A 227,649-nucleotide genomic window follows, 5' to 3' on the forward strand; every position below is an offset into this window, starting at 1 on the left:
TAATAAAAACTCACTTAAAATTGATATTTCTTGATTCTTGACAGATTTGGCCTCAGACTAGGTCCTCGAGTACAACACTGACACACACATGCAGACAAACATCTGAAACAGTTCAGTAAGTCGGAGTCCTGAGAGTTATTTTCTTTCATATCTCAATGCATGTCATATATTTACTCAGATTATGTGGTGTATCCGTTTCGCCACTGATGCAAACTTGTGGGTCTGCAAAGCAACACTCTTACACACACACACACACACACACACACACACACACACACACACACACAAACTCAAACCTAAACAGAGACATGATTGGAGTGGAAGCTGTCGGAGAAGGATTTTAGAGCAGGAAGTGTGTAATTATCGTGGACAGAGGGGCAGATAGATGGATGTGTGTGTGTTTAACACTCCCCCTCAATTTCCCTGCAATCTACTGGACTAATAGAAAGCAGGTGTGTATGTGTGTGTGCGTGTTTCTGTGCGTTGCATGTGATTGCATGAACACACGTAAATGTATGTGACACAGTATGTCACGGTAGAAACGGACACACAGCTCCGCTATCGGGTTGTTGAACTTGGACGATGAATGAGTGACAGGGACAAAGTTGTGCTGGGGGCCGACTTACGGCCATTTTCAGGTCAAGTGGAGTCCTCAGGGACCCAATTTATCCAGAAGTCATTCTCACATTTGAAATACTACAAACTGTGTCCCCTTATTCGCTCGTACGATTTTGAGATTAGTAGGCTGAGAGTAATAATTCATTTAACAAAGAGACCACACAATTTTTTGCCTGCAATTAAAAAAATGATTTTCAAGAATATTATTTTTCTTATGATTATTCATTTATTTTTACATTTTTTAAGGTTGACATGTTCTTTAAGCTGCCTCCAAAGAGTCACTGTAGAAGACAGTTATGTTATATGTAACCATCTCTAATCCAAGGGTGTACCAGAACACACACACACACACACACACACACACACACACACACACACACAACTACAAAGCATAGCATAATTAACTAATTTTAATTAAACAGATAACTTGTAAAAACATATGAATGCTTTTGTAATTGTATTCAGAATTATGAAAGTACAGTTCACAGCAGTACACATGAATGTGTGGTGTGGGTCTGCGTGTGTTTGCGTGCTGGTGTGTACAGGCTTATGCATGCTGTACTGTTTCACATTGGTCACAGAAACTCTTTCCCTTTCTCAGCCAATCCCCAGCTTCCTCTCAAAGCAATAAAGAAGCATGCTTTAAAAATGCCTGGAATTGCCATAAAACGTGTGTCCCTGTGACTACATGTGTTTGTGCATTAAAAAGAAAGAAGTATACAGTAAATATGTGTTTGTATTTTTGTAAAGTTGTTTGGTGCCATGTGTTCTACCTCACCAGACGTAGAAGTGATTTGCTTTCACTCAATGTGAAAGATGTTAAAAAAAAAAAAAAAGGGAGGGTTATGTAAGGTAATAGCTGCTCCTCTAGGCAGGATTTTACACACATCTTCTGTGACTGCTCACATCAGACATTATAAGGCAGTTGAGCCTGGATAGGTTGTGATTTCCTTTTACGGCTCCTCTGTGTTGCATTTTTATTCTCTACTTTCATATGTTTTTGTGCGTGTGTGTGTCATTTTGGATGAATGGGATTGGTACCCCGGGGAAGGGGTTGTGATTTACACGTAACGCAAACCAAAGACGAGTCAGAACACTTCACAAAAAAGACATCTAGTTACTCAGTTTCCAGTCTCTTTCTACAAATCTTAATGGTTTTTCCCTGTCTGCATGGGCGAGGAATCTTAGGAATATTAATCTTTGTAATGATAGCCTGCATCCTGGGTCAAATCCATTGGTAAAACTGCAGAATCAGCTATGTTTTCAAATCTTTTCATCCTAAGAATTCTAGCATGTGCATTTTTGATAAGTTGGAGTCGCAGGAAAGGTTGAAAGCTGCAAACTAAACCTTGTTGTGAGGAACCAGCAAGTCTCTGTACACCAGAGAGAGAAGAAATGGGCAGAGCCACTGGTTAGCATTTTCACCTCTGGACATTGTGATTAGAAAACATTTCCTTATGAATACAACCTCAATTTGTGAAGACACACCTGACCTGCACCTTTTACTTTCAACATTTTTCAGTGAACTAGAATTGCTGTTTTAACTGCGAATATTTTACACCCATCAAAAAGTTGGACATTTTCAAAGTGCCAGTTAAACGACATCTGTGAGAAAGGCAAAATTGGATTTTTACTCCTACAACCCTGCCCATGGCTCTGCTTCATGCTGAAATCAAAAGAGATTAAGTAAATTAATGGAAAAGCCATTAGAAATATTAAAGAGACGAGAAAGTGAATCAGAGCTCGACTGTATGCACTAGAGCTCAGATGTTAGTGGTGAAGGTCTTTCAAATTGACTTGTTTTCTGACATTTCTATCATGAAAGTGTCAAACCTTAACTGCTGTTCAACCTTACCACTGACCTAAATCCACACACACATGCACACATACACCCAAAACAGCTCCTTTACACTTTGTGTGAGACACAGATCCACTTGCCCCTCTGACAGCTCTTCCTTTCTCTTCTGACTAGTGCTCTCTCTTTCTCTGTCCTGTCATCCTCCTCCTCCATCTCCCTCTCTCGCTCTCTCTCTCTCCCACTCTCCTAACAGCCAAACAGAGTTAAGCCCAAACGGATCTGAAGATTTTTAACAGCACATTCCTCTGCTTTAATTCGAATGTCTCCTTCCTCCCCCCCTCCGTTGCGCTGACTGTCCTCAGGCTGAGAGACAGCTATTTCATCCACAAAAAGACCTGACATGTAGACTCAGACAGACAAGTGGGCAAATGTATTAAAGGTTGACGCTGGTTCTGATGGAGAAATGTTTGGTAGCTTTCATGTAGAAGTGAGAGATGTGCAGCTCATCATCAAAACCCCAGCAAAGAAAACATTACACGTCAATGACAACGCCACTATTGAAAAATCAAAAAGTAATCACAGATCACTTTCTTAGTAAAGGGAAATAACTTCCAAGCCTCCCAAGCTTGAAATGGTGCTGCAGACTTTAAAAGACTGTTAAACAGCATCTCCTTTTCATCACTTCAATTTACAACATCGGAATAAGGAAGACACAAAGAATAATCCCTTATTTTCTTCAGGCAAAGTGTACAGGAGCATGACGTAAAAACATACAGAGACAATACTTGTACTGAAGTCAGATAAACTCTAAATTTGATAAGCCTGTTTCCAATTTTTATTGTTGGTAATTTCCATCCAAATGCATTTAATTACAGGCTGAGCTGTGCTGTTTTGAGGGTAATGTAATACACTATTTTAAATGATCAAGTTTTCATTATGACGTTTTTCTCTGAGCTGCCCTGAGACAAAATATCAACACAGTTAAACTTAAATTTAAGTGGAAGTGTGTGTGCATGAACATGGTCATACTTGTGTGTGTACGTGTAAAAAGCACGCAATGGAAAAAGTAGGTTTTGTGGAACAGTTGATTTGCTTTGGGAAAACACCCAGTTGGATGCAAGAAAAGAAAAGACAAAGCTCATGCAAACAGAGCTTAATGCTGCTTATCGCAGAGCTCATATTTTCCTCTTGTGGTATCCAGTAGGAGACACCACACACACGCACACAGCAGCCCGGGCCATCAAACAGAGCAGCATCGGTGTGTGGTGCACTGAGACAGGCGTCAGGTCATGTTGGGCCATGGCAGCAGAGCCAGGTTGGTAATGGCTTTGGTCTGGACCAGAACTGGTAATAGGATTGGTCTGGATCAGAACTGACAAATTTGTCAGCAGCTGTGCTGCTCCTGGTCGCAGTGAGCCTGGGATAAGCTCCAGAGACTGATACCCAAGCTCTCCACCCGGCTTCATCTCTCTCTGGCCAAACCACAAGGTCAAAAAACAACTGTACTTCAAAAATTAGCGATCACAGGCTTTGCCTTTTCCACAGAAAATATATTTATGGTTGGGTTTTTTTTAAGGGTTAGATTTATAATTTTCAGATGATAAACTGGCAACAATTTCTAGCATCACAGTTTGGCCAGAAAGTGTCATTCTGTGCTTTTTATGGAGCCCTAAATGATCCAGAAAGGCAAAATGAGATGGATACCAGGAATGAGATGAAGCACCTGGAATTTCAAGATCACAAAAAAACAAAACAAAACACAAAACCACATATTGACTTATTAACTGACATTAAAGGATGTCAACTCACTCTCATTGCCATTCATTGTGTCTAAAGGATAAAATCTCTGCAGTCATACTCATTAAATAAGTACATTTGTGCCGATCAGTAAATGTCCTCTTTGTGTTTTAATCTTTAATCTCGGCTGGTACAGTTGCCCAGTTGGCAATGTCAAAATGCTGGCTGTGATCAGGCCTCCACTCTGAGCATGAAAGCATACGTACACACATGCAAACACACACACACACACACATACACATACACACACACACACACACACACACACACACACACACACACAAACACCCATGAACGTGCACATACACAGACATATGGACGAGTTGCTGCCCCACTGCGTGACAACCCGTCTCTTGGCTCTGTAATAATCACAGAGTAGCAGCACAGTAAAAACACACGTGGTTTACACTACATTTCTCCTAGCATCCATATGTGTGCCCATACAAGCATAGGCATAGCAACACACATGCACAGCCACAAGGACAAACACACACACACACACACACACACACACATACATAAACACGTGCATATACACACACAAAAACATCAGTGTGTGGGTTTCCACTTTGGGCATCAAACCACACTCTCTCAAGTTTTTTGCCGTGGTTTTTCTTTCCTTCTCTCCCGTTTTTTCGAGTATTGCCAGGGACCTTGTTCCAAACCCATATGCTGATGTTTTTACAAGACTAAGCACACACACACGCACGCACCCAGAGCACCCTGCATGTGGAGAGACCTAGCCCTGGTTGACCTACATGTTGGCCCAGGCAGGCAGCCAGGGTGGAGCTGATGGTGAACCTGGGCGAGCGTCTTTTGATTTTTAACTGCTGCCTTCACTGGACATTTACTGATGGAGACACCAACATAAATATGTCGCGTGAAAGTTCCTTAATCAAAACGTCAGGAACAGTTTCAAAGTTTTTCATTGAATGTGTATAATTAAGGTTAAGTGTATGTTTATGTGTATGTGTGTGTCAGCTTCAGGCCAGGCATTTAAATATTTTCATAGAAAAGATATTTTTATACTGAACGCACTTTTAAAAATAAAGATTATTTTAAGAATTACATGCACTCAAATCCTTTTGAAATAAGAAAAATGTTTTGATTGTGAAACATCACCTTTAGACATATGTTCATAAGCAGATGTGGTGGAATATATTTTAAAGGAAAACTCAAACTCAAAACTCACTTAAAAAAAGATGTTGCACCTCACTGACATTCGTACACACAGTTTCCATGTTGTATTTGGGAAGCTGACGACAAGCACCAAAGTATGAGAGGGGAAACAGCACACACTCACACACACACACACACACACACACACACACACACACACACACACACACACACACACACACACATTCTGTATGTACACACACCTGTACACACACACACACAAACACACACACAGACACGCCCTCCCAGCAACTCATACACACACAGCTACAGGCCTGAGCTTTCCTACCACAGAAATTCTGATGTCGAATATGGAGCCACTTGACCACTTTAAACACATTTCCCCATCTTCCAGACTGCACTGCCTCACTGTAACATTCATGCTGTGCACACATACTGTACAGTTCATACCATGGCCTGTACATGTATATTGAGTGGTATGCAAGTGGTATAGGCATGCATTAATAGCCACGCCACATTTGACTGCACAAGAGGGATAAATTTGAGAGGCAAAATGAGTGTGTTTGTGTGTGTCTGCATGTGTGTGTGTGTGTGTGTGTGTGTGTGTGTGTGTGTACTTCAAAAACCCACATTTCACTTGCACTCTTTCTCACACAGGCACATATGCCCACAAGCACACACACACACATGCACATGCACAAACTCACACACATGGCATTACGTATGTTTAAACAAGCGTTTCCTGGTGCAGCGTGCTGGGCTGCTCGGGGTCTGACTGGAGCCTCTGGGTGATTTGTCAGTTTGAGCCATGCAGGCCAGGAACCCCTCAAAGTTTGCTTTGGGTTCCAGAGGGACATGCTCCGGACCCCTGAATTCCTGGCCATGGTATGCACTCTGCTTCACCCTTTGGACCCTCACCCCTGAAGTGTGTGATACACACACACTCACACAGATGAGAACATAAGGACACACATATGCAGAGAGAAAGGTGTACATTTTCAAAAAGTATTATTCATTACACACACACTTAGACATACAGCATGTTCAAGGCACTTCCAATTCCTTTAAACCCTTGAACTGCTAACAAGTGGATGACAGGTTTAAAAACAGATCTTCAAAAAAGTGTTATTTTAATTCATAATATATCTTCTATTTGTGTGGCAGCTCATGGCCTTTCAGAGGAGCTTTCCTCTTTCTCTGTCCCTACAGCCACCTTACTCAATTTCCCAGCAGGCACTGCAGGGAGGCCGGTTGTGGGTAATGCGCTTCTCAGCCAATCGTCTTCTTCCATACACGGAACTCCGAGAAAGGAGGGAAGTTCAGTTTGTTTACATCGCGTATCGAAAAGCTTGTCTTCTCTTCTAAAGACATATAGAAAGAATGGATACAGCTTACTTCTGCCCTGTAAAGATTTCACTTTTATAGCTGCACGTCTTGTTTCCATGTAAGTCCACATGTGAAGCTGCTTTAGCTGACGTTTATAGGACTATCGAGTGGTTAACTAGCTAGCAAGCTAACAACCGAAATAACGGTAGCTAGCTCCTTGCAAAGAAGAATAAAACACGGGTGTTTTCACGGAGGCGTAACGACGCTGGCTGACATACAGCAGAGGTATTTTGTAGTTCTTTTGTGTCTTTAAATTGAACGAGTTTTCAACATGTCTAACTGCAGTAGAGTGGAGTAAATACTGGCATCCTGTGGTGTAGTATAGTAGTTGCACCCGAAAGTGTTACTAAGCAAGGTAAGGTAGTGTGTGTCTGGAAACTGTCAGGTAAAAAGGAGCTATTTGCTTTTTATCACTTTAATAGTTGCAAAGCTCGTGGGTCTTTGTGTTTATATGTTCGTGTGTTTCCATATACACAGCGTAGATGTTGATGATAGGGTCAGCAAAGGAAGGATTTCTAGACTCAGCAGAGAGGAGTGTCGGTTTAAGCTCCTGTTGCTGCAGATGCTCTCCTTGAGTTAGACTGTGTATCTGTCTTTTCCCTTAAAACGTCCCTGTAAGGGTAACGGATTGATCTGAAGCAGTTAGTTGATTAATTTATCATCTAATCAACAAATATTTTGTATATATAAATATTTATAGTCACTTATTTTTAAGTGCCTTATCAAGCAAAATGCCAAATATTATCTCGTTCAGTGTCCTTAGTTGTGATGATTTGATATTGGTCTTTGTACTATGCTGTAAGAAACTGAATATCTTTGGGTTTTGAATGGTTGGTTGGACAATATCTGAGTTTTAGGATATTGTGATCAAATTAACTTGTAATGAAAATAATCAGTTGCTGCCTCAGTAAGGAGCATTTTTGCATAATTTTGTGACATTCTTTAAACTAAACCATCATTCAGTTAATCAATCTATCAAAAATCAGAGTCATAGATACTAATAATGATCATCAGTTGTATCCTGAACAAGGGGTTAGTTAGTAAGGTGCCACAAGCTGCCAGAGCAGCTCTTTGGCATAGAAGTTTCCAGAACTTTACTGGAGGAATGAAGCTCCATTCGTTATTCCCTATTTGGTGTTTTGGTGATGGTGGTCAAGAGTACATGTTGATCCAAAATCTATAATAGGTATTCAGTGTGGATGCATCTGTATTAGAAATGTTTCTCCACTCATTCGTTTAATAGGTGTGTTTTGACGCATGGACTATTAAATGTTACTTTGTAGGAGTAAAATGATGGAGAAATATTAAATTACATTACCTGAAATTAGCTGAACAAAACTGTTGCTTTTATGACTATTATTGAGACAACCGTTACATTAGTTTCATGTAATCCAGGTGTTCTTAAATATAACATACTGAAGCATACAGAAGTAAATTTGTAGAAAGTGATGTTTAACTGATTTGATTATACAGAAATAATGTCAACAATCTCATAATTGGAACGGCAAACTCACCCTTACCCAAAGTCCACAAACTTAGTTTAACAAATCTTCAAAGATAATATTTGACCAGTCACATCTCGTTCCTGCTCCAGAATGTTAGCCAACACCAGAGCTGCTGTCGAATGTGTTTATGTTCATGTACATATTTTTTTTGCCTGTGTGACATGCGTTTGCGCTTAACAACTTTATTTAAGTACAGTATATATATGCCCGTGTACACATGCAACTGTCTGTATGTGACAGAGATTGTGGATTAGACTTTCAGCTACTTAGGAATTCAGCATGCAGTTCTTTTCCATCTCTGCTTTACTGAAAACTGAGCCCCCAACACAAGTCAACAAGAGTCGTTTGTTCCTAATTTGGTTGGGCTTTTTTTTCCCTCCCTGAAAATGAGTATTTATATATTCACATCAGCGAGCCATAGGGGCTTTCCAGCAGAGATGATGGCAAGACATTAAACAAATTGTGTGCAATGAGGTGATCATAAAACACAACCCCGTGGTGTCTCACACAGACCTGTCATTATGGCAAAAAACAACAAATAGACACACACACACACACACACACACACACACACGCACACACACCATTCTCAAGCTATATACAAATGTGAAACACATCCTCACACACACCCTTGTGATCTGCCCCCCCAACATTTTTCTCTCCATCATCATTAAAGGTGAAGAATGCACTGTTTATTTCTCAGTAGGCCGTCTTGAGTGTGTGAAAAAAGTGGATCACCTGGAGCTTAAAACTTTGATCATTATATTGTGGTAATAAGGTTTAACATAACCAGATTAACACACTGTGCTTCAGTTTATTTTCCACTTGTTATTACTTCCAATTATTATTATTGTGTTATCCACTTTATGCTCTAATAAAAAATGGGGATGATCAGGGCCACACATACACAATATAAAGTAGAGCCCAAAGGTTACTTTTGTAGACTGATAGTATTGTCTGATGTTGGTTTATCCAGATGTATTTATATAACTGTGTATTTTGGCAGATGCACAAAGAGAATTTCAGTACAGAAGTTTGTCTATTTCTTTGTATTTATTTTTAATGTCTGTCTTCAGGTTCGATTCCCTGCAAAAGTGGACAAAACAATTTTCGGTTAGCAGACCAGATTAGCCTATGTTTACATTTTCTCAGGCAAAATTCTCAACGAGTTATACATTAGCCAGTTAAAAGGAAGCAGGAGGAGATTTTTCTTCAGAGAATTTTGTTTTCAGTGTTAGATTTTGTGGTTATGGCTGATACTGTTATTGCATTGTCGATCAGTGGATTAGAGCGAAAGTACCGGGAGTGTGAATCGCATTGCCCACATGCTCGTGGCCATGCATGTGCATCCTGTGCACTTGCATGATAACAGCAAAATCTGGACCAGCTGATCGATATTGCTCCATTGCGCTCCTACTGGTCTTTATTTGAGGCAAGTTGGCCTACCTCTGCTACAAAACGCTTTGCAAAAACCTGAATCTCTTTAAAACATCTGGGGATGCTGATATTACACATTGAAATATTATCTGAAATAAAGATCACAATGTAAAAATGTTTGCATTGGCAAAAAGCCACAAAGTAAAGAGGATATATGTGTTTTTTGTGTGTAATCCTTGGGTTTGATTATCGTCTTGTTTTTTATCTCACCTAAGATCTCAACCATTCACTTGGACAAGAAGCAGTATGTCTCAGCTGCAGCCACTGATCCAGCTCCAAGAATCGACAGAGCCCCTGTTGAACGTCCAGGAGATGCAGTTCTGGCTGGACAAAGCAGTGGCTTGGGGCCAAGCTGACAGCCCAGACACTCAGAAAGACACCTGCCTGCACCTGAGACGACTGAGGGATTTCCTCCAACAACTCCTCACACATATCAACAACATGGTGAGCTTCTGTGAAATGTTAAGCTTGGTCTTTGCATCTGCTCTTTTTTAACTTTTTCACAACGCAAGGGCAGCACTGCGATTTATATTCTTGACAGATTTGGATAGTCCCGGTTCTACACTTTATTTCCCACATGCCTGTTAAGTCTAATAAAATGGTCCATATCCATTGAGAGGCCTGTTTTACAGTCTCGACACACCTTAGCTAATGAAATAAATTAACAGTTAATCATTTTGACCAAACAGCCAAACAGCCGTCTGATTAATGAAGCACTAAGTTAATTCAAACACCAGTACATCTAGCGCACACGCACACACGCACACATGCTCACACGCTCACACGCTCACTCTTTGTCCAAGCCAGGGCATGAACAGTTAGTCCAGCGTTGGAAGGTTCCAGCTAACAGAGGCTGCTCTGTGCTGTGCAGAGGCTGTGTATGTGTGGCTGGCAGTGCTGCAGTGTTGAGTTAGTCAGGTAATAGCCGCACTGGGACCTCCAGTGCTAACCTAATGTATCCCCATATCAGGTCCAGCAAATTTGGGAAGGGGGCAGAGGACAGGAGGGGTGCGGGACTGTGAGATTTCACTGTTACTCCGACCTTGCCTCCTCCTTCCAGCTCTTGGACCGTAGGACTCTCTGTCTTGCTGCTTGTCGTAGCAAATTTTCTCCCACATTTCTCTTTCACGTAATACATGCTTTTTCTCACGTAAGAAATCTTTTTCTTGTTAGTCTTACAGTCGTGATTCTCTACAGTCCATACGTTTTACTGTAACACTCTGGTGATGGTTAGAATCACTCTGTGTCTGTCTTACTTTCTGCTTTCTCTCTACTTTGGCAACTTGCCATATATTTTTATAGATGAGAGCACTGACTGGCTATTTTTTTTTTATCTGTCTGTCTCCTTCTCTGTTAGAATTATTCCGGGTTTATGTCATGCAGAGGTGTCAGCATGTGTAGGATGATGGAGCAGATACAAAGAAAGAGAAAAAAATGGTATAGCTTAATTGGGTTGAAATCCTTTTTACTGGCAGCGGGCTCATAAAAGACCAGCTGAGGATACCCTGCTTCTTGGCAACATTTTGCATCCTTTGATGACTTAACAACTTTCCTGTGGCTTATGTCCTAAGAAATACTCCTAATTATTATTAATTCCCAGGCTTACACTTGGTTAGAAAAGTGGAAAAAGTTTCCAATCTCAATAATGCACTACTTTTATTTGCTTTCTTTCTTATAGTTTGACGAGAAGATCGAAACTAGTCTCATATCTGCCTGTTCAGTATGAAGCTTCAACCAACAACTTGTCAGCTTAGCATAAAGCGGATCATAAAAGCATAGCATAGCATAAAAGCATATCTTGCTCGTTTAATCCATACAAAGCTGAAGTGTAAAACATGAGAATTCGACATTTTAAGGACAGTTTATGTGTCAGCCTATTTCTTGACCGGACGCAGTAACTTGCTGAAGTCTTGTCATCACTGTGGAGATGGAGGATGTCACTTTGCCCATCCAGGAAATACCGAGGCACATGACATTAAATCATGAATTGGCATTTTTACTCTTCAGTTTTTGTAAGAATTAAACAAATGATATGTATAACTAATAATGAGATATATAACTTGTAAATGTGTTGGAGGTAGAAGGGCTGGTTGGTGGATTTAGTTACCCTTGGACTAAGCCAGGCTAGCTGTTTTGCCCCATTTGCACTCTTTGTGCTAAGCTAATTTATCCTCCTGCTTGCCCCAGCTTCATTTTGAAGAGATCGGACAGTGCTATAGATCCTCTCATTTAACTCTGGGCAAGAATGCAGATAAGCTCATTTCTTTAAATGATGAGGTTTTCCTTTAAAGAGCGTTGAAAGTAGTTATTTTTTTTTACCATGGTCGCCACACCACTGCTGCACTATTACAACACTCCTCAAAGGAATTGATCGGAAAATCCTGCTGCCCAAAGTAAGATAGATGCAGGGTGGGGGGAACTCAGCGACACACTAGTGTGTATTTATGTTCTCACCATAGTAACTTGCTATTTAATGCTAGGGCTACTTTGATTGTGGTTCAGTGATGTCAGGGACAGAAGTGTTTCCTCACTGTTCTCTTCATCGTTGTCTATAAACTTGTCCCATTTGCCTCCCCAGCTAGTACATAATCAGTCACTTCTGTCTGAGATGTCTGTTCCTAATCAAGACAAGATACATTGTCTCAAAGCCCATTTATAATTAGGGACAATGTTGACAAGGCTTTGATGGTGATTTGGCCCTGATAGTCAGTGATAATTACTTTCTGTTGTGATTGCTCATTCTTATGGGCATTCCTGCAGTCACAAAGCATTAGTAAAGTTCTTATTGTAAATGAACATTCCTTTTTAGTTGCGTCAATGACACACAAATGCACACGTATACTCTCACACAACGTTTATCATGTGTTGTTGGATTCATAGGAAGGCTGAGTGTGAGGGCTGTGTTCCAGACAGCATTGGTGGTGTTGTGGGGGGCAGACTGGGGGCATTTAGAGAAACTCTACTTGGCCTATTACCATTCTGCTTCCCATTAATGGTGATCTCATCCACTTGAGTGAGTCAAGTAATTTCCTTGTCTTACTGATGCTCTTTTTGAACATACAGGCCTAAAGTTACCTTAACGTCTTCTTTTTATCCAGGGCTACAGTGAAGCCATGTTTTCTCAGTGCTCTGTGATTATTTCTGATGAAAGGTGCGTGAAATAAGATTGATGCATATTGGCTTTGCACCAACCTTTTCCCCTCATTTCTTCTTCCATTTCCCCATCATCTTTTCTTTCCAACTCAGAAATACCATTATAGTACTGCAAACTGAACATTTATCTCTTAAAAGTCAGTATTTTTCCAAATGACCCGACAACTCCATACCTAAGTTTCACCTCCTCTAATAGTGGTGACAAAAATGCTTTTTATTTCTAGCCAAAACAGAGGTGTTTATACAAGAGCGTTTTTGTGTGATTGATCTTCATCTTTAGTTGAGCAGCAGCACACTGATTCAATTACAACTGGCTTATGTCAGATTTCTTTGTGAGGGCTTCTCCAGCGTCAAAGCTGGAGTTCTCAAAGTTCTCTACAGTTTAATTAGCTCAGAGGTGAAATATACGAAATAGGCTGTCAATATGGGATTAATACTAAGGAATACTGTAAATGCACCTCACCATGATTCATGCACACGTGTGCAGACTCGCTTGTAAATTTAAGTAATACGTCACCTCTTTGATCTGTTTTCTGTATGTTCCACTGCAGTCATCATATTGTAAAACATAATGTGTTCTGTGTTAATGTATTAAACCCAGAAACGTATTACTACATCCTTAATTGGGCTTTTTTTTTGGTATTCACTTACACTCAAAATAGTATAGACAGGTCTTCTTTCACATACATTTCAGTTCAGCTGGGAAAATGAAATATTTTCAATGCATAGAAAGTCAGGACTTAAGGTTATTCAGCTTCTTAAATGCACCTTTTGTCCGAGCTTGAAACCTCCTGGATGTTTTAATTGGCTGTGAAGTGAAATGAATCACATGGTCATTGGTGTTGTGTTGAGCTGGATAAACAAGACAGACACACACATACTTAAACCCTTACAGGTATGGCACCCTCGGCCAGAGCTCTGTTCTGCGCTGTGTATCTCTCACTGTTGACACTAGGGCGGGAACTCACAGGAAACACAGGAAATAAAGGTGATGCATGAGTAATGTACTGTGCACCTGTGGATGTGCCTGCTATTCAGCTCAGTATCCACATTCTTTAAGTAAACTGCATTTTCTTGCATTTTCTAGTGTCTGGCACAATGTCGCTAGGATAAAAGAATAAAACAAAAGAAGAGGAAACAGATGAGGAGGTGTAAACATCTGTAATACAGTGAAACAATGAAAGGGATTTAATTTCTTAAATTGGCTCCACTTCTGTCATGTTGGAATCTGATTATGTGGCTGATGGAGGAAGGCAAGATAACAGGATCACGGGTGTGAGGGTGTCAAAAATGAAAAAAACATGCGGACTGTTAAATTAATTTTCCTCTGTTCTGTCCCTAAGAGCTCCACAGCAGAGACCGTGAGGAGGCTGCCATTCGTCGGCCAGTTTCTTGGCCGACTGTGCTGGAACCATTATGTCACTGCTGATGGTGAGTGCACCCTCTGAAAAACTTTGTGGGTTATAGTGGATGGATCAGGTCCAGACTAATGAATTTGTAAATTTGTGTATTTTTTGCATAATATGAAGCCAGATATCTACCATACATAGAGAGACCTATGAACTTTTAAAGTCTGCTGTGATTTGTGATGTCTTGTTGTCTGCAGCTACAAGCAGAGGGTTGTTGTTCCAGTGTCTGTGGGGACTGTACTCAGAGCATCCAGGGAATGCTGTGGAAAGAAAAGCCAACCAGTGGATACGGGTAAGGACTGGACTCTCTCTATGTCTATTTATAGAGAATTTTGACTGAAGGAAAGTAGGTAGACATAATATTAGTGATTAAGAAAACCAATAAATAGATAAAGGATGACATATATTTATATTTTTTGATAAATGATCCCATGTGGTTAACATAAAAAGACATGTGTGCTCGCACTTACAGGCTTTTATTTCCTATGCTCCATGGAAATGCACTAACAGTCGTTGATCACTTGCAGCCCCTTCCAGCCATTTAAGAGGAGTGAGGAGTCAGCTGTCAATGGCAGTATACTGTAAACCAGAGCAGTCTATAAAGTTGTTTTGTCAAAAATTCTGAATCACCACAACCACAGGAGGTCCTTGAGCATACTGTCATAAATGTGCACAAAAGATATTGGGCGGGTGGGTTCAGCACTATCCGAGATTAGCGGTGAGCAGACAGACAAACAGATATGCACACGCACACATACGACCAAACTTCATGATTAGCTTACACCTGGCGGAAACAACAAACCTTTAATACCAATTTTTGCTATTTCACATTTACAATACTTGGTGCAAGAGACACATTGAGGTGGGTACCAAGAAAGCTCGAGACGCAGCCATCAATACAGTAGGAGGTACAGTAAGAGCCACCCATTCAAAATGTTATTTAGTTATCTTCCAATCATCCATCAGATGCTTTCTCTCATATTTTTCAGCTCTGATCTGTTTGTTGTTTATGCCCTAATTAGTTCTTGAATATCATCCCGAATTCTCCTATAAAGAATTGTAGACTGCCTTTGGGCTGCTGAAGAGATTTTCTGTCTAATTTACTTTTAATAGAAGTTTGCTCGCCAGCCCTCTGAGTCTCCTCTCCAATGGGACATGGATGATGAATGAGGGAGATTGGGTCTCTGTTAGTCTAAGCCTTTTGTGCCCAAAACTGTAAAACATATTTTGAAAGCAAATTAAATTTGTCTGTTTCACTGCCTCTTGTCACCAGAGAAGGATCAGCCTTTATATTAGTTGTTAGTTGATCTTGCTCACTGTGTGCTTTCAAGGCGCGCACACAAAGGAGGGAAAGAGGGAAGAAAAGATTCTGCAATTTTCAACTTTGAGAGGGTTCACACAGATGGCTTCTGATAAACAATGTGGAACTTTCACATTTTTGCCAGATTAACTGTGTGTTTGTATTCTTTTGATTAATTTCTCATCTAATAAAACATCTTACTAATTAAAACAGTGCCTTGAAAGTAAAGCTAGAATTTGCCAGATGGTCTTTGACCCATTGGAGGGGAAGTGGAGTACATGTGTGCATGATTGTGTTTGTGTCTATAGTATGGCTGTGTGTTTTTGTATGGGTCTATGTCTGCATATATGCATGTCTGTGTGAATGTGCAGGGAAGCAGGCATGGTGTATAGATTTCCATTTTAAATTACAAGTGCATTAATGTTTTCAGTATTTTTTTTTTAAATATCAAGGATAAAGTTTTGGAAGAAGGGTCTCTCATGGCTATTATGCTGGTGCACCTTCAATCCTATTGTAAATCACTCTCCATAGAAAACCATTTTCACTCTTTCTTTCTTTTTCTTTTCTTTTGTTTATTCGAACAGGTTAAAAGAAAAACAAAATAAATAAAATATACAATGTGCTTTGGCAAAAAACCCCCCAAAACAATTAAAGAGACAGCTCTGTAGCAACATAGATAATCATACCTTGTTCGAAAGGGTGTAGGATGAAGTTAATAAAACTTATGATGAAGTTAATAAATCTTATAAAGGGATATAAGCTCTCCTAATTTCTGCTGCAAGGGAGGGCGATCTTGTATTTTCAATGTTGTATAGACGCAGTTAATTGTAGTGGACTGCTTTAGTTACAGCGGTGACGAGTTAAAGGGTTCACTGGGTCCACTCAAACTAAATTTGCAGAACTACCAGATGGAAGTGTCCAAAAAGCAAACATACAGTGCGCTCATAAACAACTCTGCAGCTTCTTCTCATTCTCCTTTTCTTCTCCTAAGAGGCTTCCACTCCCCGCAAATGACAGGAATGGCGGGAAGCACAAAAAAGCCTATTCACCGCAGCTCATCCTGTCTGGGGGAGCAGGGCAGATGTATGGTTTTAGGCCAGAGATGGTCTGCCTCTGTGTCTCTCCCCGTGTCTGTGTTGTGTTGGACTGCCTGTCCTGGAATGCAGAATGCAGCCTGTTTTCTGTTAGCCCTGTCTGATCTTGCTCCCCAACATTGTTTTCTTGCTGCCTCCATAATAGACTGATGGTCTGGATTTAAGTGGCACCTAAATACTGTGTTTGTGTAAGTTTGTGCATGTTGCTTGCATATGTTTGCGAGTATTTGTGCACAAACATGTGTTTAGCTGCTACTGTATATACTGTTAGTAGCCGCATATATTTTTCCCTTTAAATTCTGATAGGGTGCAGAGCATTTTGCCTTTTCTCCCTTGCCTTCTGCCCTCCCTGTCTGGCTCTCCTCTCCACATCTGAGTGTTCTCACTGGGTTTGATGAATGCTTGGTACAGCCACATAGCTGCAGGCTATGTCAGATAGTCATTAGCTCAATCAGTCTGTTTCTCTACACATCCTGTGCTAGCAGGGGGACCACACAGTGCTGCAGTAACATGACATGATCTTTGAGGAGATAAGTAAAGCACGAGGGTGTAATATTAGAGGACCAGAGGATGGACGGTTTGATCGTTGAGTCTTTTGTCGTGTATCTATACTGACTCCACGCGTAGGCCCTGGAGCCACTGTGGCAGCTTTTGCTTTTGCTCACATTGGCTGCTACACTTATAGAAGAAAGTGTCTTTGTGACAATAATGCTTCCCCTTTCATCTTTTTGTTTCCTCTTGGGTGGCATCTTTCAGTAAGTCTGACTTTCTGAAATTATTGTTACTTAAGTAATTGTGCTTGTGTGATGTCATTTGGATTAAATGCATTCAGACTTCTCAGTGAGATGTAAGCGCTTTTCTTTGCTTTTATTTTGAAGCACCAATTGGAAAAACAAAAAAAAAGATAACCCCCACCCTGACACACAAACACACACACATACACAAACACAAACAAAACATAGCGTTGGAATATTAAAATTATTCTCAAAACCTACATTTTACATCTGGATCAAGCAAGATACTCACAGACTGCAGATTTTCCATTTATAAGCCAATCTTTTTAGTCATGTACGTCAAAATACCACAAATTCATACGGTCAAAAGATTGTCGATTTGGTCTTTAATTTAGGAGGAAAAGGCAATTTTTAAAATTACATGTTTCTTTAATGCACCCTATGTCAGTTTGAGCACAATTGCTTGTAACTTCATTATTTTGCCTCATCATCCTGACATTTCTGTGCTCTTTTCCCTCATTTCATCTTCCCTCTTTTTGTCTCTGCTGTTTTGACCATCTGAGGCTATACTTGAGTCTTTCATTGGTTTTGGGAGAATTCAATCATGGCTTAGTAATTGTTAACAGGCACCCATCAAAACCAACCCAAGTCTTTGCCTTGTGCATTTTTCTACATCCTCTGTTTTAATTTTAGATTTATGGAGGGATAATTTCTATGGCAGCAGCATGTCCAAGCCCCCAAAAGCCAGCTCGGTTGCTGTTTTTCTGTGAGAGAAAGATGACTTTTGACCTAAAGTATTTGCCATCCATCTATGCATTTGCCCTTCATCCCATTCCTCTGCTGACCACACCCTTTTTTCTCCGCTCCAAATACAGCCATCGCAGTGCCTTCCAGTCTCTCTCTGCCATTCCTTCTAACCAACCGTCATTCCCTCACTTATCCCCCAGCCCCACTGTGCCTGCTTACCAAGGGTGGGAGAAATGTGATTGGTTTTGTATGGACTCAATGTGCACGGTTTGAGGGCGCTCAGATGGTAGTGATTGGGGTTGTTTTGTAAGACTATGTGGAGGGCAAGCATTGGCGTGCTGTAGGGCCCGGCCAAAGAAACCACACAGCACTGCAGCGCTCCTCTGCCTGGGATTTTGGTTTTTCCTCCTTCACTTTTTTTTTTCTTTACATGTTGTGCCTCTCTCAATCTCTTTCTCTCCTCATCTCTTGTTGATCTCCTTTTATCTGCAGTTTGAAAGGGATTTGTTCTTTTTTGGTCTCCCTTTAGTGGTGTGGATGTTTCTTTGTTTTTGGTTCATGGGAGTTTTAAAACAGATGTGCGTTGAAGATGTGAGGCCTCGGCTGTTTCTCTTGGATCACACTTTCCAACTTGTACCAGTGAATCAACTCATTGTGGTCAGATAGAGAGGACTAAATCAATCCCTAATTCAAAGTAATAGGTTTTCATCACACTTCTGAATGAATACCAACGGACGATTTTCTTGCCAAACGCTCAGTTTATTAATCATTCGACCTCTGAATGCTGTGTGTTGTTATTTTGAAGAATGTTGACATTGAACGTAAAGTAAGTCTGTTTTTTAAACTTTTTTGGCTTTCAAATGATGTTAGAGAAACCATCCCCCAATCACACATTTTGTGAGAAAAAGCTGAAATCCAAAAGGTTTGAGAGCCACTCTTGTAACATCATAACTTACATTAAGAGTCTAGTGTTCCCTCTCTTTGTTCCCTCATTATGTCTCCCTTTTTCACAGCCGAGAATCAGCTGAGTTTATTGGTCTAGTTATATCAGTGTATGATGAGGCCCCTTCTGAAAAATTCTTGTAAAACACAGAGGCCCGCTGTAACAAAGAATGTTCATTTCTGAAGCTGCTCATATGCTGTCCATACATTCTCACTTACTGGAATTCCTTTTATCCACTCATGGGGTTCAAACGATGTGACGCCAACAGAGTCATCCTATATTCCAGTAACTAATTAGCTTTGATGTTATAGATCTTGGGGTTTGGGCAGATTGTATTAAAGTCTTGGTCACTGTTATGGATATACACATACAGCGCCAATAATATGCTGCACCTTGTGTTGCCCGCCCTCCTGCAGAAAGTGTTGTGTCAGCTTGCTACGGAAGAAGACGATACTGCAGCGCAAGCATTAATGAAGCATATGGGCGTACCACCTAAAGAGTACCATCTCAGAGTCCTGAGAAAGGTATTTGCCTTTTGTTGCTGTTTGCCTAATTCTTGCTTGCATTGATACACAGTGTATGCAATTATGTGGACATGCATGCAAGTTGTGCTCTTTCTTGTATTTCAGAGGGTCGCACTGCTGCAGCAAAACATTGGGAAGAGCTGCAGGTCTCTGGACGACATAAATCAAAGGTACAGCACAGTAGAAACTAGGGCTGCAGCTAACAGTTATGTTGATTATTGATTAATCTGTTTCATATCTCTTGTTTTTGATGACCTACAGACCAAAACCCAAAAATATTCCATTTAGAGTGCTATACAACAGATAAACAATCAAATCCTAACATTATCAAAGCTGAAACCAGAGATGTTATGTTTTGTTTGAAGTACCCAAACAATTAATCATCTATTAAAAAAGTTGCTAATTAATTGACTAATTGTTGCAGCTATAGTGGAAACTAGTTTCCTCCAACAGCATTATAGTTAGTATGCAGAGTGGTACATAATGTTGTGATTGTAAAAGTCTTAAAGGTCCTGGTTGAGTTAGGATTTAGGGGCTTTTATCGGCTGAAATGTAATATATTATTCCTAGTTGTGTTTTCATCAGCATACAATCACAGAAAAAGAAGAATATTTACAATTTAAAGACATGTAAAATCAGCTAAAAAAAGGGATAAAAGGTCCTTAAAAAAATGACCAAGACATCCAAACACATCCAAAAGTAAGGCATTTAAAGTCATAATCAATTAATAAAAAGACATTTAGAGACATAAGAGGTCATACAGAAGCAGCATGTGGGACACCAAGTTAAGCATACGCATTGTAGTAAGTGGTGCTTGAAAAGGGAAGGTTAAAGACAGATGTTTGAAGTGTGTGAAGTGTGTAGGATGTTCCACTGTTTGGGTGCAGATCTGAAAAAAAGATGAATCTCCAGTTTTCTTTTCGGTGGAGTTTTGGGTTGAAAACCAGCAGCGCCTTTCAGTGGACTTTTAGGTGAAAATGGATTACATAGAATGCATAAAATCAAGTAGGTTGACTGTTGCTGTTTCAGAATGGGAGGTTTGATATGGGCCTATAATTTCTTATGACTCCACAGTCAAGATGAAGTCTTTTCAGCAGAGGTTTCACGACAGCGGTTTTAGGAGCCTCGGGGCAAAAACCAGTTTGAAGAGATGTGTTAATGATTTTCAGGACAGAGTTTGAGATATTATTGAAAGCACTCTTAAAGAGTGGACAAGATGTTTTTCGCAGCCTCTGGAGTGAAGCCTAGATGCCACTAAATCCTACACACTTGCCCTTTAAGTCAGTATAAATCTTTTTTAAGATACACAGAAAGTACATTTTGCTGGAAAGGATAAAGGCACACAGATGTTTAGGGTGATTGATGAGAAGTTCCTGATAACACAGATTTTGTCTACGTGACCCTTTGCAGGTGTTCATGTGACAGCATTCTAGCCACATCAGAGGCTTGTGTCCCCCTGGTCACTTGTCCCGAGGCTGCTCCGCTCATTGCTGCATTGCTGCAGCAGCCAGTGACTTGTGTCAGGGCAGCACTTAGTGAGGACTTCCTGGAGGCTCTGAGCTCTGCCTATGCTAGGTATGGTAAGGGGTGCTGAGGTGCTGAGTTTCTGTTTGGCTGTGACATATATTTCCAGAGAGCATTTCTCATAAGTTCTGTCGAAACACATAATCACGTTTGTAGCTGCAGTATTTCAGATGCGATGTGATGATCATGTCTGTGCTGTTTTTTTCCAGCCGGTGCTTGTCATTGGAGGAGCAGACAGTCGTCTCTCTCTGGTATCACAGCCTGTCCAGTCTGGAAGAAGCAGTGCTCAGTCTGCTGGAGTGTCTCCCCAACAGGGATTCAACAGCTCAGAGGCTGGAGCAGCAACTGGCACAGTCACTGCTGGTGGGTCATTTATTGTGATGAAGTACAATCACAACTCAGGAATGATAAAGTCATTTATTTCAGTCATGGATGTGATCAGATTTGCTGAAAATGTGTGTTCATGTTTAAACATCAGCTCAACACTGAATTGATGTCCAGTAATTATTTTATTTCTTTTAGGGCTACAACTCACACATGTCACACCTTATTATTAATAATTTTCAGGTTTTCTCTTTTAATTGTATAGTCAAAAAATGGTGAAAAAAATGCCTAATCACAATTCCTCAGAGCCCAAGGTGACATTTCATATTGTTTGTTTTGTCCAACCAAAAGTCCAAAGCTGAAATATATTTACCTGACAATGATATAAAACTGAAAACGAGGAGATTTTCACATTTGAGAAACAGAAATGTGAGATCTTTGGCATTTTTTGCTTGAAAAAAATGACTGAAACAGTTAATCAATTATCCAGATGACTGCATATGCATTTTCTGTCAATCAATTCATCAATTAATTGACTGATCATTTCAGCTCTGGTTTAGTTTATAGATGAAATGCCTGGTTTTGTTTCAAACCAGCTTTTTACAAGTGATGTCTAGGCAAGTACACAGTGAAACACATGGTTTGAATCTCATCTCGTTTACCTCATTTACCTCCATGAACAACAATTTTGGCAGCATTAAGATGGCAAGGAAGTAGCCCATTACAACCATGCCAAAGCCTGAATATACTGTCCTGTATTTGAAGACCTGACATTGTGGTCAGATCATAAGAGCGCATTGGAAGTGTATGAAAAACATCTAAAATCCACTGGTGATGCTGTTAGAGCTGGTGAGAAATGTATATTGTGCTGTTGCGCTGTGGCAATATCAGCCATTTTACTTCTGCATGAATTGGCAGCATTTAAGACTGTTGATAAATTGGTGACATATTGCTGCTGTTAAATGGGTTTGTTATGTACATAGCTTGACTCATCTGCCCTGAATTATAGAGTCTCACATCAGAAATCACAGCAGACTCCATATGTGTTTTGCTCGACTTTGAACCGCTTTGTAAACTGTGAAACCAAACAGTTTGACTATAAGGCCTGCTCATTTTTATTATGAGGTATGGAGTTGTAGTGTTTTCATATGCATAGTTCTTGGAAGCGTTCCGTCGCTTTTTTGGTGGATCTTTATTGACTGTTTTTGCCTGGCTAACTCACACCATTTGGCTTTGCTCTGCATGCATCTCACATAATTTGGCGAGCTCCAAACTGCATCTCACATCATTTGGCTTGTGCTACACAGCCTTTACTGTGCTGGGTAAGTACTGAACTCTGTGTCGCTTGAGTCCTTGGCCACTCCTCACTTCATATAACTTAAGATCGTGCCCGGTTCAAAAGTCAGAAGTGATTTTTGATTTATAGATTGTTATGACCAGTTTGTGAGGATGATTTCCTCATAACTACAATGCAATCAGAAAATACCAGCAGTAATTTGTGCTCCTTTTACTTGGCCACCAGGGCCTCCTCTTTTTTTAACCCACAATAACTTGAAACACTTTAGACAAATTAGTACAACTATTGTGGGAAGAAAAGATAAGAATAAAATAATTAAATGTGTCACTGAAACTAGACAGTTCAAGAAAACGCAGACAAAACACTGAAATTAGATGCGACAAAGTCCACCACAATCTAAACCGAGTAATAATTCACAAAGTAGACATGACATGAAAATAGAGTAGAGGGGAGTAGATTAATCCATGTCGACATGTTTTCTACATGTTGTTTGTGCCAAACGTCTGTGCCCAGCAATACAATACCGTGTATGAACAGTTGTGAATGGCGTCCTGTTTATGGAGGTTACTGATTGCATTGCCTTTGGTCGCTATAAAGGTTAGCAGAACGGTGGTTGGAAAGAAGAATTTACCTGCCTGACGGTAACTTGGGTGAAGTTTGTCAGTTGTGTCACTCCTGTTTTCCTGGAGTGATGGTCCACTTGAGCTGCATACATAACGGCCTCGCAGCGCACACTATTTCAGTTTAGGAACTGCTCCCGAAGCTGAAGATAGATTGGAACACACTGGTGTACATGTGTATGAATTACTAACACTGCATGTACAGGAATATACCTGCCTGTTGATTGCACTTAATCCCATCATCTTGAGTTTGTAGGAGCGATGTTGGAAAGATTTCTGTAAACAGTTGATCAAACTCTATTTATGTATAGTATGTATATGTGTGTGTGCGCATGTGAGAGAGATGGATGGAGAGGCAATGGTTGACTGTTTGCTTCTCTCTGCCGTCATGGATCTTTTTCTTTCTCTCATCCGTCTCTGATTGACCTCTGTTTTTATCGCCTTGCTGGGTCACACGCACATGTATGCATGCAAACCCTGACACGCATATGCCTCCGGTCGCTGTGCTTTGTTTATGATATTGCATCTGGTATAGCGTGTCTGTCGTTAAGAGGGTGGGAGGCATACATTTAGGTTTCACTTAGCCTTCAGGTTGTTTGGATGTCAGATGTGCCTTTCACACGTGTGTCTGTGTATGCGAGGCTCTGTTGGCGTACATGTGTGCAAGAGTAAAAAAAAAAAAAAAGAAAAAGCGAGAGGCGTCTGAGTCGACTGGCTTGTCTCCCTCCTCGCCTCCCTTTCACTCTCTTGTTTAAACTGCAATCAAAAATGGGAAACATGAAATTAGGTCCACATTCCTCGTTTTGGCTCGTCCCAACCCACTGTGATCCAGTGAGAGACACAGGCCCAATAACAATAAACACTCACTTCCTGGGCCTTACTGCCAAAAACAGGATGTTTGTTGTGTGCTGTAATTGACCCTCCTTGAAGTGTTAGTGGTAAGGTATGGAGGAGGACGCTCAAAAAACCCCCATCTGTTTTCACTAGCGGGAACCATGACAGTTCGCACACATGCATGCACGCTGGCATGCAACCCGCATACGCAGAATCACACTGACATACTTAAGCCATGTGCCGATGTAGGGCTTTGTTTGATTAATGCTGTTTTCTGGTCTGAGGGGACAAAAAAGAAACAGACATGTCAAAACTGAGGTTGAAAACACTTGATTTGTATGTGGGAATGTTGTAATGACACCGTATAAACACTGGGTGGGGCTGTTTGGTCAAACTCACTGAGACTGTAATTGGTCTGGCACTTCAATTTTATAGAAACAGGTTGTAGGTTATTGGTACATATTTGGCATTGATGTATTATAATCATTGTAATATGCAGTTTTCACTTTACTACAAGGCAGGTTTTTAATTGGTTGGGAGAAAATCAAATAAATAGAGAGCTTGCTCATAACTGATTGTGGCCCTCTTTGTAGTCTCCCTTCTACTGCAGGATTCCAGTCTGTAAAGTAAGCTTCATGTGCTCCCCCCATAGTGGAGCATGTGTCCCTGTATCAGTGTGTGGGGGGTGACATGGAGAATAATTAGGGACCAGAAGAAATCTAAACACGGAGAGGGAGGCAGACATGAACAGTGCAGCTGTTAAATGTTTGCGCTGGGGCGTTTTAGAATGTGTTAAATCTAAAACACATGAAGAGTGTGCATTAGGCAGAGATGAGAGACTAAGTGTGTGTGTGTGAAGGCAGGACTGACAGAGTGGTAAACTGAGTGGTTAATGGGGGGAGACTGGGAACATGGAGGAGCCCCTTCATGGCAGGGAGGCTTGTAGACGATGCACCGGTGACACCCAGTGGCTAGTATTTGGGGGTTACCATTTGTGTGCTTTTGAATTAGTTACAATGGATGCAGATTTTTGTATCTTTGAAGCAGCATGATTTTGAGGACTTGATAAATTGTGTTTTTGTGTGTTTCAGCCTAAAGCCTGCGCTCAGCATTGCTCCATATTCTTGGTTGTGAATGACATCTTCAGGTGAGAGCTGGTCTGCTGCTTTTCATCATGACGTGTGAACATGTGTTGTCCTTCTGAAGGGTTGTTTTTGTCTGTAGATTGAAAATATAATGGTGTGTGTGTGTGTGTGTGTGTGTGTGTGTGTGTGTGTGTGTGTGTGTGTGTGTCACAGGTCCATCCTTAAGCAAGCTGAAGGGACTCAGTCTGTGAAGTATCTTATCCAAAGCTTTACCAGCCGTTTCCTCAGGGAGCTGGCACAGCTGAAGCATCAGGTAGGCCTCAACTTCTCAACAAAAGATCTGAAAGTCTAACATGAGTATTTGTTTCTTTTAGGGCTGCAGCCAGTGGTTATTTTCATTATGAATTCATCTTTCCATGTTCTTTGTCTTCTGGTTCATAGAGTAGTGAATAATGGCCGTTACAATATCCCAAAGCTCAAGTCGACAATTGAAATTCCTTGTTTGCACTGACCAACAGTCCAAAACACAAAGATGTTTAGTTATTATTTTAGGTCAAAATAAAAAATCCTGTTTTCTTGTCACTACTCTCCACCTTTTTGCCTGCATTAAGTGCAAAAACACAGAGGTCTTTTCAGGTGATGAAATCCCAAATATTAAAGTCTAGTGAGGTTATAAACAGCAGACATGTATTTTTATCACGACGCTGCAGTTTTAATGGTACTACTGGTAACTTTGGTGATGAGACCTTCACCTACTCTAACATATTCTGAAGTTTACAACAGTTGTCCAGTTATTCTTATCCACCATCTTTGCTGGAAATGAAAGGCTGGTTACTTTTGTGCCGCAGGGTTGGATGCGCACACAGGGCGATGAAAAATTACCTCCCCTCTGCAGGCAAATTCACTTAACATTTGATGAATCCTCCACATCATTATCACTTGATCTCCAGCCGGGAGCTCGCTGCTTTCACACAACACTAGCCACGGTTCACACCTCTGCCTCCAAGACAATAGATGCAAATTGCTTTTAAATCATCAATTTGCAGATAATAAGTTTGCGCAAATAAAACACCTGCAATGTGTGGAAACCACAGTGAGCTGTTACACTCAGGTGTCACTATGTACTTTTCAACATTTGCTAAACCCTCAACCCCAGCAGATGTTCTCAGATATACATCCTGTGTGAGTGCAGGGCATTATCTGGCACTCGCATGCCAGCTGTTAACGTCACAAGGCCAAAAAAACAGATGTGTTGCAACGTAGATGTGATGTATTACCTGCTACACGGCTTCGTGAATATAGCTCAACTCCCTTTCACCTCTATTAACCAGTAGATGGCAGTGCAACAGTGTATTTCCTCTGGACTCAGTTTTAATGGCTGTTGTCACACTGCACTAAACGCTACCTATTACATGCTACATTACACATTAGCACCCACTGCATCACCGTTACACAGCCTCCCATTCAAAATGTCATTTTTCAGGCTTTTGGAGCACAGTGACGTCTGACTTCAAGATAAGTATGATTTACATTTATGAAGCACTGGAAAATTTGTGATTTGTGTTGTTTCAGACGAGTGTACCTTTGAAGGCCTTCTTCCCACAGCCTCCTCAGAGTTTGCTGGCTCCTCTCTTGACCCTGCCGTCAGGTCAGTGTGTGCACTCTGACACAATGCACAAGACCCCGTATTGTGAGGAAAAGTCTGTCCAGGTATTCTTTAACTGTGTGTCAACACAGTTTTCCTGCTGCAGACTGAATGGGCTCTTGTGTGTCTTGTTCTTGCTAATCAATTATAGTTAAGTGTTTTATGTCAAATATAGAAGTTGACAGAAGGTGGAAAAGAAGTGAAGCTTAAATACTCTCAAAATGAGCAAAGTGTCGTTCCTCAGGTGATATCTATACAGACGTTTAATGAGTTTCTTGTGTTGCATAAGCTACAATAATTGCGAATAACTGAAACCATTAATCGTCTTACACAAACACACCAATTCACCTTTTTTATTTTTCTCATTAAGAAGAATCCACATTATCTGTACTGAATATGTATTGCCAGTGTTTATGTTTGGGAATCTTTACTACTGAAGGGATGCACAGTAGGTGAGTGCAGGGGCACAGCAGAGCGGTGCTTATCAGTGTGTGCCCAGACGGGCCTGTAGGCAGGAATGATTTACATGAATGGGGCCATTTAGGGACACACTGGAGCCCAGCCAGAACTCTGAGTTAATTATTACTGTGTGTGTGTGTGTGTGTGTGTGTGTGTGTGTGTGTGTGTGTGTGCGTGTGCGTATGCCCGTGCATGCGTGTGTGGTGAAGGGCAATTTTTCAGCAGAGACTGAATGGAAACAGGACTGTGAAAAGTAGAAGATTTGAGGTTTTATCATGATTTGTGCTCCCTCTGAAAAGGCCATAAATTAAGTCGAAGCTTTGCATTGTTACAACGCAGCCTGGGGCGAAAACCTGGGTCAAGATATCAAGCATTTGAAATATTTGTTTGTTAGTCACCTTGAAGTGTCAGTTCGGCAGGGTTTTAATGCAACATTTTGGTCTGTGATAGGAAAGCTGTTTTTGACAGAACAATGCGACATGTGACAAACACCATTCTGGCCCTTTAAGCAGTTAAACATAATAGCTGGAAAACAGGAAAAAATGCAAGTTCAGTTGATCCAATTCTGCTTGGAAAATACTTGTACCTGACATTTAGAAAGTTGTGCAAAATTGACTTGTGCTACCCTCTGGACAGCAGTAACTTCACCTCCTGAGTGTGTCTTTTATTTGGATGTATTCTTCATCTTAACATAACAATAATTTGACATTTTGGGAAACATGCTTTTTGCGCTCAGAGTTCAATGAGAAGATTTATACCACCTTCATGCCTGTACAGTAATATAAAGCTACCACCAGCAGCCAGTTAGCTTAGCATAAAGACTGGAAACAGCAGGAAAACAGCCTGGCTCTCTCTAAAAAAACAATCACTTACTCATGAATTAACTCTCAAGTTAATCAATAATGAAAGTAATCGTAAGTTTGTGGTGTTACACACAGATACACGCTGGGACTGTTTCTTGGTCCGACTCTGAAGCAATGACTTCTTGAAGTCTTGACGTCGCCATCAGGTTGCCAGGCAACCAGCTGAGTTTTCAGGATGTTAGTGCACCCGGCCAACAAATAGTCGTGCACATAACCACCCATCAAACCACAGCTCTCTCTTCGGTTTTTGTGTGTATTAAATGAGCATAAAATATACATGTTTGTCCGTTTCCAGTCTTTGTGCAAAGCTAAGCTAACCAGCTGCTGGCTGGAGAGTCCAGCTTCTTATCCAACTCTGAGACAGAGAGCAAATAAATGTATTTTTTTAATAGCAAAAAGTACATGTGTGTGCTACAAGTCATTTCTGTGTCTGTCTGTGTGAATGTGTTCTTCCAGAGATGCCTCAGGAGGCTTGGAGGCATCACCTGAACTGGCTCAGCGGCTCATTACAGAGACTGACAGAGGAGGAAGAGGAGGAAGATGGAGACAGCAGCAGTTGCACCAGGTTAGAGTGAGGAGGGCTCGCAGAGAGTTGTGTTAATGTGCGTCTGTTTCCACCACCCGACCGAATGCCTGTGTGGCATTCTTATTTCCATTAGCTGCTGTTGAGGGGGTGGTTCATCAGATATTTTCCCCTTGCATCGCAGCAGAGAGGTCCTGGTGCACTGCGTGGCTCCTCCAAGTGCTCATTAGAAGCTATTAGCTTGGGAAAGGGAGAGCTGTGGAAAGCCGAATAAGAGTAGATAAGGAATGTAGAAGAAGAACGAGAGAAGCAAGGAGGAAGTGGACAGAGGAAAAGATGCCATATTAACATGAAATAGAGAAAAGCAGAGAGTGAGTAGCCTTGGCCGGATTTAGAGAAAAAGAGGATAGGGCATGCAGATAAAAAGCAGAAAGCAGTTGATGTCCTCGAGATGGAGACGGCTGACTTGATACCCTCCAGCTGCGGTTTTTAACAGCGCCCATTATCCCCACCACCACTTCATTCTGGAGCTCCATGCAAAATTCCCAAAACATTGTTCCAAGCCAGCGGTGGGAAAGCAGTATGTTGTGTTCCTCTGAGCGAAGATGCAGCTGCCAGGGCCCTGCAGAGGGGTGCTGCTGTTCGTATTTCAGAGCCAAGAGGAAAGAAGGGAGATGAGGAAGACAGCTCTAATGATGGTATGAGGGAAATTTGAGAGAGAGATCCGTGTCGCTCCAGTAACTTCCAGTCATATACTTGTTACAACTCTCTGCCAAAATCTCAGTCCATCCGGTAGCCTTGCACACTTTTTTTTAACATACATTTTATAGTAATCTGTGGCACTCATGTTCAGTCCAGTTTTGCCAACAATATGTGCTCTGTCCTTGTTTAGTCAACACTGAGTTAATGCCCAGTATGTAACTCTTTTGAAAGGCTGCGAATAACAGTTATTTTCAATACTGATTAGTCTGTGTTGTCTTCAGAGAATATTGAAAAATGGCCATCACAGAAGATGGTGACATCTTAAAATCATCTTGATTTTCCAGACCAAATGAGTTACTGTTAGCTGTCATATAAGCTGGAACTGCAAGGTAGAAGAAAAAACATTACACTCAACCAAAGATAGAGAAAAGAGAGAGCTGCTTTATGTCAAGTCAGCATCCAAAAAATACAAAAATGGTTTGCAAACCCAAATAAATCCAGTTTCCCCTTTATTTTTGTTATCAGTGGAATGCAAAGACAGAGGACCAGGAAATATTTGCCTTTTTGCTTGAATAACATGAAAGGCTTGTTGGTCCATTGACTCGTCATCACAGCTCTGGTCATGTTCTCCCTCTTGCTGTCCCTCATTCTGTGCTCGTCGTCCTTCACTCAGTTCTGGCAGGACTGCCTTAAATTGAATAAAAGATCACTGATTTGACGAAAATTCTCTACTCTTGGTTTTTCCAAAGTTTTCAGCCACATCTTGTAGCCCTCATAACGGATTGAGTTTTTTCAGGTGTCACGTCGGTGCATTAGCTTTTTTCATGTGACCCTAAAATTTTGGTCACATGAATCTCCATCTGCTGTTGAAGGCTACATTTGTATGAAAGTTCTGGAAAAATCAAGTATCTGGACCTTGTGATGAGAATTGTTTTTAGTCAAAATTCTGTTTCCAAGGTCAAGAATGAATTTTTCTCCCCCTGTCCTGTAGGGGGCACCACACAGTGTTTGAGGCCTGGTTCCTGCTGGTTCAGTGTGCCCACTGGGTGCAGGTGGCTGTCCAGCTGCTGGTGACAACAGGGCCTGAGGACTGTGGGCCCCTCCTGTGGCTGCTGACCTTCTACCACCACCCCACCAACAGAGGGCACCACAGAGACCTACAGCTGGTAAGAATTTCTTCAGGAAGAGAAATTATTTTCATGTCATTTTAGCCATGCTAAAATACAAAACTAATGACATCCATCAGATAGGATGAGATCCATGACATTTTACTGGCGGTGAGGAAATGATCTGTTTTCCCCAAACTCTGTTGTCTTATCATCATGAGTGTGTTAGCATGCTGATGTTAGCATTTAGCTCAAAGCACCACTGTGCCCAGACTCCCATAGCTGTTAGCTGGGCTGTAGACTCTAGGTCTCGTTACTTTGCTGGAAGTAATGCACCATCTTGAAGTTCTGAGATGTGTTTGATATGACTGGAGAAGGCAGCAGTGTGGATATCATCTCAGATAGCCTGTCTACAGCATGTGCAGTATCGTAACTCAACAACACAACAACACGGATGGTCTGGTGTTTGCTCTTGGCAGGTGAGTCGTCGTTTAAAGCCACAGAACAGATACGGAGAAAGAAGAATAACACATTAAAGAATAAATTATGGATGAACCCTATCTGAGAGGGAGAGAATGAGACAGTAGCGAGATACAGATGAGGGAGGGGAGCCGGGTGAAAAGGTGATGTAGTATTGATTTCCCACTGAGTGTCTGGCCAGCTGGCCTGAGTTTCATCTCTGTCTCCTGTTTGTCCGCCTCCTCTCATAACCCTGGGAGACTCGCCGTCGTCGCCGCCATCTCTCCCATTACGACCGTGCGTTCAAATCACACGGGGTTGTCTTTGCTCATCATTCGTGAGTTACTAATCTATTGATTTTTATTTGCAGGAACGATACTTAACGCAGCGCTTCTTGATTCCTCGTGGTCTATATATACACATCTGTCGGCTGACCTGATTTGTCATGTGACCTCTGTTTCCAGGTTCAGGCCGGAGACGCATTGAACCGCCTACACTCCCTTTTCTCGGTCTCGGCTCGTCCTCTTCCTGTTGACCGCCTGCAGGCATTGGTCGCTCTGCTGTCACCACAACCTCAGCAGCCGTCGCTGTCTCCGTTATTGATCCTCAACCTGTTAGTCAACTTTGATGTTTTCTTCCAACGGGCGCTGAGTGGATCAACAGAGATTTTTGAGGCGGTGAGGCAGCGATCTGTTTTCTACCCCCAAAATCGGTTCAAATCTTGCATAAAAATGACATTTTATTCTGCTGTGAAATAAATCTTTGAGACTGGAAGTTCATTCTTGATGCTGGAAACAGCAGCTGATGAAACAATCTCATGACAAGTTCCACATACTTTTTTTTAGGTCTGTGATTTACGATTTATGAAAGGTTCCATTAAAGTGAAAACATAATATTGTGTCAAGATTGTGCTTTTAAAATACATGTAACATGTAATGCACCATAATCATCAAACTTTGGACAGGTGTGTCATGCTTGTACCAACACTTTTGTTTTATATTTTTTGCTAAATATTATTTGGATTCTGCATTTCATATTCGATGAATTGATTGTTAGAGGTAATTGTAGGTGTTTGGCATGAGTTTTTATCCAAAATCTCTTATTCCACGTACACTGGGCTCTAATCATTTCTATGTGGATATATATATCATGAAATACACAAACATGACATCAATTTCCCTTTTTTGAAATAATGCCTTTTCAGAAGCCAAGATTTCCGTCACAGTCACTATGTTTTGTCTGCTCCTGTGTGTGTGTGTGTGTCAGTGCAGGTGGTGGATGGGTCTGGTCTGGTCGATGAAGCAGCATGTGTCCTCAGCTCACTGGAGCTGAGACTAAACGAAGGAAGCTGCTCATCAAGCGACGCTAACAGAGTTCATCTCAGGATCAAGGCACTTCAGAACACGCTAACGCATATGCATGCAGCATCGAGCCCAGCTAAGAACCAAGCACACGCACTCTAAAACAGGTGGGAACGCGTACCCCCGCACACACACACACACACACACACACACACACACACACACACACACACACACATTAGTCCACATAACCACACAGCAGTGAGTTCATCCTCACTCCTCTGGGCTTTTTCAGGGCACCTTTGCAGAATGACAAATAGCCACGTTCTTGTGTGGATATGCTGCGGTGCAATGACAGGAGTGTGTCAAAACAGCACGGCGAGGACAGATTATGTGAAGAGGCTGCAATTATACACACACACACACGCATGCACACAAAACGCAACCACAAGGCCCACAAGGATGCTTGAGCAGTGACAGATCACACTGCAAAGAAGCAGCAGCTCGTACAACGTGTCCGAGTCCTCCCACTCATAGAATTGTCCCACAATATGAATCCTTCACGCCACACACGCTGACTGAGAGACGCTCAGGTTTGGAGGACGGGACAACCACCTTCTTTGTATAATTATTATTTGAGCTTATATGAAAATCATATTCCGACAACACTGCGTATATGATAAAATGTAAATTAACTGTAATGCCGTTTCTTTCTCATTGAGCATTTTCTACTGCTTCATTATTTATGAAGATGAATGAGTCTGTCCTTTTGTGTTTGATCCATGATTTCAAGCATAGACATTTAAAATTACCACTGAGGTCTTAACGTTTGAGAATACCCTGCTAATGCTCCTGCATAACATCGTTTAGGACTACACTGCTGGAGCTGGACAAAAAATAAACAAATGCATATTGTATATTTACATTTTTTTGGTCACATTTTTTTGGCATCATTATCTATTTAATGTGATTTGTTTGCAGATTTGTTTTCCACCCTTAAAAGTAAAAAGTGGGTAAAAGATTGGAGTAATGTTCTCAGTTTAACGATTGGCTAAATTTGGATAAATAATTGTATGTATTATGATAGACTGTGGACGATGGATTTATGCTTAAAAGTGCAAAAATGATCTGCCCTCTCCCCTCATTTCACTGGAGTGGAGGGACGTTCTTGTTACTGATCAGCAGCTGTTGCAGTCAATGCAACATACAAATACCTGTGTGACCTCGGACAGGAAACATCGTCGTGTAGCAAAACACTGTATGTGCAGGAAGCTCTTTAAATACACAAATCTGCATTTTCTTCACTGGATTTCTGAATAAAAATGTATTTGGATTTCACTCACCTTTCTTTTTTAATTACATTAGACAACCTTTATTTTCATACAAATGTCTGAAATGACAATCTGGCTCTTGCACTTGCACCCTAGTTGCATATAAAATGAGCATAACAGGCATGATACACTCAACCGATGTTCAGGTTTCACTCCCTCAGTGATGGAATAAACTTAGAGAAAAGTGGAGGCATTTATTTTAAGAAAGCATTTTATTTTAATACCAACATATCAAATATTTCAACTTAAAATCAGAGAGAAAAAACATTCACACATATAGAAAAGCCCCGAGAGTCGTCGGCTGTATATTTTCCAGTGTTGTTACAGGCCCGAGTGAAGTAATTTGTTATGTGTAAAAACATGACTCACCTGAAGGTATTTCCAGTCTAAACTCTCACGAACCAGATCATGGCTTCAGACTAAACAGACATGAACTCACACCTACACAGCCTCACACATGCACAGGCTAATTTAAACACAGCAGCTCAGGTTCTTAAACACGGATGGAGGTGCTGTGTCTTTCCATGCTCTGTCATTATAAAACAGGTGAAATTATATATTTTTTTCTCTCTTACCACAACAATAATGTAGTCAACAACTTCATATCTCACTGGGAACAGCTTGTATGGTTAGTGGTTCACACACACACCATCCATTTCTTTAGACTTGAATGAACAGAACTGCTGTGCTCTGAAACTTGCCAGTTGGCCTTGGCTGTAGAGTAAGTGCAGAGCCTTCTGGTGTTCACACTGCTGAGCGATTCTGCAGCGTCCCCTCTCCTGCAGAGGAAGAGGAGGTGAGTGCTGGACCTCCCGTACACCCCCGTGTGCCAAACTCCTGTCATCTCCATCTGTAGTCAGCAACCTGGAAGAGAGAGATACATACGGATTGGAGCACTGCAGAACATTTGGTAGATGTCTACAATCCTCTGGCTAAACTGCTGGTGTCCACCTGATGTGGAGGCAAACACTGATGACCCCATGTGTGTTCTGTCCAGACAAATAATCCAGTTTACACACAGAACCGGACCAACAGTGGGCTTTTGAGGTGGACGCCAAAAGTTTAAAAAACTAACGATATAACATATATACCGATATAACATGTTCACCATTAACTAGCTGCTTATTTGCATACGTATTAGTAGCATATTGTCACACAAGAAGGCATTAATAAGTGCTTTTTAATGACTTATAAAGAGCCAGTATGCTTCTAATATGCATGTTAGTAAGCAACTAGTTAGAGTGAACATGTGTACCTTAATATATAGTATTAAACTTGCGGGTACCCCCTGGTGGACCAACTATGTAATGCCAAAATTAAAATCTATCAATCTGTAAATTATTTATTCCATTAATAGATTAATTGTGTAGTCTATAAATGTTAGAAAACAGTGAAAAATGTCCCAGAAAGGCTTCTAAAATCCAAACATATTAAATTTACAGTCATGTAAAACAGACAAAAACAGCAAATCCTCACATTTGATCGATTATCAAAACTGTTGGCTATTAATTCTCTGGCAGTTAACTAATTGATAAATCATCAAATCGTTTCAGCTCTAGATATGTCTGCGCTAAGCTAATGGTAGCTATTCCCTTGACATATAGTATATAGTTCATCAGACACCAACACACACATTATGTAAAGACTATGGTACCACCATGGATGTGATCACTTCAAAGCCTGAAATCATGTAAAATTAAATCCCTAATAACTCAGCTGTCCAACAGAACAGTGGGTGTTGTATTTAATCTGTTAAAAGGGAAGGTTACGCCCGCTGAAACCAGTGCCAGTGTGCTCCGGTGGTGAGTGGACTGGACTCCTGTTCCTGCTGAACTGAGCCAGTGGTTCTGTAGGACTGATTATCAGCTCAGTAGGCACAGGAGGCCAAGCCCAAATCTCTCTTTCTCATGAAGCACTGGCTGGCTATGAACACATTTATTTTTTTCCTCTTTTCCTTGCAGTGTCTGTAATGAAGCAAAAAGCAATGCCAGCTCAGGCTGCGTGTCAGGCAGCGTTCCGCTTTGCCAAACCCACAAGAAACCACACTACTGTAGGCTCATTTAGACTGTTGGACTTCACTCGCTGGTGAAAGGTGTGGTTGACATGGTAGAAACCTCTCCACCGCGATGTCAGCAAGACCACTGCTGGATGCTGGGAGCTATCCAAAGTGATTGGTACATAAAAAAAAAGTCTATTTCAGGAGTCCGATCATGAAAATCTATCTGTAAATCAATCTGAATCACATTCCAGCACCTTCTGTGGAAGGCACGCACACATACCGCATTACTTAAAATTAAAAAAGTTGCCATCGTACACTTTGAAATGCAACAGCTCCCTAAAATATGCCCAACATTAAAGAGACAGTCTCGGTGAGTTGTGTGAAGAGAAGAAGGTGTGGGTGGTGTGGGCTGAATAACTTTATTTTCGGTGTCTTTATACAATGTTGCTTTGTCCTTTGATGTGCAGAGCACCATTTCCCTCCCATTAGAGTGTAATAAATCACCTTTTAGATACGCGCTCTGATGGCAATTCCTCTCTTTTACAGGCCTTTGATGGTCATTACTCTTTTAACAGGCCCTAAATATAGGTCTAAAAATGGCAGGCTCCACATGGCCCTCATTTCTAATTCACACATCTGTCCTCGTTTAGTCGCCATTTTGTCGCTGTGAATATAGAGCGCCATAATACCTCCTCGCAGCTCATATTCTGATTTGCCAAAAAAAGACTGACCGGTTCTAAAATACATTTTCAGCCATCTGTCAGCGTTTTGATTTGGGAGTGATTGGTCCCGTATAGCTTTGCATTACAATTAGCTGGTGTGGTAGTGAACTCGACACCCACGTTGTAGCAAAGGTTGCGCAGGAAGTTACTGCTGGTCAGTATTTGAAACTTAACACGAGTTGTTCTTTATTGACAGCTCGGGTCAGAGCTGATGAGTGAGGAACTGTCTGGTAGGAAGATGCAAAGTGGAAGTTGTTGTATCGCAGGTCCAAAACCAATCTATGTCTTGGTACATGTGACATGGACTGAGAGCCACTGATCATTGAGTTGGCACAAACAGTTGGCAGTTGGCATTGTTTTCCTGTGTTTGAAGCTTATCTTGACTAATTTGGGAACCCTCCCTCCACACACGCTGTACCGCTTGAAACAATGCGTGTGCTCTAACATAACTGACGATTCCTGCTTTTCTGGTATCAGTGGGTGTTTTGCAGGATCGCAGCCTTTTGTTTCTCCTATCTGAGACAACACAATAGAAGCGTATATTGGGCAGTAAATCCACAGTAGAAACACTAAATTGTCCTGATAAAGTGAGACCAATATCCCTAAATGACAGAAAGCTCTAAAATCATTGTGAGATTTCCATCTTTTGACGCATCAGTCTTGTTTTCCGTCACAGCGTGGAAATGTGTTTTTTGAGAATTCGTCTGCTTTATGGATCTCTGTATCACGACTTCCTCAGGCTGAGATTAGATCTGAAATCAATACAGAACAGCCAGGGATGCACGGATGGCACTTTTCACTGCCAAAGTGATGTGAAGTTTAAAACCCGAAGCACTTTTAAGTGCTGAAGGGATGGTTTTGAGTTAACCTTGCTGTAACTGAACTAAACCGGTAAGTTAAAGGAGTCGTTTGGAAAATGTGCTTTCTTGGCTTGAGAGGAAGTCACAAGAAATATTCCAGCACTTTACTGCCTGTAAACCCACAAGTCAAGTTATATTTACACTTTGTTTTTTGGCCAGAGAAGACAAACAAAATCTAGTAAGTTTATTAATGAACTTTAGAAGTGCTGGTAGGAAAAGCTGCTAGAGCTAGACTGATAAATCTGCCAAGCCAATATATCAGCTTACAGTTTATCAGTGCACACGTCAGCCGAACAGGAAGCTGCATTATGGAAAGGCCAAACTGGCTTTGAGGTGATTTAGAAACACTGTCAGTGCTGCGTAGTTTGTCCAGCAAAGAGCACTGACGAGCTGAAATGTAATGCAAGACACTTCAGATTTAACTAATTAAATGTTATTACCATCAACCTTCTCCATGTTGATTACTTACATTAAAACAGTTCTTTTTTTTGTATTACTATGTTTAAATATGCAAGTGAGGCAGTATCTAATTAAATATGTGCTGTTTTGTGCATTTCCAGAACAGAAATCCAAACATTGGCAAAGCCAGGTTCAAAATGCTTGCTGTTTTATTTTGTTGACATATTAGAGTCAAATGTTTTTTGATATCTCTTTTCATCACTCCAAAAATCAGAAAATACCCATAAAAAAAATCTATTTTCACCATGTTTTAAGACAAAAATCTTCTATACATCAGGCCATGAATGATAGATGAACAAACATCCAGAATTCTAAGCAGGTTATTCCTATGAAGTGTATTCACACTGGAAAAGTGACAAAATGAAGCACACTGAAATGACAGTACGCACACTAAATACGAACAGCCAACTTGTGTGAGTGCGCTGTCAGTGTACATTATTCTCCCACAATGCAATACACGAAGGAAATGGTATTTTTACCAGCTGCGAGCGGCTCACACAGCTGACAAAGTATTTTATCTAAAGAAAGATGCTGTCTTTTTGGAAAGCTAAACTAGCAGTGGCATTTAAAAGTTGCAGTTTGATTGACGCCCACAGCTCCCTCTAAGTATTCAGTGGTAAAATATGCTGTTTTTTTTCTGTGTACTAACTGTTAAAAGTGCATACTATGACTACATGTACGCAGCAATACCGTATAGAGCTAGTACCTGACTTTGGGACAGCAAGTGTCTGCTGTGAGAAGGAGAGAATAGCAGAGAAGGAAGACACTGATGATGATGAGGGTGATGATGGTGGCCACTGCTCCTGGATTGATGAAATATCTGTCAGCAGCGTTTGGGTCTCCCCAGGCCTCATTAGTACTGGAAGTACAGTCTCTCTCCTGAGGTACTTGGCTCTCACCTTCGCAAGAACTACAGAGCGTGCAACTGACATCATCTGCAGGATTATCTTTTATGCTACGTCGCAAAGAGGAGGCAGGAGCAGAGGGGTGGAAGAAGAGAGCACAGAAGAAAGATGAGAGACGATGGAACGACGGACAAAGCGGGAGAGCGTAGCGCGGCGCTCATTAGCAATGTCGCACAGCGTTTTGAATTTGTGAGGAGGCTCGTTTGTTTAATTCTTCTGAGAGAGAGTCTCTGCGGAAAGTTTTATAGGCATGCGAGTGAGGCTGGAAGAGATGAGGTGTAGTTAGACCAAACTGATGGAAACTGCACGATACGAGAGGAAGGAGGAGGAGAGTGAGATGAGATAAGAGAGAGAAGGGAAAGGTGAGAGAGGAGGAGAAAGGGGAAGGAGATCTGGGAGTGAAATGTATAAACACACATTAGATAACTGAACTGAACTATGTGCTCGCAGAGGCGCGCACGCGCACACACACACATACACACACACACACACACACTGTAAAAACTTCAAAGAACATTTCTCCTCTCGCTTTTCTCTCTCACCGACTCATTGTCTTCCTTTTGTCTGCTTGTCTGGGTCATGCTCTCCTCAGGTGCAGAACTTAGCCACTGTGAACAAAGAGGAAATCAATCACTGTTCACCAATCAGCTAAGCTCTGTGCCTGGCTGGAGAGAGGATACAAAACCTGCCCCGGTGGACTGACACGCACACACACACCAACACAAAACACGCGTATCGAGCCCCTCTGGCTCCCTCATCATCCCTTCTTCCTCTCAAATCATCAACTCCTCCAACACAATCAAACGCACTCTCAGATAATCATGTCTTTAGTTTTAAGTTTCTGGGGGGTGGGGGGGGGGTGGGGGGGTGTGTAAAGGAGGGGCTGAGGTTGCCATGGCAGCCGGCTGGGTCAGGGCTGTGTGGTAATCCCTGGCAATGTGATTTTATCACAAGTCACAAATCAGCACGCCAGGAACCCTCACAGCCCAGACATGAAAGAACAAGATCTTCTCCCAGTCTTTTTTTTTCCCCCCTTCCTCCAACTACATGCTCCAGTCCAGCGCTAACCTGCAACACCCATGAAATGAAAAATCTCCAACTTTCTTTGTTGTTTCTCCCTCACGTCTGCCGTCAGAGCGCAGTCATGAAAGAGCAGACCTGTAGATCCTCGCTCCCTCTCCCTCTCACACTATTTTCCTTGGTTGCCCCTCTCCTCCTCTCCCATTCGCCACGCTCGGCTAACCCGGCGATATGCCCCTCATTAAGCGGATCAAGAGGGATTCCAGAGGCATGTACCGGGAGAAGAAAAGAACGAGGGAGTGAGCGGGGAGGGGAAAAGAGGAGGGGGAAAAAAAAAAAGACAGGGAGAGACCACCCTTCTCCTTTTAAAGGGTTGTGCTTTTTAGGTTTAAAAACACAGAGCAGGGAGTGCGCCTTGACAGACATGTTGTTTTCAGTTAAAACCCTCTCAGCCCGCCTCAGCCTAATCCCACTGTACTGTGGGTCTGCGTGTGAGGGTGTAAAAGGGTACATGGAGGACTGTTCCACTTAAGAAAAGACTACAGGGGAACACAAACTGAGCAGTAAAACATGAATCCGTCTCCCCGCAGTGCAATATGAAAAAGCAGTTCATCCATCATTTTAATTGGGAGAGAGATCTGGACCTGAGCTCAGCTGACCAGCATGATGCATTGATGTTTACAGAGGCTCGTTTAGTTCAGTCCAGTGGGAAGCAATAGTAAAAGTTAGGATATTAATCTCTAAATGCTTCTCTTCTTCTTCTGCTCTTTTTTTTTTAGGGGTCTTTGCTCCATTTCATTCCTCCTGTACTTGTAGTGAGGCTCCACAGGGAGGTGTAGTGAGGGAGTGAAGGATGATGACAAAAGATCTGTGGGCACAGACAGATAGGCGCTACATATGTGTGTGTTATGTGTGTGTGTGTGTTTGTGTGTCAGGGAGATTTATCAGGACTGAGCCAGATGCCGAGCACTTGTCTAGAAAGCCTTTCACATCCTGTGCAAATGCATAAAGCTGTCTCTGTGTGTGTGTCTGAAGATAAAAGCCTGTCTTGTAGTGGCTTGGTCACGGCCTAAAAAAGGATTTAGCGCTGTAAGTCACTCAGGTTGATGGGGACGAGTATTTAGCGGCACCTCCTGACGCAGCCTGTGTTGACCAAGGTCACGGACGCCTTGTTTGACCTCACGCTCGCTGAATTGGGGTCGTGCTCGATAATAACACAGCTGGCTAATTTCTAATGGGAACTTTGAAAGTTTGAGAGTTGAGTCAACACGAGCTGCTGCGTTGGAACGAGTCCCTTTCCCACTAAACGCTGAAATTAAAGATTTTAGATGAATCTCTACATTGGAATTTAACCTGTGTGTTGCAGTCACAGCCTAGCAAGACTCAAACTAAAAGTTCACACAAAGAAAAATACAGGTGGTCGTCTTTAAACCATCATATCCTGTCAAACCACACTTGAGTCATTGATTAAGTCTATTGAGTAGATCGACAGGAAATTAATTGGCATGTTTATTGATAATCAATTAATTGTTGAAAGTGTTTTTCAAGCGAAAATGACACACGTGCTTCTTTTAGCTTCTCAAATGTGAGGATTTGCTGCTTTTCTCTGTTTTACAGTGTAATAAATTGAATATATTTGGGTTTTGGATTGTTGGTCGGTTGTCATTTTTCTACAATTTCTTGGCATTTTATTGACTGTTCAATCAAAACTATCAAATAAAAGCAAAATGCAAAAATAAAGAAAATCTAGAGGAATGAAAAATGTGGCAAATTGTTCAAAGTGATTAAAAGCCGAGTACTTTCACAGTACTCCAGCTGCAGCACTTGATCTGTATTACACTAATGTCCTGTTTAAAAGCTTTGAAGAGTATTGGGGTTACCGTAGTTGAATTGTCGAGCTGGGATCCGTTTAGTTGCCTGCGCTCATTATTCAAAGGTTAGTGTCTGCAATAGCGGGACTGTTATGAAAAGATCAGCGGCTTCAAAGAGGCCCATCTTCGCTCCAGTCCTCCCTCCCGCTCTTCCTCTGCCCCCTCTTCTTTCTGTCGGCCTGTCTAAGACATAAATTTCTCTCTTCCCTGCATTTAGTGTGAGACCAATAAACCCCTCACTGCTCTGAATTGTCGAAAGCTCTGTGTTTGATACTAGCTGTGGTAATGCACGCACACACATACACACACACCAGTGGATTTTCAGGGTCAACAGTATAAAAATCACCCCACAGCGAGCCGAGACCGTCCCGAGCTCAGAAAGCGCTCGCTGACCCGTTCTCTCCTTTTTCTCTCTTCTCTCTCGTTTGTTTGAGGAACACATTCCCAAATTCCTTCTTTGACAAACACATCCTGATGGCGCTGCTGTGAAACCACGTAAAAGGCCCCATTCTGGGTCTACAAACACACACACACACACACACACACTCAATGGGCTCAGAGAGGAATGTGAAGTATAGGTAGCCAAGTGACTGGAGTGTGGACTGTCCCCTGATGCAGATGGAATCCGGATCAATCCTGCACAAAGCTTTCTTTTACGGTCTCCGTTTCAGACTGCAAGGTCCAATATGAGATAAAAAATATTGTCTTTAATGTGCAGACATACTTAGAAGAAGAATAAGAATAATGTTTGGACGATACAGAGTGTTTGAGAAATTCTGCTGAAATGCTTCGTCGCACTGATGTTATTGGTTCTTTTCCCCACGTCAAGGCATTTAGTTCCAGACTAAACTGCAAATATCAAGCAGCTGAAAAGCTGCAAACTGACATTTCTAAATCGGCTTGTTGGGGGCTCGTTGATGTAATTTCGACTGATGTTCAGTGCCGATGACAGCAGGTGAGAGTCTGATGAAACCGGAGGGAAGTTGAAAGAAATGAAAGTGCAGGAGAAGAAGATGAAAGTTTGAGTTTTCTTTGCCTCTGACACACCGCCTGGTCGACATGAATGAAAAACTGAGAATGAGACTTCACCTCCAACGTCATAGGACCATCTCCACCACCACTCTGCGTGCTGATTGGTCCATTTCCTCCTGGACCAATGAAAGGCAGCGAGAGGCCAGAGCCTGCTGCTCAGCGTCCTCCTGAACCATCAGCTCCCCGTACAGATACACACCCATGGCCTGCAACACACATACACACAGAGTTAGTTTTCATGTTAAGGTTAAATCGGTATTTTCAAAGTGTTTGGAGGTTTCATTGTATTTACTTGGTCATGGAGCAGAAAGTTTTCCACGTCTTTGTAAGCCTGAGTGTACGCATGTTTGACCACCAGCTCACACCAGCGATGCCGCACCTGGGAGCCGAAACAGAGGGGAAAAAAACACACCGTCTTGCATAAAATATTCATTTAATTATTCTAAATTTGACCATGAGATTGAAAATCTCAACACAGAGCCAAGAAATCAAAGAAAAGATTAAGAATTAAAGGAGGTTTTTGTAAACAGGGCTGGACTGAATAGTCTGACGCTTCATTCATTAACACCATTCAAATGCTGAGCAGCTGTTTTTTTTTTTTTTCTTCATGTCTATTCATTAAACCCAGCATTTCTGCTCGGTTGCAGATATACAGATACACAGTGCCTGAGTGGGAGCAGCCCTAAAAAAAAAAAAAACCCAGTTTCTCACTTTTAAGTAAAGCTTGCTCCAAAAACACCTGTTTGGAACATCCCACAGGTAAACAGCTTCACTGGTAACAGGTGATGGCATCATGATTGGGTATAAAAGGGGAATCCTGGAAAGGCTCAGTCATTCACAAGCAGGGATGTTCCCTTTGTGAACACATGACTGTAATAGGTTTGATTGATAGTTTGCAAATGATTCTGTTTTTATTAATGTTTTGCACAGCATGTTTGTATATAAGGTGAAGTTATAGAGGTGTAATTTCAGAGTTTATATTGTTCATTCAAAGCTGACGGAGCTGACCACATGAACGCTTCACCCGTTTATATGCACCCTGTGTGCAGGCAGTGTGACATTAGAGGGACTCTGAAACACAGTTCATGCCACTAAAAAAAAAAAAAAATCCTAAAAGGCAGAAAGCTGCTGAAGGTTTTTCAAAAAGTTGCCCTTTTGGAAGTCATTTTGCTGCTTTTGGCCGGTGCACTCACACACCGATGTGATCGGGTCTCCTTCGATGCCGGTAACAAAAGACAAACGGCTCCTCTGACAACGAACAGATTCATCCAGAAACGGACGATTAACAGACGTGAACTTTGTTTTCGGAGAGGAAACGTCTCAATCTAAAGCTCGTGCTTCCAAGTTCGATTTAATTCTCCTGTGCATTTGTGTGTGCGTGAAAAGGTGTGTTTCTACTGTATGTGTGCATGTGTGTGAAAGGTAATGTCTGGCCTTTCTCCCAGAGGATCAATAGGAGCTCTGTTGCCGCGGTTACAGGAGAGATCAGAGACGGGCTCTGTCCCTGCCTCAGCCATCATCCTTCATCATCTGCTATGAGCGTGCACGTGCGCCCGTGCACGTGCGCAGGCGTGGATATACACAGTGCACGTGTATATGTATACACTCTGGTGGAAGAGATGAGCAGGAGGATGATAGAGGAGGCAGAAGAGCGATAAAGAATCCAGATGAGAAATCTTTTAAAGCTCTGTCACTTCTTTAAAGCCCGACAGTTTCCCTTGGCTGGTTTTTTCGTGGGTATTTCAATCTCCTCTATAACTATCTCCACACACTCCGGATAATAAAGTAGTCCTTTGGAGAGTACAGTGACCGAGCGTGGGATTCTTGGTGATTGATTCTATTTCAACAGCTCAAGCTTTGGGCATTTCTACAGCACTTGTACAGATATTCATTTCGAGGCAGTACACGAAAAAAGAGCCAAATGGATGTACCTGAGTGCTGTGTGAATGTGAGCACACTCTTAATGGGACTTTTTACTTTGTTTGTTGGGCTGCCCTCCACCTGTTTATGCAGCGTGAGAATGGAGACCGAGCAATGCTCCATTGTGCAACAGCCACATTTAAATCCTCACATTACCTCTGCAACCTACTAAATAAACATGAGTTTAATTGGTCTCAGGAGGGCCTTCTAGTTCCTTCAACAAAGTTTAAAATCTTCATATAGTCTCTGCCTGCGTTCACTCTGGAAGGCTGCAGAAAACCCGAAGCAGACATGACAAAAAGCAAAGGGTATAAGTCGAGTGTAACATGCTAAAGGAATGACTTTGTGTGTGTGCGTTCGTACTCATGAATGTGCACGAGTGTGTACAGTATGTGTACCCTCTGGTGCCAGCCCTGCCCTTCTGGCCTGCGTAGCCCAGCAGCTGTTCCCTGCACTGGGTTACATTCCTGGGGAGAGCCCTGGGGCAGAGCAGCTGCCTGGTGCACCTCTACTTACCCCTTTTTTTCCTTTTTTTTTTAACGGTTTCCTCTCGCTGGGCCCCTCTCTCTGACAGCACATGCAATAACACGGTGACATTCCTTCATTTATTACTGCCCCTCGCCCCCTCCCTCGCCCTCCACCACCACCACCACCGAATTCGACATACACAAACACTACAACTGACACTATGTACTCTGTGCACTCGCACTTACCGTGACAAACTCCTCATAAAATCTGAATCTCACAGACAGGACAGACACGTAAAGGCATGTATGGAGTGAAGATGTAAATGCAGTGTTACGGTAGTCTTGACTTGTCCACAGACTGTGTGCCAGTACGGGCACCCAAACATCGTAATGCTGATTTTCTGGCTGAAGAGAGGAAACACACTGTGAACTGTAAATAATTGAAACTGCAATAAAAGGTGGAGACAGCATCAACTGTTAAGGTGTTTTTACTCTCTATGTCTTTCACATAGGTCTGCGACTAACAAGTATTTTCATTCCTAATTGATTTAATGATTCGTTTTGGTCTCTGAAATGTCAGGCGGTAGTGAGCTGGCATCTTCAAATTGCTTATTGTGTCCAGTTTTCTATCGCGTAGGACAATAAAAGCACCAAATCCTTACAAACTAGGAGCTGGGAATGTTTATGAAAAATTACAAAATAGTCAACTAATCAATTGATAAACTCATTGTTTCAGCTGTATTTTCAACCATATATTTGTGCTCTATTATACTATCATTGTCTATCATTACAGCACCTATTTGATGTGGGAGGGGATTTTCTCCTCTGTGCTTTTAAAGGCTGTTTTTGTTTCCAGTCTGTGAAGCCCACTGAGACTGTCACTGCGATGAAAGGCTACACAAACAAACTTGGGTTGACTTTTTTCCTCTCAGACACTCCTTGGTCTATTCTTAATAAGTCTGTTTCCTCTTTCTGTTGTCTCCTCTTCTCCACTCCGCATGTGGAACCAGACTTGATGTGGTCCAGTGAAGTCTGCAGTCACTGGAGGAGTAAACCTAACCTGTGCAGAGACAGACAATGCCTCCTGTGTGCTTGACCGACAGATGGCCTTCGACACACACAAGCATGTGTCCACGCTCGCACAAAATCATAAATGCGCTCGGGAAACTACACACATGCATGCAGGCACATGCATGCACACGCGTGCATGGAGGCACACAGCATCTCACATCACATGAGGCTCATGGGAAAAGTCATGCACTCTCTCTCATACATGCAAACACATGCTCCGGCTCACAGAAGCACTCGCACACATATTCATGGTCACACACCGTTCACACAGCAGCCCCTCTGCACGCACACTGGTGCTCAGCCACAGATTTCCTTTCACTGTCGTGCACATGCTCACGCAAGTCACACACACACACAGACTTTAGCTGGCACGCCAGTCTTTACTGCACCTTTAACCCCCGAGACCTCCTTATCACTTTCACTGCACAGCGCTATAAACATCCCTGTACTGCTTGGAGTGAGACGTGTTCAGCAACTAACAGGTGATGAAACTATATGTAACAGCATGCCACGCTTCTGTCACCAGATTAAGCTGTGGTAATGAGAAAAGACCTCATAAAAAGGATTAATAAAATTCATTAAAACAGCAAATCAGGAAAGTCTGGCATTAATGTGGTATGAAATCATCATCAGAGGACTTGCTGGAGATTTTTACTGTACGCAGCTGAGACTGATAATACAGTTCTATTTTAAGGGTGAACAATCTGCGTCGTGTTTTGTCGTATCACGATGCATCCCGAGCAGACACATTACCGACCACTCTTCAGAAGCCATAAGAATCGTTCCTATAATCCAATACCCATCCACACTGCAAAGCTCTTATTCTCTATGAGGTAAACAGTGAAGGGCTGGAGAAGCTGAAGTGCACTCAGTATTGTATTTGTGCAAGATTTTTAAGCAGATCAATCATCAATCCTGAAGAGGATGCAGCACCAGACAAAGAAAGGCTGAGCGAGAAGACGAACACAATCAGACCAGGAGACCGAAAGAGGGAGGATAAATGGCCACGTTTATAAGGAAGGACGTAGGTGATTAACCTCTTCTGAATGAGATTACTAGCATTAGGACAGCACCACTGGCTTCGGGCAGGTGCTTGCAGATGTGTTTGTGTGTGTGTGTGTGTGTGTGTGTGTGTGTTTTCATGCATGACTATGTGCATAATGGCCCTGTGTATTGTTAGCAAACACTCAAAGTTTTTCCTGGAAATTGCAGATGAGAATCTGCTTTCATCTGCCAGGAAGTCCAACTAAAGAGGCCTGAACCAAAAGCTCAACCGGAGGCCAAACGCAAAAGGGCTTCGGCTTCTGACCGCAAGGTTAATTAGTGAGTAAAGTCACAGAAACATCGGAAGATTAGAGGCAACTTTTTTTTTTAAGTGTGAGAACTGGTGGTTCTGACTTTGAGTTCGGAACGTAAATAATAAAAACAACTTTCGGTGTCTGGACTCAACACAACAACCGCTCAGTTGGCTCCGTACAGCAGAACATCTGAGCTCCATTATATACATTACTGCCCCAACAAAACAGCTCATATAATTAATAAGGACTTGTAAAAAACTAAATATGTATCAAATTTTTCTTTTCAAGACGAGCTACGTGTTAATGACGGAGGTTAGCGTGGACAGTTTACGGGCCCTGCCGCAGCTCCGTTTCCACACTCACGCTCCTGCACTGGGAGGCGGCGCTGTACGGCAAAGACTTCTTCAGCCGCAACACACACACACACACAGCTGCAGAGCCCAATCACAGACGAAAAAACACACACACGCACATACTCACAAACATCGTTAATAGTACCATTAAGGAACTTTGTGCGGTACTAAAACATGAAGCGAATACTTGTGGGATTTAGTCAGTAATGGTGGCTGTAAAGAAGAGAGCTGCTATTACAGCAGAATTTACTACACATTACTAAGCAGTGTGCCTTGGGATGGAAAGGGAGAGGGAACCTTCTACTTTTTATTATTGGAGGACATTATGGAGCTTGGATGCATACACTCACTTGTCTGAGCGTGTATGTGCGTGTGTGTGTGTGTGGTCTTACCTCAGCGTCTTGATTCTGTAGGTTGTAGGTTCTCTGCAGGGCGTGCATTGTTGCCACGCTCAGCTCCTCTTCCTCGAGCAGAAGCTCCAGAAGCATCACTAGCTGCTCCGACGTCACCTGAGGAGACAAAACAATTCATGAGATTAATAGCGCCGACTGACACGAGCTCCCTCATAAAATAGACGCAGACACATTATTGGATATTATGAGCAAAAAAAAAACAGTCCCCGTCCTCCTTACACCAGCAGCTTCAAACCACTAAACTAGCCAAATTATAAACATATTGCATGCCGTGAGTCTGTTCTCAAACACATTTATTTAAGTTTAATTTTCCTTTCAGCGGTGGGGGGAAAAAAACACGTCAATATAAGTCAGGCAATTAATGCAGCCCTTCAAACGGAGGAAACGGAAGCATAATAAAACAGCTGAAATGGCAATTAAATAAATATGGTAAACCAAGTGAATCTTGTGCAACTGGGAAATATTACAAAATAGGCAAAAGAGGACAGATGAAGGGAAAATATTAGAATTTGAATCAAGGACAGAGAGAGAAGTGAAACAAAGCAATGAAGTTGTCTTTTTTGATATTGTCCTATTGCGGAGAAACAAAGAGAGCAGCACCGTTCAGGGACACACACTGCCAAAAAAAGACATTTCTCAGAACATGCATTCTTTGTAGGTTGTAAGACGGCTCTGAAATCCCTGATTGCAGAGATGACAGCGCTTTAACGGTGAGAAAGGAAAAAAGCTTTTCAGGATGCCATACTGTGGCTTCTTAATAGTGCGTGTGCTGATTGCGTTATCCTGAGGTAAACCTAAAGGAAACAAGCTATTTTATTCTAATGACTAACGTCTTCAGGGACGCTGGAAACTCAGTGGTGAATTTAGACGATCATCCTGGGGATGCATGTGGGCAGCGATATGAGAGAGCGACTTCTTCCTCTGGAGAAAGCTGTGCCCAGCCTTGCCTGCCTCTCCTGTGCATACACCCAGCACTCCCATCCACACTTTCTCTCTGCTCCCAGTCTGGGACGCAATTAATGGCAGAAGGCCCCGCTGAGGCTGATGTGAAAATAGGTATGAAGAGTGTGTGTGTGTGACTGAGCGAAGCAGAGCACAAGAGAGAGCGAGGGGAAAAAAAGAAAGTGACGGAGAAGGAGGCAGACAGACGAAAACAGACAGACAAAACTCTTTTATTCAGGTAAACACATCCAGCGAGGAGCAGAGTAAATAGCTGCATTTGTGCTGCACATATTTTGTAAAGAGCCGATCCATTTCAAGCCGTCATCAGTAAACAACCTCCTTAGCGCTGCTGGGAAATACCTGACCTAAAACCAGGAAGTATTTCAGCATGTAGCTGTTGGAGATGAGGGAATAACACCCAGACTCTTGTTGGCAAATGGTCAAATCAAACACTACTACCACCACCGCTACACACACACAGACACACACACACACATGCACACACTGGTGATCATCTAACTCTGTGGAAAATCTGATATCCAGTCTCCCCTCTCTCTTTCTGTCCTCCCTCCATTTTGTGAAGGCTGAGTGTTTTCTGAAGTGGCGTCTCCATCTCTAAAGGGTCTCTTTGGGGCCCACCCATGATCCTTCTTACTCTCCCACCCTTTGAAAAGTGAGGAGTCCACAGCAATAAAACGCTGCTCTCTCTCTCTCTCTCTCTCTCTCTCTCTCTCACACACACACACACACACGCATACACACAGATCCCACCGTGCTGACTGTGAGGTCCTGTTGTGCCTGTATGTACTTATGTTGCTATGGTGGTAATCGATATGTCTGCACCAGTGTCTCCAAAAACAAATTCCTGGTCAATGATGGTACATTACTAACCGATTTATATTGTTATTATTATCCCGGCACACACACACACACACACACACACACATATTTTCTGACAGAAACAGGACTGCCTGCCTCATCCCATGTAACATCTCCATGGTGAAGCCACCGACATCAACAGCAACTATACACCATCTACCTCTCATCTGTCGCCACAAAAACTAAGCACATTTACTCAAGTACAGTGTGTACTTTATTTGGGAATTTTTGCTTTATGTAACTTTATACTTTACACTTCATCACATGCATGAATTGTTTCCCATGAATTCCTTGTGCTCAGGAACGCAATTTGAATCCTGTGCAGCAAAGACGGATTCTGCCAGTACAAGCAAAACGACTAAAACGCTGTCTTCAAATATTTCTCTCTACCTCTTCGGAGAGCAGAGAGCACCTACTCACTCAACTTGCTCTGTCTCATTTTCTACACATTTAATCCTTGCTGTGTGCACCTGCAACCTTGTGGCACTCGTATCAGGGGGAATATTGAACTGAGTGTTGTGGCTCTTACTCACGATGGTGTCTCCTTTATGTACTGTGGCCTGGATTGTACCTCATTTGTGCACTTATAGACAAAAGCATCCTCCAAACAACTCAATGTAAATGTGACTACATCGCATGTGAAGATCTTACTGTAGGTTTGATGTCATTTATGAAGTTTTCAACACCTGCTTTAAGGCTCCACACTGGCGACTGTAAATGTGTTTCAGGGTAGCTTGAGTACAGTTGTGTGTGTGTGTGTGTGTGTCTGTGTGTGTGTGTCTGTGTGTGCATGTGTGGGTGACAGAGGGAGAGAGAGAGCAATTGTAGGGGAAAAGGTGAACTCCATGGCTGAGTACTCCCTTATTAATGGGTAGAGCCTGAAGAATGGCACACACACACTTACACACACACACACAGCCCCATGCCATGACCAGGTCATGGATAACTCTAACAATAGCCCTTAATAGTACAGTGCTGAAAGCACTTTACCACTGAAGGGGGAAAATGCATCCCTCTCTATGTCAACGATTCATGTGAAAAGATCCCCTCACACACACACACACACACACACACACACACACACACACACAGAAATTGGCCACATGAAAGGGGTATTTCATTCCCATACTGTCTGTCAAAGCTGAGGAATGCTAATGGTGAAAAAGACAGAATACACATTCTCTCTCTCTCTCTCTCTCTCTCTCTCTCTCTCTCTCTCTCTCTCTCTCTCTCTCTCTCTCTCACACACACACACACACACACACACACACACACACACACACACAGACCGAATGTAATCTCACTCCTGGACATTCTATATAAAACAATGCACACACCAACACACACACTTCACTTCCGTACAAACCGCTGACACGGGTCCGTTGCGCCCACTCTATATTGAGTTGAGCCTTGCAGGGACCTCTGGGAAATATGCCTCTGAAATGTCCCCTTCACACACTGACCTCTAAACCTCTACAGAACAATGACGCTCACACACATATGAGTGTACACATGCACAAATACAGACTGTTTGCAACAGTGACTGAGAGCTCAATGAGACAAACAGCTATGGTAAACACAGGATATGATGTCCACCACAAGCTATAAATGCATGAAAAGGCACATATAGCTGTGCATGCGTGCGTGTGTGTGTGTGTGTGTGTGTGTGTGTGGTGCATGGGAGTTGACAAAAATGAGTGTTGATGGTAATAGAGAGAAAGCGTCAAAAGGAAGCAGCTACATTTTTTCGTGAGAGCATGTGTGTATGTGTGTGTGTGTGTGTGTGTGTATGTGTGGGTGTATGGGACTAAGCAACATTAGTCATGCTACTGCTGCTGCATAACATGTTCGTGCAGCACAAAATGAATTGAAGCTCTTTAGCCTTTTGTACAGAATGTGTACACACACACTCGCAGCATCAACAGAGGCTTTATTGTGATATTTCTACCCTCAACACAGATCGAGCTGCAACAAACGATGAGTTAAGAGTTGCAAATAAATTGTCTCTGATAAATCTGTGACTCTCCGTTGACTCCAGTGCACTTCCTTCTCCCAGACAGTGCGAAAGATGAAAAAGGGCTGTCCAAATAAAAAAATAAAACCGCAAATCTTAAATCTTTTTCTGTCCCCTTCCAATAATCCATCACTTGTTCAGTATTTCCATGGCAACGGCGCTGAGTACCACTCTGCGTTCTGTACAGTACATAGGAGCGCGAGCCTGTGTCCTTTTCCAGGAGCCTTTATGCATTGACGGGACTGGTGCAAAAATATTTCTGTTTTCTCTATCTGCCCCTCACATTCTGCTCGTCCTCTGTGCCAAAGAGGGTCACGATCCACATCCCTTGTTAGTCTCTTGCTACAATAAGAGGTCACTCGCCATTTACCATCACACCTCTACAAGAGCAACCTCAGATAACCTCTGCTAACTGAATCATCGCTCTCCCACATTTCTGCTTGGACAAAAATAAACTGCTCGTCTTTTTTAACGGTATTTCTTTTTTAGCGCTTTTCTCACTGGACTGTCGGCTGTTTGGGTTGCTTGTAATGATAATCTGGGAAGTCAGAGTTGTTGTTATTTATTGTCAGTGAGACGTAAAAAGGGAAATGCAAAAAAAACAAACAAACAAAAAAAGATAGACAAAAGATAAACAGACAGAGGAAGGGAGACAAAAACGGCACCAGAGGAAATGTGTGAAAAAGGAAAATGTCAAAGATTGACCATAAAATCTGTATAATGATTCCAAGAACATAAGGGAGCCTCTTTCTAAGCCCTTGGCACAGTTGAAAGGAATACAGAGGTGTTGCTAATGGTTTCTTAACCTCCCTTACCTCCCCTCTCTTCCGTCTCTCACTCCTTGCCTCCGTACCACTGTGGAGAGTGTGCTGCTTGTTCAGTCACACTGCATTATGGTGGTTGGAGACACTGAATAACTGTGACATTATAAAACCAAACTGTGAGAGGCCATTGAATCGTGTGTGTGCATGCGTGTATGTGTGTGTGATGCCATTCAGCCGCTCGGTTGCCTTTTATTTCCGTCTGACCGCAAGCTCGTAAAAACACATTCTGGCACCAGCAGCTAAAGGCCTCAGCCCACGCCTCAGGTACTAAGGTTTCACTCATTCTTCCCCTCAAATCCCTCCCTTTCTCTCTCCCTCTGCCTCTGTCTCTGTGACTGTCTGCTCTCCGTCGCCATACCAACTCCTTTTTACTGGACCAAACTGTGTGTCTGGCTCCTCCAATTATAAGCCCCTCCTCGCATCCTTTTTCTGTCTCCGTCCGTCTTTATTTTACACTTGATTTAAGGGCCCAATCACTCATCTGCTCGAACTGCAGCGGCAAGCTCGGGTCCTGAGGAGAAACAGTACACCAAGCAGCTGTTAAGATTCTCTCAACAGCCATGACAGCATAAATAGCATCACAAATACTTACACTTTTAATTAGCCTGTAACTGCTCTATACAGCTGCACAGAATTAAAATGCGCAACAAAACGGGGCAGATGGTCAGGAATAAAAGAGCAAGCGAAGAGGCAAAAAAACTGAAAATCAACTGATGTAAAGAAACTGTTTGGAGCTCGGGAATATTAAATGTTGACAAGTGTTTCGGTTCATTGAAATCCCTGCATCATCTCTACCACTCCTAAGTGAGCATTCCTAACCAATGAGTGAAATGTAAGCGCAGGTTATTTAATTAACGCATATATGGTCACATGGTAGCGGCTCACACAGTAGCAGGAGTCTCTGCTTGCAGCAGCATGTGGGAGACTTTAGTAGAAAGCACAGCAGTGATGAGGGGACCCTATAAATATAAAACCTATAAATATGATAAGTAGCTAAAGAAAAATAAATTCATACACTGTGGGGATATGATACTGCAATCCCAGGCCTTCACAAGGTCTAAAAAGACATTATAAAAAAGGCCTGCTGACATCATAGGTTTTGTAAACCAATTTCGGGTAATGGGTTGGAGCAGACACACAAATACACACACAAATACACACACACACACACACACACACACACACACACACACACACACACACACACAGGAGACGCTGAAAGGTTATCTGTGAGTCACATGTTACCCTTTCAACTTATGAAATGGAGCTGTCTTCTGTGCTATCATCTCCTAAAATGATGTCACACCTGCATGATCTCACAGATAGCGCCGGGCACAGACCGATGACCTCGGCGATGACCTACAGCTACGAGCATCTATCTGCAATCTAATCATTAACGGCATTCATTCTTTGTTTTTTCGATTCGGAAACGGCTCTAATTAACAACCACAACATCTACGGAGAGCGGGATGAGGGTGTATATTCGCCTGTGTTTGTGTGTGGATCTGGCTGTTGCAATCAGTCCTGAACCTAATCAGGAAGCAAAATATACAGAGGGCTTTCAGGGACAGGCAGTGGCACAAGAGAAAAAGAGCAAAAAGGAGAAAGAGACAAAGCTTTTGACCTTGCATTCACAGTGACTTTCGGGATCGATTGTCTCATCAATGCGTCTTCTGACACAAGGACATGCTCTGACGACAGGCAGCCTGTCAGGGATGTTCACCAGCACCAATATGAGTATAATGGGAAACAAATATTCACAGCACGTACAATACTTTGCCAATCAACAGAGCCCATTCGGAAAACAAACAACTCTATGTGCCTCATTTATGCTGTGTGCTGGATACATTTTTGAGTGTGCACCAGGCATTATGTGTACTTCTTCCCAATTCCCCAGTATTTCACCCAGTCTGCACCCATGTTTGCCTGGATGCGCGTGTACGTTTGATCAGCTGCTGGTTGTTAGGATGTGCAGCCTCTGGTAGCTGCTCTTTTCACCCCCTCATCTTCCTTCCTGGCCTTCAAGTTCACAGTCTCACAGCGGTGCGGGGTCACAGCGGGGTTGCGAGTCAGGGGTTAAGCTGAAAAAGCACACACAGTGGGCCCGGCGGTGGGGAGTGACTACTTTCTCTGAAGGGGAATCAACCAGGCACGCGCGCACACACACACACCTACACAAAGAGTGCACGCAAGCACACGTGCACGCCCTTTCAGCGGGCACGAGGCATGTCTTTTCGGCTCATGGGACGGCTTTTCTTCACTGGCTCAACACTTTCTCTGTGCAGCCGCAGAAGGTGGGGCGTTTGTTGTGTAAAATTCAATGTTCCTGCAATTTGGCATTGATCATGAAGGCAATTAACATGTTTTCTCTCCTACTCACCACCGCGCTGACTCATTCACACACCTCCAAAAAACTGGAGAAGTTTAATTAATCTCTGGCACTCTAGTTTGACGCAAGCCACAAATCTAACTGTCTCCAATGGGTGCCTCCCTCGCCTCCCTCTTACCATTCCTCCTCCTCCCACAATCCGTTGTTCCAGTCCCGATGGAGACACAAACAACTCCTCAAACACATGCACATTTCAGATAGGCCTCCTTTTTATCTTTTCACTCATTTCTTCACAATTTTGGAAAGCACACATCCCCTGTAGGACAGTATGTGCCACTTCTTGTGCTTCTGTTATTCTGGGACAGTAGAGACAGACATGGCCCTCCTCCTCATTGTGTCACCAGGAGTGTCTTTTTCACCTGCCACCTTCACCAGAAGGATATAACAAGCCCCCTCAAACTACCCTCCATGCAGCTGCCCTAACCAACCAGTAGGAGTCACTGCCGGGGGTTGAACCCAGGTCTCAGCGAGTGCTTTGCCCCTGCAGCACCCGTATGCTTTTCAAAGAGAGAGGCCTTTGAAACAGAGCTGGAACAAAAGAACTGCTGTTTGTGTGTGTGCGAGAGAACAAAATCTGTAGCATTTGTACTACAGTGACACATCCAAACAGCTGGACGTCAGCTCGGACAAAGGGAGAGGTGAGGAGAAAGGCATGGTGGAGAAAAGAGGCACACTGGATTTTGTGTGTGTAAATGGACAAACTGATGTAGACACACACACTTCTCTGAAGGTCTTTGTAAAGGATAAGTTCTATATTTTTCTTTTTATCAACAAATTCCATGAGAAAATCAATGAGTTGATCCTACTAACAGGTGCTGTCTGTGTATCCGAAGCCTGACACAGTTAACTCCACCGTGCCATAGACCTTCACTGTTGTCCAAAAACTTTTCAAAACACATCCGTCGGCCACACTGTTGCACTGGCTGACATATTATTTTATGATGATGAACACGGGCAGTGCAGTTTATTTTGAGTCGATTCCACATCCTGTTATTGTAAATACTCAGTAGAGCAGCAAATAAAAATAGGGCTTAAGGAAATTACTGACTTTTTTATAAATTGAAGTATATACTCAGATCCTGTTTTTAAATACTTGTGTTTTAAAAAAGACCAAATGGGCTTCAGACTGTGAGCCACAGACTGGCTGTGGAAGTCTGAAAATATTGAGAGAAACGCATTTTTGGTTTTGGTCTTCTCATGGAAAATAACAAAAATATAAAATATCACCAGGTTACCCATTTAAGAACATATCCGTTCTTGTTTGTGTTATTGTTATTTCCACACTTCACTGGAGGGTTTTGGTTTTGAGTCTATATCGTGCTTTGATGGATTTTCCTCCTGGCAGCATTGTGAGGGAAACACTGACGTCTCAATCCATGTTCAACACTAACATGGTACATTCAGTTATCTCACAGATATCTGCCCACTCCCTGAGCACATAAGGCACGGAAGTATGAAATGTGACTAAGGCTGAAAATAGCAGAGCACCCAGGTTTAATTTCCTCATGTCATTTGTTCTGGCCTGATCCTGAGAGGGTGAGAGCAGGGTCGTGGTTAAATATTATCCCTCTGGTGGGGGGGGGGGGGGGGGCAACAGTGTTGCTACGGTAGGCCAATTGAACGAATAAAAAAGCCATCAGCGTTTGGCGGAGTCCATCGCCGGTTGTTTCTATTTATTTTTTTTGAGAGGGGGCGATTTTTGTCAAAATATTTCTGCTAATTTAACGGTCTGCCTCTGAAGAAGTAAGAGTGAGCTGTTCAGTTTCCTTCGAGGGGCTGAGGATAAATATTATGAGTGCTGTGTGCTGCTCTTGATTATAAAAAGTCCTGGGGTTAACAGGGCACAGACACACAGGCAGACACACACACAAACACACAGTGACGTGTCAAAAAACTCTTGTATGCTCAATTGCAAGTTGCCAATTTTACCATTCAATTACATAGTAGTTAAGCTTTTGAACATCAACAAACACACATGCACACACACACACATAACTATGCAAACACACGGGCAAAAAGGATTCGCTCATTCACGCCGGGTTTAGCTGGATGACAATAAAAATGGGGGTAAAACACAAACATGCACGGGAGATGACCTCCAGTGTGGCGCGATAGCATCTACCGCTGTTGAAAGATACACTGAGAAAGAGAGGCGGAGAGCCAGAGTGGGAGGACGAAAGATGGGAGACAGGAGTCAGACACGAAGAAGGAGTGGCAGCGAGAGGCAAGAGAGGAAGAGGAGACAGCAGAGAGAGGCTAATATAGGCTGAGCCATCAAACAGAAAGGTCACGTTCAGGAAGAGGCTCCGAGTGTGTCTGTCTGCATTTGTGTGAGCTGTGTTAATGTGTTTATTTGTTTGTTGGTGTTTGTGCGTGTGTGTGTGTGTGTGTGTGTGTGTGTGTGCATGCGTGTGCATGCGTGTGCGTTGTCTACTGTGTGAACTCCAGGCTGGCTGGGTTTAAGCAGTCTGAGCTGACAGAGGTATGTGGGATGGACTAAGCCCAGATATCTGTTGCACAGACAGACACGCACACACAGCTGTGGAGTCATGCACCGCCACAAAGACACACACACACACACACACACACACACACACACACACACATACGAAGAACAAAAAGAGGTAGATATTATAGAATGACAGAGGACACCACAGAAACAGGAGAGAGAGATGGAGTAAGAGAAAGCATCTTAGAGAGACACCAACGGGAAAAACAGATGGAAAGAAATTCAAAACTTGTTGTTTGCATTAAAACCACCGGAACACAATCCTTCTGTCTTTTTCCTACAATAAGACCACATCTAGCTTAGCAACACATGATATCCCAGACGGGGGAGCACAGAGCCGAAGCTGTCGCCTTCATTAATGCCTCTGCAATTTTAGGTCATAAGATGTTTGTTGTGCTGAAACAAAGACCCCATTTAGACCTGGTATTAAAATGTGATCTGTATCCAGACACGTTATCCGGATAAGGAAAATGCATGTTAATACAAGGTGTAAATCGCAGTGTGATTGCATCTGTCTGACCACATCTGGAGGTAGTCTGGATCGCATTGTGCTCAGATCGTAGGCCAGTGTAAATGCAATCCGTACACTGTGCTGGCACTGCTACACAACGAAACACCGGTACAGATTTCAGCTAACATAAAATATAGTTGTTGTTCAAATTTAGATAACAAGCAAGTGAGAATGCTGAAAGAGACACACCTCTAATTATGTGTCTGTTTGGTGCCATGAAAGAGAAGGATGCATTATTCAACAGAGCTGGGTGAAAGATGAAAGCAAGACAGGTGGTAAATGAATGACATACAGTAAGAAATAACTGCATTGCACTCATCTGTGCGGCTGATCTGCTGTTAACAAGGCTTATCATTTATCTAGTCACAGGGTAGCCTTCATGGCTGCGCTGCAACACACTGGGACAAACTGACACAATATTTTTTAGGCAAAGAAAGGAAAAACAATGCATTGCATTTGCCAAATTTGCAAGAGGAACAAGAAATAGTTAAGAATTTGTCACACACTGTGTTTGACAGAGTTTACAAAGTGTCTGCGAACTCACCAACTCACAAAACTGATTTTTTTAAGAGAGTCTGGGGCTGATTTGCCTCCACCCCTACTTAATGACACGCAGATTTGGCTCTGGAGGACAGAGATCGGATCTCAATGAGGATAACGAGAACGCATTACAAATACCAGGTGTAAACACAGAGGCAAGATCGGATCGTTTATCATCTGGATGACATCTTCAGATACAGGTCGCATTTTAGTACCAGGTGTAAATGAGGTCAGAATAGTCAATTTATGGATTAGGAGAATCAAATGAAAATTAATTGACAACTATTACCCTGTTTGAACACCTCAGTTGTGAAGAGTTCCTGCTTTTCTTCAACTTATTTGACAGTAAACCAATTTCTATCTGATCTATTTGGACTTTTAGTTGTTTGTTGGACAAAACTAGTAATTTCAGAGACATCACATTGGTATGTAGAAACTCCTGACGGGCATTTTTCACTATTTTCTGACTTTCTGGACCAAAGGATTAATCACAAAATCAGCTTGTTAGCTGCTGTGCTGGAGATTTCAGTCTTATAAATGCATATTTCAGAAAATAACTAGTTTGAAATAAATTTCATCCATGTGGAATCAGTCTAGACTTATTTGTGCATTTGGGTTCTTGACAACAAGCCACTTCATTAAAATAATGGTTAGACCGTCAATTTGTCTCCGCTCCTCAGGATTTTCAGATAGACTTAATAGTAGCATAGCTTACAGGGAAGAGAATGGTGCCTGTGGGACAAAAACTGCTCATATGGCATAGACATGACTGTGACCTCAACAAATGGGGAAAGGGCATCATGAGCCAGACAGCCTCTGTGAAGACAAGCTCCCCCCAAACACACCATCAGATATCTTAGACACTTAGTTATTGGTTTCATGTGCAGGGATTTCTATAATCTTCAGCGTCTGTGGGCCTAGTAGCATACAGCTGATATTACTTTGCGTGCATGCAAGTGTGTGCATCTGTGTGTGTGTGTGTGTGTGTGTGTGTGTTTTTGACAAGGCTAATTGCGTCAGGGCTGTCTGAGAGTGCTGTCGGCTCCCGAGTCATTACCAGGAAAGACAGATGTTTTAGAACTCAGCACGCCGCATTCGTAAGTGCACACATAGACACACAAACATAACATTACGTACTGTACCTATGAAAGCAATGAGGTGACGCCTAAATCAGGTTTTATGTGAAAAGCACTGATTCATTTCCCACCACTAAAAAGCCAGCTCCATTTTCCAGCCCAGCCCAATATTGAACATGACCCTACACTAAATATCTGGCTAAAGCGTCACTGGGTTTAACACCACAACCTCCACGCTACAGTGTGTTTTTATAGCACTGCATTATACGAAATGTCTAAATTTGTGTTTGAATTGACTCCAAAATGAACAATGTGTATTTGTGTGAGTGACAAAGTGCTTGTTTTGTACGTATTGTGGCAGCCATATTCAGCAGGCTGTGTTCCCTCTCTCTGTGTCCCTGATGTGTTTTCCATGTGTGCTGGAAAGACAAACACAGCTGCACTTGAATGACACTCAAATGCTTCTGGGATTCAGAATGCATGCATGTGTGTGTGTGTGTGTGTGTGTGTGTGTGTGTGCAAATTGGGTTGGGGGTGTCTGTGTGCAAGGGTGTGTGTTCTTTTGGACCATTTCAGTGAAAAGCCTATTGAAGCTACTCTTGCTCGGTATAACTACCCCTCACTCTACCCCTAGAACTCCCCACGACAATTCACTGCTTCACCTTTTGTGTGTGTGCACATCTTTACGTGTGTGTGTGCATGTGAGATTGCAATGCACGCATTCCTTGGAGAGGCATGAAGCCCTAAGTGGTATTTCGGAGCAGCTATGCTTGCCGTGAAATGGTTTGTCGGTATCGTCGACCCTGACTGGTCTGGAATGATCTCTTTACACTCTCCCCCTTTACTGTATACTCCTCCATTCACGAACACGTATACATATACACATAACATACACACATGCGCGCACACAGACTGCAGGGAGTCCCCGGACGAGATGAGACAGGCTGTGAGCTTCAAATGACCCCGAAAACAGAACTGCTGCTGAGTGATAAATGAGACAAATACACGCTGGCGCTCTCTCCCTCTCACTTTCTTTCAGTCTTGCTCTCCCTCATTAACACAACACAAATGGAGCCATCTCCTCTCTCTCCTCTCCTCCCATCTCCACACATAAATCTTGCCATCTCTAACACTTGGCACTGCTGATAAATTTTAATTTTCTTCAAGCTCTTTCTTTTTCTCGAGCTTTTTACTACCTATCAGAAAGGAAAACAGTTTTCGCTCCCCATCAGCACAGATGTCAGAACTTTGGATGCATTAAAACTGGAGTAATTGAGTGTAAAACAGCCCGATTTTCTATTATTTCTAGGATTTTGTAATGGGCCTGACAGAGCTACGGCATAATGACGTACCAGTCAAACAAAAAGACAGTTCTGTCTGTCATGTACGCTTTTACAGACATTGTGCAGATCTTACTTTCAGTCAGCTTATGCAGCAATGTGTGATGCATGCATGAGTTTTACAAGTTAAAACTCTGGAGTCATATACAGTGGACGCATTACCAGCTACCAGTGCATTAAAGCATGTGGACACGTGTATATGCTCTGTCGAAGTAATGTGTAGATTTATGGTTTACTGCATCAGTTTTGTCAAAAAAAAAAAAAGGTACAGGTGCAAACATTTATTCAAGTAGTGGACTGACAAGCTTCATTGGCAGGTAATGTTGGATCAACAGCGTATTGATGTGAAGTCAGTGTGACAGAGGGGTGAATCAAACAGCGGTTGTTTACCACACTGATCCCTTGATTCCCACACAATCCGTTCCTCCTGGTCAGCACATTTCACAAAAGTCATGGTGGAAAATAGCAAAGCCAGTGAGATACTTTCATTGATCTGTCCTTTTACTCCAGTGCTGTTGTCTCTTCAGATGTCCTGGACTCACCCTCTCTCCTCTGATTCTCTCTTGCTCTGTCACCATCTCCAACTGTCCATCCGTGCTCACAAGTTCAGCTTCGAGAGACCTTTCAAGTAATGTACTCAAAGGAACGCAGTGGTCCATTCTCCTGCAGCGACACTACAGTATGTGCATGTGCTTTTTGAGTCTGTATTGTCAGTCCATCTATTAGTGTCACCGTCATGCAGAAACTAGATGAGACTATGACTCTCTGCTGTCTTGCTCTCGTCCACCTTTCACCTTTTCACAGCAAACTCAAGCTTGGATCCAATTGTTACCATCGGGCATAGTAAAATCCAGTCATCTGTCTCTTCATCTTTTTATCTATATCCGTCCATTCATCGTTTCATTTTGGCTACTTATTAAGATCCAGTCACAAAGTGGTACAGCGAAATTCATCAGTATTCAGTCATTTTTGTGGCTGACCAGCTAGCTGCTAACACACTAGCTAGCCAAGCTAGCGCAAGTCAGTCACAATAGCCTCTTTCTGTTTTCTTGCACACAATAACTGTCTCCTGGCATTTTGTAGTCAGGATTGGACACCATTTCATTCAGTAACGAGGGGATAAAAGCTCTCTAAGCTAGTCACAAGCTCGGTCGCTAATGGGACAATGAGTTCATACAGTTTTTTCAAAGACATAATTAGATCCTGTCTGCAAATCATTCCTCTTTTGTGTAGCAGTTTACACTCCAACAAAGGAGGTTAAATAAAACGGTGCAACACAGCTAATAAGCTACAAAAGCTTCCTCCATTTTGGGCTCTCTGCTCCCTTAAGGTCTGCACTGTTAACATGGTTTGCTGTTGGTCAATAGCGTAAATTCAGTTGTAGAAGTTTCCCAAAGTTGAACTTGACATAAACCATTTGTTCAGATTTACTTCAGCCCCTGTGAGCAAATTTATTGATTTTGCAGCAATTTATTGCTGTTTATAATGCTTGTGTGATCAATTCTGGTTCATAGTGACAGCAGACTGAGTGGAGCAACATGCATATCAATCTCCACCTTCTCTGAACCTCTCAGTTGTTTGGACAGGAGCAACTAAAGACTGGGAAAGTGCTCCAAAAACACCTGTTTGGAACATTCCACAGGTAAACAGGTTGATTGGTAACAGGTGATAGTATCATTATTGGGTATGGCGTCCTGGAAAGGCTCAGTTGTTTACAAGCAGGGGTGGAGCGAGGTTCACCACTTTGTGAACACATGACTGTATAAAGGATATAACTACATGAGCTCAGGAACACTGGTTTTATTTACGTTTTACACAGTGTCCCAATTCTTTTGGAATCACAGTTGTACATTTCTTGCAAAGAACACCACAGCCTTCAGCTTCACTACATAAGTCTCTATCATAAGCAGCCCAGAAGGATCTCACAATACAGGCTGAAATGAGCCCAGAAAACAGATGCATCGCTCGTTGCTCGACCTCTCACTGGAAACCAGTCTGCTGTGGAAGTCCCTAATCAGGATGATGATTCACACAACACAGCTTCCAGTCTAACGGGTACACACAAACCTATGATGGTCTTGTAATGTTGCAATTTAAATATTCAATTAAAGCAACAGGATGGATTCTTTTGCATGAGCTCTATAAGTTCAAGTTCGAGTTTTGCTTTCATTTTAGGGCAATTACAGGGTTGCGGCTCACAGTAGTGGACTCTCGGTTGATCCCCAGTTGGCCTGATAATGCAGAAAAACACACACACACATGCACACACATGCACACACACACTTTTCTTCCGACCATTTCCCATCCTGATGTGATGAAGTCTGGCCGGAAACAGCCATTTCCCTGAATGTTCCCATCTCTCCTCCGGCATACTCCCTCATCCCTGATTCATTGCCAATAAATCACAGAGCGAAAGAGAAAAAGAACAAGAGAGACACAGCAAGAAAGAAAAAAGTGCAAGAGAGAAAGAGGAGGGGAGAAGGAAGGGGAGACGGCAGTATAAACCAGGAGACGGTGCACGAGAGATGAGGGAACAGAGATGAAGGAAAACCAGATGTGTGATGTGTCCTCGTCAAGTTCAAATTGCCAAATGCGGATGAGTGCACTTTGTGGTGACGTCTCATCAAAGAAAACAACAACAACACAGATGCCATAAAAACACCATTACTAAGGGGAAATGCTTTATTTCATGGACACTGGTCAAACTCTAAACAAACAAAAAGAGAGGAGGAGGTAGATCACACAAGAAGAGCAGACAAGACTGTCGGATCATTTACCACTCATACTTTCTTATCAGGGTCACCAATTTATTACAACTTATGTTGGCAAAACACAGACGAGGATTAAATTCAGTCGTTTTTTTACGTTTCACAAATAAGCACAGACTGAAACTATTTCCACGTTGCTCTCCTGCCTTGTTATCCAATCCTCCACTTACAGAAACCTATTACAGCAGAGTAATGTAGTGTATTCCACCTGCAAACCCCACCCAACTGAAGAGTCTCTTTGATCATGCCCTCCCTGCTGTATACCCTCCCACAGGGGCTCCAGTTACCACTTCTACCTCCGTGTCAAACCATCGCACCTAAGCACACCACAAGGGATTTCAGTCACCACTCGAACTTGGTTAATTTCTTTGTGAGTTTACATTATGTCCTAAAATAGAACTTGGCATCTGTGTCCTTGTGGCAAACCTCCGCTGCTTTAGGAGCAAAATCCTCTTTGTTATTTTACCTCGGAGGCCTTTAGCTTGACAGCAGCAGAATTAAAACTCTCCCTGATCCAGTCCGGACAGGGGCCTTTATTTCACGTTGTCCACATTTGCCTCTCCCCTTATTTCTTTTTGCCTCTCTACTATTGGCTCAAATGAAGGCATGAAATGCTTTAAGAAATACTCTGGAAAATAATAAGATAGCCACACCCAACACATAGGTAATGTTGCCTCTAGAGTGAAACCATCAGACTGAGTTGATTGAAAGGGTTTAGTATGTTAAATTAAGATGTAGGTATTCATTCTTAACCGTGGAAACAATAGTTGATGTGGGTCAGTCTCAAAGATGTTAAAGATCTAATTTGATTCCCCTACACATGTTATCATGTGACAAAATTTCCAAATCTCCAAGTTGTCATTTTTGAATGCTTAAAATTGACCTACAGTATGCATAAAACTGACCAGCCTTGGTCAGAAAACCTATAATTTTCACTTTTAACGACCAGATATTGTAAAGAAGCCTCCTGATCGGACAAATCTGACCTAAACTGAAACCTATCACATTCGACAGATGACCCTGTGCAGTCTGATGACAGGCTGTTCCTCCAAACATTTACTCAGCCACAAACCTGGTGGAACATGTTTTCACAGTAACCTGTACCATCGACCAAGGAGGTGCAGACTGCCATGTAGGTGCAAATGAGGTGACAGAGTGACACTGAGATGGAGGCTGACTCATCGTCCACCTATCCTGCTGCATCTGTGAAGTTACAGTGGTGCACAGAATGATGTCTCCGCTCTGAGACACGTTAAACTCTGAGTGTGTGTTTATAATTATATGTTGCTGTTTTAGCATATAGAATAAATATCACAAAGATTGATAACATTAGGTGTCAGTCAAACAATCTCCAAAGGAATAATACAATATAAATCACATATTTGGCGATTCATATCCACAAAAATAACCCTGATTAGTTTGGTGGACATAATAATTGTGCAGGCTGTGATTCAGAGAGACGAGCACTGTAAAGTTTAAAATAGCATGGTGCAGAACAATTTCTGCAGGAATGACAAGAATTCAGGATTACACCATTTCCCGGATTTGTTTATCCAGAGGAAGAGCTATGTAAACACTTTCTATATACAGGACCTTATCACATCTGCGCCAAAGGTGCAAGGATGTGTCACACTGCATCAAACTTATTGTATTCTAGTGCAGAAATGTAAAATAGAACTACACTAATCTGAGGAATGGAGGTGATTTACCTCAATACCAGAACTTTAAATCAGCAGGTGAGAACATGATGTCAATTTTAACCATGCATGTGTACGACTTAAAACAATGTTATGTTGGAATTGCCGCATCTGTCAGCCATTAAGCTCATTCTGCTGGCCAGTTGTTCCATGAACTGAGTACTGAACATACGGTCTGGCAAAGCTGCACTTTGAGGTCTCAGCAAAGGTTTAGGTATGTTGTGATAGCTATTGATCATCTTTGAGGCATTTTACCAGTTGGTCAATGTAAAACCCAGATCAATTACAACTTACGGACGGCATCTTAAAAGAGCAGAGGAGCATGTCGTTCCCAGGAAAGTTGGCCAAGGTCTTGCGCTATTCTCAGTTCTTTTCCCCTACAGGGTTTCCTGTCCTGATCAGCAGGGGCAGACGGACCCTCTCATTACGGAGACCGCAGATGAAAATGAGAGCAAAATGAGGCCCATTACCATGCGGGCGTGACTAATATCCCTCTACAGACCTCTCCACACACGCTGGACACACGCACGCTCATCACATGCACACACGCAAGTTACACGTGCACACAAAAACAGTCAGACACACGCACTAAGATGCGCATGAATCAATAATGTAACAGAAACAAAGACGAGGGGAAGTTGGTAATAAACTTTGGCCGTATTAAATGGACCAGTTCTTGGGCTGCTCTGTGGGGGGTGTCTGGCTCTCTCCACTGAGTGCATCTATAGGTTTTTGAGTGTGTGTATATTCCCTAATCATCCATGATGTCATTAGTGCTAAATGGGACCCTGCCTCAGCCCAGTTCCTGCCCACTAAAAGTCCTAGCTTCTCAATTCCCTCCCTGGCCTTCTCTGTTCGTCTCTTGCTAACCGCTCTTACATCATCTGACCAGTCCTGTGATATTTCATCTCTCGTGTGCTTCTCTCATCTCTGCAAATATCCACTCTGCTCTTCATTTCCTCAAATGCCTGCAACAGATTCATTACCTTACTGGAATTCATAATCACCAACTTCTAACCCACCGCCAGTCTCACTCTCACTTCAATCCTCAAATCCTCTCTTACGGGTTTCTCTTTTCTGTTCTGCTCTACTTTTCTACCTTGTCTTCACCTCTTTCTCTTGCCATGCAGTCGTTCCATCACCTATTTATTCTCTTTCCCGAAGAATCCTCTGCTCTTTCCTTCCCTTTATATTTTTCCACCCAAGTGCATAATTTTGTGGCTTGAATACATGTTTCTATTCCAATTTGAATTGATCTAAAAGACAACCACAGGGAATAGATAATGCCCTGCAGTGGCGTCTAGTGTTGTTTTTATTTCACTCTCGTTGCTCTATGCTCCAGTTGTAACTTTATCTCTGATACATCCCAACTTTTTCTTCCCCTTCTACCTTCCTGTCTCCTGTGTCTTAACCGCCTTCCCTCCTTTTCCGATTGGGTCTGCTGAGTGATTTATAGTCTTGCAACAGGCTGGTAGACGCAGGGAAGAGAGAGGGAAGAGAGGTAGATGAAGAGAGGCGGGGCCGGGTAGAAATTGGGCTGTTCGGCGTTTGAAGTACATGAAGGAGTAATATAAAATACACCTGGTCCATCCATGGGGCACTCTCTGTACACAGAAACAAAGGGAGGGGAGGGAGACGTAGTGCAGGAGAGAGGCGAGGGCTGGGCCACAGGGGAAGAGAGGTGGATGGAAAAGGGGGGGAGGGTCCACTTCGTGTTTCCTTTCAGGATGGCTTTTATGGTGTAACTTCAAACGCTGACCTCCCACACCCCCACCCCGACATCCCCCCTTTCCCTCGCTCCATCCATCCGTCCATTCGTCCCTCCCTCCTCTTTCTCGCTATTGTGTATGGCCAAGTGGACAGTAATTGGCTATTCTTTCATGAGGCTGATTTCAGCACCCTTTGCCCCCCACAGGAAGAGGCCCTTTTTGCTGCCCCTTAGAATTAAGTGCATTTGTGTGTATGTGTGTGTACATTGTAAATATGCCAGACGGTAGGTATCAGGTGGTTGAAGGGGGCTGCACTGACCGCAGACCCCATACAGGCATTTCATTCGCTGTGCGCTCCAAATTACAACACAGGAATTGGAGGTAATCTAATCCAGAAAAGTCATGTTCAGACACAAGGTTTTTTGAAATACTGTGGATTTCAGCTGCAGCTTAAACACGTATACCTTTACTTATGAATAAAGCTTACATTACATCTGTTGAAAGCTGCGGTACGAAGTGTTGAAGGGAAACTGAAAGCCTTAAAAAGTCACTGGATATATACAATATTCCTGGGACTGAATGAGCGTTTATTTTTCCTTCCAAAATTTTATTGAAAGACACCCAAGAGCACTTACCTAACTTATTCATGCCATGAAATGTACCATACAGAAAGATGGGAGGCTTTGCCAATGTTTCCTACAGCCTGAGCATATTACGAGTGATATATGAAAGCTGCTCTCGTCTTGCTAATGACTTCTGGCCCTCTGTGGCTTATAGATCAGTGTGCGTTCATTGATGGTACAGGCGTGTGTGCAAGTGTGTGTGTCAATTAGTGGGTGGAAGGAATTAGCCATCCCGAGAGATCCCTAATTAACACTACACCCTGAGGCAAATCCATCTTTTAGGGATATTTTGTATGGCATTTTGAGCAATTTATAATGATTATTTTCATTGTCGATTAATCTGGAACTTATTTCTTTGATTAATCGATTAGTTGTTTGGCCTATAAAATGTCAGAAAATGGTGAAAAACATTAATCAATGTTTCCTAAAGGCCAAGATAAAGTCCTCAAATATCTTGCTTTGTCCACAACCCCAAGATAATTAGTCGTAAAGGAATGAAGAAACCAGTAAATACTCACATTTAAGAAGCTGGAATGAGAGAATTTTAAAAAAATTTTTATAAAAAAATTACTCAAACCAATTAACTGATTATCAAATAGGTGACAACTTTATCTATTTAGTAGTTAACAGTATGAATTGAAAGTCTTGGGAGAGAGAGAGAGGGATGCAACAAAGGTTCAAGGCCAGATTCAAACCCCGAATGTCGAGGCTGAATGGTTCCAACCCCCTCCAGACAAACACAAACACCATCCCACACACACACATACATACACACATTGGCCATGGCCACACAAACACACACACACACACAGAAATGGTGGCGGGTATGTGATGTATACAAGCTCTTAAAAGGTTAAATACGTGGACGACGACACAACATAAACACAGACTTAAACAAGTACAGGGTAGTCTGTCCTCACAGACACAACACATAAACAGAACTGGGGATAATGGTGTTGTCAGACACACGAATATACTGTTCAGCTCAAGAATCACAGCCACTTTAAGAGAGCAGAAGTCCCATATAGATAGGAACATAGAGGTTTCCACAAGAGAAAAGGGACGCCTCCAAGAGTTAGAAGTTGAGCGGAGGGAAGGTAGATGTAGCTCTTAATACGGTATAGTGCCTCCTACCTCTTTGTAGTTCACCTTGGGCTCTATTCTCTTCCGCTTTCTGCCCTTCCCCTGATGACTCTGACTGAGGAGAATCCATTTTACAACCTGCAAGAGGGAGGACGGGGGGGTGAGGTGGTGAAGGCGGGAAAAAGAAGAGAGGGCAGAGGTAGAGACAGACAAAAAAAAGTGCCATTGTTTTGAGTGAAGGGGATGAGACAGCGTGAAGGAGAAAGAGAGAAAGAGCAGAGAGTTAATCAGAGAGGTGTAATGATGACAGAGGGAGAGGGGAGAAACGAAAGGGTGTGAGAGAAAGAGTGAGTGGTCACATCCAACGGCAGAAAGTAAATATAAGCAGACTTAAGGCGCACTTCTCATCTCTCTAGTGGAAAGGCACACAGGCATATACATACACACACTCTCAGGGAGCCACTAGCATGCAAAGTCGTCACACGAATGTACGACAGTCTATAGCTCCTTCTCTTTCTCTCTCTCTCTCTCTCTTACACACATGCATTAATTCCAACCTTTCAGCGCTCACTTGTGCTCCATATATAACCAACACAAACGGCCGGCTGAGACAAAAGAGTAATAGTGAAAGTATGTTGCTGTGACGGAGCCTGGAGCGCCGCAACTCCCTCCACCATAGATCTCCATTAAACAGCCAATCACTGTCAAGGCCAAACTCTATCTCCTCTCCTCCGCCTCAGTTTGTCTCACAATAAATACACTGTTGTAGTACACTTTGAAAGAAAAGTGAGGTTTCCAAACACTTAAACAGCACAAGAAGTGGACAAGTTACTTCTAAGATGCAAAAATCACTCATGTATTCTTTGTGTTTTAAGCCATTTCTTACATATCTGACAAATATTCTCTTCAGGTCTGATTGGGATTTATTTAAACAGACAGATGAATGGGAGAATTGGGAAATACAGACAAAGCAATTAAGAACAACACGGGAGCGATATGGGAAATCTGATCGGCAGCACAGAATGACACGCAACAGATGTACAGCGCTGTGTGCCGCACTTCACTCAGAGACAGACAGAGGGAGAGACTGAAGCAGGGAGCAAATGAGCAAAAAGAGAGGTAGATGGAGTGCAAGAGAGGTGGAGATAAGAGATGGTATCAAACATTGTGAAACAGAGCGTGTAAATGAGACAGAGCAGAGAAAAACGGAGAGGAAGCGGTACCAAGAAACAGTGGCAGAAACACTGAGTGAAGAAAAGGGAGTGATGAGAATCAGATGACAATCATATCAAGCGGTCTAAGGTGCAATATTTCAAATGGGAGAGCTTGCCCCAGAGTCTGTGCTGCCACTCCCCGAAGACTGGAAGAAGAGACTGGAAAAGAGAGAAGAGAAGGAGAGAGAGGAGTGCTTACCTCTGCTTTGACTTCTTCCACCAGCCTCGCCTGTGACCACACGGCGCTCCTTTCATACAGCCACTGAACGACAGAGAAGAAGGGAAAGCAGTGAGCCGGGGGCAAGTGATCGGGACAGAGTGGAATGCTTTGCAGAGGCAGAGAGAGAGAGAGAGAGAGAGAGAGAGAGAGAGAGAGAGAGAGCAAAGCAGGAAGGGGAGGGAGAGAGGAGAGGTGGGAGGAGAGGGAGGAGGTGGGAGCGCGATCACTTGTTCCTCTGACGGAAACTCGCGAATTGACTCCGGAGGATGAGAGAAAGGACGAAGAGTGGAGGAAGAGGAGGAGGAGGAGGAGGAGGAGGAGGAGGAGGAAGAAGAAAAAAATCACCTCAAGAACTAGCAACTATAGGACGGACGGTCACCTCAGTCCTCTGCACATCCACTCCTCCACCATTACACACACACACACACACACACACACACACACACACACACACACACACACACACACACACACACACACACACAAGTAGAGTCATGCATGCAAACACACACCCACGCACAGAGAGCAGCTAGTAGGCACAAACACACAGCACTTACTCTCTAACCTTATTAAGGCTTTCAGCAGAGCCACTGCTCGAGTGATGTGAATCACATATCAGAGCGATGACGGCGAGGGCTGTGTGTATGTGTGTGTTATTGTGGTAGCCTGTGTGTGTGTGTGTGTGTGTGTGTGTGTGTGGTGGGGTAAAATAAGGAGGCAGACAGGAGTGCATGGAAGCAAGATGTTTGTAATGTCACATCACACACAGACACAAACAAGTGAGCCGCAGCGGCAGCACATCATATTAATACAGTCTAGGATACACACTCCACATATGTTCCAGCACGCACACGCACAGCGATTGAGCTATGAGCGTTACCATAGCCACACACAAAGTTAAATACTAACTGCATGCCTGAGTACTTCTCTGTGTATTATGCAGGTACTCCAGCAGAAATAGCATAAAGGTGTGTGTAGAAGCCAAGGATGGAGAGAGAGGCAGACACAGAGAGGCACAGAGAGAGGGAGGTGTTAGAGTGGGCTGTATAGAATCTAGTGAGTGTTGAAGCAGTAAATTAGCATTGTGTAACAGGATACCACACATAGCTCTTTTGCTGCCTAGATCCCCGCTACTATTCCCTGAATAGCAAAGCTTTTGTCTACCTCAAACTCTCTCTCCGTCCAGCGCCCCCGTCTGTGTAGTGTCTCTCTAGTGAATCAATATCAGATCGCATGTCGAAGTTAAGAAGTTACACTTCTCACTCATAAACACGCACGAGAAGCAAACAAATCACATCCCTCAATCAGTTTAAAAGTTGGAGTTTGTGACGTGTCAGAGTTTTTTTGTTTTTTTTTTCCTACAATTTGGTGAGTGTTTTTACTTTAATTATTTTTTGCTTGACTTTAGTATGGACATCCCAGAAAAGATGACAGATAATAATAATACAAATTCAAAAACAATGCCTTTTTGATACCCTGCTTTAAGTGAAGAAACATTTATTAATCTAAAAAATGTAAGATATATATATATATATTTAGTTTCCCCTGTTGCCTGTTTGTTTTTTATCCTCTGCAGTTTATAGCTGCCTTCTTGTACATCCTGGTTTGATTTTATTTTACTTGTACTAAAACTGGATACGTGTCAAGGCAGCTGGAAACTGTGTGTGGACGATGATGGAAAGTGACGTCAAAACTGCACTGCATGTGTGAAATGCTGATGCAAACATAAAACACACACACAAAAAAATATCAGCCAATTTAGCTTTTTCTTTAAGCTGCTCAGATATAATAAACTAAATGACTACATTATATCAGTCTATGGTAGGTTGGTTGCAAAAAAAAAAAACGCAATTATTGATAAGCAAGGCAGAAAAAAACATACTAAATGTTGATGTAAGTTACAGGAGTCTGGAGATGATATCAGGCTGAAAGCTCTGAAGCTGTGAATCAAGGGTAGTCTTTATTTAAACAAAGTATCTCAGCCTAGATACATCATCCCAAAGGGAGTGCTTACTCATCTAAACTCTGAGGTCTAAAATAGGCCAGCAGTGGCCTTCCCATTGCACATCTTTTACTCCGGGATCAGTGAATGCCATTGTTTATTATTAGGCCAAACCATTTCCTGCCTTTCTCCAATTCAAGCACATTGTCGGGCGATGGGTGAGAGAGAGAGAGAGAGAGAGAGAGAGAGAGAGAGAGAGAGAGAGAGAGAGAGAGAGAGAGAGAGACTTAAAACTGTGTTTGTGCCTAGTGTACATAATACACAGGCACTTGCATTTGTAAAAGGTTTCAATCGATCTGGCTGATCTTATTAGCTGGTGACTGGCACATCAAGCATAAAAAAAGCTTCTGCAAGAAAGCTCCAGCCATCACCCAATCAGGTGTGAGAAAACAGCAGTCCCTCCACGCTGTCCTTCCCACCCTCAGAGGCCCCCTGAAAGGCTCCAGTTACATCATCACACACATAATCTACAAGGTGAAGGTTCCCAGACAGCAACACAGGCGCAAACACACAAAAATGCACATACACACAGTGGTAATTAAGATCAGTTACCATGGAGATGGGAGAATTGAAGAAGCTGTTAAAGTGGATTGATTGTGTGTGTGTGTGAGCGTAGCCTTGCCATCCTACTATCTCTGACCGAGGGTCTTTCTCGATTAGAGGCAGAGCAGCTCTGCTCACCTCGTCAAGATTCAGCATCAGTTTGGTAACTGAAGTGGCGATAATGACTCAACAATACGATAATAAAATGAACTGCGTGAAGTTCTCTGCCAAGAACTAGCTGTGCTTACTAACCCGTGATACTTTACAGTGGAACCGAGTTCATCACAAAGATGGCATCATGATATCTGGTGGGAAAATGACTTGAAAAAAGTTTTAGCAAATATGCTGTGAATTTATGCTGTTATCGAGGAAAGCCATCACCGTCTCACAGTTTCAAAATGCCCACTGGCTAACAGTCACACGCCATTTAAAGTATAGGCTTTCTATACTTACAGCTATTTATTTCTAATATGAGACATAATTTTCATTATGAGAGCGTCATTACACCGCTATTTACAGCTGTTGAAAACTGACACGAAGGCTATACTGCTCCTCATCTAAGAGCAAACACTCAGAGTGCACTCAAAAACACAGAAAAGCTCCCGTACATTTAACTGTATGTATCGCTGATGGCTTTGAACTGGATCCAAACACAACACCTTAACCTACTCTGAAGTCTAGCTCATGAAAAACAAACTGGTTCGTTATCAGAGATGATAACCTTCAGGCATATGCACTCAGTATGACTGCCGGCTTTCACATACAGCCAATCAGGCTGCGGATCGTACAGTGAAGCAGATCAGGTTGCAGTCACAGCAACGTGAAGTACAAGTGAAGCTGTGGTACACGACGTGGTGTGGATGTCTTAAAGTGACAAAGATGAGCCATCAGCCGGTTCAAATCAAGGCTGGAAGAAATAATATCTTCCATTATCAGAAACCAGTTTAGCAAGTACACAAAGACAATGAAATTTTCACCCCGTGTATGCATGTTCCAGGTACGACAAGATCACAACAAGTGATAAATAACAAGCACTCTGACTGTCAGCATCAATAGGAAGAAGAACATCACTTAAGTAATTACTTATTTTACAGTTAAAGAGGTGATGCCTCTGAGCTCTGTGGACAAAGAGCAGTTCAGAGAGCACAAAGTCATTCATAATCCAAAATCAATGGTGCTGAATTATTTTACTATTGTGTACTATTAGTTAACTCTGCACCCATAGTGATTGTCTATTTTATACATTACAGTCATGTACAAGTGTATTTTCAGTCTAAATTGATTCAAGAATTAAATGTTTATTTAACTACATAATTTGACTAGCTGGCATTTAGCTTTTTACAGACACATTTATTAAAGTAATATTATCAAACTGGATATTTTGATAAATAACAAAGAGAGCAAGACTCTTCTAACCTTTGGAATTCCCGGTCGATCGAGCCAGTCAGCATAAATAGCACTGAGGGTGAGGCCTTTTCTGGAACACAATGGCACAAGTGTTAGTATTATTCCTATTATTATAGCTATGACTGTTATTGCACAAGACACCGTATGAAAACATGGTTCTGGGAAAATATTGTTAGGGTCATGGCGGACTTGAGGTTTAGACCAACACCTTAAACAAAAAGAGGGGCACGCCTACTTCCCTATGAAAGACAGGCAAACAGGCATGTACAGACAATGAACTGGATTTTTATGTATGCATGTACAGTGAGCAATTGTGTGTATGTGTGTGAGTGTAGCTATGGAGGACCTCAAGTGGATGGTCAAATATCCTACACAGAATATACACGGCGACAGAACTGGCTTGCAAACATAAACGTGCACACAAACAAACATTTCATAAGCAGCTCACAGTGTGTATGCAAACTAAAGGATATGAGTCGAAGAGTAGCTTGACAGCATCATCAAATCATCAATCCTGACTGCGCTTGGCACATCTATTACCATGTATTAATTGGTCATATTCAGCCCATTAAAGGTTATTTTGTAATGAAAAGTTGTAATTTCCATTTTTATCCCGATTTTCTTTCAGCTACGCTCTTCTGAGGCTCAATTAGCGACTTCACACATTTCCCAAATATATTCTTAAAGGAAACTGGTCCAGTCAGAATGTGCAGGTAAGGGAATCTCAAGTGAGTGCACCAAAGCATAGTTTTCCTCTTTACATACAGCTTAAACATTGCTTTTGCATAGCTTAAACATACTGAGGGATAAACAGGTAAGTCAAGTAAAAGACCCCAGGCCAGGGAAACCAATGACAGTGTTATGGCCACAAGTTTCTGGCATCTATTACATTATGTAAATGACTCTTTTAAGTGTTTTCTTTGACTGTATTGCTCATTACAAGCCAGAAAACGTCTTAAATCTTTACCACTAATGGGGCAAGAAAGTGTTTAAGCTAGGTGTGCGGGCCATTTAAAGACATCTCAGACTCAGCTTGTCAAGCTCAGATCTACATCAGTCACACTGTTCTTTATCCACATCTCAACACTTTGAGCTGAAGGCTAAGATTAGCCAACACGTTCACAGTCATTCTGGGCGAACCGTGAATGTCAAATTTTGTGGCAATCCATTCAATACATGTGGAGATATTTGACTTCGGAGCACAGCGCTGGAGGGCCAATAGATCCACTGACCGACACTGAGCCACTCCACTGCTAGAGTGGCTAAAAATGGTTTAAGAGACTGGCGTTTTGTTGCAAGGTCAAGGCTGCGCTCCTTGCTTCCACACACTAATGAAGTCTGAGTCCCACTGCGTCATTTCCTATTGTATATTTGCTGGCAACTTTGGCAGATGGAGAGTGGGTGTTCAGTAAATTGAAACTCATAAAAATCTCTTTACACTCTACAGTGTACTAGAAGAGGTAATGCTTCCCGTAAAGTACCAATTTGCCCAGAAAGTGGACATTAAAAATATCATCAGTGACTTCACCACAAGGATATTTTGGCACTTGGCTCGGGGAGTTGAACCACAGACAGTATAATATATATATATTATAATATATAGACTAAACATCTGCCACACCAACACTGAGACAGCATAAAGTAGGATTACATGGGATTGTGTGAGCATAGTTTTCTTGAGTGGCAAACAAAAGGTTAATACAGTTAATACACCACATGAACTGTCAAATACTGTTTCATAACAGGGCTAGATATAGATAAGCTTTATGTCTCAGAAGAGCAGACGAGACATGCATCTACTGGTTTTATCATGTTGAGCTTGGTGACTTCATTTCATTTAACTGCTTCCTCACCTTAATTGTGATAGATGAGAACGTACTGTGTGTGACAGCGGTGCCTGGAAAACATATGTTCTTATCAACCTGTACTCTTTTCAACACAAATGACAATGTTGACGATTTTTATGCTTCGTCTTCTAAACGCTATGTTCCCCATTTAGCAAGGGGCAGGATACATGGCCTTGTACCCTACACACAGAGCAGCCATGACCCTCAACAGTGAGTGTCTATTCTCATCCTAAACCTTACTCTTCTGGTGGGTTGTTTACCGAAAGAGGCATCAGATCCAAATATTGACTGTCCCCAACTCCCCCTGTTTAATTCAATCAATCTCTGCTCATCCGGCAGCACACTCCACATGCCAGAAAAGGCAAAAAGACAACATTCAGAGGGTGCTGAAGAAGAGAGGGGTAAGAAAAGAAGTGCTAAAGGCTGTGAGAAGCAAAGTGAAAGACAGACAGGGAGAGAGAGGGACAGAAAGACAGGCAGAAGAAGAGGTTAATGAGGCAATCAGGAGAAATAGAGAACTGAATGATTAAGTGAGCGCAGAGAGGGAGAGAGAAAATTAGAGAGGAGGAGAGGAGGAGGAGCAGTTATCCTTTTACACTTCAATTAATATGAGAGTGGATGAGACTGCTCTCTTAACAGGATTGGTGTTTGGAGCTTTCGCTGGTCATGTTTCCACAGCAGGACCAAGTTAGTCGAAGACCAGAGGCCAAATCAACACATACTAAGTATTTGACAGTAAATCTACTAACAAGTCACATCTGTTGGGGGAAAAAAAGTTGTGAGGCTAAGTTCAAACAGAAAACCGATGAAAAGCATATCTTTAATTTGTCTGGAACTGGAAACCAGGCTACCAATACTTGAGCACAAATCAAAGTGGTTTTAATGCTTCTAGGCATGTTTTTCATTATTCATGAGTTACACTGTGAGCATTATTCATTGGCACTTACATACCTCTCCATGTCGGGAAAGGCAATCAGCAGCATTTGCAGGAAATCCTGTCCAAAAAGAACAAGAAAAGACAGATTCTGTAGAAATGAAAGCATTTAGGGAGGTGTGAGAGGCAGACAAAAAGACAGAGAAAGGCATACCTGATCTTAAGTCAGGAGTACAAGGTCAAACAGTGTTTATGTTACATCCATTATTTAGTGGGAAGACTCAGCCTGCCACCGCAGAAACAGGAGCCAGGTGGAACACATCACATATCACACACACGGACACACACAGACAGTACATACACACAGACTTCCAGCTGTGATCACTCAGCTTCATGGCCCCAGCATAATAAACATACAGTATGTGGCTGAGCTGATGTGCGGTCATCAATTCGAAATGCTGCTGGTGTATTTTCAACTTTTGTAACACAGTGGCAGCCTGAGCTTACATCAGCCTCCAATTAATTTATGGAAATATCACTGTGCCTCAGAGACAGGCAACATGAAAACAGTTCAAATCTGAGCTCAGCTTTTATTAACAGCCTCTCGAGCAGGTGCAGGTCAACAACGAGATTCTACCTCAAGTTAATCAAGTAAAAATGAGTTTCCTAAACTGCAGCCTCACCTGAGATAAAATGAGTCGCCCGTGATATTTCTTCACAAATAATCTGAAGAAGTCAGTGAATTGTTGCTCTCCCACTTGATTTGCCAAGAACCTGAGGAGGAAGTAACCCTGGACAGAGGACAGGAGAAATAAAGACCATCAAAGACAACACAGAGAACCACTGCAGCAACATGTAGAGTCATAACAAGTGCTGTCCCAAGCGCATCTACTGGAACAAAGAGAGAGCTAACTAAGAGGACAAAACTGCCCCTATTCATTTTTCTCCTTTCCTTCCTGTTCCACATTTATCTCACCTTGAGGTAGTGGACTTGCATGAAGGCTTTGTCAGGGTTGAGGGCATGTTTAACTGTGGAGGAGCCAGACTCACTGACCTGACCAGTGTTCTCCATGTTAGGTCTGCAGAAAGACAAATAGAGCAGAGAAAAAAGAAAAAAAAAACACAGAGAAAGATAAGACAGGTGAGGAAATGGGCATACAACCACACTAAACCTGAAGGTGCACAGAAAATGACACATGCACTAAGGCTGAAACAGTTAGAGAATCTATTTTATCCCACTCTTGGAGACATTTTCGTCACAGGAAAACCACAATTTCTGCAGAGCAAGAATACACTGTCAGCAACACTAAATCCAGCCACTCAGCCGGTCCTCTCAATGCCGAACATATTGCCAAGATGCCATACTTTGCCCGAGGCAGGCTGAAAATCAAGCTGTAGATTTATAATAGCATGCTATGCTGTTTATATGACCTCACAGTGCTGTGCTCTGACTTTACAGCCCATGACTCACTGAGCGAACATATAACACTTCCACAAAAAAGCACCCTCGTCTGCAGGCACAAAGAGGCATGCTCGAGGTTTCGCTTTCCCTGTCACACAGATACAAATCATCCCTTCAACCTCCATAAACACACAAACAAACACGCAAACCAATAAAAGCCAAACAAACAGGCCGCTGACGTGGGATGCTGTGCAATGATAGTTTCAGTTAGCCCGTATTGATCAGGCTGAGCAGATTAACTCAGTGTGCCAATAGGAAGGCCTTGAAGGATCACCCTCCTGCCAAGTCGATACGCTAGGCGCCTGGCTCACCAATCAATACACCCTTCATCACTGGCTAGCACTTTTCCACGGGACCGTTTCATGACAGGGCCAGACACACACAGATGAGCAGGCAGGCAAAAACACACATTCAAAATCTTATTCACACTGATTTATGTATGATATAAAATCTAAATGTTTAATCTCTTGAGTTAAGCTTCAGCTATGAGACACAAGTTGGTCAAATATTTGATCGACGACTGCAGTGCCTGTTCAAAATGGTCCTGTTTGGAATGAGCCCACTGTTTGTCCTCCAGCACTGCTACTTGAAGCTTTCTCGATATCATCAACCTGCAGTCCAGGAGAGCCCCCACAGCGGTTCCAGACCCGGCCTTTTTCCTTTTTAAACTTTATTAATAACACAGTAATATTACAATACACCATCATTTTTAGACAATTTATTGAGGTGTTCCCAAAACATGAGCCGCACCTATATTATCAATAATAATAATCATTGTTATTTCTGCTTAGGGTGACGAGAGGTGAGTGGATAAAATTCAGGGCAGGTGAGTTTGGGTTGGGTGTGGTCACCTGACAGTGGTGGGTGTGACTTCCAGTACATTACATTGAGTGTCAACGAACTGTAAAACGCATGCAAGTCAAAACTCAATGTTAAATTTTTTTTTGTTCATGAGGTCATCTGTCTGTCACTGTGTTGTTTGCAGCAGTGTGTAAATCATTATCTATTACATAGTATTCATTTCATCAGTGCAATGTCTTTATCATCTCTCCGCATGATGTGCACATCAGATCACACCTTCTCCACGACTGCCTACCTACAGTACTACCGTCCACAGCTAACAGCCATAGCTCATGTAGGCTACAGACGTTTAAACGATAACGCTTAAAGAACATCAGCATTTGCAGGAGAGGCTGAAAGAAAATTTAACTTGAAGAAGCTTTTCATCCAAACATAATGTGAATGAATGAAATTTTTACCGCTATATCATTACTATTGATTGAGGCTGGCATTATTCATTGAAGGTAGCTAGCTAACTTTAGCTTAATAACATTAAGTTAAACACTCTGTAGGATTATCAAAATGTTAACATTACAACTCCAATTAGTTCATGCCTCATTAGGTATAAACACCATTGTTGAGAGAGAGGGTTAAACCTAACCCTGCTGCGCACATTCAAAATTGTGGATCTCGAACAGCTGCAGCTAGAACTGAGGAGGCTCTGCGGGTGTGCAGGGTGATATTTCTCAGCTTTCTTGAGAAAAGCTCATTCAAACTACTTCACACTGGACACTGCTCTTCCTCGGGTCCTCAGCAATACACCCTCCAAGTGTGAAGTCAATCAGACGAACAGTTGTCGAGATGAACAGGATGAACAGAGATTCCTTCCATTTCAGTTAGATTTGAGTCTTTGTCCAGACATGGTGAGCGGAAGAGCAGGGACACGGGGGGGAGATGAAGTAGATTAGGGCTGAGCACAAGAAAAAGAGAAGGAGGAGAATGTGTGGGAGAAATTGAGGACAGGAGATAGACAGGAATGTTTGGTTTGCTCAGTGGACTGAGAGAGGAAGTCATCAGCTTCCTGGAATTTCTAAATTCGACTGGACACTCTTAGAAGGTCTTTCATCATGCAAATAAGGGTGTGTTCCTCCTGCATGTGCATGTGCGCATGTCATATATATATATATATATGTTAGGCATGTGACAAATCACAACGGCAATGACCTGATTTGGGAAAACCCATTTGGCACATCTTAGAAATGATGCTCAGTGTCTGTCAATATTTTGAGCCAGTCAGCGGACATATGGATTAACAGTGAAATACATAACAGCACAGGGAGCTACAGGCGCTACCTGCATTATGAAATAAACTGTTTGTCTGAGTTGTTGGAAAAAAGACCCTTTTTCTTATTCTCTATGTATGATGCCCATTTTTTATCATGAAGTTATTTTTTTTAACTTGCTCTCCGTCCAGTCTCCTGCCCGTAGTGCCCATGTCTGTCTGTTACTGCTGATAAGATGAAATAGACTCCTTTTAAGACAGCAGGACGTGCTGTATCCCTGGGAAATAGTGTGTGTGTGTGTGTGTGTGTGTGTGTGTGTGTGTGTGTGTGTGTGTGTGTCAGACAGAGAAATACAGAGAGAAAGAGGGACTGGGGCAAGAGACAAAAACAATGACAGAACATGTATATCCAGAAGAGAAAATGTGTCGGTTTCGTGCGTCAGAGACACCGGCGGCACAGCGCAGGGAGGAAAAAAGTTGATCCATCACTGCCGTGTTAGACAAAGGAACTCCACCCTTCCCACTGTCCAGACCAGGGATGTATGGATGTGTAAATCCCCGTCTTTGGCCGTCTCTCTTTGTCAGAGATGATTTACTACAGCTTTAAGAGGAATCGCTGCTCGCTGCCTTGGAGAATCACACAATAGCTCAATGTATTGCAGAATAAATGGTGCTCTTATCTGACTCGTAGGCCATGTGCGTTGGGGGGGGGGGGGGGGGGGTGTTTGTGTGTGTGCATGTGTGTGTGTAGCCATGCATACACCTGGGTGTGTCTCAGATCGAGAGAGAGAAAGAGCGGGAGGAAATCAGGAGCTATTACTGACAGAACTTAATGTGAAACGTATACACACACACACACACACACACACACACACACACACACACACACACACACACACACAGAGGTTTATAGCTCCGCGAGCCATATCCTGACAAATTACACTGGGTTGACTGTGGAAACCGGATAAGGTAGAGCAGCACTCCCAGCAGCCCAGTGAATCAGCAGGGAGAATGGCGTCTGGCCCAGGCTGCCCTAAATATAACTCATCTGAAATGGACTGATAAACACTGGCCACTGGGGCCCCTTCTGGATCAAGGGGTGTCGACTGTGACCCACTGAACTTGGAAAGCGCAATCTGCCATTTAGCCTTCATGTGTGTTTGTGTGTGTATGCCGGTGAGGTTTTGCATATCTCTCTGTGCATCCCATTGTGCTTCCATTCCCTTCACCTGGTCTCCTCTAACATTTCTTTGTGCATTGTGAAAACCAGTTTGTGTTTATTCTTATTGTGTTTCCCCACAGTTGTAATGCTAAACATTGGAGCCACATCAGGACTTGGACATACAGGCAGTCAAGCCCACATGAGAAAGTGGCATGGCCTGTTCCCAACTTTGGTGTAAACTAAGATCTAAGCTATATCTGACCTTCCGATAACTTTTCCTGATACAGTGCCAATATATATCATATGACAGATCACATACAAAATAATCAAAATGAGCCCCACAAACCGATAAGATGTGGTTAAAAGCACCTGAAAATTTTGATTTCTTATCACACATACTGTTCCCAAGGTCAGAAATGATCTTGACTGTTATGCATTGCAATCAGATGTGCAAAACAAAAATTTCAATGACTGCTTTTGTTAGTTTGTAATTCAGTTTTGCTTCAAAACATGAGTTTGATAATGCTTCATTTTACGGGTCTAGAATTTTGGAGTCATTTCTTAATGATTTCCTGGGGGTGTTCCTGGAAATAACTATGTAAATCTGTACTAAGCATAGGGAAAGTAGAATTTCCTTGAAAGAACTGCTCTATTTAAATCCAAGTAAATACTCAGCTATTATTAGCAATGGTATTCTTTACGTTGACTTGTACTATTGGATATCACTGGATATTGACATCAAATTACTCTCAAAGAAACATCACAAACTATTCAGAAATTACAAACTCATGAAATAAAGAGTTACCCCAAATTTTGTATAATCATACCACAATACAACAAACTGTGCTTGACTCACAGACTGTATACAAGAAAATGACATAGTGTAATACAGGAGGGTAATGTAGCACGGATCCTTTATGCCTATGCATGCTTGATCATTGCTTTGTGAGGATTAAAAAAAGGTTTTTCCCCGGGTGCCACTTCAGTAATTACTTCTCTATTCTGTACTAATGTCTTTCCATGTAATCCAATCAGTCAAAATGTATGCATCCATGCATACGGGGATGAATGTCTGTGTGTATGTGTGAGTGCATGTATTGTTTGCATTTTTCAGATGTTAGCTTTATGTTGTTGATTTAACCCAGTCAGGTGCAGAGAAACCTAATCCTGATCCTCCTAATCACCCCTGCATCTGCCTCATAGGGGAACACCCTGATAGACTGCCAGACAGACACAGCTCTCAAGTGCATGTTTAACCCTTTCACTCATGCGCGGCTTCCAGCAATTCAGCCGGCAAAGAGTTACATATTTCCAAACACAGCCAACCTTGAAGCACTCAAACCCTTTAAACCCATGAGGACAGTCTGAGTAAAATCACTTTTACAAATACTTAAACTGTCCACTCACTCAGCTTGCACTATTCAGGAGAGCCTGAATTGATTTGAATTCTTAATACTATTAGCGCTTCCTTTGTGTGATGACAACACATTGTAGGTGAAGTGACAAAGTTAGAAGTTAGTGCCAAGCAGAAGTGCCATGAAATCAATAGCACATTGATTTGCTGTCACGCTCTGTATGGTCTCTTACAAGTGTGAATGTCAATAGCACAGTATGCTACAAGTGTCATCTCCAGGTTTTTATTCAGAGGAAGAGCTACAATATGAAAGGCACAGTGCTAACAAGTGTGAACATCCCCACCCTGAAACAGTTAACTCCAGGCTGTGGTTTACACCTATAATCCCCTGACGACACTGTGCTTCCACCGTGGATAAAACAAACAGGGTGTGGGTCCCACATTGTCAGGATCAGATGAAGAGTCTGTGTGTTTGTGCGTGCTCGCTGTGCTTGTGTGCACAGCTTTTCTCAGACATGACAGTACAGTGCACCTGGATATACGCGCCACACCTGTACTCCTGGAATGCATATACCTCAAGCTCACGTGTGTGTCTGCACGTGCAGACACCAGCAAAAGCTGCATGTCCAGCTTTCAACCAAAAAAAGACTGTCTTCTATGGATAATGAGCGAAAGACAAGCATTTTAACTTTTTGTGGGGTAAATTCTGGTTACTGAAATGGAATGTGTTTCCATTTTCTTTTTTTAAAAACCTTTTAGTCACCTTACTTTGGGATCATCATTTTGTACAGTAATGTGTAGTTCAAGCGTGGCGCTGCTGGCAGTGCAAAAGTTCAGTTACTCAGTTACAGTGATAATTAGAAATGACTATCTTGAACCAATATGAGATATTGTGTATTATTTGCATAAATTCTATGACTGTCACCACAGCACTAATGCACTTACTCTGAGTGAAAGTGGTCCTAATGCATATTTCAACAGGGCAAATTATGAACAAACGATCTGAGAAAATTGATCAGGATAAAATGGATGCCTGCCGTCGAGGTCACTAAGACATGCAAGTCACAGAAGAAGTGCACTTTTTAAAAATAATGTGTGAAAGAGAGCAATTCAAGCACTGATACCAGAGTAGCATAATTAAGTAGTCACACTGACTGCTGTTGGAAGATGTTCCCTCCTCTGTTCATATTGAACCTAGGCTGGTTTAGTAATCTACTGATACTTAGGGATAAAACTTACAGTGGGGAAGACAATCACCAGTCAGCATTATGGGTCAGCTTCACGTCTGTGTATAGTACAGTGTTCTCAAAACAGACCCACATTCAGTGCTATTGGATACTGTAAAAGCCAATCAATATCCACAACAGGCCTCTCCCTAGCTTCCTGTTTGTACAGGAAACCCATAAATATGCAGAACCAAATAGCACTCTGCTAGCTGTTTCATGGGAATTTTAAGCATGTTTATTAAGGTGAGGTTGCACTATCCTCAAGGAGCCATTTCCTACACAGTGGTAACAGCTGTAAGATAATTAAAACAGATCTACTTGACCAAAAAAAAAAAACACGCACCTGAGGATTTGAAGTGCCTCCTCTGAGTTCTTCAACTCATCAGAGAGCCGTCTCCACCTCAGCAGTGCCTTCAGGTCAGACTGTTCTGCTGTCTCTTGTAAGGAGAGCTGGAGGGAGACATACGCAGAGTTAAAAAGATGTGAAGGAAATGGTTCAGGTAGAGCAAAGAAGTCAGAGGAGGGAAAATTAAATATGGTGAATTTCATCAGCGAGAGCAAGCAGTGCTGCCCACTATCTCTGTCACTGTGTCTTATTGATTTTGGCAGCAATAACAGGTCTGCTGGAATCTACTTCTTCAGAGTCAAGCTCATATCAGAAAGGTGACATGATTAAACAGCGCAGACACAAGAAAAACATTTGTGTAACTCTGGATGGTGTGGGAAAGCAAGAGGGAGGATTAGATCTGTATGCATATCAACTCTCCGATCAGGGCTGAAGTCAGTGTTGCAAGCAAAGGACTCATCCCCGTGCCACATGCTCTTTCTTTGTAGTGTTTTTTTTGCAGGCATCCTTAATTAAAAGGTCTAAATTAGAAGGACAGCAGGAGCAGAGCAAAGTCTCTTTTGTCTTTACTTGTTTAAAAAGCTCACTTTTTTGAGGAGGTTTAGGTGGCAGTAGTACTTTTTCACAACTCTTGTGTGGTTCAGTTTAGTCCCCTTATGTTTCAGTAGGTCAGGAAGTTTGGGTTTGATGGTTTATTTTGTGGTTGGCCCAGGAACTTCTTTAGCCTTTTGTTATGTTTGGCCAGCTCCTCTGACCTTTCAGTCGTAGTTTTTGTTTCTTGTTTGTGCTTTTTTTTGCATTGGAACTTGGCTCTGTGCCTTTATAAACTGTTTCCTTGTGTGCTTGATGTATGGTTTTACAACACTGATGTAATGGCCAACTCTACTCGACATGTGTTCCAACCACAACAGCAATATTTGAAATCCTGGCACATAAGTTTTGGAAATGGAAGGTTGGAATGTCAACCAGTGTTTCCCCTGAGCTGCTGCATTATACCAGTGGTATAAAGGTGCCAGATCATACTGTATAGTAGAACATCTAGATTATGACAAGAAAGAAACATACATAAACATCACAAATATTCACTTAATGATTCCTGAGGTTGTTTTTCATTGACCAATTCCCATTTCTAATACAGTGTTTGTCAATCTGGGCTGAAAAAAAGACTTCTTTCATAAAATAGCTGCAGTAAACTACAATTATCTGGCAATGGTTGTACTGTACTTGTTGTGCTTGGGCCCATATAATGTCCTCCAGGTAGGTAGCAAAGCCCTCACTGATCCACTCCTCAGTCCAGTCTCTGGCTCCGATCACCAGTCCAAACCAGGAGTGGGCGATCTCATGGCACATCCTGGACCCACATAGAGACAGGCCATTCTCCCAGGAGCCAGGACTCCCAGCACCCAACACAGTCTGGGACAGGAAGATTATATGGGGGCTGGGGATGACAAATGACAAAAATAAGGGATGAGCAAGAGCGATAAATGGAAGATAAAGGGATGGAAGGCGTGTGAAAAATGTGAGGGATAAAAAGGGAACAAGAATTAGAAGACGGGAGAATAAAAATGTTTTTATTATCAAGGAGTTTCGGGGAGTAAGAGAAAGACAACACAGAGGTGTAACCATGAGATAAAAAGTGCTGGTTAAGGAGAAATAAAAGCCAAAGAGGAATGAAGATATACTGAACCACCCTGCATAAAGATCAGAGAGTTTCTGAGGTAATGTTCCACACCTATGATTACAGAAAATTTAGCCTGAACACGCCACGTAAGACAAACTAACACATGTCCACACTAATGAGTATGGGAGTCACTGACTACCCATCCCTTTCTCCATCCTCTACATTATGTTTAGCAAAGAGCAGCTTACTCATCAAGTGCTCTTGCCAAACCTAACTTCCTTGCACAAACATTAAGCAAGAACACCATGTTCCCCGAACTAAAATTGTCAACCAACAATGGGTAAAATAAATACAATAGAATTAGCAATTTTGGGTGATTTTACAGCTCCCACTCTTCCGCTGCCACTTTAAAGAAAGGCTGCAAAAATGTAGGTTTAAAGAGGGTCTAGAAGTTGTCATGATTTTTTACAATAAAAGATAATTATAAACCAAACCTTTGCCCCTTTAAGTTCTTCATGGAGATGAAAAGGAAAGAACTGAGAACAAAGCTTGACATATGACTATATTTGGAAAACTATAGGCATCTGTAATCACTACAAACCCATGACTGATTTATTGAGCAATTTAAGTTAATTGAGATTTGCCTTGCACTCTTCTCAAAAGGAAATTAAACATATGGTTATGGTTATGATAAAAATTTAGATTACGAGCATTTGAAGTGTATGTAAATATAGCAACTGTCGCTTCCATCTGTGCCTTCTTGAAAACAGATAATATATGTACAACATTCACACACATTAAAGTGTTTTGAGTGACACCAAAAATAAGGAGAAGTCCCACTGTGTGTGTGTGTGTGTCTTACTCAACAATTCAAAAGCTTCATTAAGCTTTTCAACCAATAAGAGCAGTTTATCAAAGTTCTGAGCCAAGCAAAACTGAAGAGGGAATAACAAGACCATCAGCAGCTAAATTCCAGTATAATTGTTTGCAAATGTGAGTTGGTAAATACTATTCTATATACGTAGATAATGGTTTCCCCTAATGTCCATTTTAGATATCTGAAAGTTAAGAACGTGGTTTTCCCTTTGACTTTCTTCTCAATCAAGGAGGTACATTTTAGGTTTGATGAGAGTTTGGAAAGTTTCTTTCACTGCATGAGTCTCTGCCAGCAGAGAATACAGAGCTGCTGAAATAGGACTGGCACGGGCACGCACCTCATTCAGGTACAAGTATCCAGGGTTGGGTTTGCTGGTAAAGTTGAAGGAGAGTGGTAGAGTCGTAAAAACATTTTTAAGAAACCGTGCAATATGTTGGAGGTTGTGTGTGAAAGTACTGTCAAACTATATCCACGAAAAAATATTGACAAGGCTGAAAGTCTGCAGCATGCTAGCACCTGTGTGAGGCTTTAAGCTAAATGCTAACATTATCATGCTCATAATGACAATGCTAACATGCTGATGTTTAACAAGTATAATGTTTAACATGTTCCCCGTAGTTCAGCGTGCTAGCATTTGCTACTTAGCACCAAACAAAACACACAGCTGAGGTTTAGTGACAAACTGAAGTGTTGGAAAAATTTAAATTTTCACTTGATGCTTGAATACTTTGACTTGCTAGATGAAAAGCTAAGGGACCACAAACGTTAACACCACTTGTCCTGCACCAAATTTCATGGCATTCCATCCAGTAGGTGTTGAGATATTTCATTAAATAAAAACCTGCTAGCAGCACCAGCGGAGAAATCAGGGGTTCACCACTAAGAAATGTACCATGAGCCATGAAATTTACAGTATCCATGCAATGACTGTTGAGATATTCAGTCTGGACCAAAAAGTTGCACCGACTAACAAACAGAACCACCCAAGCGGCATAGCATGAGGGACAACAAGGTTATATTCACCAGTTTGCAGTTAGAACCACATCCATTTCACTGAAACATCAACGTTCACATGGACACAGGAATACAGGACATGTGACTTTTAACCATGAGACAGCGCTGGTAGAACAGCAGCACCAATATGAGAGCTCAGTCAAAGCCAAGGTCATGGCTGAAGACTTTTCTGGAGCATTCTTTACTTCTGTCTTATGTAACAGGCTCCGGGTGCCCTGAGGGGCTTAGGACCGACTGCGCGTGAGAGGCGAGCTATTCTTCAACAGAAGAATGGGAGAAGGGTCACAGAGGTGCGAATGAATGGTCTCTTCTCTCTCTCCTCGCCCATATAACAACACAGGACTGTCTAGAATTCCTTTCACACTCTCTAGATCTTAAGTGTCCCAGCCACTATTGACCTGACATTGGTGGGAGAATTTATGGCAAACGGCAGTTTCTTACTGAAAAGTATTATTCAGAGGGTCATACCACCCACTGCTGTGACAAATATGTTAAAGATGCCTCCAGACAAAATGTCTCTATGTTTCACTTCAATGTAGTCAGCTTTTTGAATCATCATCCATATAGGTTTACTAAATGTAAATACCCTGTAGTAATAAACCACACACTGGCATAAAGAGTGGTCTTTCTTCTAACTGTTGAGACACGGTAGCTCTTATTATTTCACCTGTTGGATTCACAGTCTACTCCCACGGCTACAGTAAGACCACATATTGCTGCCATCGATGAATTACAGTGAGCTGTAACGTGAGCTGCTCTCATCAAGGAGAGATTAGCATCTTAAAACACCAGATGACAGAAGAGTTATTTTCTTTCCTTGCCATAACCTAATTATGGTGACAAGTCAATTATAAAGGAAAACACTGAGTAAAGACAAAGGTTAGCCCGGGTCTGTCAGACAGTCTATTTTAAAGGACAGCAAAATCGGATATCAGAAAAACACAACTACTCTTTATTTCCCCGAGGATTGTTTTATCAGATAGGAGGCAGACTGTTGCCCTCTGTTATTTACGAACATGTCAACATCATACAATGGGGTCTTATGGGCATCATTTCCGAGACAGCATCTCAAATCTAATCCCATGTTTTTCCTGATTACACAAACAAAGGCTCTCACTGGAGCAGGAGATGCTAACATTAGCCTTATGAGTTTCTTTGTAGCCTAATCTTATTCCCCCACAATTGGATAAGCACGCCTTTGTTGTCAGCTCCAGCAGTGTGTTGTGTGTGCGTCCGTGTGTGTGAGAGTGAGTGAGTGTGAAACACAAAGACAGCCTTTCAGAGACGGCGCTTGCACATGCTCCTCTGAGGGATGCGGAATCCATCACTACAGTGACAAATAGTGTCATCCCACCATGGTCGGGATGAATAACAACAGCATCTTTCACATTCACTGATACACTGACTGACATTAGTTGACATCAGGGACCTGTCAGGGATGCACGCATGAGAAGACTTTTACAGACATTCACACATACTGTATGCAGCACCTGCACATGTGTACTCCTTTTATCTTCACAGCAGATCTGAATCTAAGGTCTGCTTACGGGGATCAATGTTTGTCCCTGAACACTTTCAAATAAGGTACTGGACATTCATTCATACACAAATTCTGTCTCTGTTCCACAATGTGCTGGCATATTCTCTGTTTTGCAAATTAGCAAACGTGACTCACAAAACAACTAAAGCTGCTGATTATACTAACAATTATAATCAATCAAGCATTAAGTGATAATACTGCAATGTGTCAGAAACTGTGTAGATACATTATACTCTGTAATACAACTTCCACCGCTCCACGTCTTTACACCACAGACTTGACATCCTGTGATCATAACATTTACAAAATGAACAATTTCTGATGTTTGTGTGCTTTTCACTAAAACTGTAATGTTGTTTTTGTTCATAATTGTCTTGTGGCAATTCTTCAGCTGTTGATTGTGATACCGTAGGTTTTTATTTTCAAGCTCTGAGGGTTCACGGTAATAAAACCGCCCCTCTCATTTCATCATCTGAACAACACAGATATTGTGCTGTTGTCAAGTCGTTTTTCACAAATTTGACATCAGGATTTTTAAAATATGACACCAAAATACTCCAATAATTTAAGAAGTTGCAGACAAATTTAAGCTCAATGATTCCTTTCACTTCAAAGAGTTGTGCCATCACCTTTTTTCAACAAAAAGTATATTCATTTACATAAATAGAAGATCAAATCATCATCACTCATAGAGAAAGGGACAAATTTCATCTGGATCCTCTCATCAAGCTTATTAATCAATTCCTCCATTTAATGATGGGATGTTTGATTCAAACTTGACCACTGACACCTTTCACCTGTCAATGAATTCATATTTGCTGGCCCTGTCTTGTGCCTGTTTTTGATGTTTGTGATCGCTGTTTGCTTTTTTTTTGACTGCTTGCTGTGTGACAAATCGACCTCTACTCTCCTCTACTTAGTTGTGCTCTTTTAAACAATACATTAAAGACATGGAATTACAACCTCTGACATTTAATTGGATGCCACACATGAATTTTAGACTCGATTGGAGTAAATGAGTTATATTTCTTGTTCTTAATTGTCTTCATGTGGTATGTCTTAAGGCTCGGAGAGTGCTGCACAAACTCACGCACACATAAACTGATCATGATGAGAGGCTGTCTGCATATAGAATAACAGTCAAAAGACCTGAGGTAACCGTAGGTGACCAACCCCATTGGGTTTTAGTGCACAAAATGAAATACTGATTAAAGCCCTCCTGTGCTTTCTCACACGTCAACCTCCCGACTCTGAGTCACCCTGGGTGACTTGGCCCTGAGCTTCAGAGGTGTGCGCTAGGGCAAGTCTTCAATTTGGTGAGACAGAGACTGCAATAGTATTTCGCTCCTCCATCTCTCTATTCATTATTCATCCCTCCATCCCACCATCCATCGTTCCTGGCTGTAGGCCATTTTTTCCCCAGTGGGACACTTCCATGCATAATGCAGCAAGGGTCCTATCATAGTCCTGTAATTGACATCCCTAGCCCAGCTAAGCTCATAGCTGGGACACTAGTAAAACAGCCCCACGAGACAGAGGGACGAGGAAAAAGATGATGAGCGCTGAGTGTGCACTCTATGTGTAAATGAGAGAGTGAGAAGTGATGCAAAGATTCAACAACATAGAATGAAATGATTATCAGATACACAGCATATGTGGGGGGGTGAGAGAGAGAGAGAGAGAGAGAGAGAGAGAGAGAGAGGATCCTCTCATCTGTGATGAGTTTTTATCTTTCCCCACGTGCAGTATTGACTCCCTGGTGAACTGAACTGCTGAACCAGTGTTTGTGTGTTACAACATTGCTGGTGAAATTTCACACATAGTGCACATAACTGCAGACCCATACAGAAACACGTAAACAAACACTTTTAAGACACAACGACATGACAGCTAAGGAAATCGACAAAAGCCACACGAAAGACAAGAACACCGACTGTAACTTTGTCAGTTCTTAAGTATTCAAGCAAAGGTTGGAGGGCTGGCCTTTCCTAATGTCAGCTTACGGGGAGAAGCTTTGTCTCCTTCCCCTCCCTCTCGGACAGAGTCTGTGGGCTATTTCAGACACAGGGGCCTATTTGACCAAACTCCTACCACCCTTCGTTCTTTTTTAACAAGTCTGACTTCAAATGTCTGGCATTCCAGGCTGGCTGCAGATCAGCTCCCTGCTCCCAGACGGGGCCCCACAGGGCCAGGCCAAATGCCACTCCATGTAGGGCCTGATCACATGAACAGGGGCCAGGCCGGGGCCCCCAGAGAGCCGCCCCACCCACATACACCGCATCGCATCAGAGCCTGAAAATAAATAGCAGAAAAGATATCAGAGGTCATCAGGAACAAGGAGGCGACTCTGCTGCTCGAGTCTGGAGAAAATGAGGCTTTGTAGTGCCGACACATAACAAATAAGTGGCAGGTTTCAAGGTTATACTGCGGCTTCTAGTTTTTGTCGAAGTGCTTAATCTTAAAAGCCCATTCATGCATACAGAGACAGCAGCTCTAAGCAGGTCAAGTTTGTTTCACACTGATGGGATCCATTTGGGTCATAACCTGATGAGGTCAAGAACGCTTGTATAAACACACACAGATATACATGAAGATGCAATAACTGTATGAGGGATAACAGAGCACCTACCTAAACCAGCAGAGAGTCACAGGCGCGCACACACACACACACACACACTTTCAGCAAATCTACTTTGAAGCCGCATCAGCTGGGAAGTGATAGCAGATGTCTGATCCATCTTCTCTTAACAGTAAAACAATCCACAGTGCAGTTTGTTCCTTGTTTAGCACAGAGACTAAAGACTGATGTCATGCCAGAGGAATGTTCTTGAGTGTTTGTGTGTGTGTGTTTGTGTGTGTGCAGGATGCTGGAGCGCAGATTTAAAACAGTATGGACACTGATTTGTCTACAACGGTAAGCTCTCTCTCTGTGGATGAATGCTGGCATGATTCCTATATATAGGAGACCAAAGCGCAACAAATCTTTGTGAATGACACCACAGGAAACACTGACACTTCCAAGAAGAAGAACTGAGCGAGCAACGGGTGGCAACAGGGAAAGAGGAAATCTAAATGTACAAATGCACCTATCCAAAGACACAAAATATCACAAAATCCTAGCATAAAGTTTCATAGACCTATAGCCTCTTAATACAATTTAATGGGATTAATACAAAGGGCGTACACAATGTTTTAATGAGCGCTAATGCAGTGCAGTATGAGTTCATCTGGCTGCAGCAAGCCCTTGTCAATCAGCCAAAGGGTGGTGTCGACATGATATTTATGTGACATAAACCACATTCCTGTATCACTGTAGCTATTTGCATGCAAACCCCATCACTCATCACACTGCACTCAGAGCCCTCTTTTGGTTTCCACTACCGCCTCAATGAAAAAGACGGGACAAATCTATTTCACAGGATTATAATTTGAGACATTTCTTGCCTGTAGGGTAATAAACAGACTTTTTCTCTCTCTCTCTCTTATGTAACGTGAGAGAATGAGACAGTCAGGAGATGGAAAGTGAGACCACTCAGTACTGCGGGGCTATATAAGAAGTGTTTGACAGAATGGAAAGATGGATGAAGGCGAGAGCGAAGTGAAATTAGCCAGTGAGCAGAGCTGTCTCCTACAGAGGTTTCAGGCTGCCACCTGGTCGGGCCGCCTGCCCGTCAGACAAAAACCTGCAGCTGACGAATATAGTGTGGGTGAAAGGTATTTGACATAAATACTTTTGCAACAACCCACTTGCAATACACACTGACTGGAAAAATGTAAACAATGATTATCACCTGACAACTGTGCGAAGGTATAAGAACAATCAACAGGTATTAACAGGAGGAATGCAGCCCAAACTGTGACCGTACAGCAGAATACATGAAGGATAAAGGTCAAGCCAACAATGCATTAGTCCGCCTCCTTGTACTTTCTCAGCCTGTCTGCGGCTCTCAGCCCCAAGCTCACTGGTTCCTCCTGAAAATGTAAATCTTTAAAAATACGTCACAAGATATATATATATACTTCTCATTTTTATAAACAGCAGAATAATTGCCTAAACAGCTGGGCAGCACAGTTCTCATCAAACATTTCAAAACCAGGAGTAAATACATTTGTTGGGGTCTATTTACAGCATCAGATTTGGTACCCTGGTGAGAATTTATGGTTGCAGGACAACGTATGAGACATGGACTCCAAATAGACTGTATACAGTGCCCATGTTCATCGCACAGTAGTGAAAGAACATGTCACCCTGTGATGTAACTCACTCATGTGTTTTTAATATTTTTTGGACAACAATGGAGCTCTATGACTCAGAGAAATAAGCTAGATCAGGATTTGGTCAGACAGACAACCCTTAGTGAGAAGGATCAGTTCATTGTTGGCTTTGGTTTTTTTAATGGGATTTGTTGACAATACAGAAAATATAGAATATTACAGATTTTCCTTTAAGAAGGCTTAGATAATGAAGGATGCATGCAGAAGACAGACTGCAGTCAAACATGTATTAAATTATTATTATACTGTACATAGCTCAAATTAAGTACCACTCACTATGTTTACATGCAAGAAATATCCAGGTTTTTGCTTTTATTCCAAAAAAGACAATATTCCTACTAAGCTGTTTACATGTCTTATGAAAATGAATATTACATTAATATTCCCTTTAAAAGCAGCTGTGTATACTCTGACGAATGAACAAAGCCTCCCTCTTTCAACTGTTCAACCATTCATTGTCTGGGAACCAAAGATCTAGTTTATGCAAAATTTTGTACCAATCCATCAAGTAAAGTCAGGGGATAAGTAAAGTCAGTAGGATTCATCCTTTGAATGTCCATTAATGTCTATTTTTCATGGCATTTCATCAATTGTTGTTACACATATGATATTTCAGTGTGGACCAAAATTGTGGCTTGACCAGTCGACAGACAGACCGACACTGCCACCCATAGAGCCACACCACCAGCGTGGATAGAAACAGCCTATTGTGAAAGCAACTGGTTGACCAGCTTGGAGCACAGCTCTCTCTCCCCAAGGCTAAAAGCAAACCCAGACATCAGAGGCATTACCTCCGAGCATTTCATAGCACTTTGTTTCAAATATCTCATTTTGGCCAGTTCAGCACAGAGGTCCCACGGACATTAAGCCGTCTGGCTTTGCACAGACAAATGAAATTACCCTCAGCCTCTAGGTTCCAGTATCACACACACGCCCCAGGATGCACACTGAGACCAGCAACAGCGTCCCCTACGCCATACAATGGATCCATCCATCACTCCAGGGAATGGGTCCTGTGGACTCATCCATTAGTTAGTAGAATGGGTGTGCAGTGACAGCCCTGTCTTGCGACAGCCCCTAATTCAGAGTTATGGCACAGTACGTCTGTGTTACTGTTAAATGTAGTACTATATGCCAGCTGTTGCCAGCAGGTTCACATCTGAGGGCAGTTCAAAGCAAAGCACCATCACTCACAACCAGCGATGACAATAGAAGCATATAAGCACCCGGGAAAAAAAACAGCACACACGACACTGCTTATGATTTTGAGCAATGCGGCACATACATCACAGCAAACGGTCATAAAAATAAAATTCAAAAACTATCACGCATGAATTGTTTTCTGATTATCCCTGTGGAAAAATGTTCCCGACAAAATGTATAACCCTCTTCTTTCAAGCAGTGGACGAGTTAAAAGGTGGCTGTGAGAAGGTACTGCAGAGGAGCAGGTAAGCCTATACTTCAGATAGAGAAGGGAAGTTGAGAGGCCCAAGATAACCAGAAAGGAATGTTCCTGCAATAACAAAACATTTGCTAAACTGAACCCTGCTATCTTCATTGAGACCTGAAAAAGAAAAAGAGACAAGGAAGCGAGAAGAGATGGATGGTAATGGCCAACGCTGGGGTTTAGAGCTGCCCCGTGTGTGTGTTCAGCTGGAGGCCTGCAGAGGAACAAGGAAGGAAAAGCTCACCTAAAAATCTTAACTGCTCGCAATCACTTTAAAAGTGTGCATAGGACACTCCCTCTCCTTCTGTCCAGGCGCAGGCATGCAGAGCTGCCTTTTCAACTCTTTTGTGTGGCTACAGAGGAGAGGGAGATCCACTCAAGGTGGTAAGAAAGAAACACCTCATCCTTGACTATTTGATTAACAGCTGTGTCCCATGCCAAAAAAGCCGACCCCCCACATCCCGCCCTCCCCACCCTGAACCCCCTAACTGCCTCCTGAAAGAGCCGGCCTGTGTCGCACACTTCTAGGGTTACTTCACAGATCAAACTGGAGAGGAGAGCAGAAAGGCAAGAAATCCACTGAGACATCAGAAGGAAGAGGGGAGGACCAGCAGTGGGAGGACTGGGAAAGAAATGCAGCAAGGAGGAACAGAGGAAAGGGGACGACACAGGTCAAAAAGGAGGCAGGAGGTGCAATTCAGTAAGGGGGCAAAGTGATGAGAAATCATGGCCAGTGAGGTAAAAGAGTAAGACTCATGTTAGAAACTGGGGCAGGTTAAGATTAACATCTAATCTTTTTCATTTGCATTCTGTGGTCTGCTATTATGTTTCACTTACTTAGCATTAAAGGTGGTAACGAGCAGCAATGCCTTTCCTCAAAGTTAACGATCTTTCCTTAATGATCGGCTTCATCTTTTAAATGCTGTTGGTTTTGCATGATTCACTCCATTATTGCTGACCACTTTGTAAAGTATGTGGAGGTTTTAGACTTAGATCCTCATTTCCAAGGAACCAACAGTTTCCACTCAGTTCGGAATGCAATGAAAAGTGAGAAGTTATTGGTGCATGATTGAGCGTTCAGAGTCGGCTGCCATCAGATTCATATGCTTGCTGTCTGAGAAGCGAGATGATAATACTAACAATAGGCAAACATGTATGTTGTGAAGATGATAATGTGAACTTTCTGCTTAAAAAAAGCGACTATTTGAAAAGAAGTCTAAAGTAAATATGCTCTGGCAGCATTGCCAGGCAGGAATAACACATGTAAGAGCAATTTCAACGACACTTAAATGAATGAAACCCATCTCTGTAAAAGACAGGAAATCAATCAAAAAACTTGGAGCATGCTTTAGGGAAATGGTCGGCAGTAATGTGAAGTGCATGTGATTTCTAGTTAATGGGTTAAAACATGCAAAACCACTGGTCTGGTCCTATAAAAGATGAAAACAAGCTCAGGTGGTGCACTAAAGAGCTCCAGGGCAGCAGGGGATTATCCTGCAGGATACTGACTCCCCCCGCCACTCCAGCTCCCTACTTCCACCCAACAGGGACCAATGGCCAATGTAACTTCCTGCTAGCCTATAAACAAACAATGCAGTCAACTGAAGTCAGGCTGAAAATCCTCCAGTGCCACTTAAGAGAGGTCAAGAGGTATACACCAGTCATAACTTTTACCTAGTGCCTGTGACAGTTATATTGCTGCCTAGTTTGGCTGTACTGCGAAAGGAACAAGCAATTTAAGTACTTGATCCCTGTTCTCCCTATTTCTTCAGCCCAGTGTTCGTTTTGTCAACGCAACTTTTGACAATAAGTATTCACAGATGTCCTTTTATTAAGACTAAACTGCAACAACAAAATAAGAATACAAAAAAAATATATTGACAACAAAAATGAATTAGTGGAATATCGATTTGTTTGTCTTGCCAAGCTTACAGTAAACATTACTCCTTTTAAGAGATCATTTTTGATTTCTAACAACTCATAAACAGACACTGACTCATTCGGTGAATATTTGACATAATTCAGTATAAATTTAGCTCCATGTGAAGTGAATAAATGTAATCTTTCCCAAATAATTTTGTCTGATTTCGGATGTATTAAATTGGAGTTCTCCTGAGTGAAACATGGCGCCAAATATTGCAGAGGACTCAATAATATATAAAAAGTTTGGTTTTTTTATATATATATATATATATATATATATATATATATATATATATATATATATATATATATATATATATATATATATATATGCAGAAAATAAATAACACCCGTGAAGGAAATATGATTGTATTGCACTTTTTCTAACAAACGTTAGCCATTCATTTTTGATATGAAAGAAGTACGACGACTGAGTACACTCAAGATATGAATAAAACATTGATTAAAATTAGGCTCAACTAAAAACTGATTCAATCTTGACATAAACAAAACTAAAAGACTAGAATGTGACTTCAAGTCAAATCCATTTTTCAGTAAGCAAAAAAAAAACAAACAAAAAAACCTAAATCTAAAATTAACACTGCAGCCAGGCAGCCACCCCGTATGAGGTGAGAGTTGTGTGAAAGGAGTAAAACAAAACAGGAGGATGAGAAATGTAGCATCAGGGGAAATTATGTGTATAGTTGTAGTAGAAAAAAAAATGCTGGCAATAAACACGTTTGCAAGAAGCCTGTTTGTACAGTGTGTTTGTGTTATTCTGCAATGAGACGTGCTGAGAGACTGATATGTTTAAGTACTGTATGTGTGTGTGTGTGTGTGTGTGTGTGTGTGTGTGTGTGTGTGTGTTGATTCATCAGAGCCCACCATCAACTGGTGTGGGGCGGCACTCCCTTCCCGGTCACAAAAAACCCCAAAAGAAACAACAAACAATTGCACATTGAGCTGGCTCAATTACAGCCATAACTGGAGGATAACCCAAATGTCAAAAACATGTTAACTTACAAAAAGGTGTAAAGTTCACCACCAGACAAAAACAGAAGATAACTGGCAATGACAAATGATCTGTGTAGCATTCCTCTGACGTCAGCCCACTGCACTAAATACACATCCTTACACCATTATTTGAACAATACAGGCATTCATACAAACACAAGCACAGGAATCTGCCTGTCTACAGTGGAGCAAAACAAAACCCACATCACCCACAGTCCTAAAAGGCGCGTTTCAACACTTGTGTCATTTCTGGACAAAACGCGGGGAAACCACCGCTTTCTCAGGGACGTCAGGCGTGTCTTCATTTTGGGCACGCTGCAAACACAGGGATCTTTGGGTTACATAGACCTCAGCTTCAAAGAGCGGGAGGAAATGCCGTGCCCTTCCTGTCACTCCTAGTCGGAACCAAATGACGTGGTCGAGATGTAACGAGGAGATTACACATCCAGATAGAAAAAGGAGAAGGAATGAGCTCAGGCACATAGAAAATAAAGGCACACGTGTAAAATGCACACACGCACACAGACATTACTAATTACTAATGTTCAGGAAAGAGTAGGAGGTCTGACCGTGGCAGCGCAGAGCAGGTTCATTATATTTAGAGCTTTGGTTTACGGCATGTCCTTCAATCACTCAGGAAAATGAGCTTTTATTATACGGGCCGGAAAGTGAAGGAACTGAAAGGGATTCCCCAACTGTGTTCACAGACGGCAACTCCTTCATAATGGGTTTTTGTTCCTGTTATCTCAGACACCTCATCATCCCTTATCCATACTCTTCTATCAATGTTTAACCATCCTGTATTTTTCTTCTTCTCCTTTTTTGGCTCCTAGATGTCTTAAAGGTTTTACTGGTAGCATGAACACAGCAGTGTTTCTAGTGGAAGAAGAAAGAGAAGATATTGGTTGGTATCTATAGTATGCCTGTTGCAGGCTGATATGCATGTGTTGATAACTTGGTCCTTAACAACTCTTGGAGCCAAAGTCGGACATGAGAATTATATTAAAATATGACAGACTGACGCTGTCATTGTTACACAGAATTTAAAAAAAAATCCCATGAACCGCTGACTGGCTTCTTCCCTGGAAGCTACATTTGCGTAAGCCCAACCCTTTGTGTGTGTGTGTGTATGTGTGTGTGTGTGTGTGTGTGTGTGTGTGTGTGTGTGAAAATCAGAAAGCCCTGTGGGTGAACAGTGTACGCAGCACAGCCCTTGAATGCAGACCTGCCCTTACTTGACTCCTTAATCTTCAGTTTCCTGCCCTCCCTCTTCGTATCTCAGGATAAAAACTTCACGCCACTGCGTATCCTCCCCTGTTGCGCCTCTGCCCTCCCTTCTCCCTATCACACCACAACAGCTTCATACCTCCTTGCCACAGCTCCTCGTCCCATAGCCCCTCCACTCCTGCTGTTTCCACTGGGGCACTGCACAAAAACGGCACTTGGCTTGGTCCCAAGCACTGGGGCCCACATACCTCCCAATCTCTAGATTAAATAGCACCAGTCTCTGAAGTCCTTCCAGGGGCTAATGGCTTTTGTTGCTGGGAATAATCCACACATCCTCTCCCACATCCTGGGGGTCCGCTGGCCTGTCGTGAACCCCGCCTTTACCCTCTTCATCTCCCTCTCATCTCCATCTCAATCTACGCTTCCATTTTGGTTGACCTCCCTGCCTTCATATGGCACAACCCCGTGGTTAAGTGTGGAGGCATGCAGGACTGAACCACCTGCACTGAGGGAAGGATGCAGTGAGCTGACATTGGGTTAAGACCCATGCAGAGTTTTATAGGGAGTCAGTGCAGGTGCTGTCTGAAGCTTAATGAAGGCCCTAAATCTCTTCTCTGTCATCTGTGGCTAACTGGAGTCTAAGCATGCAGGGCAAGAGGGATAAGTGCCTGGGAGTTATCCTCATAAGGGAAAGAAAACATCCGTCAGGCAACAGCCACAGCAGAACAGCCTCTGTGTGCACTTGATGTCCGTTCAAAATAAATACAGCAGGGAGACAGATTTTCACAAGATGGAGGGGAAAGATTTTCTGTAGATCAAAGACAGCTCTGTATTTTATGTGAAGTAGTCAAAATAAGTATGCAAAGTTGAGAACTAGGTCCAGACTGTGGCCCTGTTGTCGCTCTGTGTCCTTCAAAATATCTCTGATTGAGACCCCTTTTGGCTATACCGTCAGAAATTCACACGGAATACATATTCAGGTATGAGCTCATATCCTGTCTGGGGCACTATTCTCCAGGGAGGCCGCCGGGGGAGAGGAAAAAGGCAGACAGAGAGAAAGAGAGACGGTGGTTTCAGACCGCAGACACTGGGACAACGTTCACTGACCACCCTAATCAGTTTACTTTATCAACACAAGTTTAAAAAAGGCCAGTCGTTGATGGTCTTTATTTTCTCGCAATTTCTAATTTAAACTTCATTCATATGACTTCTTCGCCAGCTGAAAGTACTATATTGCAGAGAAAATATGAAACTAGATTTCCAGAGAAACTATTACTAGAATGCTAGAGGCCAGCCTGAAGAGTGATCGACCGCACACTGAAGTGGAGAGGACAGAGAATGATGGCAAACACAGGGGACTTGGAGATTTAGGGATATTATGAGGGCAAAGAGAAAAACTAAGTTGCGAGGTGAAAAGAGAAGAAGGGTGAAGACGTGACAGAAGCGGGGCAGTACAGATTCTCAGGACAGAAGGACGATAGAAAAAGGGAAAATAGGGTCATAAAAGTGGGATAAATATGGAGAGTGAGTGGAGGGGGAGAAAAGTGGGAACAAAGAAATACATAGAGGAGAATTAACTATCGTGCATAGGACAGCGAATCTGTAATCCTGTGGCTTTGTGCCCACCCATCTTCCCTCAGACCTCCACTAAAACTGCACACAAACATGCATATATAAATACACACAGGTCTAGTGTGGAGCAGAGAGCCTGCAGGCCACCTGAAACCTCTGCTGACAAAAAAAAAAGAAAAGATACTGTATAACACAGCAGCCTATTGAGTGAGTCGATGACCCTGTGCCCAGAGAAGAGGTTAGCCACCTCTCTCATCAAGAGAGTTAGGGTTTGGGTGAGGGTTTCGGGGTCTTTAAGGGTAAGTAAAATGAATTAAAGAAGAAGGAAGAGCCATGTTATGTTTGGAGGGAGGGATGGAGAAAGTACAGTGTAAACTGGACTGACTTGGCTGAGAGTGTCCACTTCATGGCTGAAATTAAAAAATACATATATTTTAAAAAATGTGAACAGGTTACGATATGTGGCAGGAGGTCGTTGCAGGAAAAGAGCTGATTGGAATGGAAAAAGGGATGGAGGAAGAAAGAGGCGGTGAGTTTTGGAAACAGGATGAGGGAAGGGAGGAGTAGCATTTTAAAAAGGGATGAGGGAACGGAGGGAATAGAAAAAGTAATGAAAAGTAGAGGGTTAATTATGGGCCGATGAAAGAAGACAAGGATGGTGTATGGGAAAAGGTTTTAAGTAGAGGCTGAAGATTGCTTTGTCTGCCTACTTTCTACTATTTTTCTTGCTGATAAAAAAGAAAACAAAAATTTAATAGAGGCAGCATTCCATGTCAAATTCATAACTGAAACGCATCCTTTTATGAAGGCCATGGATATCCTAAATGTCAGAAGAAAAGTCCCACAGGCTGTGTTGAAAGTGGTTACGTTGAGGGAAATAAGAAGGGATGACAAGTGACTGCAGAGTTTAGAGGGAGTTACGGTTGGACTCTTTAATTCTTTAATAAAGTGATTCCAATGTGGAAGATCACCACAAAGAAGACTGAGACAGAGTGAGGGGGTTTGAAATGTGAAGTATGCCATTAATCACACAGCACAGAAAACCAAACCAGAAGCAGCAGGATAAAGTTGAAGAATAATAAAGTGCTGGCTATAGCTTTGCTGTGGCAAATCTTTGATGTTCTGTTTCTTTACAACTTGTAAATTATTGTCCAAAAACTGGCCAGCATACACCTACTTAAATAGAATACAGAAACAATGCAAAGGCACAACTCCAAAATCTTAAAGCTACTCCATTCAATATTTTGCATTAACAATGGATCCCTATTGTGTAATGTGGAAGTTGTCTCTTGTAGTAATGAAGCCACAGACATAACTACCATCCTTAAAACCCACAGGGGGATTTTAATCCTTTGCCATTAATTCCTTGAACACCAAATATGCAAAATACCTCTAAAATGTATCTACATCAACAACATTTGAACTCACAAGCCTGTTCACAACTCGTCTTCCTAACTTCCTTCCCCAGTCTACACCTTCCCCCATTCTACCAAAGACCTAGGTGTCATTACCTGGCCATGCCCAGACTGGAGAACCCTGCTGGGACGATGAGAACATCAAGGCGGGGGAACGGATGAACCCCCAGAACACTGTGGGCTGCAGCCAAACATCGAGGCAACAGCTGGAGGATAGTCTGCAAAAGGAGAGCAACAAGTTTTTCCTGAATTAGATATTTGCATTTAATATGATGCATAGGATATAATAGTTTATTAGAACATATTATGAGTACAGACACATATTTGTTCTTCAACATAGTTGTGTATATCTATGATGGTTCAATGTGGTCCAGCTCAGAGAATATCTAGTAAGTAATAAGTTTGAGTTGACTGCACTTACTGTTCTAACAGGCATTGTAAGCTCAGAATTGAATAAATGGGCAAATGCCTTTGACTTAACACTCATAAGTGTTACTCCAGTTAGAAATTCACATATAGAGTATGAGGAATGTTATAAGTGGCCCTCGTGTGAATACAGTCTCGTACAACCTCGGGCATAATGATGCAAACATTAACTGACGATAACTGTCTCTTCTTATCATATAAAATATAATTAGCTCAAGTCTCCGTGGCTCTTTGTCAAAACTCCACCTGGGCCTTCCGCAGCAAGCAGACAGGGCCAAACACACGGTGTGGAATCACCCGCTGGGACCTAGCCGACCGCTCAGCAAATCGGCAAGGGTAGTCACCATGGGAACAAGAGATGCCGTCATCCACCATGCCTGAGTAATCAGTTACAGAGAGCCCGTCATCCTCAAGGGAAGAGTAACAGAATGCAGAGCCTGAGCGGGTGGTCTGGTCTCCGCTGTAGCAGATTAAAACGAGGAAGAAAAGTTTAATCCAAGGTTAATAACGGCAATTTAATGAAATTTCTTATTGAAAGAATACACAGTTCTTGAGGTGGTGGACCAAATATGGTACAATGTGTCCCGCTGCATGGAAATGAAAGCAGTGGAAATATGGTGTATATATACGTCACAAAAGCAAACCACAGTGATCCCAAAAATATCTAGGTGCCGACATGCAATCTCAGTCACTCTAAATCCAATATCCAGGACTAACTCCATCCTCAGCATCAGAACTGTTCCAAAGGTTTTCGAACGACATCCAAGTTTCCCTTCAGCCATTCACTGAAAATAAAGGCCTTCCTTGTAGTGGGAGATTCCTGGGGTCTGCAGCAGGCTACAGCTGTGCTGCTGCTGGAGGAAAACTGCGAGGGGAGGAGGAGGATTACTGGAAACCACTGGCAGAACTGCCAACCTGCTGGCCAGCGGAGAGGGAGACCCCAGCCCAACCCTGGCCAGCCCACAGCGAGCCAGGCCTCTCTAATGCCCCAGCCTCTACTCTATATCCTGTACCTCCATAAAATTTATGTCAGCTTTACTTTTTCGGTCTCCAAAGATAATTGAGCCCAGTGTACTTTGGTGCAAGCTTTAAGGCACTTGTCATAAAAAGCTGATTGAGTGCTACACTCTATCCATCACACTAACTTCACCTACACCATTTTTGGTATGGCGAGAGGAAAGTTTGACCATGGAATGCTAAAGGGCCAGACTTGGGTTAATAACAGTCTGGAGAGAAGGAGGTCTTACAAGAAGAAAAGAACACAGGAAAAATAATAAAATACCTGCCAGTCTGGAGTGGAGAGCCCTTTACTACTTGGCTGGTAGAGCTTCCAAGTCCAGACACGAGCTCAGCCTCAGTCCACTCCCCAGGTCCAGCCGCGAGTTTGGCCAGATTGCCACAGTGTGTCCTGTCCCTCACCTCTGCTTCCAATGCTGGGGGAATTTCTACAGTGACTTGGCGCCAGTGGCCCACTGCCAAGGTGAAGGTGGAGGCAGGCATGGGCATGGTGACGTAGTAATTCCAGATTAAACCTGTAGACAGAAGAGGAAGGGGAGGACAGAAATGATAAAAATGCCAAAAGTAGAGAAGTGGAGTTTAGATAACAGAGCGTGGGGGGAGAAATCAAGGAAAAGGTTGGAGTAAATATTCAGTCTAATGTCTTCTTCATCTTAGACATTTTCTGTTTGGTCCTCGCTCATCAGCAGAGAGCGATGCCAACATTTCAGATGACACAGATCAACCTGTACAGATGCATTAATGTCACACACATGTATCCATTTGGCTCTGACCCAGCAAGAAAACGCTGTCATTCTTAATCCACCTACGGTACAAAGCTCTGATTGGTTCGGTTCATACTCAAGTCCAGGCCCCAATAATTTAATAACTTTTCAATAGCTTGCATGATTCTCTACAATCTCCTTTTTCATTTAACGAAGTAAGCCAAATTCCTCACATGCATCAGTGTTCAATGCCATCTCAACACAAGCAGCTGTACAAGAACGTGGCCTAAATGCAGTTAAAACTTGGCAAAGCTGTGTGATTTCCTTGTTTAGATCAGGAAACAATTTGCCAAGCATCCAATGCCAATTTCCAATACTTGACACTAGAAACAAACATGTATTGAGAAAAATGCTTTTTAATTTTTGAACCAATAGTCAATCAACTATAAGAAACATTTTCTAATCAAGGGTCTACAGAGAGAAGGTATCATACGCTGGTATGCTTACGTGTGTCCCCGTCCTCAATAGGTACAGTCTGCTCCTCCCCACTCATCAAAACCACACACTCGCTGGGGGCCCGTACTGTTGCCTGCCATGTTGACATGGCAACAGGCGGCTCCTGGCAGGGGAAGAGGGCTCGATTGTTGATGGGAGAGCCGGCAGTGTAAACACACACCCTGGAAGGGTAAACAATGGTAAACTATAAACAACCCTCTTTTAAATGCTCAAAGGATCCACCAAATGTGCACGCACGCACACACACGCATTTAAATCATCCATACACAAAACAGACTATAACAGCCTGAGGCATGTTTTTGTGAATTAATGAATCCGAATTATTCTATTCTAACGCGGCAAGCTCAGAACATTACACTGTAATTCGAGTGGCAGAAATCAGAGCAGATGTGCTGTCGGTTGCCAGTCTTAGGGAGTCTAATCATACAGTGAAACTGCTGTTCTATTGAACGTTTTGCATCCTGAGACGAACCTGCTGTCCTGGTCTTTAGTCCACCTCACGGAGCCTCCTGTTGGCCTCGTCTCGTAGCAGATCCTGAGGGCATGAGGGAACTCCTGAGGTGACGCGACCCCCGTCTTCCTCACCTGCAGACTCCATCGGTCTCTATGAAAATGCAGTGAGCTGCCATCCTGAATACCAGCTGCACGGCTACACAGGGAAAAGAGCTGGTTCCTCTGCTTCCATTGGCTAGAGGGCATGGAAATGAGGTTCTGGATAGAGGTTGCTTGTGGGTTCCCTGAACTGTCCCCTGACCTCTCAGACGCAAGCCCTGGTAGGAGGCCAGATATGGCTGACACAGAGGTGATGTCCACTTCTTCGACCTTTGACACATCGAGGTCACAGCAGTCCAGCACTAAGGTGAAATCATCGTCACTGGTGGTTTCCCACAAATGTGAAGACTGAATAGTTTCGGTTTTAGCTGCATTCAGTGACTCAACCCCAGACACAGCCTGAAATTTAGCTCCATCTCTTTCTCTAGTGCCACACATGTCCTCCATCCTTGCCGTAGTCTTCCCAGTCCCATCCTGACTCCCTCCAGGCTCTACAGTGCCAGCTCCCACTCCAGTTCCAGGTCCAATGTCATCCTCAGCCTTAGTCCCCGGTCCAGGGCAAGGCTTGAGGAACAGAACAACACTACCACTGATGACCTTCCTGTCAAAATGAACAGTCAGGTCCAGCGCATAGTGTCTGACAAGTATGTGGTTAGTATTGGCTCGGAGTGGAAGGTCATCTGTGTCAGGGTTTAGGTCCCCGTCTGGCTCCATGTCACACAAATGGCGTCAAAGTTTTGCAGAGGCTGGCAAAACCTAGGAGGCAACCAGAAATAAAGCTTTATTTATTTATGTTTTTAGAGTTACAAACATTTGAGTTGCAATCTGAATAAGACTATGTTTATGCAAGTCTCAGACAAAACTATTAGACTACAGCTTCCTGTGGGCTGAGGTACTTTAACTTGCGAATTAAGAGCTCTGCCAGTGCACCGCGATGAAGCCAAATCTGTCAGGGTCTGTATGCTCAACTCAAACTTAAGTATCAAACTCCATCTGCTGACACATTCCACATATGTTTCCAAACAGGAAAGCATTTCATGACCCCCATTTTGATCTGTGTTAAGACAGCAGTAATAGCAAATCACCTCAGCCCAGCACCAGGAACAGCTAACTGTCTGCAGTGGCCTATATTAAAGCTCTCCTGCTGTACAGTATATGAGAGCTTTTGCTGTCACAATCCTTCCATTTAGCCTGCTTGGGGCATGTAGCAGGCTTGGCAAGACAGATGTGCAATTACCATTTACAGCAGGAAATCCTCAGAGGTTATTCGGTGCATGAGTATATTCATAAAACTACATGCACAGAAAAACAGCAACAGGAAAAGGCAGAAAAACCTTAATGTCACCCATTACTGGCTGGCTAAAAGTACCAAACTCTGACCTGTACGACCACTACGGCTGGAGAGTATTGTTGCAATTATGCTGACTTCATTTCTTCATACTATTACTATGGAATTGAAAAAGACTTTTAATATGAGTTGCAATGGGCTCAGTGGAATAAATATAGAGATTAAAGAGGAAATAGCTCTACTGAAGGTTTACTGCAAGACTCTTGTGAACGTTTGAACTACGGCACGTCAGGACACATTCAGTGTCCTTACAGGCAAAACAGGTCAGACTTTGCCTTTCATGCATGCTAAAGTAAGACGAGAAAGAAGGCAACGTTACTGCTCCCATTATCAAGGGTGAGTCGGCATTTGGGTTTCATTACTTTACAGACTAAAGAACAAAAGCACACGTTTGTCAACTTTAAGTCATGGTTAAGCACCTTGACACACATGAAGTCATGTGACGGCGGAGGAAAACGCTGTGACTCATGAAAGACAGCACAAAAAGACCAATCATTTTGAATCAACGCTTGAGCTTTAAATTTAAAGGCGGTGTGAAGCTAGCTGTGAGTTGTGCACGAGAGAGTTTGGCTAACTTTACAAGTCTTTAGTCTGCTATTCAAAACTCAACGTCCGAAACAACAACAGCGGTGCCGCCAGAAATAAACACGCTTCACTGTAGCTAACGATGTATTTAACAACACGCCGAAAAGCAACTGTACACAAACGGCGCTGGGAATCATAAGCAGACGTTTGCTGTGAATGAAATCTACAACTAACCTGTATCCGGCATGTCGACGGCGCGCAGTGATGTCGTCACATCGACGCGACAGCGGGAGATTGTAGTTTTTCCCTCACTCTCTTCCCGCTTTTTAAACCCGTTGTGTAGTTCATAGTATGTATTCGGTTTATCTAAGATTAATGGACGAAAAGGATGTTTATAGACAAATGTTATCAATCAGTGAGAAGTTGAATAAACTGTAATGATCGTAATACTGAGATAGAGAAAACTGTAGCCCTAAAATGTGGATAAAATTAGAAATTAGAAGTAATTGTAGTGATGCTATGGCATTTCGATGACTTGAAAATTAAATGTAAGTCTCCAAATATTAACTTGCCAGTGATACGACTCTTTAGTAATAATCATAATAATAATAATAATGATAATCATTCTTATTATTATTAATAGTCACTACACACAAAGGTGACAACATGTGCATATATTAACTTTATTCAGGTGCTTCAAAAGCATTGTATGCATGACAAGTTAAAATTCCACATTTAGTAAAACACAAGTATGAACATAAGACATAACTGACAAAGAAACATAAATGCAGTCTCTAGTGGTGAAATGCCACCAATATCTTGTAACACCAACTTTTTGCAATATACTGCAAGTTTCAAAAATAGGTATACATTTTAATTCTCACAATTAATACACCCACTGTTTGACTGTTTTCATCTTATTTAGCCATTTTAAAAACATTCAACAGTTCATAAATAAGAGATGTACCTGGAAACGAAGCGAACAATATACACGTGAGTATTAATAATGTACATAAAAATGTATACCCACTTTTGAAATGCCGAGCACATTTACATTACTGGCACACAGTACGAGCTGCAACATGACACAGATAAAATGAGCCGTTTCATGGATGTCAAATAAAATCAGGTTGTAAATTTCTCCTCTGGAATGTATTCTGAAATATGCAGTAAACACTGTTCACACTGCAAAGCACAGCTGTGTGGAGAGACTTTTGAAAATATTGCATTTCTAGTGAAGTAGCCTAACTCAGTTCCTAAGTAAATAAGGAATTCAATTTGGCACCGTGTGTATCGTAGGAAGTGGTCTATTTACAAACAGGTACAGAAACTACTGGAACATACACTGAGACTGTTACAGTACACTTAGTCACTGAATCCTGCCTACTGAATAATATTTCCAATTAATATCATTATTGCTTCTATTCGTCTAAAAAATACAATTCCATAAAATAAAATGCAAAATAGTTTTTCATACCTTTGTAAACATCTCTGTAACTATCTGATGTGATGCTATATACAAAATGTGGATTCAGAGGTAAGCCACACGTCATTTAATCTGCCTCCTGTGAAGTTCCATCAGATAACTCTTAATAAGTTAAACTCCTCTATTAGCTACATGGCCAGGTGCTGTATGTCCAACAATAATAAGAAGAGACTGGCTTGAAGAGTTAAGACAGGGAATTGTGTCTATTTTTCCAGTGCACAAGCTTGCTGCTCTAAGGGGCACATGTCACGCACAGACGCCCAGAGTGGAATTTCAAAGGCCCTTCAGCACATAGCAGAATCATTTATCATCACCGTGTACAAAGTGACTTCAGTTTGGCACCAAAATCTTCTACTCCAAACATTATCTGAATAAACACACATCCATTCACACTTCTATAGACGCATACGCGCAGGGCACGAGCATTATTGGCACACATACAGGCCCTGGGCCTGAGAGGGACTCCAGTCTGCTTCTATACAAACCCACAGGAAATGTTTGCAGCATTATTAGGACTTGAAGTTATCCAAAAAAAAAAAAAAAAAAAAGGAAATCAACAGAGCCAAAGCATCTGAAGATTTTACAGTGAAATGCTCAATAAGCTACACTTTGCTTGAGATTCCCACCTCCCTAATTCTATGTGCTCGCTCTCCTTTTGCCTCCTGTAACGAACAACCGTGAAATCATAAAAGTCGACATGCAGCAGGCTTTAATAAACACTGCTGGGCTGTTGAGAAACTGTGAGTCCTCCATTGTGGACACAATGTACAACTCCTGCGCAGGGGAGTGCAGGGGTATCACCAGCAGTTCCTCTCCTCGTTTTTCTCCCCTTTCATCTCATCTTCTCTTTTCCTCTGTCGGCTGTGTGACAGCCTCCCCTTCCTCTCTGTAGCGCCCTCTCTCTCTCTCTCTCTCTCTCTCTCTCTCTCAGACGAGCTGTGGCATCTCAGGAGTTTTCCTCCGGAGCTCTGCGGAAACTCAGACGTTTGAAGGAATCCCTGTGAGAGGGAGAGGACAGGGGATGAGGAAAGAAGGGAAAGACGACAGAGGAGAAAGATGAGAAATGATGACGATGAGGAGGAGGAGGAGTAACAGTAAGGGCAGGTAGGAGTAGAGATGTAAGGTAAATGTTTCCATGAGCAAAGCACAAAAACAGGAATTTTCATATCAATTACTCACTGTTTACCGACTGTGACGCCTTTCAAAGTTTTCAGTATTACTCATCGTCACACATGAGAGGATTGAGCGTAAGATATTAAGGTTATCGCAACTTACTTTATGATTTTTTATATTCATGTGTATATATCAATTTGTGTGGTTATCAGATATTCTTAAACTCTAAAATATCAAGAATCAGATTTTTTATTTTCCTAATATTTTCACATTGTTTCAGCACAATCAGCCTTTAGTAATAGTCCAATCTGGCCATGGAATTGGTTAAACGCTCAGTCTGTGTACTGTGGCTCTGCCTCGGCTATCGATATTTGTAGAGGTGACACGGACATTGTGAATGGATCTCTGCTCAATTCCATTTGTTCTGCCTTTCCTTTAGGCTCAGCAATCATACAGAGTGATGAAAAGATCAATGATACATCTCTTGTCAAAGCGGTATTGGCTGTTTGACTTGGTGGCCCCGTTTACCTGTTCTCCAGCCGGGGCCTGATGATGGGCTTATAGAGCTCGGGAATCTTCCTCTCCAGCATGGGCCTCAGGCTCTCTCTCAGACGGTTGTAGTTCTTCTTCAGCTCCTGCTGGTACTCTTTCTGGTCCGCTGTGATCAGGTGCTTATTCTTCTCTACAGCCTCACCACACCTACAGGACAGAGAGCAGAGCAGGGTTTGGATCAGCTTTATAATGTGTGCTCTTAAATGTCCATGAGATTAAAAAAAATGCAAATGCACTCCTTAACCTTTTTAATGCAATAGCCTCAAACTCAAGAGCATCTTTAGCAACGATTCTACGCAACCTAGTCTTGCTGTAATCCCCTCTATACCCTCAAGTCTTCACAAATACATTGCACTGTTTCGTGCTAACAACATCCTCTAACTACTTGACATAAATTAGACTCCTTTGCATGCAAGAAGCCTAAATAAGCTAACAATGTACTTGACTGTAAGGAACTCCTATATACCCATTAGATCTTTCTAAGTACCACCGCTGGAATATGAGTTCAACTGTGAATGACCCTCAAGGCTGTTTTCAAACACAGTTAAAAGGAACAGCAGAGGTAAAACTCCAAATCACAAATGACTAACAAATAAAAAGGAAAATGCCTTATGGTGAAGGAGGGCGCCACAAGATCTGAGCTGAACTAAGAGCACAAAGCAGGTATGGGGTCTCCCCGTAGTCCTCTATCAAGACATGTATAATGGCCAACATACAGAGCAGCCTGATGGAAATCAGAGAGACTGTGGTGATTGCTAACACATGTCAGAGTTTATCTCTGAGCTTTTAATGAGGATAATATGGAAACTGCAATGCCGTGTAACGGTATACAGTAAATACAGAGGGCAAAGAGCATTGAGGACGTTTCACAAGATTAAAAGCCGAGCCATAAAAACATCTCCTGGTACTGCAGCTCTCTATCTGAATTTTTAAAAATGAATTCTACTGATGAGTATCTACAATATTTATGTGTCTTAATTTTAAAATCGACTAAATGAGCTTTCTTCAATGAAAAATATGCACGGCTCTTCGTGTATTTGTAAGATCACCCACATCTTTGTCAGATACTGGAGGCAGATAATCCAAATTAAGAGCAAAGGGGAAGTAAGTCGAGACGGCAGCAACACGTCAATCATGTGAACAACCTGTCCAAACAATCCTCTCTTCAAACCTTAATCTGAAAGACAATGTATTTTAGAAATGCCAGCAGGCATTAGCTTTTGAGGTCGATTCTGCAGAACAAATAAAGTGACTTTGACTTTTCAAGAGAGAGGAGGAGGATTTTCTTCTTGACTTTAATACAGGGAAACAACTTCTGTTAACATCCTGGTCTTTGTCCAAATGAAAGATTCCAGGTGAATCTAAGTATTGAAGGAATATTCTTGCTGTTGTGATGTTGCTGATGCAGCCATATCTTTGACCCACCCTGAACATCACAGCGCATCTGTTCACACATAATGAGCAAGCAGTCGAAAAGCAGAATTTACAGTAATGCGTTGCACAACAGATGACAAGTTTGGGTGTGAGGCCTGATGTCTGAGGGAGACAAGCTTTCAGTCAGTGGGGAAAAAGCTGACCCACTTAGAAAACAGTGTTTTCTCGAGTGGATTTTTTCACAACGTCACTGTCAAGAAGATTGGCACACAAAAGGTCCGGTGCCAGCTTGCCCGGATTTAGGATAGAAAATAAACCTTTCCGAAATTACAGTAAATATTTGCCAACCTGCTTGTAGCAATCAAGGCAGCTGGAATGTGACATGAGGGTTAGAAAATGAAAACCACCTTTTGGAGGCAAGCGGCACATGCCCACGAGCTGAGAGCACACACATACAAATACACACACACACACACACACACGCGTGCCTGCGCCAATGACACACGTCTTCTGCACAAAATCAGCATATCCTCACGCCCCCTAAATTATGTTCTGAATATTCAAAATATAATGAAACTCTTGGGAACAATAAAGCTTTGCAGTTCTAGAAGAAGAACTGCTTAGTGATGTTATGAGGAAAAATATCTTCCTCTGTCGTATGGGAAATGAAAAAATATCCCCCATCACAGGGAGATAAATTACTCACACTCCTCTTACTGTACCTGTTTCTTTAACTATCGTCTGGTATGTAATTTGGGGGAGATTATGACTTCCGTCTCTGCATGTAGACTGACACTCTGCTTAAACAGCAGGATATCAGTCTCCATCAGTCGCAGTTGTCAACGGCGCTCTTTTATCTTCCTACACTGACACAAGTATGGTGTATACATAGAGCATCCTGGAGAAGACTTTCACTCCTTCTGAGTCAAGTCTCACAAAGATACTGAATCTTCTACTTAGAAATCTCTTTGAAGTATTGTTCTATACTTCCACCTACTGAGCCAGTGCCAGCCATTGGGAGCAATAAAAAGAAGCAGAAATGCAAATTCAAGTAAAATAGTTGGTGAACTACTTTAAGTTTACGGCTCACCATGAAAGTTCTTGTTTTTGGGGATTTTTGTGGTGTTTTTCCTCATTTTTTTGCATGACTTTAGTGCCGTGTGTGTAGTCACTAGGTGGTGTTTCTTTGATCGCATCTTACCTCATTATAAACTCTTTGAAACACAGGCGCAGTTTATTGTGGTGACGGAAGAGCTTCGGGTCCGCTGGGATCTCATTCAGGAAGACCTGCGCCACCTCCAATGGGCCCTACAATGGAGGGGGAGTGCAGAGAGGAGGAAAGGGACAAAAACAAGGAGACAGAGTTAGAGAGACAAAGAAAGAGAAAACACAAACAGAGCGGAGGAAGGAAAGAGAGGAGGTACGAGAGGAAGCGTTTGAGAGCGTGCGAACAAAGGAGGATGAGAATGCCCCTCATTCAGACAGGGGGAAATGACTTCCTAACCGAATGCTTAATGGCAGCAAAGGGCCAAGACGCTGAACTAGAACATGAGGAAGATATCAGATCAGAGAGGGAGCCATGATTAGCCTCCTGCATTGCTAATGTCACCACAAACCCCGCATACACCCACCATTTGGCTCCCATTTGCCCAGTATGAGATCTTGTTATCCTAACTTATATTCATCATAAAACCACAGCACGCTTGCACAGCGCCTGCATCACGACAGGCACAGTTAAACAGCTCTGATTAGCATCAGAAACGCATTGGGCCTCAGTCCTTGGTCTGAGCCGCGGACCCACACGCAGAAACCCAGCCTCCTGTGCTGATTACAGCCGAGAGTTATATGTTTACGGAGCTGCTGAGCATTAGCGTTATGTACACAACCATCACTTCGGAGCAAGGGACCTGTCAGATTAGACGCTGGAAGATAAAGCATAGGAGGAGGGAGTGCAGACGCTGTAGCTAGCTTCATCATTACTCCAACATTCACCATGCTGGCAGGACCTGGAAGCTATCAGATCAAAGAGACCTCCGGTTCAGCACGCCGTGTAGCAGAGACATGAAAGGAAGAGGGGCCATGAATTGACGTTTTAACTAAATCAGGGGAAAAGCAAAGGAAGGATTAGGGTTATGGATGGGGTGAAGGCTTTGATGTGTGATCACTGTCATGTCTCCCACCTGCACTCTGTGACTACAATGGAAACTGTAAATGTGATAAGATAAATAGAGGTAAATTATTCAGGTTTATTTTCCCTTGCACATTAAGAAGGAACACTCAGGGGGACAAAGGGGCCGTGTGTGATGCAAAGAGCAATCATTTTGGCAGAACTACCATCATTTGGTTAAACACAAAGTAAGAGATCATTCCAGCTATAACAGGAGCAGACATTAGCAGAAAGCAGAAGCAGTGCCTTCGTACACGGAAAATCCACATTGTTCTTACCTGGTTCACAGTTGCTCCCACAGAGCCTTGTAGCAGCATCTGTAACATCTTAGCATCAGGCTGTTCTCTATGCGTGGCGACTGCTAGCTCTCTAGTCTTCTTCTGCATGTCCTCTATGGCCACCTCAATCGGAGTCAGGTCAAACTGCAAACAAAAAATTTATTACCACAATCATCAAGCAACAAATGTGGAGAAAAGCTGCTCCATGTTCCGCACCATGAATTTGACACTTACCTCCTCTTTCTGGATGACGTTGATGCGAGTCTTGACGTAGGGGAAGGCATGCATGGTGGTGAGGATGGTCTTCCTCTTGTACTGCTCGTTGAGTTCACCCCGCGGCCGTCCGCTCTTGGTGAAGGGCGTGGTGTACATGAAGCGCCGCAGGTTGAAGTTCTTCTCAAAGTTTGTCATCCGGTCTTTCATCTCGTAGTCATCAAAGAAGGGCTCCACGTAAGTGATCTGGATATATGCCTGGAGAGGAGTGGAGTTTACTGTTCACTGACAGTTTTTTTTTTTTTTTTTTTAAAGTATTACAGACGTTTGTTTCTGCATAAATTTCAATCTGTATATACACACGATATGTACACACTGATACTGGTGATATTACCTGTGTCAACATTTCCTACTTGTGAACATGAATATAATTTATTAGCATATTTTGTGACTGCCGCTAGCTCTAACTTTACATATTATACACACATATTCATAATCCATACCTACTACTGTATGTACTATACTGACTATTTACTATATTATGTGTACATGTAAGATGATGTTAGTTTTTGATAATGTAAAAATTTATTTCAACCAGCAGGGTTGTTAATATCTTTTAATTACAGTACAGACATGAAGCACAATCAGCGGTGTGGCCTTACAGTCACCCACCTTGTTGGGGTTGAGTTGTTTTCTGTTCACTGGTGTAGAGTCCTTGATCATCACTAATGTGTCGTCTCCAAAACACTGACTGTAGAAGTTCTAGGAGTGGGGGAAATTGTGTAGTTAGTACACAGTATTTTTCCGAATATAGTCAATTGTGATTTTTATGCAAATAGAAGACAGATTTCATTACCATTCAAGGCTGTTCATGTAAGAATAAAATGATAAAAAAACAAGCTCTTGAAAGCATGAAATAATTTAAATTTCATTTAGCAACTGATTCACTGATTTGTTTGATTCAAGAGTGAGGCTGACATCGTATTGTTCTAAATGACATTATTTCTCCTCTTAAGCATGCAAATGAATTCCAAGTTTTCCAAAAACTCACTCAAAGCAGATGGATGATTGTGAGTCTTGCCCTCAGTCATTCTATTCACTCAAAGTCTCTCAGTCATTATCAGATTCCACCAGTCCAGCCAGTCACCATCTTCCCCTTTCACTCCACCTCAGTCACACATTCATTCACAACATGCATATTAGCGCACATACACACACTCTCCTCTCTCTCGTACCTCCAGCCTGTGTGATATCTCAGGCAGATGTGTGATCCCTGGCTCCTTGTAAATGAATTCCCGTTCGTCCAGGTCGCCGAACTTGGCCCCATAAAAACCGACCCGGAAATAGGTTCCAAACATCCTCTTATGGCCCTGGGGGGGACACCAAAGAGAGGATTTTATATTAGTTTCTAATCAGTATGACATTGTTAACATATTCTATCTCATTGTACTAATAGCTTTTTATGGGGTCTTTATTGTGAAGAGCACTTTGAAGAGTTCAGTTTAAAATCTGCTCTGCCTGCAAAGCATTTGAAGAAACAATAATGTTAATTGTCTTTTTCAAGGATCTTAGTTATCCAAAGTCATTCTAAAGGAACAGGTTCTACGTACTTAAGAAATACTGAATAAGGACATTTAGGCTTTCCATTCTGCAAAGGATCTACATGATCTACTACAGTATCTCACTGCCTTCTTATTTCTACTTTAATCTTAATCGAATAAACCAACCCCTACAGTGCCATACTGTTATTACCTTCTGGATGATGTTATCAAAGGCTCTCTGCAGTTTGTCATGAGTGGATGCCAGTTTTCTGAAATCTCTGTGAGCCTCTAGGATTGGTATGATGATCTTGTAGACCTCATTCACTGCCTCGTAGAGACCACCCTGATGAGACAGCCATCACTGCGGGTTAGCATGACCGCATACAGTATAGAAAGAGGGAATATTTGCTTTTAACACAAAAAACATCAAACCAGATGTTTCATGGCGTGACCGCCCTAATATCTACCATTACCAAAACATGTGCAAACATCTGCTGTACCCGAATTCCATACTACACACTGTACTGTTAGCTATCAACTTGATAGTTACTGCATTAAAACTACTTTAAGGAGGACGGAGTCTTTTGTGTGTTAATTCCTGCTTTGAATTATGTAAATCATCCTCTAAACATTACTAAAAAAGGTGATTGGCACAGCTAAAGGGTTCTAGATTAACACCGAATATAATCCTAAATATCAGTACAGCTTCATTGTCTCACATTGCTGAAGAGCTCAGCAGCCTGCTCGAGCAATCCCACCAGGCCGCTCTCAGTGAAGTAGCGCCCCGAACACACCCCGTCCTCGTCCGGGGACAGGATGTCATCCGACACTGCCGACTCCTCCAGCACATTGGGGGAGATGTTCTGAGGAGACAAACAGTCAGCTAATCAATCAATTAGCCCTCCTAATCGAATAATCAGTCACATGGCTGACTTTAAAAGGAGATGTCCTACAGTGGGAAATGGAACTAATTTGATGAGCATCCGATCAATGACCTGCTGACTGCTGCAGGTAAAAGTGTCCTGCACCAAAGCGCCCCAGAGGTCCTGTGTGTGACACAGCTCATCGATAGCAGCATCTTCATAGTTACTGTTATAACTGTTTGTTTTCAGTTCAGGGAAACAGTCTGTTCACATGTTCCCACAGGAACACATTTGCCTTTTTCCCCCCTTCAACTTCAAAGGCGCTGTGTTAAGCAGCGCTACCAGGGGACCATATTTATATGTTGACGTTATGAGTGTACAGCTCCCCCCTCTGGACACACACACCCAAATTTGGAAATATTCCGTGGGGAGATGTGTGATGTGGTGTGTTGTGTAGGGGAGGGTCCGCCTCTGTTCAGCAAAACAACCAACTGTCATGACAAACAAATGATGAATGCTTATTTTGTGTGTTCCTGTTTTCAGTCTGAACATGTGTCTGCTATTAGTTCCTTGCTAATTTGGTGAGTCTATCTGTATTTGTGCTCTCTACCTGGAAGGTGACGCTGCCAACAGGCAGGTACTTGTGGTCCTCCAGCATGCTGAGATACTCGGCCACGAGGGCAGCAGCGTGCACCAGACACATAGCCGACTCAGTGTAACACTTCCTGTTGTTGTGTTTCTCTGCCATGTTCTGCAGCCAGGTCAGACGGAGGTCAGGAGACGTCTGGTAACCCTTCGCTATCCTGGGGGGGTGGGGGGTGGGATATTGTTAATTTTCTTCTTTTCTTTTTCATTTATTTGACCAAGGAAACTTGGAACCAGTTTTAAGACAATAAATACAACATAAACAAGAGACCAACGTGCACAAAAGCAGTAAAGACGCAAATACAGGTTTAAAGAATTTTATTTGAAGCGAGTTGTTAGTTCAAGTGCTGCAGTCCTGATGTATTTAGTGGCTATATCTATGTCGATAAATATTTTGGCAGAAGACTTTGAAATATTCAGCTTTCTCTCCACTTTTTGATATCTTTTATGGTTCTTAAAATATCACAAGTTAAGTTTTATCCCTTTTTTTCCGGTCCTTTTCGGCATTTATAATGGCTGTGTATTCTGTAAAACACAATACACGTAGAGATTGAATATCTAAAAACAAAATGAGCGCATGAGCGTGAGTGTAGCAGCGATGAAAGTATTTGGGTCGATTAGCGTTTTTATGGGCAAGAAAAAAATATGGAAAATGTTTTCCTGTTCCTGGAATGCATGAATAATCATTAGCCTAACAACATGGGAATAAATCTAAAACACTGAATGAATTTGTTTATAAAGCAGGTGAGTCACTATACTATACCTACACATGAATTCAGGCATCTGGAGACCAAATGTCTTGTGCATCAATGACCTGTGTGTTTGGGAGCTTGGAGGTGGAGCGAGTCTAGGTATGGTTGTAAAGCTAATGGGTCATTCTGTGCAGCCGCCAAACACTCACCAGGTGACTGGGACCAAAACCCAAACAGAAAGGTGCATGATAAATGACACATGCAGGTGACATTAGAGCATGTGGAGGTGAAGTGCCTAAATCAACATACAGCACATGTATGCTCTCTTTGTCTCAGTGTTTCCCCCTTCGTGTTCTTGCACACACTCATACACACACACTGTTTGCATTTGCATATACACAAAGCGGGATCAGAGGACTAAACTGCTACCACATGGTTACCATAGTGAGGGCACCAAATAGAAGCAAAACAGCCCAGACCACAGAGAAATAGGAAACAGCAGCGCAACATAGAGAGAAGCCACAGGGTGATGAGAGAGCGAGAGAGAGAAGACACTGAGGTATTTAGAGACACTGAACACAGAGAGAGACAGGGAGACAGCCTTTTACTGGTGATGCTTTCGGTTTCTCACCTGTACATGAGGTCCATGAGCATCTCAGGATCTTCCTGGAACTCCCTCATCTTCACTGTGTCTGACAAAATACTGTTGAGGTTTCGTAGAAGTTCATCCACCTGAAATTAAAGACACAAGAGGCATGTGTGAAACTACAATACGATCAGTATCAGCAGCGTTGTACACGATTGTGGGCACTGCTCTATACCTGTGAGGGCAGCTGAGTGTTCTGCATGTCCGTGTCCTCCTCTGCGTAGGCCAGGATGGTGCGGAGTGAGCGTCGCAGGTATTCCTCCTGGAAGTCTGATGACTTGCCCACCAGTGAGGCCAGAGACATGGTGACCTGCATCTTCACTCTTGAGAAGTTCTGACGAAGACAGAGGAGACCACAGTGAACATCAGCGTTTAACACGTTGCAGCGTTCACTGCAAGCTAAAGAAAAAAGTGTAATACATTCAATGGCTAGAAATGGCTTGCTATCATTCAACAAGCATGAACATCCCTGTTTTCTGGTCCAATTTGACTACCTTTTGCCTCTAAATTGCTTATTACCATAAAACTTCCAGTAATGTTCAGGGCATGTATTTACTTCAACAAAAGAGGCTCTTTATCAGGCACAATCCAAAACGTTTGTTTGTCAGCTCCAAAATACCACATTAGTCTTAAAATGTTCTCTAATATACATTATTTAATTTCCTTTTTATTCTTATGGTCTAATATACCCCTTGTGTTGGCAACAGACATAAGATACAAATACTGCTGTTGCTGTTCCTTTGACTACGACTACAAGTACTACTACAGCTGCTACTATTAACTCTATTAGTTATTGCCCTCCAAAAATTAACAAATATTGGGCAGAACTATGATCCAAAAGCTTTTATAATATATGGGATATATCCCCTTTCTGGTAATTCAACCATTCTTTATCTGACCTTCAAGCTCCCAACAGAGATAATATAAAAGCTAAATAAACTAGGAAAATAGATAGAAACTGAAAATCATCAAATGTTGGATGTAGAGAGGATCTTTTCTTCTTCTTCTTCCAAAATCTTTTCAAACTCATCATCTTTGGACACACTTTGCTCATGCCAAGCTCATTTCAGTTATGCTATCACTATTTGGCAGCACACAAAATAAGAAAGCTGCGACAGATATGTTGACACAATTAGAAAAGAATAACATTGGTGAGCTGTTTTTGTTTTTTTCTGTCTCCTTCTCCCCTCCCTTTCCTTGTCTCTCCATCCTTCACACTACCTGTCCGAGATAACAGGCCTGACAAACACCCCTCCATCCTCTGCAGCGAGGACGTGTGTGTGTGTGTGTGCATGTGTGCGAGAGACGGAGTGTGCTCGTGGATGTGTGAAGTCCCATCTATCTCCAGCATGACCAGCTAAGCGGGAAATGATCTCCCATTAGCAGAGACATAATCACCCATGGATCATCTCTACGGCCCCATTCTGTTCAACTGAGCATGGAGCCAGAGCCTAACCACCCATCACTACCCTCTAACTCAGTGTGTACATGTGTGTGTGCACTGAAAAGTAGCCTAAATGATAGCTTAAGTCAACACATAACCCTCTTTGTCTTTCTCTCTCGCTCTCTTTCTCATCTGCCCCCTTTTCCTCCAGCTGTCTTTCCAACCTTCCCATAACTGGACACGTTTTAACCGCAGGTATCTGCTTCTCAGTGATTTGTTCCATTTCTGGAAATGCAGCCGGGTATTTTTTCTCTTTATTACAGCAATCTAAAATGAAAGTAAATGACGGAGAGTGGGGAAAAGTGTGTGTGACAGACGGAGAGCAAGACGAGGGCAGATGAAGGGATGACAACATAAACAAAGGAAGAGGTAGAGAGTAAGTTCTGTGTGAATGAGTCATACGGCTGCTACGCTAATTCAGATCACAGCTCCCTCTGTATACACCATATAAACAAACATATGCTGGGACACGCAGATGGGAAATACTCTCTTTAAACTGGAGATACTGTGTGTGTGTGTGTGTGTGCGTGTGTGTGTGCGTGTGTGTCAGTGTGCTCCACAGGCTGGTGTCTGACTTTCATTAAAGTGTACAGACTGTAAACACAGGAAATATCGACTGCAACAGCAGTTATCGAACGAGCAGAGAAAATGAAAGAAGATACTGTATCCTAAACCTCCTTCCCTTCAGATCTGTCTCTTTTCAATCTTTTTATTTCCCTCCATCACTGCTTCACCTCTGGCAAACACACTCCTCTATCTCTATCATGATTTCCTCCTTTCCGCCCCTTCCACATTCTCTCTCTCTCTCTCTCTCTCTCTCCCAGCCCTTGAGGCACATATACTTACACATTCACACATATGTGCTGAAACACACACACACACACACACACACACACACACACACACACACACACAGAGGTCTGGCTGTCATTAGTTAAAGAGGGGTAGGAACATGGGGAGGCAGACAGTGACATATCTCTCTGCTCTCTACTCAGAGACACATCCTTCAGCAGAAACTTTCTGCGGCACGCTCAAAATAGACATGGAAAAGACATTAAAGCCGAGCAGGAGAGGAAAAGTGGAGAGGATAAGACAGGATGTGTGCAACTCCCTGTTTCTATGTGCATCATAAGCAGTTCTCTCATGTGCACTTAGATTAAATTTAATCTGACATAAATGCAATTTATTCTGCAATCTTAGATGTTGGATAAGGTTTTATCTGACAGGAAGGTTAACACTTGCCTGACATTTGCTTTGTGTGGGTGTTTAGATGTATGTGTGCATCTTTACAACCCACTGAAACATGTGCACAGTACCATCTTTTGTGTGTGTGTGTGTGTGTGTGTGTGTGTGTGTGTGCTTACACTGGCATTGCTGTAGCTGTATCTCATGATGAGGTAGAGGGTGGCACAGGCCTGGCTCCTGTTCTCATCGACAGGGCTGCTGCAGTACTGAAGCACCTTCTGGCACAGGTCCGCACACTGCTCCGCCTCCTCCTCAAACAACAGGTCCCCAAACTACACACAAACACACACACGGACAAATGAAACCACACACAAGGTGATATACACAGATAGACAGACACACACGCACGCACACATAGATACACAAATAATTCAGGCTTGTATCAGCAGTTTGCCACCCCCACAAGCAAATAAGGACATTTAATTTAGACACAGATAGTGTTTGTGTATACACACCCACCCACACACACACCTCCTCCTAAATTTTCGCTAAGTGCAACCAAGCACGCACACGCACACACGCATACACGCGTACACACACACACACACACACAGACACACACACACACACAAACACAAACACAAACACACACACACACACACACACACACACACACAAACACAAACACAAACACAAACACACACACACACACACACACACACACACACACACACACCGATGTTAGGTTTTCATCACTTTTGGGGCCATTACATAGACTTAAATTAGTTTTCTGGAGATTAACCATTACCATTACCAGAACGACTACTTGGCTAACTCTAATCTTTACTCCAACCTTAACCGCAGCCTTCATCTTAAACACAAGCACGCCCGCACGCACGCACGCACGCACACACATATTAGAAAACAGTACCTTGACCACAAGCCCTCTGAGTGTGCTGAAGGTGTGAGAGAGGAAAGTGGTACTCTGGTTGCAGGTGAGAGAGTGGAGTAACACCTTCAACACCCCGCCAACCACGCTGTCCTTACACTCAGCCAATGGCACTGCCTGGACAGGAAACAGATGAAAAAATGACCAAATCATATCAGACAAATGGTAATACTGTGAATACACTTGGCAGCCACTTGAATGCAAAACTACACAGATATGTTTCAGGCTAAGACTGAAACATGTGACGTGTAGATAGCGTCACATCACACTATCTTGTGCTCAACACACTACATATTGTCTTTACTCTGAACAACTACAAATATTTACCTTTGCATTCAACCTGTTTTGTTTTTTTACTCCGTTTTATGGTAATAACACACTACATGACATGCTCTGCTTTGGACAAGCTGAGTACTTTCAAGCCATAATCAAGAAAGCTGATCAGGGTTTGCTCAAACACCTAATCAAGAATTTTTCAATAGGGATTCTTGATGAAAGACAATCTTTTGTTGACTCTTGGGTCTCCTTGCATCTGCAAAATATTACAATCTAATACCAAATGCCAAACTGCCAAAGGACTGCATTATATTTTTCACATGTTCATGTTGTGTACATGCAGTGTTTTAAGATATCGCATGACCCGTACCTGTACAATGGTTTCCAGCAGGTCCAGCACTATGAGGTTACTCTCCGTCACTAAGTTTCCACTGATCAGAGCCTCCTGGTCTAACTCTGCTTTCGTCCTGGTGGGAGGTGGTGAGAGTAAGGCAGGTATTTAGAAAGGAAAGGACAGACAGTGATAAAGCAAGAAGAAATCAAGCTGTAACTTACTTATCCTGTTTCTCATTGGTTTGTCTCCACTGAGTGAGATCTTTCCTCCATCGTAGGTGCTCTCTCTGACCCATGGTCCTATCCATACCTGTGAGGGATTCAACAGAAGCTGATCAGTTGACAAAAACAGCCAGTGAGGAAACCAATAAAAGAGTGATTAATAATTGCTGATAAATATTAAACAATTAGAAATGTATTCTCACAATAATCAAACATTGAATTGGTGTCCATATACAGCAGAGTATATTCATATTTGAAACGCTGTTCAACACAGACAAAATCCCTGAGTGCCTAAGCAAAGACTGTGTAACCTGAAATTGGTTCCTGCGGTGACTTGCTGACCGCACATTTATAAAACACTGATAACATTTGTGTCCACTCATTTTGGAGGGAGTTCATGTTCAAAAACTTTGAAATATTGCAGAAAACGTAGATCCAGATTTGACAGACGCGCAATCCCGAAAGGTATTCCTTTAAGTGCGAGGAGATACACTACCTCCAACTCGTTTCATCATTTCCCCGCGGGCTCCCGTTCCTCTTAGCAGAGCTTCTTCCAGCTGCAGCTTGGCCTGATGAGATTTCTGTAAGGCCTGGGTGCTCACTTTGTCAGTGCTCTGCTTACCCTAGAAGCATGCATAAAAACACATGCACCGAGTATAAACATGAAGTGGGTGCAGTTTTAATATTTTATGATAGATGCATTTAACCTTAAGCTGTATGATAAATAAACATGCAGACAAAATACACAAATACACAGCCACGCTATGCAAAGTTTCCATCTGTATTTATGCAAACGTAAAATGAATTCAAGTGACTGATGCACATGAGCAAACTGACCCTGTACTCAAAGCAGGACACACAAATAGTGAGGAGCTCCAGCAGCTTGTTGAGCTGCGAGGGAGGCATATCTATGGTCCAGCGCTGAATCAGGCTCTTGTCAGCGTTCTTCATCACCCACAGGAAACATACCAACAGGTGGCGACTGGTGTCTGCTGCCAGGGTGGCTATGGATTTACCTTGCTGTGAAGGGGAGAGGACACATACAGCACAGTAGTTCAGCCTTTCATACTCAATCATGATACTATCACCTGTTACCAATCAACCTGTGTACCTGTGGAATGTTCCAAACAGGTGTTTTTTGGAGCATTCCACAACTTTCCCAGTCTTTTGTTGCTTCAGTTTGAAACATGTCGCTGGCGTCAAATTCAGAATAAGCAAGTTAATTAGGTAAAACATGAAATACATGGTCTTTGTGCTGTTTTCAAAAAGGATTACCAAATTATCGCATTCTGTTGTAATGTTTCATGTTAATGTACCAGAAGTCAAAAATCAAAGTGATGCATACAAAACAAGGTCCCAATTATAGAGTATATAATGAGTGCATCGAACAAACTAACAGTATATCACTCACAAGCTTCTCTAAAGCACAAACATGGCTGGTCACTTTCCACACGGGCTTTAGTGAAGTACGGTTCTCTTCCCCATCTTCATAGGCATTAAATCTACAGCAGATTAATTTACCTTCGTTCGTGTGATGATGAATCGCTACTATAGAGGGCTACTGCTGCTTCACTGTGTGGCAGCTTTGATAAATGTAGCCATTAACCTCCTAGTGCTCTAGGTGTCCCACCTAAAACCTGGTTTCCAGGTCTCTCACGGCAGGACTGAGTGAAGCTTACCAGAAGCAAACATCAAATATTTGTAGCATGTAATCAAAAGCATCCCTTGTTTATTTGAAAATATGTTTCATGCGTAAAATCATTTCTGTTGCTAAGAGTAAAAGATTCAAAGATTGTTTGAAGGGGAACTGCCTGAAAATGAGGAACAAGCTCTCTGGCAGCCATGTTTGGATTTGTGATGGATACCAGGCCGATGGCTCAGTTTAGTGAAAATCAGTTTCTCCACAGCAGTATTTCATGTTACAACATACAAAGAAGCGATTCATGTCTTGGAAAGCAGCAGAGAAAGAGGAAGAGAATGGTAGTGCTCAGTTTTAGTGCCTGTGTTGTTGCTGTAGCTACATTTGATGGATGTGTTTGTCAGAGAGGACGGCCCTGTTCACTTATGATGGCAATGCCTGCCCATAAACCATCTCCGCAGATGTGTGTGTGTGTGTTTGTGTGTGTGTGCGTGTGCATGTGATTTTTCAGGATGGATGAAGAGTGTGTGTGGCTATGACAGCTAATCAATCTACCTCAGTGCACCTCACCTGTTCGGAGGCAGAATACTCACAGACACACACACATACGCCGACGTGCACTTTTGAACTTTGAAGCGCAGTGAAAAAAATACAACAATCATGATCATCTTAAAATTAACAATTTGTTTTAGATTTTTACCATGGATGCCATGGAAACGAGAGCGTTACGTCCCAGCGTGTTGAAAGGGTTCCCGGCAATCGCCATGGCAACAGACTGATTGATGGGTGGGACATTTTCAAGGTCATCCTCAGGTCCGCCCGTCTTGTTTTTCCCGCCTCGCGTGTCAGAAACTATGCAGATGAACAGAGGTCAAACATGTTAAACTAAGGCTTCGACACCACTGAGTCTTTATCAGAGTTAAAACAGGAATCAAACATTAACACAGGCCTGATTCTTATGGTTCCTACATACTCTACATGGTCTATATGTGCGAGAAACGACAAAAGGACTTGAACTTTATGGGTGAACAAAGACTGACTGAATGAGCATGCATGCATTTATGCGTCAGAGCTCTTGTGTGTATATACCAGTGAAATCCAGATAGTTGGTGGAGTCGATGATAATCCCCACCAGAGAGAGGTAGAGGGCAGCCACCTTGGCTCTGACCTCGGGTTTAATACAACGATGGTCAAGATCATGGGAACACAGCAGGCTGTAGATGGCATTGATGGCCTTTCTTTGGACCTTTCCCCTGTCAACACACACATGTATATGCTTAAAATTTTACTGAATCCACCAATTACATTACAAGTATACACGATTCAAATATTTACAGATGTTATATATATATATTCTTTGGCACTTTTAGGTCAATTATGTGGGAACCTTAAAAGAAAGTCAACAGAACTTTACATGCATGACAGCTCTGTAATAACGAGGTCATAAGGAGGTTAATATCTTATGTGTCCATACCCCTCTGACTCCATGTCTAAAGCAGCACTGAGCTCCGTCAGAAGCAGACCGGTGAGGTAGTGCTGCTGCTTGAATTCTTGAGAAAGCTCAAACAGCCCCAAGATCCTCTGCTGCTCCTGGAAGCTACACGAGCCGGAGCTCTGAATGGAAAGAAAATACTTTTTGAACAGCTCTCTCTAAAATGAATCACATCAAATCTCATCTGCTTTATCATATAAACTCCTCAAATAACTCTTTGAATTTCATTTAGTGTCAATGCTTAAACAATTACCTGAATGTCTGAATTACAACATGCATAAGTGCAAAATCTGACTGACAAGTGGGCATACCTGTGAGGAGATAGATGGACACGGTGAGGCCGGAGCAGAAGCAGGGCTGCTGAAGAAGAGGCTCAAGTTGAGGTAGTGCTCGTGACTGCACAGGATTCGCAGGAACTCCAGACGCATGCTGATCAATGTTGGCATTGACACACTCTTAGCTGACATCTTGAGGGGAAATAGAGCAAAAAAAAAAATCAATGAATGCATGACAGTACCTCAAAATATACAGAGAAGGTAAATAAAATGTCTTGGAAACAGTTTCAGAAAAAGAAACACATATTCATACTCATGGAAGCCTCTTTTTCAGAATGTAAAAAAACAAGTTTCCACTGGGGAACTGACTGAATTCATGTATTTAAAGATGCATGTTAAATGGCTTTGGTGTGCGCTCCCAGCATTTTTCTACCTGGTTGCAGTAGTTTTTCACCAGCTGAAAGACAAATCCTCGGTCCATGAGAGACAGCAGGTCGTAGAGGAAGAAGGCCAGGCTGATGTTGACTTTCTCTGCTTGCTCTACCTCCTAAAGCAACAACAAGCAACAAACAGCCATCAGTAAGCTGCACTGATTGGATCTTGCCGAGCATCTCGTTGTGAAAGCTTTTGATCCTACAGAGGAAAATATAATTAGCTCCTCCAACTCCTCACTTGTAGGAGGGCACTGACCCAACTCAGAAGAACAGAAGGCAAACAGGGGCTGCGGAAAGTTCTGGACTGGACTAAGTTATACTCGTCTGAGATACTGATGAGAAAAATATGTTATCGTCATGATCATAGTCCTGACCTTATGTTGTTTGACAAGGATGGTCCCAATCTCAGCTGTAACCACAGAGACAATGGTGGTGATGTCATCTTTAAATCGGTCAGAGAAGCGGCTTCTTCGAGGGACGTTGTTGTTGTCAAGATGAGACACGTGCTGAGCCATGCTTTTCACCTGTTCAAGCAATCATACATCAAAACACACACACACACACACACGTCGCAAATGTGAATCAAATAAAAACGAAAGAGGTGAATGTAATGGAAATGCATGTTAACTGAAAACAAGAGTGATTGTGCAAGTCAATAATCTGTCAAGTAACCTGACAGATGCAAAATTGATTTGATGAAAATGATGACCTGGTAATAAAAGAGTAACTTTTCATTATTTATCATCACTTTCCATCCTCATTTTTCATTCAAATTACAAAAGATGCCTTTTATTAACTAAGGTGAGCATCCTGCAGTGAAGTTATTGAAGGAGGAAACATAAATAAGTCAGATGAACTGAAGGGATGAGAGTGAATATGAGTGATGATACGCTTCCAAAACTCCAAAAGAGTGATAAATTGTCAAACAGCTCGATAAATTACAGACTACAGCGATTTCAAAATGCCCCTTTTATACACCACACATTAAAACTATCATTAATCTTTTAAGGTGTGTGGCCACGAGGTCATGCATTGTTTCGTGTGACTCATTTTTATTACTTCATCCATTTATCATATCAAACATCCAAAGTAGTCCTTACTTTGTCTCTTATGCAAGTGTCAACCATAACAAAACACAAACTGTAAATGAAAAATAAAAAAGACACTGACCAGCAGCTCAAAGAAGAACCAGGCATATTTATACGCATTTTCTCTGCAGACCCCAGTGCTGACGACCATCTGCAGGGCCAGCTCCTCATGAAACTGCTGCATAGAGGAAATAAACAAACGGTCAAGAAGAAACCGCCTCCCTTTATAATGGAGATAAGAATATCTGCAAGTATTACATTGAAATCATTTTGAAGTACTGGCTGAGCTTTCAACAGGAGAGCAGACACTGACCAAAACTCAAACAACCACAGTACAGTGTCCTCAGTGTCACACTCCCACCCTGTGGTTACAAGAGGGTACTGGTGGCTGAAAGCTCTGCTAATTAAACTTCACACTGGGATGTTTAAAGTCTGAGTACTGTTGGATACAAGCAAAATCCTAACAGTCAGAAGTAAAGTTGTTTGTATTAATTAAGAATAAGACAAGACACACTCTCTAGATAAATACAGCCAGTTGTGCTCATGATATGATTATTTAATTCAATCATTTCCAGGTCAATGTAGACACTGTAAATGCAATTATTTAAGCAGTACCAGGTACATTCATCCAAATCTAAAATGTTTAACCACATCATACTGCAACCTGCAAAATACTTAATTAGAAGACAGGCAGGTGTCAGTTAAAATCATATACTGGGACTTTTCAAACACCTATTCCTAAGTTTGAAAAATAATTTCTACATCTGTGCTGTAATTCAGCTATATTAACGACATAGAGTTATTGTAACAGTATGGACTATTTATGCTTTATTGATGGCTACACACAATTTTAAAGTCACTAAGACTTAACCTGATTGATGCTTTGTGCTATGGTATTCTTTGCCTCCATGTTTTCTCAAATCAAGACATCTCAACATGCACCATATTACCGTATATAATCAGCATATAGTCTAATGTCTATCTTCAGTGAACACTTGGTAATGCCATGCAAAATCTTCAAAACAATTCAGCTGATTAACGGTCAATGAATGAAAGCATTTCAAGATTTTTTTCCTCATTAATACACAAATGTCTGCAACAAGGTGCTCCAAACTGTACCTGTTAAAGAAAGCAAGAACTTTTTTTTTTTTTTACCTTTCTGTTGGAGGGCCGGGTGCTTCCTGTGGGGTTCTGGTGGTTGCTTACATCCATATAGGTGGACATGCGGCTGCCTGGGTTGTTGTGGCCCTGGAGACAGAAACACACAGGTTCCATCACGTTGAATGTGATGGATGCATTCATTAGAGTGGGTGTCAAGTGGCCTATTAAAATACCTAATGTACTGTGGGGATGAATAGCAAATGACTGTTTGTGTGCATGTGTAATCATGCTGGGATATTTACATACCGCACTGTGTGTGTGTGTGTGTGTGTGTGTGTGTGCGTGCGTGTGCAACTCGCGTGTGTGTAGTTTGTCAAATATATAAAACCACACAATTGCCTGGTGAAATATGCACTTCCAGCGAAAATTAGGGCAAACCTAACAAAGGTTTATATCACACACCTTTTCAAGCAATACAAATTACCCGCTAAGAGTACATGAAGCTAGACAAGTTCACAAAACTGAGCTTAATTCATGTGACACTAAAACCTCTTTCTTTGAATTCACTGCAAATTTTATAAGGTGTGGTGACTGTTCTTCCAGAGAGATTTGGTTTGAGGAAACCCTCTGTACCTTGGCAGAGAGGATGTTTTTCACCTCAGCGTCTTCAGCAGAGGTGTGTGGATTAGGGATGTCAGGGTTGCTGCTGCTGCGGATTCTGGACTGGAGAAGCATCGTGCCGACCGTGGCTGCCGTGGCCCGACCCATGGTGCTGTAACGGCTCTCTGCTGAAGGTATCGCACTCCCTGAACCTGAGTCCATGGACACACAAAAAAGGTCAATTCTTAATTCTTAAACTCACAACAGCAACTGTGTTGGAAGGAAAAATTAAAAGCAAATTCATACATATAAATCCTCATATCAGTACCTGCATTCTGCATGTCTTGAGGTGGATCAGGCAGACGAAACACCCAGTAAAGGTAGGTCGCCAAGAGGCTGTTCCTACCCTGCTGGTCCCTGACCAGCTCCTGACTGTTATGAAGACTGTTGACAATAGACACCACTGATTCGAAGGCTATCTGGGCCAGATTGGCTGTAGGAGACAGACACAAACATGCATTCAATAATGTTAGAGTTATAATATCAATAACATAATGAGACAGAATATTATCCAAAATATCATCACGACAAATGGAACACTATCGTTACCATAAAAACTACATTAAGCTGCGTATTACAAACAATCAGTTAATGCTAAAATGATCAGTTGCCTAATCTAGTGCAAGCTGCCCAGAAAGGGGCTGGCCCACCATAAGGCTTAATTTGACCCACCAGATGTTTTTCTAATGAAAAAACAAAAAGAAAAAAAAAATTATTCTGTTTTCTCATTATTGTGGACGGATGGCAGGACCAACTTTTTCCTTATTCAACCAATACCTCATGTAAACAAATCCCCAACAAACTGCAGCCCTACAATCAATGCTTGTACCTTTTAAAATTTCAATGCCAAAATATCAAATTGTTGATGTATGAGTACAGCACTTGGTCAGAAGTGTCATGGTTTTGCTGGTGCAGGTGGATATTCGACATCCTTGCTTGACAAATAAATAAACTGATTGCTAAAAACAAAAAAAAAACTGAGCACCATGTGTGACAACCAGAGATTGGAGAGACTCCATTTCTCCGCAGCAACAGTGACCTCACTCAGTTATTTGAGTCAAGTGAACTCCTCACCAGTCTGGCCAGCGATGACCATGGGCTGCATGATGAGGGTGAAGAGTTTATCCATCACCAGATGGAGGAAGAGGACCAGAGGCTCTAAACTGGAGGACGACAGGGAGATGATGCTGAGCTTCAGCTCATGCTCCAGCTTGTTCTCTGGGATCTTCTCCTCCCTGACCCGCAAGGGGAATGTAGCGCCACCCTCCAGGGCATGGCAGAGGGTGAAGAAGCGCTCCAGGTGGTTGTCCTGGTACAGAAAAGGGATGATTTGTTGCAGTGCTGTACTTGCAGGGGAAGCAGAGCGATAAAAAGTGACAGAGGAACAACAAAAGAGACAGCAAAACAAATCTAACAAGACAGGGTGCGTGCAATGCTCCAGGGTGGATGTCTTACTACAGCAGAGTGGACACTTGTTGTGCTGTGTGTGTGTGCACATTCATGTTTAGTCTACTTGTGTGCGTGACAGACAAAGAGAGAAAGACAGGGTCAACAGAAAAGACAGCGTTGTGTTTGTGTGTGCAACCACTGCTCACCTGTGTGTGTACAGATGACACTGCCTGAATCTCGAGGTTGAAAAGGCCTTTATGGCTGTCCATCCATTTGATTGGAGGGACCTGAAGAGGCATTTTCTACACAGCAAAGACACATTAAATATTACTGTGTGTCTATGTGCAGTCCTTAATATGTCTACACCCTTCTAAGAATCTTGTTTTACTCCTTTACACACGCACAGCGGGACATGCAGAATGATATAATAATAGATGTGCATACCTCAGGCGTGCTCAGTGAATAGTTGACAGGTAGTTTCTCCAAAGCAATGGGCAGACAGAACTGACCAGTCTGCAGTCGGTCATTATTCAACATGGGCAGCCACTAAAAGAAAGGGTGAAAGAATGTGTTACTTAACTTAAACTTAATTCATTTGTAGGTTTGCTTCCCAAAATACTTTTTGTTTCTGTGTGAGACTCTTCAGCCATGCTAGTTGCTCTGTGAGGATGTAAGCAGACACAGCAGTACTTCCAGGTAAATGCTAATCTTAGCATGCTAGCTTATTTTTTCCTGTGTGTACGTTTAGAAGTATGGTTGGGTAGTAAAGGACAAAATCTCACAGAGTATCCAATGAGCGTCTCACAGCTGTTGTTCTGGTTCTGTTTCTGCTGGCAGCTGATGTGGTAGAAGGTGAACAGCAGGTGATGCCTCTCTGTCAGACGGGCTGGAAGGGCCAGCTTCACTTCCTCATAGAAGTCTGGGGACCTGGGAGGGACACAGGGAATAACAAAGGAGGAAACACAGAGAAAAAGAGGGATGGGTGAGGGCAAGGATGGAGAGATGAGACAAAAGGAGGAAAACAGAAGCCAGAGTGAGCAAGAGAAAAGAGCAAGGGAGAGACAGAGTTACTCAAACTGTTTTTAAAAGACGAAAATAAGCTCTCAAACAGTATTAGATGACTCATTAATGAGTACTTGCTTGTTGTGGTAGGTAACAGGGGTGTAGACCTCACGTAAAAATTCAGGGCCATTTGATTTCCCAAAAATGACCTGAGAATGGACAGGGGGAAGAAAAAAAAAACATGAAAAAAAAGGTACAACTTCTGTCCAACAGCACAGCATTTGCATAATACATCTGTGTAGACTGAAGCTGACAGGGTGTCTATAATTACATAATTACAATTAGTTAATTACAGCAAGAAAAACCTTTCCAAAGTTCATACAGATACCTGACTATTGTTTTCAGAATAACTTGAAAGAACATATATCTTCAGTCTTTTTATTTATTAATGTTACATTACTTAAATTATGCAACGGACACATGTCCATGAGCAAATCCAGTGGAATTATCAGGTCAAATCAATTCCTTTGTCATAACAGTACTGTGTGATTAAAGACAGCAGCACTCACAGGCAGAGAGCAGCCTGCGTCCTCCCCGCTCATAAACTGGATTTTGATGGTGATGTTTCTTGCTGATGTGAGCCTGTTGACAAAGTTTAGCCTCTGGGGGTAGACAAAGAGCAGGTTCCTACAGAGACACGGGGAGAGAAAGAGTGTCAGGCAGACTTCCTGTTTAATTAACGCATGAAAAAATCATGCAAAACCATTTTATGTATAAAATGAAGCAATTCCAATATACGTCACTAGATGGCACTATCTGTACAGCAACTTCTTTGTCATGCAGCAGTGAGGTGACAGTAATGTCACACAAAATTCCCAACAACCAGTCATTTAGTGTGACCTGTGGTTTTAATACAACACTGTAATCTGTCTTGAAACCTGGAATACAGGGAAATACCGCAGCTCCCACTGAACAAATGCTCAGAGAACGTCGGCGTGTAATTACCATGCAGGGGACTTGTTCACACACGAAGTTACTAATGTTTCGTTACAAGTGAAACCATTTCAGAATTGAGTGCTGATTTAAACCTCTGCTCACAGAGGCTGCCTCCTTGCTGTTACACTAGGAGGCAGTTTCACAGGTAGCCTGGATGGAAAGGCCTAAAAATAGGCATGACACCGAAAATGAGCAAAACATGAGTGATGAGTACGGCATGACTGTTTGTTGCCTCTGGCCTTTCAGAGAGATAAGGTGTCTGTATGAGCAAACAAACCTGTTTACACCTCAAGCTATGAATCATTTGCTTTCCAAAACCTTGTGTGTATTTCATCCCGTTGAGGTGCAAGTTTTGTATAAGAGATATAAAGACAACGTTTGGATTAGAAAACTAAATCTTATTTCCTTCCTTGCACTGTGTTGAGCTTATCACCCTTCTAACCCACCTGTAAATGTTGTGAGGGACATAAACCTCGCTGGATGGGAACTCCAGCACCTCTTTGACTGGCCGAATGTTCTTCTCAGCCACAGGTATCAGAGGGATGAGCTCAGTGGACAAACATGCTGGTGGCGTGTCGTGGACTGGAGACATGTCCAGTTTTATGGAACCTGGAAGACACAAGATAAGTGAGACTCACATATCAGTGACCTGCATGTGCAGTACAATGCATATATCACATGATATCACATCATGCCATATGAATTCTTTGAAATTGTGGTTTTATGGGGGGTTATGTGCTATTTCTTGGCCAGGTGCAGTAACGTCCTGGAGTCTCTCTGCTTGCTGCCTGGTAACATCATGGTGACAACAAGATTCTAGGAATGTACTGCACCCAGCCAAGAAATTGTCCACAAAACCAATGTGTAAAACCACAACATGTTGTGTATACACTTGGTTTATTACTTTCTTTGCACCAAACTAAGCTAACTGGCGCCTGCTTCATGTTTAAGACAGACATGAGAGTGTTATCAGTCTTCTCAACTCAAAAAAGCTGCAATGCAGAACTATTCTCTCGACTAATAGAATAAAATAAAATCCCAGAATGAGTGTTTAGATGTGATGAGAGATGACCTGATATTGTCTTGATTCTCCTCTGTGGAGTGGAGGTTTTCTTGATCTCAGACAAGAACTTCAGCAAGTCCTCATCACTCAAACGATCTCCCTCCTGACACACACACAAAGTCATAGTTTTACAGTAGAAACATTACTAAAACTAATGGAATGGCATATTTGAGCAAAGAATGAGACAAGGCCAGGCTGTAACGTCAAATTTATCTGTCTGTCATACTTTATGCTCTATCTCAAGGAAGTAGCAGATTTTTCACAGACTGGTCTGTCTCTTTGTGCGTGGGTGGGGAGGTCAGACCTGTTTGAAGATGGTGCTGATAGTAATGGTAGCAGGTTTGAAGGCAGAAATGTTGCAGAACTGATCATCAATGGTACTGTAACGTTCAGAATTCCTCCTGGGAAGCGGTGCTCTCCGGTCAATGCTGCTGGATTTACCTGGAAAAACAGAGTGTCAGGGTCACAGGTCAAATGATACACACACAGCTATACACAATCCATGGAAAGGCACACAAATGCATGTATTGCTCATTAGAACAAACACACACAAGCACACACCTCCTTTCACGCTGTCGGAGTCGGTAACATCGCGGTCTACCATAGCGGTGGAGATGACCTCCATGACATTGACGGTTGCCCAGGCAAAGGGCATGCGGTAGCGGCCCAGCCTATGGCAGAACGTCTCTGCCTGACCTCGCAGCTTATCAAGCTTGTCTTTGTTCTGAAAGACCAAAAGCAAAATTAAGTTTTAAAAAATTAATGTTAAGAATGGCTTCAACTTCAGAACATAGCACACTTAGAGCACATGTTTACAAGAGGACGGTACAAGGAAAAGATTATTACCTTTGCAGAGTCACATTCCCTCAGTGTCATGTAGGGTTCAGCACAGTCGCTGATCTCTCCCTGCTGCAGAACCTTTTCAATCTAAAACGCAGAAAGGAAGTACATGAGAAACATGAAACTTAAAAAATCCATACTTTGGAATACAGCGAAGACAAGCCATACGAAGACAGCACTGCAATGACTACCAGGATATACAAAACTGATCCTGTAACTGTTAATACAAGCTGTTCTTAGCATTTTATCACAGGTGCTATGGACTTCAGTTTTACCTTGATGACCAGGTAGATATCCGGGGAAGGGTAGGTGATGGAGAAGATGCCAGATCTGGCCATGGTGGACTGATCAATATGCGGAGTGTGAGGTTTCAAGAAGTTTTTGAACTGTTCTATGTTCAGATCACAGTAGAAGTTCTCGGATATCTGGACGAAGACAGAGATGGAAAGTTTCCTTGAGCGCCAAAAAAATGTCTTCTTGTTACTTTTTGTTGATAGAATTTATTGGACATCAAATTCAGGGAATAATAAAATGCAAAACATCACTTTAATATTTTCTAATGACAGATTGAAGGAATGGGTTTAGAAAAGGCTCTGGGACACCGCTTTCATGCAAACCAATGGCTGATACCAGAACGCCATCCATTCAGTCCACACCACTATTGCTCTAAACGCCTTCCTGATGACCTCAGGCTAGGAACACAGCCATATGTCCTAGTCTGGCTTGGCCTGCTGTGTGTCATGTGATCCTACTCACTGGAAAGCCATTAACCACTGTCCTGCATTCTGCTCATCCCATAAGACCTCCATTACACTGACCACACCAAAGCAGCCCTCCAGTCTGCCAAACCTGGCTGACTTGTGAACTGGAATCATGTGATCAGATTGCACACTCGGACGGGTATTATAGGTTGATCACTTTTGGTTTATTTCAAATCTGATTTCATTAATTGTGGTGGAAAAAAAACAGAGAGCCAAACTCCTGCAACGACAGAAACGACCCTGTTCACTTTAACACAAAGCGCACTGACTGCAAGAGTGAACGCTCTCAAAAGGCTGCAGAGGAGGAGACCAGCTCTTACTGACAAATGGTGTCTTGGAATCACACATATCACTTCTTAATAATCAATCCAGCTGACATAAACAGCATGTTCGGCTTCATGTTGTCATTAAACAGAACAGCCATGTCAAACAAAGTGTTCACTGAGTTAACATTTATAATGAATTTGAACAGCATTCACTTGTGAAAGTCAACCTTGAACATTCCTCCTGTTAATGGGACACGAGGAGTGCAGTACTCCTTTTAAGACTACTTTAAGTACACTAGAGGCTATGTATCTGACTGACTGGCACACGCTGTTTGAGAGCAAATGTTTTATATTTTCTACTAACCACTCCAGCGCTGCCAACTTAGCATCTGTGTAGCAAGCTCTGGTGTGTTTTAAGGCCCTTTTAACGACTTTATTCGAATATGACAAATCGTGCAGTTTTTGGGCAGACGTTAGCCACTTTGCCCACAAACATTCTGCAATACAAGTCCATGAATCTGCAGTTATACTGCCTATGAAGGCTGCTGCTTCAGTGAAAAAGAAACGTCTTTTCAACCAAGCCACAGACACACTGAAACGCATAGATGACTCGTGTGTATCTGCTGCATCTCTAAAAAAATTGATGTGTCCTGATCACAGTTTGTGTCTTCCCAAGGGGCTCCGTCACAGTCCAGCAAAACTGGGCTTGCCTAGTCTTGTATTGTCACAACAAGAAGACTACAAATGCCTGGAGAAAACTCGGAGAGAAAAATATATTTCTTCTCAGCCACCTTTTTTTTTTACTTTGAGGACACATCTGTCTGTTTGCATGTCTACACTAGACCTTCCTCTGTTTATATCCATGAACGTGATATCATAAGTAGGCCACTTGCTGGGTCAAATCCCATGTCTCCACCTTAGCTGATAGGCCATGATTAATAACTGGAGTATTATATGGAATTATGTGAACATCTGCTGCAGATTTCACAGATGTGAAACAGCAAACCTGATGTGAACAAAAAAGCAAACAGACACAGCAACAAAATTCCCATGAGGGACAACAGTAAAGGATGCAGGAAAAGAGAGAAATGAGGCAAAGAGGCAGCAGGAATGTGGCAGAAACACTCCACAGGAGACAGAGAGAAAGAAACAAGTGTGCAGAGGAGAGCTGGAGAAAGGCAAAGTAAAAAAAGAAAGTAAAAGCACAAAGGGCTCAGAGATAAATGGGTCAATAGCAAATGCTTCACAGTTCCACTACGATTACACTTAACTGACAGAACAAGTTTGATAGTTTCTCCTTCACTCAGACAGAGACACATTTCATAGCTCTTTAACAGTCTGGATCTGCCTCTGCTCAACGTAATAGACAGGAAGTTATATTAAGCTCCACAAAGACACACTGCGGATTAACACAAAACTAAATAAGCAATTTTAAGTGAAATACACTGTGACAATGAGACACTTCTCTTACAGATTGACAACAGTAAGAATATCCTGTTGCCTATATGTCCACTCTCTGACATATAGGCAACACATGTTTATGTTGTGTCAAGAGTGTCTTACATGCAGTCCCTTTTCAAAATTACAGGGCATTAAATTGCTCCATCTCACCCAGCAGACAATCTTAGAGCCACCGTTCCTGCAGACAAGCCGGAAAGCAGCTGGGCAGCCCCGAGGAGAGGGCAAGGCCCGTGGCTAAAGCCCTGTCTCATCTGAGAGATCCATGAGCGCTTAAGTACGAACTAAATCCTTCCAACCCCTTTCACCCAAAAAACTATCTGGCTGTGTAAATCCACAGAAAACACACAAACAGCCATGGCTCAAAATGGTTGACTGGGAAAATGCGGCACAGTATTAGTAGTTATAGAACCAAAACATGACGACCCCCGTGGGTATAAAAATGTCAGGATGATGAGACATTAAACCTTGTAGATTACACTGATCCCTCATGGCCACGCCGACCGCCAAAAGAAACTATGAGACCTCCCTGCACCACCAGGAGTCACATGACACACAAGCTACCATGAAACAAGGGAGGGAATAAAAGACAGCAGCACTTTGCAATAAATCAGATTTTCAGTTTTGATGCCATCTTTTTAGACACATACACACACATTCAGACACCAGTGGAAGCTAACCATGCTAACATGCAAGGCACTGGCCATCAAGAATAATTGGATTTCAATGTTTTGCACTACAACACTACGAATGACGGCCTCAAAAATGGGCCAACATTGCCTTTGAATCTTCCTGGAAATAGCAACTGTCTCTTATTAAATCAGACATATATTTCTCATGATGCAACCCAACAGACCCAACACCAACTAAGACACACTCTCCACAACAAACATTGTAATGAGCAAACTGGTATTTACTGCAGGAGTACTGCATTTTAAGCTGTTTGTCATTTTCCCTGTACTGTATGTGGCAAGGTGAACATGTTACACAAGTGTCCAGGATGGAAGTTACAACATACTTTAAGTCAACATTAGAAACACCATGAAGACAACAATAGAAATTGTCGGGACAAAGCGAGGCAAAGCTTTTTCTTACCTTTTTCTTCTCTTTCAGGTCATACAAGGCCATAGAGGCAAACAGGGGCTCAATGTCAATCTCAAACCTATGAAAGCAAGAAGGAAATGGAAATGAGTAATTCAATAATGGCAGGAGAGACGAATACTTAACGTACTCATTTCCTTTTACTGTACTCAAATTCATTCTATTTTTTCCTATTCTGCTCTATTCCTGTAGATTACTGTTGCATTGGGAGGCAAGAAAATGTAATACAGTAAGTGATGACATGTTTGAACTGAGGGTTAAAGGATAAGGGGATGGAGCTGCCAAACCGCTGCAAGCAGAGAAATGAGTTCAACTAAAACATGTGGCCGTTTTATGGGTTGCAAAAAGGACGAATGAGATGGAGAGTCAAAGGCAGAGAAAGTGTGTGTGTGTGTGTGTGTGTGTGTGTGTGTGTGTGTGTGTGTGTGTAATAGAAAGAAAAAGAAAGAGACACAGAGACAAAATCCCACAGAGAGAGGGAGGGACAGCGATTTTCTGGAGAAGAACAACAACCACTGCACAGCAATCCTCCACTCTCCCACACTGCTGTCCGTCACATCTACTGCTGAGCCCTTTGTGGAACGACGACTCGTTCTTAAGTTGTGATCAGACGCGACACACAAGAACGCCCTGTATGTTAAACGCTAAGCAAAAGGGCATTTTGTTATAAACAGCAGGGTGTTGGAGTAATTTCCCTTCAACACAACTGTTGGTTCCTTGTCCAAGTTTTAAGAGAAACAGAAGGCAGCTGTTCAAACCCGACCCCTCCACCCTGCAGTATTATGAAAATGTATGACATACTTGATGGCCTGGCATCGGATCAGAATGCGGTCTCCAGTGTGTTCTTTGGGGCAGTCAGGGATGGGCCGGATCTCCACTGCATCTTCCTGGAACACAATAGAAGAGAAAAATGTTTAAGTTACGCAAAAAGACATGGAGAAGTTGTCAGAGGAGACTGAGGATCTTAAATAAGATTTGCAGGTGTTTACTGAGAAAAGAAGAAAAAAAGACACAGAAGAAGAGAAGAAGAGAAGAGAAAAATACACTTCAAGTGTTAAAAAGGTGCAGGAAAAAAAACATTTACAAGCAAGAGATGTGTAACTTGATGCTTTTTACATGTCTTTGGCATCTAAAAAATGATAACATTTAGAGTCGTGTTTAAAACATTAAGTTTTTCGTCAAATGTTTATTTTGAACATCTGTGCAACTTTTCCTGTTAGATAAAGTCCACTTTTATATTGACACAGAGAGAGCTGGGGTGCAACTTCGCATCATTTTCATAATAGATTAATCAAACCATTATTTCCTTGTTAATCATTTGGTCAATAAAATGCTCGAAAATAGTGAAAAATGAGCATTTCTATTCAAAAACATTCGGGGAGTAAAGCGCCTACATGGTTCTCATATGCATGCATGCACTTGTGTATTGCTTCATGCGAGTAGCAACTCTCTCCATGCTACATCTCACCTCATCAGCTGGTGGGTACAGGGCAAACAGCTCAGGGTGTCTGTTCCCCTGCCGCGCCTCCTGGTTGAAGCGGTCCAGCTCCTCATGGCTGCTGAAGGCCAGCAGCCCCTCCACTCTCTGGTCTGGGGTCAAGCACCGCAAGTCAAAATCGGAGGAGGTCAGTGTGCGGCCAGAGTCATCACTCAGCCCTGCTAGAGTTGGAGACTTGACCTGGGGCGAACACAAAAAGAGAGGGGTAAGGGTGGTGACGGGGGTTGGGGGTGGGGGACGAAAGAGAGATGAGGGTGAGGGGGATGAAGAAAGGAAAGATGGAGCAATAACAGAAAAACAAAGGATGAGCAAAATAAGAGGGTATTAAGGCAGAATATCCAGAGGGATGTTATTAAGAGGAAGATCAAAGAAAATGGGCGCAGGGTAATGAATACCATATTAATGGATATTCGGTCAAAGTCTGCTCTTCTTCTGTTTAAATAATATTACTTGAATGGGGTTTGAGTAAAAGGCATCCATACTTGCCAACCCTATTGAATTTCCCAAAAGACGTATGACTTTAGTCCCCAGTGTTCCCACATAGCTTTAAATATCCTTTTCCCTTCCAGTGATCACATTTCAGAATGTGCCTGAACTTCAATGTAAGCAAAAAATATCAAGTCTATAGTATTTTAAGGTCCGCCAACAACATACTGTACACTGAAAATGCAGCCTCCATGATTATGCTGTACGCAGACACAACAAACAGCTAGCAGCCATTTAGGCAGTCTAGACAGTTTCTGTTCTGGCCTGGAGACAATAGCAGTCACTGTTTTCTTCTGATCAAGGCTCATGCTTTGTGAAGAACACGCGACACAGGCTCATGTTGAGGTTTTGTGTACGCTACAGAAAGCAGAATGAGCCCTTATAGGACCATGTTGAGCAGGTGCTTCCTTCTTTATTCCAAACAAGCAGTTTTCTTGCCTCATAATCATAGCAATGTACATAGAAAAGACACCGGAGTGCAGGGAATAAAGCGACTATGAATTCTGACATACAGCACACCCTACTGTATGAGCGATTCGTCACTCGTGATATCTATGCATTGCACATTGGCCGATCAAGTTCTGCAATCAGAGGTTGCTGTTAGACAGACAAAAATGATGGCAGCGAAGAGGGCAGAGCCGACTCAGTGCACTGACAGCAACAGCGTTGGCCTGTTGGACAAAAAATGAGCACCAGCCAGAGGAATGAGCTTAATGCCTTTAAATGAACTCACTTAATAGGATATGCAAATGCACTCAAATGTGTCCTCTCAGACGCCCTGGAGTGAGAGCTGAGAGGAGAATTAAGCAACAGAAATGCACAAAAGATGTCTTCTGTTGTACATCATTAAAATATTTATGTTGCCCTGTGGCTCCTGTTAGCTCCACCTTGTTTTCTGCTGTTTTGCTTCAAACATACAGCATTCTTACAATCAGCAAACGTCCATGAATGGATACCACCAACTTCTACCTCCCTCATACGAACAAATCCAAACTCTGACATTAGCATTAACACAGCTTGGCTTTAAAATTCTCCCTCCGTTCAGACTGTGGGGAAAAGGAATACGTTTTATTTAATATATCAGGAGCTTGTATTAAAATCAGCTGATTAGAGCATCATCTGCCCATCGGTCAGAGATCTCTCAGACTGGCACTGGCCCCACATGGAATTACTCAGACTCAGCTAGAGGGCAGGGCATAACCTCACTGCTCCACAAAGCTCTGAACAATCCCCGTTGTCACCCCTGTCTTCTTGTCTCCTTCATTTTCCATCATCCATCAATCTCACAGCCCCGCTCTCCAACCACAGGCAAGGACTGACCGAGCTTCCACCCTTGTGAAGCTTCACCCTGCTGAGGCTCCATGGGACCATCACACCATGCTCCAAGGGCGATTGCTAAACCAGATTGGACCAGAGACGAGACCCATCAAGCGCCAAAGGACAATAGTGCTGTTCTTCCCCTCTCTGTCACTCTCTTTCTGGCATCTAGATCATGGGAAGCCCACAGCCTGTAATAAGGGCCTTTTGGTTTGGGTGATTAACCAGAATTGGCAAGGATGAGGTGACAGGAGGGGGCTGGTGAGACTGGCTGGGACAGAAGCTGGGAGTGGCGCTAACTGGGACTTGGATTGGCCGGGACTGTCTCATGCTAGGAGCTGGGGATTTGGCCACTATGAGACAGAAAGAGCAAGAGAGGGAAATGAGAGAGGATGGGAACTTGGCTAGAAGAGGTGTTAGTGGAGTACTGAGGCATGGAGCCATAATGAAAGGAAAGGACTGAGGCATGCAGACGTAAGCAACTGATTTAAATAGCAGAACAGGAAAAAAAATACAATATATTTAATCATCACATCTCTGTCTAAACACATAGAGGTGAAAAGAGTTATAATATTCAGGTTTATTTCAGTGCAAACTAGGCTGAGCACACTTGAAAAGAGCCACTGCCACAGTGGTAAGAGTGATAGGAATAACAAAACACTGCTGTGTTCACTGCTTGCCCCCCCCCCCCCCCCCCAGTCTCCCACTCCTCCCTCACACTCCACATTCAGTATTGTTGTCTGTCTCAAGCCTTGATCAGTATGGGCTGCCATACTGCTCTCATTTAATGGTCTTACTCTCACAAAAGACACTAACTAAGAGCAACATATTGGCATTCAAGGACAAAGTTGGGAAGTAGCTTTTCATATCGTGCTGCTCAGGAAGCAGAACATTTTGGGAAGTGCACTTATTTGCTTTCTTGCCGACATTTAGATTAGATGATTGATACCAGTCTGATTAATTATGGATACAGAACATGGACCGTTTACACATTTTACCTTATCATTTTTTCCATTTACTTTATAGTGTTAGAAGAGATACGTATGGAAAGGGAGTGATGTCACAAAGGTCCTCCAGCTGAGTAGCGAAAAGTGGGCATTGCAGTTATGTGGTATGCACCTTAACCAACAGGCCACCGGGATGCACTGTATATCTTTTTTGTTGAATCCATACACAAAAAAAATGTATAAACAACGATTTGTGGTTTAACAGGGAGTTATGGAGCGTAACTATTACTTGAGGAACAACAGTTCATCGGTCTGGCCAGCCCTTTTGTGCAGTGCATGTGCTGTTTGCCAACCAGCAACCTCACATGACACCAACATTTATGTAAATTACAACATGCGACTCCCTGCGCAGCTACAAATAGTCATTCTGTTGTCTGTAAAAAATAAACAAACAAGACATAACACGTTAACTTGTGATCTTTATTGGCTTGTATCTTTGAACTTTGGATACAGCCAGGCAACCAATTGTTAAGGACAGGACTGACCAAAGCAGGAAAGAAGTCAAGAATGATTCCAGTGTAGCAAGAATGACTCTGAAGAAGGCTAATACTTCTCCTTTGTTGAGCAACACAGTGATGGTTAAGACACAGGCTAAGTTAAACTTGTACATATGGAAGCTAGTTAATGTCTTTTACTTAAAGGACTCAGGTTTGAATAAGGATGTTGGTAAGAATAAGAAGGTGAGTGTGTGTGAGTGTGTGAGCGTGTGTGTGTGTGTTAAATGAAAGGTTGGCTGTGTTTGTGGTTCTTACTGGCTTCTGTGGGTTCTCTGGCTGGACGTCGGACTCAAAGGTCTGTTTGCGGAGGAGTTTATGTAGTCCTGCTCGCTCCGAATACGCGCTCCAGCCATCCCCCTGGCACCTTCACACGCGCACACACACACACACACACACATACACAGAGTGGTGTTTGCATCACTTTTGGGGACATTACATAGACTTACATTCATTTCCTGGAGACTTACCCTAACCATAACCAATACTTGGCTAACCCTAACGTTAACCCCAGTCTTCACCCTAAAAGTTAATGATTTACATTATAGAGACTTGAATTTTGTCCCCACAAGTACGGTGAGTCCCCATAATGTGACTGTGTGAACGGATTTATGTTCCCACAATGTGAGTAATACATGGGCACGCACACACACACGCACGCACGCATACACACACAGAAGGTCAAAGACCCAGACAGGAACACACACATTGAAAACAACATACGACTGATACACCTCTGCACTTCTAATCAAATCAGATAACAACAAAAACAGAAGCCTTGCGCAACATGCTGTCGTCACAGCGTAAGGGAGACATAGAGCGAGCACTACGACGCATCAGACAGGAGATGCCAGTGTCTAATCTTTATCTGGCTCTCTCGCCCTCTTGTTTCCTGTTTCACAGACATGTGCAGCTTCTCAGACAGTTGGCACCTGCTGCACCGTCTGGCAACTAAAATACCAATGAGGACATTAATCCACAACACACTGATAGACACCGTAAATCAGAGAATATCTGATCAGGTGCTATTTCCTCAATAAAACATCCAGTTTTCCATTTCTGAACTCCAAAGATTCAGTTTTGTCATTTTAAAGTATCTGTCAAACATGTGCTGTTCATTAGCCGCTGTGCTCTGAGAGTGCTGAACACTCGGACTGTAACTGTTTCTGTAGGAGACGATTTACCTTCTGGAGACCACGAGCCACGGCTGGATGTAACTCTTCACACAGTCTCTCACATGTGGATCCAACTCCAGTCTACAAAGAGAGGGACAAGCAGGATAAGAAGTCATGTGCTCACATTCTCACGCAGACATGCATGCAAACATTCACAGACTGAAAACTGCATTCCTCCTCTATCTTAATATGTACTTCATGGTCAAGGTGTGGGATAAGTGAATGCTGTGGCTAAGATAACACGAGTGAACAGATTTTATACCGACAACACAGAAGGCAGTTTAGAAAAGTGACTACATATTATGCTACATGCTAACGGCAGAGATTCTCCTGAAAACTCCAGCTAGCATCTTTTGAATGTCGTCACCTGATGTATAGCTAAATAAATAAATAATTTCCGCACCTTATTCGACTGCCTTTTATCCACACGTCTGATCTTATTACAAGTCTCATTTATAATTCTCTATATAAATGTCATTATTGTCTGCCCTGCTTCTTTACTCCTGATTAAAGTCTTTCATTCTGTTGATCTTTTTGTCAACAAGCTCATCGCAACTCAGAATTCAAAAGCTGCTAGATGCACAGTATTAAGATTAACTTTCCTACATGGACTTGAGAATCATCTTAGATGTGACATGTGTGAAACCTGACTGTAAACAAAATCAACCTGCCAAACATTTTCCACAACGAGGATTTTGTAGCTGAATGCAAGACTCTGAAACTGCGGTGAAACACTATCTTTAATTATTCATCAGTATTTCACATTTTTCCTGGACTACTTTTTTTACCAAACAGGTCTGACAGCTTTCCAATTTAATTTCAGGGAGGATTTTTATTTATTTATTTTTTGACCCACCCATCTTCAGGGACAGGGTGTCGAACCGTGCGACACTCCTTCTCCACCTGCTCCACCTTCAGGTCATCCTCGGGGAAGTCTCCGAGTTCCTGCATCAGGGCTGCGTCTCCACTTCTTAGCTGCGACGTCAGGAATTCCTCCAGGTCCAAGGGCTCCACCGCGTCATACGCCTGAGGCTGCAGAACGAAGGGTGATGGAGTTAAGACACAGCACCAAATATCACGATATGAGGAACATATGGGAAGTGATATTTGCAGTTAATTGCAGTTTAACAACCCAAACAGAGTGGAGTGGATGATCAGGAGAGCTTCTTAAAGGTAAATGTGAAGTAAAGTATAATGTAAATCATGCCAAGACGCTGGCTCAGAATTGTCTGATAAGGTTTAATGTTAGTGTAAAAAAAACCAAACGAAGCTGTGGAGGATATAATAAGCAAACAGCAAAAAACATCAATCATGTGTGAAAAGCTTAAGGGTGATTGATAAGTTTGCACAGGGCACACAGCGTAAAGGAGCACTGAGGAAAAAGAAAAGCGAGCAAAGGAGGTGAGACCAAACATGTTGAATCATGACTATTTTCTAATAGCTCATACCTGACAAGGAACAAAAGAGTGGAGCACATACATAAATAGAAACTGGAACAAACTGGAGTGTATCAGACAGGCAGGCCTTTTTTTTTTTTTCTGGGAACTTATTTTTAGACAGAAACTCTATCAGCCTGCACTCCAGAGCTCCAGCAGATCAAAGGCAAAGCTGTAATCACTTATGTACAGTGCAAATGGGCAGAAATTTTCATTTGGGTCTTCGAATCAGTACATATTGTTCAAATCATCAGTGCACACAATGACACAAAATCCCATTGGCACTTAAAGGGGAAGAACAGACATGCTTTTCATCATTAGAAAGAGCTCACGGGGGGGAAAACACAACTGATGAGATAACACATGTCTCTTTTGTGATGCCCAGCTGGCTATGGTTGTAAAAGGGGAACCTGCATGGAGCAGGTGTTTCTGTGAAAAGTGGCAGCAAACTAGGCAGGCCTCCAATCTGATTACAGTCTGCAGGCTGTGGCTGATGTAGGCAAAAGCTTGGAAATAAACTTACACCACAATGTCATCCTGAAAGACTTCCTATACACTCAATAACAACAGTCTCTTGACTTATGCAACGCACAGTGTAAAGAACGAAAATCCACTATTCAAAAAGAATATTTAAGCCTTTAATCATGCACGTTGTCTCACACAGGCAGCATTTGCATGACAAACAGGTAGTGTGTGATAGACTGGATGTGAGAGAAAGTGTGTATGCTGGAGACAGAGCGAGAAAAAAGAAAATGCAGAGCCAAACCAGCCAATGGCAGACACACCAAGAGATAACATGTACGCACAGAAGAGGTAGAGATAACTGCAGCAACAAGGTGAGTCACCGCTGCGCTCAACTTTTAAAAGCAGAGCAAATTCCATTTGCTTTCAGACGTGTTTTTGCACATCAATCCACCCGAAGGGATATTTTTCTCTGCTGAGCACTGAAGAGCAAACTGTACCAAATGGGTTCGTATTGATGGTTAGCATGCAACACTAGAAGTAAAGAATATGGCCAGATGGAGCAAATGTATCACTATTATGTAAAATGACACGCCTACAGTATAGAAGAAACCCTCTCCTTCTCTCTATAGACGAGGCGTGACCCTCAACAGCGTCTCCACTGTGGCAGCCTTCTCCATACGTGCATTTCTCTGTCTCTCGGCCTCAAAGTTCAAACAATCATTGTAGCATGGCCTCTTTTTCTCATTTAATGGGGAGGCTAACGAAAACAAATGAATGCAAATCTATGCATGCCTCTGATCAGCGCCTGCTGCTCTGTGGAGTCATGAGCGGAGCTAGGAGGAAAGCCATGTCCCCCTGCCAAATCAACTGCAAAGACTTTCTATCAGATTACTCAATGGTGATTTTAACAGTGATAATAGAGGTTTTAGCTAGTAGGAAGCACTGTGATCTACAACGGAGAAAGTTAAAGCACACACAGGCAACAATAAACAAATAAAATAAATTTGACAAAATTACACATTTCTAAAGCCAATAACTGTTACAGCAACCGCTGCTGGTGCCTTATGTAAGTAGCATTCATCCATTTAAAATGTGCATCTACCAACATCACTGTTCTCTGTGTGCATTGGCAAAAACTGTGCAGGCACAGAAAACAGACATGTAAAAAAAAACTCCAGACAAACAATGTTCTTACAAAACACAGCCACATTTGACCTGAAGCACCATATTTAAGACAATAAAGTTTACCAATTATCTCACTCAGAGGTCTCACTAAAGCACAGCATTGCTCATACAGATATTGGAAACTTACCCGGCTGAAAGCTGAAAACTGCACCATAAAGAGGAAGTGTACAAAATGGCGCACTCCGGATATGGGAACCTACAGGGTGCACTGACTGACGCTGAGCGCTTTTCGTTAAAACCAAGGCAGAACGCAACGCACAGATCCTCTTTAAATTGATCCTCATATTCCTAGAAGCTACGAACTTCACTGGCTCTGAGAAGAAACAATCAGCATCATCAACAGTGGAAGGGGTGTTTATAGCCAGTCAAATGAATGTTTAAGTTGAGTCTGACCGTTTGAAGCCACAGAATGTTTTTATAGCAGCTGACAGCGTTCAGACAAAGTGTCGTGCAGCTCAGAATTGAAGGGCAGAAGCCACAAGACATTAAAAGGAAGTGACATCAGCAAGGCGTCCCTCCATCAACTGGTGTTTCAACAGACAGGAACAGAAACCACGCACACAGACACACACGTGCATGCTGCTTACACACACACGGCACACATGCACAACGACATGCAGCTTTTCCTCTTAATCCCTCAGTTTGTCTATTAAACCTACTAACAACACAGATCAGTCGACATTCCTCATATTGAGGCTCTAAAAATAGCAGTAGAGTAAGAGAGAAGGAGTTATGATGATCAACAAAGTGACGCACATGACAACTGCAGCAACAAACATGCCTCCCTCCTCTCAACAAACACCCCTCCCTCGTCCCTGTGCTAGACGCGACTGCTGAATAATGGGAAACTATCATCCCGGAGATTATAGTATTAAAATCCCTCTCCCGCATCCCAAATCCGGCCATATTAAAGATTTGCCCGTGTAAGCTGCAAGGTAAGCAGGCCCCATCCAGCGCCTGTCAGTGGCCAAGGCGCTGACCCATTTCCCAAGCAGGTTAGAGATTAACCATGTTGCCTTCTACAAGCTTGGGAGGGGATGGATGGTCCGGGCGCTCCTCCTCAAACCCTGTCAGCTGACGAGCTCAAGGATCATCGCTGGGAAAGTATCAAAGGGCTTCGGCTCAGTTAGTCATGCACACAGATATGTCAGGAGACTTAGCGCCTAAGAGCTTTAGAAAACTTTAAATGAGAGAGATGTAGGGCGACAGAGAGCGAAGAAACGTGAGGGAGACAGAAATAGGAAAAAAAGCAGGAAGGCTGATGTATGAATCTGGGAGGCAGAGACAGAGGTTCAGAGGGTGCCACAGAGAGAGACTAAGAGTGTAGTGGGAACAAATCCCGACAAAGGATTACTGTGCATCATTCTGCCTGCTTGCTTGAGAGAGCAGGAATCACTCTAACTGTCTGCTAGGCTTCAAGTGAAGAGGCGAGAAAACAACCCGTCATACTGGCATTCAAAACTAAGGGGTACTAGGTTTTCCATGGCCTGTTAAATGAAAGAACAAGACGAGTCAGCCCGGTTTTTAACAAATGCATGTTAAGCCATGACTAAGTTCTCATCTCATCCATTGTAAGAGGAAGAAAGATTCTTCCTGAAAAAAGACTCGGCTCTTTTGCAGAAATGCAGACGTCTGTTTGTGCAAAAGCATGAACTTATGCTGTGGCAGAATTTCTATGATTCAAATTATAATCTTCAAGACTAGACCCGACACTGAGTCAGACACTCTCAGCACTAATGATGGCAAAGAGGATGTGAAAGAGATATGCTTATAGCCCTTTGGTGGTGTAAGCACAAATACTAAAGCTGTGTGTGTGTGTGTGTGTGCAGCATCAGAGGAAAACACTTCACCAAGAATTTCTCCTCAACTAGCATTACATCACTAGTGTTAAGTGAGGTAAACAGCTTTCATTTTTACTGTGCTTATCTTCTTCAACCCACTTAACATGTTAGACAGCTGGATAAGCATTTTCATTTGCAAAATTTATTTAAAAACGAAAACTTGCTCGCAGCTGGTGTCACATGTTAGCTCAAATACAAACAACTAATAACCATTTCTTTCCAAGTAGCTGTGAATAAATTAAAGATACGTATCCTGGATAATGTGACAAATCCCTGCCGGATGAAAATGACTAAACTGCAGAGGCAAAGGTATCTTTTTATAGAAGGGAACTCACCACAGTGAGGTACCCTGTGGCCGAAGCGTTGGAGTTGGTTCGGCTGTGATGAGAGCCATAGCTCCCACTGAAGTGTCGTCTGATCTCTGCAGAGGAGTGCCTGGAAACACATACAAATTCATAAGGTTCAGCAGGCAGAGAAAAATAGTTGCATCACCTATGTACCATATGCGTGGGCTATTAGACGCTTGATATTTATACAGAAACAGGCATCAAACTAAAGGGAAAGCCGTAACTTTTGTACAATTCCACCAACATGCACACAGTGTATCTTAATGAGAGATGCAACAGCAATTCCACCATTGTTCCTATTCGCGCTAGTTTGAATTGGTCAGCCATGGTGCTTCCATTCAAACTATTGTTCAGTGTCTACAGAGGCACATCTCTGCTGGCTGTGTAAAGGCTTTGTCATGCTGGCAGCCATACAGGCAGGGGAATAAATACGGTGTCCTGATTTAAGGGTCAGGCTGAGCAGGAAATCAACATGACATAGGAACGGAGTAGTATTCAAATATATTGGGTAGATGAGGATGGTGTGTCTGTGTGTTTGTGTGTGTTTGCCTGTAGCCCTCTCCAAAAAAAAAAAGGGGAGAGCAGAGAATGACAACAACAAAGCCAGTGTCCCAATTCGTTACCCACATTTCATCTCTGTGCAGCGCTGAGCTAATGCACTGCCCATTTCTTTGTAATTAATCTACCATATCATTTGAGCCGTGCTGAACTCTACACAATAACTGCTTTATTCTCTGCGCTGCGAAGACGAAAAGCCCGTTTTGAGTGCATGAGCATGTGTTTGTGTGGAAGCTTTTTGTCTGCGTTGAAATTGCTCATATTTGTTTGTATTTTTGTTCAAGTGTCAGAAAGAGTTTATTGTAACATTGCCACACGGGGGAGAGTTAGAGGGCAAAGACTTAAGTAAATAGGTCACATTCCCGATTGCTTCCCTTGTGGTCAGTCTCATGGGTTCATTAAGTCCCCATGGCCATTGTTACGACAGCCCTGTTACTAATTACCACCACAAACCCATAAACACCAGTGCAATGGAGGAATGTCAGCATGTCGCAACCACTGAGCCTGCAGAGTGATGAAGCATGCAAAATCCATGAGACAGCTTCATGCAAACAGCTAAAAACTAATATTATGAGTGTTCTGGAGCAGCACTGAATTGCCAAACCAGTTTGCTTTTCAAGAACAAAAGCTAGTTAATATTTCATGTGCACACATGCATTTTTGATGGTCTACAGTGCAACTCAAAGAGCCATAATGAAGAGTACAATACTTGATTTGAGTCTGAGAGATTTATAACACTAACCCAGCCCTCCTGTCAATCACATAACATGCTGAGTCAATACAATAACTGAATGCCGGCAAAGGTTAAACCATGGGTGGGAGAACAGTATACAAATTTACACAATGAACAAAGTCTGGCAGTGCAGCAACGACGCTTTATCTAAACTCCTGCTGCTCCACTGTCATTTCAAAATAAAGATGAGGCACTGGACTGAAAATCAACAACCATGAAAGAATGTATTTTGCAGAGATACACGGCTGCAAAAAAAGATTAAACCAAATGGAGCACATGACAACATGCATGCTGATTTGCACAATGACACGTACATGCAGGTATGCTGGGCCACATTATAAGCTTTTACTCTTAAATCGCGAGCAACAACACCTCTGTAATGCAAGTCTAGGTTGTGCAAAAGTCACTCTTAATCTGCACAGTTTACAACATATATCTTCATTCAGAAAGTAAACTGTAAATGATACAACAAAGAGGTGGTGCAAGAGACGGCTGCTCAGTACGACCACAGTGATCCACTGCTGGTTGGATGAGTGGGTTTATCAGAGTGGTATGTTTGCAAAACAGCACATAGAAATTGGTAGTTGGGGGATCTTGCATATAAATCCCACCTTGCACCTGCACATCAGCAACTTAAAGTCTCCTTGCACGCCCACTTTGTCCACTGCTAATGTCTACAGGTAAAGTCCTGAGTTACTCCTTGTAATGCAATGAGGCAAATCACATAAGCCCGTGGAGCTTAAGGGAGCTGTGTGTAAGAAACTAAAGCTCCAGAAAGCTTGAGGCCAACACAAGGAATAACACTCGTCACAGCTCCACCTAACCAGGTATGTGGACAGGAGGCCAGAGTTATGACTTCTGCCCTTGCAGTCAGGTGTATCTGATGATACATACTGCTGCTTTAACTTGATTAAATAGCCAGTGCAAAAAAAAAACCAGGCCTGTGAGTGACAGCATATGCAGTCAGATTAGTTTTTGCATGACTTTGACGGTTCTACTCTGACACAAGCAAACAAAAATACTTTTTCTTGCCTGAGGGCAGATTGTCTGTTGGGTGTATTAAGCTTGCACCCAAGGCAATTAAAGCCTTGTAAAACCGTCTCATAAGTTGACTTCTAAAGAGAAATGCCCTTCCCTGTTTCCTCTAAAGAAACAAGCCCTACCCTGTGTGTACAGATGGCGCCCGTTACCACTCCAGTTTGTGTCCTATTCTATATCTTTCATTACTACTGGAGAGACAAAGCTCAGGCAAACCCACCCATACGATTACAGAACACACACTGTCTATATAAAGTTTGCGTACACACATATTCTCACATACGTGCACACATGGGATTGCTTACTTGCATTCACTGACACACAGGGCCTGTCTATAAAAAGGCCAAACAAGTAAAACAGTAATCAGCTCTCGCCAGCAGAGGCAAGCAGGCATTATTTTACCAGTAGTAGACAAACAGCTTGTCACAGCAGCATCTGTCAGTCTCTTTAAAGGGCCTATGTCTGCTCTTGTCACGAGGACAAATGACAGGGCTTTGGATTTTTGTTTCAAAAAGCCGCTTGCATCATGGCCTGAGCATAAAGCAACATCCTGATAAAGACTAAATACGTTATGAATCCTTGCAATGGATGAACCCAGAGACAACACTTTAAAGAGCACAAATACCTGACTGCCAACGCAACCTGCAACGCCGTTAGCTGAGAGGACAGAGAGGTCAAGAAGACTGAATAATAAGAGTTCAGTGAAACACACTACCCCCATCTTGTTCTGAGATGGATATGATCTGTAAAAACAGCTGTTATTGAAGTTGACAGCTTTGGTCTTGAAAGCAGCTCGCCCTCTGAGGGTTTCTGTGCCTCATCAGGGTACCGGGCTTCAGGTCTGAGATCTCTGAGAATGACCATAGTGGCATCACCCGACAGGCATATTCTTCGTCACCACTCTTTCAGTGTGAGGATGTTATCCTCAGATAAAGTGTGAGCAGGCAGTGAGCACAGCCGAGTGATCAGAATTTAAATTTCATCTCACTCTGAAAGTATATTGTGCCGTTATGTTTTCCTAGTTACTGGCAGTACGGTCACTATTATCACAGCATCATCTATTACATCATCCAGCAATAATCACTGTGTATATCACTGAAAATACGTAATCCATGGTTCTGCAAAAGGTCAGGGTAAGGGTGGAACTTAACTACCATCCTGCTGCATTCAATCACAGTTTTATGGCATCCAGGTTTGTATAGTGCATGTGAACACATCTGATTTCCTGTGTAACCTGATACCTGTGAGTAATCTGATGTCTTTTGTGCATGTAAACATAATGATTGTCACTCCATAACAGCCATCAAGGCCTTGAGATGAAGCTAAACCACAGAAAATCAATGGTAAAATGTCAATAGGTGCTCCCTCTTTGGGGTAGAACATTTCAATTGCCAGAAAGAAAGCATCCTCCGAGTCTGATGACAATAATTACCAGCTTCAATTGTCTTTTTTTTTCATGAGATATAATTAGAAGAGGTAATCAACACTGATGAGGATGGCTCTCTTAAAACAGCTGCTACCAGGGTGCTGAGGGAGAATTACAACTGACAGCAGACTCCAGCTTTGAATCAGGGCTGATGAGAGATGAGGCAAACACATCGAGACTCAGCACATTTTCTGGCACAATTATCCTGTTGATTGCTGATAAAAGAGCTGAAAATAAATGATAAATCATATCATGGACATCGATAAAGCATTACTATGTCATGCCATAGCACTGATTAGGATGATAATTAATCAGCTTTTTTTGGGTGATTACTTATTTCTTCAGTTCAGAGGTTTAAAAAAAAAAAAAAAAAGTTGTTAGATTAACCAGACTGTGACTGTTAGCAGCTGTGAAACACTGCATCATATTAATTACTGCCTTCGTTGAGCAATGGTTACGATATACTCTGATTTTGTATCCACGCTGTTTTAATTAGGTCATCCTGCATAAGGAGAAAAAAGAAACTGTCTCTCATTCAAAGACAATGAGCGAGACCACGTGGCCGCAAGATTTTTCATCATTTATCAGAATGAAATTTGCCAAAGCAGCTTTGTGTGTGACCCCATTATTTTAAGAGTGTATGAGCTGTCAAACAGACCTCTCATCTGTCATTACTGCCAGACTTTGAATTATGGAGAGTCATTTAATGTGAATACTAGGTACCAGCAGCTGCCAAACAGCTGTTTTATGTTCCTGTGACATTATTACAACCCCGATTCCAAAAGAGTTGGGTCGCTGTGCAAAACATAAAACAGATTGTGATTCTTTGTTAATCCTTTTTGACATTTACTCAACCGAAAACAGTACAAAGACAATACATTTAATGTTTTACCTCATCAGCTTCATTGATTTTTGTAAACATCAGCGTATTCTGAATGCCAGCAGCATGTTGAACTGGGAAAAGATGTGCAACGCTCCAAAAACACCTGTTTGGAACATTCCACAGGTAAACAGGTTGATTAGTAACAGGTGATAATGTCATGACTGGGTATGAAAGGGGCATCCTGGAAAGACTCAGTCGACCACAAGGGAGGATGGAGCGAGGTTCACCCCTTTGTGAACACATGATTGTATAAAGGATGTTACTGCATGGAGTCAGGAACATTTGCTAATGACTGCATTCTGCTTTTATTTACGTTTTACACAGCGTGCCAACTTTTTTGGAATTTGGGTAACCTGAAAGGTCTCAGGACTCACACCCAAGCTAAGAAATCTTCTTGTGGGTTCCAGAGTGAAAACCTTTTACCACCCCCTCCCCACAGAAAGAGGTCGGCCTCTTTTTGTTACGTCACGCTGTCGATGGCAGGTCTGCACTTGCTGCGTGTGCATATGGAGTATGTTCCTGTCAGCATTTCTGGAATCATTGGCCAAGCAGAGTCCGGCTCTGAAGCTGCAGTTTCACAGCTTCTCACAGCCCCATCGCCCAGATAACCAAATCTATAATTTCACTCAGGATTGTCTGTATTTAGTCCATGTCGTGACTTCCACCAAGCAAGCTGCTCAGCCAGACAGTCTCCAATTATCCCTATTATCATCATTATTATCAGGTCAATCCACTAGAGGTGGGTGGCTCCTTTAGCTTACATGTTATGGCCAAAAAAAACCCCCCTCTCCCATAAGCCCTTTCTTCCTCATGAGAGCCGAGAAGAAACACAGGAAAACAGACAGCGGTGTGGTGTACATGACAAGAGGGGGGAAAGCAGACCAAAGGGATGCCCCGACCATGTGTCTCATACTATCATATGTCTCCAGACTTAATGGGTCTTACCGCTATCAGCACCATCACGGCTCAGCTTCCTGTCAGAGGGAGGCACGCACAAACACAGCAGTCATTTGGCAGGACTCGGGTCACAGACAGCTCCGAGCAAGAAAAAGGAAACTTTGAGCCCAACTTCAAGCTGAGTTTGAACCACAAACCCTAACGCACAAAAGCGTTTTGTGAAGCTATGTGTCTTTTTTTTGACACTCCTTTACTCAGTGGCCCACCAACGGTCACGAGGATTAGCAGATGTCACTAAGAAGAGCCCAGAGGAAATCAGATGTAACTCAATCCGCATCCCCCTGCCACTTAAGAGCACTGAGCGACAGGGGCCCCACGTCCACAGCTGTCCCCACACCTGTTACCACATGCTAATAAGTCACATCATGTTCAATAGTGAAGTATTAAGTGTTCAGCTACCTTCAATGTACTCACCCAAACTGAGCGCCGCGCCAGCTTTGGTATGTTAGCATTTTGCATTTCTGACTGACACACTCTCACGCTTCTTTTCCATTCCCCCTTTTTTTTATGTGTTTATGAAGAAACACACATTTCCTGATTCAAAACTGCCATGAACAAAAAGTGAAGTGAAACCACAGAGCGACACAGTGTCCCCAGTGTGCAGGATTTCCTTCACACTCCATCCTGATAGAGATGGAGAGAGGAACCGCTCATGGGCACATACGGAACATTTAAGGGCCGATAAGATTCCTTGTTTAACCCTGAAGAAACTGTCTCACCTCTACAAATATGGGTTGTACCAGTTTGCAGGTTTTCCAGCCTGCTGCAGACCACATGCTTCAGTTTCAATGCGTGATCCGTGTTCCTCTTTGTCAGTGCGGTTTGTATGAGTCTGACCGTTGTTGCTGCGGGTATTTAGGTTGTTTCCCTTCACATTGACAAATGCAGCCAAAATGTAGGTCATGATTCTTTGACATTTCATATATAAGGGGTTTCCCTGTAGCCTATAGGTGTTTTGAGACTGAAAGGACTTTGCTGACCTTAAAAAAAACAAAAAATGCCTAATGAATTGGACAGCTGCTTCAGAAATCACTGTCAACGAATGCAACTTGTGTCTCATCATCGCTGACTGGCTGTGCTATCTCACACTTTGCAACCACATATTCCACAACACTGCGCTTCGCTACAGTGCAGCATCTTCCATGCAGCCTCTGTGCTGGCTCATGGATTCAGGCTGTGACCTGAGATCCCTCACATCCCTCTGCAGCTGAGCTCAGCTCTGCTCAGCACAGCACAGCGCAGCAAGTATCCATGATTTCTCCTGGCTATTAAAAACAAGAGTGTGCTGCATTCACTGTGGTGGGATACTGTGTTTGAAACTGTACCCGGGCTGATTCATTAAAAGCATAAATATGAATCTTACATTTTCATTCAAGCTACAAAGTTTATGGTTCACTGGTGAGAGCTTGTCAAAGCTGCAGAAGCAAGGAAACAGATTTTTTGGTAACGAGTGTTTTAAAAAGAGGATCAAGTGGGATTAAGACTGCTGATTGTGGACCAAAAAACACCAAATGTAAGTGTAAACAATTTCCTCCTCATCATCCACCATCCTAAATTTGACCGGAACTAATCCCTGCGCCCGCTCTGCCCTTATCCACGTCCACAGAGTGAATGAACCCAAGTGCACCGTTAAAAGTGCAGCAGCATCAGTACAAAGCGTACAAAAAGTCACCCAGTTTGACCGGTCAGCCCCGGAGGAGCCTTATGAGCCTGTGCTGCTAATCAAAGGAAGCACTAGAGTATTTGTTTTAATGAGTCGCACTACAGAGGGGGCATGGTACACAATAGACTTCCATGTACATACTTCCTCCACACCTGGCCAGTGTCACAGCAGGAACTATGACCACATCCCTCTCTCATTTATAGCATGCTTTACAGGCCGGTCAGAGCTTACACACCACGGGAAATGATCATATTAGAAACACTAGATATAGAATCAGCATCCTCATCCTCTCCTCTCAGGAAGTGACACTGGCACAATATAGACAGAACAGATTTGTCAGCTTCTTCACTGTCAGTTTGTGTGAATAATGAAGAAACTAGTGGATGCGTGATTGATCACGTGGTTGCCTTATTATCAGAAGTTAATGGTATCCCGAAGAGAAAGTTGAAGAAAGTTGTTTTGTATGCTGCAGGCTGTCTTTTTTTTTTTTTTTCCTGGGATAGAGTGAACTAACCTGCAGCATTAACATTCACGACATGTGGCTGCCTGCTCCTCTGTGAAAGCCCGTCCTCCTGTCAAGACACGGCTCCCTCCCGTGTCTCTGCGGAGCCTCCAAGAGTTCACGCTCTCTCCTCAACTAAAGCCGATAGAAACACAACCGGAGCTTCCTTCTTACCTGTTGATTTTCAGAGCAAAAGCCCGTCGGTCCGCGCTGCCCATAGCGGCCATCTGTGAGTCCGAAGTCCAGTTAGGCGGCGCTGGCTTCGGTGTTTTCCTGCGGTCTCGCCGCCTCGCTGTCACCGACGCACCGCTTCTTCCCCTCGCTACAGCTCAACTGTCATGTCAACACTCATCTTGGCTTGTGGCGGCAGCAGCTTGACTGGGTGTAAACTTCCGCATTTGATTTTTGAGCCATCCCTTGGAGAGCGCGCGGCTCAGAGCGCACCAGAGGCGCGAGGGTGGGAGGGGACGATGGGACAGGCTGGATGAGGCACGCGCGCTGTCTCGCTGCCACAACCCCTCCCTCGTTTTCTGTGTGTGACAGTGAGATTGAGAAATACACGAAATGAAATTTGAGCTTTTGAGTAAAAATTAAATACCCACAATAGTGTGCAGTGCCGTTTCTGAACATTTTGTTTAAGTCCCCTGGTCCCCTGGTGGCTAGGGGTCCCATTGCAGTCACTAATGATGCATTTAGGTAGCACTGCCCTGATAGTAGGGGAGCTGGCTCAGTTGAAAAAATTTGCTATATGTAGAAACAAGTTTGTGTCATGCCTCATATTGTTCATTCCAAAGGTTTAACGTAACGTAAGTTTCCCTCACACACTTGTGTAAGCTGCATATTGTATTATATTATCAGGATTGTACGGTGGCCCTGGGGGTTCAACACGCTGCAGCTTGAGAGAACACATGCAAACAGACAAAACATAAGCAAATTAAGAAATCATCTTCATCAGTTTGACAATACGTGAGTAGCATTTAGAAACAACGCTGCAGTGAGAAAACACAGCCAAATACAGAAAAACTGCGAATAGCTCAGAAGACAACAGAAACTGTTTCCAGGGGCAAAGAAATGAACATGGCTGGGATGCTTGCTGTCCCATTTAAAGCCGGTTTGACAGGAAATATTGTTGGTAGAGATGTCGGTGTAAAATACAGGAGCTAGCATCACCGGCGATTTAACATTATTCCACAAGTTTTACCTTAAATATCTTAATAAATTGATATACTTAATTGTCAATTCTCTCATTGTTCCTGTATTTGCTGCAACCGAGCTGCACCCCTCCTTCTCTGCTGCCTGTATTGTGTTGTTGTGCATTCATATAAACGAGGATATAAGAGATCAATCCCACCTCCTCAGTTATGGCTGGACACTGCAGAGTGGCACACATTCCCAGGCCAAAGTTCAGTCAGATGTCGCTTATGAAATAAATATTCTTTAATCTGACAAATGGTCTGTCTGTCTTATTGGGACGACTAAATGGAACAAAGAAGTAATTCTTTGGAAAGCTTAATTCCTGCTCTGAGAAAAGTCTATTTGGAAAGTCTACTGTTTGAGGTTAACATAGTAAATGTTTTTATTTGACAATTAAGCATCATTTAATGGCAAAACAATAGGCTAGTTAAAATAGTCTTGAGCAATAGCAATAGTTATGGTTTAGTAGCAGCATCCATTCATTCCTCCATTTTCCACTGGGCAGCAGGTTAAAGTAAAATATGCGTCCTATAGCATTTTTATTTTTTTTTTTTTACTATCTGTACACAAAGACAGCTTATATGAGCTATATAGTTTGCATTTAGACTGGTTACTCTTCAGTTTTTAACATGACAACATCTTACATTAGCCAATGTTTATTATTACTAATTAGCTTTTTTTAATGCGTGAAATATCACTATAACAAGAATATCCTGTGTGAGTGTAAGATTTTTTTTTACATGTTTGCATTCAGGGCGTAAATACTGTATAATGCATGCCACAATCTCACATCCTATTCAATGGACCTGTCAGAAAGTGGAATTATTTGTACATGTTTTTGTTATTTACTATAACACAACTAAGTTCCTTTAAAAAAGCACAAGGCTCATCTGTGGTATTCAGTTAATGATTTAAGTTATACATATTATATATATTATTATCATTATAATGTCCAGAATCTTAGAAGTGCTTCAGGATTACTGTATTTCTGGTGTCAGGTATTTCTGGCAGCATATCCTCCTTACAAACTCGTCTTCCTTGGCTTCTGTCTCCATCTTGTGGTTAATTTCTGCCATTACATCAAGATCACTGCTGTGAGACACTGCTGCCTGGGCGGAGAGAAACAAAATGTTTACATATTTACAGTCATAAAAAGGTTGTAATTATCTTGTCTTCGTCGGTAAATCTAATCTTAGTTATAATCTTATTCCCTTCCTGCAGACTTTATTCCCGACTGCTGTGGAAAAAAAAGCGGAACCATTAATCGACACTCGAGAGGTGCACGGAGAATTTACAGTGTAGCGCGCTGTCAAAACGTAAAGCAGCAACAGTGCAGAGACGAACGATTTCGGCAGAAAACTTTGAGCATCTGTATCCACACGAGGACCATCAGGTAATTTGTTTATAGTCGTTGTAAATCAAATAAATCCGGTTTGTTTTGGTGTCATGGCGTGTGGAGCAGGTATTAAGAGGGGCGACGGCTAAATATGCTAAATGTTGGCTAAGTTCATTCAGTGAAAGCACACTTCCACTCAGTGCTAACACTGTGGCCACCGACTTCATATAGTTCCCTTAAGTTTTCTGTGTTGTTTTGACCTGAGAGGATTTTGTCTAGTGTAAAGCAACCAAAAGCCAGTTCATCCGTCTTATTTGCTGAATATCTGCTGCCTCCTTGACCCTGATAAATCATTAATCAACCTAAATCTCACTGTATGTCAGCGTAAGCTGTGTGACATGTATGAAACAAATATGACTGGTGTTTGTTTTTGTCCAAGGTTTTCATGAGAAGTGCCATTGTTACTGGAAGTCTTATTCTTTCTCCTTTCTGCACTGAATCATGACAGCAGATCCATCTCGCCTCCTTGCTGACAAACAGTATTTCTGGTGATGGAGGAGGAAGATGACTGTCCAGAGTTGGTGCCCATCGACACTCCGCTGGGTCCTCCTGCAGAGCAGATACCTGTCACCATCATCACAGGCTACCTCGGTGAGAGAGATCTGTATTACTCACAGCTTTAATTAGCTTATTAAGAAGATTATAGTCTCAGACATTTATCAGTACATCCTCACCACGACCATCTTACAGTTCTATAGATTATATTCTTCACTTTTGTCATGATTGGGTTGTTTTACATCATCAAAGTGAAATGGCAACTATTGATCCTGGGTTTAATGATTCATTTGCTTCATATGTCCTCATCGTTTGTATGTGCTTGTTTCTTTCTAGGTGCTGGAAAGACTACACTCCTGAACTACATCTTAACAGAACAGCACAACAAGCGGATTGCCGTCATACTCAATGAATTTGGGGAAGGTGAACAAATGGATGTCCATTATGAAAATCATAATTAGCTGTAGTTTAAACTCATTTTAATCAGTCCAGCCAAAGAAGCTCCAAACTGTACATACTCTCAGTTTAAGGCCAGGCTGATAGCCGTTGTGTTATTTCCTCAGCTTTCCACAAGAGGGCAGCATCGTAACAACTTTGCCTGGAACTGAAAAAACTCATAAACGTGTTTCTTTGCATGTATCCAGAATTGTTAAGCCTACTAACTCTGGATTTAGTAATTTTCCGAACAGTATCATTACTTTATATTCACACTGAATTGGGCTGGTTTGGCCAGTTTTCCCTTTTCTTTGAATTTGCTGAAGTCGTCTAGAAATATGTCATGTTTGGCTTTTTGTATTAATCTTCAAAAAACATACAGACTTTGGTAGAAATTGCTCAGTTGTTATCATCTAGTCTTATTTTGAATGATCTTCCCTCCTCGTCCTCCACCTGCAGGCAGCGCCCTGGAGAAGTCTCTGGCTGTGAGCCATGCAGGAGAGCTGTACGAGGAGTGGCTGGAGCTGAGAAATGGCTGCCTCTGCTGCTCTGTCAAGTATGTGGAATAACAGTGTTTGTTAAAAAAAAAATAAAGGTTTCAGCTTGTTGCTTTTGGTCCTATAGTTTAAATTCTCCAGCTAATGCTTCACCTTTTACATGCATGTACGAACCACTGTGGTAATGATACAAGTACACAGCAGTAATGCTGTACGTTTACTGTGATATAAGCGCATCTACAAGACAACACTTACAAGCTGTTCTTTCATTTTTCAGGGACAATGGTCTTAAAGCCATCGAGAACCTGATGGAGAAGAAAGGAAAGTTTGACTACATCCTGTTAGAAACCACAGGACTTGCTGATCCAGGTATCACACACCGGATTGGTGACACTAATCTTGGGTGTCCACCTTAAAACTGTGCTCATTGTAAAGATCCGTGCTGCAGGGTTGAAGATGTGTGTGAAGCATCCACGTTTTACAATGTGTAGCTTCTTTGCAGCAACATCCATATTTGAAGCATTGTATTTCCACCACAAGCTCATTAGTTTAGCTGATGTTGAGCTTCAGGTGACTGTGCTTTATACCTTTTACTACTTCCTTTAAAGTCGTCACTACATATATTATGTGAATGTGGGCAGACGGATGGAAACTGCAACTTTTTTTAGTTAATAAATGTATCCAGGACTGAATTAGTATTCATTATTCATATCTATGAACAAGCCATGTAAGAGTTTACATGTTGAATGCCCTCTATTCATATTACTATACTGGACTCTACTATATATGCACACACACACACACACACACACACACACACACACACACACACACGCACACAGTATTTAGGAGTGACCTATGGATCACGCAGTGCCATAAAGCCTCTTTTATGTGTGTAAACGGTGGTTAATCCCCTGCAGGTTTCTTTGTAAAGCCCACATCAGAAGTTAAACATTTCGTAACTCAGAGGAGAAGACGTGTTTTTCTGTGACAGAAGCATCCAAGAAACCCATTTCCATCAGAGCAGCCAAAAAAAAAAACCTAGCTGTCCGTTCATCTCTTAGCTTCGAATCAGGAAATCAATATTCGGCCGTTACAGGGCGAGCGCTGTGACAACTGGGGTGTGTCGCTAAGTGACAGGTGTCAGGAGGCAGCAGCACGGGCAGACACACACCACTTGTCCTCGCAGACAGAACCAACAGAGCACGCTCAGACTGGGGCCGTCCTCACTTCCTCTGCCGCGTCATTGGCTGAGACAGGCTTTTTATCGACTACGACAGGTCCGTCATTGGCCCTGGCAGTGCTGTCAATCAAAGAGGCTCCTGGGGGATTCTCCTCTTCCCTTCAGAGAAGAGGTTGGATGAGTTATGTGAAACGTGCCACTCAAAAACAGTGTTTTCATTACGCAGCCATCAAATATTTACAGTGCTTTCTTATTCTCGCCTGGCAGTTTGACAAAAGTGCATTATGTGAACAAGCTGTGGCAGGCATGGGAACATAGGCTCTTGTAATAACCGCGTGCACAGGAAAATAGAAACAAACCAAATGTACCAGCAGGAGATAAACAATTGAAAGCTTCTGATATTGGTTTTATCTGCTTCACGGAGCTCAGCCAGAAACATGAAATGCATGCAGGCTTTCAGGAAATAGTGCAGTACTGACTTTAACTACAAAATCTTCCAATGTGGATGTCAGTGAATGAAGTTCATTCATTTAATGCTGAAATGATTAATTATCAACGTATAAATTATTAAAATAAACCATAACAAAAAAAAACATTTTAGTCTAAATACTAAGAAAAACAAATCATTCTTGTGTAATATGCCATAGTAATATGCATGTTTATGTTTGCTTTTTTCTATTATTTTGAAGGACTTTTGGAGGGAAAAAAGGAAGAATATGGCCTCTATTACCTGCTGGACATCTTGAAAACTTTTGGATTTGTTTGTGTGTGTTTCAGCTGTTCACAGTCTAACACACCGCTTCATGTCCTCTGGCAGGAGCTGTGGCCTCCATGTTCTGGGTCGATGCAGAGCTCGGCAGTGACATCTATTTGGATGGTGAGATATTTTATGATTTAGTCTGTCTTTGTCCATCATGCAGGGAAATTCGTGGTGGGAATGCTCTGAATCTGCTTGTCTAGGCTGTCAAACTTCTCAGCCCTCACTGGTCTGACTGGTTTAACTAAAGGGGAATAATGCATCGTGAAGCCGCCTTTTAAACACGTTCTACTCAAAGAGGTGTTGTCATTTAGAGTCACATTAGAAAGAATTTCAGTTCGTTACTTAAAGACGGATAAACTTGTAAAATCCCAACATTAAAAATCAGTTTCTGATGAAAGTGCTCCGATGAAAGATTTCTAAATTTGAGGCTGTTTTGAAGAGACGCTTTTTCTTACTTACCAAATTATTTCCTGTCTTGTTTGTAGAGATGACATCTTTTCTTGTTTGTGTGTCTGTTTTACTGGTGTGTGTGTGCGTGTGTGTGTGTGCGTGTGTGTATGTGCGTGTGTGTGTGTGTGTGTGTGTGTGTGTGTGTGTGTGTGTGTGTGTGTGTGTGTGTTTGTTTGTTTGCGTGAATGCTGTCTCGCTCCTCGCACTAAATACTCAGCTGTCCGCTCTGTTGTGACAGGCCAGCAGACCAAAAGTGTACTCCAGATAAGTCAGAGAAAGTGACTGAGACAAAGGGACAAAACCAAACACCAAAAGGCAGAAAAGAAGGCGCCCAGTGTGTTTCACTGCATTGATTCACTGAGTTACTGTGTTCATCCTTTAGGCATCGTCACTGTCACTGACGCCAAGTATGGACTGCAGGTATGTGCTAAGCAGATATAAAGTTTAGAAATGTCATGACTATCACAGCACCGAGTCAACAGAAAGCTATACTAAATACTCAAGTACCTCAAATTTGTACTCAAGTACACTACTTGAGTAACTGTACTTCCACCACAGCTCAAATATGAAACTTATCTACTAATTGTCTGTCTCTAAATTCAGCATCTCTGGGTTCTGGACTGTTGCTTGGACAAAACTTAAAGTCATTCACTATTGAAAGTCCTCATTAGTTGCAGCCCAAGTCTTCTGGTTGCCAAACTTTAAAGCATCAGCAGCATTTTCCTCCGAGCAGTATCTAAATAACTTGTGTTTTTTTGTGGCTTTAAATCCAAAATAAGCTGCTAAACTTGTGAGATTGTTCATAAACCCTCCCCCAGTGCATAGGAACACACACACATCCTGCCCTCCCTGCGGTATTTAAAAGGAACAGGCCAAGTGACACCTAGATAATGGGCTCTAATTTGAAGGTGTCACGCTCGGCGAGGTGACACATTTCATGGCCGAGGTGCCGCTCCGTGTCCTCACTGGAGGGAGGCGAGATGAAGGAAACGATGACAGAAAGGACGAGAGGATAACTGATAGTGAAGGAGTAATTGATATCAGAGATGTGACCATTGTAATAGGACTGTCACATCCACTCACCTGCCTTACCCTTCATCCATCCCATAAGATATCCATCTGTCTGAGGGGTTTCAAGCTACCCAGAGCCCCGGGCCCTCACGCCCTCTGAGAGGCCCGTGTCTATCAGTACAGAGGTCATTGGAAAAAAGCAGCAAATGGCCATTCTATTAAGTTTTTTCTAATACATCCCTGTCATTCATTCCTTCAGAGATGAAGCGGTGGTGATGCACGCAGTGACAGATTAACGTCAGATTGACAGTCAGGGGTCAGGATCCAGATTAACACCTCCTGCTCTGTCTGTTATTACATATTAAAGTGTTTTGGAAAAGGCTGCGTCCCCGGTGCAGGCTCAAGACGCCAACAGAAGATGAAGAGTGGTCTCCTGTGGTTTCACGTGCTCAGAGAGTCAGTTCACCAAGATGAAACACGGCCCGTTCTTTTACCAATTTATCTGTCACATTTTGCCTCGGCTGGTGCAAACGTTCGCTGATAGTTTTACTGTTTTCGAGCCTGTCTTAAAGTTGGAAATCTGTTTGGTCAGTTTGAGCAATTTTGCACTTTTGAGTTGATTTCTCTCTCCTTTTTTTTTTTTTTTTGGTTTCATGTGTGCATCATATCCACTATCTCGGCTTTCTGTAGCAACTAATGGAGGAAAAAGCTGATGGACTCGTCAATGAAGCAGCCAGGTATGTTTGCTGTAGGTGTTTTTGGAAATAAAAATGCTGAACTATTCCTTTAAGACCAAACTGGGCACTCTGTATCCACCGCACCAGGCCTCACAACGTGCTGTTGACCGTACTCTCGCCACCCGCCGCTCTGTCTCCCCGGGCGTCTCTCTGTTTGTCTCTTCCAGCAGCTGTGTGGCTGTTGTTGTTGAACAAATACGCCGATGAAGAAAGACCAGTTGCATGACCTTCTGCATTCTTGGTCTTTGTTTGTGTTTTCACCTCCAAGCTAAACAGCGCTCAGCTCCCATTTGAGTTCGGCACATATTGCCCACTGCCACCCACAAAAACTCACACACACAGTTGTTAAAGGAGAGTTTTCCAATAAAAACTGTGGACACACAACTTCACGTGTCGCAAATATGGACACGGCAGGGACTTCCTGATGTAGCTGGTGGACTGTTTTTACATATGATCTTAATTTTGTGTGCAAATTGGTGCAAATTCATGCATCTGTTGTTGCTTTTATTCAAATTATGTCACTTGCCAGATAAACACGCCAGATGTTGCATTTAATGTCTTCTTTAGGCAGATTGCTGTCGCTGACCTGATCATAATCAACAAGACAGACCTGGTGAATGAGGAGGAACTGACTCAAATCCGAGACTCTGTCAGGTCAGCTTCAAATACTTTTACTGCTTATTATCTCTCTTTTGTCTCGTAAGCTGCTTTTCTAACCTGTATTCTTATTACTGAACACGGTATGTGACTTTGGGACAGCAGCACATTTTGCCTCCTTTATTAGGTCATAAAGAATGAAAGAAGTTTTAGGGGGACAGGTTAGTCAGAGCGAGGTCCAGGTTGTCCATTATTAATTCTTTCTGTCTCATTTCAGGTCTATAAATGGTCTTGTGAAGATTCTAGAAACTCAGAGGTCAAGGTAAGTCACCTTTCGTATATGGAGCTCCCTGCTTTTAGTGTAACAGATGAAATCCACGTGCTGCTCCTGCTCACGTCTTTGTATCAAAGATGAAGCTGCCAAGCGTGACATTGTTCAAGACAAAGCTCTGCACACACACACGCGCGCGTATACATACAGAAAACGCAGCACCCTGAGTAAATACCAAACCTTCAGTGGTGTCCAGTTACCCACAAGTCTTTGCTCTTTGACCCTGGGTCTTCTAGCAGGCATGGTTGCATTTGCGTGCATTTGTGTGTGTGCAAATATGTGTGTATGTATACACTCCCTCTGCGTTAGCATGTTATTGGATCCAGGTAGCATCTGGCTAACACAAGCAGTGTGTATCAAAGGTTTGGGTGTGTTTTGGATCTGCTTTGCCCCCCCCCACAGAGTTCAGAGCAGGGTGAACAGATGAAAGAGGCGAGGGGTTAATCGGAAAAACAGCCCCGCAACATTTTGCTCGAGCCACTTCGCTCAGTTTCCCTTCATGTTAGTTTAAGCCAACTTGTGCCAAAAGCTGAAATGTGGAGCTTGATTTGTTGGGGTTAGGGTTAGGGTTAGGGTTAGGGTGGAGTCAGATTTTCAATTGAATTGGGGAAAAAGTGAAATAATCAGTGATTGTCTTTCACAGGGTGGATCTCTCTGAAGTGCTGGATCTGCATTCCTTTGACAGCAAAACAAAGTGAGTTGGTTTGTCCCGCTTAAGTTTTCATCATATATGAAATAAATACTCATGTGATACAGCTGACAGGTACATGTGTGCAGCAGTTTTGCACAGACACACTGCGCCTCGTTCTGAATTTAAAGTTTCATTGAAATGTTTTTCATAAAAGATTCATGAATAAAATGTATTAAATTGAATAAAGGTATGTTATCGGCACGAAACACGCTTTTAAAATGGAGCCAAAACTGGATGTTTGAGGCGGATACTCATACTGATATTCAAGGGTTTAAAACATTTTACAGAGCTATAGATCCTAATATTCCTATTCTTTTTTTTTTCTTTCTTTTTTTTTTTTGCAAAAGCTGTGGAGACAAAATAAAAAAAACTTGTCAGTGCTCTCTGGTGGACAAAATATGGACCATATCTGGAATGTTTCCGCTGTCATTTATTGGTTGGCGTACGGCCTATGCTGAACAAACGTGTCCGCTGCTAATATGGGCTGCTCTGACATCGAGCACGTACAGTTACGGTGAAAGATCAAGAACTCATTTTGACTCCAGTCATGGCCTCTGTCTGTCTGAACTGTGCACCCAGCGGTCTTTGATACTGTTGCCCACCATGTTCCTCTCTAATTAACAGACTCTTTTATTGAGCGTCCCCCCTATTGCACCGCAGGGTGGTCATCATATTGTATCCCCTGCAGAATGTCATTCTCATGAATAAAGTCAGTGTTCATCCTTTCATGTGAATGAAACGGGCTGCGGTGTTAAAGCTCTCCTACGTGCCCTCAGTCAGTGTCTCTGAGACCAGCTGCAGAGGATTAGAGCTGTGTGTGTCCACTGGCTCCCGAGGAGTCCCCCTTGTCCCAACAGATAGCTCCTTTCCCCCTGCCTTTGAGAGTCCGGGCCCCTCCTCCCTCGATCCCACGCTGGCTGTTTGAAGCGGCCCCCCGCCGCTCCGCCTGTGTGGTACTAACAGCACGTGGGGCTCAAGCTGCTGGACACAACATCTAGCCTCCTTGTGAGGTCAGGGAGAAGGGGGGAGGAAGAGGAGGTCTGATGAGGAGAACAAGGGCTGTAGTTTGTTTGGGGGTGCTGGTGGGTGTTTTGTAGGATTTAATTGCCATTTCTAAAGTTTTCACAAGTCCATTCAAAGTTGTGTCATTAAGCGCTGATACAGCATGTTGTACTGTGAGACAGAACACCAAAGCAAAGGCTCTTTGGTCCTGTTCCCTCAAGCAGAAAAGACAAAGACAGGAAAAACTCTCCAGTATATTTACTGCGTCAGAGGATCGGGTCATCACGACAGACAGCAGTTTAAACGATTGACACTAAATATAGCTCAATCAAAGAAAGATTTTGTCCCCTTGTTTTGTGGTTTAGACTCCTGAAGCAGTAAAATGATACAGCAGATCAACCCAAAAGTTAAATAACAATGAGTTAGCGAGGCTAACACGTCAAGATTCTCAAATACCCGCAGATGTCAGCAGCCAAGATTTCAGTTCATTAAGCAATGTACGTTATTGTTGACTATTTCAACACCTTCAACTGACACACACAAAAAAATGCAGCCCAGAAATGATATAATTGACATAAAATCTCAAAATGCACCGTATCTTATAATGACACGCATCATAACACAATGTGCAGAACCAGCCTGTGTGTCTGACAGATGCATTTGTTGAATGATTTTTAAATAAAACGTATAAAAATAAGTGTGATGACTGATTCTGATTAAGGCAGTAAATGCTACATGGATTTCTTTTGAGTCTGTTATGTTGGATGAAACTGGAAAAAAACCATGATGTTTAATCATCTCTCTCGTCTGAAAGTCTAGCAGAGAAGCTGCAGCTTGTGAAATCCACACGACCACATCTTGACAAGGTATTGTCTGTCAGCCCTTCTGTAACTTTAATCTTTTGTTCATTAACTATCAATACTTACTCTGTGCCTCTCTTACAGTTTTCCTTGTTTTGTTTGCTAATGTATTTCCACACATCATTTCCTGCAAGATAAAGACACGCATTCTCCTCGGGCTAACGTAGTACCTTGCATTCCCCCGGGCTGTGACACTGTAGTGAAAACTCCCTCCCCGCTTTGGTTTTTGTGTTGAGATCAACTCGAGGCTTTTGATGTTTCCTTGTTACACCACAGATAGACCTGGCCTCAGTCATACACGGCAGCATAAGCATTCAGCAGACTCTCTGTGTTGGCTGGACCGACGACGGTCTTGGCTACGTGTGACCAAAACCAGAGGTCATAAAAATGTACTATACAGGCCATATTTCACCATTTAATTAGCAACTGAATCCCAATTAAGTCCAGTTCTTTTCACTTATGATTAAAAATATTTACTCCAGGATTGGTCTCATCCCTTTTCTCGGGCTTTAGATCAAACGACTCCTCATCTTGAGGCCTCGTCTTGTTTTCTTTATACCTGTGAACTTTTATCACAGGATGAGGAGAGATGAGGGTTGTTTGTGTGGGTAAATAACAGCATTGTTGTCTGTTTTCTCCAGGTTCCCTTTCCCGCATGAAGCTCGACCGTCCCTCAGACCCTCCCCCTTTCTCCCTCCCCTCCTCTTCTCCGTGTTGCTCTTTTCATGTAAATGAGAATGCTGTTTTTCTGTTGTTATACCAAATGACAAGGAAGTGTGTAACCTTAACACTTCAACACAACACCCCCAAATATCTACAAAGTGCCCTTTTAATGCTGTAAGGAAGTATGGAGAGGAGGGAGTGTGTGTGTGTGTGTGTGTGTGAGTGAGAGAAGATGGTGGGAGATAAAGAGGGGTGCTGTTACCGAGTTTCAGGTGCCGAGTGAAGTTGTGCTTTTCGACGCCGTCATTGACAAAGTCATCAGCCAGGGCGTAAAAACACTTCTTTTGTTTAACGTTCATAATGACTTTTCTGGTTTCAGTGAGCTGGAAGTGTATGTTTGAATGTATTTTAAATAAACGCCATCAGTGGACTTAAGTCCTGATAACACAACATTACAACATTAACATGCTGCGTACATGTTAATGAATCAGGAATAACGTTCCAATAATGATGAATATAACATTTCCACGTTATATGAAGTACATTTCAGTGATAATTAGGGCTGCCACTAACACTTTAATGTGTTTTCTTAACATCTTCTCTCACGCAAATACTAATTTCTCTGTATTTCAGTGAGTTAAATATGTTGGACGACACAAAACTGCAAAATGTCTCCTTGGTTGTGTGTACTGATGACACTTCCATGCTGCATTTAATGTCATCCTCAGAGTATTTTAACTGTGACGTTTGAAGTGGCTGGATATCTTTCTGAGGATGCCTTGAACGTCTTCATCCAGGTACTCTCACTCTGTATTATTCAGATCTTCCACTTTGTGTCCCCGTTGCCAATTACTGATTAGCTCTAACACAATACAGTCCTTTGTAAAGTAAACACCCGTTTTCCACTGTTTCAGGACCTGCTTTGGGAAAAGATGTTCAAAAACAAAGAAGGGCAACCCATGACTGTCATTCGGTTAAAGGTACAGTATGTCACAATAGTCAGCCCAGTGATCAATAAGTGCCACTTTATTATCTCTATTAATGCAGTTTCAAAGGCTTCATTCAGCGTCAGTTAATGTGTCACTCGTGACTTGTGACGTGTGTTTTGTGTGTTTTCAGGGCATAGTATCTTTTGCAGGTAAAGCCCACCAAGTGATGCTGCAGGGGGTCCACGAGCTCTATGACCTGAATGAGACTCCACAGCTTTGGGAGGAGGACCCGCGGATCAACCGGCTGGTCTTTATAGGTGAAGACACACACGTCTTTCCTGTATGAGTTATTTGGAAAAAGTGACGCACTGCATTTGGTCTCATTGCACAGAAGGTCAGCAGAAACTACAAAAGTGAAATTTGACAACACACAAGCGCACAATGAAGCAAAATGGAAAGTCAAGTTTCCAGAAATAGTAACAAATTAATATTTCCTCGGGTCTCAATTGAGCTTTTCTTTTGAGGGAGAGTCTCTGGAAATTAAGAACTCAACACAACTAAACTCTGAAATCACAGTATTATAACTTATATTTTAATTAGTACCAAATTGTATTGTTCTTTCTAGTGAAATTCCTAGAAAAGTTTTAAGAAATTGTTCTGAAAATACACACCCAAACCCTAAAATAAGGTGCTGCCCAGGCGTGGTAACACAGCTAACCCTGACCTTGAGAAGAACTGTCCAGAGTAGCACATAAAACACACCATGTGCATCTATGTGTGTGTATATGTAGCCATGCTGTGTTAATGCTAATGTTTGCCTCTGCTGTGTTGTGCAGGTCGGAACCTGGACAGGGACATTCTGCAGGAACACTTCATCTCCACAGTGGTGCAAAGAGAAGAGAGAAATCAGCCACAAGCTCTTGAAAACTCTTGATTCTGCTCTAAAATCTGTGGCTTTGGCCATCCCTAAATCTGGGACTGTGTTTCAGATGTTCACTCTGTTCCGACAAGAACACGAGGTACGTCAGAGGACGGTTACAGTAGCGCTCAATACAGTAGTTTGCAGTTCTGATCATCCCTCACTACCTGCTTTAAAAGCTGCAGCATGTCAAAGAGTGTTTGTGTTGCTGTAGTGCCTGAACTAAATGCTGCGTGTCACTTCTCCGAGGCACGGCCTCTAAACGTTGTACAAAGATGCTACAAAGGGCCAGAATTTGAATCAGTGACATTGTATTTTATAAGGATAACTTTGTAAAATCTGCAATTTTTGCTGGTTGGGAACCCGAGTAGTGTTGGAAGTTGCAAATGCTGTATCAAGTGTGGTGCTTTGTAAACAAAGCAGCCACGCATGAGTTTCTGGCTTTTAACATCCAGTTTTTTATTTTTAATTAATCAAAATAAAGGTTTTTTTCCTGATCATCTATGACTGCTCTGGTGTACTTAAACAAAATGATGTTTTTAACCTTTACTAAAAATGGCTAGCTCTAGCTGACAAACGATTAACATAAGAACAGGGACAAAGTGCCTTTGTCTTACAGTGGTAAGTTCACTATGAAACTCAGCAAAGTGTGAAAAATGCCTCCAAGAGCATTAACAGCTTAGCAGTCACTCAGTTGTTACTGGTTTTGTTTAATCTCACATTGGAAACTCGGTTTTTACTTGTTCTCAATGGAAATGTAACAGTCTCCCTGAAGAGAGTCACTTTTAAATCATCTACTTGTCTGTGAAGTATGAAAAATATGAAAAATAGTTCTCTCTCACTGGTGGCTGTGATTTCTCAGGATTGTATCTAAGACTAAATATTTTGTTTGTTTGTTTGTGTGTTGCAGCACTGTGACGCGTTGTTACCCTGCAGCTTGTAATACTTTACCCATACAGGCCAAATCAACAAATATCAGAAAGTAGCATGGCTGTAATTTGTAGGGTCATGTGAGAAGCATCCCGCACACACACACACACACACACACACACACGCACACAGTCACTCCACCTATTTCGTCACGCCGTCAGGTGACGAAATAGGTGGAGTTTTCCCAACTTTGTCATTTGCAATGGAGATAGTTCAGCAGCACGGAGTAATCACACATCCGCTGTCGGACCGGTTTGCTTTGAGGATGGCTCTGCTTATTCATCCCGGTCGTAAAGCCGAGCTGAGCCCCGCAGCCCAGGGCGCACCGTGCAGCTGAGCCGTTTCCTACTCGATTCTGATGCTGATGGCCTCGTTAAGGCGACTATTACCCCTTTTCTCTGCTGGCTGCGGGAAGCCCTACCACGGCCATTTTCATGGTCACACCACCCGCGGGCATCCCGAGGTGGCAAACTAAACGAACCCGCGGGGGTCTGCAGTGGGAAACACTTTGTTAGGCGTGGTGTTAAAATTCCCAAGGACATCCCACCTCCTGCTGTGCAGCTGTACGATTTGTAATATCAGATGATTAAAAAGTCAAGGTTTAACTTAAACTTCGTGTAAATTTATTTTGATAGCATGTGGCAGACACAGAACACTGCCTGCATACACGTACACACTTACTTGTACATAAGGTGCTCACCAACCATTGTTCACTGTGTGTGCTGCAGCAGCGATGAGCCAAAATAACGTTATAGTGATTTTTGTCATGTGTAGAGCCCGTACTCATGAATGTATTGAAGAATGTCATAATACAAATATATGTAAGCTTTGAAGCAGTAAACTTTCTTTTCTTTTTCTTTTTCTTTCTTTTTTTTTTTTTTTGTTGTTGTATTATTTTGGAGATTTTGTTTTATGTCATCTAATTTTAGGCTGACACTCCAAAAGTTTGGCAATTTGAATGAAATGCATAAATTCTTCCCATATTTGCTAAAATACAACAAATTTTAAACATACGTCCTATAAATTGGGCTTTCTTTGCATCAATAGACCATGAGCACTGCAGGACTCAATAAGCCCCCCCACATGTAGCTTGCCTTCTCTGACTCCCCGCGGTGAGGGGCTACTCTGATAGGTCCAGAGGGTTAATGGGACTGGCCTTCAGGGCAGCAGCCTCCCAGCATATAAATCCCCAGCTTTCATTTCCTCAGCGAGCAGGCGATATACAGGCTTTGAAAAGAGCCAGACGGTAGATGCGCTTTTACGCACGATTTAAGCCATTTTGGTTTTTACGCACGGCGAACCATTTATGTCTCTTTGGCGCTGTTGAGGTTTTACGAGTTTTTGAATAGTCTGCGTGTGACTATGACCCTCTCCAGTGAATTTGAAACTTCTCAACATGCTGCTTTGCCTGTAGATGAGGATGAGATTGACATAGTGGGCGAAGATGAAGCTAACCACGGGCGTTTGTATCGAAATAAGTGCTCTACGGACCCCGGTTCCTCAGCAGAGTCTGGCGCTGAATGTGATTCTTCAGAGGCAGAATCCTCGGGGGAAAGCGAGAACAGTTTCTGCGCAGACGCACCGCCGTCCAGGAAAGCCCAGAGCAGCTCGGTAAAGCCCCCTTACTCCTACATTGCCCTCATCACCATGGCCATCCTGCAGAGTCCACTGAAGAAGCTGACGCTGAGCGGCATCTGTGATTTCATCAGTAACAAGTTTCCCTACTACAGAGACAAGTTCCCCGCTTGGCAGAACTCCATCAGGCACAATCTCTCCCTTAACGACTGTTTCATCAAGATCCCGAGGGAGCCTGGAAACCCGGGAAAAGGTAACTACTGGTCCCTGGACCCTGCCTCAGAGGACATGTTCGACAACGGCAGCTTCCTAAGGCGAAGGAAGCGCTTCAAGAGAAACCACCCCGAAGTCGGCAAAGACGGACTCATGTTTTATTCCAACTTCAGCTGCTACCGGCCTTACGGTCAACCATATTGCGTACAGGGGCAGGTGAGCCCTCCGCCCGCTGCTCCTCTCCGGTACGTTCCCCTGCAAGATGGCATCATGATGCCCCCTTCTTCCTACCAACTTCTACCACAAACTCTGAACAGTCACGGGAAGTGCAGTGGGCCCAAAGACCCCAGAACGCAGCTTTGCGCAACAGAACCCACTGATCCAAGGCCTGGCCCGCAGGCAAAGTGCTCCTTCAGCATTGACAGCATCATGAGCAAACCCTCTCCCATCAGTCAACAGAACCCAAACCCACAGCGGAGCCGCCACAGCGATCTTGGGTACGCTCATCTCATGTCTGGCCCTGCTGCCTGTTTGGTTCCGACGCTCCTGCAGGCTCCCAGGACTCCATTCTGCCCTCCTGCCATGCTGAGCACCGCTCCTTTAATTAACGAACACCTCAGACTGTCTTACCCTCACTGCTGAAGCCTTTGGTCACAAGAACTTTACAGTGTCTGTATGTTCGATATGTGAAGACACGTCGGTGTAGCTCATTTCTTAAAGAAATGTTTAAATTGCATGATATTTATGTGCGTTGACATTGAGAGTTAAGTCTTAAAAAGAAATCAGTGTAAATAAGATAAGTGGTAATATATTTGTGAAACTTGCTGCAGTGGAGACCCTCGTTTTTTGTTATTAATTAACGTTTCAAAATAAATGTCTAAAAAATATCAGCCATGCTTGTTGTTTACATCTCTTTATTTGGTTTCTTCAAGCAGCCATTTGTGCACCTGATATTAATGCTTGTTTTTCCACATTATAGTCCAAAATGTGACTATTTTGAGCTGACGCATCAGGTGTCTGCCTGTGGAAAGTTAGACAAGATAAAAAAGTTTAGAAAGTTTCAGTCTCTCTCAAATTCTCACTAAGCCTCTCTCCACCTTTTAAAGTCAAACTTTTCAGTTAATATAGACATATTCTTCTCGGTAAACTGGCCGATATTCCCTTGTACTGTCAATAATCTTAAATGTTCCAAGCAACAGATAAGTTAGGACAATACCGGCTCTGAAATGCAGAAGTTCCCGTTGATGAATGAATAAAACTAAAATAAACGAGACAAATTGTAAAAATTCTAATATAAACTTCTGCATTTATACTTGTTAACTGAACACATTTGTATGTAATGGAAGCATAGGAATGAGTATGTAGTTTAACATTACATAGCTAAAGTTCATTTACAACAAAACATGGAAATATCTACTCGGTTATTACTTCAGTTTGTTGTTGGGCCAACATGATAAGCGCTCTTTTGAATGTGTCGTGGTTCGGTTCGTTCTCTCTGCCTCCACCAGGTCGCACTGTTTACCAAATATTGGAGCAGACAAACGGCGCAGATTTCATGGGAAGGCCTTTCCTGTGCGTGTCTTGGGGATTGCAATGAGATAATTGCAATGTCACAGATTCTATTTATTTATTTATTTATTTATTTATTTATTTATTTATTTATTGCATTTAAAAGCTGTAACGTCAAAAATATATACGCGGAGAAGAGCCAAGGCGAGATGGTGAACAAAAGACCCTGAAACAAATGTGGCTCAAGTGGAAAAGGGAAAACTTTGCTGTTGAGGAGTGAAGCTCGGCTGTCATTTGTCACTTATAAACTCCATAAGCGACCACAGCCGCTACTCATGCCTTCATACCGGACAGTACAGACACAGGCGGTATCCGGTTGCAGACCGGTCCCGACACAATTCCCCTCTACCATCAGTCAAAGGTCTATTTTTGGCCGGAGGCTCAGCTGATTGTGGGCCTTGAAGATTCTGGCCCTCCCTGATTTTTTTTTCTTGTAGTCAGTTGTTCAGGCTTATTAGGAGAAGAGGGAGTTGTCTAACAGCAGAGGAGCGTTTTGCTGAATGTGAAGTTCGGTGCTGAGGGATGCACTTCTCTAGGCTTTAACGTAAGTTGCCGAGGCGAGAACATTTTTTGGTTTCCTTTCATTCTAGTCAACTCATCCCTGTGGGGGGCCGCTGTCACTGCTCGCCTCCTCGGCTTCACCTCTGGGCTGTTATTTCTCCACACTACCGCTGTCTTTCCTCTGTGGACGGATACCACCAGCAGCAAACTCCTAAACTAACTTCAGCTTCTTTCATCGGCGTCCTCCCGTTGGGTCCCAGCGAGGAGGATGGAGACGAGCCCGATCCCGGTGGTGACGGTCCAAACCGCCCCCTTCGAGGACCAGCGGCCCGGTACCAACGGGCTGCGGAGGAAGACAGCGGTGTTCGAGGGGAAGAAGAACTACCTGCAGAACTACATCCAGAGCCTGTTGTCCTCCATCGACCTGCGGGACCGACAGGGCTGCACCATGGTGGTGGGCAGCGACGGCCGCTACTTTAGCCGAGCTGCCACCGAGGTGATAGTGCAGATGGCAGCTGCCAATGGGGTAAGAAGGGAGGGGGGCGACCACCAGTCTTAACATGCAGAAGCATTTGTTCCACTATACCATCATACTGCAAACACTTGTAACCATGCATAAGGTTAAGATCTCTGTAATTTCTGATTGAAGTAAGATGAATCCACGTTGGTGCACCTTCACAAGGAATTATTACAAGTAAACATATAGAAATGAAGCCAACTCGCAGTCATCAGTGAGGTAGATCCTGATTAGATTTTAGCAGTTTATCACTGCAGTGGAGAACAAAGATTTAATAAATCTGCCAAAGATGGTTGTGAAAGTTTTACCAGCAAAAGTATCACATTTCATATTTCTTTGCTGATGCCCAGAGGTTTCTAACAAGGGGTCAGGATGCCCAAGAGGGGTCGCAAGATGAATCTTAAGGGTCACAAGAGTGTTGGAAATAAGAATAGATGTTTTTTTTTTTTTTTTTTTTTTTTTTTTCCCAAATCTTTGCTTTTTCTTGCAAAATATGTATAGCCTCACATTAGGCCTGTAAAACTATTAAAAAGAAAGTGAAAAAACACTCTTCCATTGAACTGCTCGCCACTCAGAAACATACACTCTGTGATGAGGGCTCACAAAAGACCTATGCTTTGTTTTAAGGGGTCAAAAGCAAGAAAACTCAGCGAGACCAGGGATAGGTGACACATTGTTCCACCGCGTCCCCAAAAACATGGTTAATAGGACTTTGGGGTCTTTTCTGACCAAGTGAAAAGTCAGAATTTTGTAATGGCATCGCATATTCACATATTGCATTACACAGTTTGTTTAGCGCTTCAATCCTGACCACATACCACTTTATGGTCATGGTGTTAAGTTCATTTTAGGTGAAAGTACTAGCACACACTAAACTTGTCACCCATCCAAAATGTGCCTGAACTAAGTGTCAGCAGCAGATAAATGAAAAAAGGAAGCCAAAGTGAGAGAGACAGAGAGGAGGGAGAAATCCCCACCGCTCGTTTTGAAAGGCTTGCCCTGAGATCTCTGTGATTGATTTGGACAGGTTCCAAAGGAAAATCTGAAGGGAATATAATTTGTTTTTCAGATCAGTCCGTTTTTTTTTTTCCTGCTGGCCCAGCCAAATGTCTCTTGATGTCAGCCTTATCAGCACTTCCATCCATCCTGCTCTATTTTCCTGCCTGCGTACTGTGAAAGTAGGAACTGAGAGCTGTTCCACCTCTCCTGAGACAAACTTTATGCTTTGGGGATCCCCTGTCACATGGCATTGAACCAGAAGTCAGTATAGTTGCAACACTTGGAGATAACCCACCCTCTGCACGGACTATCCGTCTTACACTATAACTGAATAAAATCTAAACAAAATGGGAAATAATGGTTTGTTTTATACATGTTCTTTGGTTATTACACACAACTTTAAGCAGGCTAAATGAGTGCATTTCTCAGGGTTTTCCCTCACTTTCCTTATCTGTCTTTTATATACACATACAGCGTGGCGGATGTTAGGAGGATACACTGACGTCAGGAGAATAAATTCCTCTCCAGTGAGGACACTTTTATTTAGAATAGCTGATATGCAGGGGAATTATTGGATGCTGGGGGTATTACCGCTTTAAAAGTAGTGTCGAAATTATAAATAGAGAGTCCAGCTCTGGTAGTTGGGCACTCACTCGGGGCAGATCATTTGCTGTTTAAAGCTGGCTGTCAATTAGTCACCTATAAAATGATGAGATGCTTTGGGCCTGTGCTACTTTCAGGTCCAGTTAGACAGATGGGTTCTTGGACACTCTCAGGCCAGGATAGAAAAAATAAGTGTTATGTTTTATGTTTTGTCACAGCCAGCTTAATAAACACCACCTGACGTTTTTTTCTGCTTCGTATCCCTGGTCAGTTTTTCCACACTATTTCCAACAAAGCCTAATCTCGTATTTACACAGCATTCAAGAAACATCCAAGGCAGCCACAACAGGGAGCAGATCCCTAAACTTTCATCTTATAAGACAGTTGTAGCTGATCAGAAAACATTATCCTGGGTTGATGTGCAGCTGACGTTGCTCCTCGTTAACATCTGTGCTGTGCAGATTGGTCGTCTGGTAATCGGCCACAATGGCCTCCTGTCCACCCCTGCTGTTTCCTGCATCATCAGGAAGATCAAGGCCATAGGGGGGATCATCCTCACAGCTAGTCACAACCCCGGAGGCCCTGGTGGAGACTTTGGGATCAAGTTCAATGTGGCAAATGGAGGTGAGGAGTGAGAGTCTTTTTTTTTTTTTTTTTTTTCAGATTCTGCCTGTTAGTTCTTCCTATTGAGAACGTTTTAAGTCAAAGGGAGTTTAGAACATCTAAAACCAGGGATGTTTCTTAGCAGACAAAAATGAAGGCCAGTGTTTAGTAAGTTTACACTTCTGTCTTTCTTTGCATGGCAGGTCCGTCACCGGACACAGTGATGGAGAGGATCCACCAGGTGAGCCGGACTCTGGAGGAGTACGCCATCTGCCCTGATCTCCGCATCGACCTGTCCAGGCTGGGAAGACACGAATTTGACCTGGAGAACAAGTTCAAACCATTCAGAGGTGCAATGCTCACTCACTCATTTGTCTTTGACTAATTAGTACATATTTAAATAAAATAGCCAACTAAAATTTGAAATGTTAAGGCTGGCACTGGCATTTGCACAGACTGTCTTTCTTTAATGCACAAATGCATAAAGGCAAACAAACTCACCATCATCCAGCAGCAATCGTCTCTTTTCTGTGTTTCTAGTGGAGATTGTAGACTCAGTCGAAGTGTATCTACAACTGCTGCGAAACATCTTCGACTTTAATGCCATTAAAAGTCTTCTCACGGGACCAGACCAGCTCAAGATACACATAGATGCCATGAACGGAGGTGAGACAATTCATCATCTGGCCTATATACCCCCTGAGCTGTTGTTAATGATGTTGGAGATTAAACTATGTTTTTCCTCTCTTCTCTCCTCATGTTGTGTTAAAGTGATGGGCCCCTATGTACGGAGGATCCTGTGTGATGAGTTGGGAGCTCCTGCTAACTCTGCTGTCAACTGTGTCCCTCTGGAGGACTTTGGCGGCCGACCTCCAGAGCCGAACCTGACTTACGCCACCTCTCTAGTAGATGCCATGAAAGGAGGCGACTTCGGCTTTGGAGCTGCCTTTGACGCAGATGGGGTAAGACGGCGGATGTCTAAGTGATGCTTACGCTCAAAAAAGTCTTAATTTCACCTGGATGTAGAGCCAGTATGTGGTTTGGCAGATTCTGTAGAAAAGGATCTGCTCCCTCCGTAGATATGACGAGCAGATTCTAGGATAACGATAACAGTTCTTACTTTCTGGTGATTATACACCAATGAAACATAATTATGGATATTTTATTCCATTTCTGTCAATAGATCTCCATAAATCCTACACGCAGACCTCTAAGACTAAATCCATATGATTTTGACTCAACCGACAGACACCAGAGAGAGCCTCATTTGTTTCTCATTTGTTTTTGTGTGCCCATTGATAGCAGGAAGAAGAGAAATGGGAGCTGAATAATACTGTATCCATGATGATCCAACTAGCAGCTCACTTTTTCCACAATGTCATCCATTAGTCATTTCTACTGTATACACACACACACACACACACACACACACACACACACACACACACACACACACGCACACACCCTTTGCTAAGTCAATTAGGATAGCATCAAGAGAATTATGTCATATCTGCTCAGTTTCTCCCACCAGGATCAGTATCTTCACAGTCATTAGCACCAGCGGTTGTAATCTTAGGTGGTGAATGCTTCTTTGTTGGGGTCACTGTTACAAAATACCTCAATCAATGTCTTCCAAACTCTAAACAGTAATTGTGATTGTTGGCAAATCATACACTGACTTATTTGTGTCTGATATCGTTCTGTATTGCAGAAATGTCCCAAGAGGAACCACTGGTGTATTGCAATTAGCTCCAAGCTCATTGATCCCTGCTGATGTACAATAAAATATGGTCACAGATATGTAGCTTTTTATTTTTAAAAAGCGCTCAGTCGTTTCCTAAAAAAGCTGCACACTGTAGTTTTAAGCAAGCTTTATTCAAATAGAGTACACAGGGCATTTGCTGGGGACTATTTTCAGCAGCGGATTCATACACCTTTGTTAAGCTAGTGATTATTTACAGCATCAGGATGACATGTCTACAGTCTCCATGGTCATCGTAATGAGGGAACATGTCGCCCAGTGCAATGGTGTGACTTATTGATGTGTTTTTAATAGTTTTTTGACAACAACGGATGAATGAGCTAGTAGATTGATCAATTCAGTTAAGTCTGATTGCAGCTCTCTTCACATTTTCAGGACCGCTACATGATCCTCGGAGAAAACGGATTCTTTGTGAACCCGTCAGACTCGGTGGCCATCATGGCAGCCAATCTCTCCACCATCCCCTATTTCAGACAGCTGGGAGCCAAGGGCTTTGCCAGGAGTATGGCCACAAGCACCGCCCTCGACAGGTACAACACACACTAACACACTTCTACACACACACACACACTCTCAGTAGATCTAGGGGCATTTTGCCTTCTCTTGTCACACCACCTCAACCTCTGTCCAACTCCTGCAGCAGCCCAGTCTCTGGAGAGGGACGCCACTCTCAGATGAAGACTCACCCACTATGAATAAGACTCTGAGATCACATATGCACAACCCCCCCCCACACATTTACTCACAGCCTATAAATATTGTCCGTTATGTAAGACTAGATCCGAGCAGAGGGTGTTGAGTGAGAGGATGTGATCACAGCTAAAGTCATCCCCATTAACATTGTTCCAGTAGGAGGGATCCCAGCACTGCACCCCACTGAGGCTTCAGCAGAATGCTGCTCTGTGGAAATGTGTCATTTAATACAATGAGAGACCAAAGAAGAGATCAGCTATAGTTAGTTCAGACTATATTTCAACAGAGTATTGTCTTCAACGAGCTAATATAGATTCAGTGCCCATGCACTCAGTAGTTTTCCCCATAAAATATCAACAGAGTCCATAAAACCTATTCAAAATCCATTGAGTCATTGCATTTAAACTTTTCTTAATTTCACCTGCCCACTCCAGTAAGTGTGTAAACAAACCTGTTTTTGACCTCCTCTCAGACTTTTATCACAGCCTCACCCTTTAAAATGTTTCTCCTCTCTGAAGAAGGTTGTCTGCACATCTGTACTGGTGTGTGTTTGCATGTTTGTGTGGATGTGTGTTTGTCAAAGTGTGTCTTTATGCATGTAGTTTATTTTTGCAGTTTTTTGGGGTGGTGGAAATATTAGTGGTTTTCTTCAGCACATTAGGCACAATGTTCACATTATGCATGAAAGTTCAACTTGATTAAATCATTTTTCATTGTAATATTGGCAGTCCTGGGCTTCCATAACAGAGCAGCTGAGGGACAGCAACTAAAACGGCTTGGTTAAAGGCACTGTGTGCAGACATTTTTAGAAGATTTCCAATTTCTCTGATGGTTTAAGTTTATGATCCTTGGTGAAGAGATGGTGGCTGCACTGAACATTCAGTGTATCACTAACTAGAATTGTTGCATATGAACTGGATTCATTGGTTGACCCATAGAGAAAGTCCCTGTAACACTGTATAAGTTTGTCTTTGTGTGTACATGCACATTCAATGTGTGTGTGTGTGAGTGAGTGTGTGCATTAGTATGTGTTAGCACTGGCAGACATTGAGGAAGTGACCTCACTGCAAATCCTGATCTCTCTGGGTTTCACAGTTACAAAGGAAAAGTGATGCTTAGACATATGAAGTGGGATGTTATATCACACAATTTGTGGTCGTCTTTGTTAGTGTAAAGCCTCCTACACACACTCTCAGACGTGCATGCACACACATACACACACATCACATGGACACTGTTGTGTGGTGTTGCACAGCTCCTTGCCTCAGGCTGTGTCTTATGATGTTAAATCATAATGATCACACTGAAAAGCTGCTTGAGAGTTTTGCTCACACTGGCTCCTTGCCTCATCTCTCTCTGTTTCTCTCTCTCTCTCTGTTTCTCTCTCTCTCTCTCTCTCTCTCTCACACACACACACACACACACACACACACACATATACACACACACACACAGACTGAGCCCTAAGACACACAAATGTCGCATGACCCACTACAAATCCAAGCCGTAGACCTCTCATACAGTCATAGAGCACACACACTCAAACACACTTACTGCAGATAAAATGGCCTTTTCATTAGTTACTGCTAAAAATCTCTCTTTCATCTCTCTTTGTCTTTGTTATCAGCATTTGCCTTTTTTGCTTTGATGCCTGATGTATAAATTTAATTTCCTGAAAGCTATAACGCGGTTGTGCAATCAGCTAAGACCTAGAGTTACCTTACAGTACGATGTCTGTTAGAGATAATGTTTAAACTACAGATAATATCATGCTCTTGGCTTTCTGAAGAGCTGCAATAAATTCCATTATATAAGATTTTCATTTTGTTCCTGTTAAACTGGATTTCACCTGCATCCTGTAAGGCATGCGGTCTTATACAAAGCACACCTACTTCTCCTATGAGCACTTACTGATAATTATTGACATTGTTGCAGGACAGGGTCACTTTGTTAGCTTCATAATCACCACTTAAGTTCCTAATGCAGCACTGCTACTCTCTGGACATGTAATGTACATATCTGCACATCTTTGACAAACTCCAGGAAGTGTTGAAGTACTTAGCAGTGTGGTGCTGGACCCTGGAGTTGGCCCAAGCGTAGGCCTTTTTAGGAGAGTGAGTAGCCTGTGTGTGTGTGTCTGTATGCCGAGTGTTTAGACTGAGCAAACCTCCCTGCTGCGTGTTTATGCGTAGTCAAGCAAACTGTGTTATAAAAGCCTTGATAAATGTGACGGTGTGTATACTGTATGTAGCTGTGTGTGTCCAGAGAGAGTGAGGGAAAACAACAGGGAAAGAGAGCGTGGTAAGATGAGCTGAGGATATTTTGTTGTGCACGGTTTGGACAGGAGGCTGGAGTCACAGGTGTTAAATCTTTCATTCTTGGGTAGACTGACAGTTTCTGTGTGTCTCAGTGCACATTCTGTAAGCGAGGGCTGATGCAGGGAGCAAGGGAGGGGTCGGAGGAAGAGAGAGAGGGAGGGAGATTTTGGTAAAGGAAACATCTGCCTCTCCTTTAACTGTTCCAGGGATGGGAGGATGTAGGGAGAAAAGAGGGCTGAGCCACTGGGGTGCCTCCTGTTACCAGGATGAAGTCCAAGTTCTTGTACTGAATCGTTGATTAGCAGTGCACAGTAGAGGGGTCAAATGTTTAGTGTTGAGCTGTAGCTGTGCTGTTTTTTGTTTTTTTTTTTGCTGTTGTGCTGGTTACTAGGATGACCAAGGCAATCAGAAGACTGTACAGTATCTCATAGCTGCCAATGATCTTGTAAGACTTGATGCGCTACTACCACAGGGTGTTTTTCATGATGTTTTGGTAGAATGAGAAATGATAAACTTAATAAATAGTATGTAGGATGTTTTAATTATTATTTTTTATTATGTTTTAAATATATTTTTTTCAGTAGGTTTGGTCAAGTTTGCATTTGTACTTCAACCACTTTTGACCATGTATCCATCATTGTTAGCTGTCTGTTTCAACTTCCTTGGTCATTTGCTCTGTTTGAACCCAACAACACCATACCAGACCAGTTTTGGTTAGGCTGGACTTGTGTTCCCATGCAATGTTGCCAAGGTTTTAGTTCATTTATAATGCTGAAAAAACTGAAATAAGAACCTCCTAAGAAAAACTGTGAAATGCTGTCATCAGGCTCAAATGTTGTATGATACACCAATATTTTGATAGGAAGCGAGATGCAGAAGGTAGCCAAGTTAAACATTGGCACAACAAGCTCACTTTTCCCCCTAATATAATATTATAAGACAGTGAATATATTTTTGACATAGCTTTGGAAAAGCCCCGTTTTGAACTATTTTGATACTTATTCCACAAATCAATGTAAATAGCAATTATGACCATTTTCAGAAATCATCTCCAACTTTAAGTGTTAGTAAGTAAGTATTTTCAGTATTGGCCACTATAGCAGCATCTTCAGTGTATTAAACTAATGTCTTGTCCAGTTCAGGTCAAGATGAACTCACATTTCAAGCCCAAGTAAAGCTCCAGCTTGCTGCACTTTTTGTCTGAATGCCAGTCTCGAGCTTTTAAATCCAGGCTGAGCTCTTTTCAGAGGGGGAGGTGAGGAAAGAGGGCACTGGATGCTATGTTTGGGTAAAACATCAAGCCAAGGCCCAAAGCTGGCAATATTTCACTCTGCAGATGTAGAAAGACCTCATCCCTCGCATTACTCCCCAGTGTTTGCTGATGCACGAGAGAGATATGCACAGAGATAAAGACAGTGAGAAAACAAAGGAGATATTGGTTGATTAGTGTGTGCGTGTGTGTGTGTGTTCATTGTGAAGTCAGACTGTAAATGTGTGTATCAGTTTGTGTGTATGTTTATTAAACTGAGCTTTGAGATGATGGAAGGTAGACATAGCTGAGTCTGATGAAATCTCTGTCTACTCTTCACCTTATGGGGCAAAGCATCAAAATCATTCTCATGACAGACTTTTTCAATTTCATTTTATCTTATGTTATCAAATTGGCAAAAATACCACATGTTGTATAGAGAGTGCGCCACTGGAAAAAAACTTGATTAAAAATCACTTTCTAAGATAAGATAAGATAAAACAAAACTTAATTAATCCCACGCCAGGGAAATTAAATTGTTACAGCCGTAAAAAAAGGATACAGAATAAAAAGTAAAAATCAACTAAGCATATATACATTTCAACTATATATATGTGTACAAGCCTATATGAATACATGAGAAAAATACTGTTGCCTAAATAAATATTGAATTGCACATGATAAAATATGGATAATAAATACAGTGTTTTGCACAGCAAAAAGAAAAAACATACAACACAGTAACTCTGGGACTCCTAACTCCTTAAAAAGAATTATTCTGGCGGCACTCTCCAGCTTCCATACTGTCAATCCTGGTGTTGAAAACTGACTTGATTTAAAAACTCAACGCTGCAGTTTGATTTTATGCCTTGAAAATGAATTGTATACGATGAAGGTGGCTGACCACACATCGACTCTTTAGAGAAATTCTTCCTGTTACCAGTAGTGTGAGAAAATGGACAATCGCAACGCTGCCTGACAGTTGAGAGGTCACACCTACACACGAGGGATTACAGACCTAATTAGGAACCTTCCAAGTTTATTCCTCCATCATCATACTCATCTGTCAGAATTTTTTGGTTTTGGCAAATGCTTTTGGAGAGAGAGGCAGCATCCACTGAGCCTGGCTGGCCTGAAACAGGGTATTGTGTCTGTTTAAATATGCATATGTTGGTATTTTTGCCCCCATTGCTTGACTACAATTGTGTGTACTGACCAGAAAATACTTTAACTCTGACTGTGTTTGCGGAATGTCATACCATAAGTACAGAAAAGGCAATCCTGAACTTGTTTGCTTGTTTCTCTCAGTCTTAATCTGTGCATGAAGGCTGTGTTTGTGTGTGTGTGTGTGTGTGTGTGTGTGTGTGTGTGTTTTTTCCACCCCAGGGTTTATGCTGTTGTTCAGCTAAAGCTCAGCTGCTGCAATCATCAAACTTGAGAAAATGGGATTCTCAATATTCTCACACTGTTTTGTCCATGCATTTTTGCAACATGGTTTGAAAACTGAGCACTGGTAGGGTCAGTTTCAGTGCTTATGTTGGCCGTGGACGTGCCGTTTAAAACGTCAAAAGCTCATCAGAAGGCCAGAGTTTCTGTTTTCTTTCAGGAATGCCAGGCTTTCCGTTCCAGCTCTCGCTTCCCCAGGGGGAAATAAAGCTGGTTACTCTTATTTGGTAATTTATCCCATCCTCATGTAAACAACTGCACAGGGCACCATGGGGTTTATTTATGTGCATGTTGATTGTGTGGATGTGTACCACCACTTAAAAACCCTGAAGCCCACCCACATCCACACATATTGCGCTGTAAAATTCCTACAGCATCCCACAGTGCAAGCATTTGAGACTGACAGTTCTACATGTTTGTTTCTTTGGGAGCAACAACTGTTTTGTTGCAATGGATATTTTGGTCAGCAATTCTTTGCTGAGTCCTGGGAATTGTGTTTACGTTTTACAGCGGTCACTGAGGAGGTGTGGATGATGTGGTTGAGTGGTGATCTGTGGGGAAGAGGAGGACACTGGGTAGTTATTTTTGCTGCAAACTGAAATATCTCTGCAAGCAGGCTTGGGATGGTAACTTTCAGTGCATTAATAAAGAGACTGCTTGAGTTTGGATTAATCAATTATGAATGTATCCTGTTATTCAACCTCAAATTATTCAAAACAGGAAGTCCTTCCCCCTCACTTTGCTATTTGCTGTTTCACTTGCTTCTGAAACATGCCTTTTTTTTTAGAAAGTGTTTTTTGTCAGTGTTCTGAAAAGCTAAAGCATGTGAGCTTAGTTCTTTGTGGATAATCTTACAAGATATATGAGCATCGCCGATGCGCCTATCACGATGTGGTTGGTCTCCACCAATTCCTGAGGGAAATATCTGTCTCTTCATAGCAGCTAAATGCTGGATTTTGTTCACCAGCTAGTTGCTAACTTTGTCTGCCTTTTGGTGCCAGACAGGTAGCGTAGCATTGGGTTTATCAGAGCTTTTTTTGCTGAGAGCAGGTGCCTGCTGCTGCTGAAAACTGTGCCATGAGAGTGTTGAGAGTGAACCAAAACAGATGTGGGCTGTAAAAAAAGCTAAACAATGAGCTGAAAGTTGTTGAAGTGCTCCATAGAACTGAGGGGAACTGCAGAGTTCGATGTTATTTCTCGATGGGTTTCACACTAAGAGCGACTCCTTTCAGATGTAAGTTGTCATTTCATCCATTGTTATGTTAAAAATTTTGATCATAGCGCCTTTAAAGTGAATGACAGAATGGCTGGAAAGCTTTAATAAATCCACCATGTATACTTTGTGCAGGAAATGGTAGAATGTAAACTCTCCCACATCCTCATGAAAACCTTCAGTTTCCAGTAACAAAAATGAGAGCATGATCTCGGTGTTCTTAACGCTCAGCGATGACTTTGTCCATGAGCCAATGGCTGACTCATATGTATGTTATTACTGAATGCAAATCGTCACGCTTATAATGACCCTTTTAGTTTAGAATATGGACAGAAAAGCACACGAGCAGCTTCTTAGTTGATGCTAGTACAACATAGAACAGACGCTAGCTAAAAGAGGAGGTGGGATTTTGGCTCTTTGTCAAAGTACTCTGTTCCAGGATCTGATTATTTTAATTACTGCTGATTTAGTTTATTTAATATTACGTTATTTTTATTTTTATTTTCATTTTTGTCCAAATGTGTCAACCCTTTCCTAAAAATGCTTCACTTCATGATCATATTACTGTAATTCCATCATATCCAGCCTCTTACTGTTCTCTAAATTTGTACTGAAAAGTTTTATTAGACTTCCACTTTGCTCTTTTCCCCTCTAGTCTGTTTCTTTGGCCTCCCACACTGTCAGCACCTTTATCCCCAGGACCCCAACGTACACTAGATTCACAGCCATACACACATATACATACTCCCTTTCCTCCTCTCCCTATGCGAGTACATGGCTCAGATTCAAAGCAAACATCAGCTAAAAGGTTAACTCACTTTGTTCTTGCTGCCTTTGCCTTATTAAGTTACTGGATGAGCTGCTGGCAGATTATGCTTGTCATACAGCATTTGGTTTGCTTTATTTCAAAGGTCAGAGGATTGTTTGTAAGCGTATCTCGATATCAGAACTGGGAAGGACTGGCATTAGATACTAGAAAGAGACTGTGTGTTTGTGAGCATAAAGTACTAGCTTTGTTTTTGTTTCTCTCTTTCTCTCTTGATGTTTGTAGGGTAGCCAAAGCCATGAAGCTGGCACTGTATGAGACTCCCACAGGCTGGAGGTACTTTGGGAACCTGATGGATTCTGGGCGTTGTTCCCTCTGCGGGGAGGAGAGCTTTGGGACAGGTACAATCTATCATGCCACAGCACACTCACTCACAATCCAAACAACACAGGTTTGTCAATGTTGAATGTCATCAGATGAGTACAGATACAAGGCAGGAGCAACCTTTTAGTGTGTGAAGAGAAGGTCACAGATTCGAATCCCTGGACCGGCTTGGAAAATGTGAGTGGGTGTGTGACAGAGAAATCCCCTCCCCTCAGCAGCAACTGTTGTTGCTGCAAACAAGGCCACTGCTAGAAGACTGCACTGGCCAGCTGCTGCTAACTGTGATTATGCACCAGGGACTGTGCACTGAAACACTCGCACAGCAAGTCTGAGCAAAATTAAAGGGAAAGTGTGGTTTATTCCAAAGTGGGTCCTATTTTTGTAGTGTCGGCCATCGTTAATGTTGGTTATGATAAGGCTGTACTCACCAAAGTAATTACAAAGATCTGGGAACTTGGTGATATCACTGCAGTGAAGACTGATGGGGCAGGAAACACAAGCGATCAGATGATAAGAGAGGTCGTAACTGAGCGTTCAGATGTCTGCATTTATAAGTTTGTATAAAGGACCAGAGTGTAAGATATGGGGATCTACTGGCAGAAATGCAATAAAAATATTCACAAGTGTGTTCTCATTAGTGTATAATCACCTGAACTGTGTTTTCATTATCTGAGATGAGCCCTTTATATCTTCAAAGGGAGTGGATCCTCCTCCAAAGAGTCTGCCATGTTGCACCATCATGTTTCTACAGCAGCCTAAAACAGACAAACCAAATACTGGCTCTTGAGAACGCCTCTCACAGCCACACACTTGGGAGGGGAGGGTGAGGGGAGGGGCATTCACTTGGTTGCAATCTGCAATCTCACCACCTGCCACTCAATCCTACTCACTGGCCCTTTAAGGTGAGACAATGAAATACGACCCAGAAAGCCCAGTTTGATGTATCAAACCATCAAACTGCATGGCAGCTTGAATCGAGACAGGATTTTACTACTCTATAATTGTATCCTTCAGGAATCTGGTTAACACGGTGCAGCGTGCTGCAGGAAAAGTTGAGCCACTTTCAACAACTGAATGCCATCTGAATCTGTTATTGCAAAGGAAAACTGCACAACTACAGTCAAGACAAGTCATTTTTATTTCTACAGCTTAAAATCACAAATTTGCCTGAAAAGGTTTACAGTCTGTACCCCCCCCTCCATACCTAGGCCCTTGGCACGGTAAGTAGAATAGGTCAAACCTGAATCAGACATCATTATTGAATAATTGTATAATTTCACTGATTGCTTTTTTTTTGCTCTTAAAATAAGTTTGACTAGCCTGACAGCTCAAGTTTCTGTAATTTCTGTGATTTCGCCAGATCTCATCAATTAATATGTAGCGTACAATGTTATTATTACTGATTGGAATGATGACTTAAACTACAAAAATAACATCCAAGTGTTTTGGAAATCACCATTTCCATTTAAAGGTGAAAAATCTCACAATTCTCCTGCTCCCGTCTCTTCCATGCACTCACCAGCCCGTTCCAGGTCTTGAGTTGTAAGCAGAGCATCCTGACTGCCTGTAGCTCCAGTCAGAGACGCGTAATAGATGAGAGGGCTGTGACCCTGACTGCATGTGTAAATAATCCCCATTCTTCTGCTATAAAAGGAGACAGGGGCTCCCTGAATCACAGCACAACATGCAGACGGGCCTCCAGTGGCAATGTTTTCTATGAATGCAAAAGCAGACACACATATACACAGTCAGAAAATATAAACAATGTGCATCCACAAATAATACACTTACATCTCTCTCTCTGTTTCTCCTGCCTCCTTTTTCTCTCCTTTTTACAGCTCTGACACATTTCAATTTCAGTTTTTATCTTTCTTTGGTTTTCTTCTTCTCTCAGACTCGTTGTTTTAATGGAAGATGATGTTGAACCTTTTAAAAAAAAGAGGGAACAAGGAAGGAAAAGCTCAAAGTGGGAAGAAAAATGTTAGCAGGTGTGAACAAGAGAGTAGAGAAGAGAAGTGTGTAGGAAAGAGAGCAGTGGGAGTTTGAAGAGTCCAAATATGAGAAGTATTGACGAGGAGGAGAGCAGTGGAAGGAGCAGAGATGCAGAGAGCACAGAGGACCACAGGAGCTCACTCGTTGTCTATCCATGTAAGGCCAAAAGCTCAGAGAGCCCTGAGTAGTAAATCATCAGAGCTGTACACCACTCCTGCTCTTTGCTAACTCTAACACACTTTCTCTCTCTCTCTCTCTCTCTCTCTCTCTCACACACACACAAACACACACACACACACACACACACACACACACACACACACACACACACACACACACACACACACAGCATGAATTAAGTGTTTAGTGTTAATTTGGCCAGAACTGGCAAACTTTGCTTTGCAGGTTTTGCCTTTCCAGGATGCCCCTTTCATCATGATGCTATCACCTGTTACCAATCAACCTGATTACCTGTGGAATGTTCCAAACAGGTGTTTTTGGAGCATTCCATCACTTTCTCAGTCTTTTGCTGCTCCTGTCCCAACTTGTTTGAAACATGTTGGTGCATCAAATTCAGAATAAGCATATATTTAAAAAAATCAATGAAGCTGATGAGGTAAAACATTAATATATTGTCTTTGTACTGTTTTCAGTTGAGTATATGTCAAAGAGGATTAGCTAAATATCATCCGTACAGTGTCCCAACTTCTTTGGAATCTGGATTGTAATATTTCTCAACCAGCGAGGATAGGTTTGAGTTGAGCTGAGAGGAGAAGCTGTAATTCTGACATATTTTACAGTGTAGATGAGAGCTGATTGAGCTTTGGTGGTATAATAATTAAATTTGCACATTTTACCAAGTGACCCCTCTGTGTCTTTCTGTGTCAGAGAATGGGACAAAGGAGGACGGGCAGCAAGTCAGGGATTAAATAATAACTGTCAGTTTCCTAACAGCCGTATGCTGCCAGAGCCGGACACAGAGCGAGGAAGTACAAGTCTTCCTCTCAGAGTTTGATGGGAGAAAACAAAAGCCAAGATATGTGTTTGCTATAAAATGCACATAATGATACCATCAAAATAAGTGTCCGCGTAACTTAAAGTAATCCCTCACAGTTGAGTCCATTTTCTGCTCCAAGCGCCGCCCTGGAAACATTACAAACACATTCCATCATATTCAAATGTCAAAGTGTCCCTTTAACCGATACCTTTACTATGCAGCTGTTTTGGAGCACAGACAGATGGCTCCCCAGTGAAGGAGGCTGAACAAGGGTGTGAACCTTTCCTCTCTTTGTGTGCATGTGTGTCTTTTAGGGCGCGGAGCAGGAGACATTAGTTATGCATTTCCGATCCCGATCACTCTTCCTGACATTCTGTTGCATGCAGGAGAGTTGAATACTGAGCTAAATTGACGTCTTTTGTAACTTGTGGATCAATACATCATTCTGTGGACAAAAATGTTAAGAATCCAGCTCTGTTATTGGGGTTTTTCCCTGGATTAAAATATTGATACCGCTTCCATATCTGTCTGTTAAGTATGGAGCTGGAGCCAGGAGATGGTTAGCTTAGCTTAGCATGAAGAATGGAAACAGGGTGAAACAGCTAACCTGCCTGTTTCCAAAGATAAAAAATGGTTGCCTGTCTATGCTCCCTAACTATTGCATTATTTTTGCTTTGAGCTATGGGATGTTATATGCTGGACTATTTCTCAGCTCGGAGCAGTGACTTGGATAGAGCCAGGCTACTTACTTCCCCTTGTTTCCAGCATTTGTGCTAAGATAAGCTACCTAAAGTTAGCCACATAGCAGAGTTGTGTTGTAGCTATATGTCATCTCTCATCTCCTCGGTTCAGCTCATTAAAGTGTGAGAAGTTTATGAAGAGTTGTAGTATTTTTGGTGTTGTCTTTCTCCCCCAGGTTCAGACCACATTCGTGAGAAAGACGGCTTGTGGTCGGTGTTGGCGTGGTTGTCCATCATGGCCGCCAGGAAACAGGGTGTGGAGCAGATTGTCAGAGAACACTGGGCCAAGTTTGGACGTAACTACTTCTGCAGGTAAAAGGACTAAATAATGTGAATGTGCAGCTGTGCATTCATAATGCATTTGATCAGAGGCCATCATTTATCTCTTTATTGGTCTGTTCTTGTTTTAAGCACAGAGCCACTTTCCTAAGCCATTATATCCTCAATTTATTTAAATCTACAAGCTCTGGGACTCTCTTTTCCCAAAAGTCGCAATCCCTCGAACCCCCACCAAAGCCAAATATGTCTCCCAGGCCTTCACCTTCATCTATTTCTCCTCTCCTCCTCCTCACTGGTTGTCACTTGTTCTTATTTTAACCTCTCCCTTGTGAGAGTCACAGATAGTTACTGCAGTCAATGTTCCCACTGACAGTTGCTGCAGCTTTTCATGTTCCCACAGAGAGGTTTCCTAATCTAATGCAGATTTCCCACAACATGTAGATGGAGAGGACATACAGGACAGGCCAAGGACCAGAACTCAAAAAGTCCTTTAAACGTAAACATCTGTCCTCATTTTGAGGAAAATCAACCAATCACCCTGACAGACCTCTCGTCTCTTGCAGTTTAGGGCCATTTTAAGCATCACTGTAATACCATAAATTGCCTTATTGCGTTTATCTCCTCTCACTGTGTTCCAACATAAGCCATGGTTACATTGCATTTATGTGTTTGTGTGTCGGTGTTTGTCAGGTTTGACTATGAAGGTCTGGACCCACGTGCCGCCTTTTACCTGATGAGGGATCTGGAGGCGGTAATCTCAGACAAAGCATTCACCAGCCAGAAGTTTGCCGTAGGAGACCACATATACAGCGTGGAGAGGGCCGACAACTTTGAGTACATCGACCCCGTGGATGGAACAGTGGCTCGAAACCAGGTCAGTGTGGGCGAAGAGAAGAGAAGAATTTCTCTTTCTTTTCTGTGTTTTATGTTACAGGATTTGCAGTAAAATCAGGGGAGTGAAAAAGGAGATTTACATCCATAATAGTTTCAAAACTTGAAAGGAAAATAAATGTGGACATGACATGGCATATAGATAGACTTAACAGTTATGGCTGCTCTTTCTACTGCAGCTCTTTCTAATGCCTAAGCGTCCAAAAGAACGTAAATCTAGATCTTTCTTTTTCTTTTAGATTTACTCATTTCTAATTAATTTTTATGAGTAAAAGTTCAAATGTGTTTGATTCCCAATTATGTGATCTATAGTGTTTAGTCTGTTCAATGCTAACGGCATGTGTGCTCATGCTTACAGGCAAGCAGCCAATAACTGCTGACTGGACATCGCTAACTCAATCTGTGACTGTGCAGCTTCAACACTATGCACCAACTAGCTACAGCAACTTCAAAGGGTCAAAACTCAAACTTAAATGGGTTTTTTTTTTTCCCCAGATAGAGCCACCACTAGGTGGAGACATTCATCCACCACTTTTATAAGAAGACAAGTCCAGGTTTTTGGAAAGGACGGTTGTTTTTGAACACTTTTCAGGGGCTCTTTTCATTTTGATATGAACAGGAACAGCTAAATGTAGGCATTTACTTCAAAAAGTATTTTATTTACCACTTTTATAGGTCATATAGCAATGATGCTGCTTAAAGAAAGACATGTTTTGTGTATTGTTTTTCGAAATATGACTTATGATCTACAGTTTATAGAAGTTTATAATTCAACTTTTTCACATGATCTATTGTTAAAAAAGTGATTGCAATAAATCACCATATTGAATCTCAATACTTAAGAATCACAGTATATATTTGAATCAGCACCCAAGTACTGTGGTAGTATTGAATGGGGAGATAAGCCTATGTAGCAGTTCTCATGGGATCAGCCCAAAGACATCGTCCGAATGTACACCCAATCACACCAACACCTTCTCTAGCAGTCATGTACTCACTCATCAGCCTTTTTGCGAGCGAGACCACCCACTAGGCTTCAGTGATGTCTCATTAGAGAGGTTCCGTGTTTAGACATGAAAGTCTATCTTCCATCTTCAAACCATAAACATATGCACGCACACACATTACATACAGCGCACATGTCCCTACACACACCGAAGGAAGCTAACCTCGCTCGGTTAACCTACTCCCAGTCCTCCACCGCCCTCCCTCCTCTCCTCCCCCTCAATCTCTGTGAAGTTTACCCAGCTGACTCCCTCTTCTGCCCAGAAATGTGTGGAAACTCATCGCTGGCGTCGACACTTCTTTGCCTCTGCCCCACCTAATACCACATACACACACACACACACACACACTGCTATCTGTCAGTTGTCCCTGTGCATAAGTGTGAACACGTGCACATGCTTGCACGGCCTGCACGTGTTCACACCTGTGTTTGGTGGCAAGGTTGTGCCTACAATTTGTCGGTACACTTCACCTCATGTACCTTAACAGCGCTAAAGGTCTCGCTGTCCCGCTGTGAATTACTCCACTGTGTTACCATGGTTACAGCAGCCCCACAGCTAGTTAGTCAGTCACCCCAGAATGTCATTTAACCTCACTGGCAAATCCTCAGCATCCCAGTCGCCCCAGTGTGTGTTATTACAGCACACATTCCTCCCAGGACAGAATTATATCAGCTGTCGTCTCACTTGCTGTCTCTCCACTGCAAGTGTGTTTGAAGGGGGATAAGTTGGCACATACAAACACACACACACACACACACACACACACACACACACACACACACACACACACACACACACACACGTAGGGTATGAGGGATTTACACAGCGGAGGCATGGCAGCCTTTTGTAGTCGACTACTGAATTCATTCTGCATTGTCTGCATATTTCAGACAGATAGATAGCGGGTAGACGAATGGATAGATGAATACAAGAATATAAACCATTGCCATAGAGCCTAAAGAATACCCATATGCAGATACTGCTCTTATGTTTTTGGGTCATTTTTGGAAAATATGTGTTCAGCTTTCCTATCCATTTAAAGTTGCTGAGAAAGTGAATGATGTTTTGATTATTTACAGTCCATATCTTATTGAAATGAAATGAATCCGTCCACAATTGCTATTCATACGATATGATATAAATATAAAATAATAAAAATGTAAATATGTCACTAAAACTATAGTTCAGTCGCTGCTAACCCTTGCGAGCTTGCTAGCCAGCTATAGTGTTCTTGCTAGCTAGCGTTAAGTAACATTAGCTAGCTTGGCGTGCTCTCTCAGGAGCAGTGCAGTTGCCAAATAATTACACAGCCAGAATTCAGTTTTCATTGAAATTATACATATCTGTGCTAAAATATTTTTATCTAATAAAGCAGCTGTCAAGAAGTCAAGTTCAGGTTCTTGGTCTTACTCAATTTTGAACAAAAATTTGGCTACGTTTTGCCTTTGCACAGTTAGACAGACCGACACACTGTGGCTGGTATGCACTCCACTCAAGGCCCCTGAGCTTTGCAGCCGACATTGTTTTTTACAGGCATTAGTCAGCCTCCTGATAACTGCTGCTCTATTGTTAGAGATGAGCTGACACACTCACAAAAAGACAGAGAGACAGACAGGCGGACGGACATCTCTTATTATCGCTGTCCCTCCTCACCCGGGCTTAAACTCCAGAGCCAAAGTCAGATTAGGAGGAAGGCGAGTGGACCAGAGTAACTTTGCTTTTTATTACCACAGTCTATAAACGATGGAGCTGAGTCACTCTTTGAAGAGGTTAACAGCTATTGGTCCGAGAGAGGGTTCCTGGGCAGGGCACCCACTTGACTTTTTACTCCTATAATTCCTATAATACTCCTTAATCCTATGATAGTGAATGTTTTGACAGCACTGCTTTGGGCAATTACAGCAGAGTCCGTCAAGGTGATCACATGACATGTACAGTGTGTCTGGGGTGTGTTTCAATAAAACCACTGGGACATTTCTCTTATTCATGCTCCTTGTATTCTCTCAAAACATAGTGCTGTCTTTCCCCTTGAGCTTGACTTTTGCTCTAATGGGATGAGGGAAGAGGCGCTGTGGAATTTAGGACAGATAAGAGTCATCACACATCCATTCGTCAAAGACTCTTATCTTCCTTACGTCAGACAGAGAGAGTTGTAGTTGATGCAACAATATCCTGTTTTTCCCTAAAAATGTAGAGATTAAGTTCAAAGTGTTGACAGTGGAGGCTGTTGAGGTCTTTAAAAAGGTTTTTTTGTTATTATTTTTTGCCGTTAAGAAATTGTTCTTCGCTGTCAGAAACTTAAGGAAATAAAACCTTTATGAGCTACAGAACAAAATCGTCAAGCTTGAAATCAATTCAGCTGGAGTTCATAAAGTTTCTTGGAATAACATTGAAGTACTGGAGTGGTTATGACCTTATGTAACTTTATAGACAGTACTAAGGAGGATGCAAGGTTTCACAGATCGTAAAGGAATCCTAAAACACAATGATAGTGACATCTAGTGGATGTTCCTGGTTACTACATATTAAAGAACTGGTACCTTTTCTACAGATTTTCCTTTTTTACTGACTCCATAACCATTTTTTTCTGTATTATACGACCATTATGGCTAATTTGCATGATTGGAAAATAATGAATAATTAAGTACCCCATTTAAATTATAGAAGCAGATAAACTTTTAACACTTCATAATCAGATACTAAAAGATTGATGTTGTTTGATGAAGCTCATCGTGGATTTTTATGCTGTGTGTAAAATGAAGTTGTAAATTTACTTTATTATGCAGTGCTAATAGGATTTTTCTACATTAGTCATTTTGATAGTTTATCAAGCAGACGTGACAAAAACTTTTGCTTTGGAATTTAAAGGAGTTGCTTTTCTGCATTGTATATTATTCTAAACATAATATCTGATAGAAATATAGAAATATTTGGTACTGGCTGGCCTTTTTTAGCTGTTTGTGACAGTTGAGTGAAGAGAAAGCAAATCGCTAAATGAAAACAAAACATGAATAGTTAAAGTGAAAATGATGGTTTGTATGTTTCCAGGGTTTAAGGATCGTCTTCACTGACGCGGCCCGCCTGGTGTATCGGATGAGCGGGAGCGGTGGCGGGACGGGTGCCACCATCCGCATTTACGCCGAGAGCTTCGAGAGAGACCCTGAGAGACAGAGCAGAGAGACACAGGTACAGAGGGAGTGTGATGGTGTGTCTGCAGGATTTAATCTGACTCTGTGCGTGCACGTGGAGCACGTCCGCCTCTGTTTTTGTTTTCTGTGGAAGCGTCGAGCAGGGCTCTGCCACTTTACAATGTTATGGCCTGAAACGTTCACTCATTCAGAACTAATCTGATAATGCAGCATTCTGTCAGTTTAGTCACCATAACACAGATAAAATCTAATGTTTATTGACTGATATCAGACAGTACCGGGACAGGAGTAATGTTTTATGATGAGACAGTGTTCTCTCTTCTATATATTATATTCTGTTGGATATATAGATATATCAGTTTAAATTGTGGTTCGTATTAGATTGAAAAGCAAGAAGAAAATACATTGATCTTTGTAGCTATGGGAGTTGCAATACAGCCTTTGCTATGATGGTGAAATGCCATTTCACGATCATGCAATAATGGTGCCTAATGCAGCTTCATGTGGCATTATTGAAGTTGAATGACCTGTAGACTTTGGAGCGATTAGCAACACTAGCCTCTCACGTTGTAATGGATATTGGAAAAGGCAGTGTACTTTAACCATACCCAGGGGTTGTAAAGCCGCAGTCATGATTGCTAAGCAGCCTTATTTAGATTTGGCCACTCGACCGTACAACTTCACCAAACATGTGTGCTTTCACCAAGACTGATAATCCCAATGATGTCTTCAGCTTGCGGAGCTATAAAAATGCAAACTTGAGCATGAAAGTTGATTGCATTTGAGCATATGAGCTACAATTTCAACTTTACTCAGGTGCAAGAATTTCAGACATACAGGACAGCACAGCCATCCCCTGATTGTGTATTGATTTAGTATCAAAGTGGTATCATAAATCCAAAGAGTCCCAGTTTCTGTCCTCAGGAAAAGTGGATTCATTCATCAAGCATGTTTAACATTGTCATATTTTCCTTGTCCCTGTTGTGTGACCTATACCGAACTCTTTGAATCTATCATTTATATTAGATCATAAATTCAATTCATAATCATTCTGCCCCTTAACCCGCTGCTGTATGAATCACCAGACATGACATGCACATGATTAGACATGCTTATTATGCTTGGTTCAAGGTACTGCATAATATACTTTCCTATACTCAGGCTGTCTGCTACGTGACATCATTAGAATCCTCTTTTTCAGTGTTTCATGTGGTTTTACACTGTAGTTATGTTTGCATCCTTACTGTACACGATATAAAATGTGGTGCTATGTTCTACTCCATCATACGACCCCGTGCAGCAAAGGGTTAAAAACAATACAATAAGACATAACTCCTGAATCAATCATTCTCATGCAATGTTAGTGCACACTAGCAGTGCAAAAATATTAATATACTGTGCTTTACAGGCTGTATAAACATCCTGTTGTTTATTCTAAGTCTTATTTCAGTCTCCAGAATATGTGCATGTAAGTTTAAGACATGTTAAACAAGACGTTTTGCTCTTCATTGCTCAGGTTATACACCTGTCATGAAGCAACTCAGCACTCCCTCACACAATTTCTTTATTACACCACAGTGTTCCCATTGTACAAATTGTATGAATGACTAACTGGACTAAAGCCTCTGTAAAATGCTCCTGACATCCATGTTGACACGGTTTTTGTAGGGCTCGGTTGACACACATTAAACAAGGTTATCTGCTCTGGAAACCGCTGAGCTATCAGTTTATCTGCATCATGTTTTTGAGCCCCAAACTCACATGATATCCACCATGCATGGCTGCCTTGCACAAGAAAAGAAAGACCAGGTCGATGTCTACTTGAAGATGTACTTGTGACAGCTTCACTGTGAGGACAGTGTCTCATAGTTATGAGTGATTGAGCTGTGCTGGGGAGTAATTTCATAGAAGCAGTGCAAAAGAACACAAAGCAACAGAGACAATATGCAGAAAAGACTCCTGACTAACCAGCTGACCTGAACTCATAGAAACTCACAGTGATACTACAGGTTTCAAGGTCATAAACAGTAAAGATTTATGAGATTTTGATGGGATTAAAGATTTATGAGTGTTACGCACTGACAGAGGTTTATTGTACGCCAGCAGGTGGTCACAGCTAAAACACTGAGGAGCCTGATGGGTGAAACCTCAAAGATTAGAAACACATTTGTTGTCCTCCAAACTCCAAACTTTCCCTCCTGCATGATTCAGAAGATCTCATTGAATCTTGACTGCTGACTGTTTCGTGCAGGTGGTGCTGGGTCCTCTCATTGCCATCGCCCTGAAGATCTCCAACATCCACGAGAGGACAGGGCGCCGCGGCCCCAACGTCATCACATGAGCAACCACGCGCACACACCACACACACACACACACACACACACACACACACACATGCATCTACCTGCTCACACAAAGAAAAATACCTTCAAAATACTCTTTCCTGTGCTTATTTGCCTTTTTTTTTAAAACCCACTCTCTGTGGCTTCACTCTCATGTTTCATTTTCCGTTAAATGATGACTAAGCTGAGGGTGCTTTATCTCTCAAAACCAAAGTTAATGTTTCACACTGTTCTGACTATTGTTTATTGACCACTATCATCTGTCAGCAATGGAAAACTTCAGATTATTCAGTGTCTAAACCAGGGAGGCTATTTAATTATTGCCATGGATAAATAGTGAAAAATATGTGAACAGCAGACATATTTTGAAAGTGACTGTTAATGTTTGCAGCTTGCTTTTATCAAGATTTATTGACTGCAGGAGCCGAAGAGAGAGATTTTTTAATTCACTACGCTGTTTTTGTAAAACAGTACAGTGTTCACTTTTCATATTGCTTGTAGCTGCCCTCTCATATACTGTATGTCACAGTGTTTTGTTTTTTCAACCATTTCATACCGAAGTAATCGAACTGTTGTCTCAGTGTAAAATAAAACAGGCTAATTCATATATCAGTGAAGTGAACTGCAATTAGTTCATGTTTGATTTAATGTCAGTGCATGTCTTGACTTATGTTTACTACCTAAGGACAGAGCATTCAGAGTGAAAAATAACACCATAGCAAATGAAGTAACAGGTAACGGAAACAGCCCAGTCGCTGAATAAAATGCGACATTGAATGTTTCTGCAAAACACGTACATGTTAAATTTGTACGTTTCGTTTGCACAACAGTGTTGTGACAGCTTGGTGAGACGACGGAGTCCATTTCTTGTGACAAAACTGGGTATATTAAGCCAAAACATGATCTTTTCCTAACTCTAACCAAGTGGTATTTGTGCCTAAACCTAAGCAGGCCTCAACCACAGCATTGCCAAAACATAAAGTTTAAAACTTAAATGTGAAGAAATGTTAAGTTTGAAGGTAAAGAAGTGAAAAGTTTCAACAAATCTGTGGTTTGCAGAAATGTACAAGGCCAACATTTATTCTGGTGGTTGGGTTGCAGATGAAAAATAAATGTATTGCAGAATTGTTTACTTATTAGGCCTTGCCTTTTATTTGATCAGTTTAGGCCTTTGGGAATGTGTATAACCGTATTTGAATATATTACTTCTTTTTTTTTTTAATCCCAATAAACTTTTTGTGTGTAGTACTTGCCTTTCTTAATTGAATCGGACAGGTCTGATGGGGAAAAATAAAAATACATCAGTGTGAGATACTGTATGTTGCCCTTAGGCATTTTTGGATTTTAATTAAACAAATTCTTCATAATTAAGAGCACTGTGTTGTGCTGGTACTATATATCATGTGGTGATTGAACATCCTTGAGGAAAAGGAGGCTTTTGTTTGCTGAGCGCAGCACCTGCTTTTGAACCAAGTGTGAAATGTGTTGAAGCTGTTGTGTTGAGATAAGAAATGAAGAGGGTTGATCTTTACACGGCCTGAATGAGACACGCAGAGTAGGAACTCATAAACACGCTGATTGCCGTCATTATGAGTTGAGGATATGCCAGTGGATATCCGTAAGGATGTGTTCGCTCAGTCAGCCAGACATTACCTGTCAGCCATTACAGGTTATTGCCCCATCCAACTGTTTTATAATGTCAGAGGTTATTTCGGAGGTTGGATGAGGATCACTGACACTTATCGGTTTAGGTTTCAGCTGAAACTGTTCACATGTCAGAGGTAAGCGTCTAATAGGTAGGGGCATGATTAGATGAATGCGTATCTTCAAAGCACTTCAAAGCAATTAAGATCCACCCTTTTCATTTTTAGAAGGTGCACAGAAATGAACAAGTGGCGAAGTTGCAGGACATTGTTGCTCCACCTGTATCTTTATTGTGGTGAACTGCAAAGACACTCAAGTCAAAGACATTATTGGCCGTGGTCAGAACCATAGTATATGAATACACTATAATGATATACTCAATGAACCACCGGCACAGTTGCAAATAATTTTTAGTTCATATCCAAAGTAACCCCTCTAACTATTTCTGCTCATAAAGCCATTCTGAGCAGACTTTCATTAGAAACTGAACAAAAATACTAAGGCAACACATTTGTTTTTGCTCCCATTTTTCAGGAGTTGAAATAAAAGCTCTGAGATTATTTTTCTCTGCTCACAAAGTCTTATTTTTTTCTAATTTTGTGCACAAATCTGTTAAAATCCATGTTAGTGAGCACTTCTCCTTTGCCAATATAGTCAGTCCGCCTGACAGATGAGGCATATCAAGACGCTTAAACAGCATGACTGCTGCACAGGTGTATCTTGGGCTAGTCAAAGAGAACATGCCACTCTGGAATGTGCAGTTTTATCTTGATAAAACAAAACATTTATTAGGCACTGAACTATGGATTTCACATGACTAAGGCTACAGATTTGTGTTTTTTTTTTTGTTTTCATCAGCTGTTCGGGTGGCTGTGGTGGCCATTCCTGCAGGCAGCATGCGAATTGCACACTCCCTCAAAATCTGCAGCATCAGTGGTATTGTGTTGTGTGCTAAACCGCACATTTTAGAGTGGTCTTTTATTATGACTGGTGCAAGACACACCTGTGCAGTAATCATGGTGTTTAATCAGCACCTTGATAGGTAACAACTGTCAGGTGGGCTGACTATCTTGGCAAAGGAGAAGTATGTCCTGAAGGACAGATTGTAAGAAATTTGTGAACAAAATTTGAGCAAAATAAGACTTCTGTGGGAGCGAGAACAAAAATATTGGGTTTATATTTTTGTATATAACATGCAAATGTATTTCACACTTTTCTGATATAATTATGTTTTTGTTTTTTTTTTATTTTGTATTGTGTTGTCTGCAACTTTTTATGCTGCCAAATCTGCCTTATGAAAGAGGTTTTCAACCTGTGTCGTATAAAATCAAACAAAAAAAGAGCACCTAGTATTTGTGTTGGCCAATAAGGGTCCAAGATGTTGTTGCATGTTGTTTCTGTCTCACTTCTTTCATTTACCTTCAACTCACTTGATTTTGTGTAATTCAACAAGTCCTTGAACAAAGACTTCTGAACAAGTATTGCTCTGAGATGTCTTGAGCAGTGTGAGAAGACACTGTCATGATTTACAACACAAAACTAGTCCACCAAGTGTTGACTATATATTGAGAAATAAACATTCAACAGAAGCACTGCAGGATAATGACATGATATTTTTATTCCTTAACACAAATCACCCTTGAACAGGGGTACTATCACTCACTCCAATTTTATTATACTTGCAAACATACAGGAGTGTTTGATTTGAATAGTGTACGAACTACAGCTACTGCGCAAGTAAAACTACACGAAGTGCTGCTCGTCAGTTCAGACATCCATGGATCTAACTGGATTAATACTGTCCTCAGTTAGCTGTTGCAACACACAAGCAGTTTTGTAGCTGAAATGTGCAGCTCATCCTTGCTTTAGGAAGCCAGAGACAAAACCATTAGAGCAACATCGACATGAAAACAGTTTAACCTGACAGGTCGTGCCTCTTTGAAGACCTCTGGGCTAACACAGGCCAGGGTCAGCACAGACATTACAGTCCACAGGTAGAGCGCTGGGTGCGGACGCAGATGACACACGTCCCTGTGGTGCATGATTTGGAAGCGATCCAACCACGTTTGGAGATATCTCCCATTTAGCTTGGTCAGGAAATAATGTCAATCAGCGATCTCCATTCATCCCTTTCCTCTCCGCCGGTTAGGCAGGAAAAAGCCTCGTCCTTCAGTGTCCGGACGAGGCCTCCCTCCTCTCGTCTGTGCGCACCTCCCCCTGCTGAGGAAGACGCGCTACCTGACTGTACGGAGGAGGCTGCTCCCAGCTCCACATGCAGTCTGGAGCCTCCGAGCTGTCCTGGCTGTACAGAGGAGGAGCGAGGCTCACCACCACATCCACCCCATCAACCACAACCACGAACTCAGGGGCTGTGTCAGGACACGGCTGGCTTCCTTGGGACTCTTCATACGATGGAGGGAAGGAGTTCGGTCTGCAGAGGAAAAGACATAAAATACATAAGGGACATTAGCTTTGCTTGGTTTAAGTGTTATTTGACCAAGACAGTCACTCACAGCATTCATTTGTGCAGTGAGGTTGAATAACTACTTAACTAGTTTGATATTTATTTCAATAGTTATCGGAGCTATTTTGCAATATTGTTACAAAGCCACGTCATTTCCCAAACATTCTCCATGTATTTACAATGATTCCTGCAAAGCTTGCTGAGGTGCAGTGTAATTCGGTGTTTCAATACAAATCAATCGGCAGTTTTTCCGCTATCCCCATGGTTTCTCTTTTTCAAGCGCATCTGTGGTCACAGGTGGTCTTACCTTTCTATAGTGTAGACCTGGATGTGCTGTTCATGCCTTCCTCTCTGGTACATCTTGCTCCTCGCGCAGCGGCAGATGGTCCAAAAGATTCCGATGAGCACAACCAGGAAGCCGGACAGAATCATGATGTAGGCAGGGATGTCACTCCACGTGTTCCCGTTCTTTGTCTGCAGGGACATCAGGTAGACCCCCATGCAGGTCAGTGCAAGTCCCACAATAGGCAGAGCCATATGGACCATGGACCACAGCCGCTTCTTCACGTTCATGATCATTCAACCCACTTGTTTCTTCTTTATTTGAGTCACACCAGTATCAGGCAAGAGGTATTTAAGGAGGCTTGTAGTTTGATCTCTTTGGTACCTGTTCAGGGACAGTTGTAGACTTGCTTAGACATGAATAAATCCTCTTACCAAGTTTGAGTACCAACAGATGTAGCTGCAGCTGAAGGTGTGTGAGTCTTTGCCTCTGCAGACATAAGGGGAGGTGGCTGGGATGTTCCTGCCCTCTTGGTTGTATATTAACACAGTATTAATCTCTGGTCAGACGGAAAAGACCTTGATTGTGGTTTTAGATTAATGAATTAATTTTAGATGTTTGGTAGATGTTGCTTCTGCTCAGTGGAGTCAGGAGGAGGAACAATTGCAGGTGTCTTACTCAGTGGTAGTTTAAGCATAATACTGCATACATACTTAATCAAAGGTAAAGATACATTTACTCCAAATGTACTACTGAATGATATTTTTTGCAAAATGCAAATTGTAATATACATGCAAGGCTGCTACTACTGCTATTACCAACAATTATACAATATGTATTTATTCTAATTTATTTCATTTTATTTTAACCTGTATGTTTTTGAAAAGTGATGAAAAAGGTTTAAAGTATTCAGTAGTTTGCAGTCAAACAACAGCAAGGTCTGAATTCTGAGTCTTGACAAAATATAGACATAAAATATAATATAGACATAAAAAACACAAATACAATCATGTGATATTTTAAGTAAATCCTGTGCACATGCTGCCTTTCACCCATGCTGTGAAAGTGAAAAAAAATATATGCATCTTACCAATTCTAGTCCAAATCTATCACTGATAGCCGCACTGAAACAAGCAATATTACAAATGAACTCCTGAGCATTTTACAGCAGAACATTATGTTTTAATTATGAATTCATTGCAAACAATAACTAGACTCCTCACTTAAATAAATAAATAAATAAAAGCAATAGTATCTCAATAGCTTTCAAGCAGGCCATGTGCCCGTGTCCATGTAAGGGATTCATTTCTGATGGACACTTAGTCATCGCGACAGCTGGCAGTGAGCCTGCAGCGTGAGACAGTCCATGTGATTAAATGTTGAAGTGTTGCACAACATGTTTCTTTGACACAGCGCAGTGCAGAAGTCACAAGATACTCCATAATCCTGTGTTCATGCACCTGGAAGTTGGTGCACATGTGCACAGCATGGCAGGACACAAACATTAACACAGTTTGGAATGAAAAAGATTTTATCAGCTTTATCATTATCTTTCATGTAGTTATAGTTATTTAGAAAATGAAGTGGTCTTAAGTGGCTGTGTAATAGTTATACTTTATTTTTTTGTGTGGTTCTATATGTTTTTCTTTCATTATACCTTTTTTTTTCCCTTATCCGTCTTCTGAAATATGAGATTATGTAAGTCTTGTCCAATAAATTATATCCTTAAATGCTCTGCATGTACTTTGGCCTTCTTGCTTAAAAAAAAAAAAAAGCTGTAATCTTCAGATATTTTTACTGTGACAATATGACTTCCTTGCGACTTAAAGCATGTAATTAACTATGTGGTAAACTGGCCACATCTGGAACAAGGTCAACTGTTCAAAACACTAAGTCCTCTGTTTATCTTTTATGGCTCTTTCATATAGCTTGTTCATGTGCTTTGATTTTATAGGAATATATCAACTTTTGTACAATTTAGATATACAGGAAAAATGATTGCATTATATTCTGCTGTGTGACATTATGTGCTCTTTGTATTTTGTCCTTCACCTACGCCCTCAGCGGTGCACCTTGTTCTTTGTTTACCGACATTTAATGACACTTCATTGTGAATGATACAGCAGGCTATTCTTGGATGTTATTATGAATGAAAACTATCCACACCTCCTCAACAAGACGCTGAATGCAGCACAGTCATCAGAGCTGTTATTGGCACTCTGAGAGTGTAACGGTTTTATGAACCTTATCTGTCTTATCAGTGTGGAGTTAATCACCTGAGCTCGACTTGGTTAGTATCTAGATATTGCACCACGGCGATGTTTTCCGACAGATTAACACACCCCTGTGTCTGATGCCCACGTCAGAAACAGTATCAGCTTCTTAATAGGCAGGAATTAGCAGAATTAGCAGAAATGAGTGTTAAGAGCGGCAATAATAATTGTTCAGCACATTCTAAATGTGGCTGATTTCATTCAGCAGTCTGATGCAATACGCAACTGTGGTACCTTAAACAGTACAAGTAGGCCTACTTTTTTCTGTTTTAAAGACGATGTTAGCGACACGTCCCCAAAGATAGTACAATTTTAACTCCATCTTCAGTGCTGTTATCACAAATCATTTGGCACGAATGAGCTTGTGAGAGAAAAGAGGACGAGAAAATAAACACCTGAAATCAGGAGAATGACACTGCAGTATGCTGCATGCACAGAGCAAATAGTCAGCAAATAATCAGAGGGACGGGTTCACCTGTGCCGTGGTTTCATCTTCATCTGGGAATGCATTATTGCTCATGGGGATTTCAGCGTCTTTGTCATTATACCATAACAGATACACTGTAGGTAAGAAACGCTATTTCAGAGTGTTTTCCTCCGTTCCTCTGGAGGCTTGTTTCATTTGTATAAAATCACTGTATGTGGTTGTGTGTTTTGGGACCTTCAGTGGCCACATTGGGGGAAGCTGCTGGTGATCTGATAGGCACCTGTTTGGCACACAACTGAAAAATGGAGGAGAAAAACCAAGCAGTCTCGTAATGAGGGTCTCTATCGTCAGATTAGCTGACATTATCTGTGGTATTATTAGAGTTTTACCGCTACTCTGTACAGTAGCTGGAAGATAACAGTGTTTTTCACACATTCAATTAACTTTAATCAAAAAACTTCAAGGGTTGCTCCACCCAAATGACAAGTAAACATACAGTATTTTCTCACTTACCACTTACAGTGTCCAGCCATGCAGCTACAGACCAGTGATGAAATAAAGGGAAAAAAACAAAATGACTACATGCACATTATTGTCATGTCTGGAGCTTTACAAGAGGGATGACTGCATTTCTTCTAAATGATATTCCTTCATTTGATGCGTTGATGATGGAGGCAGAGAGCGCTGTCTAACACATCGGAGTTAAGTGTTCAGTTGGTTTTGAGATGTGGTAACTTTGAAGGCCGTAGCATATGATTCACACAATTTTCATGCTCATCAAATCATTTGGCGACCCCTCCTGCCCGGTATGGAAGCAGTTCATGATGCATTTATGGTGAACTCTGGTAAAGATGATTTTTTTTTTGCTATTTGACTCAGACTTAAAATATAGCTACTACACCTCTGTAATAAAAACACACATGTGCCACCCTGAGGCAGACCAGTGTTCCCTGAGTCCACCGGTGACCCCCAGTGATCCAGTCAGGGACCTTTGCTGAAAACTGTTCCCAAATTCTCTTTCCTCTCATGTTCTGTCCCCTCTCTGCTGTTGACTTGATACTAGAAAAAATCTGAAGTGAATGTGGTTTTGTTTGTGAATCTCACAGCACTGAAAAAAATAGATTTAAAACATTTTCCAGTAAAATATCTTTCCAGAAACAGGGCTCCTTTTACTTTGAAGAATCCATAAAAGACACAGTTTTCATCTGGATAATTTGTTTGGTTCTTTTCAGTCTGTTTCTTTTTTTTTTTTATAATTTGGGTGAAATGACCCTTTAAGGGTGGAAGCATTCAGATTCTTTGCTTGAAGGAGTAGTGTGTAGGAGATCTAGTGGGGAGGTTGCAGATCGCAGCTAACTGAATACCCAGACCTGGCGTTGCCGCTTTTGTAGATTCCAGTCATGAAATGGGAACTAGCATTGCAGCAGGGACAAGTGCAGCCACCACCGTGCCAACTCTCCCATCATCTCCTCACCCCTCTCCTCCACCATCACCATCATGACCATCACCAATGGAGTCTGGGTTGCTGTTATCAGCAGCAGAAGCTACCTCAGAACTGGATGGCAGTGTATCTGTTAGCGGTCCTTCTCCCAGCCCTCATTCTGGAAAACTAAGGAGTATATTCCAGATGACCCCAGTGTGGATAAACTCAAACAGGTTCTCCAGGATAGTTTTCCAGTTCGACTCCTCTCTGGGTAGAAACAGACTTTTGCCAGAGCATGGTGCCAAACAGATCCTGGCTTGAGTACTTGAGATGCTGCAGACTTTTCCCTTGTAGACAGTTTAGGCTTCATGCATCATTGGATTTAACGTTTACAGTAAAAGGATGAGAGAACTTTTTCCCATTTTGAAAAATGTTTTCAGTGAGCACCGAAGAAGCATGTCACACCCCTGGAAAGCTTACTTGATTCAACCTGCTTTTGAGAAGGACCTGACCAAGAAAAGCAAAACAAAGTGGAAAGACAGTTTACTGAGAAGATTCCAGTCATCTAGGAAACGTCGGCTGCAGCTGTATTAGTCTCAGCCTGAGCCACCGACGTGTAGTAAGTAGGCCACGATCATATTCTGTCCTATCATTTTCTGTAAATTGTTTTCCTGAATTGCCTTTCAGCTTTTAGGTGGTTAAAAATATTCTGTCTTTCAGTCAGAGAGTGGAATAAAATGTGCCCTGAGCTGAACGCTGTCGTTGTCTTGCTTGTTTGATGTTCATCTTAGTGCTGTCTATGGTGCTGATGCCAGGACTGTGAATAACCCTCCATTTCCAAGCGTGAAGGAGAGCCTAGGATGGTCACAACTGCAGAAACATGCCGGTGCAACATGGTGGACTCCATGGAGGAGAACCTGCTCCCTCTGTAGATTTAAGGAGCTCATTCTAAGGTAACCAAAACACAAGATTCTTATTTTCAGGTGATTATACACTAATAAAAACATACTTAGGAATAGTATATGCCATTTCTGCCATATTCTACCAATAGATCCCCCTTCATCTTACACACTGGTCCTATAAGTAAAAGAAGCAGCACTGTAATATAAAGACACCCCATTACAAGTAAAAGTCATACACTGATGTTAACATCAACACTGACTGTTGTAGTTGGTTAATATGCCTCGAATTTGTACTTCATTCTACCACTGTAGAAGTTTTTCACATGCTAAGAACTAATAAATTCTCTGTGTGGTCCATTGCACATGCAGTCCGTAAACCTCCAAATTAAGCTCTTTCTTGCACACAGACACAGACACACACACACACACACACACACACACACACACACACACACACACACACACACACACATGACTTCTTTTAGACCTCATTATTGAACGATAATTATAGACAGAGTGAGACAGAGAGCCATTAGTTGTGAGGGAAGGAGTGAAGGGCCGGTTATTAATCAGCTGGACTCTGATGAGGACCTGCCATCCCCTCTGTCATTAATACACATCAGGGTCAGACTGCACACTCAGCAGTACACAGTTTTGCTCTATATATGGTCACCACATCTGAAGGAAAGAGTAGGTGGATATCAATTATTACACTGTGTATAAGATCATGCAGTATATACATGGTTAGTTCAAGTATGTAGTCATTTGCAGGAGTAGTACCATGAAAGGTCCAGTGGGGGCGATGTTGCATTATTTTCTTTCACCAATGCCAGTGGCTAGTGAGCAAGAGCCCTGCAGCACTACTTGGTAAAAACAATTTAATAAGGAAAGATTTAAGACTTCTAACTAAAACAATCACTTTCTTCTACCACAGTCGGTCCAGTGGGTGCATCATGTGGAGTTAAAGTATCTCTCAGTCACACATGTAACTTTAATGGGATCCATTTGGAGGCAGGGTGAAGGTTCCAGCCTGCCTGGTTTCAATAACCATGATGCTCTATTTCACTGGGGATTGTGGTTGAGATTTTTCCCCATTTTGTCACAGATTATAAATCTCCTCAGCTCCAACGTCTTCATACCGTGAAACCATTCACTTACACACCAGCCGTGGTGTTTTAGCATTTTGGAGATAAAGATAAAAGAGATATATCAAACGTGAAAGAAAAAGTGATATTAAAACTTGGTCATAAAGAAAAGAAAGGAAGAAGTGAAAGTGAGGGGAAAGGGGAAGTAAAAGGTAAGATGGCAAGAAGGAAGAAAGCCAGAAAGGTTTGAAACTTTTCAAACTTTAACTCCCTCTTTGATTCTCTGTGTCTTTTTGCCTCTTCGTCTAAGTGGCTCTCTTACCACTCTGTCCAGGTCCATCCTCCGGTGTTACATGTGCTCTTGCCTGAAGTGTTCCACTGCTCTTCCCTGTAGTAGCTGTATAAACCCTCGCAGTTGTCTGGACTAGCCGAGGCAGGAGGGGATCAATGAGGAGATCGATAGGGTCCCTGGGAGTCCTAATAGCCCTGTTACTGCTCCCTGACTCCCTGCCTGCCTGCCTGATATAGCAGCCCACTAGGGGGGGAGCAGTATGTGTGTCTGTATGTGTGTGTGTGTGTATCATCCAAATCCTGTCTACAACCCCCCACTGAGTCTGTACTTACACTTCGGTCATGATACAGCACAATAAGTTCTGTAATTGTGCCCATTGATGAAGCTGATGGGTGGGGGTGTGTTCACTTTCAGTCCTCATGCCATGTTCCCTGGAGGTAATCTGCAAGAAGGTGCTGGAAAAAAAAAAAAAAGAACAGTTAACACATCAGTGATGGAGCACATTTGTAGTGCACTTTAATACATTTTTTTTGGTACTTTTATTACACTTAAAGAGGCACTGCACCAATTTTACCAGCCCAGTGCCCCCAGGAAATAAGTTCAGATTGGACATTTCCGCAACTCACGATTTACACAGTAAATCACAGTCTTTCCCTAACCTGAAACCTTACTGTAGTTGCCATGTGCTGATGTAATGAAAAGCATGAAACGTCGCCATTGGATGTGAGAAACGTTGTCCCTGCTTAGTCTGTGAAAACAGTTTCAGCCTATAATGTTCTCTGTGGCTGAGGAGCGACCTTAGTGTCTGAAGTCTGAAGCTCTGTTCATACATGCAGTCTATCCCTGAAATGTTTAGGAACATTTCCTGCATGGGGTCATGTGAGAACGGGAGAAGGGATCGATATTCAAGGAAATATAAACTGCCAATCTCCCACCTCAAGACCTGGTAACATTTCAGGGAAAATAGCTGTGTCATGAATGAAAGCAGTAATGTGGCAGGGACGTCGAGTGAGCCAAGCAATCACAAGACTCCACTGATGATGTGTTTAAATCCTTGACTTTATGAAAAAATATTGCTTGTCTTGCAAACTTGATAAATACTAAATTGGCGTCCTTGCCTGCCATGTTCCTGAAAATAATGAGAGATCTGTTCTACAGTGTAAACATACATCTGGCCTTGTCCAGCCTTCTTCTTCTTCTTCTGTCCAGTTTCATGGCAGTTGGCATCCATTAACTGCTGGACTGTCCTTTGCCTCATCTATTCTAGCATTTCCACGGCACGTGTGAAAAGGCACATGACGGAAATGTTCGTGAATGTAGCCGCATGTGTGAGTAGAGAAAGACACGAGCGGTGTCTGAAAGGTTACCCCAGCAACTTACCTTCAACTGTGTGACAGTGAGACCTGGGAAAATAACCTTGAATATGCTCTGAAAGCAGTTGGTGTTTACAAGTCAGAGCGGATCTTATAAAAGTATTGTAGTAAATGCTGAGTTGCATTTTGGGTTGTGTAGAATCTGGTGTTAATGAAGTCTTATACAAAGGTTTAAAAGCCAGAATATATCAGCCTCTGCTGCATCAGTTTGGATCATTTGGACCTTTCTTGTTGTTGATGGTACTTGTTGCTTTATGTGTGTCTGTGCATGTTTGTGTCTGTGGTTTAGGTCTTTGGGTTCTCTTCAAGTGGGTGGGTGGCTTTTTGTATTTATTTATTAAACTATGTTGCTGCATGTTATTAGTTGCTGTGCATACTTTCGTCTACTTAAACAATATTTCAAGAGAAATATTGTTCCTAATTCACTACATGTATTTAATAACAATATTTACTTGTTACAATTTAATAAAGTTTTCATCAAAACCACATAATCATGCACGGCACATTGATAGATTTTTATGGGTTAAACTATGCAGCCGTATATAAAGAAGTAAGAAACAGCACAACCTTGACTACCTACAAATTTAAAATGCTGCTTCAATGTAAATTCTTCAGTAATAATAATCCAGTAATTTATACACTTAAACACAAACATCTGTGATGGTTACAGTGTTTTTGTTGAAACTGTCTCAGAGAGCTGTGGATTCAAATGTAGGCTCATTTCATAGGCTGCAGTTTGTGTTCCTGTTGATTAGTCATTGATTTAAAAGCCATGACTTTTACTTTTACTCGCAATGGAGTATTTCTACATTATGCTGCTATCGTAACTCCAGTAAAGGTCTTGAATTCGACTTACGCCACCAGCTGATGACACATTCTCAGGTGGAAAAACAATGTAAGTGTACCCTCAGCTCCACCTGGTGTGCATTTGCAACTACTGAGGTTTAACTTGAACAAAGAAACTTGATTCTGGGTGACTGATATTACAGGAGGAAATTTATGGAGCAAAACTTCTGCAAATTCTCTGAGAAATTTCTGATCTGTTGCTGAGATGATGAAGCCTACTGCATTGCATGTGTCATCCAGCCCTTGTCTGCTACCCCCCGCTGTGCCTGCATTGATATTTACAACACGATACAGTGCAGGTTCTCTCAGTGTGCCCACTCGAAAATGAGTTGTGAAAAAGTACAATATATCAAGTCTGCCAAAGCTCGCTGCTATCTGAACACCCCGCTGATTTCCCAGATTATCAGGCTTCACACTGGCACCTCAGTTGTGGTAATAAACATGTGTAATGGAGGTTTGTTGGTGAGACATGGAGCAACAACAAAGTGAATCCAACTTAGATGATTTTTACTGTCTGAATTTCAGTATATGATTTGTACCAATTAGATCAAATATCGGGAACAATGAGGGTGAGTCTTTGCAGATGTCTTTGCAGTTGGGCCTTCGCTGGGTTTCCCTCAAACATCAAAAACAGATGGGAGGAAAAAAAGACTACAAATAAGCATGTAGAAGCCGCTGCACCCGAGGAGCCAACAGGAAAGTATTTTACAAAATGTGGGCTTTTTACTCAAATACTTAAAACACATTGAGATATTTTTATAGTTGAGGTGTGGTGGAACTTCAGACTGAGTTAAAGGCCATGGAACAACCCTTGGTGGGTTTCTGCTTTAGTGCCAGAGAGAAGAAGTTATCATTTCCAATCATGTAGGGATCAGTAAGTCCAATTAAATCTAGAGAATATATACAGTGTAGATCTAGATGGAATGCCTACCGCCCCCCCCCCTTCAGACAATATGACTCTGTAGCCCATTTTAGCTCTCCACAAATACGCCTGTGATCCCAGCCATACACCACATACATCACATACTGTGGATGTGAGGATGTAAAGTTCAAAGATCCGCAGTGGAGTCATGTTGAAGGCAGATGTTGCGCTATATATCAAGAGTTCCCGCATTACGTTCCTCCTGGGTAAGATGATAAGATGATAAGGCCAGGGCCGTCCTGCATGGGCCGAGGGGGAGAGGTAATAATCGCAGCGTATAATTCAGGGTAATGAAGGCTCCGCCACTAGATCAGCCATAAAGAATGATAGGGGAGGCAGACGGGGAGCCGCTCACGCGTTTGACCTCCACTGGCATTCCTCCACCTCCTATAAATTTGTGCTGTGGTCTGACTCCAGGCAAAAGGAAGGCAAGGAAGGAGGCGAAAAAGGAAGGAGATGGACAGATGTAGAGGAAAAGGAGGAGGAGGGAGAGAAGAGATGAGTGACAGTGTTAAAGAGAGAGAAGGGGCGCATGATTTAGCCTCAGCCAAGACACAGAGGTCAAATCTTGCTCTCTGATCTTTGGAGAAATATACTGTACTTCCTGTCTTCTTATAGACTACTGGATCCAGAACAATGCTTCACAACGTACCGAGCCATGTTGGAACCCCTGTGAGAGGAGAAAGCAGATGAAAAGAGGAGCCTCTTTGTTTAATTTCTTGTGATTGCAACAGTGTAAAGATTCTGTCAGCAGTGAGTGACATATGAAAACATGCCTAAAATAAACGGTGGCATCTATTTCCATCAAACAAGGAAACATTGTGCCATCTCTCACACAACTCTCTCCCACTCAGCGTGTCCCTCCCTCTCTGTTTTCCCTCCAGTTCATCGGTATGCAGGCGGTGTGGCGGTATACTGTGGGCAGACTGGGCTGCGCTGCTCTCCTCTACATGTCTGCTAAATGACAGTAATTATTTTCCTGGGCGGCAGGCGACTCATGCATGTTTTATTTCCACCTCCACCTCCCCCATCTGCCTGCATGGCGATGCATGGCACACACCGTGGTGAGATGAAAAGAGAAAAAAAATACAGCAAAGCATTTTATTTCCCTCCATACCTTCCTATGGGTCCCCGCTGGGTCCTCCAGCCTCGGTTCCCTTACTGAGGGGCCCCGGTCTTTTATGGTACCAGAGGGGTTTTTGCAGGGACTGACAGATGCTGTTCGGCTGGTCTCACGATGGTCTAGACACAGATAAAGATACCTAATGGTGGTTCGGGTACGCTGGCTGCAGTTGTAAGCATTTTGCCACAAAATGGCTACCGTGTTTCAATTCAGGTCCAGGTGTCACTTGGTGTTGGGGGTGACATCCATCAGCACAGTTCCTCTCGATTTCACCCAACCTACAGTGGCTCCTATGTAAGGCTTGTGAAACAGCATGACTTACCTAACAGCCTAACCAAACATATTCTGCTCTGACAGAACAGTCGATCATAGTTGAAACTATAGAAAACCAACCCTGTCAGAACTCACTCAAGGTTGCCTGATGAATGCATCCTATTAAATCTAGACAAGGTTGTGTCTTTTTTTCCCCTTCATGGCGCCTTGTTGTGTGTCACGCCGTCCTGTGACATGCAGCTCGTTTGGTGCGACTCAGGGGATCTCTAATACCCCTGCAGCTTTCATAATGAACATGTGGCTTCTCTCTCTTGGGCACAATTTAGCGTAATTCATAAGCAGAGGACGGGGCATTAGCCAGATGGTGCTGTGGGTGGCATCCTTTCTCTGGCCATCCATTAGAACTGCGTTGGTGACAAAATTCCAGTGTGAGGAGACAGACAAGGTATCTGCTTTCAGCATCCATCCATTTGTTTGCAACGTGTGTGCGCGTGTGAGCAGTGAGGGTGTTATAAGTGGGTAAATGGGATCTCTGTAGCTCAGGTTTTCTCAGGGGACACGTTTTCTCAGGGACAAGTAAAATTAGAGAAATGAATAAATACATGAACAAATTTAGATGCAATGACAGTTTTTAGAAATGGAAAATTGAAATTGAAAAATGTGTTTGCATGCCACAGGGATTTGGAAAGGCTTGGAAAAAACAAGTTATACCAGATTAATTTAGGAACCTAAACTACTCTTGCTGTGCGCCACCTTTTGCCCCACCAAAATTAATAACATTTATTTTGGGATTGTTTAATCTTAAACTCATTTTTGTCACAGAAGACATGTTCATCCTCACGGACACTTGGTTATTTTTGGTGCATTGCAGGGCAAACATTGATGATGGGTTTGGTATTAGTCAGAAATCAGACTCTTACAGCTGCATAATTCAATATTTCCACATGAGCACCTGCAATGTGAAAGGATTGTTCATAGTGATGAACCTACAGATATATCACCTAAACCTGCAGTTCTTCTCAGCTTTATAAGGCACATCTTTAGTGTCTTTCAGCTCGTTGTTTTGGTTTTACAGGATGCGATTTCACTGTTTTTATCCACTCTCAGCACATTCAATGACCCCATTTGCAGCTGGAGGAGGCAGCTGCTTTTAGCAAAAATGCTCTGATACACCAAGTGCCACCTGTCCAGCACCAAACAGCAGACAGACAGACAGACAAGCTGCTGAGCATAAAGCAGCATTTAGCAGCTAAACAGCGAGATGTTTCTCTCAGGAGACAGTGAAGACCAGACCAGAACAAAAAGAAGGTGAAGAAGAGTGAACATTGGCGTCAACGTCATTGGTGAAGCTGCATCGAAGCCCAGAAGCTGCTCTTATCACAACGGATCGAATATATCTTTGTCCACAAGCAGAACTTTGGTGGCACTGTTTCCCCCTTTTGGATAAAAGTAAGGAGATCCTGTTTTCACGTGACTGACAGACAGTACAGTATCAAGAGCAGCAGCGATTTCTGTCGTTGTATGAGCAAACTGTTTTTACAACAGGTGATTTAAAGTCTGTCGTCTTAGCATTGACAGGTTCGAACTCTGCAGGATGGAAGTTGCATGGTGAGCCCCTCCATGGTGACATAGCAGTTTCCTGCTTTGCAATTGTCTGGAGTGGTTGAGTGTGTCAGTGTGTGTTTGCACCAGGGCCAGTCACAATTATGTTACGCTGCAGAGAGTGAATGTAGTCGTAGCCCAAAAAACAACTCCAAATTAATGCTAATGTTGCTCTGTGGTAGTAATATAAACTTTATAAGGCCCTAATATGTCAAATGTGTTTGATTTTCAGCTTGTTCTTGTTAAAGTTCTGTCCCTGAGTGCCAAAAAAAGAAAAAAAAAGAAAAAAACAACTATTAACGCAGGTTTAGAGACTGGAGAGCAACAACTGCACCTTGTTTCCAAAAGCTTATGTTGGTTTCTGTTACACACTTGGAAAAAGTCCCCAAAGGAAAAATCTCTGGGGGCCCCTTTTATATTGTGAGACTGGGTGACTCTCCCTTATGTGTATGTCTTTGTGGTATTTATGTCATACAGATGATCTTTATCATTAAAAATCAGGCGTTGCCTACTTTTTAAGCTAAATAAACCACTTAAAAATCCATTTAATGACTAGAAAAATGCACATCACAAAGCTGAAAGCAGAGCTGTTTTTCTCATGAAAGTTGGTGTTTTGGAGATACGTGTTTTTCACTGGGCAGAGACAGAAATATGTACATGTTTAGTGTTTGTTGATTTGACCATCTATGAAAAAACAACATCAAAAGAGAGGATGGCTGATGAATAAAAATCAAACGTTTATATTCGCACAAGATTTTTAGAGGCACCAATTATTCAACCTGTTCATAACTTGTGAGTGATACCCACACACACACACACACACACACACACACACACACACACACTTAAGAATGAATAGGCATACACTAACAGACTCAAACGAATATGTACACTGGCACAGTGCACACACACACACACACACACATTCTTGATCAGCAACTCAGCCTTGCGTGGCTCTCACTTCGTCAGTGGAGGTGTCAGGGTCCCCATGGCAACTGTATAATGGGGCAGGCCTAATTCAATCCCAGGGGCGAATGGTGGGTCTGGCGGAGACGCAGAGGGAGAATTGGTCTGGGTCTGAAACCTACTCAAGTCAGAGCTGATGTGTTGTAGCTGCCGCACGCTCAGTCACCGAAGAGAAAACATTCTGCCTCCACTCAAACCCAACTTTCGCATCCACTCTTAATCTCTTCTTTTGGCGTAAGTCCTCTCCGCTCTCTTCTTCCTTTCACACTCCCTCTCTGATTATGTTCCTCCTCGAACCTCGCTCTCACTCTGTTTATTCACCCACTTTTCAGTAACTATTTTCTCTCATCATGACTACTCTTCCTTGCCTTTCCGTCTTCCTCCTCAACCCCCCCACCCCCCCACCCCTTGCTCACTTTGGTCTCTATTCAATCAATACCTCATACACTCTCAGTCTGCTCTCTCTCTCTCCCCCTCTCTCTCTGACATTCAGACTCAGGAACCTGATAGGATTTCATTAGTACCTCTGGATCTTGTTGTATTATTGTTATCCCTCCCTGAAGAAGACAGGGATTAGCGCTGGGGCTGGAGACAACTTAAAGTAATAAGCCTGGAGCCGACAGTCCACAATCACACATGCACAGATACGCATACACATACACGCACACACTCATACACCCACAAAAGGTGAGCAGCGAAAGGAAGGAGAGAGGAGGCGGTGAAGATCCACATGCAAAAGGGAGGAGGCAGCCAGCACACTATTCCCGTATTGTTATTACCGTACCAAACCAATCACACAGCTTCATACATGCAGCCTAGTGAGAGTGAGGCTTGCAGCTTGTTAGGGAGGGAACGGGGAGAATGATGCGTAACTCCTGTCACTGGTTCTGCATATAGAAAGGCCTGGGACTGGCCTGGGGCTATCTGTGTTTGCAGATGGGGGAAGGGAGGAAGGAAGTGGGTAGATTTGCATCCCTTTGACTCTATATCTCTAAGCACCAGAGGAAGAGGATGAGGAAGAGGAGAAGAGAGGCTGTATGAAAACACCAAAAATGATACTGAGAAAACTGTGGGTTGGTGGCTGTTGCTGAGTGGTGCCGCCGAACTCTACTCATGCAAGCATTTAATCCAATCTGATTTACATATTGTAGTGTTCGCCACAGTTGCACTTGACATAAAGTGTTGTTCAGTGATACAAGCCCAGCCACACTCATGAGAGGGAGAGAGAAGATGTAGAGCCGAGGCTGCACTGTTCACACAGCCATGCACAGGCTCACAGATCGGCCATTACATTGACTTGAATAGATTTCTTGTGTGCATGAATAGCCCAGTGAGAAGAAAAAAAAGGACCATGTTTCCTCTCCATGGGTTCATATTGATATTCATAGTGGCTCTCCACACTGAGAGCACAAATGTCACTGAAAACGGCCTTGATATATGCTCTCATTCTCTCCTCTTCCTGTCGCTCCATCCCTCTTTCTCTCTGTCTCTCTTCCCCCTTCTTTGTTCCCGTTCGCCGGACGTACAGGGTGCCTGCTGCTGCCGGAAAGAAAAAAAAGAGAAAAAAAAAAGCGGACTGGATGATGGAGTGAGTGGGGGACATCACGCTGTTACTCATTTAGGCTTTTAATCAGCCAGCGATGGAATGTTAAAGCTATCTCTTACTGTGAAGCCTGCTAACCTTGACTATGGTGTTGTTTATTCCTGCAGTGCAGCCCCAGAACCTGTGCATGCTGCATACACTATTAAATGTCACATTACCTGGAATCCGGAGCTCTGTTTAGTTCTGAGGGCTGTTCTGCAGGCATAAAAGAATGTGGAGGATGGCATGAAGTCATTTTCAGCTCAAATTCCATCTCTATGGTGTCTAGATAAAAGTCTGTAGCATTTTTCCCATTGCTGTAACATAGAATCCCAAATTCAAATGCAACGTCTTGTTATACGTGTGCTTTATGTCTAGGAAACATATTACAGGAGGAAAAAAGGAGTCAAGTGGGTTTTTCCTCCATTTCTCAGCATTCATTGTGACATTATAAACACTGGCAGACAGATTTAGAGTCTTTGGACAGGCATCCGGCAGAGTGTTGGCAATAACAATGAGAGATGAAGTGAAAGTATTTTAGGGTGGGAGCCATCAGGTCGCAGGTACGTAAATCTCTGTATATTTGTTAATTGTCCTTGGAAACTATTGGATGACAGCACTGTTGGCTCAGGTTTAGCGCTCAGGCAAGGAAGTGTAGACACAATGTAAGGATAAATGTCCAGTAAGTCAACAACAAAACTGGGAATAAAAGCCTAACTTACAAATAAAATGCTGATATTCAAACCCAGTCTCCAAAATGAATGTTGGCATTGTGCAGATATGTTGAGACTTTGAGTTCCTTTACCTTACATCGCTTCACGATTCAGTTTTCAATTTTATGCTGTGGCAACACTGGGGTTAAAGTCTGGTTAGTTTAGGCACAAAAACCACTTGGTTGGGGTCAGGAAAAGATTAAGCTTTGGCTTAAAGTACTCAGTTTTGGCATCACAAATGCAGCCAAAAAATATCTTGACATCTTAAAAATGCACAGTTTTGTTGCCACAAACATGGCTGGAGTGCCACAGTTTATTCAGTCTCTTAACTGCTGCCATTGTCTCCTCATCTGCTCACCTGTGCCATCAGTACTTTTCCACACTTCTACCTGCCCGCTCACCTGATCACACACCTGAGACTCATAGCAATCAGTGCAGCATTTAAGCTGCTCTGCCACATTCACTTGCTAGACTGTTGTTGTTTCTATGCAAGACTCTACAACAATGATCTCCTGTTGCACAACCTGCCCGTTTCTGACTATGCCTGTTCTCCTGTTCCCCAGTAAATATCTTAGCCTTTTGTCCCTGACCACAAGTCTTGACTTACATCTCCTGGATTTTGGTTTACCTGAGTGTTTGGTGTGTGCCACACCAAACACGTAAAGAGACTCTCAGACTTGATATTCAGCATTTCCTGAATCTTTGCCTGCCTGTGACTGCTTGGTGTTTTATTCACTGTGCATTACAAGAGACTCTGTATTGTTGCTGCTTATGATGATAAGCAATATCCGTGTTATGGTGATTCTACACTTGGGTCCAAAACCCCCCAGTCACACGGAGCGGTAGTCTCCTGCTTGGCAGTGGTCTTGTTAGACCTGCACCATCCCCTCCACCTCCTGATGAGGAAAACTCAGGTCATGCTCATGCACAATAATCCAAAAGACACCACTTTGATACCCATTGCAGAACTATTAATATGATACATATGAAACATACAAATTGAACATATCCGTGGTTTGCAGAAGCTTTCAATGCCAGCGTTTTATCCCGGTGACTGGGCTGGACATTCACGCCACACAGACTCATGCTACTGAGCACTAACAGCAACCTGTTGGCTGTAACGTGTATTTGGAAAAAAAAAAAAAAAAAAAAAACTTATGCAAGAGGCATGAGTGCAATTCAGCTAAAATGATATGCATAAAACAAACACCAGATGAGGCCCTGTAGAGAAGCTGCATATTTCAGGGCAGAGCTCCCCCGATCTGGTGGTAGTTCAAATGACATTTGGCTGACTTGTTATACATAGCTCAATATCTTCCAATAGCTTATAATGATTACCGATATTGGAACCAATAAAACATTTGTGGGCCAGAAATTGTGAAAGAATAAAATTAAATGATGTGTGTAACTTTGTTCTAACATTTTATGTCCCTCCAAGGCTCGTTCCGCTCTGCCTGAAAACGGCGAGAATGTCAAAAGAGGTAAAAAAGATGGCACCACAGTGTGTGCTCAGGGTGTAAGTTATGGCCGTAACTTTCTCACTCTGTCAGGCGCTTTAACCGTCTGTCCTGGAGGACACATTAACTTGGTATCCTTAAATAAAGTCCTTTAAATAAAGCTGGGGGAGTTAAATAATGAGAAAGCTGCTCCCACTGTCCTTTCTGCTTTTAAATGAACCTCTGCCTTTCTTATTAATGTCCCCTTATCGCTCATCACGGCCACTGACCCGCTGCTGTAACCCCTTTCCACTCAACCACATGAGAAGCTCCGGCAAGTGGTCGCTGCAGAAGTAATTGAGGGCAATTTTCAAATTAAAATTTAAACCCCTCGTCCATCTTCATGCAGTGGGAGGGAGCGGAGGAGAGGGGTTTGGGGGCTGATGACTTGATCAGGTTTTGTGAGCTGGGCAGGTACTCAGGCTGGGCGAGGTGGGATGATGAACGAGGGGCATTAATCTCTGTGACAGAGAGAGAGGAGTTAGCAGCGGTGATAGCAGCGCTAACGGCTTTAATTAGCATTTAATCAGACGCCTCGGGGCCGATGGAGGGGGAGAGAGGAGATCAAACTCCAACGGCCTTCTGTAAGAAGAGGAGGAAAGGAAGACAGTCCCTGTGGTAGCCGGGCTGATGCTGCAGGCTGTGTTGAAGAACACATGCCTATGATCCTTTTTTTGTACTCCTGTAATGATAGCAAGCTCAATGCACCACAAAGGCCCTGGACCTTTTGCAGAAAGCTGTAGTGTTAGAAGAACATAGTCTGCATTCTCCGATACTGTAAATGTTCAGGCTGTGGGCTTTTCCTGGATAGCTCGACTGCACGAGTGCTGAAAAGATCACTGAAAGTCTTATTGTTTGCAGAGAGGGGTGATTAGGGAGTGAGGATAAAACTGAAATATTCAAGGGTCCAAAGCATATTCATGGTCTGTGAAGATTTACCACCAATTATAAAGTCGTGAAGAGGGAAAAGTTACTTTGAGGATCCTGTGTCCTGAAGTTCCTGTCATTTTCTGCATAGACTCCATCGTTTCCATCCAAATGCAGTGCAAAGTTTAACCAGATTTAAATGGAAGCTAAAGCTTATGCTGTTTCAACACTAATTAACACATTAAGCAGCTTCAATCAGGTCATTTTCAGACTCTGGGTCAGTTTTGGATGAATTCTGGTTATGAATTATGATGTGGTGTTTTCTCCCATTTGCAGTTTTGAAGTTGCTCTGATTCTCAACTGGTTTCCTCTCTGCAGCAGTGGCACCTCAGGCTCATGGGTATTGCAGTATTTAGAGCCATCTGTAATACCAACCTACACAGGGTTTTCATGACACATAGAAGCCAATTGTGCGCCCAGAAAGATAAAATGTTTGCTCAACCCACTTTTAAATTCAATATTACTGCAAACTGCTGGCCCCACCTGTAGCCTGCACGGCAGACTGAGCGAATGCTCCAGCAGAGAAGAGGAGAACAAAGCGACACATTCTGTGGAAATTCCAAGTAAAAATTACATGTGTGGGATTATGAAAAACTCTTTCAAGGTGTTGCATTTGGAACGCTGTGTGGCCGAATCACGGAGCAACATATGGAGTGCGGAGGTCACAAACCGGGCTATAGGAAAAGCATGAAAAACTATTTTGAAATAATTAAAAGAAACAAATCCTAGTATTATCCAGGACACTTTCATCTTGAGGAACATTGAGGATATTGTTAAGAGAAAACCTTGAACGGAAAATTCACAGCGGTGGATAAATACCTCCAGTGCAACTCTATAGATTTTATTGTGTAAGGACCTATAGCTGTTGTCAGGAGACTCTCACAGGGAACTGAATAGTTGCTCCCCTGTCTTTCAACATAAAGATAAAATAAAAGATGCTCTACATTTTGCATTTGCAGTATTCGCCTGCCAACATAATCCATGTCTTTTGCAGCACATGTGAGACTCTGAACCACTTTGCCTTTGATTTAACTTAAAAATGCGCTCTCTATAGGTGAAACTATAAAGAACAATAGATCTACAGTTCTGCAAGAAAATGGCAAGGCCTTGATGTGTTGTGAAGCCTTGGTGCAGTGAGAGTGTGCACTGGTGACGGTGAAAGAGAGGGAGTGAATGCTCCAGATAGGAGTTTTGATGGTGACGGTGAGGAAGAGGGCTTTTGGCATGAAAGGGGCCAGCGTGTGATCATGATGTCATTAGGAGTATACAGTGAGACAGACCGGAGGAGGCTGCTGTACCGCGCTACACCCAAGGGACGTCATTACCAACTGGAAGTGAGTAGGGACCTGTGCACAGGTCAGACACACAGGAAGTGGTCTCTCGCACACAATCACACACACACGAACAAGTGTACCTTACCTTGCGTAGATATACACACACCCTATTTCTCGCACACATCCATCACATAACAAATGGACAGTTCTGTCTGGCCTCTGACAGCAGACGGGTGCTATTGTTGCTAAACCTGACGAATTCCTCAATATCTAAGTGGACACCTCTGTGGACAAATGTGCCTCATTAATGAGCACACACAGATGGACAACACACACACAGACGCGGACTGAGAGCTCGTGCTGTGCTAAGTTGCAGTGTGTATACCGCTGTAGCCGTCTGCGCTTCATTACTGTTCACACATAGACAGTTGCAGTGTTTTTGTGTCAATGTTTAATGAGGGGCTGGGAGTCTGGGGACCTTACTGCTGTCAGGAGCTCCTGTAGTCTGGAGCTACCACCTGTTCCCTTTCGCTCCCTGAAGGCCTTAACACACACAGACACACACACACACACACACACACACACACACACAGAGGCATGCAAACAAGAAGGAGCACACACAAAAACATGTCTATACAAACACACACACACCTGACAAACTACATACACTGATTTAGTCATCCTGTGGCACCACTGTCAGTGTTAGATGCATGTAAACAGGTTATTGTGGTTGGCTGAGCCTGGCTGCCTGACAGAAGCTACAAAGACCATGGGAATATCAATTGATACATTTCATATTCCTCGTCAGCTCGGCCGAGATGACAGCGTGAAAGCTGCTGCCAGTGAGAGTGATCCCTCTCTGCCTTTTTCTGACACCGCTGTTTGATGGAGATCTGAACCGTCCTGACTGATCGGCGCCGGCTGATACGCCGGCCGACGCGCGCCTTCAAGCTCACAGACCGCATCCCATAACGATGCATGACAGACAAAAGTGCAGCCGCACAAAAAAAAAAGCGTTTCCTGTGTTAGGGTGCAAAAAAAAAAAGAAAAAAAAAGAGCAGAGGACGTGAATATACATTTCAAAAAACTAACTTTTATTAAAACAAAAAACAAAAACAAAAAAATCAATTATTGACTCATTAACAAGATTATAAAACAGTGATTTAGTTACATAAATAAATTGATATCGGTGTATCAAATCTTAATTTCATAAGCATGTATACATGGGTCATTGTAATAAATAAAATGGGAGAGCAGAAGATTCCTACACAAACAAAACAAACAAACAAAAAAAAAACAAAATAAACAAAATAAAACAGCTAGAAAGACTCAGAGGAAATTGTTTCTGAAGAGAACAAGAGACACTGGACAACGTATTTTTTTTTTTTCACCAAACACACGTGAGGAATTGCTTTGTTAAAGCATGAGTTACACAGCCATTCACTTACTAATTAAGGACACTAAAGCTGGGACCAAGGTGGGTTGTCTCTCACCTCTTAGAACGCGTTTGGTTGTTAGATAGATCTCCTGTTTGGTTACTTTAAAGCGTTAAGACAAGGCAAGAGAAAAGGCTGCTTTTATCTTCAGTGAACGCAAGATAGAAAAAGATGCACAGAAAAAGGAAAAAAAAAAAAAAAAATCAGACATGTAAAGAAGGTAAAAAGGCAAGTAATGATAGGACAGCTGAACATTGCAGAGGAGACACTGGAAATTCTGTGGTGAATGAAAGGGAGAGCCGAGGAGACTCGTTTTTTTCATCTTAGCTAGATTGGACCTGTGCATAATTATCAGTGTGAGTCTTTTTGAGTTGCACAACTATGAAGTTACTTTGACAAGGGTTATATTACTGCAAAAACTTCAGCCAAGAGATGTCCTTAAATGCATGTAAGGCTGGACACATAATACGTTATTTTTAACCAGATTCATCTCCAATTATCTCCTGTATAAAGCACATTATAGTTATTTTCCCCATAGGATCCTATGGAAAACTAGGCTAGTGCAACCGCTTACATGCATAATGAAGTACTTTAAGAAATCCTGTGTTGTGTTTTCAAACATTTATCAACCAATGGCCTGAAGTAGTCTACCTCCATCCCCTTTCTATGCTTTAGTCAGCAGGAATGAACAACAAACGTTTTTTTTTTTCTCCGCCATCACAACCTGCATTTCTGACCAGAGCCAGCGTCTCAAGTATGAACACGTGAGGCCTTGTGAGTCCGAGAAGCCAACAAGGTCAGTCTAGTCCTTCTGATATGTTCTGGTTTCAACAAAGGAGAAAAAAAAAAAGAGTAGACAAAAGAGAAGAGAGAGAGAGAGAGAGAGAGAGAGAGAGAGAGAGAGAGAGAGAGAGAGAGAGAGAGAGAGAGCAAACTACAGCGGCTTCAAGTATTTCACATTACATAGAATACTCTGTATAAATTAGTTAACATATACTTTCAGATCCTCCATATTCAGACATATACTATGGCATATATACAGAGTACAATAAATGCTCGCTCATGTTGTGTCATGTGTTTGTATTTTTCCTGTAGTCAGTCGTTCATTTGTTCCGCCTTTTTTCCTGTGTAGAGAAATCCCTGAGAACGTTCTGGTTGACAATTACTGAAGGTTCCACACAATGAACTGTAACAGT

The 227,649-nt window shown here is 42.3% G+C and overlaps 6 protein-coding genes across 8 annotated transcripts; 4 read left to right on the forward strand and 2 right to left on the reverse strand.

The window, feature by feature from the left end:
- The first annotated feature begins 6,924 nt into the window (after positions 1-6,924).
- On the forward strand, positions 6,925-33,219 carry fancc (FA complementation group C). Its single transcript, XM_076731424.1, has 15 exons — positions 6,925-6,964; positions 9,897-10,125; positions 14,178-14,265; positions 14,441-14,535; positions 19,478-19,585; positions 19,691-19,755; positions 20,996-21,160; positions 21,319-21,472; positions 25,276-25,331; positions 25,483-25,582; positions 26,842-26,917; positions 28,693-28,801; positions 30,453-30,627; positions 31,491-31,703; positions 32,298-33,219. Exons 2-15 carry the CDS (start codon positions 9,928-9,930, stop codon positions 32,487-32,489), a joined length of 1,794 nt encoding a protein of 597 aa, XP_076587539.1. The 5' UTR covers positions 6,925-6,964; positions 9,897-9,927; the 3' UTR covers positions 32,490-33,219.
- A 640-nt stretch (positions 33,220-33,859) lies between these two features.
- Positions 33,860-107,947, reverse strand: aopep (aminopeptidase O (putative)). Its single transcript, XM_076731425.1, has 18 exons — positions 107,919-107,947; positions 105,732-106,567; positions 105,251-105,420; positions 104,305-104,554; positions 103,269-103,482; positions 102,693-102,814; positions 85,896-86,109; positions 84,669-84,775; positions 78,036-78,138; positions 77,743-77,850; positions 77,137-77,180; positions 74,348-74,408; positions 70,366-70,428; positions 69,004-69,090; positions 48,028-48,144; positions 42,819-42,905; positions 42,584-42,732; positions 33,860-34,522 (listed from the first exon to the last, which is right to left on the reverse strand). Exons 2-17 carry the CDS (start codon positions 106,523-106,525, stop codon positions 42,592-42,594), a joined length of 2,682 nt encoding a protein of 893 aa, XP_076587540.1. The 5' UTR covers positions 106,526-106,567; positions 107,919-107,947; the 3' UTR covers positions 33,860-34,522; positions 42,584-42,591.
- Positions 107,948-108,351: 404 nt separating this feature from the next.
- On the reverse strand, positions 108,352-158,698 carry dock8 (dedicator of cytokinesis 8). Of its 2 annotated transcripts, XM_076730792.1 has the most exons (48): positions 158,414-158,698; positions 150,468-150,567; positions 146,062-146,237; positions 145,215-145,286; positions 144,289-144,397; positions 140,697-140,906; positions 140,030-140,115; positions 139,223-139,289; positions 135,918-136,067; positions 135,649-135,729; positions 135,364-135,526; positions 135,107-135,243; positions 134,812-134,905; positions 134,186-134,348; positions 133,313-133,430; positions 132,882-132,952; positions 132,524-132,668; positions 132,186-132,287; positions 131,948-132,043; positions 131,427-131,661; positions 130,621-130,785; positions 130,326-130,504; positions 129,747-129,839; positions 128,674-128,769; positions 127,878-128,027; positions 127,503-127,616; positions 127,106-127,261; positions 126,777-126,916; positions 126,392-126,555; positions 126,003-126,154; positions 124,501-124,683; positions 124,160-124,286; positions 123,664-123,751; positions 123,479-123,575; positions 122,815-122,949; positions 122,063-122,215; positions 119,430-119,588; positions 119,240-119,340; positions 117,882-118,074; positions 117,128-117,271; positions 116,620-116,751; positions 116,103-116,237; positions 115,540-115,629; positions 114,889-115,125; positions 114,655-114,798; positions 113,411-113,517; positions 110,812-110,982; positions 108,352-110,168 (listed from the first exon to the last, which is right to left on the reverse strand). In XM_076730792.1, exons 1-48 carry the CDS (start codon positions 158,464-158,466, stop codon positions 110,117-110,119), a joined length of 6,285 nt encoding a protein of 2,094 aa, XP_076586907.1. In that variant the 5' UTR covers positions 158,467-158,698; the 3' UTR covers positions 108,352-110,116. The 2 variants fall into 2 exon arrangements, with proteins under 2 accessions (XP_076586907.1, XP_076586909.1); XM_076730794.1 differs by lacking the exons at positions 150,468-150,567; positions 158,414-158,698 and adding an exon at positions 148,419-148,653.
- Positions 158,699-160,687: 1,989 nt separating this feature from the next.
- On the forward strand, positions 160,688-172,889 carry cbwd (COBW domain containing). 2 transcript variants are annotated; one of them, XM_076730976.1, is made up of 16 exons: positions 160,688-160,826; positions 161,278-161,420; positions 161,661-161,747; positions 162,219-162,315; positions 162,534-162,625; positions 164,257-164,316; positions 165,032-165,069; positions 166,351-166,397; positions 166,965-167,051; positions 167,272-167,316; positions 167,969-168,019; positions 169,833-169,884; positions 171,270-171,338; positions 171,456-171,521; positions 171,661-171,787; positions 172,307-172,889. In XM_076730976.1, exons 2-16 carry the CDS (start codon positions 161,321-161,323, stop codon positions 172,402-172,404), a joined length of 1,116 nt encoding a protein of 371 aa, XP_076587091.1. In that variant the 5' UTR covers positions 160,688-160,826; positions 161,278-161,320; the 3' UTR covers positions 172,405-172,889. The 2 variants fall into 2 exon arrangements, with proteins under 2 accessions (XP_076587091.1, XP_076587092.1); XM_076730977.1 differs by having other exon boundaries at positions 160,719-160,826; positions 161,281-161,420.
- Positions 172,890-174,575: 1,686 nt separating this feature from the next.
- Positions 174,576-175,892, forward strand: foxd5 (forkhead box D5). The gene has a single exon (XM_076730978.1). It carries the CDS (start codon positions 174,682-174,684, stop codon positions 175,747-175,749), a length of 1,068 nt encoding a protein of 355 aa, XP_076587093.1. The 5' UTR covers positions 174,576-174,681; the 3' UTR covers positions 175,750-175,892.
- Positions 175,893-177,119: 1,227 nt separating this feature from the next.
- pgm5 (phosphoglucomutase 5) lies at positions 177,120-202,374 on the forward strand. The gene is made up of 11 exons (XM_076730989.1): positions 177,120-177,703; positions 179,758-179,920; positions 180,103-180,249; positions 180,440-180,565; positions 180,671-180,861; positions 182,037-182,191; positions 189,632-189,747; positions 193,636-193,771; positions 194,429-194,612; positions 198,685-198,822; positions 201,037-202,374. Exons 1-11 carry the CDS (start codon positions 177,446-177,448, stop codon positions 201,124-201,126), a joined length of 1,704 nt encoding a protein of 567 aa, XP_076587104.1. The 5' UTR covers positions 177,120-177,445; the 3' UTR covers positions 201,127-202,374.
- The last annotated feature ends 25,275 nt before the right edge of the window (positions 202,375-227,649 follow it).

The sequence above is a fragment of the Chaetodon auriga genome, chromosome 5, assembly GCF_051107435.1.
Source record: "Chaetodon auriga isolate fChaAug3 chromosome 5, fChaAug3.hap1, whole genome shotgun sequence".
Taxonomy (NCBI): domain Eukaryota; kingdom Metazoa; phylum Chordata; class Actinopteri; order Chaetodontiformes; family Chaetodontidae; genus Chaetodon; species Chaetodon auriga.

Coding starts and splice junctions, on each gene's coding strand:
- fancc (XM_076731424.1), top strand. CDS start 9,928: ATGTCTCAGCTGCAGCCACTGATCCAGCTCCAAGAATCGACAGAGCCC. Junction 10,126..14,177: donor TCACACATATCAACAACATG/GTGAGCTTCTGT, acceptor TCTGTCCCTAAG/AGCTCCACAGCAGAGACCGT. Junction 21,473..25,275: donor AACTGGCACAGTCACTGCTG/GTGGGTCATTTA, acceptor TGTGTGTTTCAG/CCTAAAGCCTGCGCTCAGCA.
- aopep (XM_076731425.1), bottom strand. CDS start 106,525: ATGGAGCCAGACGGGGACCTAAACCCTGACACAGATGACCTTCCACTC. Junction 102,815..103,268: donor GCTTGCTGCGGAAGGCCCAG/GTGGAGTTTTGA, acceptor CTCCTTTTGCAG/ACTATCCTCCAGCTGTTGCC. Junction 86,110..102,692: donor TCCAGTCTGGGCATGGCCAG/GTAATGACACCT, acceptor TGTCATCCCCAG/CCCCCATATAATCTTCCTGT.
- dock8 (XM_076730792.1), bottom strand. CDS start 158,466: ATGGCCGCTATGGGCAGCGCGGACCGACGGGCTTTTGCTCTGAAAATC. Junction 134,906..135,106: donor TCAGCACCATCTTCAAACAG/GTCTGACCTCCC, acceptor TGTGTGTGTCAG/GAGGGAGATCGTTTGAGTGA. Junction 132,669..132,881: donor CCTGTTACCTACCACAACAA/GCAAGTACTCAT, acceptor TGTCCCTCCCAG/GTCCCCAGACTTCTATGAGG.
- cbwd (XM_076730976.1), top strand. CDS start 161,321: ATGGAGGAGGAAGATGACTGTCCAGAGTTGGTGCCCATCGACACTCCG. Junction 167,052..167,271: donor CAAATCCGAGACTCTGTCAG/GTCAGCTTCAAA, acceptor GTCTCATTTCAG/GTCTATAAATGGTCTTGTGA. Junction 171,339..171,455: donor CCTTGAACGTCTTCATCCAG/GTACTCTCACTC, acceptor CCACTGTTTCAG/GACCTGCTTTGGGAAAAGAT.
- foxd5 (XM_076730978.1), top strand. CDS start 174,682: ATGACCCTCTCCAGTGAATTTGAAACTTCTCAACATGCTGCTTTGCCT.
- pgm5 (XM_076730989.1), top strand. CDS start 177,446: ATGGAGACGAGCCCGATCCCGGTGGTGACGGTCCAAACCGCCCCCTTC. Junction 179,921..180,102: donor GTTCAATGTGGCAAATGGAG/GTGAGGAGTGAG, acceptor TTTGCATGGCAG/GTCCGTCACCGGACACAGTG. Junction 180,862..182,036: donor CTGCCTTTGACGCAGATGGG/GTAAGACGGCGG, acceptor TCACATTTTCAG/GACCGCTACATGATCCTCGG.